Source organism: Mya arenaria, chromosome 12 (assembly GCF_026914265.1).
Source record: "Mya arenaria isolate MELC-2E11 chromosome 12, ASM2691426v1".
Lineage (NCBI taxonomy): Eukaryota > Metazoa > Mollusca > Bivalvia > Myida > Myidae > Mya > Mya arenaria.
The window spans coordinates 16,680,319-16,896,379 of NC_069133.1; the positions used below are offsets into that span (position 1 = coordinate 16,680,319).

The 216,061-nt window shown below is 35.8% G+C and overlaps 5 protein-coding genes across 9 annotated transcripts; 3 read left to right on the forward strand and 2 right to left on the reverse strand.

Moving 5' to 3' along the window:
* The first annotated feature begins 4,201 nt into the window (after positions 1–4,201).
* On the forward strand, positions 4,202–26,137 carry LOC128212227 (zinc finger protein 569-like). 3 transcript variants are annotated; one of them, XM_052917566.1, is made up of 4 exons: positions 4,202–4,263; positions 8,209–8,347; positions 8,871–9,298; positions 23,586–26,137. In XM_052917566.1, exons 2-4 carry the CDS (start codon positions 8,251–8,253, stop codon positions 24,882–24,884), a joined length of 1,824 nt encoding a protein of 607 aa, XP_052773526.1. In that variant the 5' UTR covers positions 4,202–4,263; positions 8,209–8,250; the 3' UTR covers positions 24,885–26,137. The 3 variants fall into 3 exon arrangements, with proteins under 3 accessions (XP_052773526.1, XP_052773524.1, XP_052773527.1); XM_052917564.1 differs by having other exon boundaries at positions 4,204–4,252; XM_052917567.1 differs by lacking the exon at positions 23,586–26,137 and adding an exon at positions 18,997–20,262 and having other exon boundaries at positions 4,204–4,252.
* Positions 26,138–85,889: 59,752 nt separating this feature from the next.
* Positions 85,890–128,535, forward strand: LOC128211824 (early growth response protein 3-like). 3 transcript variants are annotated; one of them, XM_052916903.1, is made up of 2 exons: positions 85,890–86,270; positions 124,677–128,535. In XM_052916903.1, the coding sequence occupies exons 1-2, from the start codon at positions 86,186–86,188 to the stop codon at positions 126,383–126,385; spliced, it is 1,794 nt and encodes a 597-aa protein (XP_052772863.1). In that variant the 5' UTR covers positions 85,890–86,185; the 3' UTR covers positions 126,386–128,535. The 3 variants fall into 3 exon arrangements, with proteins under 3 accessions (XP_052772863.1, XP_052772862.1, XP_052772864.1); XM_052916902.1 differs by lacking the exon at positions 85,890–86,270 and adding an exon at positions 123,299–123,678; XM_052916904.1 differs by lacking the exon at positions 85,890–86,270 and adding an exon at positions 123,705–124,430.
* A 14,078-nt stretch (positions 128,536–142,613) lies between these two features.
* Positions 142,614–187,558, reverse strand: LOC128211872 (probable ATP-dependent RNA helicase DDX56). Its single transcript, XM_052916983.1, has 17 exons — positions 187,399–187,558; positions 184,140–184,301; positions 181,461–181,541; positions 180,787–180,860; positions 179,590–179,760; positions 179,058–179,148; positions 177,895–177,959; positions 177,625–177,729; positions 175,000–175,071; positions 169,255–169,368; positions 168,591–168,710; positions 167,317–167,417; positions 164,898–164,971; positions 161,398–161,487; positions 159,264–159,369; positions 155,040–155,146; positions 142,614–144,077 (listed from the first exon to the last, which is right to left on the reverse strand). Exons 1-17 carry the CDS (start codon positions 187,465–187,467, stop codon positions 143,991–143,993), a joined length of 1,689 nt encoding a protein of 562 aa, XP_052772943.1. The 5' UTR covers positions 187,468–187,558; the 3' UTR covers positions 142,614–143,990.
* Positions 187,559–188,514: 956 nt separating this feature from the next.
* On the forward strand, positions 188,515–205,507 carry LOC128211819 (putative pre-mRNA-splicing factor ATP-dependent RNA helicase PRP1). The gene is made up of 14 exons (XM_052916894.1): positions 188,515–188,570; positions 190,250–190,362; positions 191,974–192,122; positions 192,411–192,601; positions 194,273–194,474; positions 194,949–195,125; positions 195,521–195,680; positions 197,112–197,206; positions 197,823–198,081; positions 198,886–199,077; positions 199,923–200,045; positions 202,887–203,077; positions 203,930–204,099; positions 204,555–205,507. The coding sequence occupies exons 1-14, from the start codon at positions 188,524–188,526 to the stop codon at positions 204,664–204,666; spliced, it is 2,181 nt and encodes a 726-aa protein (XP_052772854.1). The 5' UTR covers positions 188,515–188,523; the 3' UTR covers positions 204,667–205,507.
* A 6,721-nt stretch (positions 205,508–212,228) lies between these two features.
* On the reverse strand, positions 212,229–213,251 carry LOC128210501 (FMRFamide receptor-like). The gene has a single exon (XM_052914849.1). The coding sequence runs from the start codon at positions 213,249–213,251 to the stop codon at positions 212,229–212,231; it is 1,023 nt and encodes a 340-aa protein (XP_052770809.1).
* Positions 213,252–216,061: the final 2,810 nt, after the last annotated feature.

A 216,061-nucleotide genomic window follows, 5' to 3' on the forward strand; every position in this document is an offset into this window, starting at 1 on the left:
TGAAAACGGTGTTTGAGACGGAAATACTTTTAGAAAAATAAAAGCAGAATTTAAAAAAAAAACACCACAGAAGAAGAAGAAGAAGAAGAAGAAGAAGAAGAAAGAAGAAAAAGAAGAAGAAAGAAGAAGAAAAGAAGAAGAAAAAAAGAAAAGGAGAAGAAAAAGAATGATAAATGCATAATATTCGAGCTCGGTCTTGAACAAGCCGACAGAGTTTGCCCGCCAACCTCATGCCTTCATACTTATGGGCCAAAAAGGTACAAAATGTATGTGCATAGGGAGTCCTGCGATGATCTTTACCTCCACTTAAATGAAAGCAAGGGCGTGACTTTGAAGACAGAGTACATCAATCAGCTTTACTATTAACGTAAACAACTGAACAAAATACAATACAATACGATTCAAATATAAACGTTTAATAATGCAGCCACACACTGTAAAAAGTTGTAGAACTGGAAACCACGCTTGTGACCCTGAACCCGTATCCTTGTAAATGGTAGTGGCACGATGCTTCTTCTAGACATCCATAGCCACCGTTGCCAGATACAAGCGGTCGCAGGTTACGCTGTCATCTGAACATTTTTTGAGTAATGCACCGAGCGATGCATTAAGTAAAGTACTCCTATACAAATTAATTGAGAAGTACATTGCCGTTTTTAGACAGGCATGTCATTATGTTGTTTTTTTCTGTTTGCAATAGCGGCAGGAGGAACTGGCGTGTCGTGTTAAATATCAAAAACTATTGTTTCATGTACCACCACTAGCTGCTCGCGCAATTGCTGTATGCCAAAGTAACATCCTCGCCAGACGCCCTTAAATGGGGGTCAGCGGGCAAATAAGTGTCGGTTTAATATGTTTATTTTCTTAAAAATTGCTTGTTTTGTATATATAGCCAAGATTGTATATGCTCCAAAAAAGCGTGTTATAATGTTTTGACAATGTCATTTTGAATGAATTTCATGTGCACAATCATCTTGCGATTAAAGAAATTTCGAGAGCTATATGTATTTTTAGCCAATTTTAAACCCTATATACATCTGCATTTACATGTGTGGTCATGTTTATATTATCAGCTGACAGACTCAATGCTAAGCTTACAATAAGAAATTAAAAATACAACGAAAACTACGGGTACAGGCACATTAGACAGCATTTTAACCGGAATACTTTATGGAGAGGCACCTTAAGATGCATGTCATGATGGTGACCGGTTGATGTTAGTTTAATCGTATTTTATTGTAAATAATAAACACACGTGATATACATATATTCGACAAACAATATTATTGTACAATTGGGTTGGGCCACAAGTTATGACAGCAGAAGAAAATGGCCCTCCCCGAAAAGGAGTTGATGTAAGCTTCAGGCTGAAGTTCAGAGTAGTCAGAACGTTGTAAGATTGATAATATTTTCTGAGTTATATATAGATCGAATTAATTTTATTCTCGTAAATGTTCTTTTGTCTTCTGTATGTCGACTTGATTGACTGCGACTGATATAGCAAAATAATTATTGTATTGATGCATCCTAAAAAACCTAATCTTGATAAAGACATACTAAAAAAATACCGCCCAGTTTCAAATCTACCATATGTTTCTAAAATTCTGGAAAAGGTTGTGAGTAAAAGAATTGATGAACATTTGACAATATACAACCTTCACGAGGAAACCCAGTCGGCATATAGAAAGTTCCATTCAACAGAAACAGCTTTGAAAGTGCAGAATGACATCCTTCAATCTTTGGATCAGACAAATGTGACTATCTTGTGACTATCTTGGTTATGCTGGACACCTCTTGAGTCGCCTCGAGCAACATTTTGGTTTTACTGATAAACCACTTCAGTGGGTTACATCATATCTATCAGATCGTTCCCAAACAGTGTGTATCGAAGGTAAAATATCCAGACCAGTATTGATGAACTTCAGCGTACCTCAAGGGTCTGTGTTAGGCCCAAAATTGTATACCATGTACACAAAACCTGTAGGTGCAATCTGCAAAACACATGGACTCAACCAACACTTCTACGCAGGAGACTCACAACTATATCTATCATTCAAACCTACCGACGGAGCAGCTCAGAATGAAACACTTCGTCGGGTTGAAAAATGTTTTTAAGATAGTGTGTCTTGGATGCATCAAAATATGTTAAAGCTAAACACCGACAAAACAGAAGGTATAGTTTTCTCAAGTGAAAAAACACCAAGCACATAGTTGACCTATGCGTGAAAGTATGGGACTCGCAAATAAAGTCATCAGAATATGTGCGAAATATAGGTGCATGGTTTGATTATAGAATGAGCATGGGAAAACACGCCAACTCCGTAAGCAGACGAACAAATCAGGCTGATCGGACACATCAGGCACTATTTGATATCAAATGCCACAAAGTCTCTAGTTAATTCGCTTGTCACTCCACGTATGGATTACTGTAACGGATAAGTCTATGACATCAACTAAACGTATATCAACAAATTACAAAATGTACAGAATACTGCTGCCCAACTGATTACACGAGAATCTCGTTTTAGTCATATTACTCCTACGCTTAAGGAATAACATTGGCTACCGGTACAGAAAAGAATTGAATACAAAAAAACTGAGTACCAGATTCAAAGCTTTACATGAATAATCGCCAGTATATATGAAGAACTTGTTAGAATTTCACGAGCCTTTGCGCAATCTAAGATCATACAATGATGCGCCGACATTAGTGGTTCCAAAGAATATCCGTACTGTCACCTTTGGAGAACGAAGTTTTATGTATGCAGCGCCAAAACTGCGGAACTCTCTTCCACCTCAAGTCAGAGGATCTAAAACGTTGAACTCCCTCAATGAGACACTTAAAGGGGCTGTACTCCGTATGATAAAATAGCGAAAAAAAGAAGAAAATTGTCGAAAACTGACATAAACTTGGCATCGTTGTGTGCATTGAAACTTACTAACTGAAGTACCACATACTTTATAATTTATTTAAGTTTAGCAGTTATTTCGTATTTTTCCATTAAAAAGAATACTGGGTATGTTTACCATGTAGAATTCATTCCTTATGCGTGATTGGTGTTATCACGTGCTATTACCGAAGTAGGTGTATAGCTTAATTATGTCACCCACTTAGAGTAAGCCGTCGTAGCACAGTTGATACGACGCTGGACTGCAATTTTGGCGACACGGGTTCGAACCCGGTCTCCGACACAATTTTGTTTTTACATTTTGGTACTTTTTTACAATTATGACATCAAATCGTAACACATTCTATTAGATAATTGTCGTGAGATTCGTTAAAGAAAAAACATTTTTTGGTGCCAATCTGGTGTACAGTCCCTTTAAAACTCACTTCTTCCTCAAACATTATGCTTTATAAACTTTGTGAAGTGCATCTGTATTTCTGCTGGATTGTATATATTCACTTAATATTCATTCAGAATACTATTTGCAAGCTTCGAAGATCTTATATACTTACAAAAAATGATAATAATTTAGTATGAAACAGCTCAATTATTGCGTTCAGAACAATTTATATTTTAAACATGTATAGTGTACCATTTTGTTTATGTTATTTTACTAAAATAATTGTTATGGATTTTATGTTTATTTCATAATATCACTAAGCTTTAATTATCTTTAAAACAACTAACCTTTTCATTTACCTTTTTATTTAAGTTAAAGTTGCATTGTCTTATTGTTTTTTATCAATGTTTTATTGTCCGAAAATTAAGTTCTAAGAATAATATGTAAGGGCGAGTGTAATCACGCTTAATTTGTAGCTTAATTGTTTGATTTGATAGTTTGCGTTTGTGTATATGTATTGTAAAGCACTTTTGAACGTATATTGCTCTATGAAAAGAGTGGTATATAAATGAGGTATACTAATAATAATATGTTCTTCGTGAAACATTCTAAATTCTAAGTTTAACATTGATTTAAATAAACGGTAACAACTTGCATATTTTGTATCTTTTCATAACATTTAACCATATCATTAAAAGTATGTTATATGCGTGCCTGTAGGAAACTAATATAACTGCAGGTAATGTGGCTTAGAAATCGGTTACCAGACTTACCGAATACACAAGAAAGTTACCGAAAGACTGAGAAAATTACCGAAATACGCAAGAAAGTTACCGAAATACGCCTTCGATACATTTATTTTTATTGTAATAGTATTATGTAGCCTGGTTTGCTTTCGCTCAATTTTTATTTCGGGTTCAATAACTCAATGGCGGAAACGAACGCGTTCACCGAATAAATCAAAGTTAGTCTTAAGTAGGTCCTTTAATGTAAAAACAATGAATGTTATTCCTCATTTTTGTGATAAGTATACTACTGTCATGTATATTTTTTACTGTTTCAATCCATTTAGCTGATATCCGCCCACATCAAGTTTGAAACTCCAAAAAATAACAGAATTGGACTTTTGAACAGTAGCTGTAGGGATAAAGTAAACCGAGTGTAAATATTCATCTGGTTCGCTGCTTGAAAGAGAGACTGACAGAGCTCTGCACAGTTCTCGTCTGCCCAAGCGAACAGTGTGACACATGTTCTTGTCATTCTAAAATGCTGTCTAGGCTTATTTTTTTAATGTTTAGTCTGGACTAAATATCATTTAAAAAGATGCTTGGACAGCAATTTAGAACAACTAGCACAGGTTCTTGCTTCCACACCAACAACCTTATTTTGCTTATAGTCCTACTCTGGCAGTAGCACTCCTTTCTATTATTCCAAGAAAACAAACCTAGTGTAAAGTGCAACGTCAAACAAGGCAAGCACATCCCTTCAGAGAAAAGCATGCTCGACCCTGAAGGGGTGGGTCCACTGGTTTTTATATACACTAAATTCTCAATCCAACCAGGGGCTTTGCTAATTTGCATATTGCCAACCAAGTAAACATACGTACTATGAAGGTACTTCAGTCTATAACGGAATGTTATACTATGAACGCACATCCGCCCCCTATAGCAGACCGTTACACAGGTTTACCCTCTGAGAAGACTCGTCCTGAGTCTTGGTCTAGGAAACTCGTGGGTAACAGGACTCATCCTAGACAGAAATTTTAGGGAGAAGTGAGAACGGGGGAGGGCGCGGGAGGGTGTTTCCCCCTCTTGCAGGTCGGAAAATTTTGAGATTTTAAATGTCAAATGGTGGGTTCTGGTGTGCCCTGGACAACTTTTCTATGCATTCAAATAGGTGTAAAATAAATAGGTGTTTAAATTGTTTTAAAATAGTCATACTGGTTGTTTTTAGTTGGAATTAATTTGTTGTATATATCTTTAAAAAAAAAAAGTCCAGTTTCAAACATTTTATTACATGCAAACCTATCATGCACACATAAATATATATCAGAATTTAAATACATGATAAATAAATAAAATAAGCTAATAAATACAAACAAAACTAGCTGAAATCAAACAACATGACATCAGTTGTAAAAAAAAAAAAGTAGTCAATATATCATCACATCCTAGTTCTCAAAACAAGAAGCACTATACACTTGATCAGTCCACACAATGTAGGTCTCAAGGTCAGCCGAGATCAGCACCTATGGCCCCGGCAAGCTGGAGGTGGTACTGAAATTCCTTCTTGGGGAGCTCCCGCTTGGCCAGGTGGTAGGCAGTCTTAAGGAGCATGACCCCAAGCTCGTCATCCTTGGACAGTTTGGCCAGTACAATTTTCTTCATGGGTTCCTGGGAACTCAGAACTGTCTTTTCCAAGGCGGCCTTGTGCTGATTTGCTGAAAATACACAAAATATTTCACAGTATCTCATCATTTTCAGCTGTCATTTAAAATAATTTGGGCATATATTACAACATGTTTTAAAATATATTAAGCCAGACACCTTAAAATTAATACCACTTTGAATTCATTTATCTGCGGACGAAGCAATGCTTCTATTGTTTTAATAAATACTTACATAAGCCATGTCTCTGATGATTGGTTGTTTTTGCTGGTTCAGGTCATGTCCACGGACGTAGGCGTTGTCCAACTTAGCACCTCTACAAACTTCGCAGTGCCAATTTTTATCTGCATCTTCGTTGTACCAACTGAAATTATTTTGATAATTTGACTTTTTGAATGATTTCTTATTTGAACTGTCGATCAATTGTCATCACTTTCAACATCGTCAGCTTTACGTTTCAGGCCTGGGGAATCCCACAGAAGCCACGTAGAAAGCATGATCACTATTAAACAGAATGCAAAATATCTCATAATTATATAGAATATTGATGTGAACCGTTCGAAAAAAAATAAATAATGGAAGCATTTCTGAAATAAAAAAAACAACAAACCTGGAACTTCGCGATAATCACACCCAATTAAGTTCATTTGTCATCAGTGCACATCATTTAAACCGCTATTGTCATCAAGTATAAATCCTAATTGGCACTAATTGACATTTACAAACATCGGCAAGTGTAAATATTAATCCCTTACAATTTTATTACATCGATGACGTAGCACATGTACACAAAGTCAATGGTGCAAACACGTGCCTCGATTGAATAAAACAAGTGTTCTCATTGGCCGAAGTCAATGGAACATATTTACTAGGTTTAACACGATTGGCTATTTGTCAATCGAGCTGACAGGCGGGAGGCAGAGTCGCTGTTTTGACAAGCGTTAGTTCTTAGCAATATCGACTTTTTGATATTTGAAAAAGACGGCGAAGTTGACTTCGCTTTGATCTTAGAAAATAGCGAAGTTGCCGCGGGCAGGGCGACTTAATCGCCTAAGTCGCCTGGTAGGATGAGCCCTGGGGTAAGGCAACTGCTATTCGCCAGTTGTCAACATCCCACAGCTGCCACCATTTGTAATGTGCGACGTCAAATAAGGCCAGCAGATCCCTTCAGAGAAAAGCATGCTCGACCCTGTTCACTGGTCTTTATATACAGGAAATTCTCAATCTAAACAGACCCAGGGCTTTGCTAATTTGCTTATTACCAACCAAGTTAACATACATACTATAAACGTACTTCCGTCTATAACAGAATGTTATACTATGAACGCACATCCGCCGCCTACAGCGGACCGTTACATTAGCAAGAGAAATTTACCCACTGTGGGACCCGAGCCCATCACCTCTTAAATACTTATGCAAGTTGGCATTTTTAGCACTCGTGAATTAAAATTTGCGAGTACATTTTTTTATGCCCCTGAAGGTGGGCATATTAAAATCGCACCGTCTGTCCGTCCGTGTGCCCGATAACTCGTGTCCGGGCTGTAACTTTCCCTTGTATGGACAGATTTTAAAATAACTTGCCACATGTGTTCCACATACCAAGACAACGTGTCGCGTGCAAGACCCGTGTCCCTACCTCAAAGGTCAAAGTCACACGTAGTGTTTATTCACAATGGAGTGCTGCATGTAAGGACATAGAGTATAGGTTGTCGTGTCCGGGCTGTAACTTTCCCTTCTATTGACAGATTTTAAAATAACTTGCCACATGTGTTCCACATACCAAGACGATGTGTCGTGTGGAAGACCTGTGTCCCTACCTCGAAGGTCAAGGTCACACTTCGGTGTTTATTCACAATGGAATGCTGCATATATAAGGACAGAGTATAGGTTGTCGTGTCCGGGCTGTAACTTTCTCTTGTATGGACAGATTTTAAAATGACTTGCCACATGTGTTTGACATACCAAGACAATGTGTCGCGTGCAAGACCCATGTCCCTACCTTTAAGTTCAAGGTCACACTTCATGTTTATTTACAATGGAATGCTGCATATAAGGACACAGATAAGGACACAGAGTATAGTTTGTCGTGTCAGGGCTGTAACTTTCTCTTGTATGGACAGATTTTAAAATAACTTGCCACATGTGTTTGACATACCAAGACGACGTGTCGGGTACAAGACCCATGTCCCTACCTCTAAGGTGAAAGATACTCTTAGTGTTTATTCACAATGGAATGCTGAATATAAGGACATAATAGTGTAGGTTATCAAGTATGGGTGGTATTCTTTTATGTTCAGAGGCAATTTAAAATAACTTGCCATATGTATTTGACACGTAAAGGCAAGATCAACTTTTCTTGTACTGACCTTGTTCATAGGTCAATGTCACATTCGGGGGCATTCGCTCTTACCAATGGTGGAGTATATCTCAAATAGCAGTTTGTCTAAAACAAGAGTAGATCTACCAAACTAAACAAGAAAAATCTGGTAGTTTTTTCTGACAAAAATATATCTTTGTTTACTGGTAATTTCAGACTGTTGGTGTATTGACGCAATTCAGTCCACAGCCAGTCAACATGGGTAGCTACCTGATGATGCTGTATGTTACTGTGGACCAGGAGATGGCTCTCAAGTCTTACTTCACTGATCAGGGCTGGCCATTCAAGAAACCAGGTATACATGTACATGCCCACATACATGTTAGAATATTAGGTTATACATCACACTTGATGAGTAAGACCAACTTTCCGTTTCCCTCCTAGCATTTTCACTTTTGCAACCATAACAATGAATTTATTGACTGTCCACATTTCACAGAGTTTGGATTTTCAGACCTTGGAGCCTGATCAGTCGACAGAAGAATAATGATTGCGGCATTACTAAAAGGGTTAACTCCTCGAAACCATGACTAAAGTTGATAAAACTCTCCTTTAAATTAGTTTTGTTTAAATAAAAATTTCTGTATTGAATAAGGTACATGCTCCTATAAGTTTATGTTTGATTAAAATGGTGTGCGCTAAGCAGTACAATATATTTTGCTTTGCGTACCAGTAAGATATTAAAATTAACTACTTCTGATCAGTGATAAACATGTATACTGTTCGAAGCCTGATTGAAGTAACTCTTAATTATGGTTTTGCTTGAGGTCACAACAACCTTTAAAAATGATTTGAACACTGTACTTGTGTTTTTGCAGACTTGTCAGTGACCACAGAGGAAATTGGGGGGATGGTTAAAAGCAATATTGACACCATTCCATCCGTTACCCTCCTTCGTGCAGTCAGGCCTTCAGATCGGAAACGCAAGGCTGGTGGGACAGTGACACTATCTGCTGCTCCTGTTGTGAAGCACGCCAAACTGATCTCGTCTCCTCTAAGTAAAACCACCTTAGTAAAGCAAGAAATTGTAGACAATGATGCAGACAATGATGGGGATAATGATGATGATTATACTGGTGAAATGGACACCGACCTAGATGATCATTCATACCTCGGCTCTGCAGTATCAAAATCAGCTAGTCAGACTACAGAGAGTGAAAAGGCTGATAGCTTCAGTGCTGTAACTGTACGAGTGAACCTGGATGGTACAGAGGCAGTGGATGAAATCATTCAACCTGAGCCACCGGTAGGTTTCCTTCATACACAAGTACTATGTCTATACATTGTATAATACTGCAAACAAATTCAATACAGTCGAACCTTGTTGGCTCGAACTCCCAAGGGACCGGCATAAATACCTCAAGTCTCGGGAAATTCAAGCCAAGCAGGATTACCTTCAGTAGAAAGAAATCTGTCCTTTCCACAAGAATGAGAGTTTCATCCTAAAGGGTTTGACTGTAACTCCACCATCATGCCTTTTTGTGGTTAATCTATGAAGTAACATGTTTGCATGAACTTCATTTTCTGAATTCTTACTCATTTTTTTTATATAAATACATAACGCCTGTCCTTTTATCTTACAATGTAGTATATTGAGTCCTCGGCTTGTTTAGACAAGGACCACAAACACTGGATCCTATTTAAAATTCATCTGGTAAAGAAATACTGGAATTAATTTGCAGTATTATAGAATGATTGTACAGGTTTTAGGCTGTCACAAGCAGATGGCAAAATGCAGTCAGAGCTTCTTTTGTTTGTTTTTAGCTCACCTGTCACTTTGTGACAAGGTGAGCTTTTGTGATCGCCTTTTGTCCGGCGTCCGTCGTGCATCGTCCGTCAACAATTTACTTAAAAGACATCTCCTCCTTAACCGCTGGGCCAATATTAATAAAACTTCATAGGGATGTTCCTTGGGTGGTCTTCTATCAAAGTTGTTCAAAGAATTCAATTCCATGCAGAACTCTGGTTGCCATGGCAACCAAAAGGAAAAACTTTAAAAAATCTTCTTCTCCCAAACCACAAGGCTTAGGCCGTTGATATATGGTAGGTAGGATCACCAAATGGTCCTCTACCAAGATTGTTCAAATTATGGCCCTTGGGTCAAAATTGGCCCCGCCCCGGGGGGTCATGGGTTTTCTCTATATGTTTATAGTGAAAACTTAAAAAATCTTCTCCTCTGAACTTACTTGGCTTAGAGCTTAGATATTTGGCATGATTCATCGTCTAGTGGACCTCTACAAAATTTGTTCAAATTATGGCCCTGGGGTCAAAATTGGCCCCGCCCCGGGGGGTCATGGGTTTTCTCTATATGTTTATAGTGAAAACTTAAAAAATCTTCTCCTCTGAACTTACTTGGCTTAGAGCTTAGATATTTGGCATGATTCATCGTCTAGTGGACCTCTACAAAATTTGTTCAAATTATGGCCCTGGGGTCAAAATTGGCCCCGCCCCGGGGGGTCATGGGTATTCTCAATATGTTTATAGTGAAAACTTCAAAAATCATCTCCTCTGAACTTACGTGGCTTAGAGCTTAGATATTTGGCATGATTCGTCGTCTAGTGGACCTCTACAAAGTTTGTTCAAATTATGGCCCTGGGGTCAAAATTGGCCACACCCCGGGGCTGATGGGTTTTCTCTATATGTGTTATAGTGAAGAATGTCCAATATATGACAGGTGAGCGATTAAGGGCCATTTGGCCCTCTTGTTTGGAAGATGACACATACAATGTACATGTAACTTTATGTAACATGATGTAAGGTCATATTTTTATGTGCAAATGTAAACAATTTCCAACAACTCGAAACATAATATTTTTGAGGTACATGAATAAGGTATAAATTTTCTCAAGGGGGGGGAATATTGAGGTGTTACTATTGTTGTTCTGGCGTGGTTCTCATCATTGGTGGTGTAAAAAAACAAAAACCTTTGGTTATTATGCCAACATACATAATATTTATATGCAGAACAATGTCAGTATTAAGACTGGATTTCATATTTTAGAAAAAAAAATATACTGTATAATGTACAATGTAATGTATTGTATAAATGGAGTTTTAGTAATTTAACACCCTTTTTTATTTTTAATCTTTCATCCGTGCCCTTTAAGTTTAGTTTGTTGCCAATGACAAAACTTGCATAGTACGGCCCATCCCTATGACTCTAATAATTTCATGTTTTGACAAATGGCACTATGGCTCCAATAATTCTCTGTTTTGACAATCTGCACTATGGCTCTTTATATTCTTGCATACCGGACATGTGTTTCCGGTCATGTGACCGGTGCTGGAAAAACTCATCTTACACCCCCCATGTAAGATGAGTCCCGCGCAACAACGCGCCACTTCTTATTTCTTTTATTGTATGGTTTATGAAAAGTATATTATGCAATTTCAATAAAGCGGAATTAAAAATATAAGTATACAATACTTTTAATTAATATTGAAAAGAAATAATCGTAAAAGCGCGATTTTTAAAGGAACTATTTGACGTCGATAGTGATTTAAAATTACTGCGCTTTATGACGTCAGTACACAATGGCGCACACGCTTTTTGGTGAAATGTACAAAAGTGCGTTTTCTACGTCAATTTTTCCACAAATTCATAACTTTAGGTATGCAAGAAAAAATATCAATCATGTGTTTCCGGTCCGGATCGAAAAATCGGACCCTCGGGCACGCTGCGTGACCGGTAACTCGGCAAGCCTCGTTACCGGCTTTACGCGCGTGCCCTCGGATTTTATGATCCGTACCGGAAACACATGATAGATACTTATATTCCATTTTTTGACCATCGGCCAACTAGAAAAAAAGTGACGCTCATTGGCATCTGCTTGCAAATCGTCGTAAATATGTTTTTTGTGGTTTTCATTAGATGTATTTTGACGATGTCTGATTAACAAAGAGATCAAAAGAACTGTATCATGTGAGTTGATTCAAACTAGAGTGATTATTGTCCTTATGCACCAGTCAATTGTAACCACGGCTCCCCCAGGTCCGGGGAATAGCGAGGACTTTGACTTTTGGTCCAGCCAAGGTAAAAGTCCCGCCCTGTGGGGATGAACAGATGGTAAAATACCCACAACCCAGGGACCCTAGGTAAGGCCCATTCCCCGCTATATTTAAAGCGAAGACAAAACCAACATATTCACCTGGCACTGCAGGACCATCTGAAATAAAAACACCCCATATCCCCGGCTATCTCCGGTATACCCCCGGACTTAGGGGGAGGGGGGCGTGGTTATAATTGACTGGTGCATTGTAATTAACCATCTCTGGTACTTGTAAACCAATTATGATTTGTCAAACATTATAGATATGATTCAAGTGGATAATGCATGAAAAGAAGGACAAGCTAAGAACATAGGGTTTCACCAGATATCTAAAGTATGCTGTGAAGTTAAAATGCATCAGTGTAGAATTCTTTGTGAATTACTGATTGAAATTTTAATGAACAAATCAAGATACATGTATGAATCTGGTGCTGACAAATAAGTCTTATTTTACCGGTAAGCCAAATTTATAGCTAGGCTGGAAAACATATTTTGGACACTTTTTCCTTCCAGATATTAATTGAGGTGAGTTTACAGATTTTATTAATAAAATTTTACAAGTAGTTTTAAAAGTTTAAAATCAACTTTGTTTCTATATTTTTCAATCTTCTCTGATGCTCATGTCTAAATTAGTATCGCTTTTACAGTATCACTTTTTGATGTAAATTGCTTACAACGAATTGTTCATAAAAAATTCTACTCTGAGCATTGATAAACATTATATTAATCTACCTATAATCTACCAAATGTATCATGTTGACACCAACAATAATTATAAATCACATCTTGTAGGAGTCCCAGACAGGCCATCTTACAAAAGACTCCAACAGCCAAACAGAACAGGAAACAGAGGCTGATACACAGTCAGATCATGACCAAAGTTTGTACATGGATCACTTCGAAGACATGTTTACTAAGAAACGAGACCCCATCACAGGAATACATACCTTCACATGCAAAGAATGTGGGATAACGTCAAAAAGGAAGAACAATATAACACGGCACATTCGTTCTCACCTTCCCGACCAGATACGCTGCTCCGCTTGCAACATCTTTTTCACTACAGAAGACGAAAAATTTAAGCACTTGGATTTGAAGCATTCCGAGTTAGTTGTGTGTCATGTATGTGGAAGAAAGTTTAAACGCACCACAGAGCTTAAAAGACATCTCGTAACACATGGCATAAAGTGTGAATCAGTGAAGGAGTTTAGGTGTCCTATTGAAGGATGTGATAAAGTATTCTTTAGAAAAGCACTGTATGAGTATCACCTGAATAAACATTCAGGCAAAAAGCCGTTTACATGTGATCTCTGCCACCAATCTTATCATAATGAATTTTCTATGCGGTATCATAGAAAGATGTGTCAGGTTTCAACAACATATCAATGCCCAGAATGTGACGCCGAATTCAAAAGGAAAGCCAGTCTCGATGACCATCATCAGGCCTTCCACACTCAAGTCACATTTACCTGCGAATGTGGGTCCGCATTTAAGTACAAAAGTGGGCTCAACCGGCATCTGAGAACAGCTCATAGAGACATGTTGGAAACACAGCACACTGAATCTGCAATGACTGTTAAGCAGGAAGAAAGCAGTGAAGAAAACAAAGCGAGTGATGACAGACAGATGAACATTGTTCTAATCAGAGCTGTTACAGTGCCAGCCGATGATTCAGTGAATAAAACTGTGCTCCAGGGACCAGATTCACAAAATATGGATGCAAGAAATATCGCTAATTCTAATAGAGATATGTCTGATGGAGCTGATACAGTGTCATCTTGTAGTACACCGTTAGAATTGAAGACGATATGTTCTGTTGCGGAGATGAACAGTGAAGCTAAACTTATCGAAACTGCCGATACTTTCGGAACATTTCAACAAGATAGAAATCTTGAAATGTCTGGATCATCACCTAATATGTTTACAGCGGTAGCTGTCACAAGCTTACCATTTACACCATGTAACATTGATGATCATACTGTTTCACTGCCACAGATGGTGAATATTCCGTATACATTACAATTTCGTTCATCGTTGATGGGTTATGATGCTAATGCTGATCACGCAAATCAAAATATGTCATCATTTTTAGGACAGGATTATGTCCCTGTTGAATCAATTCATGATACAGAAAATCCTGACTTGCCAAGCAGTTTTGCATCTGTAAATGAAGTAAGCCAGGTCTTGGAACAAGCTGAAAACAGTGAAATGGACTCATAACCATACTTAAACATACATACCCACAAATGTACATGTGTATTTTTATGTCCACCTTATTACATAGTTTTACTCTTTGCCAAAAATATTGCTACATCATCATGTATTTGTGATCACTCTGTGAAATAAATCATGATCTTGCACTGAAATGTATGATAGCTTTTGATGTTGAACTGAAATGAGAATTAGCTTTTGATCTTGCAAAGAAATGTTATATTACTTTTGATATTACACAGAAATGTGAAATTTCATGATCTTGCTCTGAAATATGAAAATGGTTTTGATCTTGCACTGCAATATGAAATAAATTTTGATCTTGCACTGAAATATGAGATTAATTTTGATATTGTACAGAAATAAAAAATATGTCCTTTATGTTTATATGGTACCTTTGCTAGTAGTTTCCCGCACTAAGCTGTGTTTATGATCTCTGGCAACATGTGTACAAAGTTTCATTTGAATATCAAGAATGTTTTTAAGTCAGAAGTTTTTCAGGGTGGGGCACTCTGCTACCCTTTCCCAGCACCCAGATGCTTTTTTTACTACACCCTGCTGTGGCCTCTGAAAACAAGCCCTGATGGAGACACAATAAAGATGTTTTCTTCCACATAATGTAGCTCGACTTTCAATATAATGTTCAATATTAGTAAATAGAGGCAGCTTAACATTCAGTTTCTCCTATTTGGGAAATAAACTCTGAATTCTTTTGAGTTTGAAGTGTATCTTCATCTACCATTTGATAGTCTAGCATTAAAGGATTTAGAGACCAGGTGGTTCCAAAATCATGAGTAAAAGAATACTGTGAAATCATTAATGTTCGTGGGGCATTAATGTTCGTGGTTTTCGTGGGTTGGGTGATCCACGAATTCAAGATCCCACAAAATATAAACCCTTTATTCACTTTTTCAATTGCCTTGTTACGTACATACTACATACTCTAGTATATTATTTACAGAGGTCGCAGAATACAGTGTTAAAACCTGCCTCACTGTATAACTTACGATCATTATTCTGTTAATATATTATAATTGCCTTTAACAAATAATGAACCAAATCAATTAAATGTGTTTTATGCAGCAAATGAAAGTTATAAGCAATGTTTAAACGTGTGCTGTTAATGAAAATCTCCAAGTTTACAAGGGGCGTCTTTGGGTGCTTCGTTCTTCTTGTTCTTCTGTGTCCGATCCTCGATACAATCACCCTAACGACACGAACAAGGTCCAAGAACATTGTTCTCGGGTCAAAATTCCACACTACCTACAAACCGGGAGGACCGAGAACTACACGAGAACAAAATGGCGGAAAGTAAAGTTAACAACGATGCGTGCATGATTTACAGCGAACAACTCTACTACCGGTTCCCGGTGTAAGGGCGTTTTACGCGAGTTACACGTTCCGAATCGACTCGATTCTATCCTGGAAACAAGCGCCCAAAGACGCCCAAGATGTGCGTGATGAGTGTCTGTACTCGATGTTTTTATTTAATGAAATAATAAATCGATTACTAGTACATTGAAGGTTACTAAGCACCGAACGTGACAATATACGCACCTTTTCGGTGTTTTCACAGTTTGCAAAATTCTTAATTGGCATTCAATGGCTTTCCCTATCTGTATTTATGATCAGGGTACATCTTCTTTTATTACCTTTATTCCCAATTAAATCGATAAGTGACATGGGTATATGCACTAATTGGCATGTCGTACCACATTAGCGAGTGTCATAAACCGAGTGACGTAGAAGACGGAAATCACGGGCAAGCGCGTGGATATTATGCAGATGATCTAGGACGATCGCATGTTCGAATTTATTTTTTTTCAAAAATGAAAATCCACGAATTCAAGTACCCACGAAATTGTTTTTTTTTCGGCAAACCAAGAAATTTCATGCCCACGAACATTAATGATTTCACAGTATCTTGTTTCTGTCTCAGTTTTTTAAATGGCATTTTATGGTTTCCTTGTTTTTAGTGTGTATATTTAGCATTTTAATGTCAAGTGATAAGTTAGATACATATACATGTTAAAATGTTTAAAATTAAAGTCCTTCAAATTATAAGGTTCGACATGTACACTTTTATAACAGAAACTACCGTATCTGTAAATAAAATTTAAATGAATAACAAAATAATGTCATGTTTTGTTAATCATTTCAATTTTATAATCAGATATTTCAATTATGTAATTTTTTTGGTATTTAACTATGTAAACAAAGTTTTGTTAATTAAAATTTGTTCTTGATGAAACACTGTCCTAGTTTTTAACCAGGTTTTCAACGAAAACCGGGTTATTAGAATTGGGTTGTCGTTGGGCGGGCGGGCGTCAAACATTGGTTTCTGTTCAATAAGTTTAGTTATGATTGATAGATATTGATGAAACTTGGTGTGTAGGTAGCTTATGGGAAGAGCTAGCTTGGGATTGCTTTTGAGGGGGGTGGGGCTTAGGTCAAGGTCACTGTAACTTAAAATAGAAAAATGGTTTCTACCCATTAACTTTAGTTAGCATTGATAGATATTGACGAAACTTAGTGTGTAAGTCGCTTATGTGAAGAGCTAGCTTGGGATTGCTTTTGAGTGGGAAGGGGCTAAGGTCAATGTCACTATTACTTAAAATAGAAAAATGGTCAAGGTCACTGTTACTTAAAATAGAAAAATGGTTTCTGCCCAATAACTTTAGTTAGCATTGACAGATATTGATGAAACTTGGTGTGTAGGTAGCTTATGTATAGAGCTAGCTTGGGATTGCTTTTGAGGGGGGTGGGGCTAAGGTCAAGGTTGCCTGTTACAAAAAAAATAAATGGTTTCTGCCCAATAACTTTAGTTAGGATTGATAGATATTGACGAAAGTTGGTGTGTAGGTAGCTTATGTGAAGAGCTTGCTTGGGATTGCTATTGAGTGGGGAGGGGCTAAGGTCAAGGTCACTGTTACTTAAAATAGAAAAATGGTTACTGCCCATTAACTTTAGTTAGCATTGACCAATATTGATGAAACTTGGTGTGTAAATTGCTAATGTGAAGAGCTAGCTAGGGATTGCTTTTGAGTGGGGAGGGGCTAAGGTCACGGTCACTATTACTTAAAATAGAAAAATGGTCGAGGTTACTTAAAATAGAAAAATGGTTTCTGCCCAATAACTTTAGTTAGCATTGACCGATATTGATGGAACTTGATGTGTAAGTTGCTTATGTGAAGAGCAAGCTTGTGATTGCTATTGGGGGGGAGGGGCTAAGGTCAAGGTCACTGTTACCTAAAAATGGTCGAGGTTACTTAAAATAGAAAAATGATTTCTGCCCAATAACTTTAGTTAGCATTAACCGATATTGATGGAACTTGGTGTGTAAGTTGCTTATGTGAAGAGCTAGCTTGTGAGTGCTATTGGGGGGGGAGGGGCTAAGGTCAAGGTCACTGTTACCTAAAATAGAAAAATGGTTTCTGCCCAATAACTTTAGTTAGCATTGACCGATATTGATGAAACTTGGTGTGTAAGTTGCTTATGTGAAGAGCTAGCTTGTGATTGCTTTTGAGTGGGGAGGGGCTAAGGTCAAGGTCACTATTACTTAAAATAGAAAAATGGTCAAGGTCACTGTTACTTAAAATAGAAAAATGGTTTCTGCCCAATAACTTTAGTTAGCATTGACAGATATTGATGAAACTTGGTGTGTAGGTAGCTTATGTATAGAGCTAGCTTGGGATTGCTTTTGAGGGGGGAGGGGCTAAGGTCAAGGTCGCCTGTTACTAAAAATAGGAAAATGGTTTCTGCCCAATAACTTTAGTTAGGATTGATAGATATTGACGAAAGTTGGTGTGTAGGTAGCTTATGTGAAGAGCTAGCTTGGGATTGCTATTGGGGGGGAGGGGCTAAGGTCAAGGTCACTGTAACCTAAAATAGAAAAATGGTTTCTGCCCAATAACTTTAGTTAGCATTGACCGATATTGATGAAACTTGGTGTGTAAGTTGCTTATGTGAAGAGCTAGCTTGTGATTGCTTTTGAGTGGGGAGGGGCTTAGGTCAAGGTCACTATTACTTTAAAAAAAAAATGGTCAAGGTCACTGTTACTTAAAATAGAAAAATGGTTTCTGCCCAATAACTTTAGTTAGCATTGACAGATATTGATGAAACTTGGTGTGTAGGTAGCTTATGTATAGAGCTAGCTTGGGATTGCTTTTGAGGGAGGTGGGGCTAAGGTCAAGGTCGCCTGTTACTAAAAATAGAAAAATGGTTTCTGCCCAATAACATAAGTTAGCATTGATAGATATTGATGAAACTTAGTGTGTAGGTAGCTTATGTGAAGAGCTAGCTTGGGATTGCTTTTGAGTGGGGAGGGGCTAAGGTCAAGGTCACTATTACTAAAAATAGAAAAATGGTTTCCGCCAACAGTAATCTTCAGTAACGTCTCTTAAATAAAAGTAAAGATAAAGTCATACAACAAATTATTGGCTATAATTTCTGATTGCCCATAACAAAAAACTGGTTTCATCGCATTGCGGCGCTTCTAGTTCATGATTGCAATGAATGACAACCATTGAATATACAGCTTAATATTGAAAAGCAGCAATAAGTTGAATCGAATCGACCTATAAGTAAATCGTTGCAGCTCTAGCTTTATCTCAATTTCTTTTTAGAACTTATTTATCTTGTATAAACTTTCTGTAAGGTTTAGTTTGTAAGTTCACAATTTCAGGCGCTCAGGCCGATCAAGAGTAGACCAATGAGGAACGAAAAGGGACATTATTGGGTGTGTGACATTTGTGGAATTAAGCTTGGGAGGTTGGTGAGCTATAACAGGCATCGGCGCTGGCATTTTGACTCTGAACGGAAACATCCTTGCACTCATCCTGGCTGTTCGTTGAAATTCTTTGAAGACAGCGACCTTAAAAGACATATGAGAACGCACAAGCCGAAAGTGCGTTGTGATTATTGTGGGAAGAACGTTCCTGATTTGGAGAAACACTATGCGGGTTGCAAGAGATTTTTGAAGACTCAATCATTATTTTCTTGTCGTGGATGTAAAAATCTTTTTAATTCTCAGGCACTGTTGAATGACCATATGACAGCGTGTGAGCGTGTTCGGTCCTACCAATGCCATAAATGTGGCCTTTCATGCAGTACAGAAAACGGGCTTAAAACTCACTTGGAATGTCATAACACAAAGAGGGAGAAGTTGTTGTGCGAAGTTTGTTCTAAAGAATTTCTTAACAAAATGGCTCTTAAGAGGCATGGCTTCTCACACCAGCCAGACATGGAGTGCAAATATTGCAACGAGCTAGTTCCAGGTGGTTTCCATGAGGTATACAAGTGCTCAGCTCGAAATAAAAACCATCCTCTGAGTTGCCCAGTATGCAATGTTGCAATCAGTGGAGGCAATGCAGCAATTTTGAGGCATTTGAAAAGAAAACATCCAGAATATGCAGAAAGCTTCAGGGAAGGTGCTGGCCTTCGGAAAGAGTCTGAGGGTTTTCCTTGCTCAGAATGTGGCCGGAAATTTAAAGATTATTTGAAACATGAGAATCATGAAAAACGATGTGTAAAAAATTCACCGTACGAATGTGGATTTTGTAAGCAACATTTTAAAACACTGGGTCAAGCAAAAGCGCATGTAGACACATGTTCTGAGAATTATCCAAATACCAGCACAAATGAGTCACTTATTGTGGATGGAACTGTTTCAACTAACGATTATGACACAATTAATGATAGTGTATTGTATTCCTCACCATACTGATTCTTCCCTTTAATTTAAGGGACTCGCTCATGTTTTTAGACCAAACATTAGCTTTCCTGTTAATGCATCTGAAAAGATTTACTTTATCATTATTTTAATCTATGATACCATAATTGCAGATTTTTTTTTACAAAAACATTTTGGTTTTAGTTGGGTGTGAACCAACAACACCTAAACCACTAGGCCACAAGGACTAAGATACAACGTATGATGGATATTTTGGCTTTTGAGAAGACATTGTAACATATGTGATAATGTCAAATCACACTACAACAAAATGCTGAATCCCGTTAGTAAGGCTATTCAAAATTGTGGTCTTGCCACATGTTATTCTGTAGCATAATTTTTTTTTTGGAAATGGTGAATTTTACAAACCATGAGCTGGTCCTTTTAACCTGTACTATGTTATGTTAGAAGTTCATTGTTACTGCTGTTCAAAAGTTTTAAGAATGTAATCAGATAATGTTTGTGCATCTCATTGAAATGATTTGAACTTTTGATGTTCCTTTTGTACAGTGTACTTGTAATATAAATGTATTAACCAATCATTAGATTAACTCAAGTTAGATTGAAGTTTTTCTTGATGTGTTTGATTCTTCTTGTGTGTTTGAACAGTTATATATTAAATGATGTTTTTGTGTATAAAAGTAAAGTAAGGTGTTTGTTATTGTTGTTTTGTCCCCCCTCTCAATTAAGGGCCACTTTGTTGGACTAAGGAGACACATTGAGCATCTAAATCATTACTCTCTATTTCTATTTAATATGCTTGGCAACTGGCATTTTGGAACCAATTATTTAACTAGCGTCTGGGTCGGCAACTGGACATACATGTATGAGAAGAAGCCCATATTGGGGCTTGAACCGTTGATATCCCGTATCGTAGGTCGAAGCCGTAACCACCGTTCTTATTGTTGTTGATTTCAAGCTTGATAAAAGTCTGAAGAAAAACAGTTGAGGGCTTGCATCCCAGCAAACATTTGACGTCAGACTCTGACATGGGTTTTAAGTGGGATTTTGGTAGGTTCTGCAAGGTGGTTTGACATCAAAACCAGACAATGAGGCAACATAGCAATTACGACCAGAAAATCCATTGGTTTCGACATTCTTTCAAAACTCTTGTGGCTTCGCATAAATGTTATTTTTTAGATCATCTTTTTTTCTTATCAGCAACGTTTTACTCTACTGTTATCACATTGAACCTGATGCGCCGTGCCAGACGCTCCGATGCAGACAAGAAGCTCAAATTTAAAGAAACTTTCAATTATAAATATTAACATAAAAACATGATGGCATAAATTTTCAAAGAAATGAATGTAAAATCGAGAGATTTAATGATACATATGTGTGGCAAGAAGAAAAAAATCACCAACCATAAGGATATCGGTCCAATGTCGTCCGATACTTGTAAATGTATCAAAACCCGAACAATTGTTGCTTTAAACAACCTTTATCAATAAAGCATTTTCAATCTCCAGGTTTACTTAGTCTCAAAGGACTTACTGTGGCAATTGAATACTTGAAAAGTAGACAAGTGAAATTATGCACTTAACAAAATATTCACAACAGAGTTAAGATGGAAGCTTTGAAGCTTATTCTGTGTCTTACTTCTATAAAACAATGGTAGATTTGTGCTTTTTGATGAAAGAAGGTCCTTCGCCAAAAACACAAAAATAAGTTTTTATCTCATCTGATTTTTGAAAAAAATTAAGAGCTATTGTCATCACTTGATTGTCTTTGTCGTTGTCCGAAGCGTTGGTTAAGTTTTGCGTTAAGGTCGTTGGTTAAGTTTTGCGTTTAGGTTAATTACATGGAAACTATCAAAGCTTTCACTTTGATGAAACTTGGGTAGCTTGTTCATCTAATACCCTTCTTCACATTGTACCCTAAAGATGCTGAGTCTCACCTGTTTTTTTGGGTAAAAAAGCATGAATTTTGGTTTCATTTGAGAATTGGACATAGCTTCTTCAATTTTTGTTGGATTGATTTCATTTTTTTCGCAGACAATAAATGGATAATTCTTTCAATATAACAAACGGGTTTTTGAGTCACACATTTGGAAGGGTAGAGGGAGGGTGGGGGTTAATTTTGGACTTGTAATCTTTAGCTAGTCTGATTTATTAATTTTTGTGCTTGGGTCGCTTACGAGCAAACAACAATCAAAGCTACATGTATCACTTTCAAACTTTGGAATACCTGTTCAATATCAAATGTTCAATTTGAAATAAATAACACGCAAAAGGATAAAATCAGACGAGTGTTCAGCTCCCACAGGCGGTGCTCTTGTTTAAACTTATAGTTTCTTATAGGACCTATAACTTTTTTTATTCGTTTAGTGTCAAAATTATGTATATATATATATTTATTTTTTAATATATTTTTTTAAAAATTGCCTCTGTCAAACAAATTGGCACAGCAGGGTGTAGAATAAAGGCAGCAGGGTGCTGGAAAAGGGCAACAGATGCCCCACCCTATGCTATTTTGGGCAGATAGAGCACTGAATCAGAACAAGTTGAGCAATTTAGGTATTTGTAGTTATTTGAAAATATAAATTCCTTAAAAATAAGCTCTAATAGTGACAGCATGGATGAAATCTGAAAGCAAAAATATCGTAGAGCAGATAATTTAATGACAATGGTAGGTACCAATATGTCATAAGAGGTATTAACTAACTTATGATTAAAAACATAAAATACATGAAATTCCTACATTTTGCTGTTAAAACTTAGGGGCACGAAAATACTTATCTATCCTCAGAAATTAATATTCTATATAACATTTTAACAACAGAAATTGAATCTAATTTGCATAGGAAAATTCTTACAGTTTGTCAGATATAAGGTCTCCAAAAATGATTTGGATTTTTGTTAAATTGCACGAGAAAATGATATTTTAAGCTTGGTGATCCTTTTAAAAAGCTCTGATATTGATTCTACTACAGTATACCAAACTTATTTCATGGTATTATTTTCAGTTTGAAATAGAAACATTAGCCTTGAATAATAACTTCAAGTTAAAGGGACTGAACACCAGATGATACCATTGCAAGAAAAAAAGAAAATCATCAAAAACTTACATAAATTGATTTCGTTTTGTACAATGCATTGAATCTTACTAAGTGATGTATTACATTGCTAATGACAAATGTATCATTTCGCAGTTTTTGTGTATTTTTCCAGTTTGAAATTTATTGGGTTTGTCTACTCTGTAAATATCTATATGAAAAACTTTATCTCAGTAAATTCTAAAATAGTGTCAGGTTTATGTATCTGTACTAATCATCTGACTTTCACTGGCTAAATATACACACTTGAAACTGGGAAACAATATGCGCCATATTTATATGGGTAAACTCAGTTTAGATGGTGACAAAATATTCTATTAACCATGTAAAGTGATGTTGGCCTCATACTAAATTGATAATTCTAGGCATAATTCTTTGCATGTCTTGAGGAAATACTGTATTTTTTTAATTTTGGCCCCATCTAGTGTCTAGTCCCTTTAATAGTTATAATAATAATAATAATAATAATAATTTTTCATCCTTTCAGGTAATGAGGCCACTTAGGAAAAAGACACGAAGGGCAAGGAAAAGCACAACCAAGAAACAGGATTCTGATGATGCTGAGGACACTGGTGATGAGAATGATGAAGGCGACAAGGAGGGTGATACGGATAAGAAAACAAGGAGGTTCAAGCTGAAGAACTTCAAAGGGCCTCTCGCATGTGACATTTGTGGCCAGAGGTGTACGGTTCGGTCCACGTTGAACAGGCATCGTCTGAGGCATTTCCCTCAAGCAAGAAGATTTTCTTGTGTTGATTGTGACAAGAAATTTTTTGAGAAGAAAGACCTTGTCGATCACATGAAGACACACATTCTGAAGCAAGAAAAATGCTCTTATTGCGGAAAAATTGTCAGAGATATTGATGTTCATGCGAAGAATTGTACAAAGTTTTTGGCGACACAATCTATATTAAAATGTAGAGGTTGCTCTGAGCTATTTGACAATGAAGAATTATTACTTGAGCATCATAAAACCTGTGAAATACCTGCTTACCAGTGTGATTACTGCGGCGCTAAATTCACGACTGTCCACTCCCTTACGACGCATCTGAAGCGTCATAATCCAGAGGATCTTAAATTTGAATGTACGGAGTGTCCGGAGGTCTTCAAACATGAGAAAAAGTTCAAAGAACACGCTTTCACACACAAGCCATTGGGAAAATGCAAATACTGTGGACAGTTTGTTCCTGGGGGTTTCCATGCAATACAAGATTGCCCGATAAAATCTAGCAAAAATCCTGTCTATGTCTGTCCTCATTGCAGTCTGAGAATCACAGGTTCAAAGTCACATGTTGTACGCCACATTGCACGAAAACACGGACAGGAAGCTGCAGCCGAGTTTGAAGGTCAGCGAGAGGAAAGACGACAGAAAAAGGGCTCGTTGCAAAGTTGCACAGAGTGTGGTTACTTCTTTAAGGGAGATGAGCTGGCTTTACAAAAGCACATGGAAAACTACCATGGAGAGCAAAATTCAACGACTGTTGTCAAGTGTGACAAATGTGGCGAAAACATTACACTTGCAGAATTTCCAAAACATTTGGAAACCCATGCAAATCAATCATCGAGAGTAATTTACGAGTGTGACAGTTGTGGGAATCGTTTCGAGACAAAAGAAGAGGTGGAACACCATGCGGCCACATGTTTGCTGGATACGCCGGAGGATGAAAAGGAGACTGTGTGTCTGCTAGTTTCCGCGGAAGAGGATCAGAGAGAAGAGATGGACCCTGGAACCATGGGGGAAATAGCCCAGTCTGTGGGAACTTTCTTTATAAATTACAACACGTAAACAGCCGAGATGTCACAAAAACGTTCAGCAAGTACTTTTCAAGATGTGTCTCGCAAATTAAAAAAAATGGATTATCATTCTTGTAGCCGGATTTATCACTATAAAGCATGCCTGAAATTAACAGCTGTAATTAGTGAACGTTTTAGGCATTAAATTAATGGGATATTACAGAATTTGGTTTTTGTACTAAAATGGTAAGAAAGTTCAATGAAGTACAAGTCTGTTTGATATTGATTTTAAAATGACAAAACTATTGTTAGTTATGCATTTTTCATTCAAGCCAGTGTTTTATCGTGATTGCTATTGTTATGCCTCACATTTTTGAATGTATGTATATATTATTGCTTTTACTTGTAGATATTTTTTTAACTCTTCTATTGAACTGTTGTTTTTTGCATATTTTTTCTGGACTCCATTATCTTCATGATTGTACAGAATGTTTTAAAGCTGCACCCTCACAGATTGACAGTTTTGACATTTTTTTTTATAATTTTTGGCTCATTATTGCCATAGCCTTTGTGAGGTTGTGGTAGGCTTTGTTGTCGTTATGCAAGCACTATAACCATAACAGAAAACCTGTTCAAGATATTTTAATAAACTCCAGTGAAAATTTGCACATTTAAAACAAGGCCCACAACAACAACTTTGACTTAGGACAAACAAACTACAGACAAGCACTTTGATTTTGCTCTGCAGCACTCTTGATTTTCATTTACAATGACGCCATAGACATAATTACATTCTCTCATTGAATTGTTTGAACAGTACTAGTCTGCCTTTATATAAATAGTAATTATTGCTTTTCTAATCCACAAATATGATTAATTGAATATCAATGATTGGATAAAATCATTTACAATTTATTTTTAATATTTATTTAAGACGTTTTTTTTATAATAAAACAATAGGTAAAAACATCATAAAAACTGTTTCAATTCATTTTACTGTTTTCCCCATTTCTATATAGAATAACATTTATTTTAAGTAAAAGTAATTTGAAATTGATTGTTATTGTCCTTGTTTTTTGATTATTTATTATTATCATCATGTTATGTAACATAATAGAATTGTATTATTAAGTATAACATACTGTATGATTTTACTTGTTTCGCAACATAAATTTAATTATATGAATTATGTGTCTGGCATGGTTTAATGAATTCTGCTGCATTTCCACCTATGTTATTTTCCAGGATATAAGTTTTGTCATGTTTATGTAGTTACTCTTCTTGTATGTAAGAAATAAATTATACTCATGGTAATGAAAGAGTTTTTTTAGTTTATCTGTAAAAAAAGCACCAAGTGGTGTTGTCATTGTTTGGTGGTGTTGTTTTTGTGGCCTGAGAGGATTACTGGGTTGGAAAATATGTGTTTTAAACCAGTTTGCATAAGGAAAACCTAGGTTATTATGTTGGCGGGTAGAGGCAATGTAAACAATTTGTGTTTGGGCTGTAATTTTGCCATGCATAGAATATGTTCTTCATGACAATGGTGTGTGTGCCCAGGCCTGTACATCAACGGTCAAGATCACACTTTAGGGTCATTGGTAAAAATGCCTAGTATTTTTGCTTGTCCATGCATTTGGTTATTTTAAATTGACATTACTTAAGTTTATTTTATACTAATTTATTTTAGCTTGATTGTAAAGAAAGCTTATAAAATCACTTTCGATTCCCTTTCCTGGGTAGAAACCAATACTGGTGTCAATTTTTGAAAGTCTGTGAGAAAGAATTCCTACCTCCGATCAAACCCACAACCTCTTGAATAAGAGGCAGTCAACTTTATCATTAGTCCATTCTCGCTGCTGGCTGGCTTTTGGCACCTTCAAACACACCTATGGTATTAAATAAATTTAATTCGGGTTGGCATATTATGACCAAACTTGATATATAGAAAGATTTTATGGAGACCTTAAATGCGATATCGTTTGTGGTCACAAGGGTCAAGGTCACTGTTTCTAAAAGTAGAAAATCCGTTGGTACCATATTACTCTAGTAAGGATTGAATTATTGTGACCAAACTTGGTACGTACATAGGGTTTATGGAGCCCTTTTGTGAGATTGCATTTTATGCACATAGGGTCAACGTTACTGTTACTAAACAAAGAAGAACGTCTAAAACTGAATATCTTTAGTTATGACTGACATATTGTGACGTAACTTTGTATACATGATCATTGTTTGCAGACCTTTTACGGGACTGCGTTTGGGGCCCCTTGGGTGAAGCTCACTGATGATAGAAAATAGTATTTAGTTTGGGTTGACATATTGTGAACAATCTTTGTAAATAGGATGAGTTTTGGGAGACCTTTTATGGGATTGTGTTTGGGGCCCCTATGGTTTAGGGCATTTTCACAGTTACTAAAAATAGAAAAACGGTTGAAACTCAATATCTTAAGTGATGGTTGACTTATAGTCACCAATGTTGGTATGTAGAAAGCGTTTATGGAGACCTTTTATAACAAACATACAACAGCAATTGATAAGCTTACATTTAATTCTCACAACACATGTTCAAGTTCTCCTGTTGATCATTATAAACCTTGTTTCGTCGCATTTTCTTTATTATCTTCCATCTACTACAGTACGTTAATAAAATGTTTAGATTACTTTGCATTTCTACACTGGTCTTTGCAAAAATTACAATGTCACCTGCTTACATCAATAAAAAGAGTAAAACATTATCAAAACAATGCCTTTGGCTCCATTCAGAAACAACTCGTCTACTACATGTAGGTCATTAAAATACATAGGAACTGTAAACGGGCTGAAACATTCCCCTTGCCGAGCATCGAGAAAACTTTCAAACATTTCACCAGTTTCCCGGTGAAGTTTAAACTGTGTCTTAACACTGATATGTATCCCTTTTGTTACACAAGATGCAAGATAAAAGAATCTTTATTTAAAGTCGGGTATGTGTTAACAAGAAACATTAGCTCAATGAGCTATATTCCGACCAAAGAATTTTCCTCTTAGGCCCAAATTATATCATCTAAACCATATAATTGGCCTTACCAGATATTCGAAGGTTTTAGAATAATCAACAACACAAGCAGCTAATCATTCATATTTAGAACATGATTTATCAAACTATGTAAAAACAAATATATTGTCAGTAGTTGCCATTTTGCAACGAAAACTGGCTTTTCAGCTTCCCCTTGTATGTACTGACATCTTAGATAGTAAAAGAAAGATCTTATTCATTAAACATAATCTTCATTTCGCATTCTTAAATTGCTTAATTAAAATATATTCAACTTTATCCTGGAAATATCTGCTGGGTTGTTTATCGCTTTTAAATAATCCGTTAAGGTGTTAAAATATTTTTTGAGGTGAGTTAACACCAGAAGATTATTTTAACAATCGCTAATACAGCTTTGTATTCTTAAATCGCGCTTTTAACACCGTATCTGTTTTATTTTTTGTGTTCAGAACATAAAGAAGACGTGTAACCTGCAACACCAACGACCTCTTCCTCAGAGTAAAAGGTCACGCTTGAATTTTAATTATTACAGAATGCTAAATATATGCACATATAGTATGGTTGGTCTTATCTGGTCTCTACTTTGTCATGCAGAGAGGGATTTTAAAATTCCTTGGCACATCTGTTTGGTACATAAAGACGACGTGTCGCATGCAAGACCCACGCCCCTACCACAAAGGTTATGGCAACACTTACATGTATATCATTATGGTATGCTGCATATTCATGCACAGTATAGTAAGTCGTGTCCGGGTTATAACTTTATCATGTACAGAGGGTTTTTAAAAATTGTCACCTGTGTTCAGTTATAATAGCTCTTCCTGAATGTATGCTTATTAACAATTGCATAATCCCTTGAACTGATGTCATTTCGGAGGTATCCCTCACTTACTGTGAGAGCTCTTTTTTATCAGTACAAAATATGTGTACAAAAGCAATATTTTGAATTTAAAATGAAAAAAATGCAAGATTGTTCTATACCTCAATGTTTCTGATTGTATTTTTATTTGCCTCCGTCTCGTCTCGAAAATCATTAATTTTAATAAAAAAAAAGAATGCCCTGTACATCAAGTTTCATCACTAATCATCAATCCTAACTAAAGTTATTAGGCGGATTTTCTTTTCATTTTAAGTAGCCTTGACCTTGACTCTGACCCCACTCCCCCAAAAGCTATCCGAAGTTAGCTCTTCACTTAAGCTACCTATTCATCCAGTTTCACCCGTTAAACCAAACTGAAGTTTTTGGGCGTACCATTTTTAGTAACCTTTACATTGATACCATCCTACTCAAAAGCAATCCCAAGTTATATATTCACATAAGCTACCGACACCAAGTTTCTTCACTCCCCATCAATGCTTATTTATTAAACTCGTCATTTAAAAACGACAAAAACTCGGCAGAGCCTCATTTTTATCGCTTTTAAATGAACTCGTTTAATAAATTTAAAATAAACACGAATTTGAGATCCTCTATCTATTAATTGAATTTATTAAGATGCTCGAGCATGCACATTGCTAATATAAAGACATTCACGGGGCATTTCCCGTTGAAAACTAGGAGAGTATAAAGCATTTAGTTTTCGTCAACAATATAATGGAAAAAATCAATACACTAAAAACGCAAATACGCACGTTATATTTGCAAATGTTAATTGTATTATATTCCATTATTCCTTATATTCCATTATTCCCTATAATAGTATTCCTGTTGTCAACACAACGCGTTATTTTTTTCCGAATGTCATATTTTACACCTCATGGCCAGCACCTATTCGAGCGAGAATATGGAAAAGAACCTATGAATCAACTGGGAACGCTTAGACAGTGTCCAATAAGTACGTTTAATCGCCGCCTGCGTTTATGTAAGAGTTCATTTTTGCGATTTCTTTAGCCGCTTCACAATACATGTACCACCAAACCCTGTATATAAAACATTTGAGCCTCTACGTACGACTCAAAGTATCACTACGCCAGGGGCGTAGCTTCCTATAGGCCGTGTAGGCCGCGGCCTACACATTTTTCAGAAAAAAACGAAACAGTAAAAATGCCAAATCTGCAATACAAACTGAAGGCAAAGGGGGGGGGGGGTGGAAGGGAAAAGGGTCTAAAATATGAAATTCCGACAAATGCGCATTAATATATCGGAAACCGGGTATTTCAAATATTCAAATATATCGTTTTCCTTTGCTCTAAAATTCATTTTCACGCGACATTAATGTTTCGTATATTATTTATCGAAAGTTGCATATGGGCAGTACTCTAAAAAGTGGCCTACACATACATTTTCGTCAAGCTACGCCCCTGTAACGCCCTATATATAAAACATTTCAGCCACTTTGTATGCCAAACAATATCACCAAGCCCTTCATATATAAAACATTTCAGCCACTTTGTATGCCAAACAATATCACCAAGCCCTTCATATATAAAACATTTCAGCCACTTTGTATGCCAAACAGTATCACTACGCCCTATATATATAACATTTCAGCCACTTTGTATGCCAAACAGTATCACTACGCCCTATATATAAAATATTTCAGCCACTTTGTATGCCAAACAGTATCACTACGCCCTATATATATAACATTTCAGCCACTTTGTATGCCAAACAGTATCACTACGCCCTATATATATAACATTTCAGCCACTTTGTATGCCAAACAGTATCACTACGCCCTATATATAAAACATTTCAGCCACTTTGTATGCCAAACATTATCACCAAACCCTTTATATATAAATCATTTCAGCAACTTTGTATGCCAAACAATATCACCAAGCCCTTCATATATAAAACATTTCAGCCACTTTGTATGCCAAACAGTATCACTACGCCCTATATATAAAACATTTCAGCCACTTGGTATGCCAAACAATATCACCAAGCCCTTCATATATAAAACATTTCAGCCACTTTGTATGCCAAACAGTATCACTACGCCCTATATATATAACATTTCAGCCACTTTGTATGCCAAACAGTATCACTACGCCCTATATATAAAACATTTCAGCCACTTTGTATGCCAAACAGTATCACTACGCCCTATATATATAACATTTCAGCCACTTTGTATGCCAAACATTATCACCAAACCCTTTATATATAAATCATTTCAGCCACTTTGTATGCCAAACAATATCACCAAGCCCTTCATATATAAAACATTTCAGCCACTTGGTATGCCAAACAGTATCACTACGCCCTATATATAAAACATTTCAGCCACTTGGTATGCCAAACAGTATCACTACGCCCTATATATATAAAACATTTCAGCCACTTGGTATGCCTAACAATATCACCAAGCCCTTCATATATAAAACATTATACCACATGCCAATGATATCACATAAAACATCCGACACACATAACCTGGTAAGTCAATTCGTTCTACAAAATAAAGTCAGCGAGTTCGTATAGCCGAACATTCGAAATACTAACTATTGCAGACACTTAATATCTGCAAATGCGCAGCTTTTCGTCCGACATTTTTATATTGGATCATCATTTTCTCGAGAAATATAGGTATTAGAGTCCATTATTTCATCTGGCCTATTTACCAAGATCATGTGAGACAGACTCCATTCGTGCTGGCATATCGACCAGTCGTGTATTTTCATCATACCGCCTACGTTTTATACGCCTGAAATATATTTTAAAATAATTACGATCTATATAAAGAACCCTGTAAGACTTTGTCAAAGGCAGTCATTCAGCGATACCGTGTGACTCCGTTTAAATGTTTAGATTACCATAACATAAAACAGATTTTTATCACGTCTAAAAACGCACGACAAATATAGCTCCTGTAATGCCATGTTAGAGAGCGAGACAGCGAGTATTTAATTCCTCTGTTGGCGAAGGATGATGAAAGTGGTTAGTGTATGGGATTAATCCACTGTACTTAAAGATCTCATGAATGTATTAACAATTAACGCCCATCCTTTCTCTTCGTCTTATCTGTCTCACAGAGTTATTTAAGAGTTCTAATTTTGGCTTTTGTTTTTTCTAAATCTCGAGAAAATTAAAACATATTAGTATTTTGTCATTGGCCGGAAATTAAGTACATTGTGCAAGAGATAAAGTAAACTTCAAATGATGAACAGAACTTAAATCCAAATCCTTTTGCGCCATCATTGAAGTCACTTTGGGTCGGTTTACGAAGATAAGCATTATGTATTACTTTTCAGCGCCATCCTCTGGTCGGCGCACATTATCTAAATTTAATAGATATTATACTACAGTATTACATACATAAGGTATAGAAACTACGTGTTGTGCGAAATGTGTTTTTTTTTGGTAAAACGATTGAAAAAGTTGAATAAAAATGATATTTACTTGAATTTGCCAAGAATTTTGTCAACTGTTGCAATACCATATCCAGACTTACTGCAATAACTAGATATTATAGTACAGTATAACAAACCGCAGAAATTATAATACCACTGTAGAGTGAGAAATATGATTTATGAGGTAAAATGTTTGTAAAATTAAAAAAGTGCGATTTTCTGGATTATGCCAATTATTTAGCTTGAAGTTTGATTTAGTTTGAAAGAATACCGCCAGAATTACTTATTTGATAGGTATTATATTCCAGTATATCAAACCTAAGTATAGAAACATCGTATTGTGTGGTGAAATATTTAAACAATTAGATGACAATGAGAATTTTTAGATTTTGTCAATAACTTGTTCAAATTTGCAAAACAATTTCCAGATAAACTATATTCAAAAGTTATTTATTTTATAGTATATTTGGAATCAATCACTTTTCAGTTCAATTTACATATAACATTTTAACAATAGTTTTAAATGCATGCCATATATTGCTAAATACTTTTCTTTTAAATATAGAAACAGCTAATATGGCTGAATATTATATAAAACATAACAAAAAATAAATAAAATAAAGAAATATATTTGCGAATTTCTGGTATTTGCCTATACCTTTATTAAAAACTGAAAAAATGTTTTCACAAAAATGACTATTTAGTAGAACTGACATGAGCTTCATAACGTGGAAAATAACATAGGAAAATATTATGCTATCAGATCAAACGAGACATATGGTTTTAAGATAATAAGTTCTGAAAGCACAAACGAGCATGCTGATTTCCGGATTTTATCGTAAACAATGAATTCAAGCCACACATATGTAACTGTTTTACATTTCATGTCTTCATACTAAAAGTGATTTGTACATATTTTGTAACATACGCATAAGTGGTTATTTTTTACAGACATTAAACTGTTTTGAATTGATTAGAGTAGCAATGTCAGTTCTTTAATGTAGCGTAAGATATGCACAACCTTTAAACGCTGATGGCATGCTCACAGCATTTGCATGCGGAGCAGGCCTTACACTATCAAATCCAACTTGCAGCTGCATGCTACTGTATGTCAGCCAGTTTGACAAGCGCACCGTACAACTTCCATAATATGAGCATGAGATGTTGATCTTTCAGTTGTCACTGGATATAGTATGTTGTTAATCACTTGTTCTCAACCCCATTCTACCAGGCTCAAAACAGTTATTTCCAGTTCTGAAAAAAAAACCCGCAAACTGTAATACTTTAATAACACATAGTGTTTCATTATCACTTTTGACCCGAGCATTGTCATTCATTAGCACAATGGTGTCTCTCTTTCTAAACATGAATTCTTTCATAGTTTTGCCAACCATTCCATCTACCGCATGTTCACCAATCTGTTTTGCTTTACCAGCACTACTCTCATATGATGCAACACCACTGGTTATACCCTTCGTATATGACTCACATTGAATGGAGTTCTTTCTTGCAAACGCAGTGTAACCAGCTTCTGTCTTCAATTATGTCAGACCATGTAGGTCGCGAAAGAATCCCAACATCATCTTAAATCGCATCCATACCTCGACCCCTTGTCAAACCTCCAACACTTTCAGACTTCACATGAACATCTGCTCACTCCACATTAGCATCTGCTCAATTACTAAATCCTCATGATTAAATATCATAAAGAAGTTTATTATAGTTCAATGGTCTCAATAGTTAATATCTACAGGCTATTTAATTGAGTCACATATTAGTAACATGTTTGTCTATTATTATGTTTTTATTACAAATTTTCTATTAGGCTATATATCACTTGAGATCCATTATGCCTTTTAATACGTCCATTTGTTTGTGTCAATATCAAATTTATGTTTATATCCACGTCATTCGTTTTACTGCTAAACGATGTGCAACTATTAAACATTGTATGACGTTGACTCCACTTCCGTTATTATTATTATTATTATTATTATTTTTATTATTATTATTATTATTATTATTATTATTATTATTATTATTATTATTATTATTATTATTATTATTAAAACTTGTTTATGTCATTGTTGCCATATCATATTTTAATTTTCGAAAATTCCAGAAATTGCAACCTCTGTTTATATTTTTAACGTGTTTCCCTATAGTGAAATTTCTCAGTGAGCAATATTACTATACAATTGATATCCATGAATAAAATTAAACTAAACAGTTATTTTGATATGTCAATGCTAAATATTATTATGACATTTGGCAAATTCAAGAAATTCCCACGATCATTTATAGTTTAACCACTTTAACCAAATAATCACCTTTCTCATTTTATGATAATCTGCACCTTGTTTGTAGTTGAGCAGTTTAATATTCAGTTATTTAGGTACATATTTAGGTTAATTTCGTCCAGTTATTTGCAAACTCCAGGAATTCACTATATATAATGTATGTTATGGTGCTGTATAATAAGTACTAAACATAGTTATTCTGGTACATTTATTGCTAAATATACTTTTGATATAGACAAATTAGAAATTTCATACTTTTGTTTACATTTTTTAACATTTTAACCTAAATATCATATTTCACTATTTATATACATGATGTGATGTGTCTACGTATAAGGTATGTTATGGTGCTGTATACTATGCATTCAATACAGTGATTCTGATATTATATTGCTTAATCTAATTTTAATATAGACAAATCCCAGAAATCTATACTTTTGTTTACAATTTTGAACATCTTGCCCATAAAAACACATTTTGCAACGTTGGATTATAAGTATCTATCATGTGTTTCCGGTACGGATTGAAGAATCCTACACGAGGGCACGCGCGTAAGCCGGTAACGAGGCTTGCCGAGTTACCGGTCACGCAGCGTACCCGAGGGTCGGATTTTTCGTCGTCAGCTAGTTCCTTTAAAAATCGCACTTTTACGATAATTTATTTTCATTTTTAATTCAAAGCTTTGTAAACTTATATTTTTGATTTAGCTTTATTGAAATTGCATAATATACTTTTCATAAACCAAACAATAAAAGAAATAAGAAGTGGCGCGTTGCTGCGCGTGACTCATCTAACATGGGTTTTACGAGTTTTCCAGCACCGGTCACATGACCGGAAACACACGTCCGGTATGCAAGAATATTCTATATATTTTTTTCCACACACAGTAAATATAAAACAACACAAATATGCGAAAATCACTTTTATCCATTTTTTTTACCTTTATTTGCATTTTCAGCCACAGGGTCACTGGACTATTTATTCTCCAAAGAACTGATATTATTGTGTTATAATATAATCAATAACACTATTTCTTGCAATTACATTACTTACATAGTTTTCAAATTGTTTAATTGCTTTTGCTGTTTCCCTATCAATCCTTTTCAGTATTCAGGCTCATGCCTCAACCATGAGGTTCACCGGATAGACTCACATTTGATAATTTGGAATCCTCTGACAACCGCAAAATTTCCTTTTAGTAACGAAAACAACTACCATATTTCGATTTAGTCATTAATTTATTGACCAGCACCTATTCGAGCCAGTATATGAAAAAGAACCGACTGGGAGCGCTTAGAACATGTCGAATACGTTTTAATAGCCGCCTACGTATATGTAGTTCATTTCTGCGATTTTTGTGAGCCACTTGGTACAATACCACCAATCCCTATATAGAAAACATTTAGGCCACTTTGTATGCATTACAATATAGAAAACATTTAGGCCACTTTGTATGCATTACAATACCAACAAGCTCTTTACATACAAAACATGTGTCAATTACATTTACCTAAAGTATCAGACACACGAAATTTTGTCACTCAATTCGTTCTACAAAATAAAGTCAGCGAGCAAGAGTTCTAAACGGCGAACATTCGAATTAGTTATCAATTGTCATTGGTCCACAAACTAATGCAGACACCTAATATCTTTAAAATCTGTGCGGAAAAAGGTCTGATATCAAATACACTGGTTTTCTTCCGACATTTCTAATAATGGTTCATCTTTTTTTTTTAATAATGTATGTTGTTATATTCCATTATTCCATTCAGCAAAACTACCAAGTCCATTTGAGACAGACTCCATTCGTGCAGGCATATCGACCAGTCGTGTATTTTTATAATACCGCCTACGTTTTTACCATCCATATTAGGAACACTATAAGACTTTGTCAAAGGCAGACATCCAGCGATACCGTGTGATTCCATTGAAATGTTTAGATTACCATAAACATAAAACAGATTTTTATCACGTGTGAAAATGCTTGACAAATATAATTCCTGTAATACCATGTTAGGGAGGAACACAGCGAGTATTTAATTCCTCTGTTAGCGAAGGATGGTGAAAGTGGTTGGTGTGTGGGATTAATCCATAAGATCATCAGAAATGGATGTATAAACAATTAATGTCCGTCTTCGTCTTATCTGTCTCACATAGTTATTTCAGAATTCTATGTTTGGATTTTGCTTTTCTCTTAATCTAGAGGGTTTTTAAAAATAATAGTATTCTGCCATTGGCCCGCAATTAAGTACACTGTGCAACAGATAAAGTAAACTTCAAATGATCAACAGAACTAATATCCAAATGCTTTCGCGCTATCATTGAAGTCAATTGCGATCGGTTTACGAAGAATACGTATAATGAATAACTTTTCGGAGCCATCCTCTGGTTAGCGCACATTATGTTACTTTTGCTATAGAGTCAAAAACGAAAACAGGTTCTCACCAACCAGCACTTTCGCGGGTAGCTCCATTAACTCTCATGTTAGATTTAGGTCCCTAGTGACCCAATATACCTGGATTTTTTTCACCGATATGAAAAATAATTATTCATATATAAGTACATAATACACAAAAATTCGCAGATTGTATATTTTCTCTTTTTATTTAAATGAAACCGAACGACATGTTGTGCAATCCTCCTAAACTTGTTTGATATATTATTTTTTATAGCAAAACATTGCATGTTTTTATCTGCACACAGAATCCATTCAAATAATACCAAAATAATATGGGGTCATCTAGCATCTAAAATTCACATATTTGTTGGTCGGATACCTTAAGATTGTCGTTTTGTGGTTCCCTTTGGGCGTTATTTCGCGTAAACGTTACGACCTTCCATTTTGTTGAGACAAAAAGACATAACATCACTACCGCTCTTTTGTCCTTTCGTTAATGACGTAACGAAAGAAAAAAACAGGTTCACTGGTTTTGACATTTTATTTCTTATATCCGACGATTCTAGAGTAGGCGCCTGTTTTAGAGCGCTGCTTTTTCGTTCTAAATATCATACTAAGTTAATACTGATGTAGCGGCAACTGATAGTTTTAATGTTGTTGGTTTTAAATTATTGAGTAACGAACCTTTTTGTCACGTGAATACACTGGTGGTGGTGACTTACCCACGCTTTGGTACGTCTCTAAAATGACAGACAAAACCGCAATCGCGTATACATATATACTTGTATTTTGTAACTGCATCTCTGCATATAAATATATATCTACGATGAACTCATTTTAAGACAAGGGTTACATTTGCATTGGAAATTGAACTGACGTGAAATGGCTTCGATATTACATGGTGAAGTGCTGCACAGTATTTGGCTGTTGCTCACTGTATATGTCAACGTGTCAAAGAAAGTAATTTTGTTGGTAAACTCACCAAATAGACAGAGGTCTTGTTGAGACAAAGCATTAGTTTTTAGTAACATTGTCGTGGGTCATTTTTGGTGCGGCGCAGTGATACAAAATAAATGATAAAGTGCATTAAAAATATTCCCCGTCATAAATGACAATGACAAATTGTCATGACATCTTTTTCAGATTAAAACAATAATGTTTAGTAAGCCATGGCATCATTTTTGTCATCTTGGTAACTTGTTAGTTAAGTAGCATAAAAATCTCACAGATGAGTGTCAAAAGTGATTGATACTTTATTATTATTTTATATGTTTAATATAAAAAGATAAATAATAATTATTAACGGAAACCAATCGTGACGCCTTCCAGTACTACGAGTATAAATGTCAATAAGTAAATACAAATAACATTATTCGGTAACATATGTTTATTTGTTCATAAATTCCTACTTTCACTCTTAAGCCTACTTTAACCGTTGTTAATAGTTTGATATTGGCGCATTATGTAGCTACATATGTCTAATGAAAGTAACAAAGCTTATCATTGACCCCTTTGCTCTGGTTCACATTGGTTCATATATAAGCTTCCGCTTAACACTGCCGGGGTCTTTTACATAGCTTTAAGCGAACAGAAAGATTGACAACTACTGATTGGCGTTCGTCGTTCACATAATATATGTCTTGTCAGTCTGAAAGAGAAAAAACGACGGCAATGTAATTTGGTTTTAAAGGGGAAAATCACTGCACTTTCTCATTTATTGTAAATCACTGCGCCGCACGACAATTTAACTGAAAACCAGTGCTTTGCTTGAACAAGAACTTTGAGAAGAGAAATAAATAGGTGTCGAAATATAAATTGGCACTATGTATTTGTTGAGTTTTACAACTATTTGATCAATAAAGGAGCAGGTTCATAACTATATTTCTTCTTCAAGTTCAGTCTATAAACGGATAAAAAGTCAAAACCTTACTGTATTTCATCCAAGATGGCGTCTTTGTGTTTACAATTTGAATAGTACGGTGCAGGTCGGTTACCCGTCCTGTATAAAACCCAGTTAATGTTCTTTCATACGTTTTCTTCTTCACGATGTACTTCATTACGGGCTAATGACAATATATAAAACAATTTATATACTGAAACAAAGGCGAAAATTAAATCACCTAATAATTCCGGGATATAGATAAGGACGGACGTTAATTGTTTATACATCTTTAAGTAAAGTGGATTATTCCCAATCACCAACCACTTTCACCATTCTCCGTTGACATAGGAATTAAATACTCCCAGTCTCCCTTTCTAAGATTGCATTACAGGAGCTATATTTGTCGTGCGTTTTTAGACATTAAAAATTTATATTTAGCAACGAATTATCTAGAAGGGGTGTTCCTAATTAAATTGTTCTCTGTGGTTTAAATGTCCGAAAATTGCAAGATAATCTGAACATTTAAATGGAGTCACACGGTATCGCTGAATGACTGCCTTTGACAAAGTCTTACAGGTTTCTTTATATAGATCTTAATTATTTGAAAAGATAGCTTTTGGCGAAGAAAAGGTAGGCGGTAGAATAATAAATACACGCCTGGTCGATATGCGAGCACCAGTGGAATCTGTGTCAAATTGTCATACAAAGAATTTTCTCGAAAAAATGATGATCCAATATTAGAAATGTCGAAAGAAAAGCAGTGCATTTAATAACAAACTTATTCTCGCACATATTCTAAAGATATTAGGTGTTTGCAAAAGTTGCTATTTCGAATGTTCGCCTTTTAGAACTTTAGGTCGCCGATTTTATTTTGTAGAACAAATTGAGTGTGTTTTGAGTAAATATTAAAATTGAGTATGAATAGCAGCTAAGTTTTATATGTAACTACACATCAATGTACTATGCTGTAATTCACATGTGAATAATGCTTCATTGTAGTTACAATTTTGCTATTTAAATTTATACGGTTATTCTTTAAGTTATAATCTTGAAAGAACTAACTTTTTTCAGTGGTACATGTATGTCAACTAGCGGAACCGCGCGCGTGTAGATTGCCCGTACAGCCGGGGAAACTGATCGATGTTATCACCGTGTTAAGTGCTCAAATCCATCTTACTCTATGTGACTGTTTGCATGAATATGATAAGGAACAGCTTTTGTAAATACTTGTTCCAATATTTCTACCTATTTTAAACTGTATTCCTTTTCAGGTCACAAGCTCATTGTTGTTATGTTATGTTGTGTATGTTTGTTATTCATGTAGGAAAATAGCCCATTGAGGCAATGTTTCCTTGTCATCATACCCCCGACTTTAAATAAAAAATATTGTGTCTTGTATATTTGTTATAAAATTGAACGTAAATCTGATTGATTTGAAGTGATATTTACTCAACAATAGATGTATAGATTCGTATACATACATGTGTGTAAATCTTCGTTTAGTAAACGTCCATTAAATAATCAATGATTTAATTCTTAGATTTTTTTCTCACATTGGAGTAAAAATATAAACAACACATATAGTTTAACATTTCATTATAAATGAATATTACGATCCAGTGGCGAACTTAAAAGATATCCCTCAAACATGACCAGTACCCTAACTTTTGTTCTGTCAGTTGGTCAAAGGTCAAGGTCGTGGTGACCTTATGTTAAAAATCCGATTTCTCCAATAACTAAAGAATGCTTATATCTACTTACCTCAAACTTGGTATCATGAGTTTATACATCTTTGTCCTTAAAGTCATGTTACAAAACATTCGCGACCTCTTTGATGCTTAGCATTAAAATAGTCTTGTTATCAGTTTGGAATAGGTTTCAATAGTGTACAATGGAGGGTCATGTGATCAAAATGGACCAGCCCACATTTTTACTGTAAAATGAAACTATAAAATAAGTTCGATAAAAACTGTCATGAATAAACACTTATATCACGTGATACAAAAGTAAGAAACATCAACATACAAAAATGTATGTTTCATACCGTTATTTTAAACTTTAGGACACATTCAATGGGTTATTAATAACGCATATGCAACTTTTTTGTATAGCTTTTTCACGAACCTTAGAATCTTTTTCATCAAAGCTTAGGAAAATGGTCTCAGAAGATGTTTTGCTTGATAAAAATAATCTGATTTTTAATAAATGGATAAACTTGACAATTCTATGTAAATTCCTTACATATAGCAATATGAATGATAAAATTTAGGAACTGCACATAACCCAAATAACCCAAATATGCAATAATCATGACCTAAGCATTGTCTTTTCTCCCTTTCTTCAAATTGATAACGTTTACCTTTCAATTGAAATATTTTATGAAAATAAACGTTTAAGTATGATTATTTTCTTTAAAAATGATAAACGAATTACTTTTACTTTAATGATTAAAAGTATTTGTTTATAAAGCAATATGGTGTTTGTTGCATTAAGATAGTCACACGGTATGCAAATTTCGAAGTGTCATTATACGCGCTTAGTTAAAACATTAATTTCGGTTTTATTTTTTATATTTGTTATTGCGTCTCTTTGATCCGCTGGCGCGTGCAGGTCACAAAGAGGACACTGGACTCCCTAGGATGACGAGGTTAATAGGCAGCCGATGGAGCCCCGACGGGGTCCTAGAAAGAGCAACCTTTTAAATTGTCACTGCCGATGGACCACTCTAGATGTCATTCATCGCGGATCTGACAGCATTTTGGCTGCTAAATAATTTCTTTTACATAAACGGTGGGGGTCAGATTTCCCCTTTCGGCTTCAAAATTTGTTTTTGTCACATCAGGGGTTGTAACGGAGTCATGCCACTATGCAGTCATTATAAGCAGCTGGCAGACCATTATGAATTCAAAAGAAGAAGAAAGTTTGTTACTGCGAAGAATGTTTTTTTATCAAGCTTGGGATTAAAAATGTAAATTCTTTTAAGTGAACTCAGTTGGTTATACATACATTTTGATAAGATTACTAAAAGGGATAGGATTGGGACTTTTATACCACGTGTAATATAGTATATTTGTGATTAAGGTCTATAATTGATATTACTATTATATCTATGCTAAAGCAGTTAAAGTTCTTATATGATGTGGGAGTTATATATTTTTATATGATAAATTGAAAATATTTAAATTTTACTTAAGCTGCTTCTGTAAAACGGGCCCTGCTGTATATTTTTACATTCCTCTTATATCAGTAAAGTTTGATAAAGTTTTGAATAATGTGATTTTTATTTTCAATATCGTTAATATTCAATTTTAATTATAATTACCATTACACTTGATATAATTACTTTGGATTTCTTTTCCCATATTTGCTCCTTGGCTGATATTCATGAAATATCTTAAGTCATTTCCTAACCTGAGTCATTTCCTAGCTTAAGTAATTTTCTTAGGATATGTATCTCACCTGTCATATGATATATAACCTAATAATATCTGAAATTTTTTATTTTCATTTTTTTTGAATATTCAAACTTTTCACGTTCAGACCACTTTTACCTTTCTTTTATTATGGCTATACAAACCTAAGGAAATCAACTTTATACTTTATTTTACTTAATTTTATGTAATACCCAATACTTTATGTGAAAATAAACCTTTTATTTTTTCAGATTTTGACCATGAACATTTTAGGAAATCGACCTAAGTTAAGAATTGACTTATAAATAAGCTGTTTTATGAATAACAGCTAACTTTTTTTTTATCATACTCCTTCAATGATACACTGTAAGTGTATATAATTTCCCTTATTATACTAAAAACATTAAGCCTTTAGTTTATAATTGTTTGTATTACAGCTTTATGACCCAGGATGGCATATAGTTATCTGATTGTCCGTCCGTCCATCCTTCCGTCCCAATGGTTTCCGCAATATCTAAAGAATTGAGGTCGTTGTGACCTTAAGCTGAAAATAAGATTTCGTCCAGTTACTGAGAATGCTTATATCTAGGTACCTCAAACTTGTTATGCTGATAAACTGCATATGCGTCCTTTAAGTATTGTTTCAAAAACATTCTCAGCGTCTTTGGTGCTTTGGTTCAAAGTTTCATAAGTCTTGCAGTAATTTTGAGAGCTACCAACTAAGCGTTCGATTACTTTTTAATAAGGCTCGTTCTTCATTGGTTCTCAACAAATTTTATCTACAAAACATGAACAAAACATAATGGAAACATCATTTATTTAGACTTGTACAATGTACAATGTACAGGTCTTTGTAACAACATGTGTTTTAAACCCAAACACAAATGTGTTTGCAATTAGGTTTTGTGAAATAAAGAACCGTTCCAAGGCGGGACCTAACAATTCTTGATAAATATATCAATTATTTATTGGCCTCTACATGCAAACTCCTTGGTCAGAATAGGTCGCACCACTACACCCTTGGTCATTGGACGCTTCCTCTTTTTCTGACACTCCGCACAAAGTGACTTGAAGTGCTCTAGAGCCTTGGTAGTGATGTTCGCATATTTTCGTTGTAGTTCATTGGTTATGACTCAGATCATTTAACAAAACAATTAACGAAAATAAATAGGTGTTAAAATAATACCTAATTGTCAGATACATCCAATTAATATGTACAATGAGAGGAATATTTAAAATATATTCCATAGATTAAAGGAGAAACACTGTAATGATTAACCTATTATCTAAAAGTGACAAAAAAAGAACCTTAACAAAATTTAATAACATCACTTATTGGGTATCACCTATTTAATTATTCAATTAAACAAAAAACGTGTTTTATACATCATCTCCCTCTCCCTCTCTATTTATCTGTCTATCTATCATCTAGTAATGATAGCTGTTTATATTCTACATTAATTTTATAAAGACATATTTAGAAAATTCTACTATTATTCTTCGAGGGGATTTTGAGTATGCTGTATTTTACACCTAGGAGATTTTGACTACCTAGCCATTTTTGGACCTAAGGGATTATGAGCTAGGGGATTTTGTGGTACACTCGTTCCTGGTCATCTCTTTTCCAACTTTTCTGAGCATTTGGAAAAACAGACATATTTAAATTACTTAAATTAATTTACTTACTTGGATAACAGATAGTAGCTGCTCCTGATCTTTGTGTGATTATTGGTAGATGCCGATTTCAAGCTTTATATAATTCTGTAATATTCTGTCTTTGGAATCAGATACTTCTGACATACTTCATATCTTTTGAACAACTCTTGCCTGAAAACGTCTTCCATACCATCAGAAGACATCTTGCATGAAAGTAAATCTATACTGAATGGGCTGAACCGGGATGGGATGCCTTTTTGATAGGACAGGCCTCAGGTGAAGCCATTTGCCAGGCTCACACCTATTGATCTGGTGTGACTGGAAATAACTGACATATGGTCAGACAGACAACCCCTATTGTCCTGACCAACACCTTTTTCCTGGTAGTGCACATCAGTAGAAGTGACTTCCTGACACTGTTTGTGCTAATGAGTGATGTAATAATCAGAAAAAAAAACTGTATAGTAAGTTAACTAAAACAGAATTACACAGATTTACTGAAATCAGCCAGTAAGATAGTGTAAAATCCCTGCCCATATTTCAGGGATTTCATGAAATCCCTGAGTGAAACAGTAATTTCGTGAAATTACTGAAATTTTCAGGGATTTCATGAAATCCCTGGTTTCACAATCTTACTGTAACACACACACACACACACACACACACACACACACACACACACACACACACACACATATATATATATATATATATATATATATAGTATTTATGCACTGTGCTGTTTGTAGAGTTGTGTGCTGTTCTATGTTTCTTGTTTGTGAATTTGTGTTATGTCTTTGGCGTTTGCCCATTGCCACTAAACCGGGTTTATGTTTAAACTTTTTGCTACTGAGCATGTTTCTGTAGCTTTTTGCATATATATTAAAGGCACAGTATAAAATAGAATCTAGTATATGGACATGTTCATATTAGGCTTCCCTTGCCATCATAAAAATCTTTAGCACTGGCATCTCTGGAAACAATTACTGCCAATTTATGTGTTATCTTCGTAAGCAATATTGTTGGTTTCCCTTAACAATAACCGACCTTCTGATCATCCATCAAAGTAAAGTTACAGCAACCACTAGCTTCCTCAGTAAGAAGCTACCTCCTTAGCAATTTTGTTTTTGCAATTTGTTGTACTCCAATATCTTTATTAGTGTACCGTATGTATCACACTGGTCTGTTGTTGTTTTTTATAAAAGTAAGAGGCTAGGTATTGTCCTAGCCTTTGTGTCGTTGTGGTAGGGCTTGATGTCGTTGTTCAAACACTTTAACCGTTGTCATAACTAAAATCGCTCAAGGTCTTCAAATGTAACTGGTTTCACATGATTCTAGAACCAATTTGCACATGTAAAGCAAATATCAAAAGTCTGACTTTAATAATCAAGTAATGCCCTTTTTCAATAAAATAACGATTATTTGGCTTTCGCTGTGCAGCACTCCTTTTATATTGCACTAACGCCGTAGACATGATTGAATTCTCTGATTGCATTGTGCTTTTGTTTGACTAGTACTTTTATTAATTTCACAAAATTAACAAATAAAACAAATCATCAGTAGTACTGCTTACTGGTTATTGAGAAAGTTAAATGAAACAATGTTTCGAAAAATATAATTCTACATAAAAATACAGCTTTCTGTTTTCCTCAAATATGTATTAAATGAATTTGAATTGTAATTGACTATCATTATCTTATTATTTGTCATTAACATGTCATTTAACAGGATAGGGTTGCATTAACAAGTTAAACATACTGTTTAAGTTTACTTGTTTTGCTACACAATTATAATCATTATGTGTCTGGCAAAAAAAGTTTGTTTCTGGTCACGATGTAAAAAAAATATGGGATCGGAATATAGGGATTTTTAACCAGGTTTCCGAACCGACCGATTTTGGTGTCGGAGTGCGGCCGGGCGGCGTAACAATAAGTGTTTGGCTGTAGCATTGCCATGCATTAAATAAACTTGCCACAAATATTCTCCATGACTATGTGGTGTATCGCGTACAAGACCCAAAATACCAAGTCCGAGCTGGAACTTGACCGTGCATTTGGATTTTTTTTAACTTGACATAAATGTTCGCCATGACTTCAGTTTTGTCCGTATGATAAAGATGAAGGTCACACATACAGGTCATGGCTCAAAATGCTTTGTGAAGAATATTACTTGGTAATGCATTTAAGGTATTCAACATAATTTGGCGCCCATTTTCACTATGACTAGACTGTGTCACCAGCAGCACTCATGAGGACAAAATCATTCTTTAGTGACTTTGGACAGAATTCTCTGAAGTTTTGGTCTTTGGTAAACAAAATCCAAGTCAACCGCAATAATTAGCACCAAGATACACCCAAAGTAGGTTAGAGACGCTATTAGTTTTCCCTTTCTGAACGGTATTATTATCTATCACTTATTTATGCCCAAACGCTCTCTTTGCGAAAATGTTGAAAACCTTTTACTGTTTTTCTTCCGTGGGTTTTCGTTGCAAAATGACAGTCAATCGAAGATGTGTGTAACATTATCTCAAAGCACTTGGAACACAATTATAAGAGTGCGCAAAATGATTAAAGTGCCTGTGTACTTGTGATGTAAAATGGCAAAATACTTGCCTCGCATAGTTATGTCTCCCCCTCTCTGGGGGAGACATATTGTTTTTGCCCTGTCCGTCAGTCCGGTAGTCCGTCAGTCCGTACGTCACACTTCGTTTCCGATCGATAACTGGAAAACCGCATGACCTAGGATCACCAAACTTGGTAGGGAGGTTGGTCGTGAGGTGTAGAGGATCCCTATTGTTTTTGGGGTCACTAGGTCAAAGGTCAAGGTCGCGGCGACCCCCAATATAAAAACATTTCTGCTCAAAATCTTGAGAACGGTTTGACCTAGGTTCACCAAACTTGGTAGGGAGGTTGGTCATGAGGTGTAGAAGATCCCTATTGTTTTGGGGGTCACTAGGTCAAAGGTCAAGGTCGCGGCGACCCCCAATGTAAAAAACATTTCCGCTCAATATCTTGAGAATGGTTTGACCTAGGTTCACCAAACTTGGTAGGGAGGTTGGTCATGAGGTGTAGAGGATCCCTATTGTTTTTGGGGTCACTAGGTCAAAGGTCAAGGTCGCGGCGACCCCCAATATAAAAAACATTTCTGCTCAAAATCTTGAGAACGGTTTGACCTAGGTTCACCAAACTTGGTAGGGAGGTTGGTCATGAGGTGTAGAAGATCCCTATTGTTTTTGGGGTCACTAGGTCAAAGGTCAAGGTCGCGGCGACCCCCAATGTAAAAAACATTTCCGCTCAATATCTTGAGAATGGTTTGACCTAGGTTCACCAAACTTGGTAGGGAGGTTGATCATGAGGTTTAGAAAACTCCTATATTTTGGGGGGTCACAAGGTCAAAGGTCAACCTCGCTGTGACCTCTAATGTAAAAAAAATATTTCCGTGCAATATCAGGAGAATGCTTTGTTCGTTTCCGATCGATAACTTGAAAACCGCATGACCTAGGATCACCAAACTTGGTAGGGAGGTTGGTCGTGAGGTGTAGAGGATCCCTATTGTTTTTGGGGTCACTAGGTCAAAGGTCAAGGTCGCGGCGACCCCCATTATAAAAACATTTCTGCTCAAAATCCTGAGAACGGTTTGACCTAGGTTCACCAAACTTGGTAGGGAGGTTGGTCATGAGGTGTAGAAGATCCCTATTGTTTTTGGGGTCACTAGGTCAAAGGTCAAGGTCGCGGCGACCCCCAATGTAAAATACATTTCCGCTCAATATCTTGAGAATGGTTTGACCTAGGTTCACCAAACTTGGTAGGGAGGAAGTACAAATTTCATGTCCATCATTGATTATTTCTCACCTACGACCACACAATGGGGGAGACATGCGCTTTTTCAAAAAAGCAATCTCTAGTTTGAAGAAAAGTACGTCCTTGTCCGTTTGCAGTAAACTACTAGCGAGCTAGGAAAGCAACATTCGTTTCTGACCGTCATCCTAATACGCACATGTCCGTTATCAGTAGATTCCTCTTGAATAAAATACTCCTCTGTTCCCTTCTGTTCTATGATACAACCTTTCGTAAAGTTTACTAAATTCTCAACACACATAAACATACTGCATATTAAGAGACACGTATACTGCTTGCTAAGTATTGAAACTTAATAGATATAATACAATACTTTTTTGACGATTTTGTCTTTTGGTCCTTCTAACCCATTTTGGCACATTCCTTAAATACATTAGGAGCATAGATACTTAATCGGTTCTTAAGAATTGATCAGAACAGAAAGAAAAATGCAAATACCATTCCTTTAAAATTACAAGTGTAATATTTTTCATAGCATTTTTAGACCGTTTTATTGTATCAGAAATATTTCGGTGTAAGGTTAAAAAGAACGCAAAACTTTATTTTCTTATAATATCATGCAAAGCGCCAGTGACCTACAGGTCTGTGATAGCGTGATCGAAGTGTATGGGTATTCGGCTCTGCTTATCAGTTTTAAGATATTCTATGCATAAAAAGTAACCAAGCAGACGCGTTTGGACTTCTTAACGTATCCTTTTTACAATCGTAAGTAAAATTACAAACAATTATATACAAACGCGATTTATCTTGAATGCCAATTTCTGTGAGTGGCTGTTATTTTTTTTATTGATAACTGAATTTAATTGTTGGTTCTTGGAGATAGAATGCTTACCAATCCCGTGCTAAGCTGCACTCTTAGTAACTGTCAGTGTCTCGCTCATATTATTATACTTGAGACATTTGAATAGTAGCTGTTTCGTGTAAGAAATCGTTCATGAAAAAGGGTTGCTTATAATTATGACGGGCATCTTAAAATGACAGCGAAATATTCTGCGACTGCGAAACGACTTTTCGTAAGATCAGCTCCAAATTCGTTATCTTTTAAGATGGGTGGTTTAACGTTATATTTTGTTTCCTCTTGAATGTCAGGTTCATCGCCATGTACTGGACCAAATATATGTCATGCGTACTGACAGAATACAGACCGGAGCTGCTTCGTGCTGTTTATGTAAGAGCTTATTTTGATGTTTGCATTTTGCAGATATACGTATGTTGTCGATTGTATAAATATATTTTACATCTGTTTTGGTTTTTGCTTTCAGAAACAGTTATTTTTATATGTTTTGAAAATGACAAAAGTACAAAACGCACACAAAAACATGTGAATACGCACGGATTATTTTCAAATATCATATATATTATACTTCATTACTCGCTTTCAAAGCATTTCTGTTGCCAAAGCAACACGTTATTCAATATATTTTCCGAGTGTCATATTAAGTCTACTTCCTAAAGGCTCCGGTCTGTATTTTATCAAGCCATATCACATGACCAGTACTTGTTCTAGCCACTATTTTGAAAGGAAACTAAGAATGAGAACGTTTCAATGTCCAAAACTTTAAATAACCATACTTATGATATTTTGGTGAATTCTAGCTACGTAAGATAAATTAACACAATTTTAAAAATTTCTCGATTGTCATTGTCCGACACAAAAAGCTAACACCAAGTATATGCTACCTTTTGTTACTTATACCAATTTAACAACTAAGCATTGGTTTAACAAATAAGCTTTGAGGGTTAAATAGACTGACATAAAAATACTCCATGAAAATGTTTGGGTGCATTTGTCAGAAACCGATCTGCGTAAAATAAATTAAAACCAAAGTATAAACAATCTTCGATTGACATTGGCTTGGCCCTCTCATCAAAGCTAACACCAGCCTAAAAAAGAACAGAACAAAACAAAACTTGTATTCGTTTTAAACAATTCACACAATATACACAGCGATAGAAGTAAAAATGACTTTTGGTAATTATTAAATTGTATGATTGGCGACCAGTCAGAGGGTATGGCTTATAAATAGAAATATTATTTTAGGAATACCTGAAATTAAATGATAACATTTGACAAAATTTGGATAGACTATATTCTAATAATATTGCTTACCGTATTTTCCCGACTATAAGGCGATCCGCTTATAAGACGACCCCTTCACTTTGCCCATGAAATCTGGAGTTTTTGTCTAGACTCGTTTGTAAGATCGGGTCGACTTTCAAAGCAAACCCAGCTCTTCAATTTCTCCAAGTCAGTGGTAATGCTCAAGCTGAACAGTCAATTATCAACTAACTTTGTTCACTTGCTTGAGGAAAATAGCCGATGTCTTGCCAACTGTGAACTCTCTTATGTGGAGTTAGGTTAATAATAGAACAAGGTAACGCGGTTAAGGATATATTTAACGTATTGATTCGTACAGCCAAAGGTTCATTCATATTTGTAGTAAACTCAAATATATCGGTCATGATTTGAAGGTTCTTAGACGAGGATAATTGATTTTTTTTCTACGATCGTATGGTATGTTCCAACCAGCCTTGACGCAATCTTGGGAGAAAATGGGATCATACGGTAAAGACTCACAAATTTAAATACAAACCATTGTCATGCGCCTTTGATCATTACAGTACACAGCTCGTGCTGTGACTTCAAAAAATCTACCGTTTGATCTGCAGCCGACAAACATGACACATTCCAATAAACAATATCAAATTCTAATCTAATTACGTGCAATTAGATATGCTTATCGGTGAAACATAATAACATTTATATAGGAAATTTTGTTTATGAATTAGAAACATTACGGTGTAAGGTTACAAAGAAACGCTAAACATTCATTTCTTTAAAAACCATGCATAATGGGATCAAGTTAAAGGGGTATTCAGCTGTGCTTATCAGTTTTAAGATATTCTATGAAAAAAGGAAAGAAACCGACATGTTTTTCTTTCTTCTTAACTTTCTCTTTTTTACAATCGTAAGTAAAATTAAAACCAATTATCTATAAACTCGATAAATCTTGAATGCCAATCTCTGATTGAGTTATTGTAAACATTTTTAACAATAACGAAATTGTTTATTTTCTTGATAACTGAATTCAGCTGTTGGTTCTTGGAGAATGCTTGCCAAACACGTGCTAAGCTGCACTATTAAGTAACTGCCGATGTCTCGATTATGTTATACTTGAGTCATTCATATAAAAGCATTTTCAATTAAGATATCGTCAATGTAAAACGGTCGTTGATATGGCGGGCATCTTTCTATTGCAGTTAAGCAGTATAAGTGAAGACACAGAAATAAACTTCTACTGTTAAACGACTTTGCGTAAGATCAACCCCTTTCTGTACGAGGCGGACTGCGGATATTCGGTATGCTCATTTCAACAGCAGACTCCGTGGTTTTCAATTATTGCCATATGTCCAATACCTGAAGGACCAACATTGAGAATAATTTACGTAAGTAAAAGCGTCGAGCGTATCCGTTTTCAGCCGCTCCATATAATGTGATTTTTTTGTTCGTTGCAGTTGGCGTTAATTCGATTCAGGATGAGCCCTCGATATTTCTCATCTACCGTGCTTTCCTTGCCGTCAAAAATCACGTAGGCTACTTCAGCGGTATCTTTGTGTTTTAATGTATTGCATTGTTATAAGTTGAGTGTCAGGATCATCGCCATGTAGTGGCTCAAATATTTCATAGTAAGGTCATGCGGCTTGTCAGATTACATATCAGAGATGATTCGGCGTTGTAAATGTTAAAGTTCATTTAGGCGTTTGCATTTTTGTGTGGGCCAATGACAATCGAGAATTTTCAAATTTTCTGTTCATTTATTTGATGAAATTCGATTCCGAAAAAAGGAAGCATTTCGATTCTGACGATCAATTCTGACGAATGGACAAGAAACAGCACCACTAAATAAGTTTACAAGAGTCCACTTTTGACGATATGCAGAGAAAAGAACAGGCTACCTCGGACTGCGGTCGAGTGACGCCCATTCTGTTTGCTGTAGATCGCCAAAATTAAACTAACATACATTGTTTACATATAGTTCACTTGTTTACAAATTAACAAGGGGTAATATTTAAAGAATGTCGCTATACTTCACACGTTCAAACGGATTCTTCAAAGATTTTCCCTTATACTTTAAGATATAATGCTGTCGATAGTATATTTATTTTTACACGATATCAGTTTTGGTTTTCGGGTACATGCCTTCAGAAACGGTAATGCTGCTTGATTTGCTGTCATGATATTTGTGTTGTCAAAACAACGCAATTTTTAGTATATTTTATAATGAAAACGAAACTTACACAAACAAAACGCAAATACGCACGTACGTTTTGCAAATGCCATATCTAATATATCCCATTAGTCGCTATGATATTATTTCAGTTGTCAAAAAAAGCGTTATTGAATATGTCTATTAAATGAAAAAAACGCACACAAAACACGTGAAAACGCACGTTATATTAACAAATGTCATATATTTTATACTCCATTAGTCGCCATGATATTATACCTGTTGTCATACTAACGCGTTATTTGATAAAATTTCCGAATGTCATATTAATTCTTCTGCTTAATCGCACACGCAACACCTCATGACCAGCACCTATTCGACCCACTATTAAGGAACCTAAGACTCAAGTGGGAACGCTACATTGTTCAATTAGTAAACCAGTTGCCTACGTATATGTTAGAGTTCATATTTTGTGTGATCCTCGCCATGTAGTGGACCAAATCTTTCCTGGCTCTGTCTTGCGGCTTGACATAATACAGACCAGAGATCATTCGAAACTCCCGGGCCATTTTTATCGAAAACAACAACGGATGTATTTGGACGGTTTACATACACAGAAATTGGTATGTTTAAGTCCGCTGCAAGTAGATCGCGTAGTAATTTTATTTAGCAGTTAAACTATATGACTTAACTCTTGGGAATCTTATTTATGTTTGCAATAATACACTTCACTGGCAATCAATTTAAACTTAGATCAATAAATACTACTCTAAAACACTACATCTAATTAATAATATGATTCAAAAATTTACGAACTACTTCAACTGATGTACCGGCATACATCCGAGGTTGTTTTCGATAAAAATGGCCGAGGAGTTCCGAATGACCCGAGATTTGTTTGTGTTAGAGTTTATTATGATGTTTACACTTCTGTGTGGACCAATGACAATCGAGAATGTTGTTTTTATTATATTAAATCTATACTGTGTTAAAAATATATTACAGTTCGATGGCTTGAAACAAAATCGTAATGGTTGAGAATGATGGGTGGTAGCGTAGCAAACGAGCCCTTCTTAATCATGAAGATTTTAGTTCTGACTTAAAAAATAACCTCATTCACTGACAGATTGTCAACACAAAATCTGACCACGGGAATGTGTACCGGATAAATAGCAGTAAGCGGACCTCTAAACAACCGTGAAAGTTGAAATTCTTAATGGTTAAGCCTAGTATTTAAAGGGAATTGCGTATGTTTTCGAACCAATAATTAGTTTTCCCGATATTGCATCTTAAAACACTTAATTTATCATTATTGTACTCTATGATATCGAAATTGCAATTTCTTCCGTGAAACCAGACCGTCACCTACTGCTTTATCAATATTGCTATTTTGTTTTATTTCATTGTAGCTTCAAATGGAATTTGAGAGTTATTTTACGAAGGTCAATTTCGTCAGATTTCTAATAAAAAAGTATTTGCATTTTTTTCCAGAAATGTTTTTGATATTTACACTGAATAATTTTGTGTGTCAATATGGTCAGTACTAGCCACTTAAGAATGCATTGAGGCGTTGTTGCGTTTCACCTATTTGAAGAAAGATATTTGATTTTTTGTAACCAGGAAATGAATTAAATGCACTATTGTTCATTGTATTATTGAAAATCTTTCTTATTGATATAGATATATCATCAAATCATCTCCAGCCATTGTTAATAGGGTAGTCTTTGGTCATTCTGACACAAAAACATAGTGATATTGTTGACAGACATTTCCGAAAAAAATGCACATGCGTTTTTGTCCAAAATCTGATAAAGTCTTCTTTCGTAAATTTATTACCCCAAAATATGTCATAGAGGCAGGCAGGCAGGCAGGCATACAGGTATGCAGGTATGCATGTATGCATGTATGCATGTATGTATGTATGTATGTATGTATGTATGTATGTATGTATGCACGTATGTACGTTTGTACGTTTGTACGTATGTACGTATGCATGTATGTATGTGTGAATGTATGTATGTATACGCAATTGTGGCTTTGTTAGTTACTGAAGCGACGTGCTGAAGCGTGCGTTTAGGCACCTCTCGTATATACACGTGACAAAGTGGTGAGAGAGGTTCGTTATACAATTATAATAAGAAAAAAGTAACACTGTCGCTATATCGGTATTACATTATTATGATATTTAGAACCGAGAAGGCAGCTCTCTGAAACAGGTGCCTGTTCTAGCATCGTCGAGAACCAAGGATTGACCCAAAACGAAAGACCGCCAAGTTTCACGAAATAAAGAGCAAAAGGAACGACAATCATAAAGTATCCGATCAAAAAATATGGAGATTTTGATGCCTGATGAAGCCACATTATTTTGGTATCTTTTGAATGGATTATGTGTACAGAAAATAAGAGTAACAGCAAAATACACGGCACTTTACCGCGCAAAATCATAGTCATTTCACGTCTAATCAATTCCCATACAAATGTTACTTTTTTCCTAAAATGAGGATGTACTCAATGTAGGTACCAAAATGTTTGTAAACTTGAGAAGCAGGTTCATAACTATATTTCTGCATCAAGTTTATTCTATAGGAGAAATAGTAAAAAAACGTACTATTTTACATTAAGATGGCGGCTTTTTGTTTACATTTTGAATAGTACTGTCGGTTACCCGCCTTGTATAAAAGCAAGTTAATTTTCTTTTATACTTTGCTTTATATCTTTCACGATGTACGACACTATATAAGACTCTCATCACTCTCCATAAATAGAGAAATGAAGTACTCGCTCTACATGGTATTAAAGGAGCTATATTTGTCGTGCGTTTTCAGACATGAACAATCTGTTTTAGCAGTGAATACTCTAGAAGGGAGTGTTCCTTATGAAATTGTCCTCGTGGTTTAAATGTCCGTAAATTGCACGATAATCTAAACATTTAACTGGAGGCACTCAGTATCGCTGAATGACTGCCTTTGACAAAAGTCTTACAGGGTTCTTGATATAGATTGTAATTATTTGAAAATATATTTTAGGCGTATAAAACGTAGGCGATAGGATGAAAAAATACACGACTGGTCGATATAGTGCCAGCAAGAATTGAATATGTCTCAATTGGTCATGGTAAAATAATGGAACATAACAGCAAACAAACATTTTCTTGAAAACACGATCAACCCAATATTAGAAATGGCAGAGGAAAAGCAGTGAATTTGATAACAGTCTTATGTTCGCACTGATTATTAACATATTAGGTGCTTGCATCAGTTTTAAGACCAATGAAAATTGATTACTATTAAGTGAAAAATCATTTATTTAGACTTGTACAATGTATATGGTGTTTTAAACTCAAACACAAATGTGTATGCAAATGTTATGCACAGTGTAAAATAAAATCTAGTATATGGACATGGTCATATAAGACTACCCTTGCCATCATAAAAATCTTAAGCACTGGCATCTCTGGAAAAAATTACTGCCAATATATGTTTTTTCTTCGTTAGAAATAGTGTTGATTTCCCTTAAAAATAACCGACCTTCTGATCATCCATCAAATTTAAGTTTACAGCAACCACTAGCTTCCTCAGTAAGAAGCTAGTTTCTTAGCAATTTTGTTTTTGCAATTTATTGCTCCAATTTCTTCATTAGAGTACAGTGTGTATTACACTGGTCTGTTTTTTTTAGTAAAGTAAGAGGCTAGGTATTGTCCAAAAATGTACCGTTTGATCTGCAGCCGACAAACATGACACATTCCAATAAACAATATCAAATTCTTATCTAATTACGTGCAACTTATCTAATTGCGTGCAATTAGATATGCTTATCGGTGAAACATAATAACATTTCTATAGGAAATTCTGACCGTGTTAATGTATTAGAAACATTACGGTGTAAGGTTACAAAGAAACGCTAAACATTCATTTCTTCAAAAACCATGAATAATGCGATTAAGTTCAAGGGGTATTCAGCTGTGCTTATCAGTTTTAAGATATTCTATGAAAAAAGGAAAGAAACCGACATGTTTTCCTTTCTTCTTAACTTTCTCATTTTTACAATCGTAAGTAAAATTAAAACCAATTATCTATAAACTCAATAGATCTTGAATGCCAATATCTGATTGAGTGGTTGTAAACATTTTTAACAATAACGAAGTTATTTATTTTCTTGATAACTGAATTCAGCTGTTGGTTCTTGGAGAATGCTTGCCAAACACGTGCTAAGCTGCACTATAAGTAACTGTCGATGTCTCGATCATGTTAAACTTGAGTCATTCAAATAAAAGCATTTTCAATTAAGATATCGTCAATGTAAAACGGTCGTTAATATGGCGGGCATCTTTTTATTGCAGTTAAGCAGTATAAGTGAAGACACAGAAATAAACTTCTACTGTTAAACGACTTTGCGTAAGACCAGCCCCTTACTGACTGTATGAGACGAATTGTGGATATTCGGTATGCTCATTTCAGCAGCAGACTCCGTGGTTTTCAATTATCGCCATATGACCAATACCTGAAGGACCAATATTGAGAATAATTTACGTAAGTAAAATCGTCGAGCGTATCCATTTTCAGCCACTTCATATAAAGAGATTTTTTTTGTTCGTTGCAGTTGGCGTTAATTCGATTCAGGATGAGCCCTCGACATTTCTCATCTACCGTGCTTTCCTTGCCGTCAAAATCGACGTAGGCTACTTCAGCGGTATCTTTGTGTTTAATGTAATGCATTGTTATAAGTTAAGTGTCAGGTTCATTGCTATATAGAGGTAGCATATCGATTCTGACGATCAATTCTGACGAATGCACCAAACCACCAAATATGTAAACAAGTCTAATTTTGGCGATCTGTTTTGGTTTTCGGGTACATGCTTTCAGATACGATAATGCTGCTTGATTTGCTGCATGTTATTTGTGGTGTCAAAACAACGCAGTTTTAGTATGTTTTGTAATGAAAACAAAACATACAAAAACAAAACGCAAATACGCACGTACGTTTTGCAAATGCCATAAATAATATATCACATAAGTCGCTATGATATTACTTCAATTGTCAAAACAACGTGTTATTGAATATGTTCATTAAATCGAAAAAAACGCAGACAAAACACATGAATACGCACGTTATATTTTCAAATGTCATTTATTTTATACTCCATTAGTCGCCATGATATTAAATCCGATGTCAAACTAACGCGTTATTTGATATATTTTCCGAATGTCATATTAATTATGCTGCTTAAACGCACAAGTACCACCTCATGACTAACACCTATTCGAGCCACTATATGAAAAGGAACCTTAGACACAAGTGGGAACGCTACATTGTTCAATTCGTTAAATAGTTGGCTACGTATATATAGAGTTCATTTTCCTCGCCATGTAGTGGCCCAAGTCTTTTCTAGCTCTGTCTTGCGGACCGACAGAATACAAAACAGAGCTTGGTTTGTGTTAGAGTTCATTATGGTGTTTATTATAGTGTATGCTATAGTTCGATGACTTGAAACATAATCGTAATGATTGAGAATATGGGAGGTAGCTCAGCTTAATCATGAAGATTTTACTTTTGATCATCTAACTGACTTAAAATATAACCTCATTCGCCGTCAACACAAAATTTGACTCAGGGAATGTGTACCGGATGAAGGGTAGTAAGCGGACCTTTAAACATCCGTGAATGATGAAATTCTAGATGGTTAAGCCTAGTATTTAAAGGGAATTGCTTAAGTTTTTGAACCCCAATAATTAGTTTTCCCGGTATTGCATCTTAAAACACTTAAATTCATCATTATCATGTACTCTATGATATCGAAATTGCAATTTCTTCCGTGAAACCAGTCCGTCACCTACTGCTTTATCAATATTGCTATTTTGTTTTATTTCATTATAAAATCAGTAAGTTTTTTTTCGACGCTCAAATATTCATACCAATTAATAACAAAAGTAGAATATAAAGTAGAGTGAACAGAACAGTTCATTAAGATTTGTTTAAGTTACATTGTTTGTTTTACCCAATAAAGAAACACACGCATGGTGAATAAACATATGATAGAAAAATAAATATGAAATAGTATATGAAATAAGTAGTATGATCAAATAACGTGAGGATATACAGGAACAACGTTAAATTTCCTCATTAAATTTGTTCGCATTTTGTGACATGTGTAGCTTCAAATAGGATTTGAGAAAATTTTACGAAGGACAATTTTGTCAGATTTGTAATAAAAAAGAATTTGCATTTTTTCCATAAATGTTTTTGATATAATTATACTGAATAATTTTTTGTGTCAATATAGTCAGTACTACCCAATCAAGAATGCCTTGAGGCTTTGTGGCGATTTCACCTATTTGAAGAAAGATATTTGACTTTTGTAACCAGGAAATGAGTTAAATGCACTATTGTTCATTGTTTTTTTTATTGAACATCCTTCTTATTGATATAAATATATCATCAAGTCCTCTCAAGGTATTGTTAATAAGGTAGTCTTGGGCATTCTGACACAAAATATAATGATATTGTTGACAGACGTTTTCAAAAAAATGCACATGCGTTTTGGTCCAAACTCTGATTTAATCTTCTTTTGTAAAATTTGGTCAACTCCTTATTACCCCAAAACATGTCACAAAGGATGTATGTTTTACTCCCTAAAATGATTGTTCCTAAAAACTAAGTAAATCATGAACTTTTGAAACGTTTTAATATTTGGCCATTCCTTAACTGTTGAATGCCCTGAACATATTGTCTTCGAATGAGATCAAAACATTAACAAATACATATTTAAAATTTAATTCATTTTCGATATCTCTTTATATGCAGATATACAGCTACAAAATCCATGTATGTATGTATACGCAATTGTGGCTTTGTTTGTTATTGAAGCAACGTGCCGAAGCGTTAGTTTGAACACCACTCGTATATTCACTTGACAAAGAGGTGAGGGAGAGGTTCTTACTCAATAATTATAAGGAAAAAAAACAGTAACACTGTCAATTGCCGCTATATCGGTATAACATTATTATGATATTTAGAACCGAGAAGGCAGCTCTCTGAAACAGGTGCCTGTTCTAGCATCGTCGAGTACCAAGGATTGACCCAAAACGGAATACCGCCAAGTTTACGCGAAATAAAGAGCGAAAGCAACGATAAAACGACAATCATAAAGTATCCGATCAAAAATATGTGACGTTTAGATGCCTGATGACGCCATATTAGTTTGGTATCTTTGATGGAATATGTGTACAGAAAAGAATATGTAAACATTTTACCGAAAATAACAGAGAAATTAAGTGCTCACTGTCTCCCTCTCTAACATTGCATTACAGGAGCTATATTTGTTGTGCATTTTCAGACATTAACAATCTGTTTTAGCAGTAAATACTCTAGAAGGGAGTGTTCCTAATGAAATTGTCCTCTGTGATCTAAATGTCCGTAAATTGCACGATAATCTGAGCATTTAACTTGAGGCACATTGTATCGCTGAATGACTGCCTTTGGCAAAGTCTTACAGGGTTCTTTATATGGATCATAATTATTTTAAAATATATCTTAGACGTATTTAACGTAGGTGGTCGGATAAAAATAGACGTTTGGTCGATACGCCAGCACAAATGGAATCTGGCTCAAATGGTCATACAAAGAATTTCTCGAAAAAAATGATGATGTAATATAAGAAATGTCGGAAGAAAAGTAGTGCATTTATATCATACTTATTTTCGCACAGAATCATATTAGCTGTCTCCATGTGTAGACCAATTAGAATTGATAACTATTTCAAATGTTCACCTAATTGACAAATATTTGTATATATAAAAGACTTGTTGGTATTGCGAGGTATACCAAGTGGCTCATATGTTTTATATTTGTATAGCGCTTGATGGTATTGTGGGGTGTACCAAGTGCCTCAAAACTGTATGTACAACACGAAGACAACTATAAATTCATAGCTGTAGCCGTAAGTTAGAGCTTTAAATATGGAATAGAATAAAACAGCAGTCATACATAACAGCTATAGCTATATTTGTAGCGATATCTATACACTACAAAATACTATTGTAAAGATACATCTCTAGCTGTCTTTTGGCACCAATAGTATAGGTACATCTCTGTATTTAATAGCTGTAGCTATACGTTGAAAATACAACAGCAGCTATAAATTAGACTTAAAGCGACATAAACATAGCTGTAGCAACATCTTATAGGTCATCTTGTCATATTATAACTGTTGAGCCGCTCTATACACCATAATATTATTACCTACGTGGTCGTTTATCTTTTAACTAGTCGTATAAGGGCGCAACTAGGATTTTAACTATATATTTCGAAAGGTAGTTATCAGGAGCGCCACCATGATGCTGTCGAGGAACCCCTTTGACATTTAGTGATATTGAACGTCCCCATCCAAGCTATCAAGGCATTTTAAATAAGGATCGTTCCTCATTTGTTGACAACAAATTTTTATCTTTTTCTGTCGGTTTGGAATAGGTTTCCATATTATACCATGGAGGGTGACGTGATCAAAATGGACCAGCAAACATTGTTCCTACACAAAGGGCGTACTAATACTTTCACTGAGTTGAAATTTTAGCCCACTCTTGGTTCCAGATCAAATGTCAGCGCTCACAGGGCTGGGACACAATTTCAACGAAGTCATTTCCGAATTGACGCTACATGTGCATACTACTCGGCGTGTTTTGTTTCTTAAAAACAGTGTAAGAATTCCAATGTAAAGCATATAATAAAAACAAAACTTATTTGCTCACTCGGTGAAATATATAAGGATTTTACACTAAAAGAAATATAAACTCTCTATATAATATTTTGCTTAACATCATTTTTAAATATATAATTTCAGATCTTCAACAAAAAGTGAAAATAACGAAGGGGACAGCACTTACCCCTGCCTGAGATTGACGTCATAGTCTAAACAATCAGTTTGCGTTGAGCATAATTAAACACAAGAGTTTACCTTTTGATACATATCTCTTATTATTCTAAGCAGTTGATATTTCATAATATCGACGAATAAAACAATGAGTCTTTTATTTTCATTTAAATACTTTTGCAATAATTATAATAAATATTGTATCTACGGTGGAGCACCCATTCGAAATAAAGGAATTTTCCTCAAAATTTCCCGATGAGCTTATTAAGGTTGTAAACAGCTAAGCCAACAAACTAACCAGAGCCCCCCCCCCCCCCCCCCCCCCCTGTCATTATTAAAGATGCAATCTTACTCCGAAATAGGATTTTACTGCAATTAATGCATTTTTTGTTAAAATGGATGAATGAAAACAGTGGTACTTAATAAGGATAACATACATAATTTCAAGAAAGATGCAGATATTTCTACGTTATGAGACGATAGTTGATCACTGTAAATCTTATAGCAATCACCAATCATTTAATAGTTGTGCAGTTGTGCCATTTAATACACGTTTTCAATCTTGTAATCAGAAATTAAAATTTTCCATAATTTCATTATTTGGTAAATAGTTTTAAGTTTTATCACTCAGATATTATGTTTGTTATACATGTGTATGTATTGAATTTAAATATGACCGTCGGTATTTCCTTTTCTATACAATGGAATGATTACACCTTCGATTCCTTTCTCGGGGTAAAACCCGGAGTTCAAAAAGCCGTTTAAGATATACCTTAATCAGTGTGGGTAATCGGCCTACACCGTAGCATTCAAATTGTAAACCAAAAGCCGCCATCTTGGATGTAAAAAGGTATTTTTTTTACTATTTCCTCGTTTGAAGAAAAAAACTTAAAGCAGAAACATAGTTATGAACCTGTTCCTAACTTTGCTAAGGGCGTTTTTGTTGATACCAAACCAGTTTCAGTTTTGGTTGTTTTGATCATTTTGCTTGAAGTAACAGATGCAGGTAGCCATTATTTCTGAACTTCTTCAAAACAATGACACGTCAGATGTTCGTTTGCATGTTTTATATGAAAGGTGTTTCAAAACACGTGTTGGAGCACTGTCCGCCATGTTGTTTTTCAAAGTGAACTAGTTTTCGGATGGAACGAACCGATAAAACCGCCTCCGGTAGGGGTTTCGATAGTATTAGAAAATACGATAAAACTGGTTTTGGTGTTATTTGAAACTGTAACAACAAATACGCAGTTTGTGAAACCGATATAAAACCGAAAGCAGTTTATTACCAACAAAAACGCTCTTAATGTACTGGTGCCGGTCAACTTAGTGATAATCGCATGCGTACTTTCAACGTAAATCAAAATATTTACTATACCTAATAAACAGAACATTTTAACGATAACAAATTCAAACGCGGTAAGAACGCTGAACTTATGCTTTTTAAAACTACAAAGTAAAGATTAATTTTGCAAAATCACCAAAAGACAGTTGTTTTTTTAACTGATAGGAAAATGATATGTATTGACATGCGGGACTAATGGCCTAGACAAGAGATATGTCCAACTAGGCTAAACTTTGCCCGTATTATGTCGCCCAATGGCTCAACGTCAAACTGCCAAAGCATTTATTCCAAGAAATGAAAGCCGTGCCGACGGAATGTTCTCTGTGTGTTCTGTTGTCCGTTCCATGTCGTCCTTGTACTCTCGTTGATCCCTCTTCCCGATACGACGAGGGAAATTCTGGACCGGTTGAACGCTACTGCAAAATAGGTACAACATGCGAAAGCAGCCGTTCTTATTAATGGGATAATACTAAACTCTTTCATAACAGTGAAAGAAGGAATTTATGAACAAATATACATTTTATATAATTTCAATAACAAAAAGATATTGTCTATTATTTCTCATTTTTGTTTTAAATATCAAACAATTCTGCGACATGTATGTATTTTAAAAAGAAGGTTTTGGAATTTTACTGAAAAGGTCTTCATAAGCCTATACTGGTTTTTAGTACTGTGTGCTTTCAAATCGTTCTTATCTCGTAAAACTGAATTCCCACATCGCTTTTGATCAAAGAAAGCTTTTTATCAGACATTTTTTTTTAAATTTGTATACGGTTTATGTAATACCTACCTAGTTTAGAAACATGCAAAGTAATTGATTTCATGTTTGCCCGAAAATACGGTAATCGTTATGTGTGTCTACATATTCTCTTTATTAATGTAGTGACACGACAGAGCTAGTAGTGAATTTGTATTGCCCGTCGTGTTGTCAAAGACAATAGTGGTCTGTTTGAACAAGAACTTTGAACATGAAACTATATATTTGGCGAGTTTGCCAAAAACACTATCTTGGACAAAAACAGTGAGAAGCAACAATATGCACTGCGCTTTATCCCGAAAAATCGTAGTCATTTCACGTCGATTTAATTGTCCACACAAATGTGACTTTTGTACTTAAGTTCCCCTTGATGTAGGTACCAACACATTTGGAAAAGTGGGTAGCAGGTTCATAACTATATTTCTGCTTCATGTTTATTCTCGAAACGAGGAAATAGTCAAAGCCCTTTAACATCCAAGATGGCGGCTTTTCGTTTACAATTTAACAAGGCAGTACAAAGGACGCCTACGTCCAGCGCCACAGTTCTTTAAGAACATTTTGTTTTTCTCTGAACCTGACTGAGACGTTAAATCTGACCAAAACTGTGCACTACCACTGGTCAAAAGTGGGAAAATAGGAAGTACAAGCTGATCGGTAGCCTTAATATTCTCGGATATTTGAACATGTTATAGAATAATATTTGTTCAAGTTATTCAGATTGTGTGTAGTGTACGGAAGATCAATGTCAATGTTACTTTTGGTACACAATTAGAATGAAAATGAGTCTTTGATTGATAACATTGATGAAAAAGCAAGCCTTAAGTATTTTCGATAAATTGATTCACACATACATACATTGTGGTGATGTCATAACAATTTTAATGCTTTTGAAGAGAAAACACATGTTGTAAATATATGATCGCCTTTGTGTATATTGTTTATTAAAATATTTAACTTGTTGCACATTATGATAATGCTCGGCAGATTAAACAAAGTATCAATCTGTTCAAATTGTTTAACACTTTAAATTAACAAACACTCTTAATTGTGCACTCTGACCTTTAAATTTCGTGTGTGACCTTGACCTTTGAGGTATGGACCCGGGTCAAGGACCTTGCACATCGTCCTTATGAGAATAACATTTGTACAAAGTTATATGGTTATAAATCAATGTATAAGTAAGTTACAGCGTAGACACGAGCATGTGTACTCTGACCTTTAAATGTCGTGTGTGACCTTGACTTTGAGGTCACTGCACATCGTCTCTAAGAGGACATCATTTGTACCAAGTAATATGGTAATCCTTCAATACATAAGTAGGTTATAGCCCGGATAAGAAATGTAACGAACAGACAAACAGACGGACGGACGGGCAGACGGACGGACGGGCAGACGGACGGACGGAAGAAGTGCATTCCTACAATCCCCTCCCCACTTCGTGGCGGGGATTAAAAAGTACGTTGCAGGTCGATTAACCGCCCTGTATAAAAGCCTGCTAAGGCCTTTTTTAATAATTTGGTAAACGGATCCGCCGTCTAAAAAATACCAAAAACATTTGACAAAAATGAAAAAAAAGAAATCGCGTTTTTTTTGCGGGCGTGAAAATTGATGTTTGTTCATGTAAAACCTGCTGCCTGTTTCTTTGTAATATAAGGGTGCAGTTTTAAAAATTGTTTTCGAAATGGCGGCCTCATTGAAGCTGAGATCATACATAAAAAAATCTCATTTTCAACATATCATCTGCATTTAAACTATTTTTTGTAAAAACTGACAACTCATTTGTAAGCGATGTTATCGCATCAGAATCGGTGAAGCAAAATAACACACTATTTATGCGTCAACCGATTAAAAAGACTGGGCGGAGATATCACCAGAAAAGACCTGCCAGGAGATCTTCGTTTTTAAAACCGGTTCATCAAGGCTGATGTCTGTATCATTGGTAAGGATTCGCATATATAGTCAAACGCTGGTGAAGCCAAAAACTTATGCCTTCAACACAGTTGGTAAACTGTAATTCAAAGGTCACGGGTTCAAACTTGTAGTCTGCTGGCTACAGTCACTGTCATGATTTGATTCAAGTGAAGTGAAGCCGGGGAATGTACTGTTTTTATGTAGCCAATGTAGACCCTGCATAGACTGACAACACATGTGAATGACTTTTAATATTTATATTGTGTGTTAACCCCACATTAACTTTTAAAGTATTGTGGCAATAAAGTGGCATTTTATTACTAATATACTATGTATTTATAAATCTGTTCTTTAATTTGTAGCCCAAGTTCAAAGCTTCGCTCTCTGATCAAAGTATGGTGTAAGTGTCAAAATCTTGGATAACTTAAATTTTGCTAAAACTGCAGACAAATATCGTAACATCAAAAAAGCATTGCTGAATATATATTCATTTTTATTATTACATTTCCTTATTCCATTTAAAAAGTAATTGAGTCTTGTAGCAATGTAAAGTTTGTATATGATATTTATTACACTCCAGGTATGTCAGTGTGCCTTTTCTGTTGAGATGAAGTAGTGCCAAGCAATGAGGAGCCAATCGCTGGTCAGAAACAGGCATATTTCATTGTAAGGCCGATATGTTGAAATAATGTTGCAAAGAGGAAAACTCTTGCAGTCAGGATGCGCTTTAAAAAAACAACAACAAAAAGTGACATTTAAACTGAAAGATTGTAATAATATTGACTTTATGTGATATTATTTTAAGCCTAAAGATGAAGTGAATAAAATGATTACATTTATTTAATTCTGAAATTGGTAGGAGAGAACATTGGACTGTAAAGCCAAACATATGTGTATGACAAAGTAAGCATTTGAACATATCAATATTTATCTGCAATGCGCAGACATTGTGTTGCAAAGAAATTAAAACATACTTAAGAATTTATTCATGTCTTTGCTGTTTGTTGATATTTTGATCTTTGGGTTTTGCCACCAGTACTATGAAAACCGCATGTATTGTAAAAACAATTGAGTAACTTGTCTGGATTCCCTTTTTCCCCACCACCCGTCCAACAAATATTTAAAAAAAATCCGTTAACCAATTATTTTGGCCTTGTGTTCATTCATACTTGGCTTTATCTCTTGCACGATGTACGTCAATACGGGCCAATGACAATATCTAAAATCCTTCGCGTTTTAGAAAAATGCAAAATGCAAGAATAGAATCACGAAATAAATCCGGGTGACAGATAAGGGGAAGATAAAGAACGGACGTTAATTGTTTATGCATTCATTTCTGATGATCTTTGAGTACAGTGGATTTATCCCACACACCAATCACCATCATCAACATAGGAATTGAATACTCGCTGTCTCCCTCTCTAACATGCCATAACAGGAGTTATATCTGTCATGAAAAAATCTGTTTATAAACTAGATTGAAGTGTTCCTTATATATTTGTTCTCTGTGGTGAAAATATCTGTAAAAAAAAGATAATCTGAAAAGTAAGTCTTATGTGGGTCTTTATAGTTTATATAGATCGTAATTATTTGAAAATTCATTTTAGTCATATAAAACGTACGCGGTAGGATAAATATACACGACTGATCGATATGCCAGCACGAATGGAATCAATCTTAAATGCGCTTGGTAAAATGGTTAAAATGATGGAATCTAACAGCATACAAAGAATGTATCGACAAAATGATTAATCAAATATAGGACTGCAAATGTCGGAAGAAAAGCAATGGATTTGATAACAATCTTATGTTCGCACTGATTATAAACATATTAGGTGTCTTCATTAGATTGTAGACCAATGAAAATTGGTTCGCCGTATAGAGCTCTTGATCTTTGTCTTTATTTCAAAGAACGAATTGAGTGAGCTTTTTTCTTTTTTTATATTTTAGGTAAATTTAGTCATTACGGGCAAATGTCAATATATAATAACAAACTCTACTTTTAGAGAAAAACAAAAGCCAAAAAAAAATAATCACAAAATAAGTCCGGGAGGCAGATCAGACGAAGATAAAGAAGGATATTAATTGTTTAAACTTTCATTTCCAATGGTCTTTGACTACAGTGAAATAATCCCACACACAAACCATTTTCATCATCCTTCGCCAACAGAGGAATTAAATACTCGCTTTCTCAATCTCAAACATAGCACTACATGAGCTATATTTTGTTCATGCATTTCAGTTTTAGTAGCGAATAAACTTGAAGGGAGTGTTTCTTATTAAATTGTTCTCTGTGGTGAAAATGTCCGTAAAAGTGTACGATAATCTGAAAAATTAATTGGACTTATACGGCCTCCCTGAATGACTGCCTATGACAACGTCTTAAATGGCTCTTCATATAGATTGTAATTATTTGGAAATATATTTTAGGCGTATAAGACATAGGCGCTAGGATACAAATACACGACTTGCCGAGAACGGCCAGCATGAATTGAATATGTCTCAATTAATATTGGTCTTGGTAAAATTGCTAAATAATGGTATCTAACAGCATACAAACAATTTCTTGAGAAATGATTAATCCAATATTAGAAATGTCGGAAGAAAAGCAATGAATTTGATAACAGTCTTATGTTCGCACTGATTATATACATATTAGATGTCTGCATTAGTTTGTATACCGATGAAAATTGATTACTATTTCAAATACTCGCCTTTATATAGAATTTTTGATCTTTGTCTTTATTTTGAAGAACGAATTATTGAGTGAGCAGTTTCCCGTTCTTTCCTTTTTGATATTTTAAGTAACTGTAAACATTACGGGCCAATGACAATATTTGTAAAACTCAAAATTTAGAGAAAAAAAACTAGAGCCAAAAATAAAATCACTAAATAATTCCGGGAGACAGACCAGGCGAAGATAAATGACGGGCGTTAATTGTTTATACTTTCATTTCTGATTCTATTTGAGTACGGTGGGATCCCACACACCAACCACTTTCATCATCCTTCGCCAACAGAGGAATTAAATACTCGCTGTCTCCCTCTCTCACAGGAACTATATTTGTTGCGCGTTTTCAGTCATGAACAAAATCTGTTTAAGCAGCGAATAAGCTACAAGGGAGTGTTACTAATTAAATTGTTGTCTGTGGTGAAAATGTCCGTAAATTGTACGATAATCTGAAAAAATAAATGGAGTCATACGGTCTCGCTGAATGACTGCCTTTGACAAAGTCTTACAGGGTTCTTTATAGATTGAAATTATTTGAAAATATATTTTAGGCGTTTAAAACATAGGCGGTAGGATACAAATACACGACTGGTCGATATGCTAGCACGAACGAAATCATTCTCAATTGGTCTTGGTAAAATGGGTAGATTAAGTAATGGAATCTAACAGCATACAAACATAGTAGGTGTTTGTTTTAGTTTGTAGTCCAGTGTGTTCCGATTACTATTTGAAATGATCGCCTTATAAAACTCATGGTCACAGGTTACATTTTGTAAAACGAAAAGGTGAGCAGTTTTGTTTTGTTTTATATTTTAGGTTAATGTAATTGACATGTGTTTGAGGGTTTGATGGTTAATGAGGCGTACCAAGTAGCTTAAAAGTGTCAACGACAGTTAGACAATATTAAAGATACAGATATAAATTAATAACTGCAGCTATAAGTTACAATGTTAGCTTAGTATACAACACAACAGCAGTCACATATTATATCTATAGTTATATTTATAGCAGCTGGTGATAGTATTTCTGTATATCCAACAACTAACTGCTAATTGGCGGTTGTCGTTCAATGATAAACGCCTTGTCAAGCTGAAAAAAACGACAGTTTCATTTGGATATGGGGGAATTTACTGTACCATATCATGTATCTTATATCACTATGCGGTACCAAATTGACAAACGACAAATTTACTTACAACTAGTGTTTTTAAACAAGAAATTTGTCATGTGAAATGACCTTATTTATTTTCTGAGTTTACCAACAAAATTACCTTCCTGGACAAAAACAGTGAGAAACAGCAAAAATACACTGTACTTTATTTACCCTGTAAAATCGTAGTCGTTTCACGTTGATTCAATTTTCAATAAAAACGTTCGTCCTAAAATAAGTTTTCACTTGATGTAGGTACAAAACATTTGGAAAATTGAGGAACATGTACAGAACTATATTTGTGCTTCAAGTTTATTCTATTGACGGATAATAAAGACGTTATCTTTTACATCCAAGATGGTGGTTTTTTGTTTACAATTTGAATAGTACGGTGCAGGTCGATTACCTGCCCTGTATGAAAGCCCGTTCATTCATACTTTACTTTATTTCTTGCACGATGTTCTTCAATCCGGTTCAATAACAATATCTAAAAACAAACTCTAGATTTAGGGAAAACAAAAGCCAAACATGAAATCACTGAATTATTTCAGGAGACAGACAAGGCGAAGATAAAGGACGGACGTTAATCATTTATATATCATTTCTGATGATTTTTTAGTACAGTGGGTGAATCACACACACCAACCACTCTCATAATCCTCCGTCATAAGAGGTATTAAATACTCGCTGTCTTCCTCTCTAACATGGCATTACATGATCTATATTTGTCGTGCTTTTTCAGTCATGAAAAAATGGCCAATGACAATGTATAAAAACTCTACATTTAGAGAAAATCAAAAGCCAAAAAAATAAATCACTAAATAATTCCGGGAGACATAGACAAGGCGAAGAGAAAGGACGGAAGTTAATTGTTTATATAGTCATTTCTGATGATATTTGAGTACAGTGGATTAATCCCACGCACCAAGCTCTGCCATAATCCTCCGTCATAAGAGGTATTAAATACTCACTGTCGCCCTCTCAAACATGGTTTTACAGGAACTGTATTTGTCGCGCGTTTTCAGTCATGAACAAACTCTGTTTTCAGCAGCGAATAAACTAAAAGGGAGTGTTTCTTATTAATTTCTCTGTGGTGAAAATGTTCGTACATTGTACGATAATCTGAAGAATTAAATGGAGTTATAAGGTCTCGTGAATGACTGCCTTTGACAACGTCTTATAGAGGTCTTTATATATGTATTGTTATTATTTGAAAATATATATTGAGCGTATAAAACGTATGCAGGATTATAGAAAAACACGACTGGTCGATATGTAAGCACGAATGGAATTCGCCTCAAATGGTCTTGGTAAAATGGCTACAAATAATCTAAAAAAACAAACGATTAATCCAATTTATAACTGCAAATGTCAGAAAAACGATGAATTTAATAGCAGTCTTATTTCCGCACTGATTTTAAACATATACTAGTAATGTGTCTGCATTAGTTTGTAGATTAATGTGAATTGATTACTAATTCGAATGATCGCCTTATACAATTTTTGATATCTATCTTTATTTTGTAGAACAAATTGAGTGAGCAGTTTTCTTTTGATGATATTTTAAGTAATTGTAATTGAGAAATGTTTGACAGTTTGCTGGTATTGTATGGCGTACCAAGTGGCTCTAAGGTATATCAACAACAGTATATATAGTAAGTCAAAACTATGGCTGCATCTGTAAAAGTAATAACTGTAGCAATAAGTTACAACTGTAGCTATGAGTAAAAAACAGCAACAGTCATAGATAATAGCTAAAGTAATATCTATAGCGACAAGTATACACTAAAAATGTTGTAAAGATGCAGCTGTAGCTATTACTACATTTGTATTTAAAGCTGTACTTATACGTTGAAAATACCACAGCTGTTAATTACAGCTAAAGCAATATATACACAGCTTTAGCAATACTTGATTGGTCACTGTTATCATATTGCAACTGCAATTTGGTACGCCATAGTTTTAAAACCAACTATACCAGACTATAGAGGATAACTTTTGTCTACATGTAGTTGTATTCCGAACGGCTCCAAACAAAGCTATCGACGACAACTTTTGATGTACGCTTGGTAGTAATCCGCAATAATTCTAACTAACTTAAGGGGTGACTTGTAGTATTCTTAAGCGCTCCCAACTAAACTATCGATTATAACTTTTGACTATTAGTTTTCCGGAGAGCTCCCAACTCAAATATCGAGTATAAGTTTTGACTAGTAGTATTCCGGAGCGCTTCCAACTCAACTATCGAGTATAAATTTTGACTACATGTAGTCGTATTCCGAACGACTCCAAACTAAGCTATCGAAGACAACTTTTGACTGGTAGAATTCCGAACGACTCCCAACTAAGCTATCGAAGACAACTTTTGACTGGTAGTATTCCGAACGACTCCCATCTAAGCTATCGAAGACAACTTAGACTGGTAGTATTCCGAACGACTCCCAACTAAGCTAACGAAGACAACTTAGACTGGTAGTATTTCGAACGACTCCCAACTAAGCTATCGAAGACAACTTTTGACTGGTAGTATTCCGAACGACTCCCAACTAAGCTATTGAAGACAACTTTTGACTGGTAGTATTCCGAACGACTCCCAACTAAGCTATCGAAGACAACTTTTGACTGGTAGTATTCCGAACGACTCCCAACTAAGCTATCGAAGACTACTTTTGACTGGTAGTATTCCGAACGACTCCCAACTAAGCTATCGAAGACAACTATTGACTGGTAGTATTCCGAACGACTCCCAACTAAGCTATCGAAGACAAATTTTGACTGGTAGTATTCCGGGTTGCTCCCAGATAAGCGTTTAGTTGTCCGGCTAGCACAGCGGTTAGCGCACTCGCTTCTCACCAAGGCGACCCGGGTTCGATTCCCGGTCTGGGCGCATGTGAGTGTGGTTAGTGGTCACCAAGCCGGACAAGTGTGTTTTCTCCGGGTACTCCGGTTTACCCCACAACATAAGACCACACTCTCGCGCAACATCACGCCAAAGAGAGTGACTTAGTTTAAGCAAACATAGCTTTCTTCACAATCGTTGTAAAATATTTAATGTTTAAACTAACTGAACTTTACGGGATAAATGGTGACTATAGTATTTTTGAGCACTTCGAACTAAACTATCGAGTATAACTTTTGACCAACATTACTCCAGAGAGCTCCCAACTCAACTATCGAGTATTACTTTTGACTACATGTAGTAGTATTTCGAACGGCTTCCAACTAAGCTATCGAAGACAACTATTGTCTGTTAGTATTCTGGACGGCTCCAAACTAATCTTTCGAAAACAACTTTTGACTGGTAGTATTCCGGAATGCTCTTAACTAAACTTTATGGAATAACTGGCGACTTGTAGTTTTCTTGAGGGCTCCCAACTAATCTATCGAGTATAACTTTTGACTAGTAATATTCTAGAGCGTTTGAACCTCAACTATCAAGAAAATATTTAAAAAGCAGTATTCTTGAGCGCTCCCAACTAAACTATCGAGAATAACTTTTAATTAGTAATATTCTTGAGCGCTCCAAACTGAAAGACCGAGTATTATTTTTTGTAGTAATATTTTTGAGCGCTCCCAAATGAACGATTGGGTATAACTTTCAAAAAGTAGCATTCTTGACCGCTCCCAACTGAACGATCGGGTACAACTTTTACCTAGTAATATTCTTTTGCGCTCCCAACTAAACGATCGGGTATAACTTTAAACTAGTAATTTTCTTGAGCGCTCCCAACTGAACGATCGGGTATAACTTTAAACTAGTAATTTTCTTGAGCGCTCCCAACTGAACGATCGGGTATAACTTTAACCTAGTAACTTTCTTGAGCGCTCCCAACTGAACGATCGGGTATAACTTTTAACTAGTAATATTCTTTTGCGCTCCCAACTAAACGATCGGGTATAACTTTAAACTAGTAATTTTCTTGAGCGCTCCCAACTGAACGATCGGGTATAACTTTAAACTAGTAATTTTCTTGAGCGCTCCCAACTGAACGATCGGGTATAACTTTAAACTAGTAATTTTCTTGAGCGCTCCCAACTTAACGATCGGGTATAACTTTAAACTAGTAATTTTCTTGAGCGCTCCCAACTGAACGATCGGGTATAACTTTAAACTAGTAACTTTCTTGAGCGCTCCCAACTAAACGATCGGGTATAACTTTAAACTAGTAACTTTCTTGAGCGCTCCCAACTGAACGATCGGGTATAACTTTTAACAAGTAGTATTCCTGAACTATAGTGGATATTGTAAATAAAAACACGATTTTCATTGATGCACAATTCATTGTTTCCACTAAACATAAACAGAAAAAAACAAGATATGATTTATCTAGAAATTTACAATGTACGTCGTCTTCGTAACCAATTATTTATGAAATGTTAACACAAACGTGGATGCACAAGAGGTATAATTCCAGTATTTGGAGAAGATTAAATTAAGTGAGGCTGAACAAAATTTTCATTTTAATTCAACATTTAACATGACGGTTTATATATTGACGTAAGACCTCATTCGGAACCTGCCTTTAAATTAGTGTAAGAAGTTGAAAATATCAAGATTGTGGCAAGGGAGTCCGTAAACTGCAGTGAAATATGTGTTTTTCCATTTACTGTCCATGTTGATTGTCACGATCACATTTTTTTTATCCATTACATTGACTTTGGTTATTTATATTTATTTATTTATTTATTTATTTATTTATTTATTTATTTTTTATTTATTTATTTATTTATTTATTTATTTATTTATTGATATATTTATTGGTTCTTACCAGTATTTAAATAACCATCCTCAATAACTGAAAACATTTACACATGAAGATATGCAAAAGTGAAATATATGGAAGAAGATTCTGACGTTATGCAGTCAATTAAAGCTCCAAATTAGACGGTCTTATCACCACAGGTAAGCAGACGGGCTCCAAGACAAACGCAATTCATCAAATAACATCGGAATTTAAATGTATCCAAATTATTTCAAGGGTTATCTAACAATTGCTACTAAATGATTGAATTGCGGTATGTGCAACAACTTACTGCTATTGACGTCAATCATTCAATTAGTATACGTCTTGTCAGTCTGAAAAAAACACACGACAGTATCATTTGGTTTTAGGGCGGAAGATGCATTGCACTTTATAATGAACTTTACATGACTGCGCCTTACCAAGAATCACGCACGAACATTTTGACTGAAAACAAGTGGTTTCCTTGAGCAAGAACTTTGGCATTGAACATGAGATGTAAAATGGCACTATCTATTGGTGAGTTTATCAAAATAATACTTTCATGGACAAGTACAGTGAGAAACAGCTGAAATGCAGTGCACTTTATCCTGTGAAGTCGAAGTCATTTCACGTCGATTCAATTATAATTTTAATAGTGAGGTGCAGGTTGAATACGCACCCTGTATAAACCCTGCTAATGTTCATTCGTACTTCACTTTATTTCTTGCACGGTGTACTTTCAAACTGGCCAATGACAATGTATAAAAAACCCCTCTAGATTTAGAGAAAATCAAAAGCCAAAAAATTAAATCACTAAATAATTCCGGGAGACATAGACAAGGCGAAGATAAAGACGGAAGTTAATTGTTTATATAATCATTTCTGATGATATTTGAGTACAGTGGATTAATCCCACGCACAAGCTCTGTCATAATCCTCCGTCATAAGAGGTATTCACTGTCGCCCTCTCAAACATGGTTTTACAGGAACTGTATTTGTCGCGCGTTTTCAGTCATGAACAAACTCTGATTTTAGCAGCGAATAAACTAGAAGGGAGTGTTCCTAATTAAATTGTTCTATGTGGTAAAAATGTCCGTAAATTGTACGTCATCTGATAAACTAAATAGAATCATACGGTATCGCTGAATGACTGCCTTTGACAACGTCTCACATAGGTCTTTATATAGATCGTAATTATTTGAAAATATATTTTAGTCGTATAGAACGTAAGCGATAGGATAGAAATACACGACTAATGAATATGCCAGCACAAATGGAGTCTGTCTCAATTGGTCTAGGTAAAATGGCTAGATGAAATAATGGAATCTAACAGCATACAAAGAATGTCTCCAAAAAATTATTAATCCAATATTAGACTGCAATGTCGGAAGAACAGTATTAAATTTGATAACAGTCCTATGTTCGCACTAATTATAAACATATAAGGTGTCTGCATTAGTTTGTAGACCAAATGATAACTATTTCAAATGTTCGCCTTATAAAACTCTTGAACTTTGTCTTTATATTGAGTGACCAGTTTTTTTTTTGGTTTTTTTTTTTTGGTACATTTTAGGTAAATTTAGTCATTACTGGCCAATGACAATATATTAAAAAAAACTCAACATGAAGAGAAACACTAAAGCCAAAAAACAACACTAAATATTTCCGGGAGACAGTTCGATGAATATAAAGGACGGACGTTAATTATACATTCATTCCTGATGATCTTTGAGTACAGTGGATTAATCCCGCACACCAATCACCGTCATCGTCCTCCGCCAACAGAGGAATTAGATATTCGCTGTCTCCCTCGCTTACATGGCGAATAAACTAGAAGGAAGTGTTCATATAATATATGTCTTGTCAGTCTGAAAAAAAACGACGACAATATCATTTGGATATAGGGCGGAAATTCACTGCACCGTACCAAATATGACACACGACAATTATACTGAGAACAAGTGGTTTGTTTGAATAAGAAGTTTGTCATGGACCATGTGAAGTAAATGGCTATATATATTTGGTGAGTTTACTAAAAAAAAATACTTCCTTGTACAAGTGCAGTGAGAAACAGCAAAATGCAGTGCACTTTACCCTGTACAATCGTAGTCATTTAACGTCGATTCAATTTTGCATGCAAATGTAACTTTTGTCCTAAAAATGAGTAGGTACCAAAATATTTGGAAATTGATTAGTAGGTTAATAATTATATTTCTGCTTCAAGTTTATTTTATAAACGGATCAATTGTTTTACATCCAAGATGGCGGCTTTTAGTTAAAATATTGAATAGTACGGTGCAGGTCAATTCCCCCTCCTGTATAAAACCCTCCTAATGTTCATTTTAGTAATGAATTGCGGGATTGATGACATTACCGGGGAATGAACGCAGTTGGGGTGGTTCAAGTGTGTGAAGTCCAAAGGACTCCGCGCGTACTTTGATCAGCCCAATTGCGTTCATATCCCCGATAAAGACATCAATCCCGCAATTCATTACTTATATTAACACCAAAGGTTCCTTATTTCATTTAAAATTTGTTAAAAATTATTTCATTTTATTTTAGAAAACCTCACAGTTATCCTCTCTAACCCATTGTATTGATAGAACGACCCGACCGTATCCGGAAACAGTTTATCAAATGACGTCACAATTACGCGGGAATAGATAAATCACTTGAAATCACATTTGAATCATAAATTAACACATTCTTAAAAAAAACATTACGGGACCTGCTGACACATTGTAAACAATTACAAGATACACAATATCCATGTATATTGTTATGCAGTGATTCGCGATCCGGAAATATCCGAAGATGTTGCGCTTATCGGATGATAACCGCAATTACCGAAAGGCAGCTAATTTAAGGAATGAAAGTTGAGGTGTAAATATTCATACTTGACTTTATCTCTCGCACGATGTACTTCACTACGGGCCAATGACAATATATAAAAAACCTACAGATTTACAGAAAAACAAACGCCAAAACTAAAATCACTAAATATTTCCGGGAGACAGATAGTGCGAAGATAAAGGTCGGACGTTAGTTGTTTTTACTTTCATTTGTGATGATCTTTGAGTATAGTGGATTTATCCCATCTACCAACCATATTCATCATTTTACCGTCAACAGAGGAATTGAACACTCGCTTTCTTCCTCTCTAACATGGTATTTCTGTATGGAGCTGTATTTGTCGTCCGTTTTCAGTCATAAAAATCTGTTTTTAGCAGCGAATAAACTACAAGGGAGTGTTCCTAATTATTGTTCTCTGCAGTAAAAATGTCCGTAAATTGTAAGATAATCTGGATGGACTAAATGGAGTCACACGGTCCCGCTGAATGACTGTTTTTGAAAAAGTCTTACTGTTTTCTTTATATGGATCGTAATTATTTGAAAATATGTTTTAGGCGTATAAAACGTAGGCGGTAGAAAAATATACACTACTAGTCGATATGCCAGCACAAATGGAATCTGTCTCATGGTCTTTGTGAAATGGCTTGATGGAATGATGGAATGTAAAGAAAGAAATACAAAGAATTTCGAAAAGAAAATGATGGATCCAATATTAGAAATGTCTGAAGAAAATCAGTGAATTTGATAACAGATTTATTTTCGCTCTGATTTTAAAACATATTAGGTGTTTGCATTATTTTGTAGACCAATGTGAATTGATTACTTTTTCAAATGTTCGCCTAATAGAACCCTTGGTCGCTGGTTATATATTGTAAAACGAAATGACTGAACAGATTTCGTTTGCCTTATATTTTAATTAAATGTCATTGGCAACTGCTTGTGGGTCTGATGGAATTGTATGGCTTACTAAGTTTTCAACGACAGTAAGACAAACACATTCCTTCATTTGTAAATCAAGTACTGTAGCTTTAAGTAATCGTTACAGCTATGAATAACAAACAACAGTCATAGATGATAGCAATCGTTATATGTATAGCTACATTTATACACTACAAAAGTAGGTTGTAAAGATGCAACTGTAGCTCTTACTACATCTATATTTTTATAGCTGTACTTATACGTTGAAAATAAAACAGCTGTTAATTACAGTTTAAGCTTAAAAAACACACCGTATATTTGATAGGTCACTGTTGTCATATGGTTTTGCGTTAACTGTCCATGTTGATTGCCACGGTCACATTTGTTTATCCATAACATTTATTGACGTCGCGTGGAAACACGACGACAGATTGGAAAAGCTTTCAATGTTGTACCATCAAGGGCTACGTGATCAAAATGGACCAGCCAACACTGTTATTCTAAAATAAAACAATAAAATCTCTTTGATAAAAAACAACCCTTATGAACAAACAATTGTATAAACCAATTAAAGAAAAAAGAAACACTAAGATACAAAAAGTATGCCTTAAACCGTATTACAAAATGTTGGACACATCTAATGGGTATTCAATAACTTGTCCCCAACCTCATAGGCTACCGCTTTTTATAGCTTGGTTTACGAACCTTAGGACCGCATTCATCAAACCTCTAAAAAAGTTTTGGAAAACTAGAATATTCTTTTTATATATAACAGTATAAATGATGATATGTAGAAACTGTTCGTTACCCAACTATGCAAAAAGCATGACCGTATAAGTATCTTATTACCTCCTTTCCTTCAAATTAATGTAATTTAGCTTTCAATGGAAATATTTTATGAACATAACTGTAAGTATGATTATTTTGTTCAAAAATATAAAAACGGAAGCACGGATATGCAAATTGACGTAGTGACATTGTGCGCGTGAAACTTCCACTATATTTGCTGTTTTATGGTATATTTATTGCAATAAATGTTGTTGTTTTTTATTAGCTCGACTATTCGAAGAATAGGTGGGCTATACTACTCGCCCCAGCGTCGGCGTCGGCGTCCGGTTAAAGTTTTAGGGCAAGTTGGGATTTTCACTTATAAGTCCAATACCATTCATTCAATTGAGTTAATACTTCACACAGTTGTTCAGGGCCATTACATGATGAGGTTAGATAACTCCATATTATTCTTTACACAGATTATGGCCCCTGATTGACTATGAAACTTAGGTTAAAGTTTTAGGGCAGGTTGGGATATTTTTAAATAACTTCTATACCCTTTGTTCAATTCACTTAATACTTCACACAGTTGTTCAGGATCATCACACAATAAGGTTACATAACTCCATATTATACTTAAGGCCCCTGATTGACTTAGGTTAAAGATTTAGGGCAGGTTAAAGTTTAATGGCAAGTTGGGATTTTCACTTAAAACTCCAATACCATTCATTCAATTGAGTTAATACTTCACACAGTTGTTCAGGGCCATCACATTATGAGGTTCATAACTCCATATTATCTTTTATACAAATTATGGCCCCTGATTGACTATGGAACTTAGGTTAAAGTTTTAGGGCAGGTTGGGATATTTATTAATAACTTCTATGCCCTTCATTCAATTGACTTAATACTTCACACAGTTGTTCAGGACCATCACACAATAAGGTTACATAACTCCATATTATCCTTAATACAAGTTATGGCCCCTGATTGACTTAGGTTAAAGTTTTAGGCAAGTTAAAGTTAAGGGCAAGTGGGATTTTAATAAAAACAAACTTCTATACCTTTCATTCAATGCACTTAATACAATTCAAAAATATTTACGACCATCTTACAACAAGAAACATAACTCCATTTTAACCCTAAATACAAATTATGCACCTTGAATTTTTTTTATTTCTTTTGACAGGCACATTTTTACATTGAATCTTAACCAGTTTTTTACCAAGGGAAAACAAGGAGGGCTATACTATATGACCCTTGATTTTTTATTATTATTATTATTATTTTTTCTTTTTTTATTTCTTTTGAAAGGCATATTTGTATATTCTTTACCACATTTTCATAAAGGGAAATCAAGTTATTTAAATGACTTGCATCATTTTTCGGGTGGTGGGAGGGCAACATCAAAGTCACCTTATGTATTGAATAATTTAAGTCAGGTTTGACATAAACAGACCAAACTTGGTAATATTACATGTTATTGTATTCACTTCTAAGTCAAACCGGCAAAGTCGAGCGCGCTGTATTACGACAGCTCTTGTTAAACTGGAGGTTAAAAATGTCAAAAAGGTTAAAGAAGTAATTTACCTAGATTTCGATAAGTTTACATTACTTAAAGATACTGGGACTGGGACATTAAACAAATAGGGTATTTGTGGTTAAATTTAAACAAACAAATGTATATATTTACACCTCAACTTCCATTCCTTAAATGAACTGCTTTTGGCAATTTATCAATCGATGAACGCAACATCTTCGGATATGTTCGGATCACAATTCAGCGCATAACAATATACATGAAAACTATTGATCTTGTCGTAAAATATAAGAATTTAGAAAGTGTAAAAATATTATATTTTAAGCGTATTGTTGCTAAAAGTGTTTCAATTTCATGTTTAAAAGTGATTTCGAGTGGTTGATCTTTTCCCGCGTTATTGTTACGTCATTAGGAAAAATGTTTCCGGTTCCAGTCGGGTCGTTCTATCAACAGAATGGGTAAGAAAGGATTACTGTAAGGTGATCCTAAATGAAATGAAGTATTTTTTAAACAATTCTTGAATGAAATAATGAACCATTGGTGTAATTATAAGGTATAAATTGCGGGGTTGATGTCATTATCGGGGTATAAACGCAATTGTGCTGTTCAAAGTACACATGAAGTCCTTCGGACTCCACACATTTTAAACAGCCCAACTGCGTTCATACCCGATAATGACACCAACCCCGCAATCCATTCCTTAAATGACCATTACTTCTGTGCTAAAGCAGTTAAAACATCTTGAAGGTCTTATATGATTTTGGAAATCTTATCTTTTTATAATTATTTGAAAGTATTTAAAATTTACCTAAAATGAATCTGTAAATCTTTTGTACTTTTAATATTCCTCTCAATTCAGTACAGTGTCTTTAATCAGACGATCGTATTCTTGCTAATTGCATACAATCATAGCAGCCACTGGACTGGTATTCATTAAACATCAAGTAATTTTCTAACTTAAGTATTTTTCTTAGGTTAAGTATCTGGTCATATGACATAATACCCATAATTCTACGTTAAAAATCCTAAAGTTCAAAGATGACTTAAGATGTTTTATGAATACAAGATCAGTTGTTATTATATATACCCCAAACAAGCTGGAAGAGTATATAATATCCCTTATTCATCGAAAGCTTAGGCCCAGGGTTCTTGTACTTTGTAGGCATGACCAGCAGATAAAGACTTTCAGGTCAAAGGTCAATGTCGTGGTGACCTGGTTCCCGATCAATATATGAAGAACACTTAGGCTCAATGATCTTAAACTTTCCATGTAGGTAGTAGGTCATGACCATGATATGAAATCTACTGATAATGAAGTCAGGAGGCCAAAAGTCAAGGTCTTCAGTTGAAAATCGGTTGACCTTCAATATCTGAAAAACGCTTTGGCTCAGGAACCTTAGACTTGGTGGGTTGTATGATTGGTTATGACCAGCAGATGAACCATATTAATTGTGAGATCAGTGGGTCAAAAGATAAATTGCTGGTGACCTACAGCTTTAAATTGGTTTCCGATCAATATCTATAGAAAGCTATTCCCCAAGAACCTCAAACATCGTAGGCAGATTGATGATGACCAGGAGATGAACCCTATTGTTTTTGAGGTCAGTATGTCAAAGGTCAATGTCAGTGTGGCTGTAAGCTGAAAATACGCAGTTTCCTATCAATAATCGAAATACGCTTATGCTTATCGACTCTAACTTGGTAAAGGTCCCTCAAACATTACCAGCATCCTAACTATTTTGACGTCAGTTGGTCAAAAGTCAAATTCGTGGTGACCTTGAGCTGAACATTCGATTTCGTTCAGTAACTGAAGAATGCTTGTATGCAGGTTCCTTAAACTTGGTATGTTGGTGAACTGCATATGCTTCATGCATTAAGTCATGTTTCATAAACATTTGCGGCGTCTTTGATGCTTTGCAACAAAATTAGTCTTGTTGAAATATTTATTGGTTCTTACCAGTATTAACATATTCATCCACAATACCGGAAAACATTTGCTACTGCAGCTCTGCAAAGCTGAGATACACAAGAAGGTTCAGACGTTATGCACTCAATTAAATGGCCAAACAGACGGTCTTACCGGCAGAGCTAACCAGGCGGGCTTATGGACAAACACCAATTCATCAATTCAACCTTGATTTTTGCACGATGTTCTTCAATGCGGTCCAATAACAATATCTAACAACAAACTCTAGGTTTGGAGGAAAACAAAAGCCAAAACTGAAATCACTAAACAATATCGGGAGAGAGATAAGACTAAAGGAGGGACGTTAATTGTTTATACATTCATTTTTGATGATCTTTCAGTACAATGGATTAATCCCACACACAAACCACCTGCATCATCCTTCGCCAACAGAGGAGTTAAATACTCGCTGTGTTTCCTCTCTCTTACATGGTATTACAAGAATTATATTTGTCGCGCGTTTTCAGTCATGAACAAAATCTGTTTTAGAGGCAAATAAACCACCAGGGAGTGTTCCTAATTAAATTATTCTCTGTTGTAAAAATCTAAAAATGTCCGTTAATTGTACGATAATCTGAAAAACTAAATGAAGTCTTACGGTCTCAATGAATGACTGCCTTTGACAACGTCTTAATACACGGGTCTTAATATAGATCGTTATTATTTGAAAATATATTTTAGGCGTATAAAACGTAGGCGGTAGGAGTAAAATACACGACTGGTCGATATGCCAGCACGAATTGAATCCGTCTCGATTGGTCTTGGTAAAATGGCTAGATTAAGTAATGGAATCTAACAGCATCCAAACAATGTCTTGAAAAAAATGATGAATCCAATATTAGAAATGTCTGAAGATAATCAGTGAATTTGATAACAGATCTATTTTCGCTCTGATTTTAAAACATAATAGAGGTCTGCATTAGTTTGTAAACCAATGTGATCCGATTACTTTGTGAAATGTTCGCCTTATAGAACGCTGGTTATATTTTGTAGTAACAAGATTTGGTTTGCCTGATATTTTAAATAATTGTAACTGACAAGTGTTTTTTAAAGTTGTACTTATATGCTGAAAAAAACACACCAGCAGCTGTTAACTACATCTTAAGCTATCCATACACAGATGTAGCAATAGTTGATAGGTAATTTTAAAATCTACGTGGACTATCAACGATAACTTTTGACTACATGTAGTAGTATTACTAATGGCTTCCAACTAAGCTATCAACGACGATTTGTTTCTGGTAGTAATCTGGAGGGATCCAAACTAAGTTTTTGACGACAACTTTTGACTGGTAGTATTCCGACACGCTCCCAGCTAATATTTAGGGGATAAATGGTCACAATTAGTATTCCGGAGAGCTCCCTTATCAACTATCGAGGGTAATTTTTGACTAGAAGTATTCTAGAGCGCTCCCAACTATATTTTCGAGAAAACCTTTTATAAGAAGTTTTTCATCTAAACTATCGAGTATAAGTTTTAACTAGGAGTATTCTATAGCGCTCCCAACTGAACGATCGGGTATAACTTTTAACTAGGAGTATTCTTAATCGCTAGCAGTATGGTGTAGCGCTCCCAAATAAACGATCGGGTATAACGTTTAACTAGCAGTATGCTATAGCGCTCACAACTGAACGATCGGGTATACTTTTTAACTAGGAGTATGCTAAAGCGCTCCCAACTAAATGATCGAGTATAAGTATTAAATGATTGGTGAATGCTAAAAGATTTACTCTGATCTTCTATCATTTCACATGGTAGAGATACCGTGTTTTCAGCACCTTTTCATTCAAATCAAACTTGGTATCCCTCATAAAAAAACATTGTTTTTGGCATGTATTCATCCTTTTTGGTATTTTAAAACAATTGTATTAATTATAGTAATTATATCTGGGAGTAAGAGTGCATCTTTAAATTATCTGAGGAGGAACACAAATATCATTTTAATTCAACATTTTACATGACGGTATATATTGTAATGTTTAGACCTCGTTCATACCGTGCCCTCACTTTGGTGTAGGATGTGAAAATATTATGCTTGTGTCAAGGGTTTCCGTGAAGTGCAGTGAAATTGCGTTTTTCCTTTATTTTCCATGTTGATTGTCACGATCACATAAGTGTTATCCATTACATTGACCTTGGTTATTGATTTTTTGACACGATTTATTTTTTGTAATGATGTGTTCTTGAATATTAGAAATAATACTACATCTGTAATTACTGTTAATTTAATTTACAGTTATAGCCATGTTCGTGTCAGGTTTTGTAAAGGACGCGTATGTGTCGAATGCCAGCGCACTGAATATGACTCACTTTCAAAGCGACATTTATGTGCCATGTACATAAGTGTTTGTAAGTCCGTGCGTGTGTGTGCGGAGGCGGAGGCGACGGCAGAGGATGCTTGCATCCGTGTCCTATGAACTGAATTCATGTCACAGTTGTGAGACGCGAGTTTGGCAAGCAGCTTGCATAAATACTGTTCTTAAATTGTAAATGTTTATTTGTAGGCCTCAATAGTCTCATACTTCAATATTGGTCGTTTAATGTTCAGGTTGGCGCCATCTGACAACCCAAAATCCATCAACACGAGATGGTATACTCAATATTGGTCTTAATTAGATATGAGATTGATGTAGCGTATCGGATTGAGTGGTATTAATACCCTACCAATACAGTGATTGAAGTCAATAGTGTATGACTATGTACCTTGTTGGTAAACGTCGAATAAAATTATGTTCTGTTCTGTTCTGCTTTGTTCTTTATGGCCATATGAGTGAAGGTACATATTGAATTCCACCCCTGCTGATTAAGTTTGGTATTAAGAAGTTCTTGCATATAGTATAGTGTAGGCTAGTAAAGAGGCATTCGATAGACATTGTGCGCTTAACACCAAAAACTTACCTTTTTACCTTTTGTCTTCTAAACGATTACATATTACGTGCATACGTGCATATATTGAAGCGAGAATAAGTTGGATATTAGAGAGGTTGTCAAACATTACGTGTATAGGTACGTTTGTACGTGAGGACTACTTTGTGTGAACTACGTCATCCAAGTGTGTGTACATTGTACAACTAGATGTACGATAACACAAGGAAAGTGATTTATGCAGGTATCAACGAGCCCACAAATACGAGTCAGGGTGGATCCAGAATTAGACGTTGGGGGGGATTTAGGGGCTTCACCTTTTGATCTGCGCCCCTCCCTCAGATCCGAAGTTTATATGATAAAATGTTTAGCAGGGGAGGTTTAGGGTTCCGCCACAAAATACAAAAACAATTTCGAGTCCGAAATGGTCTATTTTGGGCGTATTTTATTTCCTTTTTTATCTCCTATATTGAAATTTAAAGTTAACTTGGACGATCATAGTGGGTAGGTGGGGGCGGGGTGCCGGGGCGCCATGGCATTCATTTTAGTGAATGCAAGTATTGGTGAGCCAATGTTTCACATCACGCTTCCGGGTCTTAGCCATATTAGTGCTAATTCTGTAAGGTTCGATAGCTCAGTCGATATCGCTGTTGACTGAAAACCACAGTATGTAGGTTTGAATCTCATCAGAACCAAACACTTTTGTCCAAAAACACACACATACGCGCGTTAAAATCAGACTTAGAAATCGTGCAATCGTGAAAGTTGAATGTGTATAGCAGGCAATACGTTCTACAAAATATAGCAGCAACTAAATCGCATTCTACAAAAAAGACAGCGGGAATCCAGTAGAGTATTTCAATAATACTCGTTTCTCAGTGATCCAAAAATATATTCATACACTTATCATCACTAAAGCATACTGTAACAAACTAAGCTTATTCGAACCATTTTCAATCAATAAAGTTATGTTGCGTGCCGTTAGCTTTTCTTGAATTTCTGTACTGTATATTGTGCTATTTTTAATTAATACCTTTATAGAGTGATATTTTGTGATAATCCGTGTTAAGCCTATATGATTAAATCAGTCTGATTAAACAACACATAACAAATCTCATGATAATATTACATCCTCGTTTCGATCTGTTTTTAAACATACTAAAGGCGTTAAGCGGTGAATCATCCTTCATTGCTCATTCATCGTAAACAACAAGCTACTATGACATCATTCATGTCATCCTCTATTTATTCGCTACAATGGCAAAAACTTCACGGATAAACAAAATATTCCGAATTCCGAACGCTGCGCTGTGCGCGAGATTCATCAATGAATCCGTCTGCCTCTGACGTCAATAAATACTATCGTACACACAACTTTATTCATGAAATCGGTTTTGTGAAATTCAACGATGTGTGCGTAAATATCATTGGATATGACATGTTACAACGGATTTGATTGGTTCGTTAAAGTTCTGTGGGAAAATTCTGTTTCGAGGCATGAATGAAGCAAGCTGTTAAGTATTTGGAGGAAATATTTAATGGTGATTAGTTTGATGCTTATGTGTACTATGAATTAACACTGTATATATGTTTATTCTTATGGAATACCTTTCTCTCAAACTATATTAATGTGAGCGTTTGTTAATTATAAATCAATGCCAGTTCTTGTATTTTATAAAACAATGAAGTGCTTATAATTTCGATGTATTACTTTTAATCAAGGCGTAATTTAAGTTTTAACCAAATTAAAGTTGAAACGGATTTAATTTACCATTTAGACAACACTGGCTTTATAAATGTGCGGGTTTGAGTAACTGTCAGAGGGCGTGGTCCACTACAGACAGTCGGACACACGGACATCCACAAGGGGACAGGGGACTCCTCGGTGTCTGAATGAGTGATGATATAAAGTACTCGTTCACGTGCACTATCAAGGGTGAACAGGCACCGCCTCGTGACTCCACAAGAAACATTACGGGTAGGTCTGAATTTAAAATCATTTTATACGTAGCTACACAAACCGATTAAACGTTGTTTGCAAAATTTTACTTTAAACTTGCAATAGCGGCTCCAGATGGGGGCGAACCTGGCACCCCCGCCCCCCTTAAATCGTCAAAGGTTACTTTTTATTTCAGTATAGGAAAAACAGATAATGAATGCAAAAATTGCATCATTCGGACTAGAAATTGTTAATTGTAAAACTTTTAGCCATATAAATTTCGGTTCTGGGGGAGGGGCGGATGTCCAAAGGATACGCCCTTGAGTTATGCCCTCTAACTTCAAATCCTTGATCCGCCAGTGACTTGTACGTGTAGGCTCGTTGATACTTGCATAAACCACTTTCCTCGTGCTATCCTACATTAAGTTGTACAATGTATACATACCTGGTTGAAGTAGTTCACACAAAGTAGTCCACATGCACACGTACCTGCACAAGTAGTGTATGGCAACTGTTCTAATATCCAACATACTTTCGTAAAGCAGTATCTCGTGCGTTCTTCTTGTCGAAATGAAGGTGTCACCTTACTTTTTTTTAAGAACGTGTTAATTTACTTATTCCGTGTCACTTTACTTCCTTCGTCTGGCCAAATGGACGTGTCAGTTGTTCTTTTCCGTCTGTGTTATTGGCTAAATGGACGTGTCACTTTACTTTCTTCCGTCTGGCTAAATGGACGTGTCAGTTGACATTTTACCTCTGTGTTATATAAATTGCTAAATGGACATGTCAGTTGATCTTTACCGTCTGTGTAAATGGCTAAATGGACTTGTCAGTAGACCTTTACCGTCTGTGTTATTGGCAAAATGGACCTGTTGGTTGACCTTCTCCGTCTGTGTAAATGGATAAATGGACGTGTCAGTTGACCTTTTCCCTCTGTGTTATATAAATGGCTAAATGGACGTGTTAGTTGACCTTTACCGTCTGTGTTATTGGCTAAATGGACCTGTTGGTTGATCTTTTCTGTCTGTGTAATTGGCTAAATGAACGTGTTAGTTGACCTTTACCGTCTGTGTTATTGGCTAAATTGACCTGTTGGTTGATCTTTTCTGTCTGTGTAATTGGCTAAATGAACGTGTTAGTTGACCTTTACCGTCTGTGGAATTGGCTAAACGGACGTTTCAGTTGACCTTCTCTGTCTGTGTAATTGGCTGAATGGACTGTCAGTAGACCTTTACCGTCTGTGTAATTGGCTAAATGGACGTGTTAATTCACCTTCTCTGTCTGTGTGATTAGCTAAATGGACTGTCAGTAGACATTTACCGTTTGCGTAATTGGCTAAATGGACGTGTTAGTTCACCTTCTCTGTCTGTGTAATTGGCTAAATGGACTTGTTAGTTGACCTTCTCCGTCTGTGTAATTGGCTAAATGGATTTGAGTGAGTTGATCATTTCCGTCTGTGTAAATTGGCTAAATTGACGTGTTAGTTGACTTTCTCCGTCTGTGGAATTGGCTAAATGGACGTGTTAGTTGACCTTGTCCGTCTGTGTAAATTGGCTAAATAGACGTGTTAGTTGGCCTTCTCTGTCTGTGTTATTGCCTAAATGGACTGTCAGTAGACCTTTACCGTCTGTGTAATTGGCTAAATGGACGTGTCAGTTGACCTTTTCCGTCTGTGGAATTGGCTAAATGAATGTAAATTTACGTTCAATTGCAATACAATTTTGTCAATTTCTTTGTCAAGTTTGTTCACGTTGTACGCAGTTTCAACACTCTGCTATTGGTCAGGGTACCTTCGAGAGAAGACTAGAGTTTACGTCTTCCCCACGTGACTAAATATTGACATTTGGGAAAGAGAAAGTTTAGAGGTATTTACTTTGTGATAATACTCACATAGCTGCACGTTTGTGTTGTTTATACTGCTACTGAGGTCAGTTGCGTTCAGTGTGATCATTCTATATTAATCACGGTCGCTGATCAAAACGCCTTTTCTACGATTTCCGATTTCTAGGCCATTCCGGACGTAGGCAACTGCTATCCCGTATTGGAATTTAAAACTGATATGACAACAAAATCACCTCATAAGTAGAAGAATGTCTAAGCTCGGTTAAAATAGTTCATTACATCTGAGGCCCCAATTTCCCGAAACGTATTTATTTCGTTATAACAGGTATAGGCTACTGTCACTATTTTTGTTCTTGGTTTATTTAGGTCATATGTACACTTATAGGCCTTTTTGGACTTAGAAGGAAGTTATCTGGTAAACTAATTTTTATTGATTCAGAATCCAGAGTAAGTCAGTAATTCGACCTAATGAAATAAGCTACAATAGCTTGTTTTGTCAGATATTTCGAGAAATTGAATCCAGGGGCAATATTTACGAACAGTCTTAAGCATGAGTTCAGACTTAACACTCAATATGGAAAAAACTTGATTTCATTGTTACCTTACTTCTAGCAAAGCATTGATAGTAAAACTTGCTAAAATTTATCATTATTTGAATGTGTAACCATGTTTCTTCATAAAAATGCTTTTCTGAGTCTGAGTATGCACTATCACTTGAGACTGTTCGTAACCAAGGCCCGATGACAACATCAACATCAGAGTACCTATAGATTGGTCAGTCGAGCTATTTTTGTCGATTTTCTCGAGCATTTTTGATCCCCAACGTGATATCTTGGCCTGATAATTTAAAAACACGGTTCTAGAAAGTTGTGATGCATGGAACAAATTATTAATCAACTGTGTTTCTGCAAACAACGTACAATGTACTTCTAATGTCTTTGATATCGTATCATTATTTTACAGAAAATATGAAATATTTGAAAGAGGGTTTTTGCAAAACTACACGAACTTAAGTTGATTTTTGTATTAATATACGTTAACAGTGTTATAGCTACTTTTTCATTATCGTTGTAAAGTAAATCCGTTATAAGTTAACCCTAAAAAGGGAGCGGGCGATCATATCGTTTCGTCTTTTCTCGACTGAAAACACACACGAAAAGACACCAATGTTACGCTTAGTCATGAACCAAATGTCATCCTCTCGTTTTGTAGCATACTTTATTTTCAGTTCGTCGTAGATTGGTTATTTTTTCATAACTTAGATGACGTATTATCTTCTGATCTTGACGTTTTGTTAGGGTTTAACTGCCGCGAAATTCTATGCTCTTATGTTCGCTTTCGTCAGGGTTGAAATGAAACTTCAGATTTCTATAAAACTGTTCATTGAGATTAAAACATCAAAGCAAGTTGGACGTATCGGTGTCCTGACAATACGCCAATATATTGTTTTTCGTATTTTTGACATCGAAAAGAGTTCAAAAAGTTCCAATCTATCTGGGCAATTAAACAGAATTGAGAAGCTTTACAAATTGTTCAAGTTAAGCAAAAACGAGAGTTTTCCTGTTATTAGGGCAAAAAGACAAAAGTTAAAGCGACTGGAAACCAGGGATATAAGACAGCTGACAAAAGATCTGTCGCAGTTTATCGTAGTTAGAGAGATTGTATGCGTCAGAGTCGAAATGAAAATTCTCGGGCTTCAATAAAACTGTTTATTGATAATTAAAATCCACACTAGGTTGAATGTCTCGGTGTCCTGACAATACGCAAATATATTGTTTTTCGTATTTTTTACATAAAAAACAAGTTTAAAAAAGGTCCAAACTTTCCGGGCAATTAAACATATGAAATTAATGAGCTTTACAAATTGCCATAGCTATGTAAAAAGTTGAGTTTTCCAGTTGTCAGGACAGAGGTTAAAGCAGCTAGAAACCTGTCATATAAGAATGCTGACAAAAGATCAGATCGCAATTTATCATAGTTACGGTCGAACATTGATGATTTATGCCGAAAACTCATTTTTTTTCTGAAAGCTTTTAGCCATAAAACTTTAATTTTCGAACGTAAATTTCAAAATATTCGATCTGATATTATGTCACCAGTTTTATATAGTAATGGTTTCCAGGTATATACCAAAAAAATGTTCATTCCAAGACAAAAAAATTGGAAAATTGCCAATTTGTGAGAGTGCAGCTTTAACGCATTCGCTTCTCCTCATAGCGCCCCGGGTTTGATATCTGAGCAGAGTCTGTGGCGTTCATGTGGTGGTCACCAACGAGTTATTAAAATCTCTTGTTGGCAAGATATATGACGCAATAAGAGCATATAATCTTAGATTGTGTTTGAAACCGGAGTAACGGAGGTCGCTTAGTTATCACATACCAAATATCTCTAAGCTTCCATTTTCGTTCACGATATAACAAAAAGACGTGTAAAAAAATGGTATATATCACGCCTCCACCAGATGTCCGTTTATTCCATTAGGCAAGACATGTCACGTCATCGACATTTGACAATACCATTAATCTTACAACACCCAATCTTCATCCATATCTACGTGCATGTTTAAGGCGTAACACGGATAAGTACTTTTGCTGCCTTTCTGGGTTCTGGAGAGAGTGGGCTTTAAGTTCATATCCAATTTCAAACCTTCCCACATGTCTGCCATGCACTAGATTACTTCTAGTAGCTCCAATCCTCTGCGTAGTTATTTCACTTTAATACCAAATAAAGCAACATGCGCGTGTAAACAATGTGTGACGTTTTTGCCACTGGCTGTTTTTGCAACAAAATCAGATATTTTATCAATAGGAAGAGCGTCAAAAGAACGATGAATATAAGAAAATATCGTAACAATTCCGTTTCTCGGGGAACAGCAGTTGTACCATCTGGTGTCCAGTCCCTTTAACCTTTAAAACTCATGATAATGCATTAAAAACCTGTCAGCAACCTATATTGTGCGCTTTAAGGTAAATGCTACGTCGAAAAAAAATCTAAGTGAATCATGTTTCTTTTGAACCTGGGTTTAACAATCGTAGTTTAAGATAAGATGAACATGTCCACAAGATTGCTCTTGTAATCCGTGGGTCTTCGGTTCGAGCCCAAAACTTAGCATATTTTTGTACAGTTAAAGGGTTAGCATATGGAACACATTTGTTGTTTGTATGAATGACGGTAAAGTTGGAAGGTAGTTTGTAGTTGGTAGTTGGGGATTTGAATATTCAACTACTTACCAGTTGCCAGTTGGGAATTCGAATATTCAACTACCTGCTAGTTGCCAGTTGGGGATTCAGATTATGTCTATATGGTTTTTAAGGTCACATATGGGAACCATATAAAACCATTCATATAGACATAATCTGAATCCCCAACTACTGACTGGTTTGCAGTTGAACATTCGCGAATAATCGACTGGAAATGGTCGAATATCCGACTGGCGAATAACCGAATAAAAGTGAATTAAAACAGTGTTTGTCGAATCCCCAACTGGCAACTAGCATGTAGTTGAATATTCGAATCCTCAACTACCAACTACAAACTACCTTCCAACTTTACCGTCATTTTTTATGAGCTGTTATCCAATGCAGAAACACTGGAAAGAGAGCTGTACTGCTTTTTTGTAAATAATCAAAATATACAAACACAAGCAGGTATATCTCTAGAACAACTTTACCGGTTGTTAATATAAGTATTCCGATACTTTTTGAGAGCTAGATGTTTACTTTCAGCTTTTCTTTTTTCAAAAATATATCAACGATAATAGAACCACAACTACAATGTAATAGATTTGTTAAAACAACAAATACATGTAAATAGCTGTTTTCTGTAAATATATTCCGAATTGTAAATGGCCCATAATCAAATGAGTCAAATTTGCCATTTCTCACATCCAAATACCTGCCGGTATTTCAAAAGCTAACCTAGCAATTGATACAGGATTTTAGACAGAAATAAATCCTCTACATGTTTTTATTATCAACACTTGGTGAAGTACAGAACAGTTTTGAGAAAAAAAACAGGCTTTCGTCAGAATTTTCTGTTTTGACCATACATTGACAGCAATCATCCAACCATGTCGACGCATTTCATTATGTTGGTGTTTTTCACCCGAAAACGCGACCATCTTGAATAACTAACCTTTGTAACGCCGCATAGCGGCATCGCCGCATAAACGTGTTTTTTTTCGTTTATGCGGTGATTTTCAACGCATAAAAAGCAATTAAAACATATACTAGTACAATAGCGGTTGATAAAGTTTCATCAAGATCGGTCTTAGTTTTTTATGTCCACTTAACCAAGCTTTTAACTAGACTTAAAGACGTAATTTTTGACAAAGATTTAGTAAGATCGGTTTAAATGTGAACCAAACCAATTGATCTTTCTGCAAAAACGTTTGAAATGACGTTTAACCCGACTAAAGGATGGAATAAATGTTACGACAAAGCACAACACCGTCATTAGGGACATTCAGAAAACTGAATCGTCCTATGACGTAGCATATGTTCTTGCCTTGTTGTCAGACTGACGGGCATGTTCCCTTGATAATGCGCCCTTTCAACATATACGTGAAGTAAGCGGCCATGCGTCCTAGCGCCGTGAATTTATCGGCCTAGCGGCGTGAAGTTATCGGCCTAGCAACTTGAAGTTAGCGGCCTGCGGCTTAGCGGCGTGAAGTTGGCGGCCTAGCGGCCTAAAATTGAATCCTATTTCAAAGAATGTATACATGCATTCTCTCTTAAAACAATGACATAGTAACTGTTTTTATGCACAAATTAACACATTGAAAATATTATCAACATTTTTTTTTCAAAAATGTCGATAAAGTAGTTAGCAATTTTAAAGCATTAAACATGCATGTTCTTCGAAAACCATGTTATATTTACTGTTTTATGCACAAATAATCACTCTTAAGTAACTACATTTTTTTGAAAATAGTCGATCAAGCAGTTCAGCGGCCTAGCAGCCTAGTGGCCTAGCGGCCTAAAAATGGTTTCTAATATAAACCATTTATACATGCCTTTCCTTCTCTAAAAAATGACAAAGTTTTGGTTTCTATCACAAATCAACATCCTTTAACGAATGTCTGCATTTTCCCCCCAAAACTCGACCAAGCTGCCTAAAAATCCATTATAGCGAATATCAGCATTTTTATTTTTTGTATTTAGCAAAATTGTTAAATCATAGATTTATCATTGATTTGGAAGAAAACGCATGTATGCATACCATTTTAGGCTGCTGGCCGCCAGGCAGCTAACTTCACGCCGCTAGGCCGCTGAAGTGCTCGATCGACATTTTTTTAAAGGTTTATACTTGCTTAAGAGTGATCATTTGGGCATAAACACAGAAAATATATTAAAAAAATAGAAGAAGAGGCATGTGATAGTGTGTGCTTAATACTCAGTTAATATTTCTTTGTTTTATAAGAAAATAGGATATCATTTTAGGCCACCAGGCCGCTAACTACATACATGTACTTTCAACGTCATTTCAAACTTATAATAGGGTCATCATGGACTTCTTTCTTTCATTAATTGTGTTTTAATGCACTAGTCATTTGAACACTCTAAGAGTTTATTTTCAACTTTCGTTTTGGCTCAACTTGCATGCCAACTTTTCCCATATTTTCTTTAAAATGACAGTAATATGCCACGCCCTAATCTTAATCATTACCATAATCAACAACATCATCACAACCACTGTCATCATCACCACAATCACAACCACTACCGTTTTTATAAATATTTTTTTAGCTTTATAATAAATGGTTAGGTTAATCCTCTTTATGTGGCAAAAAGGCAAAGTTGCACCCCATATAAGCAATTTCTGCTTTATACGTTGAGCGTCGCCGCATAAACGTTTATGCGTTGAAAATCACCTCATAAACGAAAAAAAAAAACACGTTTACGCGGCGATGCCGCTATGCGGCGTTACAGACCTTAACAATGTTTTTGAAAAGAAAATCTCTAAAATCTTATTTTACACTAATTTTAAGTCTGTTTTAATGAACATCAACGTTCAATACCACCCCCTTACAAACAAAAACTACGACGTTGATATTGCTTTAATACATTAATGTCACAACACAGGGTCGCCGCGGCCAGTGGCGAATCGATCAGCAACCCACCAAGGGATCAAGCATGTGCACGAGTCATTGGGCCTCCCGAAACCCAAAGGCGCAATGTAAGTGAAGGCCGCCGCCGGCTGGCCTAGACAGGATCCCAAGCCCTCGTTGGGCGGGCGTAATATTATAAGAGACAACGAAATTATTATTCATAGTATTAATAAATATTTATTTTTATTTTTGCGTATGTACAAAACATGAAAGGAATCACACCAATGACTCTCGTCGGCTTGATATGTTACTCGACAGTTTGTTTTTGCGTTGTGATGGACACCAGAGTACCCGGATGACGCTTGGTGACCGCAAACCAAACTGCTGTGAATCGAACCCACGTCTTTTTTCGCCCACGACCTTTACGAAAAGACGAATTGGCAATATATCACGCCTCCAACAAATGTTTATTTCACTCAATGTCGATTTACATCGCGTCATTTTCAGATATAATGCTATATCATCATATATAATTCTAGGTAGTCAACGATCATATTGGTAAGAATAGAGCCGGTTTTATTTTGATATCCAATTTCAAACATTTCCACACCTATCTGTCATTTTTATGCTGCTCATCCCACGCTTGGTATCTCTCTTAATTATAAATAATAAATCCTTTTAACAAGGGCCGTTCAATAAGTTATAGACAACTTCAAGGTAATTCATTCATCATTAAAGGGGCTAGACACCAAATGGTCCAAACACCGGCAAATACAGTATTTTCTCAAAAAAGCCTAGAATTGACAATGCGAGCTAATAGGAGGCCGATGATACATTACTTTTCATTGTTAAAATAATGAACGCAACAACCGTGTTGCTGTCTCATCTGTGTGTCTCTGTTTAAAAATAGCACATAGTGGTTTCCCAGTTCAAATCATATCTGTTTATGGGTATACATATAAATATACCGACGCTTTTTTAAATTACTGGAATTAACATGGTAGACATGCGCAAATGCTGAGAAAGATGCATGTGTCGTAAGCGATTTAATACATTAGTTAGTAAGATCCAACGCGTTGTACACAAAGATGTCAATTTTATGTGTGGCAATTTTCTTTTTTTTCTTGCAATTGTATCATCTATCTAGCTCATTTAATACAAAATTTACTACTGGTATGATTTCATTTATGTTTCAATATTTTAGAGCTTTTTACAGAGAGTTTTTTGATTTAGGCATTATGTCATGTCAAATATATTAAATAAATATTAATAAAATTGCTGTCATAGTAAAATCATAGTTATTCCTGTTGTATTAACTCCCTTTAATATATATACCTTTTATTAGTAGCGTCGTCATGGTGTTGTTCAAAAATGTAATCCTTACAAAAATAATATAATGGGTAATCAATATAAACTAATCACACAAATGACCCGATGTTAATATCTAAAATGCACTTACATCTTTGCATCCGATTGATGTATGGCTTACCTGATAACGGTTATTTTTATGCCGTATTAAACGGGCTGTACTCCGTATTATGAAATGGCGAAAAAAAGAGAAAATTGTCGGAAACTGACATAAATTTGGTATCGATGTGTACAATACATTGAAACTTACTAACTGAAGTACCACATAGTTTAGAATTAATTTGTTTTTCGCAGTTTATTCGTATTTTTCCATTAAAAAAGATTACTAGGTATGTCTACCTAGTAGAACACGTTCCTTATGCATGATTGGCTAGTCGATGTTATCACGTGATATTACCAAGTTAGGTATTTAGCTTAAATATTCCAATTGCAAAAAGTAAGCCTTCGTAGCGCAGTGGATACAACACTGAACTGCAATATTGGCGACACCGGTTCGAACCCGGTCTCCGACTCCATTTTTTTTTACATTTTGCCAAAATGTTAAAAAAAAATGGAGTTGGAGACCGGGTTCGAACTTCGAATTTTGGTATGTTTTTACAATTATGATATCAAAGAGTAATACATTTTATTAAATAATTGTCCTGAAATTCGTTACAGAAAAAAAACTTTTTTGGGTGCCAATCTGGTGTACAGTCCCTTTAAGAAAAACTGTGGGCTTGATTTACTTCGACATGTTCTTTATCACATAGAAAATGCAAAATGCTGCAATTGTACATATTCTTTTGTAAGATAGACAATAAATGCAACAATGTAACGCTGAAGCGACGTACGTCACGTAAGATTACGTCTAAGCCTACATAATTATCTGATAGATGGAAAGACATTCATATCTGATGAAAACCTCAAAAGAAATAGTGATTAAAATGTGGATCTATGTGACGTCAACACGACCTCATGAAATCCAGTTTAGCACTTTTTTTCTTACAATATCGATAAATCATAGAAAGTGCAACCAACGGCTTTAATATATAACTATTACTCCTAATAAATGTCATATAAAGTAATTCGATTCGATTGTTTTATAATTTCTTGTTTTATAATGCAAAGTGATATGAACGACTCAGTTGAAAATGAAAACTACTGGCATTTCGGCGTTCAACACAATGTTTTTGAAGTGAGGTGTAAAAAAATGAAGTTATTTGAAAATGGAATCAATTGATGATTGTGATGTTTTTATAATAATTTAAAGTAATTTTCAATTAAACAAAAGTTTATTTTTTAATCTGAAATAAGTAAAAGCACAAGTATTATGTTAAAGATTTAAATTTGCTTTCGCGTCATCAAAGGCATATATCGCATGACGTGATATGGGGTGCCCAACATGACTTGCCTCTTTGGTATTGCAGAAGTAATCATTCTATGGAATGTTCGCGTATGAAGCGCAAAATCTCTGACAAATATCATGATAAAACTATTTTGCTAAATTCCACTTGGTAAAAGATTTATGCAAAAAGTCCAAGAACTCATTTATGTGACGTTAATAAAGATTCTTTTGTTTTTCTAGTCAAATCAGGGATTCTATCAAAACGTATGCGTGACTGTGTAACAACGTCGATTAGAAAATAGGGTAACTGTTCAGTGTGTCGAGGGAAAACAGTTCGGTTTCTCTGGTAAAAGTTCGGTTTCTCGGATAACGTCTCGGTTTGTAGGGGAACAGTTCGGTTTCTCGGGTAACAGCTCGGTTTGTCGGGTAACAGCTCGGTTTGTCGGGTAAAGGCTCGGTTTGTCGGGTAACAACTCGGTTTCTCGGTTTCTCGGGTAACAACTCGGTTTCTCGGGTAACAACTCGGTTTGTCGGGTAAAGGCTCGGTTTGTAGGGGAACAGTTCGGTTTGTCGTGTTACAACTCGCTTTCTCGGGTAACAGTTCGGTTTGGCTGGAAAAAGCTCGATTTCACGGTTAACAGTCATCAAAATGAATTTACGTATTTCGTTGTCGACGATATATATAAGAGTTTAGAAACGAAGTAATTCATTCATTCATGTTAAGTTCTGTAAGTTATTGATTTTGATGAGACTACACGACGTAAAACTTTTGCGTCACATCGAGTACTGTTTATGTCTTATATAAATATGTGTAAACCAAATGCCTTCAAATTTCAATATGTAAATTACGATTAGAACATTTACATTCTGCATTTGCAATTTTATGCTTAATTGACATTTCTATCAGAAGATTTCTTTTGATGTTCAATAAGCTCCAAAAATGACTGTAATGATTATATCTCCAAGCATTACTAGCACTATCATGACAATCTTAGGAATAACAATCAATTAGCTTATCCCTAAAGAGTTTAAAGAAAACATTACAATCATCAGCCGTTTGGGATATACATGCATTTCCAAAACCATATGACTTGTAAATATATGATTTTAACTCTAGTAACCCAAAATATCCTTCCAGCGTTATCTAGCGATAATATTATGAATTACGGGGTATGTGACTCGATATGGGATATATTGGGTTTCGCTCTCATCCAATATGGGTTTTTTTGTGCCACGTATAACCCATATCGGGTCACCTGCTAACCCCGTAACCTATAAATCAACGTCGACACATTGGTAAAATTATGGAAACGTTTCATTTATTCATCTGACTCGGAACATAGACGCCATTTCGATACGATATAAAGATTAGTAACCAAATATGGAAAATATGGGGTCACCACGTGATCAGTCCTGGACCAATGGCATTGCGTCTCATATGTTGGAGGCGTGATATAGCATATCTTAAATAGTTTTCCCTTGACGAGGTTAACAGTTTATGTCACACCTTCAACATAAATGACGCATTGCTATTGGTCCAGGACTGGTCACGCGGTGACCCCATATTTTTCCATATTGGGTAACCAATTTATTTCGTACCAAAATGGCGTCTATTTTCCGATTCCGACGAATATTCCGATGAATAAATGAAACATTTAAACATGTAAAATGGTTGTCGACGTGATGTATACATAACAGGGTTAGTAGGTGACCCGATATGGGATATTCGGGGCAAAGGAAACCATATCGGGGGAGATATATGATTTTCACATATGTTTCAATTGTTTTAATATACCAAAAAGGATTAAAAAATCTCGAAATCAACAATTTTTATGAAAGATAGCAAGTTTAATTTTGAAAAGTAGGTGAGGGAAGATGATATTTCTACCTTATGAGACGAAAGTAGATTGTAGTAAATATTTTAGCACTCACCAATCATTTAATATTATCTGCTGGTTCACGCGAAAGTTCCGGTAAATAGGACGCGTTCCTTAATGAAACACCTTATTTTTAATTATAGTAGGTTTTAAAAAAAAAGACATTTATTGAACTATACGTTTATTGACAAATTCAAATATCTGAATGATGATTATTTTTCCCAATTGAGTAACTTGCACAAACTGATATTTTTAGTTTTTTTACTCTTCCAGCCGGCAATATCTTTTACTGCTTCATTCACCATTTTTTAAACCTCTTGTCGCCAATGTTACCCCTCCCAGTCGCGGTTGTTACACCTCCGAGCGCCGTTGTTCTCATTCCTGACACTTATATTAACCTTCTTTTCGTCGTTGTTGTTGGCATTTCTATCGCCGTTACATCCCAATACAATGCCGTTGTAGCCACTTCTATCGCGATTGAATCCATTCCTGTCGTCGCTATTATAATTCACTCTACGAAATCCACACAACATGACACTTTACAAGAACCACACAACGTGACACTCAACGAGAACCTCACAACGTGACACTCAACAAGAACCACACAACGTGACACTCAACAAGAACCACACAATGTGACACTCAACGAGAACCACACAACGTGACACTCAATGAGAACCACACAACGTGACACTTAATAAGAACCACACAACGTGACACTCAACGAGAACCACACAACGTGACACTTAACAAGAACCACACAACGTGACAAGAAAGCAGACGCTTATCGAGAACCTCACAACGTGACAAGAAAGCAGACACTTATCAAAAACCCCACAACGTGACAGGAAAGCAGACACTTATCGAGAACCCCACAACGTGACAGGAAAGCAGACGCTTATCGAGAACCCCACAAAGTGACAAGAAAGCATACACTTATCGGGAACCCCACAACGTGACAGGAAAGCAGACAGTTATTGAAAACCCCACAACGTGACAGGAAAGCAGACACTTATCGATAATCCCACACATATATCGAGAACCGCACAACGTGACAAGAAAGCAGACACTTATCGAGAACCCCACAATAAGACAGGAAAGCAGACACTTATCGAAAACAGCACAACGTGACAAGAAAGCAGACGCTTATAGAGAACCACACATCGTGACAAGAAAGCAGACACTTTTCGAGAACCACACAATGAGACAAGAAAGCAGACACTTTTCGAGAACCACACAATGAGACAAGAAAGCAGACACTTATCGAGCACCACACACCGTGACAAAAAAGCAGACACTTTTCGAGAACCAAACAATGAGACAAGAAAGCAGACACTTTTCGAGAACCACACATCGTGACTAGAAAGTAGCCACTTATCAAGAACCCCACAACGTCACAAGAAAGCAGGCACTTATCGAGTATCACACAACGTGACTAGAAAGCAGGCACTTATCAAAAACCACACAACGAGACAAGAAAGCAGACACTTATTGAGAACCACACAACGTGACTAGAAAGCAGGCACTTATCGAGAACCACACAATGAGACAAGAAAGCAGACACTTATCGAGAACCACACATCGTGACAAGAAAGCAGGCACTTATCGAGAACCACACAACGTGACTAGAAAGCAGGCACTTATCAAGAACCACACAACGTGACAAGAAAGCAGACACTTATCGAGAACCACACAACGTGACTAGAAAGCAGGCACTTATCAAGAACCACACAACGAGACAAGAAAGCAGACAGACACTTATCGAGAACCACACAACGTGACTAGAAAGCAGGCACTTAACGAGAACCACACAATGAGACAAGAAAGCAGACACTTATCAAGAACCACACATCGTGACAAGAAAGCAGACACTAATCGAGAACCACACAATGAGACAAGTAAGCAGACACTTATCGAGAACCGCACAACGTGACTAGAAAGCAGGCACTTATCAAGAACCACACAACGTGACAAGAAAGCAGACATTTATCAAAAACCACACAACGTGACAAGAAAGCAGACACTTATCAAGAACTACACAAGGTGACTAGAAACAGGCACTTATCAAGAACCACACATCGTGACAAAAAAGCAGGCACTTATCGAGAACCACACAACGTGACAAGAAAGCAGACACTTATCGAGAACCACACAATGAGACAAGAAAGCAGACACTTATCGAGAACCACACAACATGACAAGAAAGCAGACACTTATCGAGAACCACACAACATGACAACAAAGCAGACACTCGTAGAGAGCCACACAACGTGACAACAAAGCAGACACTCATAGAGAGCCACACAACATGACAACAAAGCAGACACTCATAGAGAGCCACACAACGTGACAACAAAGCAGACACTCGTAGAGAGCCATACAACATGACAACAAAGCAGACACTCATAGAGAGCCACACAACATGACAACAAAGCAGACACTCGTAGAGAGCCATACAACGTGACAACAAAGCAGACACTCGTAGAGAGCCACACAACGTGACAACGAAGCAGACACTCATAGAGAGCCATACAACGTGACAACAAAGCAGACACTCGTAGAGAGCCACACAACGTGACAACAAAGCAGACACTCATAGAGAGCCATACAACGTGACAACAAAGCAGACACTCGTAGAGAGCCACACAACATGACAACAAAGCAGACACTCATAGAGAGCCATACAACGTGACAACAAAGCAGACACTCGTAGAGAGCCATACAACATGACAACAAAGCAGACACTCGTAGAGAGCCACACAACATGACAACAAAGCAGACACTCGTAGAGAGCCATACAACGTGACAACAAAGCAGACACTCGTAGAGAGCCACACAACATGACAACAAAGCAGACACTCGTAGAGAGCCACACAACATTACAACAAAGCAGACACTCATAGAGAGCCACACAACATGACAACAAAGCAGACACTCATAGAGAGCCATACAACGTGACAACAAAGCAGACACTCGTAGAGAGCTATACAACATGACAACAAAGCAGACACTCATAGAGAGCCACACAACGTGACAACGAAGCAGACACTCGTAGAGAGCTATACAACATGACAACAAAGCAGACACTTATAGAGAGCCACACAACGTGACAACGAAGCAGACACTCATAGAGAGCCACACAACATGACAACAAAGCAGACACTCATAGAGAGCCATACAACGTGACAACAAAGCAGACACTCGTAGAGAGCTATACAACATGACAACAAAGCAGACACTCATAGAGAGCAACACAACGTGACAACGAAGCAGACACTCGTAGAGAGCTATACAACATGACAACAAAGCAGACACTTATAGAGAGCCACACAACGTGACAACGAAGCAGACACTCATAGAGAGTCACACAACATGACAACAAAGCAGACAATCATAGAGAGCCATACAACATGACAACAAAGCAGACACTCGTAGAGAGCCACACAACGTGACAACAAAGCAGACACTCATAGAGAGCCACACAACATGACAACAAAGCAGACAATCATAGAGAGCCATACAACGTGACAACGAAGCAGACACTCGTAGAGAGCCACACAACGTGACAACAAAGCAGACACTCGTAGAGAGCCACACAACGTGACAACGAAGCAGACACTCATAGAGAGCCACACAACATGACAACAAAGCAGACAATCATAGAGAGCCATACAACATGACAACAAAGCAGACAATCATAGAGAGCCATACAACGTGACAACGAAGCAGACACTCGTAGAGAGCCACACAACGTGACAACGAAGCAGACACTCATAGAGAGCCACACGACATGACAACAAAGCAGACACTCATAGAGAGCCACACAACATGACAACAAAGCAGACAATCATAGAGAGCCATACAACATGACAACAAAGCAGACACTTATAGAGAGCCACACAACGTGACAACGAAGCAGACACTCATAGAGAGCCACACAACATGACAACAAAGCAGACAATCATAGAGAGCCATACAACATGACAACAAAGCAGACACTCGTAGAGAGCCACACAACGTGACAACGAAGCAGACACTCATAGAGAGCCACACAACATGACAACAAAGCAGACACTCATAGAGAGCCATACAACGTGACAACAAAGCAGACACTCATAGAGAGCCACACAACGTGACAACAAAGCAGACAATCATAGAGAGCCATACAACGTGACAACGAAGCAGACACTCGTAGAGAGCCACACAACGTGACAACAAAGCAGACACTCATAGAGAGCCATACAACATGACAACAAAGCAGACACTCGTAGAGAGCCATACAACGTGACAACAAAGCAGAGACTCATAGAGAGCCATACAACGTGACAACAAAGCAGACACTCATAGAGAGCCATACAACGTGACAACAAAGCAGACACTCGTAGAGAGCTATACAACATGACAACAAAGCAGACACTCGTAGAGAGTCATACAACGTGACAACAAAGCAGACACTCGTAGAGAGCTATACAACATGACAACAAAGCAGACACTCGTAGAGAGCCGCACAACGTGACAACAAAGCAGACACTCGTAGAGAGCCATACAACATGACAACAAAGCAGACACTCGTAGAGAGCCACACAACGTGACAACAAAGCAGAGACTCATAGAGAGCCATACAACGTGACAACAAAGCAGACACTCATAGCGAGCCACACAACATTACAACAAAGCAGACACACAACATGAGCCACACAACATGACAACAAAGCAGACACTCATAGAGAGCCATACAACGTGACAACAAAGTAGACACTCATAGAGAGCCACACAACATGACAACAAAGCAGACACTCATAGAGAGGCACACAGCGTGACAAGAAAGCAGACACTCATAGAGAGCCATTCAACATGACAACAAAGCAGACACTCATAGAGAGGCACACAACATTACAACAAAGCAGACACTCATAGAGAGCCACACAACATGACAACAAAGCAGACACTCATAGAGAGGCACACAGCGTGACAAGAAAGCAGACACTCATAGAGAGCCACACAACATGACAACAAAGCAGACACTCATAGAGAGGCACACAGCGTGACAAGAAAGCAGACACTCATAGAGAGCCATTCAACATGACAACAAAGCAGACACTCATAGAGAGGCACACAACATGACAACAAAGCAGACACTCATAGAGAGGCACACAACATGACAACAAAGCAGACACTCATAGAGAGCCACACAACATGACAACAAAGCAGACACTCATAGAGAGGCACACAGCGTGACAAGAAAGCAGACACTCATAGAGATGCACACAACATGACAACAAAGCAGACACTCATAGAGAGGCACACAACATGACAAGAAAGCAGACACTCATAGAGAGCCACACAACATGACAACAAAGCAGACACTCGTAGAGAGGTACACAACATGACAACAAAGCAGACACTCATAGAGAGCCACACAACGTGACAAAAAAGTAGACACTCATAGAGAGCCACACAACATGACAACAAAGCAGACACTCATAGAGAGGCACACAACTTGACAACAAAGCAGACACTCATAGAGAGGCACACAACATGACAACAAAGCAGACACTCATAGAGAGCCATACAACGTGACAAAAAAGCAGACACTCATAGAGAGCCATACAACATGACAACAAAGCAGACACTCATAGAGAGGCACACAACATGACAACAAAGCAGACACTCATAGAGAGCCACACAACGTGACAAAAAAGCAGACACTCATAGAGAGCCACACAACATGACAACAAAGCAGACACTCATAGAGAGCCACACAACGTGACAACAAAGCAGACACTCGTAGAGAGCCATACAATGTGTCACGAAAGCAGGCACTTAACGTGAACCACACAGCGTGACAAGACAACAGACTTTCATCGAGAACCACACAGCATGACAACAGGCAGCTAACGAGAACTACACAGCGTAACATGAAAAAAGTGACAGATTACATAAATATATCTGATAATTTATAGTGGTATTGACATGCGAATAAAGACTTAAGTAGAGTAACCGTTTACAACGACTTTGTCAGAACCTAGTTTGATTTAAGCCGATTAGCTGATTTTATCAAGGAAGAGCGACAGTTAATTTCAGTGCAGCGTAGAAATTCGTTTAATGTGTTGTTCATCAAAAAATTATTAATCATTCATTAAGTTTTAACTTGCTTGCTTCCATATTCTAGGCCAATGAAGCTTCTTTTAGAAACAAACCTCATAGACAACAGATTAAAATGCGTCCTTATATAGAATTTCTGGGATAATTATACTCGAGCGATACCAATATGTTATCTCTGTAGAAACCGCGGTCAATGTACCGTTGTAGGAAGGATTGGCTGGAAATATTGTTGTTCAAAAATGATTCTTTAAAGCTGCACTCTTACAGAATCTTGCAGATAGACTAAATGAATTACTTGGATTTTATTTAAACCGTGAATATAAAGGCAATATTTTGAAGAGCACTTGCCTTCTTGTTTTTGAAGATGAATACCTGAAACAAAATATTGGGTTGAATATAGCATCCTTTCATAACTAAACTTTCAGTGCTTTGATTTTTATGAAGAATTTGCTAATTCATGTTATCTTTAAAAACTTTTTTGGCGGCCACGTGTTGACTGACTCCGATTGTTTTGGCTGTGACTTAATATTCTTCAAATATTTTACGTTTTCAGATCATTTGGAAGGAGAGAACGGCATATACAAGTCGCTTTTATTTTTAATAATGTTTTTCTTTATTTGTTCCCAGTTTTAGTACAATGATGCTTTTTATTATGAAACTCTATGATCACACAGTTTTAAACCTTTTATTTTATAAGGCAGACTGTGTGTGATGTTTTTGGTTTCTAACGATGACTGCATCGTATCTTTGAAAAGTATTTGCATTAGGTGCTCTGAATTGTTTCCCTCCGTCTGCAGATAGAGTTGGGATCTCTAATCATTGAAGTACTTGGGGTTTACCTTTTCGTTTATTATTATTATTTGTTTTATTGATAAGTTTCCTCAAGTTAATGCCTACTTTGATAAGATTTACCTTTTACGTTTATCTTTATTAAGAATTGTTGGGATAAGAGTGAGGCTTGTGCACATAAACTGGTTTAAACCCCCAGTAAATTTACATTTTACTGACCGTTCCAAGGCGGTACCTAACAATTCTTGATAAAAATACCAATTATATATATATAGTATTTATGCACTGTGCTGTTTGTAGAGTTTTGTGCTGTTCTATGTTTCTTGTTTGTGAATTTGTGTTCTATGTCTTTGGCGTTTGCCCATTGCCACTAAACGGGGTTTATGTTTAAACGTTTTGCTACTGAGCATGTTTCTGTAGCTTTTTGCATATATATTGTACGTTTTTGGTTTGTCGTTTGTCTCAGATTCAGCAGATTGTGGAAGCAATGCCTTCAATTCATATAAGATAACTCACAATGAAACAGATATCACTTCTATGCAAACCTGACATAAATTGAATGTTTCTTAAGGCGCTAGTAACGCTTTAAGCGATAAAGCATCAATTTTCGAGCCTAAATGTGTAAAAATTGCTATCTGATCTTTTGTCAGCAGCCTTGTATCACTGGTTTCCAGACAGTTTCGCAAAGATTGGCTCATTCTAAAACTAAACGAAATAAAAAAGTTTTCAAAACGGTCATAATAAACAAATATATTGGCATGTTAGATGAATTAAAACCATACAAATAGAAGATTGTGCTTCTCAACAGACACAGTTTAGGGACAATTAACTTTATAAATACAATCTAAATACATATATTATATTATTGTAAGAGATCCGTTGGTAGCAGACAGTGCATAAAAAAGTCATTGTCAGGGGTTTAACGATATTCATATTTAAAGCTGCACTCTCACAGATTAAAACTTTTTATTTTATGTCTTGGAACGAGCCAATTTATGCGAAAATGCATGTAAACCAGTCATATAAGACTGCTGACTAAAACATAAATCGTAGATTTTTATATTTAAGTTAAAAAATAAATGTTTTACTCATTTTTCTTAAACAGTTAGTGACGCTTTTAGCCATAAAATATTAATTTTGGAAAGGAAATATGAAAAATTGCGATCTGATCTTTTGTCACCAGTCCCTATCACTGGTTTGCAGATAGTTACTCAAAAATTTTGGTCATTCGAAGACAAGAAAATAAAGAAGAAGTTGTAAAAACGGTAAATCGGTGAGAGAGCAGCTTTAAAGGGACACAATATAGGTTTAGGGCAAATTACACCAATTCGGAAGTGCCTACTCATTGTTACTTCGTTTAATTGACACATGACAGTGAACCAAAGCATGGTTATACCATCTCAGACCGTTGGCTTCTCCTCATATTTATATAGGTTTTGAATCTGAATGGTTTGTGTTTTCAAAAGTAGGCTGAACATGCTGGATCTATTTGATCTACTTTTTGTTGTTTACATTTTCACCGCATTGTTTGTCCTCGTTCACCGGATATTGTATTTTTTTTTTCCGCATTCGGAACTCCTCGGCCATTTTTTTAAAAAACAACCTCGGATGTATGCCGGTACATCTGTTGAAGTAGTTCGTATTTTTTTTTATAAAAGCATTAAGTAAATGTAGTGTTTAAGAGTTGTATTCATTGCTCTCAGTTTAAATTGATTGCCAGTGAAGTGTATTATTGCAAACATAATTACGATTCCCAAGAGTTAAGTCATAAATTTTAACTACTAAATAAGATTACTACGCGATCTATTTGCAGCGGACTTAAACGTACCACTTTTTAAGTATGTAAACCGTCCATATACATCCGAGGTTGTTTTTAAAAAAATGGCCGAGGAGCTCCGAATGTTTTTTCCGATTACACAGTGGTTACGTTCAACCAATTTCATTTTTCTTAGGACGTTAATTTTTCACGTTGTTAAATGATTAGTACACGAGTGGAGCTTTCATCCCGTATATGGTTTGGTGGCTCGCTAAGTGCTAGAAATCAGTGTTATAATTTACAATTGCTAGATGCACACAAGAAAATATAAATTTTAATGCATTATTATCTTTAACTCATTCAAAACAAAATCAAACATATGATTTAGCATATAAGGTAAAAATATAAACCTTAATAAGTGGGGTATTCAATTTATAGCTACGTACCAGAACATTCCACATTCAACAAAGCGCCAAAATATCGCTTTTCGTCTCTACACAAATCATATGCTTTTTTATCACTGAAGTCAAATGAATTTCACATAAGAATGCAGGAAAAGTTATATGTTTCCTCTTTTAGTACCACTAAATGATACATCTGAATGTATATGGGCAAGAAACGTAGCCAAATCTTTTACACGCGCACCCTATGGCCACGCCCCCTCCTCCCCCTCACCCTTCCAAAAAACAACAACGGGACAATATCCCAATATGTTTCATGAATTATTTGCTAGCGCTGTATTGTATTGTGATAAAAAATATTGTTCACCTTTCCCCCAGGATGAAAAAAATTATTTCAGATGTTTTATCAATGTTATTCGATTAATATTTCCGTTTGCCTTTCATGTGTATATAAGAAACTTGTCATTCACATTCTATAGTCCCTAAGGGGTTATGACGTCATGACTGATTTCAATATTTTACTTATATCAATCAAGCGCTACGTCATTTGAAATGTAAATATAGGGATTTATTGCATTTGTTCGTGTGGTTATGCTGTATGAACACACGCGAGCTAGCTACATTCGGAATTCCTCGGCCATTATCCATCGTAAACAACCTCGGAATGTATTTACAATCTCAAACATCTTGATATATAAATACGCAGTAAATCCGATTTAGCAGTTAAACCTAATGACATTACTCTTGAGAATTATAATTATTTATGCAATGGTAATCAATTAGACTTAGTAATACACAATACGCGTTAAGACACTACAATTAATTAATACTATTATTTAAATTGATACGAACTATTCCACTGGTGAACCGGCATACATCCGAGGTTGTTTTCGATGGAAAATGGCCGAGGAGTTCCTAACGGGCTAGCTAAAGCGAGTCTTGAAATTTACCGGCGTTCCCTACCACGTCTATCCAGCATGGACTGGCACTCGAACAAATACGATCAATCATTGAAATCGTAAACATAGCAAAACGTTATGTTTGTTTAGCCGGGATAGTGTTCTAGTACATGCTGGTATGTTGTCGGTGCGTTTCAGAAACCAAACGGCTTCGTATTGTATTTCTAGAAACATTGTGAGTCGTAGGTCAGACGGATATTCTTTTATCTATCTTTTTACTTATTGCCTCCGTGTCCAAAGCGGTAAAATATTCGCACTGTCCCCGTAACTAAATTTATTTCAGTTGGCATGGTCGATTTAGCATATCAGAAGTCGAGTTTTATAAAAGCCAATCCATTTAAAGGATTCTCTTTGGGCCCCCCTCCCCTTGGGTTCGAATTGAGATTTAGTCACACTTGGGGATGTGACGGGTCAAGCCATAATGCACCCATTATGGAGCGCGGGCAGACCTTTTTAAACTCAACAACAACACCACCACCACCACCAACAACAACAGTGGGACTCTTGATAGAACGTGCGCTTCTGTCGCAAAAGGTCCCGGTATAAATCTAGGACCCAACCATACCGTATGACGTCCAAACGTGTTACCAATATTACACTTGCCTAACACGTGGCAGGGGAGAGTAATACTGGGAGTTTAGACTACGCAATACTGACTAACCCCAATAAAGGTTGTTTCCCTTGTATCGGTACTTAACACCGGACAGATTGAAGCTGCACTCTCACAGACATACCATTTTTACAACTTTTTAAATTTTGCCTTGGAAAGAGCAAATTTTTGCATCAATATCTGCAAACCAATAATATAAGTTTGCTGGCAAAAATCAGATCGTAGTTTTTCATGTTTCCGTTCGAAAATGTTTTATGGCTTAAACCATTACTAACGGTTTAAGAAAAATGCTTAAAACATCATTTTTTAACTTAAATATAAAAATCTGCGGTCTAATTTTTTGTCAGCAGTCTTATAAATTTGGTTTCCATGGATTCTCGCAAAAAATGGCCAGTTCCAAGACATAAAATAAAAAAAGTTGTCAAAACGTTCAATCTGTGAGAGTGCAGCCTTTAAGAACCAAGAGATCTGTTCGAACAAAGCTAGGGTATCGAACCCGGATTTCCTTGTGACTTACTCTGTTTTTTTCAACTCTGCTTAAATATATGTGTGTCACTACTATTTGATTGTGACACGCCGGGGTCAAGCGATAATGCCGCCAACGGGCGTGGGAGGACCTTCATAAACTCTGTGAATACAAATAAAACAGGGATTCGTTAGGTTCCTGTACAGTGGGATAACTTTCCGTATTTAGATCTGCATATGACATGTGTATTTAAATCATTTGAGAGAAAAAAAACGTCTGTGACCTGTTCAGAATTATAAGCTCATTTGTTTAAAAAAGAAACATTTAATCGATCTTCTTGAGAAAAGAGTGTACGAATTTAAATAATCAGCAGGACATTTAAGTATTATGATAACATTCTTTACGACAATGTGAGAATAAAACAATCCTTTGCATATGTTATCGGTTTGACAGAATGACCCTTTGTATGACCCTTTAACCTAATGAAGCCGGAACCGCAGTATTCTTGTCAGACACCTGTCCTCATTCACATCCGGTTAAAATTGCTACTCCATCGCTGACCACCGCTCCTTACACTTTTAAGAATTTCGTTCAAAGATTTAAAGGCGTAGGTTGATGCAAACTAGCTACGTGGTCACAAAATTCACAGATAAAAAACGCCCTATTATTAATATCCCTATTATTATTTTATTTGTAACTAAATCATATGCCTTTTTTATTCTGATCATTAAATTCAAATGAGTTAAACACGATAATGCATTAAAATTAAACAATAAATGGCGTTATTCAATATTGTGCGCATAGGGTTAAAGGTAGGGTTTAGGTGTCGGGAACGATTATTTGAATCAAACTGTGTTGAATTTGATTTCTTTAACTTGCTTTTATGAACAAACGGCAATTGGCACATATGCATTTCGACAGAATAACTTAACTCCAAGAACAGTGTCACTAATGTTTTACGGTAAAATGGAGCCTTGTCTGTAACATTTTAATAAAAATTAACAATAGAGATCCATTTTGAACGTTGCATGTACTGTCATTGAATCTATTTTCTCACTTCATTTATTTTTTCGATGTATGACGCTATGAAATGTGAGCGAGCCCCTTTAGCATGATGAGGCCGGAATTTTAGCCGTCTGCCCTTCACATCCGGTTGAAGGTGTTGTCAGAGCGTCGACCGCCGTTCCTAGCTTAAAGGGAGTAGACACCAGATGTTACCATTGCAAGAATAAAAGGAAATAGTAAAAACTTTACATACAATTGATAACGTTGTGTGCAACGCATTGAATCTACCTTACTGATGTATCACATCGCGTACGACACATGTATCTTCAGAGTGTGTATACCACGTGATAAATTATGTCATATATGCTACATCGGAAGGCAAATTTTTTCTTCAAATGAAGACTAAAAACAAAGATAGCTTTTCATTTACAACACCATTTTAAATGAAACAAAGGGCAGTCTATGCCGCTTAAAGAGCCCAGCATTTGTTTTATTTCCGAAATTTGATGAGGTCATTAGTTTCATCAAACACTTCGACAAACCTGTTTTCAAAATAATGTTTTGACAGTGCTTCGTCAGACGGCCGTATTGTGAAAAGGTTTGTCGAGGTGTTTTAAGAAACTAAACTCGCAATCAAATTCTGGTAAAAGACCGAAGGTGGGGCTCCATAAGCGGCGTAGGCTGCGCTTTGTTTCATTTAAAATGGTGAAGAAATAGTGAAGTTATATTTGTTTAAAGTCTTCTTTCAAATCAAAATATTGCTTTCCGACGTAGCATTTATGACGCAATTTATCACGTGGTATACACACACTGATCTTGCGCAGTTTTTTTTTTGTATTTTCTAATTAGAAATTTACTGGGTCTGTCTTCCGAGCAAATCCGAGTAAATTAAAAAAAACGTCGGTATATTTATCTGTAATAATCACGTGATTTTACATGCTAAATATGCACACTTTAAACTGGGAAACGAGTATGCGCCATTTTTAACGGGTAAAACTAGCAAATATACAGCAACAACATATTTCCATAAATCTTTAAAATTTCTTTAAATCATGTTTAATGATGTATTATCGGCATCATAATAGTTCGTATTGCCAATTCTATGTCTGTTTTGAGGAAATACTTTAAATGCCTGTTTTGAGGAAATACTTTTTTTTGGCGATTTTGGGAGCATCTGGTGACTTGTCCCTTTAACACATTATCACAGGAGTATTGTTAATGGGAGGTAACTCGCAAAAATTTATTGATTCGAAGTTAAACTAGTTACTGGCCCACGTTTCTCGAAAATACTTTTATCATTGTATTAAAATATTAACGGTTTCTGCCCTGTTAGAATCATATAATATTAACCATTACATTGATGTTCTATAAAAACAAAACAAATGACGTTTTTGAGCAAGAAACGCCTTGAGTAATTACTTAAATATTTAAGGTTATACTTCACTATATTTTACATATTTAATGACCTAATTCCGGAAGAACAAACAAATGTTGGTTATTAAGCATTTAGAAATAGAAATAAAATCAGAAACGAAATTAATATGATTGATGTTCATTCTGTTCACTTTCTATATACATGTTTGTTTGTTTTTTAAAATGCGTTCTCAGCCCTGCATATTTATAGAAAAATACGCGGAAGGCGGTGACGATGACCTATTTTACTGAATTGTTTGTGCTCCAGTTTATAGAAGCTTTGATATCATATATCTTTCTACAAATTTTATTGGATTTGAACAGTGGGATCAGAACAAAAATAATCCTGATTAGATTGTATTAGTCTTTATAATTAACGCATTTGAACATAACATGGTTTTATATGTACTTTATGGCTAATATCTGATCTCTAGTTGTTACGGTAAGGGACACAACCATTTAACTGAAAAGTGTCTTGACAGGATTGCCGTTGTAAGAGTTATTTCCCTTAGTAAAGATGGAGACGTGACATATTGCATCAATTTGCATAATTTACATAATACATAACGACCCCCCCCCCCCCATAAAATCGACCAGATTTACTTGATGTATTGATGTCAATATCTGAGAAAATGGGATATAAATACACTCAAAATGCACCACTTCGGAGTAGAAATTGTTAAAGTTTTCTTGGGTGAGTATCCCCTCCCCCCTGCCAACATTTTAAATTATTTAATTTGGGTTCTGAAGATAGGTGCATGTCAAAAGGTTTTGCCCCTAAGTTACGCCCCCTATATCGTCAATTCCTGGATTGTCCCTTGTTTAATTTCCTTGATAAGTTCGGCTACATTAACAGTGTGAGTATACCACGTGATAATTTGCGCCATACATACTACGTCGGAAAGGCAATATTTTGTTTTGAACGAAGATTTTAAACAAAGATAACATCACTATTTCTTCACGGTTTAAATGAAACATAGCGCCACTTACAGAGCCACGCCTTCGGTCTTTTACACGAATTTGACTGAGAGTTTAGTTTTTTAAACACTTTGGCAAATCTTACCGCAAAACCGCCTACCTGACGGAGCACTGTCAAAACTTTATTTTGAAAACAGGTTTGTCGAAGTTTTTAAAGAAACTAATCACCTAAACAGACTCCGGTAATAAAAATGAAGGTGGGTCTCTTTTAGTGGCATGTGCAGTCCTTTGTTTCGTTTAAAATGATGTAGAAAAAGAAAAGTTATCATTGTTTTAAGTCTTCATTTGAAGCAGACTGTTGCCTTCCGACATAGCATATATGACGTAATTCATCATGCGGAACACACACTGTATACTAAGAAAATGGCATGATTACAAGCTGTTGCGGAAAACTGACTAGATATGGGTTTTTTTGTGCATTCTTTAATGAACTGTCATGCATTGCTTGTGGTATTTTGTAACAGGCCAGAACATTAAGAACTTCATTCCGTTTTCTTTCATTGGCGTTTATGATGGTCTGGCTGCAAATTATGACTAAACCCCGCCACTTCTCCAAAAGTGACTTTACCCTGCCGCCTCCCCAAGTGTGACTTAGCCCCGCCATCCCCCAAGAGTGACTTAACCCCGCCATCCGCAAAAAGGTGACCTAAGTCCGGGGCCTCCCAAAAGAAAGACTTAACCCCGCCACCTCCCCAAGAGTGACTTAACCCCGCCATCCCCCAAAAGGTGACTTAACACCGCCGCCTCCCCAAGAGTGACTTAGCCCCGCCATCTCCCCAAGAGTGACTTAGCCCCGCCATCTCCCCAAGAGTGACTTAACCCCGCCATCCGCAAACAGGTGACTTAAGTCCGGGGCCTCCCAAAAGAAAGACTTAACCCCGCCACCTCCCCAAGAGTGACTTAACCCCGCCATCCCCCAAAAGGTGACTTAACCCCGGGGCCTCCCGAAGAGTGACTTAACCCCGCCGCCTCCCCAAGAGTGACTTAAACCCGGGCCACCTTCCCTAGAGTGACTTGACCCCGCCGCCTCGCCAAGAGTGACTTAACCCCGCCTCCTCCCCAAGAGTGACTTTACCCCGCCATATCCCTAACAGTGATTTAAATTGATGAACATTCACCCAAAGTATAGTACTTAATGTTGAAGCCAATATTCTTTTATGTTTTGGAAACCGCAATTTATGAAAATTTGACGGTCCGACAGCGTCGACATTTGTACAGAAGTTGATAAAAAGGCTACCCTTTTTGGATGTTGAAAAATATCATTGTTTAGTCTCTGATGTATACTGCCATCTGCGGTTGTATCAGGAATTGTTGATATTTATATTGACGTCATATTTGACGCTTATTCACTTGAAACTGAACTCACCGTTTTTCGTGGACTATGTATAAGGTCGAACCAAGCATAGTCAATGTCTTGTTTCAAGAAAAATAATCATTTAACCGTTGTATTAGGCCTAAAAAAATAAATTGTGTGGTTCGGGTAACATGGTCCCCAAGAATAGGTAGGGTAGGTCGGGATTTTTTTTTTTTTTTTTTTAGTTTGGTACAGGTTTGTTTGCTTTGTTTTTAGTTAGGAATTATTTATAAATTGTACAAACGGCAACAGACTCAGTTTCCAGTTTAAAGGAAAGTCACATTTTGTCAGGCACCAGCCTATGCCAGAACTACCAGTATTTTATATTTCCTTTCAATACTAGTAGTATGTTTGCCCTGCTGCTATTTTATTTAAACTATTTTTTATGATTGCATCTGATAACATGACAAGTGAAAAGGGTCATGACTTGTCCTGCAGTGGTGGGTAGGGTATATTAAAATTAGACCGGCATTCAATCTTATGTGTGGGAAAACTTATACTTTTATCCAGATACATTTTGTTCCATTGTATATACCTTACTCTGAAGAGCGAAAAGTCGGAGAATTTCTTGATAAATTGTACGACAGGAATATCAGCTGCTCTTACTATAAACGGGTCCATGGCCCCTTGTCGGATGTTGACATGTCAATCTCGGATACAGATCCCGGCTCGAACAAAAACATTAATTCTACATCTTCGAAACTCATCTTGGGTGTTATGAGCTTAAACTCCCGACGTTCTGGATTTTTATTTTCGCAAGTCGCACCAAAAAAACAGTAGGGTCGGCGATATTTTCCAGGTAGGGTCGGGTGACCCGAACCACACAATTTTTTTTAGGCCTTACCGAAATAATCGTGTTCTATCTTGTTACTACAGCAGGGAGCTGCTGCAATATATGGATTTTAATCGTAACTTCAATTATCTTTCATCTGTATGGCAAAACATCGATCGTTGTATTTCATCAACTTTGCGTTCATTTTCAATCAGGGGCGTAGCCAGGCTTTACTGAATGTTACGCCCGAAAAGGGAAGGTTGTGGGAGGGAGAATATCCCTGTAGCCCGTTAGGGGTTCGGGGGGGGGGGGGAAACATGGAAAATTGAACTAACATGTTGAGCACTAATGTGTATTTGGAGGGATTTATAGGTTCGACTTTGTAGCCGCCGACTTTGTAGTTACCAACAGAGAAACAATACTTACTACAGCTGATGTCCCCTTTATTCTAATATCAATTTTTAGCTTAGCCCTCGACTTTGATGCCATTTTTGGCCTTAAATAAAAACAAAACATTTTTTCAAATTGATGTTACGCACATGCATAAGTGCGTAACGCTGGCTACGCCCCTGTCAATGTTTGCTAAGTAAAGTTCAATTCAAACAGATATATGGCAAAATAATGAATCCATGGCACTGAGATATGTTCAACCTACCACTGAATTCGACTGAGATATTTATTGAAATGGTTGGTTGTCCGATTAGCGCAGTGTTAAGCGAACTCGCTTCTCACCTAGGCGACCCAAGTTCGATTCCCGGCCTGGGCGCATGTGAGTTTGGTTTGTGGACACCAAGCCGGACAAGTTGGTTTTCGCCGGGTACTCCGGTTACTTCCACAACACAAGACCACACTCTCGCGTAAAATCTTGCCAACGATATTGAGTAATATTATGTTGTAACAACTTGTTCCACAGTCGTTGTTACCCCCCCCCCCCCCCCCCCCCCCCCCCCCCACCCCCCCACCCCCACCCCCCCCCCACCCCCACCCCCCCCCCCCCCCACCCCCACCACGGGCACGAATCCCGGGATATCGGGGTATCGAACCCAATCGTTACCAACTGATTAAACAGCATAAAATGACACAGACTTTATCGCATTACCATATATATTATTGTTGCAGCATGTGGGTGGGTTGTTTGAACTTTTCAAGATGTTCATCATACAGCTTATAAAATGTCACCAAAGAAAAGCGTGGTCATTTATTTACCGTAAATGCAAATTTACCGTTCGGATTCAAGGAAGAGAAGGTTCTTAAAGCTGTCAGCCAAGTTTTCAGTGCTAATTGAAATTTGCTTAAGGAGACTGTGTCCCCATGTATTCTGCAAAACATAACGCTATCAACTGGAAGTGTAGTGACATTTGGAGATTACAGGAGGCTTATTGGCACTACTACAATCATCTTTGTAAGTCTCTTCTTTTTTATCAGACTGTGCAAGGTGTAATTTACTATCATATCTCATTTCGTTAATTTAACGTGCATTGAAAGTGATGCTTTGTTTCTTGTTACTGAGTGTACTTGTTTCTTTTTGCTTAAATGCCACCCTGCCCTGTTCCTCCATCTCGTGATTGAACGGAAGAAATCCATCATCACGATTAATATCATCTATCACAAAAATTTATTGTATAACTATTTATGATGATGATGAAGTGATGATGATGATAATAATAATGATGATGATGATGATGATGATGATGATGATTATGATACTGCTGCTGCTGCTGCTGCTGCTGCTGCTGCTGCTGCTGCTGATGATGATGATGATGATGATGATGATGATGATGATGATGATGATGATGATAACGACGAAGACGATGACGACGACGACGATTATTATTATTATTTCTATTTTTTATTTTTTTATTATTAATTTATTATTATTATTATTATTATTATTATTATTATTATTATTATTATTATTATTATCATTTTTATTATTAATATTAATATTATTATTATTATTATTATTATTATTATTATTATTATTATTATTATTATAATCATCATCATTATCCTCATCATATTCATCATCAGCATCTTAATCATTTGTTGTTATTATTATTTTAATTATTTATTTATTTTTATTATTTTTATTTTTATTATTATTATTATTATTATTATTATTATTATTATTATTATTATTATTATTATAATTATTATTATTATTATTATTATTATCAATATTTTTATCAATATGATGATGGTGATAATTAGTTTCCAGACCTCAAAGATGAATCATCTTAAGGATAATCACAATAAGCCATTCTTCATGTTTAAATCAATTTAAATCATGAGTTGCAGCTAATTGAAATAATGTCCCTTGTTAAGCTTAACAATTTTCGAGAAATTTGGGGCCTATTTTTTTATAATTATTTACAAATACCAAATCGATGTTCCTTTTCGTAAACCAAATTTATCATTCTCAAACCTCTGATGAATGAAAACGCAAATACGGCGTTAAATGCATTTTTGGCAAAAATGGCAGAAATGTTAATTAATTGCTTTACGGTAATAAATCTCAATTCGATTAATGACGTCAGTCGTGGTACATCTTCTTCATCAAGTGTATACAATTGTATTGTGTTCTTAAACTAGTTGATGAATTTGCTTCCTTTTCTTTGAGAAATAACTTGAATAGATACTACGAAAACCTTTTATAACTTCACCGATTAACATATATAGTGTTCATTCTTACAAAGGACAATATAGAAAGGCCGTTAAAGCAGTCATTAAGTGTGACGCAAATAGGACGCTGACTGTAAATTTTAAGCTTTGCTGACAGATAAATAACATTCAAAAAGTTGCAAAAAATGCGGCGCCATAAATCATAAATACAAAATGTACAATAAAGGTTAAATAATGTCATTCAATCTCGTTCCAATGATAAGATGATAACACATTGTGGTGATTGTATATGAAAATATTATACTACGTAAATACGGGTAAAAACTCAATCACTTATTTTAGTTATTATTTGAGAGGGTGGGGTCAGAATGTATTGGGATGTAAGAGAGTGGTGTAAGATTACATACAGGGATGTAAGGGAGTGGGGGTAAGATGTCAGGTGATTTTAGGAAGTGGGGTAAAGGTATTTGGGATTTTGTCGGGTATAGGTCTGGTATTGTGATCTGAGGGGGTGGGGTAAGACGATATTGGGGTATTTGGATGTGAGGGCTGGGTTCAGATGATATTAGGACTTTTGGATGTCAGGGGTGGGGTCAAATGGTATCGGGATGTGAGGGTGGGGTCGGGTATTGGGATTCGAGGGTTGGGGCCAGTGGTATTCATATGTCATCAGGTTTGCATTTAAAAACACCTTATACTGTATAACACCAATGCAATAACATTTTGTGTTATATAAAACATCTGTTGAAGATTATAATCACCAAGAAGTGCATTAAATTACCCTTTTAGAGAATTTTGGTGGAATTCACTTCCGTTTGAATTAATGTGTTTCCCCAAGCAATCCTCCTTTTCCCCTTTTGATAATCATACTACTTAAATTTGACAAACGTTTCCGTAAAAATTGAGAAAAAAATAACAACACAAAATAAACTTATTCCTTGCAATTTCCAAGTGTTAAAATATATAGTTTGTTTTTTGAAAATCATACGTAGGCGGTTAAGAAAATGCGGAAGAAATCACTATATCTGAAAGCATAGGTTTCAGAAAAGGTGATATGTTTAATATATACTAATATATTTATACATATCACTAGCGGAACCAAGTAGGGGGATGTTCGCACTCGTCAGTGTTTACTTTTAATGTCAATACCGGAGAAAAAAAGGTAATAAAGTACGCTCAAATTGCATGTTTTCGTAGTATATATTATTACCACCACATCCCCCCGCTAACATTTTAATCTATTTAAATTTCTGTTTTGACGGAGTGGTTTGTCTCCAAAGGTTGTGACCCTAAGTTACGTCCTCTCTAACGTCAATTCCTGGAGCCGCCCCTGGTAAGTATATTTCAAAACACTGCCACCTAAATCTTAGACGCTGACTGGCAACATGACCACAAAACATAATTGTAGGATAATACAACTCCGTAGCCTAGAGGTTAGGGCATCCGTCAATGGAGCGCGAGGTCGAAAGTCGTAATATAATAAGTTCTTTTAGCTTGGTGTAGCGGAAGTTGACCGCTTATAGAATCACCTTAGAGTCCATGTCCTGGGCAGAAACCAATACTGGTGTCCATTTTTAGAGGTCATGAGAAGACTTCTCATGTGGGGATCGAACCCACAACCTCTTGAGCGAAAGGCGGACACATATATTGCGAACAATCTACAAGCCCTAATAACAGGAATAAAGTTAAGCTGACTTTTTTGTTTGGGTATAACTTATGTAATATTTACATTCTAAAGATGTTTTCTGTTTCTTTTACAAGGAATTTTACTTTATGATAATCACGAATAATTAATTTCCATTTTGCAAAAATTGAAAATCAAGATTACTCTAGAAATTCGGCTTTATGAACTACGCTTCATAAGCTTGTTACACTATTTCCAGAAATTGGGGCCAGTGGGCGGTTCAATAAAATACTTTAGTTGTAAATTTTATTATCTCAAAAATCTGTGTAAACGTCACGAGTGGCAAAACATTGGTGGTTTTTATTTCCTCCACTTTATGTTTATTAATACTGGTTCAAGGTCAATATACACATATATGAAGCAAAAAAACCGAACATATGATAGCACGAAATAGTTCAACGTACGACTAAAATTGACTGAGGCTTTTTTTAAACGGCCCCCGACCCCTATTTCAAGAACAAGCTAAAAGGTGCACTCTTACTCCCAAATAAGAACTATCACAATTAATACAATTCTTTTGGTATACCAAAAATGATGAAAACACACGTCGAAAACAATGGTTCTTATGACACCACTAAGATAATTTCAACGTACGAATAAAATTGACTAAGGTCTTTATTGACCGCCCCCCCCCAGGCCCCTATTTTTTCGAACAAGCTTTAAGATGCACTCTTACTCCCAAATAAATAGTATCACATTTAATACAATTCTTTTGGTATAACAAAAAGGATGCATGCATGTCGAAAACAATGGTTCTTATGAAGGACACCGAGTTTCATTTGAAAGAAAGGTGCAGATAACATGGTATTTCTACCTTATGAGACTATAGTAGATCACTGTAAATCTTTTAATCTTTTAGCACTCACCAATCATTTAGTATTATTGCGGTTTCAGCTATTAAATACACGGTTACAATCTTGTTATCAGTGATTAATTTATATTTTCCATAAATGCATTATTTAGTAATTAGTAGTATACCGGGGATAGCCGGGGAAATGGGCCGTGTTTTTACCTTTCAGGTGGCCCCGCAGTGCCGGGTGAATGCGGTGGTTTTGTCTTCGCTTTAAATATAGCGGAGAATGGGCCTTACCTAGGGTCCTTGGGTGCGGGGGCATTTGGCGGGGATTTACCATTGGTTTGTCCACGCAGGGCGGGGATTTTAGCCGGGCTTGGCTGGACCGAAAGTCAAAGTCCCCGCTATTCCCCGGACCTGGGGGGACCGTGGTTACAATTGACTGGTGCATTATGCACCAGTCAATTGTAACCACGCCCCCCCCGCACTGATGGTTAAACCCCGGCCAAATGCCCCCGCAGCCCAGAGACTCTATATAAGGCCCAATCTCCGCAAAATTTGGCGCTATGGCAAAACCACCGCGGTCACCCGGCCCTGCGGGAACACCTGGAAAGTAAAAACACGGCCCTTTCCCCCGGCTATCCCCGCTTTTCCCCGGACCTGGGGGACCGTGGTTACAATTGACTGGTGCGTTAAAGTTTCATTAAGCCTGATCATGATGAGCCCAGTATTTCTATGTTGGTAAAACTGTGTCATGTACTCGTTTTTAATTATTTTGAAACTTTTAAATATAATCACGGTTGAATATTTTTTTGGGATCAATTTAAAACCCTCGCCAAATGATCTCAACAAGCTGCAGTAATTGCTTACATGGCTTTGGTGACGGATCAATTTTAAAATACCTTACCAGAGGCAAAGACATACAATAAGAAATTGATTATAATATCCCCGGTCACATCAAAGGAACTGAACGCTGCTCTGTGTTGTTCTTGTTGTTCATGAAAGTTAAAATGTCCATTTATCAATTGTCAATTTGTTTTCCACACAGTGTCGATGAACATACAAAAAATAAGATCAAACGTTATAAAATGATTTAATTTAAATGCATGACGCCATGAATACGAACAGTTTCAAGTCCAGAATCAGAAAAGTACTTTAATATAATTACACAGAATCATTCGTCAATGTGAATAATTGTATAATCTCGAATATTAATAAAATTGAGCACATTTCAACATCAAAACTCAACGAGAAGGAAGGGGTACAACCAAATGAAGGTTTGCAGTTTTGTCACATAAGTCCGGTCTGAACTCAGACTTGCGACTGTTCACAATATCACGCTAGTAATCAAGACATTTCCCAATCATAAATATATTTTTTAAACTAAAAACATGGTATGATACAAAAATATAAAAACATAATCTATGAGAAAAAAACGTTTCAAAAGAACAAGTTCACACAGGCATACATGTATACACGAAAAAGATCCAAATGCACTATGCACCAGTCAATTGTTACCACTGCCCCCCCCCCCCCCCCCCCCCAGGTCCGAGGGTATACCGGGGATAGCTGGGGAAATGGGCCGTGTTTTTACCTTCCAGGTGGCCCCGCAGTGCCAGGTGATTGCGGTGGTTTTGTCTTCCCGCCAAATATAGCGGGGAATGGGCCTTACCTAATGTCCCTTGGGTGCGGGGGCATTTGGCGGGGGTTTCACTTATCTTATAACAATTAAATAAAAAATCTTCACCTCCCCCACGTATATACTACATTGTAGAAATCTTGAAACTGGATAACAGGCCATGTCATATCGACCAGACAAACGCCTTATAGCGTCAATAAATTGTTCGATGTCAGATACATGAGGTAGGATTAGGCCTCGGATTTGACGGAAATTTGATACCGAATAATCAGTGTAAAACCCTTAATGTCTTATTTCAGTCAATGTATTGATGAGCAGTCAGTGTATGCAGCATTCAGTTTTAAAATAGTTCCATTCCTAATATCATAAATGATTCATATACTATTTTACAAACTAATTAGATAATATGATAAATGCTTGTTTTACTCCACGTAAAATTCTAATACATGTGCTATACGTAACGTAAGCCTTTAAATATATACATGCTTGTTTACAATGATTTTGCTAAATATTTACAATTATGACTGTTCCCGCCACAAAACCACAACCTTGAACTAATTATCTTCGCTTCACTCCACCTAACCTACGTTTTTTCGCAGATTCAACAAAAATCGTAGTAAAATTCTACTATAACATGCCCACGTGATCATGTGAACTTTCGAACCAGATATCCAATCAAATATCACTAGTACGCATAATAAAACACCGTAAAACCGCCGAGAACCTACGATCGTAACTATTTTTATCAAAGTTCACGGAAAATTCTATATTAGGCAGCATATGTTCCGGTTTACGAGGATAGCCGATGTTCACCGAACGTTTACGATCGCTCCATATTTGGTAAAAAGTCTCTCGCTTAGACGAAAAGTCGTATGACGTCAATAGCCGGAATGCGACCTTGCTAATCGTATAAGGCAATGTAGTATCCGGCGTAAAATGGCGGTTAACTCATACTATTGAAGTTTACTGCAAAGTATGATAATAATTGTAAATATTTTCTATTGCAATATACGCAGTTTGACATGATGTTCATAGCATGTAAAAGAATTTCGGAAATATTATGTAGATATTGGAATATTATCGTTTGACCTAGTTATCTGCGGTAAAATTGTATTGTAATTTGTGCCTACGTCAATGGCTTTCGTAGTTGTCGCTAGGGTGGTAACGCGTCGCTGATTGGCTGACTGTTATTCTGATTGGCTGAGAGGGAATACTATTGTGTCTTGATTTGGAAGTGTAGTACTACAGTTTCATTCATAAATTTGTGAGATACGTTAGAGAGATTCATTCATAACTTTTGAGAGCTAGAGTTAACTTGGTTCTGACTTCGCAAAAGAGTTCGATTGTTTAGCATTCAATAATAGATGGACATTTAATGTTGGATTTAAATGTTGTAATTGTTCGCATTGGATAAAACGGTGAACACTTCGGAACCTTCCGATATGATTATGGACGGTTTGGACACTCTTTCCCAAGTCGCCTTGGCGGAGACAATTTGTTTTGACAGCTATCACGATGCAGGATTTGGTTCATCCAGGCTCCCGTCGGAGTCTGTTGAGGAGCTGAACACCCCTGTCACATCGTCGTCGGACTTGGCATTCTTTGTTGATACTTTGGATGCGTTACCGATCTCGGCTTCGGGTAGGTTTCACTTTGAAAACATTGATAGTCTGTGGTTAGTGATCAGCTGTTTTGGGTTACATGTACATGTCGAGTTTTGGCTTTATACGTTTGGTTTGCGGTGTAAAACGGTATGACATTTGATGTTTAATGACTACAATACTATTAGGAACTATACTTGAGTTATTTCAAATGTTTACAATGAATGGAACAAGAAATATTCAGCATTTTTTCGCGTACACCTTAGATGAATAATACTTGAACGCTAGATTCTATTTATAGACTATCTGCGTCACAGTTTTGATTGATGGTGGTATAAAAGCTGTACTTTTATTGCCGTTTATTGCTTTATGCGCCGCGCTACTAATAATCAATTAGGTTTATACGGTTGATAGGGTTTGTTATTAGTGTATTGTAGTGGTCATTTGTGAAAATATAGTAGTAAATTTGTTCAAAGACCGTGAAAGCCTCTGATATCGATCATCTCATCGGAATGCGTTTACGTCATAGGACTTCATTATGGGCGGTGCTTAGCAATGTACGCTCTATTAATAAAGTGCAATGACGTCAATTGATGGAGTTTTCCGTTTCGCTGTTCTATTTTTGGATACAATCAATTACATGACGCACTGAAACCTCAATTACTACAACATAGAAGCCTTCATTCATAAAATTCTTTCTACGAGCGGAGTCTGGAAAAATGATAGATAATATACATGAACAAGATGCGCGGAGCGTATTACATAATAAACCACTGGTGTTAAATATAAGCGGTAAATGATATTAAATTGCTTTAGTATAAGTGATTGTCCTGAGACAATATGATATTACGTAATAGAATTTAAAAAAATACTATTGAAATTTTTTTAAAAGAAATTACAATTATAATTTGGATGCATTGTTTCAAATTTTTCGACTTACATAATAATTTATAAAAAAATCTTTGATTATTTTTAAGCTTAGAACTTTAAGCAATATAGCATAAAAAAACTTAACCATTTTTTCATTTCTCATTTCAGCTACCCTTGAGGCATCGGTCAATTTACCGGATAAGTTGACGGAGACCCTGTTTGGCCAGTGTCAGTACTTCCGACCGCAGCCTAACCAGGGATCCCCGTCTCCCGGAAGCTCATACAATGGTCCTTCCTCCTCGGGGTCCAACGTGTATGGCACCGACTCGCAGATGGGAGGTGGGTGCCAGCAGCGACTTCACTATACCGGAACTCTGGTCACTAAACCCGGGTTCACACCAACCACTACGGGATGCAGCGACCCGATGCAGAATCTTGGCATACTCGGGCCACTCAACTTTTTTAACACGATTATATCGCAGACCATGCAGGCCGGGGCTATTCAAGCACAGGTGCCACAGGGCTCGTGCAACGTTCCTTGCCAGGGCCAGCAGCAAAATATGATGAGCCAACAAGACATCAACGCGATCATCTCCACACTGTCGGACTATCAGCAGAGTGGATCAAACTCACTTTTCAGTTCTGCACCCACAACTCCTTCACAGCAGTCACAGGCCGGCTCTCCGCCGCCCGACACCGGAAGTCAAAGTCCCATTGACACTTACTCAACGGGCTTTGCCTCCCCGCCTTTGACATCCCCTGTGACACCGTGCTCACCTCATTCGACGCCTGAGCCCGCTTCTTCCGGGTGTGACAACCTGGACACAATTGATAACGTGTTTTCCATACCACCGCCTCCTTACAGCGCCTCATACTGTAACACCATCAACTTTCCACTTAAACAACAGAAATCTACATTCAGCAGCTGTTCGCAACAACAAGGGGAGGCCGTGCCATTTTCCACCGGAAATCTAAGCGGGCTTAGTTTTTCTAATACCGGTATGGACACATTGCAGAACGTGCCACAGTTTCAGGCTAATGACATTACATATCAGACTCAGTCTTCGAACATTGGTGCTAGTTTCAAATGTACAATTCAAGGCAGTTTAACAGCCCAGAATCAACAACAACAACAACAACAACAACAACAGCAACAGCATGCACAGTTACCGGACTTTACCGCGCTGCAGACTACACAAAATCATCAAAGACTTAGCGTTACCCCACCCATGTACAGTAACGTGCCAATCAAAACTGAACCAATGTGTGATATGAGCCCAACGGACTCCTTTCTCTTGCCTTCTTCTTCTCATGTGAGCTATGATCAAACTCAGTCGGCATCAAAAGTTCCAATTACCGGCATTCTTAATCAGCCGTATCAACAAGGTCAGTTAAAACTACTTCCGGTGAAACCACGCAAGTATCCCAACAGGCCGAGCAAGACTCCGCCGCACGAGCGCCCATACCCGTGCCCCGCTGAGGGCTGTGACCGACGGTTCTCGAGGAGCGATGAGCTCACGCGGCATCTCCGCATCCACACCGGCCAGAAGCCGTTCCACTGTCGGATCTGCATGCGCTCCTTCTCGCGCAGCGATCACCTCACCACGCACGTGCGCACGCACACAGGCGAGAAACCATTCTCGTGCGACTCGTGCGGACGGAAATTCGCGAGATCTGACGAGAAAAAGAGACACGCTAAAGTGCACTTAAAACAAAAGGCGAAAAAAGAGGCGAAACTTATGGCCGGAAATGTATCCATGCCCGGCACACACACGCCATCACTTATGGACAGTATGTCTTATGGTTCGTGCTCAACCAGCGTTCCAACGTCGACGGTGTCTTCTATACCGCACGTGGTAACAACGGTGTCGTTGTAATCATGACGTCACTATAGGCGGTCGGAAAAAAGGCATTATCTCATCATATCTGCTTGAACTTTTGACTTTAAGACATTTGAACAAGGACCGTTTTATGGGCAAAGGAACTGTTGCAGTAAAATTTTCTAGTCAAGAAAATTTGGTCGTATACATATTTTCATGTGTAAAACTTTTATAAAGCTATATTACTACGTTTAATCATAGACGTATGTATAATTATAATTGCCATATTCACAAAATTGAACGCATAATCAAGCAACATATGTTCATATATTAAAAACATTTTGCTAATAGTCTTATGTAATTGTAGTCGAATCTGTTACTCGATCTTTTGTATAAATCGGCAATGTGGATAACATAAGTATGGTTAAAATTGGCACTTTCGGTACAAATGTCGCCTGGTTAAATGATCTTTTAAATGAATGCTTCAATCTTCAATTATCACTTTCGCTTTGCTTCGTTTAAGCTAGCTTTAATGTCGTTCATATATTTTATTTTCATTATGTGAGATTATCTTTATACATTATGAGCCAAAGACCAAATTATATATTATGTTCACAACCGATTGCGTAGTTTTAAATTATAGCTATAATCTCAAGTAGTGAATTATATTTTTATCTAATAAATTGTCTCCATGGTTTTCATTAATGAATAATTACTTCATTAATATTGTGGAAAATCATTAGTGTTCTATTTGATTTTCTAAATCAGTTGAAATAACTGACTTTAAGTAGATAGATTACTAGTATATTAGTAAATTTACTCTTATTTACTGTTGTAAATACATTTATTTTTCTGATAACAATGTTTTGGAAGACCTCGTTAATAGTTTAATTGTCGTTATACTATTGTTTTAATGTGCTTATTCTGTTGAGCAGAAATATTTGTTTATATTTTTTTTCAAGTTTAATTGTTACATAAAGATGCCATACATGATTTTTAAAAAGCTTTAACAGGTATTATTTATAGCTTTTTGCTTGTTTTTATCTCGATGCGTAGATATCTTGTTTTTCAGTCTTTATCAAAAAAATAAAATTATAAGTAAATCGATATTATATTTTCTTTACTTGGTTTTAAAGACAGCCTGGCGCAAATGATTCTATAAGCTAATAACATTCAAAATGGTGAACTGTGCGTTTGATACCATTATCAGTACTAAAGCTGTGAGAAAATTACTAAAAAGGGACAAAAATGAAACTCATTTAGAAAAATCCCGTACGGAATTTAGAATGGAAATACTACGTATATGCGCTAATACCAAGCATATTTTAAATAGATTATTTTTTATCTTAGTCACTCTTATTGTATGAGTGGAATTTGGCTGGTATCGATATATTTTTTTGTAATTTTGTTATACTTCAAACATTACCGTCGCATAGGTAGATTTTTATTGATGTTTTCTTTTTTTTAAATAAACTTGGCTGCCTTTAACGCTGGGTGTGTCTTTAATCTGATGCAGCATGCTACTTATAAACACCAGAATATACATTTAAAGCTGCACTCTCACAGATTGACAGTTTTTAGGTGTGTTTTTTCATTTTGTCTCAGAATCAGCTGATTTTGGCATCAGTGCCTTTAATTACGTCATAAAAGATAACTCACAATAGAACTGATCTCATCTATTAAACTACCAAATATATCAATTTTTCTTAAAGCATTAGTAACGCGTTCAGCCTTAAAACATCATTTTTTGAACAAAATATAAAAAGTTGTCAAAACGATCAATCTGTGAGAGTGCAGCTTTAAACTGATGCAGATACTTATATGTAATAGGGCATCTTTAAATTTCGTTCAACATGTGATCTTGTTATAAACTGTGCTAGTTATATGTTGTGAATTTTTGACATTTACATTTTCTTGTTATGAATGAGATACTTATTTTTCCATTTGTTATAAAACTTATTTTTCTCTAAAATCACTTTGTGGTGTATATTGCCCCATCAAAAATCGATTTAAAGGGATATACATCTACACATGAATGAGGCATAGCTTTACTGGAAAGGGCCATTTCTAGAAGCGGCCAAATACAGAATATAGGTGGAGAATATCCCTTTGAATCTATTTTTCATGGAATTTGTTATGATAAAAGTTGCATTTTCTTACTGTGAAACAGTCTACACTATTTCAAATAAAAATGAATAGAAAACTTTCATTTGTGTTTTCTTTTAAATTGTCGATGTAGAGGATGATGATGATGGTGATGATGATGATGATGATGATGATGGTGGTGGTGGTGGTGGTGGTGGTGGTGGTGGTGGTGATGATGATGATGATGATGATGATGATGATGATGATGATGATGATGATGATGATGATGATGATGTTGTTGTTGTTGTTGGTGATGATGATGATGATGATGATGATGATGATGATGATGATGATGATGATGATGATGGCAAACTGATAACAGAAAGCTGACTAACATGTTTGAACACATACACATAACACTGTATTTGCCAACTTAAAAAAAGATCCGCTCATACATTGCTAAAATTAATACCATCTCCAGGCAATTATTATGGCAATCCCAGATCATCTCGCCTTAGAGAAAGCAAATTATTTCCTTACATGACATAGAAACTGTCTATATGCCGCCCAGTCTCATTTACATAAAAGGCCATGTTTCTGAGATCCATTGAGATATTTTTCCAAATATAGAATTTCTCCGCATTAACGTCGGTATTGGCATCCACGTCACAGTGACGCTTGTGTCTGCAGTCCCGATATAGCAGGCGCTTACCTAATAGCTGCCAGGAATCAATGCTCTCCCCGGGAATTATCCAATGCCATTTACAGATTTATTTCTGTGGGAAACTCGCGGCTGGCTTGTATTAAATGGCTGGATAATGAAAAAATACATGTTTTATAACTATTTTATTAGTTAGTACTTTTGATCAGCAAAAACTACCGCCAGACAAGAACTTTGTTCACGAAACTTGTAAGTGATACCAAACACCAGCTGGTAACTCCATGTATGTATGTTTCGTGTCTTAAACAGCATGTTCTTACCTTCTTTCATTGTATGTAAGTTTTGTATCTGGAAATATCCTTCTTTCTAGATGCCACTCGAGATGTGGAGATTCATGATTTCCTGAACAAAGAGGGCTCTAACCACAGGTGTCCGTCATATTGCTTGATCACTTAAATAATTATATAATGATGTTTTTCAAGTTGTACTCTTAGAAATTTATTGTATTTTTTAACAATATCAAAGGACAAAAGGGCCATATTTCAGTGATCAAGTTATGTGACGGGCACCTGTGGCTCTAACTGGCCATGGCTGGTGTAAGTGTCTGATGTTTTGCATTACGAGGTCAAGCTTTTACCAACTGGTTGGGCCAAAATTACAAAATAGCTTTTTTCTGTATATGGTACAATCACAGGTGCCGGTAGTATCTAAGTCAACATTCAATGATAAATAATTTAAAAACATCAACATATATACTGGTTGGTCAGTGCGGGGTATAACCTGAATAACATACTAACATGAGCTAATACGGTCATTCGGAACACCTCGGTCATTCTCCATCGAAAACAACCTCAGGTGTATATGGACGGTTTACAATGTCCGAAATATTTACATTTTACTACGTTGCAGAAGATCGCGTAGTAATTTCAATTTAACAGTTAGACTTTATGACTTCACTCTTGGGAATCTTACTTATTTATGCAATAAAACACTTCACTTGCAATTAATTTTAACTTAGTAATACAAAATACACGTTAAAACACTTCTATTAATACTATTATTTAAATTCAACTACTACTTCAACTGATATATCGGCATACATCCGATGGAAAATGGCCGAGGAGTTCCGAATGCCTCTAACATTTCCAAGTCTTATATTGATGTTTCTCGCTCCAGCCGCTATTCCCACTTACCATTCCAGTCCATAGAAGTCCTGCTCCAGGGCTATGGGTTACAGGAAGGCGACAAATATAGCACCTATAACGACCGAGTAGATCCATATATGGAACGCTAACGAGGCCGTCGGCCCTGATGGTTAAAAGACATGCAGAAATGTCTGGAGACATACTGGTATACTGATGGGGTGAAGCGATATAATTCTACTGTTTGATGCCAGCGGTTTACAGACACATTAGCACTCAGTTAACTACTCCAGTGATATCTGTAGGTGGCCGCCTAGCTAGTACCAAAGAATACAAGGGCTGGAGCCCCACCTTCGGCGACGAACTCTAGGTCCCATAAAAAAGGATAGCAATACACATATCTTCTCCGAAAACAGTCTCGAACGTGATTCGTATTTGTTTTCACAATTATGCTTAACTAGCGGACCCAGGGGTGGGGGTAGGGGGCTCCTTGTGTTTGTATAAAATGTTTAACAATTTATTGAACACGGAATTTCAATGCAAAGAGAACGATATAATGAAATACAACTATCAAACCAACGATCGTTGATATTGTTTTTTCAAGAACCGGTATTCATAACATCTATTTAGACATTTATCTTATTAAAGTTATTAAGAAATAACTTAAATTGTCAATTTACTGTGTAAATATCAGTCCTGTTTTAATCATATTGAAAAAGAAATTGTTACTTTTATGAAGTGTGTAATTGAAACTAACTAATCTTTATCGTGTTGAATGTTAATGACCTGTAGAAAACAAGAGAATATGCAAGATTATATTTGCCACTAGCAGATACTTCATATCAACAGTTAATACAATACAAATAACTGACTGCAGATTTAGTGTTCGTGATTTATGACCCCTAAGCCACAATACACGGCGCGACAGAGTGTCGCTTCAGATAATGTGTAAAATGAGCATATCGTTAGTCCATGCAAGAATCAAGAATTGACTTATATTAATGGTACAATCGTAACAACTCGGCCATCTCCGGCAAACTTCGAGATATACCAATTCTGTTGGAAAATGCCCGATCCGATTGTCGATCGTATGCATACGTTTTGGTCACATGTCACTTTATTTCACCACAGATGCTTGAAAGTATGATGCCGATCCCAACAGCTGCATTGGCTTAATTTGAATAGTTGCATGTTGCCTCAGCTGGGTAAAATCAGTCTTGACCCTGAAAAAAAACTACATTCAATATTCAACTTAAGTAAATCTTATGGCCATACGTCATTGACTTCATTAACTCTATTGGCCATATGTTAATAACAAGTAATCCGATTAGCTACATCGTTCTTAGATCCAATTAAGATCAATATTGAATACCAGCCCAGGTCTGTTTATCATGTAATGGGACAGAATAATTATGATTTATCGACGATATTACAACATATTATCAAAGTTAAACATATATAATATAATTGACAATTATATAAACCCAGTGGATTTTAAGATTATATGACACTAAGGTTATATGACACTAAAAAATAGCAGTCAATACACTTCGCTAATAACGATAAATAAAATTTAAAAATTAATTAGTTAAAATAAAATCGTCGTTAAAAGTTTTTCGTATGATAAAATCTGTCAAAATTTGCAATAACCGTTTTTTTCATATTGGGTAACTTTAAATTATTGGATTTCTGTTAAAAGGTAAAAAAAATGCTGATTAAACTAAATAAATCTTTCGGATTACCAGCCCACAATCTAATGACCTTGTCGAGGACGCACGGTTTGTCCCAGATAAAGAATACCGCCATCATCCACCCACGCCGCCCGCACTAACCGCAAAAAATGTTATCGAAATAGCAATCCATTATTCACTCAAATGACAGCCTGCGAGGTAACCGCAATTGTCATTACTGCTGAAAAAAAAATATGTACAAACAAGTTAATTGCCTCCCCCAACTTCGATCCGATTGGTCGAACCGTTGAACCAATTTATCTCCGCGAGCCTGAAATAGTTTTCCCGATGCAGTCCATATTGAAAACGTCTGTTAGCGTCACAGACAATATTACAGTTTTTTTTATCCAATTTCATTTCAGCTTCCAGCTGAGCTGTGGAATATTGCTCCATATATCTCTTGGAAGCCTTAAAGCAGCTCTAAAATTCCTGTAAAACAAACATTCGGAATTTATTGTTTAAATTTTGTTTCTAACAAATTGTTAACCACAAAATGTTTTTATTATGTAAACATCCTAGATTTACCCTTTATTGCAAAATATTTCACTACTACTTTTTAACAATAATTCATCTTGTGTTGACGTTGTAATTTTATGGTTTCGCTTATTTTCCTGTTTGCTCGTAAACTGTTTGTTCGTTTATTTAAGCATAATTGCCTGAATGCATTAAAAGTTGTTGTTTTTGCTGTTGTTGTTGTTGTTGCTGCTGCTGCTGTTGTTGGTGGTGTTGTTGTTATTGTTATTGCTCTTGTTGGTGTTGTTGATGTTGTTATTGTTGTTGTTGCTGCTGCTGTTGCTGTTGTTGTTGATGTTGTTGTTGAATAAACAGTTTATTTATGCTCACCTAGCCCCAATTTCTCCAAACGTCTTAAGTCCGTTATAACAGGTTCAAGCTAAGTTCACTATTTTTGTATATGGTTTCTTTACAATTTACATTTTTAGGAGTAAAGGAAATTACTTTTTTATTTAGTAAAATCAAGATTAAGTAAGAAACTTGGCTTAGTAAAATAAGGTACTTAAGCTTGTTAAGCTTAAGAACATTCGAGAAATTTGGGCCAAAACTCGACATATTCGGTCAGGAGCATGAAATCACTGAGTTTCAATATGTCCGCGGTCTTCGAGTATGGATCCAGTCAAGCTACATGTAGTTCGACCTGTAACGAATTTCAGGGAACATGTATATAAAATGAATGAATGAATTGTTCCGCATAAAAGATAACTTCACTCCTTAGTCTTAAAAGGTTTACCGTTTCAGACCCCCAAGGCCCATACGCACCTCTGTCTAAGATACAAGACGTTTATAACTTATACTACTCAATATATAGAAATAAAAATATTGTGGTCGAAACGTCATCAGGAGAAAAAATACTGCAGAAAAGGATCGATTTTTTTTTTTTTTTTCTCTCTTTTTATGTGTGTGCTTTTTTTGGAGGAAATTATCGTCAGTCTTAAGAAAAAGTAGAAAAAATCGCTATTATTGTGTCTCGAGTTTTTACCAATGAGTATATATAACATCCCATCGAACGTTTGTAATGGCTTCATCCCAAACAATGACCAGTGGGGGGATTTCTTGGCCTTATTTGGCATTGCCTTGCTGGAGACTCTTTGGGAAGGTTGAATGGATTTTTTAAGGAAAGAATCTCGTTTGAAAAAAGAAAAAAGAATAAAATGCATACGTTTTAAATTTCGTTTTATAGATTTAAGGATAAGTTCTCCTTATTTGGAAATACTACTTAACAGAAACATATATTATGATAAAAACGATCATCTACCTTAAAGTTCCATGGGTATAAGTTCGTGATATATTTCCTGAATGCATAACTCATGATCAAAGTACTGTAATTTTAAAGATAAAAACACGAAGCTTTAAGGATCATGTTGAGTTGTTTAAGAAATACACCAGGATATGCTTATGCTTTCACTGTATGGTAATGTTGCATACATGTATATACCTCTTTTTGTCTCCTGTTTTTGTAGACTGTTGTATTTAGTTGATACTGAGTTATATGATACAAAAATATTCGTAACACAGCTTGACCTAATTATACTAAGTGTTCAGGTTCAGGCCTCGGCCAATGGGATCATCAGACAGTTTCAGATTAAGGCCTCGGCCAATGGAAACATCGGACAGTTTCAGGTTCAGGCCTCGGCCAATAGGGTCATCGGAGAGTTTCAGGTTAAGGCCTCCGCCAATGGGATCATCGGACAGTTTCAGGTTCAGTCCTCCGCCAATGGGATCATCGGACAGTTTCAGGTTCAGGCCTCCACCAATGGGATCATCGGAGAGTTTCAGGTTAAGGCCTCCGCCAATGGGATCATCGGACAGTTTCAGGTTCAGTCCTCCGCCAATGGGATCATCGGACAGTTTCAGGTTCAGGCCTCCACCAATGGGATCTTTGGACAGTTTCAGGTTCAGGCCTCGGCCAATGGGTTCATCGGACAGTTTCAGGTTCAGGCCTCTACCAATGGGATCATCGAACAGTTTCAGGTTCAGGCCTCTACCAAAGGGATCATCGGATAGTTTCAGGTTTCAGATTTCAAAATACGTTCTGCCTTTGATTCCAGTTGAAATAAAAACTGCTTAAACTTTGAGCCTTGTTGTTGGCGTCACACAAAAACTGCAGCGTACGAGCGTCAGACATCTGACCTGAACATATTTGAAGAACAATGTAGCTTTAAAGCTTTTCCCCAGCCGCTGCCACCTCGGATCAATGCTGCAGCCAGGCAATGCTGCCTCATAAGTTCGCCAAGCGCTGTATCGACCTCATGAAAGCTTCTCAACTACCCCGTTATAGATCAGACGCTTAATCGACGTTTTAAATGGCAACTAGACTCAAATATAGCTGCCCGAATTCCCTTGATGTCCGCCCTCAACTTTGAGTTTATTGGCTGACGAAAGTAGAACAGACTTATATGGAAATGTTTCATTTTAGAACATCATGGCGTGTTTCCGATACCATGGTGATAGTTTAGGACATTGCTTGTTCTGTACCTCTGTAGTATTACTTCCAAAACCAGCAGTATCATTTGTATCCATGAAAGGCCGCGATAATCTTTCATTATTAATGCCGATCGCTATGTAAGTGCTATGGCTTCAAATAGATGCCCTACAGCACAGCCGTTTTTATATCAGAAATGTTTTTAAGTGTTTGCTATAGAATTAAGTACACACAAAAAAGTCATATACATTTTGTTCTTTCAGAGTACATGTACTTGCTTTTTTACTATGAGACGCACGCACGCACTTAAAGCATAGATATAATTAGAAATGCGTTTTAAGTCCTCTTATAGTTTCATTATTGAATAATTAAAAATGTTTACAATAATAAGTTTAAAAAAAAATGATAACACTAACGGGACCCGGCACACGTCCCCCCCCCCCTCCATATCGTCCAGGTTTACTTTTTAGTTCAATATATGTGAAAAAAGTACTATTATACCCCCAAAATGCACCATTTCGGACTAGAAATTGTTAAAGTTTCTTTGGTACGAACATCGTGGGTCAGACGTTTATGCTTGAAACTGTGCGGTAAATAAGTTCAAATATATATGTGTGTACATGGCTTAACATAGCCGCATTAAAGCGAAGAGTACGCAATATTTCTATGAGCTGAGCTGCAATGCTTCAGTAATGGAACCCAGTTGTTTATTTGGACATTAATATTAAGGATGCGATAAATATATCTGGCTAAAAACCTAGACTTAAAACAAATATAGGGTTCACAGCATTTCTGAAAACTATCCGAGTTGCGAGGCTAAGTTCCTGACTTGTTAATTTGAACAATCCTCAAGACATTTATAAATAAAAGTACAGTCGAACCCCGTTGGCTCGAACTCCCAGGGTGTGGCGAAAATACCTCGAGCCTCAGAAACTTCGAGCCTAAAGGGAATGTTTACCTTCGCTCTTTATAAAGAAATCGGTCTTTGACGTCTATTTCGAGCCAAGCGGGATCGAACCAAATGGGCTCGATTGTATACGATAATTAAATTCAACGAAAATGGCTTTACATAGACAGTTATTTCTAAGAAATCGAGGAGTTGCCATGCTCCAGTGTTTGCATCAAGTTGTTAATTTGGACATTCCTCTAGACGTCCATAAATAAAGTATGCGATAATAAGTTGAAATATATATGACTTACATCAATGAATAAGGAAGAGTTCACAGTATTTCTGAGAACTGGGCGAGTTGCAATCCTTCAATGTTGGCCTCAAGTTGTTAGTTTGGACATTCCTCAAGGCGTTTATTAAAAAAGTATGCGACAATTAAATTAATATATATATGGCCTAACAAATAGGCACAACGCAGGGAGTTCACAGTATTTCGAACACCTGCTAGTGTTTGCATCCATTTGTTAATTTGGACATTCCTCTAGACGTTTATAAATAGGACTATGCCATATATAGATTCAAATATATATGTCTTGCAACAGGGGCTTTGGAGCACATGTTCTGCTCGAGTGTTTGCACCAAGTTACTAATTTGAACATTTCCTTAGACGTTGTTGTTCTTGTTTGAGTTTATAAAGGTCTGCCCCCGCCCTATAACAGAGCTGTGTATTGTGGCTTGACCCCGTCACATCTCCAAGTGTGACATATACAATATTTTGAATCCAAAGGGGAGTTTCACCCCAACGGTTGGTTGGATATTCGCCAAAGGAGTATTTTTTCACGGTACCAAAAAGCCGCAAAACCTGCGACGAATGACATCTAGAGTGGTCCTACAGCTCTTTAGACATTTACGCACCAATTGAAATATAGACATTTATTACAAGGTGCCATGAATCACGTGACCACAAGCAGCGCAAGAATACATTCCTGATTCGGAAGACCTCGGCCATTTTCCATCGAAAACAACCTCGGATGTTTATGGACGGTGTACAATGTCAGAAATCTTTACATTTAACTATGCTGCAAGTAGATCGCGTAGTAATTTCAATATAACAGTTAAACCTTACTTATTATTTTACTCTTTGGAATATAAATTATGTATAAAATAATACACTTCACTAGGAATCAGTTTGAACTTGGTTAAATACAAAACTTACGTTAAAGCTACAATAAATTAAAAGTATTAACTAAAAAATAGGAACTACTTCTACAAATGTACCGGTGTTTTCGCTGGAAAATGGCCGAGGAGTTCCGGTTGCGTCAGAGACTCAGAGTAGTAATTTTTTGCTGGAAAATTTTAATCGGAGAGACAACGGAGGTAGTTGATTATATAATATATGAAAAATACATGAAGACATGTATGTATTGTTGACGTATACTTTTTACAAGCCTAAGTGATATTAGTATGGTGTTAGTAGGTGAGCCGATATGGTATATACGGGGCAAAGGAAACAGCGCCCCATATATCCCATATCGGGTCACCTACTAACCCTGTAACGTATATATCACGTCGACAACATGTTTACATGGTTCAAATTTTTCATTTATTCATCGGAATATTCATCGGTACGAGGCCATTTTGGTACGATATAAATTTGGGAAAATATGGGGTCACCGCGTGACAAGTCCTGGACCAATGGCCTTGCGTCGTCTATGTTGGAGGCGTGTATACGGCTGAACCCGATGTTAACTTTAAAATGTATAATTTGAATTATGTTGCATTTAAAATTGAGTTTCGAAATAAAACAGAAGCCATGCGCGTCACAGTAAATGTGTGTATTTCTTAGGACATACAAGTTATTAAAGAAAACAACTCATAAATTAGTCAAAATGTCAAACGTGTCGCTTGAAAGGTCACAGTTTTCCCTTGAGGCTATTTAAGGCAGCGGACACACAATTATCTGTTCTATATGTGACATTTCTTAAAGGCATTTCTTTCATCTTCTAGAAAAGAGAAATCCTATAAGGTCTGAGTATATTCAATGTGTTCGTAAACTATTGATTCTAGTAACTTTCCAAGCGTATTTAACTGCAATTATGCCATAAGATTTGAGTACGTGAAAACGACAAAAAATAACAAAAAAAATATTACACGCTTACAGGTGGTAAATAGAGATTCACCAGTGAAATAAAATCGATATTTCATTGTTTCGAACAGAGAAAATATCAATATGTTTATTCAGTTCACTCGTACAAATCAGCAAACGTCACCTGCTGACGTAATGAACGAAAATACCGCTTGCATCGTCGAGATAAAGTATTCATAGCTGATTCTGAGTCTAAAATCGTTAGTGAATATTTCTTTCAAAAAGTCTGAGTATAGCCTGAGTCTGAGGCTGAGTCTGAGTTTGAGTTCATAAAAAATGTACGTGAATACAGCCTATGTCTGGCACACAGGCGTCTTGCTCATTGCTTGTTTCTAAAATCTTGTCATTTTAATAAATATATTCAGATATGTTGTTTATCTCTTTATATGTACTCAAAATGATAATAATCAACATTTTAGAAACAATGAACCCGACGCCTGTGGTCTGACACACAAAATCAACGACATCACGGTCATTTCCGAAATAACACAACTTTCGCATACACTTTTTATACATTATTAAAGCATATTATACAAATAATAATTGTTTTAGAGTAAGATGGAAATATATTTTACCTAGTAAGCATTAAAAACAATTATGATAGGTCACTCCTATTATATTATTTAATTTATTTTGATGTTGATATGCACATTTTTAACCAGTATGACGCCGTTAAACATCCGGTGTATTCAGGGGCAGTTCCAGGATTTGACGTTAGAGGGGGCGTAACTTAGGGGCGGGACCTTTTGACCACGCCCCTCCCCCAGAATCGAAATGCATTTGGTTTAAAGTGTTGCAAGAGGGATTAGGGGGCACTCCCCCATGACATTTTAAGCAAATTCTAGTCCAAAATGGTGCATTTTAGGTATTTTTATTACTTTTCCTCCTATATTAATATAAAAAAGTAAACTTGATCGATTTCGGAGGGGGGGGGGGGGGGGGGGCGCAGAGTTTTAATTTAAACGGTATAGTTTCAGTGTGCACATAGGCAAAGATCCACCGGGTGATTGAAATGTTTTGTTAAAACACATGTAAGCTTAGATATCGTATGCAATTTTAAACATAAAAGAACTGTAGGATGTCATTGTATTTTAAGGAAGTTTTTTTGCATACATTTATTTGAATTATGGGCTCTAAAGTACACCACAGAAAAGGTTTTGAACATCTTCTCGTGTATCATTATAGGAGAAGGTTGCAGATCTGCATTTCAACAATAATTCATACTAAAATAACTGCTGCACATATGTAATACAATAATGCGTCATTTAATGCTATACTTGGACGAAACAGGATGCTTCTTTTGCGACTATTATCAGATGAAATCATTCAAATAAATCTAAAAGATAAACACAATGACGACAAAGAATGCCATTAAATAAAAGGTAGTACTTTCAATTTTATTTTTTTCCTTTCACAGAACAGAAATTAGCAATAATAGCGTTTTGGTGCATTAGCGGGTCCCGGGGGGGGGGGGCACCCTCGCCCTTACCTTCATCAATTTAATTTCAATATAGGAAATATTGTGAGGGAGGGGGTACAAGTCAAAGGTTACGCCCCTTAGTCATGCCCCCTGTAACGTCGAACCCTGGACCCACCCCTGGGGTGTACACATCAAGAAGTATGTTAAAAACGTTGGGATACATACCTGTCCCGCATATGACCAAAACTACTAGTTCCTTTAAGAAGTCCATGTCTCTTAATAAACAAACACTGCAAACCAAAAATCATTTTTTTAATTGAGTATCTGCATGGTTACCCGGGGCAGATTCAGAATTTGACATTAGAGGGTGCGTAACCTTTTAACTTTCCTCTGAAACTAAATGTAATCTATATAATAAAGCGTTTCCAAGGGGGATTGAGTGTACTCCCCTATGAAAATTTGAACGATTTATTTTCTGAAATGGTGCATTTTGGGCATATTATATTTATTGTATACTCCAAAATTGAAATAAAAAGTAATTGTAATTTTGGGAATCAGTTGGTGAACCCCCCCCCCCCCCCCCGCCTTGCTGTGCTAATGGTAGCACTATGACATTGAATTATCCTACATGTGGAAATACAATAACGTTTTTCATATGCCAGTAAAACATTCAAACATCGATCAATTAAATATTTGAGTTAATGACCATCAACAAGTTCTTCCAGAAATCATTTTCTCTGATAAAAAAAAATATTAAGAGATGCAAGAAACAAATAATACAAAAAGGATAATCAAAAAAAAATTTTTTTTTATCAAACTATTGCTGATGGGAGTTGGGAACAGTCAACCAAATTAATACCATACAATAACATAATTTATAAAATTATTTTTTTATAAGTTGATCTCTTCAGTCAAATGTTCCGAAGCTTACCATTTAGCCCTTAAACCACACGTGTAGAACTAATAACACACCATCTGCTAGACATTACATCCAATCAAGGGAAATATCATTATCTCCTTGTTCATAAATTCAAACACAATTTTTTTTTTCACTCTAGTTTTCATGTTTTTTTTTAATTATGATAATTTCTACATTTCTCATCAATTTGGGGAGGCAATTACTTTACTTAAAAAATGCTATGTAGTGTAAGTGTGTCGCCTTGAGCAAAAACTTCAGATTAAACCATTACCTATATCCAATATGTTACCATTACATAACTTACAAGTCATTAACGATGACTGATTACAATGGAGATATGAAAAGTGACTGCAACAGCATTTTGCAAGTTCCTCACACCAGAATCTGAAGTAGTGCTCAGGCTTATGCACAAGTCAGTTAATTGTAACCAGGGCCTCCCCAGGTCAGGGGAATAGAGGGGATTTTGACTTTGGGTCCAGCCAAGCCCGGGTAAAATCCCCGCCTTGAGGGGACGAACTGATGTTAAAATCCCCGCCAAACTCCCCGGCACCCCAGGGACCCTAACTAAGGTCCATTCCCTGCTATATTTGTAGCGAAGACAAAACCACCACATCGACCCAGCACTCCTGGACCATCAGGAAGGTAAAAACACGGCCCATTTCCCCAGTATACCCGCGGACCGGGGGTGTGTGTGTTGTTGTTGTTGTTACAATTGACTGGTACATTATGACTTGCTAATGGTATCGCTGGAAAGATTCATATTGAATCATTTAGAAGATTTACCAAGTGAGTTATTTAGAAGCTGGTGCATGTGCACTGACTAGTAAAGAGGCATTTTGTGCTAAACACTAAAAAAGTGAGGATTTAGTTTTAGACTTCTAAACAATGAAGTTCGCCTCAGCCTTGCTGTCTTCATTGTTAACATGACCAAAAATAAACGTTTATACAGTCTGGTTTACATGTTCTTGTCAAAACCAACATTGACCAACCATAAATAAATTTGAATCCTAAATATGTCCAGTTAGCGCCACTCACTTCTCAACCAGGGGACCTGGAGTGGATTCAATATTCAACTTAAGTTAATTTTATGGTCATACATCATTGACTTTATTCAATCTATTGGTCAGTTATTAATAACAAGTGATCCGATTAGCTACATCGTTCTTAGATCCAATAAAGACCAATATTGAATACCAGCCCTGGGGTTCCATTCCCGGCCTGGAGTCATGTGGGTTTGGTTTGTGGCTATCAAGCTGGACAAATGGGTTTCCTCCGGGTACTCCAGTTACCCCTAAAACACTGACTCGAGTAACATTGTGCCAAAGAGAGCAATTAAAATAATGTGCAATAACTTGTTTTACAATTATCGTAAAATAAATAAGTTTCAACTTAAAAATGAATCATATGAAATTGATCTAAACCTGTTTACCCAAGTAGATATTGTCCTAATTTAGCATATTTGGCAAAATATCAATGAAATAAACAATGAGAAATGTAGAAATCAGTTTTAAAATCTGTACTTTTGGTTTCACATTTGAACTGATTGCAATTTCCAAGACCCCTCTGTAAAATTGTCACACCATTCAATATTAATTGTGTAACAACATTGTTTACCGATAATGCTCATTATCTTTTGACTGTTCTTCCAAAAGCATTTAAATCTTTTATGTGATTGTCTTTTGAAATGATATTTATAGTACTTTCAGAGATTTGTTTTGAATACAGATGTTTTTTATACAGCAAACCAGATAGGGTAACAAGTACAATGATAAATGAATATTATGAATATTAAACTTTATTCCAATCAGATTCTCCCATTATTGTATATTTTGTCTCTTAAATTTTGAAACTCATTTTTTACCAAATGGAATTAGCATTTTAAAGCTTTAGGTTTTTTTTTAAGAAATAGTAAAATTCAAAATTTTACAAAAGTTGAAATATTTTTAAAAAGTTCTCAAGATGCTTTGTAATACCTTCCCGAGAAATTTTTGTTAGTTTTAATTTTTTATAGCCAAAAACATTAATATGCTTTCATGAATTTTAATCATTTTTTTTAACACTTCATATAAATTATACGGAGGATTGTTTCAGTGTAGGACGTATTCATTGAGTGAGAACAATTAATTAAATCTCATAAATGAAATATTTTTTTGTGTTTGCAAGGTAAATATATATGAATTAATTTAAATAAATAATTTATTAATAATTTTAAATTGGAATCACGCCTAATTTTAGCCAAATGACATCATACAGAAATGATGTCACTCATTCATCTTCCCAGCAAAGTGATTTTGTTTATTTTATTTTTTTATAGTGAAGTGAAAGTTTGAAACGATTGAAAACAACCAAAAAACATAAAATTAAATGTTTTATTCATAAAATTGCTTAATAATCAAAATAAAACATGATGGTATAATAATTATGATTCACCCTATTAAATGAGAAAATCATGTCGACATAATGACAAAAGGCAGCGAGGTGTTTCAAACTTATTGAATTAATTTCATACCTTTTCACATATACGCCTTCAGTTTCAAATGATTATGTTATTTATAGAAGTATGTGGTATAACTAAATGTAAACCATTTCATGGGAAGGTGTTTTACTCCTTCTATAAATCTTATTGCAATTTTAACTTTTCAAAAACAATACATTAATAATACTGAACATTTTCGATGAAAATATATACAGTATATACTTACAGTTAATGTCAGTATAATTCATGAATTAATTTGTCTTTTAACAATTTCAAGTCTTTAAACAATTCAAGTATTTCAAGTCTTCTAACAATTTCAAGTCTTTTAACAATTTCAAGTCTTGTAATAATTTCCAGTCTTTTATCAATTTCAAGTCCATTTAACAATTTCAAGTCATTTAACAATTTCAAGTCTTTTAACAATTTCAATTCTTTAAACATTTCAAGTCCTTTAACAGTTGCAAGTCTTTCAAGAACTTCAAGTCTTTAAATAAGTTCAAGTCTGTCAAGTCTTAACAATTTCAATTCAGCATTAACAACAGCAAAGCATTCTGAAGCCTAACTGCCAAAAACTAGTTACACTTGTGCTCTTTTTTCAATAACCCCTGTTATAAATTAAAACTTGATGAACAATTAATATACAAAATGATATTCTAAAGGCTTTATTCAGCCATATGTAATTCCAAGAAAGCTATATCAATTAAGACCCACTATTGGTGGCGCTGGGAAAGAATCTGGAGTTTGAGCGAGTCTGCAAGCTTTTTACCTGTGTTCATCTTTGACCATTAATTTTATTTCCCAGTAGATCAAGGGGCATTATCTAAGATACAATTTATTCAGAGTGACAAACCTTTCACAACAATTTTTCAATAATTTATAATAGACACTTAAGCCATAGTTGCCCAATGTAACAAACAACCACTATTTCTGTGACTTCAGTGATCGAAAGCATGCCCGGGCTAGAATAATTATTTGGGATTTTGTCATTTGCTTATAAATTCTGGCTCATGCATTATGATCATTACATACACTTATAGTAATCGTTCTTGTTTTTTAAAAAATCTAAATTTCTAGGACAAATGCCAGTTTGTGCCGAACACTCGACATTTCATGAATATCTCGTAGACATTCAAAATACATTAACAAAGAACGTCATGCATTACTGTGTCAAGCATTTCAACTCTTCATAATCCTGTCCCAGGTATCCATCTATTCACAATTCAAAAGCACACATTGGCATGAGAATGTTTAGTTTGTCATTTCTTGGCTCTTCCAGTTTTCCTCTTCTTTTTCATGCCAAGTCCTTCAAACTTTAAACTCTTCAGGGGATCAGACTTCCGCTTCTGAAATATAAATGAAAAAAACATGATTTCAATGAATTAATGTACAATAGGGGATGAGAGTTGTCACGTGGAAAGGTGCCTGCCTCTCACACATCAAGACATGGGTTCTAACTGATCCGTTACATCAATTATCTTAAGGGCAATTGTCAAAAAAACATTCCTGAAATGGAAATTGCATCTAGAGTTGTACCCCGTTTGCTCAAACTCACCTACCTCGACTTCCTCAGTGGCTTCCTCAGTGGTTTGATATGGATGTAAAGGACCAATTTTATTCTATTAATATTAGCATTACAGCTTGGCTCAAATATCCTGAGGCTCGAGGTATTTTCGCCAGTTCCTGGGAGTTAGAGCCAACAGAGTTTGACTATAGTTGTTGATGGAACAGACCCTAGCCTTGTTTTCATAGCCTCGCAATGTGGACACAAGTATTGGAGATAGTTTCATCAAGTATTATAAGAGCAGTTTTACAACAATGAAGTACTATTGTTGAAAATCTCTCCTATGTAAGAAAACATTCCTTGGGGTTCTTGATGCAAGCTTCCAGAGATTTCAAACCTGGACACTTACTTAGAATACAACCTACATTGACAGCCAATGAAATTGCCGATAGGTAATCATTAAGTTCTAGGCTTAATCATTAAGAATTCCAACTTTCTTACAGATGTTTTAAGGTCCGCCCACTGCCACTCACCCCATACACAATCCCTGCGTCAGATTTTGCATTGACAATGCATCAGCAAATGAGGTTGTATTTTAAGTCAGTAAGATGACCCGAATTAAAATTTTGATCATAGGGAAAATATTTTAATTCATGTCCTCTAACTATTACTTGGGAATGATTAATTAACAGTTTTAGTTATCTTCACAAAAGAGCAAAAGTGAAACATCATATATAGGACAAAAATTGTCTTACTTCTTCAGGTTTACCAATATGACCTTCCTTGAACTATATTTGAAAAATGCCTTTGATCATATTAACTTCGTCAAGGTGCATCTACCATGCAAAATTTGAGTCAAAGTATCAGATAAATTGTTCTCTAAAGGTTTTTCAAACCACAACAATCAAAGTGTAGTATGAACATATTACTTTAATGTCCATTGTTCACAGAATTTGGGATGAAAAATTACATGTTTTTTTTTTTTATTAAACTCAGATTTAAAATCCCATAAAAACCCTTCCTTGAAAAACAAACCACAATTTGTTAGAAGAAACTTAAGTATGCTCCCATGGCTAAGCTACAATTGTCCTTTAACCTCATGGATAAGTAACAATTGTCCTTTTACCTCATGGACAAGCAACAATTCCCATTTAATCTCATGGATTAGCTTCAATTTTCCTTTAACCTCAAGTATTAGCTACAATTCCTTTAACCTCATGGATAAGCTACAATTTTCCTTTAACCTCATGGATTAGCTTCAATTTTCCTTTAACCTCATGTATTAGCTACAATTCCTTTAACCTCATGGATTAGCTACAATTTTCCTTTAAGCTCATGAATAAGCTACACTTTTTTCTTTAACCTCATGGATTAGCTACAATTTTCCTTTAAGCTCATGGATTAGGTACAATTTTCCTTTAACCTCATGGATTAGCTTCAATTTTCCTTTAACCTCCTGGAATAGCTACAATTTTCCTTTAACCTCATGGATTAGCTACAATTGTCCCTTAACCTCATGGATTAGCTACAATTATCCTTTAACCTCATGGATTAGCAACAATTATCCTTAAATCTCATTGATTAGCTATAATTTTCAATTAACCTTATGGATAAGCTACATTTTTTTCTTTTTTTCCTTTTAACTCATGGATAAGCTACAACTTTCCTTTAACAGATACCTTTTTTTAATTGAGACCCTATTAGTTTCTTGTCTAGACTTCTTTGATTTGTCAATGGATAAATATTTAAACAACTATTATATTTCAATATAAGTTACTCAAGCAATAAAGAAATTTCATTTAGAACTTACAAACTGCGCCACAATTATGATCATTGAACTCATGCTATGTAAACATTGCTTTCTTTCCATATTGAAGAAAAAAAAAAATCAGTAAATGATCAGATTTGCTGAGATGTACCCTATTTATACTAACCTATTAATACTCATATTGAAGTAAAACTCTTATAATATCACTTAATTTGAAAGTACTGAGATGTAATAGGAGCCCTTTTTGTAGACATTTGAAAAGCATAAATACATTAAACCCCTTGGAGTCTTAATGAATGCCTTTATAATAGTGCAACAATAACCGTCAATCACATCGTTACCGAAAATCTAGAACACGCATGACGTAAATGAAATTCAGCATACAATACAAATATGAATTCACTTATTTTTCTGACCCAGTTTTGTTTCAGTACTTTACCCTCCATGCTCAGACTACCCTAGGTCCCGCTGAGCCCGTAAAAGCCTGCACTTGAGTGATCCTCTTAAAACACAACTCCTTGTGCAAATAGTTACCCAATATGTGCGCAACAATGAGTAAGGCAAAGCGAATGGATTTTTTTGGCTTAACATCATCATGATTTCTGTTCTTGAAGGGAAAGTTTTTGTTAAATTGATAACTGTGTATACATTTCGCTGTTATAGTTTCAAGTTCTGTGATCATTACTGTGAGAACATAATTACGACTCTGATAAAATCTATTTGTACATTAACTTGTTTAAGATAGTCATTGGGAATAAGCTGTGAATATTGATTAATGAAGAGATATCTGGATACATCAACTATGTAGGCGCAAATATTTGAACTAGTGATGGATGACATACAGCTAATGCAAGAGACCGTCCTCGTTCATCCTACATTTAAATACATAAAAACTTATAATCTTCCTTTAGTATGTTCACTAATTTTGCAGTCAATGGTATATAAGTCATATCAATTTTTTTAACAAACTTAGTGGAGGACTTAACTTCATGTTGTGACTTACAATAAATCAAGTGTCTGGGCTTAGCAGTTTCAGACAAGAAGATTTTCAAAGATTTCCCTATTATAAGTGTCAAAACTTGTTATTTCGAAGTCCTTTGGACCTCAAGAATTACTTTGAGAAAACGAACATTCAAGATAACCGAAATACAAACAGTGTAGAACTAAACCCAAAATATTCAAAAAAAGTTTGACATAACTAGAACATTGAGATAACAGAGTATGACATAGTGAGTTCTCACTGTATATAACTATGAAATAAACATGTCACTCCTGGAGTGGGGCCAGTTTTGACCCCAGGGGCATAACTTGAACAAATTTGTTTTATCTTTTGGTTGTTGTGGCAACCAGACTTCTGATTGGAATTAAACAAATTTGAAAGGGCACCACCCAAGGAACAACCCTGTGAAGTTTATAATAATAATAATAATAATAATAATAATAATAATAATAATAATAATAATAATAACTTTATTTAAAGAAGGTAACACATTAAGACATAGGCATCATATTATAAACAAACATAACACACGACTTATTTACAATGTGGCCTTCTGAAAGAACATACACACGCACACACACATAAATGCTTAGAATGAAAACGTAAGCATAAATTTATGTTATTTCAAAAGGGTACGTATTAAAATGTTATACGAAAACATAAAGAAACATGAATATAATTATTAATTATAAGATCAATGCCGAACAATACATCAATTTGTACATAAAGGTTAACAAATCGTATCATTAAAATTTATTAACTGAGAAAGTAGGACAGTCACACATGTATTTAACACCTTAATCGAGATATATATAATGTAAAAAAAACAATAGTCATGGAATTATGCGTACAATTCTTACAACGGTTTTTGCAATTGATGATGTAAAAAGAACTTCTTGCAGCAGGCTTTAAATGTATTTTCCGTGTTCGATTTACGTATTCGTTCTGGTAAAGAGTTCCAAACTGTCCCGCTGTAGCATGCAAACGAGTGTTTCTTGTATTGAGTTTTATGTCGAATGTGGGCAATGTCTTGTCGCGTAGAAGATCGTAATCCATATCTTGTATTGTTTGATAACTTTATAATGTCTCTTATATAACTCGGTGTAAGATTGTTAATAGATTTATATACCATAACAGCCGTTTGATATTTGCAACGGTATTCAAATTGAAGCCATTCTAATTGTTTAAATAATTCATGCGATGGCGTTCTAATAGGCTTAAAGAGAATAATTTTAGCAGCTCTTTTTTGAAGCATGGTTATTCGTTTCGTATGCGTTTGCTTGCTTTTCCCCCAAACACTACAACAATAGTCAAACATAGGAAGTATATACGATTTATAAAACAAATGTCTCATTTGATCCGTTAAAAAGTAATTAAGTCTTTTTAAAAGAGCTATCTTTGCAGTAACTTTCTTGCAGACAAAGTCAACTTGCAGGTTCCATGACAATGATGAATCAATAACAATTCCAAGCAATTTCTTCGAAGTTACATTTTCAATAAGTACATTGTCTACGAATAATTTGAGTGCACATGCATTTCTTAACTTTGCATTTGAACCCAGCAACATGCAATTCGTTTTCAATGGATGTATTGCCATGTTGTTTATTTTGCACCATTCCGATATTATATCTAAATTTATTTGCAACGTACGTTCAATTTCCTGCGTATTTGAACTTTTTGCATATAGGGTAGTATCATCAGCATATAAGTCAATCAAGGAATTTTCTATTTCAAAGGTAATGTCATTAATATATATAAGAAAAAGAATAGGTCCAAGAATGGATCCTTGAGGAACTCCAGACCTTATACATCTTCGTGAAGATTGGAAACCCCCAAACTTTACAATTTGGTGTCTATCTTTCAAGTACGAAGTTATCAGTTGAACGGTATTATCACTGAAATTGTATAATTTCAATTTATGTAAAAGTATTTGGTGATCTACTAGATCAAAAGCCTTTCGTAAATCAAGGAAGAGAGCACCTACATAGTTTCCATTGTCAATTCCATCAATCCAATCATCAATTATTCTTATCAACGCTGTGTGACAAGAATGATTTTCTCGAAACCCAGAAATTCATGTATGATATTCGTATTTTTTAAAAATGTTTTGATTTGATCTGCCATGTGCCGTTCAAACACCTTTGACAGTGTTGGAAGGATAGAAATTGGTCTATAATTATTTGGATCATTGCGACCAGAAGATTTATATATAGGCAAAACCTTAGCCTCTTTAAATGAGTCTGGGAATATTCCTAGCCGTATGCTATTATTTATAATGGACGTTAGTGGTATAACAATACAATCACCACATTGTTTTAGGATATTAGGCCCTATTCCATCTAATCCTGTAGCTTTCGCCGTATTAAGCTTATCAATATACATTTTTACCTCTAATGGGGTGATGTAAGATATATCAAGGTACTGACCCTTTAGCAAACTATTTAATTTAGTACCAAGTTTTGAAAAATGTGTTTCATCGAACACTGATTTACTGATACAATCGGATATGTCAGTAAAATGCTTATTGAACATGTCTAATATTTGTGCATCGCCAACAACTTTGTCTTATCAGTTTCATGAAAATTGGCCAAGTGTTTAAAGAGAAGAGATGTTTTTTAAAGCAAATGTTGACGCCTGACGATGGACACCAAACAAAGACCGATCACAAAAACAACAAAGTGGCAAGGCACATACACATTTGGTAGCTTTAGAAGCTTAATGATACAATAAATGATGCCATGGTGTTATTCATCATTAAGAATAGGTTATTGTTTATTTCGAAGCCTTAGTGGACATGAAACGTCCAAGCCAAGAGCATCTACTATATATACTATAGCATCCCTTTGGTAAAAAAAATAATTTCAACCATTAGAACACCCATAATTGTCATGGGCTTCTCATTTTACACTGTTAAAAGAAATATGTTCAAATTCTACCCGGTATTTTTTTACCATGCACAATATATAACAAGAACCTAAAAAACAGATATTTTTTCTGTGGCCTGCTGATAAATCAAGTACCAATTATAGCTGACAATATATTGTTTGAGCATGCTTGCTGACAGGGAAATAAAATATGCAGTTTTTAAACTAAGGAGAACATAAACCTAAATCAATAGTCCTTATATAATTTTCATTATTCAAAAATATCTTTTAAAATCGAATGATGCACTTTAGCGTTCTGTTTATTTTTCGGCAAGTGATTTCATTAGCAACTCTGTTTGCACCTGATAAGACATTGACTTGACATCTTTAACGACTTAACCATATCATAGCATTAAAGTGACACTCTTACTGATGTCATATGGTGGGAATGGACTGTTGCAAAGTTTGTTTAAACTGATTATTTTATTTATTTTGTTTAAATTGATTATTTCATTAATTTTAACAATTTAACACCAAGAAGAAACAGTCAAATACTTATCTAAACATATTTTTCTATCTGCAATTACGAGCCTTAAATCACATTCAATTTGAAAAAAAAGTTAGTGATATTTTTAGGTAAAATAAAGAATTTTCTGTCAAATGTTCAAGTAATTTTGAAAGTAGATCTCTCTCTGAAACTCCTAGTGACGATTTATTCTTATTGCAAGCTGTTTTTTATATAACAAAAACTTTTTTTACATCTATAGAGTTTTTGCTTAAGAGTTATAGAAAGATGAAACACACTTTCTAGTTTTGAAACCCTAATCTGCCCCTATGGAGACCAGCATGAGTACCCTTCTGCCTTCATAGAATTAAATGCTTAAGTTAAAAAAAATACTTTTTTTTGTTTTAATTAAAATTTAAACTACGATATAAATACATATACACTTTACATATTTGGCACTTGAAACCTAATATATTACTTCAAATCAAACACAATTCCAACAATTTCTGTGAAATTCATAACATCTTAGTACTTCACAGCCTTATACAATGTGCCCTTTAAACCCATATCTGACCCAGTCCCTTACAAAGCCTGGCTTAAACCTTATGTCCGTATTACAGAAGCATCTTACGACAATATTAAAATGTTTTAACCTTAGATCGCAAAATATGGAATATCATATTTCTCAAAACAAATCTGATTTAATTTATAACAAATTAAGTTTCCATATTTCAAATGCAGAATTTATACTAACCATAACACTTTCTAGGAGTGAAATAAAACAGATAAAGAAATTGTTGAATTTAAGGAAATGGTACATTAATTTTACTTGATATGCTTTTGTAATATGGCCCAAGTCTGATGAAGTATAATATAATTTAATTCTGCAATTACTGATAAATGGTCGGCAGAGTGTGAGGCTATGTGCAAATGAAACAGTTGAAAAATCCTACAAAGTGTGAGAGAGTGTATTTAAACTCCACATACATCATTGACTGTAAACTGACTAGGGCAAGGTATTAACAGATGACTCTTGTCCAAAATACTGGGTATGCACGATACTATTTGCTTTAGCGACAATATCTATCAGTGATTTATACTATAAATGCATTATCAATTGGGTCAAATATGGACAACGAATTGTCATTTATCAAATTTATCACCTTAATTATACCTGAATATTTACATCATATGTCAGCCCTTATCAATAACTATCCTAACAACACATACAAATAAACAGTTGCGTTTAAATGTTTTCATTTTGTTATGGATGCAACAGGAACTGTGACATAACATCGTAATGATGGTTGTTATTTACATCAACTGTTTTCTTTGCTGAATAGTTTAAAACTTGTAAAACACAAAATTGATGACAGAGTAATTTTCTCCAAGCCATAAACTTGACAAGACAGACATTAAGCGAGTTTAAAATACCGGGTAGTAATTTAACATATAAAATACTAAGTACATATAAAATACTAAGTACATATAAATACTAAGTTCAATGACCGCCAAACTGCTCTAAATCAAAGAGAAGTTTTTGAACGGATCAAACATTTTCAATATTTGCTATCAGATTGAATAAAAGTCTTCTTTAGATATTTTGAGAAAAGGAATTCGTGCACTGGGTCAATACAATTGAAGAAGGTGAGAGAGTGGTCTAGTGGTATAAGTGTCCACCTCTCACCTTAGAGGTTGTTGGTTCAATCCCAACCCTGGATGAGAGTTGTCTAGTGGTATAGGTGTCTGCCTCTCACCTTAGAAGTTGTTGGTTCAATCCCAACCCTGGATGAGAGTTGTCTAGTGGTATAGGTGTCTGCCTCTCAACTTAGAGGTTGTTGGTTCAATCCCAACCCTGGATGAGAGTTGTCTAGTGGTATAGGTGTCTGCCTCTCAACTTAGAAGTTGTTGGTTCAATCCCAACCCTGGATGAGAGTTGTCTAGTGGTATAGGTGTCCATCTCTCACCTTAGAGGTTGTTGGTTCAATCCCAACCCTGGATGAGAGTTGTCTAGTGGTATAGGTGTCTGCCTCTCAACTTAGAGGTTGTTGGTTCAATCCCAACCCTGGATGAGAGTTGTCTAGTGGTATAGGTGTCTGCCTCTCAACTTAGAGGTTGTTGGTTCAATCCCAACCCTGGATGAGAGTTGTCTAGTGGTATAGGTGTCCGCCTCTCACCCAAGAGGTTGTTGGTTCAATCCCAACCCTGGATGAGAGTTGTCTAGTGGTATAGGTGTCCATCTCTCACCTTAGAGGTTGTTGGTTCAATCCCAACCCTGGATGAGAGTTGTCTAGTGGTATAGGTGTCCATCTCTCACCTTAGAGGTTGTTGGTTCAATCCCAACCCTGGATGTGAGTTGTCTAGTGGTATAGGTGTCCATCTCTCAACTTAGAGGTTGTTGGTTCAATCCCAACCCTGGATGAGAGTTGTCTAGTGGTATAGGTGTCCATCTCTCACCTTAGAGGTTGTTGGTTCAATCCCAACCCTGGATGAGAGTTGTCTAGTGGTATAGGTGTCCGCCTCTCAACTTAGAGGTTGTTGGTTCAATCCCAACCCTGGATGAGAGTTGTCTAGTGGTATAGGTGTCCATCTCTCAACTTAGAGGTTGTTGGTTCAATCCCAACCCTGGATGTGAGTTGTCTAGTGGTATAGGTGTCCATCTCTCACCTTAGAGGTTGTTGGTTCAATCCCAACCCTGGATGAGAGTTGTCTAGTGGTATAGGTGTCTGCCTCTCAACTTAGAGGTTGTTGGTTCAATCCCAACCCTGGATGTGAGTTGTCTAGTGGTATAGGTGTCTGCCTCTCAACTTAGAGGTTATTGGTTCAATCCCAACCCTGGATGAGAGTTGTCTAGTGGTATAGGTGTCCGCCTCTCACCTTAGAGGTTGTTGGTTCAATCCCAACCCTGGATGAGAGTTGTCTAGTGGTATAGGTGTCTGCCTCTCAACTTAGAGGTTGTTGGTTCAATCCCAACCCTGGATGAGAGTTGTCTAGTGGTATAGGTGTCCGCCTCTCACCTTAGAGGTTGTTGGTTCAATCCCAACCCTGGATGAGAGTTGTCTAGTGGTATAGGTGTCCGCCTCTCACCTTAGAGGTTGTTGGTTCAATCCCAACCCTGGATGAGAGTTGTCTAGTGGTATAGGTGTCCGCCTCTCACCTTAGAGGTTGTTGGTTCAATCCCAACCCTGGATGAGAGTTGTCTAGTGGTATAGGTGTCCATCTCTCACCTTAGAGGTTGTTGGTTCAATCCCAACCCTGGATGAGAGTTGTCTAGTGGTATAGGTGTCCATCTCTCACCCAAGAGGTTGTGGGTTAGATCCCAACCAGGGTGTGAGTGGTCTAGTGGCATAGGTGTCCGCCTCTCACCCAAGAGGTTGTGGGTTAAATCCCAACCAGGGTGAGAGTGGTCTACTGGTATAGGTGTCTGCCTCTCACCCAAGAGGTTGTGGGTTCAATCCCAACCAGGGTGAGAGTGGTCTAGTGGTATAGGTGTCTGCCTCTCACCCAAGAGGTTGTGGGTTCAATCCCAATCAAGGTGAGAGTGTTCTAGTGGCATAGATGTCTGCCTCTCACTTAAGAGGTTGTGGGCTCGATCCGTATCAGGATAAGAGTGGTCTAGTGGTATAGATGTTCGCCTCTCACCTAATAGGTCATGGCCTTTCAATATGGACACCAGTATTGGTTTCTATGCGGGAAACATAATCAAGCAGGATGCAACAAGCTATCAGCTATTGTCACAATCAGGCTAAAACAATTTAGTATAAATTAGTATAAACTCAGGGTTCGAATTTAGCACTCGCACACTCGCAAAATGCGAGCCAAAATTGAAATATGCGAGTTGAATTTAAAGACACTCGCAAAAATTTGCGAGTTCAAAATTTGCAGAAAATATGCAATCCTCGAAATAGATATGATCATAATCGATGATCAATTCCTGCACAATAGATATAAAACTAATTTTAGAAATGCCTACTATCGTTTTCCCATAATCACGCAGAAATTGATGACGTAGATTAACGTAATGCGCACAGACAGGTACTCGTTACTATGTGGCAGGTACTTGTTACTATGTATTTTTGTAGACTGGTCTTTCGTTTCCATTTTTGGTGGCGGTATTTAGCGATAATCGTATCGAGACACAGTCTGTATAATGATGACAAGCTAAAAGATAAGGTTTTTTTACGCATGTTGATTTTAAAATCGCCGACAGCTGATGGCAATGATCAATCAGTTCCAAAAAAGAAGCCAAAATGAAATAATTCGTCCGTTTAAACTGTTACTATGTGGAAGAGGGAGCGGAACATTAAATTGACCCTCAACACAGATGACGAAAGGAACGTTTTGCACAGACCAATACTGGCCTGATCAGATTTCCGCAGTTTGTACTGTCAGTGTTACATATATGATGATATCGTTTATTGTACAATTACATGATCATTCATTAAAACAATTAAACTATACCTTAAGCCATTGTTTTCAATTAAATATATACTTTTTCCTAGCAAACATAAAGGTTTGCCTTAAAAAATGCGAGTGAGTGTCTGGTTTTGCGAGTTGAAAATTTGAGCACTGACAAAAATTTGCGAGTATCAAAAAAAGTTAAATTTGAACCCTGTAAACTAATATGGTCTTTCAATCAGAGTAGCTAGAAATAATGAATAACTTGCCTTGAACTTCATTTGACCCTCTGTGGGTCCCTGTTTCCGTGCATTTCCCCGGCGGGACTTTTTACTGCCTCGACCCTTCCCCGCCAACCTCTGTAGAGTGGCCGGAACTGAAACAGATGATCACACATGTGATAGGATAATTGAATTGCATTCTGGGTATAAAATTGTCCTGTTAGCTGTTTGTTTCCACAGCAAGGGCTGCAACTCTACATTAAAATAATAATATAAGATATTTTCTCTGAAACCTGGATTATGTTAAGGATGATAAAGAAAGCTTTATAAATTGGAGACGCTGTATACCTTAACTTCACTTTCAGCATTTTTAAAAGGCCTACAACTATAAGGCTTTCCGTAATTTTTAAGTCATGCTGTAGCTAGTAGCTTACTATTAAATACATTTAGTGGTCGACATTATAGTTTGTCCAATGAGAAAGCAGTAATTTCTCCAGTTTTCTAATACATTATTTTCAGTACATCAGCTGACAGCCATCATTAATTTTAACCAGGTGAATCAGTTCATAAAAACAGAGGCTGGCCCAGTAAAGATGTTTTTATGTTCTAACACATAATAAATGGTTATTTGACTGCATCTCATCAAACCATTTATTTCTGTACATTCAAGCAATCTTTAACCATTACTTAATGCCAAATGGATAGCAAAGTCACTATACTGAAACAACTTGTATACACTTGAATCACTGAGAAAAGTTTGAATAAATTCATTAAGAAAACACATCGAGTTGTTTACATGAATGGTAATGAACATTTTGATGTAATACAATTGCGAAAATTTATAATTATGTAGTATAATAGAAGTGTTGCTTTGAATAAAATACAATGTCAGGCCCATACCTGATGCATTTTTAACAGTACACCTGAAAATGCTTTCATAAGTTTGCTCCAAATATGATATATGGGGTTAGAGCGGCAGGTGTCCCCTCTTGTTCGGTATTATTTTAGTCAAGTTCAAGCATTCTCACAATTCAAAATGCCGTACATTACATTTTTATATATAAACCATAAGCTTTGAAATTTCATTAAAATGTACAGCACATGCCATTTCGGAGAAACCAAAAATTGTTTGAATGCGGAGCATGCCTAGGTATGCTCCTGAATAAATCATTTCACTGCAATTTATAACCGCCAAGAAAGTGCTTCAAAAAAGAGAGAAGAAATTTGTCACGTTGACAGCTCATAGATGTATGCAACATCAGAATCTACTAGTGCAGAAAAAACAACATCCTTACATACATGATAATTGTAAACAAATGAATCATAACACAGCCTCATACAAATGAGATAACGCATAAACTATACCACCTTCTTAGAAATGAAGTTATTAGTCAGTCTGATTACACAATCACACGGACCTATAAACCGGACCTCAGGAAGCTTTAAACCAGTCCCTGATTATAAGCATGAGTTAAAGATGAGTCTAAGCGTAAATTAAAACACAAACAAAAAACTAGGCAATAATTCCATTTTCTTGAAAATTAATAATACAAATTAAATTAATCGGCATTGGCGGATTTTTTTTTACTATTATTATTATGTTTTTCTACAAGAATAAAATATTTATCAAAAGCAAAATCAAAACAAAGACATGAGACTCTCAATGTTATACATTTCATAGAAAACAGAATAAACACAATCTTAAAGCTGCTCTCTCACATATTGACTGATTTGACAAATTTTCAATTTTTATCTCAGAATCAGCTGTTTTTGGAATCAATGCTTTCAATTCAGTCATATATGATAAATCACAATAGCATGATCAAAATTCTTTGGAATAATACCGAAAATATCAATATATTTATTAATGTGTTAGAAATGCTTTTGGCCATAAAACATCAAATTTCTAATGTAAAATTCACAACTGCGATCTGATCTTTTGTCAGCAGTCTTATATCACAAATTTTCAGACATTGACTCACAATTGTGCTCATTCTAAAACAAAAAAAATAAAAAGCTCTATATCTAAGAATGCAACTTTAGCACTTTAATAAAAAAGATCAACCCAGCAAAAAATGTACGAATTGTTTTTATTAAAATCAGCAAGAGAATCCTAGATATAAAGATTACATACCAACCTTAAAGAAATAATACTAATTATGCAACAATAACCTATTAATACTGTCCAAGGCCACGAGGTAAATAATAAGCTTGGATTATCCTGTTTCATGACTTATAAATACTTAATACTCAAAGAATGTGATTTTTTGACATCAAGTGACCCATTTTATTATTGTATCATTTGTAAGGATTTTTTATGTAGAGAATGAATATGTATATTTAACACCAATATATATATATATATATATATATATATATATATATATATATATATATATATATATATATATATATATATATATATATATATATATATATATTACAAACAAGTTTTTTATGCCTTGAATGATAGCCGGTGTTTTTTTTCACTTTCAATCGAGTGGTGGCACGGCCCTTTGATAGGGGAAAATTTGCACTGTTTTTGGAAAAAGGGGAAAAATACTAACATAATTTGTATAAAGTTCGCTATATGACAGGTGTGTTAAAATCTAATAATAATTAGGTTATAACCTACAATGAAATTGCGTTCCAGCCTACAATAAATACTATGCTAAATCTTTAAGAATTGTAGTTTTACAACTTAACAGGCAAGAGGTCAAAATTTGGTTCTCAGCCTTTACAATTCTTATTAAAAACATTTAATTCATATTGATAAAATCTTAATGACTTAGAAAAGCTGGTTCACTCGCTTCAATAAGCCCACCTTTCACAATTGTTAACATTTTACATAATATGTTTAAACCATTTCTTTGATCTGTGAAGAAGTCAAAAACTGGAACTTCACTTATTTTACTAATGCAGAAGAAAAATTATCAGGTATTAGAAAATTTAATTATTTACTAATAAATAGAGAAATTGTCAAATCAGCTATAAATTGTTGTTCTAACAAATTAAATAAGATTAAGATTACATGAGCATGGGTCAAAAGAAGTACATGATCTTCGTAACAACAGCTTATATTCCGCCTGCCACATAAGATTTGAGGCATCCTAAAGGGAGGGTATTATGGTGTGAAATGGAGTGAGCGAAATAAAAACTACTTGAATGTATAAAATGCAGACAATAAAAAAAATAGAATTGTTTAGGCAAATATGAAAGTAAAATTACAACAATATTCAGGTGCAGATCCTGGGTTTGGTCTTAGAGGGGGGCCCGAATCTTTTGGGAGCAACTATGGACATGCACCCCTCCCATAGAACCAAAAAATATGTCGTCTGAATGTGGATAGGGTGGTTTGGGGGTTCTCCGTCAAGAATTTTGCTATATTAGTCTGAAAATTAATGTTGCAGTCTGGTGTATTTTATTTATATTTTTTTTCTAATGATATGAAAAAGGTCACTCATGACAATTCAAGGTCAAGGGGAGGGCAGCTTGGGGTGCTCTTCACATAAATCCCCAAGTGTTGTAAGAGTATTGTTCTCTTACCATAAAAAGGTGTATTATTCTAGTCACTACTTACCTAATAGAAATAGTTTTCACCGTAAGTAAGATATGCCCATGAAATGGAAGGCTCAAATCCTTGACCTAGTACATTGATTTTGACCTTGAACTGGTCCACCTCTAGAATGAGCTCTACACATCGCCTTGATAAGTAGAGTGTGTGACCAAGTTTCATAAAGCTCCTTCCATAGCCAAAGGAGATATAGAGCCAACATCAATATCTTACAGACTGAACATGAATAGAAAGACAGTATTCCTACTCCCTGGGGGATATGAAATGTGTAAACAAGAACAGTGAGCACCTTATGGGGAGGTTTTATGCTCATCTGTTTTATTAAGTTGATCAACGCATAACTCTGGACAATTTTTAAAAAAAAGAATGGGACTTGCTACACTGGGGAATAATGATATTTTGTGCCAAGTTTCATGATTATCATTATCAACAGTTTCCGAGTAAAAGGGGCCAAATAGGTTGATGTTATGATAAAACTAAAGTAGTTTTGACCATTGACCTCTAGATGTGTCCTAAAGCTTGACCAATAGACCTAGCACTGGCTTGCATTACCATCCAGCCATGATGAACATGTGTTTCAAAACACAAGACCCCAATGTAAAATCTATATTAATAGAAATAGACATTTGCAAGTTTTGTGGCAATGTCGTATGAAACAACTTGTCATTATAAGCTACAAAAAGAATTGTAATACTCACTAAGATAGTCTGGAACATGTTTCATGTGCGGCTGGGACTTGACAGTGTGGAGGTTCTTGTCATGTCGAAGAATCTGCAGGTCCCGTGGGTTGTCCTCAAAATGACTCTGAAAATATTAAACCTGTGAATAAATGCTGAGTCAAGGGAAACTAGATGCCAATAGAGGTACTTGTGGGAATTATGTCCAGAGCACACTCTAGTTAGATTTATGTTGGAAGATTTCTGGAGTTCCTTTTATAGCGACAATAGAGAGTTGGCATCATAGCGGTTACAACAGTAACCAAGACATCATCTAAGATGGCCACCATTTTCTCAGCCCATGACAATTCCTACCTCATTTATTATAACCATTAAATGCAAACATCACCGCCATTGCCCATCTATTTGTCTATTTGTTTTATAACTACCTGTAATAAATAATAAGCTTTAGTTATGGGCATTGCCTTCGATGTGCTTAAAATCACTGGTAACAATTGTACAAAGGTTCATATAAATATCTTAATAAAGTTATGACTGGTCAAGTCTTAGCACAACTGTTTAAGCTCAATTTTTGAACTACTGTTTTCAGGTGATCAAGGGGCATAACTCAAGCACTTTTTTCCCACAGTTACAGGCCTTGCTACATATATGTATATTGCCATCGATAACATGTGTATTAATGTATCAATTGTTTTGAGAAATGGCCAAAGGATGAAGTTATTGCATGATGCATTGATGACAATTGGTGACAGCTGGGCTATGACAATCTGTACCTAGCTTTTTTTTTTCAAAACAAAAATATAAAACAGAACAAAACATCTGTTAAGTTTCATTATATTAGTTCTTAAGGCCTAAATCTTCAGCACTTTTATAGAAGTCAGAATTAACAAAACCCGGCAAGGCACTGCACTGGTTAAATGCTTTCCAGACTTGCTCAAATTTTGAAATTTTATAACAGGGCTTCTTGGAATTTCTTTTATGCATGGCATTAGAGTAAGAAGTTGTAATTGTTAATTTAAAAAGCTCCTTTCCATGTCTATTTCAGAGCTTGTTTATACTTGTTATATATGAGAGTTTACGATGTTTAGTCACATGTGTAAAGTGTAAAGAAAAATTAATATCTGTATCAAGTCAGATTATTTTAACACAGTACAATATTATTTTGCCAGAATAAGAGATGGATGCAGATCACATCAAACAAGGACAAGATGGCAGGAACCCGTAAAGGCAAATAGCGCGTAACATGGCCATGCCCAAATCCTTTGACGTATAAGGCTTTACTGTATAGGTAACATCTGCATTTGCACATGTAAGACTTGCATAATTGTCGACAGAAAGCAGATGGCAGTTACATATTACAGTATCATTAAAATATGTAAAAGTGTGAAGCAATGTATCTGTCCTAAGGTATGAAACAATACCATCTGGCCCCAATTTCATAGAAATACTTGTAGTATTGTACAGTTTTATCCAGGTTTTTAAAAGGACAAGGTGCTGCAGAAAAGGGACAGTGTGCTAAAGGAAGGGGCGCATTTTTTCAGGCTGTAAGAAATTGAACGATTAAAATTTCACTGAAAATGTTAGGAATTATACTAAATTGAAGGTTTCAAATGCCAAATATGTTAAGTTTATATGAATGCTTAATATTTTAATTTTCTTGAGTATTTTAATTCAATGAAGACAGAAGGGTGACCATACTGGTCTCCATGAGGGCAGAAGGGTGCTACTAAAAAAGGACAGGGTGCAAAACCCTTAAGCTAAAAAGCTATATTTTCTCAACTAAGAATAATCTTTAAATATTGTTTGAAATGTACAAGGACAGAAAATGCATGGTTATTTTCATCTCTTTTTTATGTATTTATCAATATTATAAAGCAAAAATAAGTGTATGCTATTTAGATAAGACCATTAACTATGCATACTGTTGTCAAAACTGTCAATCTGTGAAAGAGCAGGTCCAACATCATCATCTGTTACTTTTGAAGTTTTCTTTAAGTACTGGGTTGTACTCACAGAATTTTCTAATTTTTTTTGGCCGAAATCATATTGTGGCTCATTTCCTTCTGTACACCAGTATTTATATCTGTATATCAGTTAATTGTTGCAGCCTTATGTTTAACAGACTTATATGTATCTAAGGGAGTTGATATGTTACCTTAAGTTTCTGTGAGTTAAGGATCTCCTGTTTAATTTCCTTGAGTCGAGCCTCCCTGATCGCCACTCGTGTAACAGCCGCCATCGCGTCCTGTAACAAGATATTCTTAATGTACACGTTGCAGTTGAGTTTATAAGTTGTTTGCATAATTTCTGTTTAATTTGGTTGTATACCAAATATAATGGGTTTGCCAACACTTCCATAAATCACTTTCTTTGTGGTTTCGTGCAAGCAGTTTAAAACATGTACAATGTACACGTCATGACCAGGATGATGTAGCATACAAAACAGTAGTTGACGGGTACACATGCCCTTACTAGAAGTACTTTAACATGAAACTAGCAGAACAAGCTATAGTCAAGTGTGTGTTGATTCTAGTGTCCCCCCTCCCGCTTCAATTTACTGGACTAAGAATTCTTGGTAAATGGAAATCTTTTCTCTGGACTTCTATCCGAAAGCGTCAAACCAAAAGACGTCCAAATATGGTACTAGTAGCTCCCTTGCCTGGTGCTTGGCATTTAAAGGGTAGTGCTTGGAAAATTGGTGTACTCAGTTCTGGTTCAACCCAGGAAAGTTGTACCCCATGTATCGATGCTTTACACTTGAGCACATTAAAGAACCAAGAGGTCTCTTTTCAAAGAGCTAGGGTATCGCACCCGGATCTCTTGTATTTTACTCTGTTTCTTCAAGTATAACAATAAATAAATTTGACTGCAAATTGCTGTCACTTCTATTTCATGTCACTTATGGAATTTAAACACAATTTAAGTCGTAATGACGTCATGGCGAGGTCATACCATAATGCAGCCAATGGGCGTGGGCAGACCTTGATAAACTCAAATAAACTCAATTTAACTGAGGATTCCCATCCTATATGGCAGGCAGGAAGGTAATTATACTAGCTGCTTGGTCAGAAAACTGGCCATATCAGCCCAAGCCTCGTGTTGGACTCAAACCTTCGACCTCCAACTTCGTGGGCAGACACCCTAACCACTTTACCACAATGGCGCAGTATTCAAATATAGGTAAAAAATGAATCCTGTCACTTCTCTGGTGCAGAAAATAGAAAAATAAAAAACGGTAGCTCAGTTTAGTCATTACAAGAGAATGTAGAACAGAATCTTTTATTATAACAATTAATTACCAAGATGATTCTCAAAATAGAAAATACACAATAAAACTTACAGAGACAATTTTGCAAAGAATTTGCGTTTGTCAGCAGATTCATCGGTTTCTATATGATATTAATTGGAAATGACTGCCAGCCTATTACATATATGTGGAATAATATACCCTTGAGGTGAATTTCATGAGGAAAGGCCATTACTGGAACTATTCCTAACTAAATGGGAATATGTGTCCACTTTATGGTTCTGAAAATGTCTACCTAAATTCTATCATGGCTTTGTTAATGCAGACACTTGTGTAAAGATGGAATCAAATTGTCCTCGTATTCCTTAGTATCAAGTTTATATCTTTCAGTCTGAATATCACAATTTCTGGAGTTTTCCTGTTGTATAACTCCCATTAATATATATAAATATATACATTTATCTGATGGGTTAATTTATGAGCTTTTTAAAATATCTATAATATCCATTAGGGATGGCAACGAGTAGTAAAATTGGTACTCGAGTACTCGGACAATCTTTCGATCGAGTACTCGGGTACTCGATTAGTCGGAAAAAATGAATTCATTTTTTAGAAAGACAAGATAGTTTATGCATGTATCGTTCATGACGCATATTGTGCGTTGGTCGTATTATTGGACATTTTCATCTTTAAATTAGACTTTCATTATGTACTTTAACAGAAAATTAAATAAAAGGAAAACAAATGCTGTTTCATGCTTTTAATTTTGTCTTTTTCATTTCACTTTAATGATTTTATATAAGAATGCACTGCAAATTAGCTACAATAAAGTTGGAAAGTTAAACCCGGATTTTATTCGAGCGTCTAGATAGTCGAGATTTATAATGAACATCAATCAGAATTACTAATAGCATACATAAAAATAATGAACGAAATACTTTGTACAGTATTATTGTTGTTTACCTCATTAATATTCATAATTCTTAATTTAAGATATCAACCAATCAATTGTGATAAAAATTGCAAAAATATTCAAAATACGCCCATTAAGAAATAAATGCTCATAATGGTCGCTACTGGTTCGCTCGTTAGCGTCCATTGTTTGGTGAAAGGTCTCTAATTGGTAAACAATAGAATTGTGTAGGTGAAAGTTCCGCTATCAAAACTTCGCTAATTGACATCAGTGCTAACTGGAAATAGCGGCCCTTTGTTGACAGTTTGCAACTCTCAACTAATTTATTAGGGTCAATTGTGTACACAGATTAGAGGGACCTTAAATTGTCTTCTTGGCAACTAACCAGATCTGTTACTTCGTCTGTAAATCGTGTATTTTGTGATTTCTATATATATTTTTTACTCGAGTAGTGATTTGGTACTCGAGTACTCGGACGTTTGATCGAGTACTCGGGTACTCATTGCCATCCCTAACATCTATATATGGCAGATGTTATTTAAACCCATAAAAAGTAATGTATGGTATCTTTTAAAGGCGCACTATAAAGGTTGATGCAAATATATTTTTTAATTTAATGCATTATCATGTTAAACATATTTGGTTTTAATGATAAAAAGAAGAAAAAAAGGATATGATTTAGGTACTTTTTTTCTTAGCCGTTATAAATTTTTGTTTTTTTAATTAATAGTGGCCACAAATTCCACAATTAAAAAAGTGCCAAAACAAAGCTATTTTTTTTTCCATCTGTATCTAACTAATTTTTTTTGTTTTATCACTAACGTGATAATGCATTAAAATAAAAAAAGTTGTTTGCATCAAATCTATATTGTGTGCCTTTAAAAACTTATTCCATAATATATATTACATTATTTAGTGTCAAAAAATGAATGCAATGAATATTTCTCTTTACATAATACGAGTACATTAAATTTCAAAATTTCTTCATGCGCACACAAACACACACACAAATGGTTATTTTTTATAGTTATTTACCAGATATCAAAGAAACATCTAAATGGTTTATAATTGATATTTAAATACAAAGTCGTGTCAAAATTTAGCCAAATAACTCGTACCAGATATCACCATTGGTTGTTAGTCCTAGCACTGTGTGAGATTTTATTTGGACATTTACAATGAAACAGGCTCAAGAGAGTAAAACTAAATTTCCTTAAACTAATGGTATGAACATGTGTCATGCACACCTGCTGAAACGATTTAAGACACTATTTAAATAAAACATCCAGTAGTCAAGAATAAGGCACTTACAGGGTAAAAAATGAAAAATACCTGATTTGTTGATGTTTTCATAAACCGCATGGAATCGTTTCAGCAAGTGAACATGACATACAATCCAACCATTGTAAACTTACTGCTTGAAACATCATACCAAAAGTATGAAACAAGCACATATCTGAAAATGGCGTTAAAACCCCCATCAAGTCGGGATTACCTTTGCTCGGTACTTGAAGCCCTCAATCTCCTCCATCTTGAACTGGTACGGCTTGAATACGGCAGACTCATGGCCTGAAATTGAAATAATGAACTTGCCATACAATCTTGGGTCAATATTCTAATGTCCCATATGTAAATAAAAACGCAATCCCATGAAAGGTCTCCATAAAATCTTCTCATATACTAAGTTTGGTCACCTTTTGTCAAACCTAACTCAGATTATTCTATACAATAGTTGAGTTTGACGCCGCCCTTATGTCGGCCTGCCAAACCATGGGCGTACAACATTCTAATAACCAGGTATCACTTTGGTTAAATATATTAAAAAATGTGCCTGTCAAAAGCAATAAAAAAAAGAAGAAAAAAAGTCAATCTATGGCCATAATTTGTATTTAAGGTTAGTTAAGAGTTATTGAACCTAAATGTGTGATGACCTTGCACAACTGTATGAAGTATTAAGTCAATTGAGTGAAGAGTAAAGAAGTTTTAGTGAAAATACGGAATTGCCCTCTTTTAACCAGATAATATGCGCCCGAAATTTAAAATCTTAGTCAATCAGGCGCCATCATATGCATTTGTTGGATGAAATGGTGTAATGTAACCTATTTTTAATATGGTCATCAATATTTGTGTTAAGTATAAATTCAATCGAATGAAGGGTATAGCAGTTATAAGTAAAAATCCCAACTTTAACCTGTCACATGCCTTAAAACTTTAACCTAAGTTCCTAAGACAATCAGGGGTCAAAATTTGTATTTAGGATAATATGCAGTTATGGAATCTCATTTTAATAGTCCTGAACAACTGTGTGAAGTATTAAGTGAATTGAATGAAGGGTATTGGAATAAGAAGTAAAAATGCCAAAGCCGACGCCAGGGCGAGTAGTAAAACCTTATTACTTTGATAGTCAAGCTAAAATGGTATATCACGTTTCTCTGAGAAAATTTCACTCACTTTGAAGTGTAACACTTGTTAATTTTTCAAGAAATCCATGTTGCATCAGGCCAAAAGACAGCAAAGTTCTTGTCCAGCAGGTAATAAAGAATTAAGAATAAAACCAGAAAAAGCAGGAAATATCTAATATTTAATCTGAGATATTTATGAAAACAATTCTCTCTGAGTGCAGGTATTGGACTAAATTTAAAGTATAACAACTATTAATTGTCTGCATTGCTCAGCAATATAGAGAAGGCATCCTGGACCACATCCTGGTACTTACATTTTTGTTATAACATACCTTTAAACACACTTCTTACAAAAATGTATTTTTTCACTTCAAATTTTGCAATTGCTTAATACTGAGATTTGTTTATGTGTGTGGGGTGAAATTCTGCAGATTTCCTAAAAGAATGCTATAAATATGATCTCACAAGATTTGTGAGCTTTTATAGTAATTAACTCATCTAAATTAGGAGGAATTTAGTGTTAATGTATTGTGGTCAAAGGGAGACAAATCTTATAAAATTAAAGTACATTATTAACATAACTTAAAGTGCACACAACAATGTGTTAACCGCAGATGAATTCATCACTTGTGGGAGGAAAACTGAAAGGTGAAAGCTAAATATATGCTATAAACAGGATATATTTCATCATTCAAAGCATTGAGGGGGACATTTAATCCTTTGTGGTTATAGATTTGTATTTATAGAACTGATCTGGGTTGGTATTCGTTATGCAACTTAAAGTAATTCAATGGTCATACATCATTGATTTCATTCACTCCAATAGTCAGTTATTAATACCAAGTAATCCGATTAGCTACATCTTTCTTAGATTCAATTAATATGGACCACAGGGTTCTCAAAAAGATTCGGTTGAACCGTCTAAAAAAGTAATCGACCAGTTACTACTTATTTTACTTAAAGTTCACATATTTTTCTTTTTGCTATACCAGCCCACAATATCTGGTCTGCGTTGGTAAAGTTTAAAGTACAATTGAAAATTCAATATAGATATAAAAATGAAGAGAGACAGACCGGTGATTAGCATAAGGCAGCCGTAAATTTGTAAAAAAACACTCCATTAACAACTATCATCATCTTCTTAGCAGGATGGTTTTTTTTTTATTGCACACACCAGCTGCCATTAAAGGTTGCTTTCAATTTAGAAAAAAAAAATCACTGAAATTATGCAGTCTAAAAAAAACTTGATTAAAGATTCATTGTTATTTAATAAAGAAAACATAAATTTAATGACTTTTATAATCGGCATGACGTAAGTAAAGAAATACATGCACTCGGCGTGTCGTGATTTTACATTATTCTATTTTTGAAAACAGCAAATCAACAAACTTCGGCAAACCTTAAAATTTCATGCCAACGAAAATATATGACGTCAAATATTTTGACAAACAGCATCTCAGCCTCACCCATAGTTTTATATTACACATTTCGCACCAATGTTTTCATCCCTACCTTCATGCCCGGCCAGTTCTGCTTCGACATTTTCCAACAATGGCATCTCCTTAATGGAAACAAACGATAGTGCAGTCCCCTTGTTTTCTCCCCTTGCCGTCCTGTGAATGAGAATGGTAAAAGTTTTTTTTTCATTTTACTGTCTTTGCGAAGTGTTATAACAACATTATATAAGTTTCAACCTATTTATTTAAACAACAATTGTGAGACAAATAATGGCAACATAACATTAATATTAATAATGACAACATAATATTAATACTGGCACAATGCTACGTGAGAGTGTGGTCTATTGTGTGGGGAAAACCAGATTACCCAGGGGAAACCCACTTGTCCGGCTTGGTGATCACTAACCAAACTCACATACGCCCAGGCTGGGAATTGAACTCAGGACCTCTAGGTGCAAAGCGAGTGCGCTTAAACCTAACATCATTATATTAATCATTCTCGTTGGCACAATGTTACGCGGGACTGTAATCTAATGCCTAGGGGGAAACCAGTCGACGAAATGGTCAATATTTATGTTAAGGTCCCATTTCAAGATTGAAATATCATCAACTCATAAGTAAACAATTTTTGACAATGTTGTCATAGCTTGTTTTATTGAAAAAGCCATTATTTTAATTATGTTATACTAAGTAAAGGGAAGCAATTGCAACATGCTTAACATAAATCTTTAAACCCCGATTTTTCTTGTCATATCTGTGCAGTTTTCAAACCTGCTTGAAACACCTTACCCTAAGCCTGAGACAAGTAAAAATTGCTGCAGACAAGTATGAATTTTAACATGTCTGCTCAATTTTGCAAGTTTAGAAATATGATAGGAAATAAAGAAAACTGAAAATCGAATGAAAAAAAACATCAACATTCACTGACGATCATTTGCGTTCGGATAGCCTTTTCTTTTTATAATTGATATCAGTTTCTCAAGCAAACAACTCTTTTTGTTTCTACTAGCGTAATCAGTCAATTTGTATATATTTTATAAGTAACTGTATGACCTTCACATTGAAAACGTTAACATACATCCATAATTATAAGATTACGTATTAATGTTCAGTCTACGATATGTAGAAGGGGTTTAGCCCGTTGCATAAATAAACAAATAAGCTACATTGCTAGAGTTGATTCTGGCAAGCTAAAAAGCTTCAGGCAAGTATGTTTTGAAAGCAGCTTTCCAAACTGGCAAGTTCTGCAAAAACATTATTCGAAAGACTATGTGAAATTCTTTATGTTGTAATTTTCTTATTTCAGATAACAACCAAAATACCTACCGCCCGACTCTGTGAATGTACGCCTGTACGGTGGTTGGGAAGTCGAAGTTGATCACGTTAGACACATTCTGGAAGTCCAGGCCCCTTGACACGCCAAACTCCTGATCCTTCTTACGCCCACTGAAATGAGGATTTGGTTGAGATTTTAAGCCCAAAATCACTTTATAAGAGTAAACGTTTGCTCAGTTATGACTCACGTACTCAAAGAAAGTAAAAGCAATTGTTTCAAAGAGTTTAACATTTAATTTGTTAAACAATGAACTATGTTAAATAACATGTTTAATGTGATTCAAATGAAGTAAATTGACCATACATTAAGACATAGCTGACGAAAGGGTCTAGGCTATTTATGGCACTGAATGGCCGCTGAGTGTTGGATGAAATACATGAATACATGAATTCCATCGAACGATTTTGGACCTTCAGACATAATTATTACAAATTACAAAAAAAATGAAATAATTATGTATTTTTAATTTGTTTTAATTTCAACTAAAGTTCTCCGCCTCATTTTCTTGACAATTTATGACAATTACTTTACTCATGTTTCCATTACAACCATGACTTTTGTCCAGACTAATTTGGATAACTTCTTTGATAAATCTAGAGGGATAGGATCATGTGGCATTGTCTACATATTGGTTCGGAATGAGAATCCACTCACCGTTTCTGTGTGTTATCTTGCTGTGGTTTATTTCTGGGGTCTTGTAGGAGGTTCTCGTCACTGGCAATAATGTAATCATACAGGCCGTTGTTAAACTGGCTCACAATGTGGCACCTGGAAAAAACAACAACATCAAAATCTCAAAATGTCTATAAAAAAATTGTGCATTTATGCGAGGTTTACACATCGTGTGTCTTTTTGTTTCTAAGGATGCAGCGGTATCCATGCATTCGAAATGCTCCAGAACACATCACGAATGTTATTGCGCATGGTGTTATTAATCTTCCTAGCAAAATGAGCAGGCCTCTGTCTCAATAAAGATCTTGAAGCTTAAGATCATAAATTCCAAGTCAAAACCCTGTATTAGGAGAAAACTGTGTTTCAATAAAAATATCATAAAGACATTTATCATATAGATTCTGCCTGTAACTGTCCACCGGTACTCTTAAGAAGTGTAAGGTTTACTAAGAGTGGTCCATAAGGTCGCAAAATTTCAAACCATATGTAGGTATTTATTTTTGCTTTTCTAAACTAAAAAGTATGCATTGACAATGAGCCAACGTTACCACAGTCTCTTTTGAATGTAAACTAAATCATTTTTTTTTCTGATGAACTAGTTAATATAAATATTTCAGCTTCTCTGTTCAGACAGCCAAAAGCTGTTATAAATCACTCTCCAAATTGGTTTTCTGGGTAAAAAAAAGTACCTTGTCCATTTTGAGATGCTTCGAGTATTTAGTACCCCTGGTGGGGATCAAACTCACAGCCATTTGGGTGATAACAGGACACCTACTCGTCAATTGATAACCAGAGGCCATAATTTCGAACAGTCTCAAGTCTGAGTTCAGAATCTTCATTTCATTGCAACACTCCTTCTGGTTACATACTGATGATAAAATATGTTGAATTTTATTACTACTTGTAATTATAAAATTATAGTACATATTTATTTTTGTGAAACAAATGGAATGAAGATAAATATTTGTAACTTGATAAAAGTGCTTTTCTGTCTAGATCTGGACTTGAAACTGTTCATAGTTATGGCCTGTGAAACCAGGCCTTAATTTCTCGAAATGTCATTTATAACAGGATTAAGTTATGCTGACTATTTTTGTTTTGATATAATTTTTGAATATTTACATTCTTAAAAGTTTTTGGACTGAGAAAGAAATTTGTCACGTAAGCTTATTACATTTAAGAAGTTCGGGCCAGGCTATCAGATGACATCATAATCTAACTGGTATGTGCTTTATCTTTGCAAAAAATACAGAAATTATTGAAAAGCAAACAAACTGGTAATCAATATGTGGAACATGTTATTTTAAAGGATTATATATAGGAAGGGTTAAGTAGGTCAAGGTGAAACCACGTCAATCTTTCTTTCAATGCCAGGTACAGACCACAAAGAGGTAGTAGTAGGCGTATTGTGTGACGGTTGCGTGGGCCAATCAAACCACATAATTTTTTTTTTTGCAATTCCAGATACTTATACGTACATTCATATTGCCCACTTTTGAAAGAATGTTCACATACACCCATATCAAAACAGATCGATCTCTCAATATCCGGGTTTGTTCTATCACCATGCCTGCATTAAGATCTCTAAAAGGAAGGTGATTTGACGTTATCACGGATTCTAACCACCGATAAATGTCAACCCTGAGTTTGAGGGATTCACGCCCAAAACAGGGTTAAGGGACTTACACCCCTTTTGAAATGGTTTCCAAAGTCATAAACATTTATTTAGTCAAGGTACCTCCTACCCCTTGGGTCTTTTACGTGCTTGGTGTAAAGCACCGATACACGGGGTACAACTTTCCTGGGTTAAACCAGTACTGAGTACACCACTTTTCCAAGCACTACCCTTTAAATGCCAAGCACCAGGCAAGGGAGCTACTTGTACCAATTTTTAACATCTTTCGGTATGACGCGGCCAGGGATCAAACCCACGACCTCCCGCTCTGTAGGCGGATGCTTAACCACTGGGCCACGGAGACGGTAAATGATGCAAATGTCAAAGCGAAAAAAATATTCTTAACAACTGTACAAAATATTTTTCTATTATTTTTTTGAAAGCTGCACTTTCACAGATTTAACATTTTGACAACTTTTTAATTTTTTGTCTTGGAACAAGCCATTTTTTGCGAAAATGCATAAAAACCGGCTATATAAGACTGTTGACAAAAAATAAGACTGCAGATTTTTTATATTCAAGTTCAAAAATTGATGTTTAAGGCATTTTCCTTAAACCGATAGTAACAGTTTAAAGCTGAACTCTCACAGATTTACCATTTTTATTTTTTGTCTTGGAAAGAGCAAATCGTTGCGTAAATATCTGCAAACCAATGATATAATATTGCTGACAAAAGATCAGATCACAGATTTTCATATTTCCGTAACACTTACTACTTACTAAATAATGCATTTATGGAAAATATTAACTACTGATAACAAGAATGTAACTGTGAATCTAACAGCAGAACGTGCAAAAATATTAAGTGATTGGTGAATGCTGAAAGATTTACTGTGGTCTACTATAGTCTCATAAGGTAGAAATACTGTGTTTGATGCTCATTTCTTTAAAATTAAACTCGATATCCTTCATAAGAACCATTGTTTTTGACATTTATTCATCTTTTCGGGAAAATTAAAACAATATTAATAATTGTGGTGAACCTTATTTGGGAGAAAGAGTGTATCTTTAAAGCTGCATTCTCACAGATATACTATTTTTACAACTTTTTTTATTTTTTTTTTGTCTTGGAAAGAGCAATTTTTGGCCTAAATATCTGCAGACCAATGATATACCGTAAGATTGACAAAAAATCAGATCATAGATTTCCATATTACCGTTCGAAAATTAATGTTTTATGGCTTAAACCGTTACTAACGGTTCAAGAAAAATGCATAAAACATCATTTTAAAACTTAAATATAAAAATCTGCGATCTAAATTTTTGTCAGCAGTCTTATATAACTGATTCCCATGGATTTTCACAAAAATTGGCTTATTTTAAGACAAAAAATAAAAAAGTTGTCAATACGTTCAATCTGTGAGAGTGCAGCTTTAATTAATTAACATTTTCTTCTATGAATAAATAGATGAATCCTATGCCCCATTTAATCTTAGTCTTAAACCAGAGTTCCCACGTCACCCTGTAAAGTAACAGGCATTATCTTGGCAAAAAATGTCCTTACAATATTTTTTTTACTGAAAAGCATTTGACGCAAAACAAGTGTGGTTACGCCTGGAGATTTATGATTTCAAGCCTTACAATATTTAGGATAGAAGAACGTCAGAATGTGAATGTTATCTTCCTGCTGTGGTTTTGGGAACCAATAAAATCATTGTTATAGATTTTCACATTTTCAATGGTTCATGCTGGTCGAATAATTACGTGTGCATTAAGAAAATGAGTCACATTATGACGTAATAACATCACCTGTAAGTATATTATCATAACATAGACTTGGGAACAAAAATCCAGATAATGCAGCAGATAAGTATGACCAAATTTAATAACTTTTAATCTTGTGATAATGATAAAATATTGAATAGCAATCAGGGGCGCAGCTAGCCCTCTATTCATGTGGATTCATAATTGTGCTACGGGGGTCCAGGGGTATGCCGGAGAATGGACAGTTTTAGGATCATGTAGTCAAGTACGCATGATGCAACTTTAGCTAATTTAAATTTTTTTTTGTCAGAATCATGTGGATTCAGCCACGTACTTGCGTATAGGCAGTTACACACCTGGCAATGATATAAATTTATCGTTTGCTACAGATAAAGGAAAAACTTAGCGTCACTTAATTAACATTTTTAAATATATGCCACATTCAGTTGTGATTCACTCTTTTTTAGCCCATTGCATGCCTAAAGTGTCCCCAAGACCCCTCGCTGAAATGGTTTAGTCCTTTCATCTGCCAGATCAGTCACAACCATGACATTATGTCAATGAACATAATATTATTTTTCTCATCCTTAGTCCTTTCTGTAGCTCTTCTTTCAAAACATATTGAATTATTTCATGTTACAGACAATACCAAGTTAATAAACTTTTATTTAGCATGTTAATCCTGCCAAGAGACAAATCTGGATTTATTCCTTTGAGGGCTGTTCTTAAATTTGAAGCAAACTGGAGTGTCAATACTAACAACAAATAATTGGAGACAACAAGATACACAAGAGCACCACAAGGGGCATAACTTAACATGTATTTAAGCAAGAGTTATTGAGCTTGCTATACTAATGCATATTGTCACTGGTTACATGAGTTCTAGGACAAAAAAATAATATGAAAAACTAGAGGCACCACAATGCCACAAAACCAGGTTTTTAATATGGGTATCAGTGGCAGCCTTTATCTTTACTTTAAAAAAAAAATGTAATTGAAAAATACTATTTTATGTGTTTATTTTCCATCAACTCGAGATGTTGGGTGGAAACCATCTTTCTATTTTTAGTAACAGTGACAATCCCAAGCTAGCACTCCACATACGCTACCAACACAAACTTTTATTACTATCCATCAATTCTTACTTAAGTTATTGGGTGGAAACCATTATATATTTTTAGTAACAGTAACCTTGACCTGGACCCCCCCCCCCCTTTAGAATCCCAAGCTAATTTTTCACATAAGCTACCTAGGCACCAACTTTTATTACTATCCATCAATTCTAACTTAAGTTATTGGGCAGAAACCCATGTTTGAGGACCACCATTCCGTCCACCCACTGACATCCCCATTCTGCTAACCTGGTTTTTGCTGAAAACCTTGTTAAAAATGGGAAATGCATATTACACATCAACACATCTATAGCTGCTTGAAGGTCAATTGAAGTGATAATGAGTATTGTTTAAATAATAATACGGAAATGGTTAATTTCTTACAACTTTCAAGCAAATCCATTTAAGATATTAATCAGTGTACAATTTTTTATTACCTTTTTTGAAAGCTGGCCTTGGTTTTTCTGGTGACCATGACCTTCAATATGTTGATTTAAATATCAATAAGTGTCTAAAGGTCATGAGTCTAATGACTAACCTCCCAACAAAGTTTGAAGACCGAACGTCCTAATGTTCTGTTCATCTTGATTGGCCAAGGTTTTTGTGTTCAAGGTCATTGTGACCTTTACTTTTGACCTGCTGACCTTCATATCAATAGGATTCATCTGCAGGTAATGGTCAAACTCCCTATCAACTTTGAGGACCTTAGGCCTAAACATACCCAATTGGACAAGCTTTTGTGTTCAATGGCTCGCAAATCTTTTAACCTTTAATCTATTGAAATCAAAATCATCTGCTAGTCATAGTCAACCTTACTACCAAGTTTGAGGAAAAAAGACCAGACACTGAAGTCATCAATCTGACAAATTTTTTGGCGTCCAAAAGAATATATCCAATGCGTTTTTTTGAAAGCCAAGGTGAATATTTTTGCCTGAAGACATCGCCAATATTTTTGCCAAAAGATAACAAAGGATTGGCTAAACCTTAAGGATTTTATTTAAACAAGCTTTAAAGCATAAACAGACTATGTAGCTTGTCAAATCCTCACTACATGTCATGTTGAAGATTTAAATTATGCACGGGTTTAGACTTGTATTTGCGGTTATTCCCGAAATGATCACGCAGCGAATTGAATGCTTAACCACAATATCAATGTAGATGAATAATTTTTGCAAACTTTTGAAAATGGTGTCGCAAGTTTTAAACCATTGCCAAACATAACATTAATTTTATTACCTTGAATTTACAGGCAACTCAGAGTTGAGAACACAGGCTGGAATCCCGAACTGCTCAAGAAACAGGCGTAACCTGAAACAGGTTACGTAGGTCACCATTATACATTTTTCAACATCCATTACTACTTCAATAACAGTCACACTGTAATGGTAGATATTTCTCTGCTATAAACAGTTTTTCAATATCATGAATAACTGTATAATAAATTATGATTTCAAAATATCATTAACATTATTTCTTACATCAGCACAAAGGGAATTTAAATATTAAAGGTGAAAGGGAGGTAACTCAATACGCAAATGTGGCAAATACATTTAAAATAATAATAATAGCTTTTTAATAATTGATTACCCTGAGGAAACTCATTTGCCTCGCAAGGTGACCACAAACCAAACTCAGATGTCCTAGGACCATAATCATTAACTTTCTGAGTCTGAGTATTTAAATTTTAGACTCAGGAAAGCGATTTTTTAATATTTCTGAAAATCTTTTATAAAATTGTCTGCAACAAAAGATGAATATATAATTGCAACACAAGTTATTTATGACAGATCCTGCAAATGTTTCAATTGTTGCTTAATTCTCATATACAATATAATTGAACTGTGCAGTTTTGAGTTCCATACTTGGACTCAAGAGAATAATGAATATGGGCCCTGAGTGAGAAGAGAGCATGCCAAAGCCAAATTAAAATATTATTGTGGTTATTGTGAGGTTACATGCTGACATTATTAACAGGCTAGGTAGGCCAGGAAAATATTTTAAATTGGATTTTAAAAAGCGACAATTTTCCAGTCTTGACCGATTTTGACCTTGCTAAATCGATTTCAGTAACAAACAAGAGCCGTCGTAAGACAGCGCGCTCGACTACGCCGCTTTGACTTAGAATACAATAACGATGTAATAATACCAAGTTTGGTCTCTTTATGTCAAACCTAACTAAAATTATTTGATACATAAGGTGACTTTGATGCTGCCCTCCCACCAGCCCGCCCAAACAATGACGCAAGTCATTCAAATAACTTGATTTCCCATTATGAAAATGTGGTTAAGAATATACAAATATGCCTTTCAAAGGAAATTAAAAAAACAAAACAAAAAAAAAACAACATTCAAGGGCCATAACTTGTATTTAGGCTTAAAACGGAGTTATGTTTCTTGTTGTAAGATGGTCGTATATAATTTTAAATTTTATTAAGTGCATTCAATGAACGGTATAGAAGTTTTTTTTATTAAAATCCCAACTTGCCCTTAACTTTTACTTGCCTAAAAATTTAACCTAAGTCAATCAGGGGCCATAACTTGTATTAAGGGTATGGAGTTATGTAACCTCATTGGGTGATGGTCCTGAACAATTGTGTGAAGTATTAAGTCAATAGAATGAAGGGTATAGAAGTTATTAAACAATATCACAACCTGCCCTAAAACTTTAACCTAAGTTCCATAGTCAATCAGGGGCCATAATTTGTATAAAAGATAATATGGAGTTATCTAACCTCATTATGTGATGGCTCAGAACATCTGTGTGAAGTATTAAGTCAATTGAATGAATGGTATTGGAGTTTTAAGTGAAAATCCCAACTTGCCCTAAAACTTTAACCTGCCCTCAAACTTTAACCTAAGTCAATCAGGGGCCATAACTTAGTATTTAGGATAATATGGAGTTATGTAACCTCATTGTGGGATGGTCCTGAACAACTGTGTGAAGTATTAAGTTAATTGAACAAAGGATATAGAAGTTATTGATAAAAATTCCAACTTGCCCTAAAACTTTAACCCAAGTTCCATAGTCAATCAGGGGCCATAATCTGTGTAAAAAATAATATGGAGTTATCTAACCTCATCATGTGATGGCCCTGAACAACTGTGTGAAGTATTAAGTCAATTGAATGTAGGGTATTGGACTTATAAGTGAAAATCCCAACTTGCCCTAAAACTTTAACCGGACGCCGACGCCAACGCCGACGCTGGGGCGAGTAGTATAGCCCACCTATTCTTCGAATAGTCGAGCTAAAAATGGCTTCAAAATCGGTGTGAAATTTATTCATTTTTTTTTTCAATTTCACCTAAGTCAGTAAAAAATGTAGAAATTGTAATACACAAAATGGTGTTTGTCACTCACCCATCCCTCAAAAACCTGGTGACATCCTTGAGAGTGATATGCGCGATAACAGTCTGTGTTAATTGATTTCACTGTTATTATAACATTAAAGAGATGTCGAATTTTCCATCTTTTTCTTGTGTGAACAATTGTCACACAGTTGCTACTAAGAGCCATTATCATTAACAACTGGTAAAGGGCATGTGCACATTGAAATTTTGACTTTTAGAAGCCCTGATTCTGACATTAATCTTGCAAAGAAGGAAAAAAAAAGGAGAAAAAAACTGCATCACTTTGTACAAACAATTTTGCTAAATAAAATCATAGAATATTATATATTTTTTTTTTTTTTTTAATAAAATATAAAAAAATATGGTTGGTTGGGTAAACATAGTAACAACATTATTTTTATTTGGCATTACAACTGTGGTAACCGAATAACCCACAATTTAGGCCAGTAATGACCATTCAGCGACTTGGTGCATCTCATTAGGCTTGGTGCAAACAATACAGCTCCAACTTACTTGTAACACCTGTCAACATTGTTCACAAACAGGATAGTTTTCCCTCGTACCAGTCGAAGCTTTAACAACGCGTATACCAAGGCAAATTTGTCTTCCTCTGCACATCTGTAGTCAAAAGAATGCTGCCATGTAATAAGATAGTTCTTATTAATTTAAAACATCATTTTTTGAAAATGTTTTAGTAGATTTAAATTACTTTTGTTTACAGTTGTCTATTGGAAATAAACAAAATTATTTAAGAAATTCTTGAAAAAAAACAACAAAACTTACTTTATGTGATACTGAGTAAGCTGGGATGTCTGTGGAAGATTAGTTTCATTTAACTTCAGTATCACCTGAAACAAAAACACCAGTATACAAAAATTGTCTCCAAACATGATAAATTACTAAATGGTTTATTTTATAACAATGGTCAAATGAATAAAAAATCCCTAGTCCTATAACCTTTTTTGGAAACAAAGATTGACAAAAAATGATTTTCTTACTGCAAATAAATATGTTTCAATGCTTCCTGATGTCAAACAATTGTTTGTGTAAAAGAAATCCTTCCGATGAATCAATCAGTTACACAGACAAAGGGAGAGTAATGCAACATCCATAAGTGTCAATGTAATTTCATTCCCTGCTTGGACCAATTTTTTTAACAAATATAAAAAGATTTAGGCAAGCCTAGTTCTCCACTGTGAAAAAATGCTATCATTTGAAAACCCTTCCATAAATGGATGTGTTAGTGAGTGGTTATGAAAATAAGACCCTAAAGGGTAACCTTACACTTCATAATTGATGTCCTTGACATGATCGCTACTTGATAGTTGTGAACACTTGTGCAAAGTAATTTTGAAATTCTTCCACCAGATGAAGAGTCATGGAGCTGTCACCAAAAATCTGACCTTTGACCCGTAAGTTTGACCTTGACATTGAAGATATCTGGTTGGAACATGCATTCTGCAAGTTGACTTCATGTGTTTAAAATCTGTGCATAGCGAATTTAAAAAAAATTTCATCGCTTGAGGAGTTTAGGAGTGAAATAGGGGACAGACAGACGGACAAAGTAGCAACTATATACTTCCTATCATGAGCATAAAAACTTTACCGAAGTACATGAATGTACATTTATATAAGGCACTGACTTTATTTTGTCATTTTCACTTGTCACGGATGCGCAAATAAGTATAAGAGTGAAATGCTGGTCACTAAGTACGTCCATGCTAAAACATGATAGGAAGTGGAATCCAATTCTGCGCTGATGTTTATGTCCACAGGGTTATGTCTACTGTGTTATGTACATAGTGTAATGCCCACAGTGTTATGTTGACTGTGTTATGTACATGGTTGATATTGCCATAGTGTTATATCCATGGTTTTATGCCGATGGTGTTACCATGGTGTTTTTTATATATGGGTACAAGTATACATGTTCCTTCCTTGCTTACAGCATTGTGTAGCACCATCTTCTTGAGAGCCTTAACATCATCCCCTAGTGTTGCAGACATCAGGAATGCCTGGTATATCTTTGGCATGTGACTGAAATAAACCAACACACTGTTATACGCATATGCATGTTATTTGCACAGAATAAATACTGGCAAGTTTTGTTTACATTTCTTGTCTGAAAATAGAACACAATGAATTTGTATGTGGTACAAAAAATATGAAGTAATGATTGAAATAAGATGTGAAATGACGGTGTATATTTTTAATAAAACCATTACATACAATAGTGAAAAAACTGCACAAGCAAAAGTTAATGTTTGCCAATGAGATAACATGACAATTATCAAGGCCAGAGTTATGGACCATGCTATACATAGGCTTGTTTTAACCTTTAACATGACTGGGTTTCCTAATTTGACATGGATCTCTTTTGTATGATTTTTGTGTGTGGGTAAACTTTAACACTTAACTTAATGAAACACAGACAAGACAATAAGACCATTAACCACTCCATGATAGTTTACCACTTACTTTAGTATAGCTTTCACGTTATCTTCATATCCGAATGAAAAAACCAGGTCAGCCTCGTCAATGACGATCATCTCTAGTGATTCGCTGACATCAAGGTTCCCTGCTTGTATATGGGCCAACAGGCGAGACGGGGTACCAACTACGATATCTGGTTTCTCTGACAACATTGGCCTAAAAGGGAAATGGGATTTTGTAAGACTGTGTATACTAATTGTAATGGTATCATACAATTGAGTATATATAGGTGTTGCATTAAATAAATGATAAAACAATTTACATGTATATATATCATGGATTAAACTTGATTTGAATATCAAGAACTTTGGAACTTGAAAATAAATCTTGAATAATATCAGAAATATATTTTTGAGGTTTGTAAAATCAAAGTAGAGAGTCTTACAACAGTGCTCCAGTCAGAATTTGAAAAGGGCAGGGTGCTAGGTCAGAAAGGGCAGGGTGCTAGGTCAGAAAGGGCAGGGTGCTAGGTCAGAAAGGGCAGTGTGCTAGGTCAGAAAGGGCAGGGTGCTAGGTGAGAAAGGGCAGGGTGCTAGGTCAGAAAGGGCAGTGTGCTAGGTCAGAAAGGGCAGGGTGCTAGGTCAGAAAGGGCAGGGTGCTAGGTGAGAAAGGGCAGTGTGCTAGGTCAGAAAGGGCAGGGTGCTAGGTCAGAAAGGGCAGGGTGCTAGGTGAGAAAGGGCAGGGTGCTAGGTCAGAAAGGGCAGGGTGCTAGGTCAGAAAGGGCAGGGTGCTAGGTCAGAAAGGGCAGGGTGCTAGGTCAGAAAGGGCACTTTTGATGCACTTTGAATGAGCCTTAATGGGGCATTTGCAAGTGCCAATGTTCAATTCTTATTGTTTATGTGTTGTAACTACATTTTATACTTTCAATACTAATAGTTTGTAATTAGTACCTATTAAAACTGTTATCTTTACTTTAATTTCAAAATTATTTATTCATTATTTTCATATTTATTTCTGATAATTGACTCTGTCAAATAAAATGGCTCAGCGGGGTGAACCAAAAAGGCAACAAGGTGTTGGAAAAGGGCAGCTGGGTGCTCCAACCTGCTATTTAGGCATAGCTGGAGCACTGTTACATCCTTATTTCTATCTAGGAAACCAATTTGAGCATAGTTCTATAAGTTTTCAACTTTTGTTGCAATCAAGTTAAAAGTTATAAAAATAGTTATGAGAACTTCCAACCTCTGTGATGGCAAGGGCACCTGAGGAGAAACATCGACACACTTCACCTCCCGGGAACAGCATGATGTCAGCTCCTGTACATATACAAATTTCCATTATAGATGTTCCAAATTTTAATGCTTGAAAGATGCGAAGGCAGAGTTATTCAGGTCGGGATGGCTCAGAGGAAGAGTGTCTGCCTCCTGACCAAGAATTCCTAGGTTCGATCTCCAGTCACATGGACTCTCAGTGAATTTGATCCAGGAAGCAGACTCGTGAGTGTTAGCTTTCTACACAATCAAGCTAAAGAAAATTGGAATGAACTAATCAAATATGTGTTTAAACCATGTTTATTAATGTACCTAATATGTTCAGCTGATACGAATCAACTGAGTTTGCTAACGGACCGACGAATACCCCCACACACAATAGTCGTTTTCAGACTGATATGCACCATTGTCAACAACAAAATAGCCCCAATAAACTAGGTAACAAAAAATTAAAATACCCTAGTCTAAAATTCCCGGAACTTAATATTGCAATGGAATACAGTTGTTTTTTAGTTATATTAACTTACTTGTTATTATAACATATCAAAGGAATGTTAAGCGTACAAGTAAATAAAGATAAATTTCTTAGTACACGGTCCAATGATGGACATGTACCGGTTATTACAAAGACCCAAAACTTCATACCTGTATATTTCTGTAGGCCTGACTACATAGCTCCTTTGTTGGGGTCATAATTACTGCCTTAACACACTGCTCTGTTGCTGTCTACAAACAATAAGCAACCAAACAGCTAAAAAATATCTAAAACAATCTCAGCATTTTATGATGCTGTATAAACAATAGCATGAAATGAAAATAAACATATTTATAATATTAAGAAACTTTTTATTTTTAAAACCATTTATCATATCTTAAAGAAAAAGATGAATAATTAATAAGTAAATTCTGAAACTCCTGTGTGTTACATTTTCATAGGCTGAAAGATTGAACTGAAATTCATATGAGGAGCATTTAATCAAGCAAAAGCTGCACTCTCACAGATTGACCGTTTTGACAGCTTTTTCATTTTGTCTTGGAACGAGCCAATTTTTGCATAAAGTCTGGAAACCAGTGATACTGTATAAGACTGATAATAAAAAATCTGATAAATAAAAATAAAATGACCATATTTCCAAATGACTAAAGCATTACTAACACTCAAAGAAAAATGAGTTTATCGGTATAAAACATCAAATTTCAAATGTAAATATGAAAAATTGCGATCTGATACTTTATTAGAAGTTTTATATCACTGGTTTCCTGACATTCACAGAAAAATTGGCTCATTTCAAGACAAAAACAAGAGCTGTCACAGTATGTGACGAATGCCCCCGAATGTGACATTGACCTATGAACAAGGTCAGTACATGAAAAGTTGATCTTGCCTTTATGTGTCAAATACATATGGCAAGTTATTTTAAATTGCCTCTGAACATAAAAAAATACCACCCATACTTGACAACCTACACTGTTATGTCCTTATATTCAGAATTCCCTTGTGAATAAACACTTAGAGGTAGGGACATGGGTCTTGCACACGACACGTCGTCTTCGTATGTGGAACACATGTAGCAAGTGATTTTAAAATCTGTCCATACAAGGGAAAGTAACAGCCCTGATACGACAACCTAAACACTATGTCCTTATATGCAGCACTCCATTGTGAATAAACACTAAGTGTGACCTTGACCTTTGAGGTAGGGACATGGGTCTTGCACGTGACACGTCGTCTTGGTATGTGGAACACATGTGGCAAGTTATTTTAAAATCTGTCCATACAAGGGAAAGTTACAGCCCGGACACGACAACCTATACTCTATGTCCTTATATGCAGCATTCCATTGTGAATAAACACTATGTGTGACCTTGACCTTTGAGGCAGGGACACGAGTCTTGCACGCGACACGTTGTCTTGGTATGTAGAACACATGTGGCAAGTTATTTTAAAATCTGTCCATACAAGAGAAAGTTAAAGCCCGGACACGACAACTTATACTCTATGTCCTTATATGCAGCATTCCATTTTGAATAAACACCTAAGTGTGACCTTGACCTTTGAGGTAGGGACACGGGTCTTGCACGCGACACGTCGTCTTGGTATGTGGAACACATGTGGCAAGTTATTTTAAAATCTGTCCATACAAGAGAAAGTTACAGCCCAGACACGACAACTTATACTATATGTCCTTATATGCAGCACTCCATTGTGAATAAACACTAAGTGTGACCTTGACCTTTGAGGCAGGGACAAGGGTCTTGCACGCGACAGGTCGTCTTGGTATATGGAACACATGTGGCAAGTTATTTTAAAATCTGTCCATACAAGGGAAAGTTACAGCCCGGACACAGCAACCTATACTCTATGTTCTTATATGCAGCATTCCATTGTAAGTAAACACTAAGTGTGACCTTGACCTTTGAAGTAGGGACACGGGTCTTGCAGGCGACACGTCGTCTTGCTATGTGGAACACATGTGGCAAGTTATTTTAAAATCTGTTCATACAAGAGAAAGTTACAGCCCGGACATGACATCCTATACTCTATGTCCTTATATGCAGCACTCCATTGTGAATAAACACCTAAGTGTGACCTTGACCTTAGAGGTAGGGACACGGGTCTTGCACGCGACACGTCGTCTTGGTATGTGGAACACATGTGGCATGTTATTTTAAAATCTGTCCATACAAGAGAAAGTTACAGCCCGGACACGACAACCTATACTCTATGTCCTTATATGCAGCACTCCATTGTGAATAAAGACTAAGTGTGACCTTGACCTTTGAGGTAGCGACACGGGTCTTGCATGCGACACGTCGTCTTGGTATGTGGAACACATGTGGCAAGTTATTTTAAAATCTGTCCATACAAGGGAAAGTTAAAGCCCGGACACGACAACTTATACTCTATGTCATTATATGAAGCACTCCATTGTAAATAAACACTAAGTGTGACCTTGACCTTTGAGGTAGGGACACGGGTCTTGCACGCGACACGTCGTCTTGGTATGTGGAACACATGTGGCAAGTTATTTTAAAATCTGTCCATACAAGGGAAAGTTACAGCCCGGACACGACAACCTATACTCTATGTCCTTATATGCAGCACTCCATTTTGAATAAACACCTAAGTGTGACCTTGACCTTTGAGGTAGGGACACGGGTCTTGCACGCGACACGTCGTCTTGGTATGTGGAACACATGTGGCAAGTTATTTTAAAATCTGTCCATACAAGGGAAAGTTATAGAGCCGGACGGACGGACGGACGGACGGACGGACGGTGCGATTTTAATATGCCCACCTTCGGGGGCATAAAAAGAACAAACCTGTTTAGAGATGAGGACTTTCTGTATAACTGGTATGGCAAATGCCCCGGTCTTCCCTGACCCTGTCCTAGCCTGGGACAGTATGTCCTTCCCCTCCAGTGCCAGAGGTATGGCTCTCTCCTGTATTGGAGTTGGACTCGACCAGCCCAGCATGGATATGGCCTGAAAATATTAATACAACACTTTTACAACAATTTTTCAGTTCTAGCACCCAGGGTTTTTTAAATCTCAAACGTCAAAATTACTCTTAAATCCAAAAAAAAACCCACAAAAACTATCGTTGAAACTCATTTTTGCCTATGCAATTCATGTTTTTCAATAAAGAAGAAAAAGTTGCAAAATACACCCAAAATGCATCGATTCTGACTAGAAATTGTTGGCATTGTCTTGAGGGAGTCCACCCAAACCGCCTACCAGTGCTTTTAACCAAATAAATTACTGTTCTGAGGAAGAGGAGTAAGTAAAAGGTGACATGGATTTTCCATATCCAGTTGGCAGCAAAGCAGTCACATCTCTGTTTTCCAACAATGCCGTAATAATATTTACTTGTTTGTTCTTAAGTTCATAGTTAAACTTTTACCTAACCGAATTGTACAATATTTTAACAGTATCAGCAATCGCAATGATAATGAAATAACAAGTTATCCACAAAAGGGCCCGGGGTGGTCAAAGCAGGAGCCGTGAACGGTTTCCATGGCAAATGGTGTAATGTTGTCAGTGTAATGTATTTAACAGACCCAAAACGGGAGGGTTTTATATAGCTTTATTACATTCATACTCATACGCACATGATCTTGAATCCAATCAATAACTGAACTATCAACATACATGCAACTGTTAGCCAGAGGCGGGCCTATCATACAAAAAGATTGGCGACTACAAATGGCCCCACTACAAATGGCCAAGTGGTACCGAGTGATTAAAGAAGCAGCCGCCAAAAAACACTGGAGAGTATTCGCTTCACATGCCAAAATTGTTTGATGCTGGTACCTGCATCAATTGTTTTCATCTTGGTGATCACACTGAACATTATTTATTTGTTCATGTTCCTTTAAGATTTCTTAGAATCGGAATAATGCAAGAAATATATTGAATGGATAATATTTAAAAAGTGCAGTGTGCTACGTGTTCGAAGATAATTTCTCCAAGAGCCAAAGGGTACAAAAGAACACCATTGGTGATGAAGAAATGATCTGGTGATGACATTGAAGTGATGACATTGAAGATGTTTTTGATATTTTGACTCCATCCACATCCGAACCGCTTCGATCAGTATTTCTGTGACATGATATATGTGATATGCATTTTTTTGTATGTAGGTTTTAATTGAGAGTTATCTTATAACTATATAAAACATCAGTCAAATTATTCTTATAGCTGGAGTATATATGGACTCCTTAAAAAGAAAGAGTTCAGATAGCATGCAAATTTTTCTTGTACATCGTTATATTGTCGATGCTACTGCAGCTGCTGCTGCATGATGATGTAGATGATGATGATGATGATAACAGGATGATGATAACATGATGATGATTATGACGGTGATGATTATGACGGTGATGATTATGATGGTGATGATGATGATTATGAGAATGATGATGGCTTTACTGTGAGAATAATATTTATTATTTATCCTCTAAAATTAATGTAATTAGACAAATTAGGTATCACCCTTATTTTGAACACAGGTTGTGTTGCTCTGCTCAATTCATAGAAAAGCGAGGATAACTGTTACTGCGCGTTTGAGGGTTATCTATCATTGACGGATGGGTACAAATTTATTCGATAAAAATCAACATGTATACAAAATGGTGGGCTGCAACAATCCAGAGTATATTTATGTTAATATAACGACTCTAACAACAAATTTAATCCAGATAAGATCACTGTCAGGTACATTTGTAACAATTATATCATTATTATTTAACATCGATGCATAATAATACTATATATTCTTTCACCCAGCGTTAAATGGTAGAGAGTTGTAGCGTTACAGGGATACACATGAAATGTCAAAATAATAAAAAAGTATCCCTGATCACTCATTATTGTAGCTAGTGTAAACCTGTGCTTGTGAACACTACAGTTGTATAGAATGTATTTACAATTCTATGTCATGTTTAAAACTGTATATTTATTGATTCAGTGACATGTAAATATGCTTACCTTGGTAGCCTTAGTTAATCTATTTTCTGTTCCCCACAACCCAAAAAAATAGCTTGACCTTATTGAATGTTCCTTTAATGCACCAGTCAATTGTAAACCCCCCCCCCCAGTCCATATAAACAGCCGCTTCAGAGATCCCATCAAAGTATATTTAGCACAAAGATAACGCGCACCTGTTTCGATTAAACTCCACTAATAAAATGCGCATTTAAAATCAGGTAGTCATCTTCAGTTAAGGGCATCAATATTTGATAAAAATGTGAACACATATAAATAAGGTTTTTTAAAAGCTTTAATAAAGCAAATATATTTATATATATATATATAAACTAATCAGGAAAACAGTCGAAAAAAAATCAACCTTATGAATAATGTATCAAGAATATCGATGTCCCAACAGGGGAGGTCACTGCGTAGGATAAATATACTAATAGTGGCTAACCCAATATGGCAGTGAAAAGTTGACAGAAGCCGATCAGCGTCAGTTTTTCATGGAACACTTACGTTATAAATAAAAGGTATTAACCAGTATATCATTTATGTGTCCCTTTTATGTTTTCTTTTAACAATTCAGTGTCGTTGAAATATAATAGTCTAATATTTTATTTTACACTGATATAAATAAATCGACTTGTGGCATTATAGGGAACACAATAAATATCCAAATGTTAAAAAAACATTCCCTAAACGCGCATTATTGTGGCTACCCCACCCTCCCCCCCCCCCCCCCCCCCCACCCGGTCCAGGGAATAGCAGGGACTTTTGACTTTAGGTACAGCCAACCCCAACTGAAATCCCCGCCCTGCGGATACGAACTGATGGTAAAATCCCCGCCAAATACCCCCACACCCCAGGGACCCTAGGTAAGGCTCATTCCCCACTATATTTAAAGCGAAGCTAAACCACCGCATTCAACTGGCACTGCTGGGCCACCTGAAAGGTAAAAACACGGCCCATTCCCCCGGCTATCCCAGGTATATACCCCCGGACCTGGGGGGCCTTGGATACAATTGACTGGTGCATTAATCAAGAATCTTATTTATAACTGGAATGTAGTTTTGTATATTTCACTAAAAAAGTTAGTTTTTCTTACCTTTAATAGTCTGTCATCTAAACCCATTTCATGAAACTCAAGTAATTTACTATCTTCTTCGTCAGACATTTTTTTAAGATTTATTAAATTCAGCAAAAACTGCCAAAACAATAAATAAATATTAAATATTTCCCCAACGTGTGTTTGTTTTTACCGGAAGTGTCAACTATTGCCCCAAAGATATAAAAAGAAAAAGAAAATGGTCATTTATGTCGTATAGGTTACAGACCACTCACTACAGTATCGCAAATTCGATGCAACGATACTACTCCTTCCAAATTTAATACTTGAAGTGATTGTGCAATCGTGGCATATGTAATAGCATCGATTTACAAAGTGTACTTGATGAAAATAAATGTAATTATGCACAAGACAGGAGACTGTAAAGACAGACGAAACGTTGGTTTCGTCGGGCAAAGACGTCTGGCTCTAGTACGGCCGGGATGGATACACGAAGATAAAACGCTAGGCTTAACGTACATGTAGGGAAGTTCACAATAACCATATGTAAATGGTACGTTTTCAGAAGACCATAATGGCCCCAAGCTGTTCTGGAAATACATATAGTCAAAGCGAAATGACAAGTATTTATCTGTGAAAATGATTTCCGCACATTTTGCGATGCGCAACAGAAAGCTGACATCCTTCATGATCAGAGTTCATCATGGAAGACCTTTCACACCGTATATCTCTACCACCAGTCCCAGTATTTCCATAAAACCCATCACCATCACGGTACCAGGCGTTAAGAAATTTCTACTGAACCTGAAACAACACATAGCCGACTCATGGGCGTCTTCTGAAACTATAGCGGTTGACGCCAGTTCTTACGAAACTCCTTCAACTCCTTCCGCTTGACAAATGCTAAATACCCACTGACAGGAAGTATGCTCGCGTCTCTTAAATGTTATAGCCTGATATTTCCTCAACACCTCCAAACTACCGTACGATATCACTGACTTCTATATACTCTTTAAGGCCATGTCGACATTTGGTACCAATAAAAAATCCTACTCCCAGAGTTCATGTTATTTATTACATTGAAAATAAAATTATCTTATTTGGGTTAAAAACAAATCGCCGTTCGTACTTTGTACGTTTTGACTAACTGTGAAAAGGAAAAAAATGTCGAAACGACATCGCATCGATGTTGGGGATTCTTACAGGAAAAGGTATATAAAATGACAATTTGTAATATGCAGATACAACCTTCATATACTTTCTGGTCTACTAATTATCATCAATTGTTTATAAAGAGTCATTGACATCATTGTTCATAACTTTTTGAACCCGAAGCGTGGTAATCTTGTCGCGAAAATGTATGTCTTTGTCCCATACAATGACATTTCATAATGATTTTCGAAAAAAAAAACACGTTCTATCAATGATATTGTCAAATTGCTATTTCTTCACAAATGTGATTCTGTTTTCGGTAGTGTAGATGTCGGAATAAGTAGGTATTTAATTTTACTTTGTTATTTATTGTTTGATTGTGCGGATCGAGTAATAGGGAGCGAGACAAATCGGCCCCTTACCAAATAGGCCTACTACCGAATCGGCACCTAAGACGTTTCGGCCCTGCCATTTCGTCCCCTTAATTTTATTGACTCGAGACGTTTCGGCCCCTTACTGATTTTCATCAGAGACATTTCGGCCCCTTAATTTTATTTCATTTTGAATATAAAGAAAAAACATCATTTGTCATATTTATTTCAAAAGATGTTGTAAATGAGATCTATAAATTTACAAATAGACAAATATTGAAATACATTGATAAAAAAATCATTAAAGTATAAATTTAAACCGTTATTTTTAATATAAAATGTTAAAAAATGTAAGAAAGTAATTTGTGACTGTGAAATATTAATTGATCAATATAGACTTAGCTTGTAAAGTGTCACAGATTCCAACGCCTGATACCTGTGTGGAATGTGACAATTCGCCATAAGACCGCCTGTCTCGAAAAAAATAACATCTTATAACTATCAGATTTCGTTTTTTTTTTTTTTTCATTAATTATTATTCATCTTAAAAGGCATCCCTATAGAAGATTACTTCAAAGTAAGGAAAGAGATAACTAAGGAGTTTTTGAGAAATGTTGGTGCTATCTACGATGGGTGATAGGTGCTTGATACAGTTTTAGACAGTGGACTTGATATTAAACACATATCATTATACCTCTTGTAAATATTAGCAGCATGCTTATGTTTATTATTTCAAGATTTTTTGAAGTTGAAAGATTTATTTTTTTAACTTGATTTACTTTTTATAAAAATAAATCTCATGAATGAATATCTTTGTTCAAATCATCTGATTTATATTTGTGTTCAAATATAAAGATTATTTTTTTTTAATCATTTTTTTATGCATATATATAGCATGTGAATAATTAAAATTTTATGTTTTTTTCTTATATTTAGAAATAAAAAACAAAATAAAAATAAGGGCCGAAACGTTCTTGTTATCAGGGGCCGAAATGTCTACAGGATGGGGCGGATTTGGTAAGGGGCCGAAAAAGTAACCGTTTTAACTAGGGGCGGATTTAGTAAGGGGCCGATTTGTCTGGTAGCCGAGTAATACTGCCCGATGCGACAATTTTCACTGGCCTGTTGATTCTGCTTTATGATGAACGAACAGATTGAAACTAGCACAAGCCCACAAGTCCTGCATTTGTAAATTCCTAACCACTACCAGGTTTGCTGAAATTATGCATTTTATACAGCAGGAAATGCTACAAGTCTGGAAATAAGTTCACTAGTGCTCAATTTGTTTGCTTACTTAGTAAAATGCACATATTATTTAACTTTTTCTTACCTATAAAAACATATAATATAAAATATATTTCTTTCAGGGAGGATGATGGGAGAAGGGACAGGTCACGGTCTCCGGTCAAGGAAAAGTCACAGTCCATCTTTGAACAGTTTAACATTCCAAAACCACAGTTACAAATAAATCCATTTACAGGTAAAATTATCAGTGATAATCACTTTAGATCAAGTTTCAAAGAGTTCAATTAAGGAAAAGATTCATACTTGTTTGCTTGTCTGTGACTTTAGGTTTGTTTGTTTTTTCAAGGAAAAAAGATGGGAGTTATTGCCAGTGTACGCGAAAATACGTCGGACAGTCTGACATTGCCGGTAGATTTTCAAACTGTCCGTCGTATCTTCAAAGAACGTAGGACAGAATTGTCCGACGTTTATGTCAGGGTAAAACTGATATCCAAAGTTGAAATATTCTTTTGAATGAAACCTTTGACAACTGTCATTTTAACCAGATGTTTATATTCCAAATCTGTATAGTACGCATGCACAACAGATGGAACTAAAATACGCCTTCCCGGTATTTCCTGAAAAGACGTAATTTGCTACGTTAACCAGTATTGCCAAATTAATTTTAAACTATGACAGTTTGTTGACATCAGGTCAGGATAATGAACATGTATTAACATGGATTAGTTTAATGAACTGTTTTTGTTTTAAAGCAATTAATGGTACATTTTCGACCGGATGAAATTTTACTCCAAAATTGCAGTGTAATAAGGCCTAAAAAAAATGGTTTGGTTAGGGTTACATCCTTTTCAAAAATAGGTAGGGTAGGTTGGATTTTTTTTTTTTTTTATTATTTTTTTTATTAGGCTTTATATAAGAATATCATTTTCATCATTGGAGAATGGTGTTAAAGCTATCAACTATATAAGCGTTTAAGGATTAAACTAAATATTGAAAAGCAATTAAAAAAAAAACGAATTTTTTTTTTTTTTTAGTTTTTCAATTTTTTTTTCAAACTGACTATAAAAACGGTAGGGTCGGTGCCTATTCCGTAGGTAGGGTCGGGAAACCGAACCAAATGTATTTTTTTTTTTTAGGCCTAACTCAATTCTGCACTTTAAACTGGCTGTCACGAGAGATTCTAGCGTCAAGGTGAATGAGGTCATAGTATCGTTATTAGTCTCTTTGGAGATGTCAACAAATATGTTGGGGTTAAAATATATAAATGGGGCTTAACCTGGTAGTAGGAAAAGAAAACAGTCTGATAGTGAAAAAGTAAATCCTTCGAAAGTAACAAGGCACTTCTTTGAGAAGTGGAAAATCGGTAGACCTTAGCAATATTTATGACCACATATCGGAAAAAATATCCTGCAGATATTGTGTAAATCAAAACATGCTTTCTGAAAAATGTCCAATGTAACATGAAAATGTCCTGCATATACTATAAAGACGTCAGACAAAATTTCCAGCGTGTCCAAAAAGTTTTCACGTACACTGTATTGCCATAGCCTTGGTGTTGTTTTTGTTGGCAGCTTTTGAGAGCAAATGCTTTTAAACCTTGGCCATAACTGAATATACTTGATAATTAAGACCCATAACTCCGGTTTAAAAAATTGTTGAGTTATTTCCCAAGTTAATTGAAAGAACATCTGACAAATATTATAGCGCCTTTTTTATACTTTGAAAAAACGTTGATATGTCTTGTTATAAATCTTGTTATAAGTGTCATAGCAATTGAACACCTTATCAAAGCTCTATAGTGGCTTGGTTGAAATATATAAAAAAATAAATTGCTGATTTGTTGCAGGCTTGCCACATACACCACGCTACCTACAACTGCTGGCCAAGAGGAAGAGTCTGCCAGTGTGGGAGTATAAGGAAAAGTTTGTAGAGGTTCTTAACAAGCATCAGACACTTGTGCTGGTGGGAGAGACTGGCTCCGGAAAAACCACACAGGTATGTAGTCATTGATATCAGGGTTTTGGATGAACCAAATTGAATTCTTACATTAGTGCTTAGGATGAAAAAAGTCAAGAATTTGAGCAACCCAGAAGAGCTTTTTATCAGTGCTTTCACTTATTTTTACCACTGAGGTATGGTGTAAAATACGCTGTTAAGTGCACAATGATGGTCAATTCAAAGACAAATGACAGTTCTGAGCAATTTTGAGTGATGATGGAAGAAGGTATATAAACAGATCATATTTTAATTGAAAATAACACTATACTATAATGTTTCCCACAGATTCCACAATGGTGCCTGGACTGGGTACGGGTGCGGTACAACAAGAAAGGAGTGGCGTGTACCCAGCCCCGAAGAGTGGCAGCCATGTCAGTAGCCCAGCGTGTATCGGAGGAAATGGATGTCGGTCTTGGCCAGGAGGTCGGATACAGTATACGATTTGAGGACTGCACCTCATCTAAGACTATACTGAAGTAGGTGACTTTAAACACAGCACATCTATACCATAAATCATTTATCATGTTAAAGTTAATTTTTAGCTCGACTATTCGAAGAATAAGGAGTGCAATACTACTCACCCAAGCGTCGGCGGCATCGGCATCGGCGTCACACCTTGGTTAAGGTTTTGCATGTAACCACATTTAAGTCAATATCTCAGTTAATACATCATGTATTGCATTGAAACTTTAGATATGTTTTCCCAACTATCTAACCTACTAAATTTATGAAGTTAGATAACACTTTTTTGAATATAATGCAAATTATGGGCCTTTTTTATTTGACTTAGAAATTCTGGTTAAGGTTTTGCATGTAAGCACACATAGGTTAATATCTCACCAACTACTTGATGTATTGCATTGATACTTTATACAATGGTACTCAACCATCCAATCTACTAAAATAATCAAGTAAGATAACTCTAGTTTGCAATAACTTCAAATTATGGCCCTTTTTTATTCGACATAGAAATTCGATTTACATCATGTATTGCATTGAAACTTTATACACAGGCTCCCAACTATTCAACCTTCTTAATTAATCAGGAAAGATAACTCTTCTATATTATATCATTTTTGCCCCTTTATTATGCGACTTAGAAATTCTGGTTAAGGTTTTGCATGTTAGCACACATAGGTTAATATCTCAGCAACTACTTCATGTATTGCATTGAGACTTCATACAATGGTACTCAACCACCCAACCTACTTGAATTACCAAGTTGATTAACTGTATTTTGCAAAAAATGGCCCTTTATTATTGGACTTAGAAATTCTGGTTAAAATTTTGCATGTAACCACATTCAAGTTTATATCTCAGCAAATACATCATGTATTGCATTGAAATCTAATCTAATTTTTCAGTGATCCATGTTTCGCCAAAACTTTTCAATCCTTACACTGAAAAGCGGCGCAATAGTCGAGCGCGCTGTCTCTGTGACAGCTCTTGTTTTATTTTTTGTCTTGGAACAAGCAAATTATTGTGTGAATATAGATCTGCAAAGTAAAGATCAGATCGCAGCTTTTCATATTTCCGTCCCAAAATTGATGTTTTATGCTTGTAAACCGTTAGTAACGGTTAAAGCCATAAAACATTTAATTTGGAATGGAAATATGAAAATCTGCGATCTGATTTTTGTCAGCAGTCTTCCATCACTGGTGAGCAGATATTCACGCAAAAATTTTCTCATTCCAAGACAAAAACTAAAAGATTTGTCAAAACAGTAAATCTGTGAGAGTGAAGCTTAAAGGAATCCAGTTCAGATGGATTGTATACTTTCCTTCTGTTATACAATCATATACCAGGAATGCCAATTTTGCTCTTTGCAGCTGTTCCTCTTTTTTTTGTAGCCACACAACATTTAAATTAATTGTTGCCTTTTATTTGATCCTTACAAAAAAACGATCCTTACAAAAAAACGATTTTTTTGTATATATAGTGTGATGGGGTACTCATATTTTCTACTGGTTTCCTCTTCAAATTTGCATTGGCATCCTTAATAATGTCATTATTGATTATGTCTTCCCCATTCAAGCTAGTACATGTCTATTTTGTATTATTCATCCAAATGTAGAAATTCGGGAAATTGATTGAATTTTTTTTTTCTTACACTAATATTAAATACTGTTGTTTTTTTAACCTTACAGGTACATGACAGATGGTATGTTACTGCGTGAGGCGATGTCTGATCCTCTTCTTGAGAACTACGGAGTTGTCTTGCTTGATGAGGCCCACGAGCGCACCCTGGCCACCGATATACTGATGGGACTGTTGAAAGAGGTAGCCAAGCAGAGGTCTGACCTGAAGATCATCATCATGAGTGCTACTCTGGATGCTGGCAAATTCCAGGTAGGTAATGTTTGTAGGACTTAATTGACAAGCTCATCTCTGTAATATTCAGTTTTCTCAGTTAGAACTGGCTGCATGCCAAAATGGACTGTACATATCATTATGGCAGTTGGGCCTGTTCAAATTAAAAAAAATAAGTGAATTTTAGGTAAAATAAGTAGTAGCTGGTCGGTTACTTTACTATTTCAGACAGTTCAACTGAAACTTATTGATACCCTAAATATCAATTATATGTTTAAGACAATATTATTTTGTTCAAGTTTGAAAATCATTTATACTTTTAATTATTATCAACAGCCTAGTTGCTCTTGTATTTTTTTTACTCTTCAGGTGTAAAAACCTTTCTTAAGTTATCTTCTTTAACTGTTTCCTATCAGAACTACTTTTACCCCATGTTCTGAGTGTGTCAGGGTATCCCCTCCTATGAATATTTTCTACACTTCAAGGCCTCAACTATTAAACTCTCTCTTACAGAACTACTTTGACAACGCCCCATTGATGAGTGTGCCAGGACGTACCCACCCTGTGGAGATATTCTACACGCCCGAGCCCGAGCGTGACTACCTGGAGGCGGCCATCAGGACAGTGCTGCAGATTCACATGTGTGAGGAAATAGAGGGAGATATTCTACTCTTCCTCACTGGACAAGAGGTCAGAAGTAGTTTAGTTTAGTTAAGTGTATACAGATTGCTTTTACCTTGATTGTGACGAATGATTGCTTGAATAGAATTATTCTCGAGTCTGTGATTGGGAACAAACCCATAACCTCTTGGGTGAGAGGTGGACACCCATACCATAAGGACACTCTCACCTGCATAGAATTTTATAGGTGGTAACGTAATCCATAAATATTTAAGTTAAATGTGGTTTAAACATAAGAGCTCTTCAATTTTAACACATAATCCACCTCATGAAAGCACTTCCAAATTAGACCGACCCCCTTTAGAAGTTTTTACAGAATGAGATGTAAAAGATTTTGTAAATGTGGCTGTATGTTGATAGAGAAAAATAACATGCCTAACACAATGTGTAACTATATATTGTAGGAGATAGATGAGGCATGCAAGCGTATACATCGGGAGGTGGAGAACCTGGGACCAGACGTGGGAGATATGAAGTGTATACCGCTCTACTCCACCCTCCCACCCAACCTACAACAGAGGATCTTTGAACCTCCACCGCCCAACAAGCCCAATGGAGCTATAGGTGGGTGATGTTGTCAGTAGGGCATAGTTATATGGATTATTGTCCGACAAAGTTACGTGTTTTATATCCGCCCAACAAGCCCAATGGAGCTATAGGTGGGTGACGTTGACAGTAGGGCATAGTTATATGGATTATTGTAGTACAAAGTTACGTGTATTATATCCGCCCAACAAGCCCAATGGAGCCATAGGTGGGTGACGTTGACAGTAGGGCATAGTTAAATGTATTTTTGTAGGAGAAAATTATATGTATTATTGTAAGTAGTGATGGGCAATCGGTTGAGTTTTACAATCGATAATCGGTTACAATCGGAGACCATCAACCGATTAGACATCGGCTATAATCGGATATTATAGAGCAGTGGTTGCTAGTGATATACTTGAAGGTAATGGGTATCACTTCGTCTATGTAAGCTGAATTGAATATATAAACCAAACAATAGAACTTACGTATTCATTTTTCAGGAAACTAACAAACATAAAACATATTTTTTTTATATTTTTAAGTTAAAAAGAAAAAAACATTAAACTGAAATGTATACATCAGAAATTTCAAAGTCACCAGTATGAATCTACCAGTAAATGTTTGTTTAGAAATATTGTCTGGTCAATGAGATATGGGTTCATTCTACATCTCTTCTTGCTCATCACCTGTGATCTAGTTACTGTATACCTATTTTGCGTAAGCCTTTTTGCAAAGGCAACAATACGCCTTGCTTGTGTCAAGGTTTTCTTTGGTTGGAGGTCCTGGTTTGATTTTTCTAAATGCAAAAAAGAGCCAGACTTTAGATTTTGCTTTCCCACCCGGATAATTGTACAGCATATCGTCATTGTCGTCTGCCATTCTTACGAATTGTACCCAAAGAAAAATGAGCGGAAATGTCGGCAAGATAAAAAAAATCGTAAATGAATACTGAGTAACCTCCCTTGATAAATTTGTATGATGTTCCGCGATAATCGATTATGATAATTTACAATCGATAATCGCCGATTTTGAAGCTTTCCGATCAATTTTCGATTATAATCGATCATCGGCCCATCACTAATTGTAAGACAAAGTTACATATATTTTTGTTGGACGAAATTATATGTAGGATAATCATAAAGTTAATGTATTAGTTAAGGACAGAGTTACATGTATTAGGGTAGGACAAAATGACATATTATGTTGTAAAACAAAACGATATATGTTGATTTAAGAACAAGTTACATGTATTTTTGTCAGTAAGGCAAAATTACATGTATAACATGCATATCATAATGTATGTAAGTTGACTGGTAGTACAATAGAAGTACCTCAGCTTCTGAAAAGAACATTATTTATGATTGCCAAAATCTTTAAAGACAAACTTTTGAGCAGAAAATCTCTTAATGTTCACTTAACTTTTAAAAATAATGTATAAAACTCATCTCGTGGAATTTTTCTTTTCAGGACGTAAAGTGGTGGTGTCTACAAACATTGCGGAAACATCTCTCACAATTGACGGTGTGGTGTTTGTGATAGACCCAGGATTCGCCAAACAAAAGGTATGCATGACATTGTGGAAAAAGCCACCTTTCTGCTATGGAAATATGTGTAATGAGTGTCAGTTGCAGAAACTAGAAAATTCATGTACACAAATTCCACTTTTTATTGGCTTTTTGCAGTATTTTACATCTGTAGTCTTTGTAAAAAGAGAAAACAATATTTAAAACCATATCTAATTGTTCATACAAGAAAAGGGTTGGAAGGTGGACTACACAATGACAATGAGCTATTTTGAACTTTTTCATAAACAAAGGTTTTGATATTCACTAGGGATTGATCAGGTTCACAAATAAATTTCTGAAAAAGTTCATACAAATACAAAACTGGAGGTGTCTTTTATCATGTGACTTAGTTTCTAATTATAGAATGTAAAAAATAGGATGGTACTACATGTATAAATATAATTATATTGGGGGGAAAAAAGGACTAAAAAGAAAAATAGAGGTAAATCATATCTAAAGGCTGTCCGGAATGTTACTTTCTGATATAAATATAGTTTGATTCTACACATTCAATATTTTAAAATATGATTTAGATAAAATATGATTTAGATAAAATATGATTTAGATAAAATATGATTTAGATAATTATATTTTTTTACTTTTTTCCCGCAAGGTGTACAACCCTCGTATCCGTGTGGAGTCCCTCCTTGTGACGGCCATCAGTAAGGCAAGTGGCCAACAGCGTGCCGGTCGCGCTGGTCGTACAAAGCCTGGCAAGTGTTTCCGACTCTACACGGAGAAGGCCTTCAAACAAGAAATGCAGGAAAATACATATCCCGAGATCCTTCGTTCCAACCTGGGCTCCGTTGTTCTGCAGTTGAAGAAGCTTGGCATTGACGATCTCGTGCACTTTGACTTCATGGACCCACCTGGTATGTTGTGTGTTTAATTGAGAGGACTTGCTTTCTTTTAGGAAGATATTGCTGAAAATGAGTCACGTTGAGGTATTCACGTTAACAACAAAAACAAATTTTAACCAAGAGGTTAGATTACAAAAATATCTTATAGCAATGTGTTAAATTAAAGAACATTTTTTAAAAATATGTTAAAAACTGGGATGAATGACTGCTTTTAAGAATGAAACCGCGCCAAATTAAAGACATTACTGTCATCAGCTGGGCCTGTTTTCGATGATGACATCACATTATTAAAATAGTGTTTATGAAAGTCGACAGTATTCCCTGATTGATACATGCATAGTGAGAAATTAAGATTTAATGCTGTAAAAATGATATAAAACTGTGTGTGCAGCTTTTTGGTTGGTGCATACTGGTATGGTCTCAAATTTCCATCAAAGTGTGTTTTTTCCAACTTTACTTCTAACATGAAAAACATGATAATGTATTGTTGTATGTATATTTTTTTTTAAGCTTGTTTTTCAATGGAACATGTTACGGTATTATCATAGCCTTCATATAGTCTTAGTGTCATCGATGGCATTATAGTATTGGTGCAAATACTTAAACTATATGTCAATAACCATTCAGGAAACTGAACTAATATTCAAATGAAACACTGAAAATGTTGCCATGGTAGACAATATGCACTTGTATAGCAAGATCCATAGCTGTGGCTTTAATAATTGTCAGGTAATGGTGTTTTTGACTGAGTGAGTATGAGCGATGGCATTTGAAGATGTTGACATGGTTTTAAATGTTCTTAATTTTTTTCTCTAGCTCCTGAGACATTGATGAGAGCCCTGGAGTTGCTGAACTACCTAGCTGCCCTTGATGATAATGGAGACCTGACGGAGCTGGGCTCAATGATGGCGGAGTTCCCTCTTGACCCCCAGCTGGCCAAGATGGTCATCGCCAGTACAGACTTTAGCTGCTCCAATGAGATTCTCTCCATCACTGCCATGTTGTCAGGTAATCGATGCTGCCTGAGATGGTAATGTAGAATAGAGTTAACTGACATAATGATAAATGAATTAGCTTGAATATTTCGTGACATTTATTTTTGTAAGCTTGGTACTGTCATTGTGCTGTTGTCTGACAGCAACAGCATATGTGTTGTACTAAAGCTTAAACTTTCAGCAGCTGCTGTAAGCCTTAAATTGTTAAAGGTAAAGACATGAAACTTGGTACACACGTCCAGCTGCACCGAGTTTAATATTCACAGCAGTTGGCCAATAAAAAAGGTACAACTGCGACATATCTCGACAAACAAAATGACACCTTGACTTGAATTCAATAGGTTCCTTTGTTAAATAAATTAATTGATTTATTTGATTTGAATGTCAATTTAACAATTAAATAAAACGCATAAGTATTGTCATATGCTTGGGGTGTCCTTGTTAATAGTAGTTATACAGTTTGTTAATAGATTTTACAGGTATAATTATGGCTAGTAATCTGTAAAGGTAGGTATTAAATATGCATTTACTGGTTTTCCTGTTTGCATGGACATTTATGTATTGTCTTTTGTAGCAATCTTTAACTTGTCAGACAGAGGGGATTAAAATCGTAAATCTCTTAACCTATTAATATTTGACCATATAAGAAATGAATTTGTACAGTGAGGTATTTTGATATTTCAAATTTTCAATGAATAAACAAGTATTTTATGGGGTGGCAATTTCACCATTGTAAATCACAATAAGACCCATGTCTGACGGGCTAGCTGTTTTTAGTTTTCATACACTGATCAATATGAGATCTAATGGAGCGGGACTTGGGCTCGCCTTGGGCCCGACCCTCGACCTTCTGCTTAGTGCCGCAGTGTTTTGTGCGCCCGACGGAGCTCCGAAAGGCGGCCGACGAGTGTAAAATGAGGTTCGCACACATCGATGGAGATCATCTTACGCTACTCAACGTCTACCACGCTTTCAAGCAAAGTAAGGGAATTTTGACTCATACTATGTTATGTTAATTTTAAATGAATTTTGAACGATACTTTCTGTTTTAATAAACACAGGTTTTACCGTGAAGTAAATTGTGCTCTTTATTCGTCTACAGTAAGAAATTCATTGTCACAATACATGTTTATGAGCTATTTGTAGATGAACTTAAAAAAAGCAAGTAAGGTGAAGATCGGTTTCAATTCTCATCTCACTTTCAAATTGATAATCGGTTTGCTTAAATGATCATATCATTGAAATATATTATCATATCAGTAGAACAAAACTTGAAAAGAAAAATTGATTTAAAGTAATTTCTGTCAGAGTTTAAAGGGTGATGTTTTAGAAAAGTTAGTGTCTTCCTCTCATCCAAAAGCTCATTGGTTTCCATAATATCCCGATTTATTCATGGCCTCACAAAATATCAAATGCGCTGTCAAAGCTTAAATGAATACAGTTTGAACCGTGATAAGCAGGATTTTTTTCATATTAAAAATAACGTAAGCCAAAGATATTACATTATGGTTTCTTGTTATTATGTCTCCCCCTCTCTGGGGGAGACATATTGTTTTTGCCCTGTCCGTCAGTCCGGTAGTCCGTCAGTCCGTCCGTACGTCACACTTCGTTTCCGATCGATAACTGGAAAACCGCATGACCTAGGATCACCAAACTTGGTAGGGAGTTTGGTCGTGAGGTGTAGAGGATCCCTATTGTTTTTGGGGTCACTAGGTCAAAGGTCAAGGTCGCGGCGACCCCCAATATAAAAAACATTTCTGCTCAAAATCTTGAGAACGGTTTGACCTAGGTTCACCAAACTTGGTAGGGAGGTTGGTCATGAGGTGTAGAAGATCCCTATTGTTTTTGGGGTCACTAGGTCAAAGGTCAAGGTCGCGGCGACCCCCAATGTAAAAAACATTTCCGCTCAATATCTTGAGAATGGTTTGACCTAGGTTCACCAAACTTGGTAGGGAGGTTGATCATGAGGTTTAGAAAACTCCTATATTTTGGGGGGTCACAAGGTCAAAGGTCAACGTCGCTGTGACCTCTAATGTAAAAAAATATTTCCGTGCAATATCAGGAGAATGCTTTGATCTAGGTTCACCAAACTTTGAAGTGAGGTTGGTCATGATGTCTAGATGATCCCAATTGTTTTGGGGGTAACAAGGTCAATAGTCAAGGTCGTGGTGACCTTCCATGTAAAAATCATTTGCGTGTAATATCTTTATGTCTCCCCCATTCATGGGGAGACATATTGTTTTTGCCCTGTCCGTCAGTCAGTCCATCAGTCTGTCAGTCAGTCAGTCAGTACGTCACACTTCGTTTCCGCCCAATAACTATAGAACTCTTAGACCCAGGAACTTCATTCTTGGTATGCTAGTTGGTCATGACTAGTAGATGACCCCTATTGAATTTGGGGTCACTAGGTCAAAGATCAGGGTCAACGTGACCTTGAGGTGAAGAAACGGTTTCCACTCAATAACTAAAGATCCTTTGGGTCCAGGAACTTCATACTTGGTATGCTAGTTGTTCATGACTATTAGATGACTCCTATTGATTTTGAGATCAAAAGGTCAAAGGTCAAGGTTACCTTCAGGTAAAAAATGTTATGTTGGCAGTGACCTTAAGCTTAAAAATGGTTTCTGCTCAATAACTAAAGAAAGCTTGTACCCAGGAACTTCATATTTGTTCATGACTAGTAGATGACTCCTATTGATTTTGAGATCAGTAGGTCAATGGTCAAGGTCACCGTGACCTTGAGGTGAAGAAACTGTTTCCGCTCAATAACTAGAGAACGCTTGCAACCAGGAATTTCATACTTGGTATGCTAGTTGGTCATGACTAGAAGATGACCCATATTGATTTTGAGATCACTAGGTCAAAGGTCAAGGTTGCCATGACCTTGAAGTGAAGAAAAAGTTTCCGCTCAATAACTAAAGATCCTTTGGTTTCAGGAACTTCATACTTGGTAAGCTAGTTGTTCATGACTAGAAGATGACCCCTATTGATTTTCAGATCAAAAGGTCAAAGGTCAAGGTTACCTTCAGGTAAAAAATGATACGTTGGCGGTGACCTTAAGCTTAAAAATGGTTTCTGCTCAATAACTTAAGAACGCTTGTACCCAGGAACTTCATTCTTGGTACGCTAGTCGGTCATGACTAGTAGATGACCCCTATTGATTTTGAGATCAGTAGGTCAAAGGTCAAGGTTGCCATGACCTTGAGTTGAAGAAATGGTTACCGCTCAGTAACTAAAGAACACTTGCACCCAAGAACTTAATACTTGGTATGCAAGTTGGTTATGTAGATGATCCCTATTGATGTTGTGATCAGTAGGTAAAAGGTCATGGTCACGATGACTGTGAGCTGAAAAATGGTTTCCGATCAATAATTGAATAACGCTTGCGCCCAGGAACTTCATACAATGCAAACTTCGTTTACATTTTCCATGATTAATCAACAACACTTTCTTCTCTTCACTATTTAATATAATCGAATAAACCAAACTTCACTGTTGGTTTGTCTCCAGTCCAAAGTTACAAATTTCATGTCCATCATTTATTTTTTCTCAGCTACGACCACACAATAGGGGAGACAAGCGCTTTTTCAAAAAAGCAATCTCTAGTTTAAAATAAATGTTGCAATCCCTATTATTTGATGTGTATTAAAGAGTATGGTTGCTTATAAGGTAATATACATTTCTTTAGGTGTAAAGCATACTGGTATGTAATATGATGCCAAAAAGCTAATAAATTCCTCAAAATTATAAGTCTGAATTTTGATTTTTGCAATTTTTATAACCTTATAAAGTTTTAATGTCATGCCTGTACTTGACCTTCAGACCAGGAAGATCCTCAGTGGTGTTACGACAACTTCATCAACTTCCGATCCCTGAAGAGTGCAGACAACGTGAGACAGCAGCTGGCGCGCATCATGGACCGATTCAACCTGAAGCGCTCCAGCACGGAGTTCACAAGCAGAGATTACTATCTCAATATACGCAAAGCGCTTGTGTCAGGATTTTTCATGCAGGTACAACCAGTCATCTAAATAAGACTTATGGATAAACAAGCTTGAATTCTTATACTATTGCTTGGCATCAACATTTTGAACCAGACCTGCTATATAAAATTCAGAATTTCAGAAGTTCGGTAGACATTTTACCAGTGCAGAGCTTGTGGACTTGTGTTAATTTCAACCCCTGTACAAATAAAGATTATGAACAAAATAAGTCCCAAGTTTTGTTATTGCCTTAGTGTCATAGTTTTTATTATCATCATGCTAAAACTGCTTGCATCAGGTTTGTCCATGCAGGGTTGATTAACAATTGATCCTATATAATAAACACAGCCTTTTTTCTTGTTATTCTTTTGATAGCTTGTGTTTTTTAAAAGAAAAAGATATATGAAGAAGAATTTAAGGAAAAATTGAGCTTAGGGCTAGAGTCTCTGGTCTTCTATTGCTGACATGGCATAAATATGTATGTGTCCTTATAAGGGACTTGCTCACGTTTGATAGAGTCAGACATCTTTTTTAATTTTGTGTGAAATTTAAGAATGCTTGTAACAATTACAAAACAGCAAAAAGTTTAAATAAGAGCCTTGTGTTTTTAATAAAAAATTAAAATGTGACAGAAGGCTGCCATATATTTGCAGAAAAGCGTTAGTGACACTATTAAAAATTGAATGACTTCAGGGTTACATCTTTAAAATTTTGTTAAAATGAGAATCTGTCAGTTGTTTTTGGTACATAGAATTAGGCCAAGTAACTTGATTTGTACAAAGTCGAAAAGGGGGTTGCAAAACATACTATCTGTGAGCAAGTCACTTTAACATTAAATTCTTGAAATAAAACAAATAATTTATTTTTGCACCTGTTTGACAGATTGCCCACCTTGAGAGGACTGGTCACTACCTGACCGTGAAGGACAACCAGATTGTCCAGCTTCACCCTTCCACCTGCCTCGACCACAAGCCAGAGTGGGTCCTCTACAACGAGTTTGTACTCACAACCAAGAACTACATCCGTACTGTCATTGACATCAAGCCGGAGTGGTGAGTTGATTATATAAGGAATCTTACCCACGAATATGCTAGCTCTCTCATAGCTTGAGGAGGACGGTAAAGTTGAATTTGGAAGCCTGGTGAACGCATTTAATTGTGTTATGTTTTGAAAGGTGTTTAATGGTGAATTTATAAGTAAAATAAATTACCATATTTAAAATGATACGTAACTGCTACAGTTTGTATATTTGCTCTTTCTTCAACTGCCACCATAGCATAGCGGAGTGTTATTTCTGGCCAGATATTCAGATTTTCCATACTAAAAATGAATGACCATTTTCCATACCTTAATTGTTATCGACACCACCAAAATACCACAAAGTCATGGTGTGTCAATAAGTGAAGTAACACTCAGAACCTTAATATTTAGTGGTGTAGGGATCAAGATTTTCCCCATAGTCAAAACGTGAAACATTTTCATTGATTATTTCTTTATCATTTTCTAGGTTGGTACAGATAGCACCGCAATACTACGACATGTCAAACTTCCCCCACTGCGAGGCGAAGAGACAGCTGGAGAGGATTATAGCCAAGGTCCAGGCCAAGGGCTACGAGTAATACTGACCAAGAAAGGGAACTTGTACAACTAGCGGAAAAAGTTTCATATCCAGGGGATATAACTCTTCAGTGACTGAATATTTGAAAAACTGGTGACAACCTTGGCATCTGTCCGAGTGTCATTGGTGCTTTTTCACTAAAAACTGAAATGTCTGAACAATATTGTGAATTTAGTTAAATTCATCTGATACATACATGTATATTGTCAATCTCCATACAGCAGTTACTTCCCTTTGCCATACAGAGTTCACTGCCACCATGCATGCCAATTACCGTAATGATCAAAATAATGTGATGCTAATGTGACGCAATTCTAAAAGTTTCATTTTATATCAATCATATAACTTTGAAAGCAATGGTATGATTATGAAACAGAATAAAATACTGCATAAATATTTCTAATAAACCCTATTTTTCAAAAACAGTTATTATACACTGAAATCCAGCTCTTTTACATATTTAAAGTGGTATCAGAAACATTCTCTACTTGTCAGGGGAGATAACTGTGTGGGAGATTGGTATATTTAAAGGGACAGTGCTCTATGAAATGTTAACTTTAAAAGTCATTGTGAATTATTTTGTACTATTAACTATTGTTGTACTTAATATAAACATATTGTCATGACATCCCGAACAACTTATTCTTTGTTAGTGCTATTGTAAGAAATAGAAAAATGGATATTTATATATGAATGGAAGATTATTTGGTAACAATTTTAAATTTTGCCTTATATTCCATAAGATTCACACTACTTGAAACAAAATTATTGTCACTTTTGTTGAATTGTAAAAATATTGTATATTAAGTGTCTGATCATGCAAAATAAATTTAGAAATGGTATTTATTTCTTGCATACGGTTACTCAATCTGCAAATCATCTGTTGACATGGAAATAAAGCGGTTTGCAATTTGCAATCAATTAGTAAGTCATTCCCTAGAGAAAGAAGATATTTGATGGATGAATGGATGTTGGAAATCAGTAACTGATCAAATAAACATTTATTTTGGTTAAAGGCTTATTATTATAGATATTTAACTTTTTTTGCAAAAATGGAACATATCAAGATGAAAAGTAAGAATATAAAATTATTTAAAAAAATGATATTTTTTTATTAAAATAATAAGGATAAAAAGGTCTGTCGACAGTAGGATTTATTCTAGATCTGCCGTTGGGGGCCATATCCAGTACACAACAGTACATAGTTACTCAAACCGGGTTCTATTTAAGATAATTTATAACAAAATTTAACATTGTGGCACAATTTTTAACATTGAAACAAAAGTTGTCAACATTAAATGATGATCCAAAATAAACAGTCCTCATGTTTGCATAACAGTAAAGAGTTGTAAAGTGTAACAATTATAATACTGTTATAACCTGCAGTGCATTTCCTATTGTTTTATTTATGTGACAAATGAGTTTGTATTGCCCTAAATGGCCCCTTTTGATACCATGGTAACGTGCACACGGCGCAGTACAATGTGCAGTAAAGATATATTTAATGTAACTGTAATTATCTAAACAAGTACTACTCAAATGATAATCAAGATGAGCCAAATCGTCATTTGAAACGTTTATTGTTTTTTAGGGTTATTTGAATATAATTATTATGAAAAAAAACTTTAATTAAAGTTGACATTTTAGCTCTCAGGTAGAGTATTGAGAACCTTGAAAGAGGACCTATTCAACCTACTATTAATTTCCTTCAAGCTTTTATGTGTTGATATCATTAGATGTAAATCATTTAGTGATTGATATTTAACCTAAAATACCGTATTTCCTCAAAACAAGCATAGAATTGTCGATGCGAGCTAGTTTGTGGCCGATAATATATCATTTTACACGATTTTAAGAATATTTGAATGCGGTGGTTTTTGTCTTCGCTTTAAATATAGCGGGGAATGGGCCTTACCTAGGATCCCTGGGGTGCGGGGGCATTTGGCTGGGATTTTACCATCTGTTCGTCTCCGCAGAGCGGGCGGGTTTTTAGTCGAGGTTGGCTGGACCGAAAGTCTAAGTCCCCGCTATTCCCCGGACCGGGGGGGGGGGGGGGGGGGGGGTACAATTGACTGGTGCATAACTTGTCAATAAGTGTTTAAGCCAACTCGCTGTCATTGTCAGCAGCGTTAATCTCTTTCAAATGTTTCCTTTGATCAATTTTCATCACCGATGTCAATCTGCCGTCTGTGTCGACGTTGTTTTGCAGCAGTTTTGTACTTGCATTGCCCGTCCTTTTGGGAAGTCATAAATTGTGTATATTTAGCATTTGAAAGTCACATGATGAGTGTGGATAGATATACAGACGCTATTTTAAACTTACACACTTACTAGGTAGACAACCCAGTAAATTTCGAATTGGAAAAAGGCTCAAAAACTGCGAAATTGAATGTGTCGTAGTCGATATGAGAAGACAGTAAAGAAGACTCAGTGCGTACATTATATTTAAGTTAGTTTTTTTTTCTTGCAATTGTAACATCTGGTGATTAGTCCCTTTAAAGTTAAACTGGTACACATATTTATTATGAGTTCACTCAAGTGTAGTTAGTCACATGCCGATAATTCTGGTACAAGTATTTGTCGAATTGTGCTTCCTGATAAGGAAAAAGAACTTGGACGCGCGATGACGTCCACTTTCGAAATGATTGTAATTGAAGCTTGGATTTTTTTAACAACTCGAACTGCCATTCTGCAGAATAATTATGCTTTGTTCTACTGCCTAATTACTTAAACTGATTTCTGCTCCTGTCAAACGTATTTTTAATACAAGCAGTTAGTTATTTGACACAAAGGATCCTACTTCATGTTTTGATAGCGAGGCGATGCTTTTTTCACAATATGTTACACCATTTTGAAATGTTAATGGACCACTTCAATGCGTGGTAATCAATAAAAAAAATTTTAAAACATTAAAAAGCGGTTGCGGATATAGGAATGTACAAACTGATTCTAATAATCAATTCAATATTTTTCGAGGGCAAAGTTGTCTTTGGTTTAACAAGTATTTATTTTGATAATATAATAAGTTAAAAACACATATAATAGCAAGGAGACAGCTACTCACAAAGTAATCATGATACTAGTAATATTTTAAATATGAGACATCTTGAATTAGCCCTACTAGCAGTTAAGTACATATTTACAGAATTGAGAAGTAAGCATAAATGGTTTTTCCATGTCTCTCTTCTGTATATCATTAGAAAAATAAAAATGTGGTGTGAAATACAATAATTGACATGTTGACCTTTATTTGTCTTTGATTTACGTATTCGAAACAACTCGGCCATTTTCTACGAAAACAAGCTCTTTATGTATATGGACGGTTTTCAATGTCAGAAACGGGTACACTTTATCTACGCTGCAAGTAGATTGCATAGTAATTTCAATTTAGCAGTTTAACTTAATGACTTAACTCTTAGGAATCTTAATTATGTTTACAACAATACACTTCACTGGCAATCAATTTAAACTTAGATCAACATATACAAGCTAAAACACTACATCTAATTATGTCCCCGAAGGTCGACATTATCGACGTGTCGCGTGCAAGACCCGTGTCCCTACCTCTAAGGTCAAGGTCACACTTAGTGTTTATTCACAATGGAGTGCTGCACATAAGCACAAAGAGTATAGGTTGTCGTGTCTGGGCTGTAACTTTTCCTTGTATGGACAGATTTAAAAAAAAACTTGCCACATGTGTTCCACATACCAAGACAACGTGTCGCGTGCAAGATCCGTGTCGCTATCTCTATGGTCAAGGTCACACTTGGTGTTTATTCACAATGGAGTGCTGCATATAAGGACATAGAGTATAGATTGTTGTGTCCGGGCTGTAACTTTCCCTTGTATGGACAGATTTTAAAATAACTTGCCACATGTGTTCTACATACCAAGACAACGTGTCGCGTGCAAGACCCGTGTCCCTACCTCTAAGGTCAAGGTCACACTTAGTGTTTATTCACAATGGAATGCTGCATATAAGGACATAGAGTATAGGTTGTCGTGCCCGGGCTGTAACTTTTTCTTTTATTGACAGATTTTAAAATAACTTGCCACATGTGTTCGACATACCAAGACGACGTGTCGCGTGCAATACCCATGTCCCTACCTCTAAGGTGAAAGATACACTTAGTGTTTATGCACACTGGAATGCTGAATATAAGGTCATAAGAGTGTATAGGTTGTCAAGAATGAGCGGTATTTTTTATGTTCAGACACAATTTAAAATAACTTGCCATATGTATTTGACAAGTAAAGGCAAGATCAAGTTTTCATGTACTGACCTTGTTCATAGGTCAGTGTCACATTCGAGGGCATTCGTCACATACTGTGACAGCTCTTGTTAATAATATAATTCAAAATCTTACGAACTACCTCTACTGATGTACCGGCATACATTCGAGGTTGTTTTCGATAAAAATGGCCGAGGAGCTCCGAATGTGCTCTAATTAGTATATAGCAATGTAACAGAATTGACGGTGAAATACGACATGGATCCTGACTGCATCCATCGACGTGGGCACTTTGGTTTCCAAGGCGCTGCTCCCTAGACGCAGCCACACACAGAGTAATTTGTTAACAATCAATTTACTTCATTAAACAAATGCAATCACACTCATTATGCATTAATATAAATATGTATGATGGAATAGAAAACAATTTACAAAGGGAAAAATGACTATGATGTTTGCATTTTTAGGGCCATTGACAATCGAGGAGTTTTTTTAAAGGCTGTTTATGACTACGGTGTTTGCACTTTTGTGTGGGCCAATGACAATCGAGGAGTTTTTTTAAAGGCTGTTTATGACTACGGTGTTTGCACTTTTGTGTGGGCCAATGACAATCGTGGATAGTCCTGATAGATTCTGAATAATGCACAAAAAATATCGGAACTGATTCCTTAAAAAATATCAATCATTCATACCTCATGTTGGGTGGTCCATTGAATTTGAGCCCAATTGTTTCAGTGAGGGACAGCAAAAAAATGCGCGACAACGCATTCAAATAATGATTATTCTAAAAAGAACAAGTTTTTTTCCCACCCCTGACCTGGATATCCGAACGTTTCAACCGTGTAAGAATATAAGTGTCATGTAAGATAGGTTCGCCCACCCATTGGTAGGGTGTTTTGCGGAAACGTAATTTACGGAGATGGAAAAAATATGCTAAAAGCGCAATTATTGAATTACTGTTTGACGTCCGAATTGTTCTAAAATTAATACGCGTCATGACGTCAATAACTAATTTTGCATGTTCTTTTCGTGAAATGTACAAACACGTTTTCTACATGCTTTTTCACAAAAAAACATCATACAAGGAGCGCAAGAAAAATAAATCATGTGTTTCTCGTCCGAATCGAACATTCCGACCCTCGGGTAGGCACGTAATTATCCTTTGTTTCATTTGTTCAAAATGTATTGTTTTATCCGCACCAGAATCACATGATCGAAACTATTATTCTATTTTTAAATTTAAAGACCGTTGTCGCATATCTGTATTGTTTCATATATTTTATTAACTAAAGAACATTTCCAAAGAATATACGTCTCAAAAAGAAGGAATGTAACTGCTGAAATGCGTTTTTTATTGTTTGTAGTATTAGTAGTCTTTAGCCTCTCAACAGTTTTGTCACGCGCGATAAATTTAAGACGAAGACGTTTTTCTCGTTAGTCATTAGACGTGATATAATGGCATTTGTTAGCACTTATGGATTGTATTTTGGTGATATTCTGCCTTCTGGTGGGCAAACATTCTATAAACTATTAACTTGTTCCTTGTAACTCAGCTTCAAGTAAGTATTTTTAAAATCGTATTTTTAGAAGAAGCAAGGGCGGTAATGTCAAAAATTGGCTGTCTGCATTCGGAAATCAATAGCAATACTGTTATTGCCCAGAACAAAGCATCGGGTGGGGTTTGTACGCAAGAGAACGGTATTAAATAGTTGTTTAGAAGCAAAAAATGAACTGAGTGAGTCGGTAAGCCTAGTAAGAACGTGCATTGTTTTCACGAGATATTTTAATACAGACATTATTTTGATCTAAAACAAGCGTCTTCGTAAACGAGTATCTTCATTCGGTGCACAAGTTCGTTTCTAAAAATTATCGTTGAAACATACAGAAAACAGTGGTAATACTCACCGAATCGAGGACGTTTTCCACTCAAAGCAATGAACCGGGAAGCATGGATGCACTTGACATTACTGCACTTGAGAAGGGTACTGTAGTAAATATGTTGGGATATGCATTGAAGTTCGGACACTGTTTTGAAGTTCGGACACAATATACGGAAAACGTATCTGATTTACAACAGGAAAGTAGTACTTATTAATAAATGGAATTAAATAAATGGAATGCACGTACATAGAAGTTTTTCAATAATATTACTGCTAAAAATTCTGAAATGATTTTGAATAAGCGTAAGAATGGTATGAAATTTCATGAGTACATAGGTGCGAATTGTGTTGTTCAACACACCTTTATGTTAATGTCATGAATGATTAAACTCAGTTTTTCGGTTTTATGGATGTGTTTCTTCGATTCAAAGAGTTGAAAGTCATGCATTTTTCTGTAGCTTTTTTCACCCATAGTTTGTATGTCCATGACTTAAGCTTAGCATTTAATTACTACAAACATCGGTAAAAAGGAATTGCATGATTTTTGGTTAAAATGTTTCGTTTCCCTGGAAACGGTAAATCTCGTTTCCGTAAATTATCCTGAACTCGGGTAGGGATACACCTTTCTTCTACTTCGAGCCACCGAAGACACTTAAAATCCTTGTGTCACTTATTCTGCAAAAAACAGTGGCCGTATTTGGACAAAACTTAACAGGAGTGATTCATATCTAGCCTAGTGGTTGTTGCCCTAAGCATGTTTTTTGTTTGAGCAGTTTTCACAGTGTTATGAACCTTTGTATGTTTTACAGTATGCGTGTCACCCTGTTTCAACAGCTAGTCAATGGGGTAATCTTATTACTCATGTGATAAGTATAGTTCAAGTTAGACACCGACTGTGACAGGAACGTTATGGCAATAAATGAACGTTAAAACAACACAACAGACAAGTTCATATTTCGTATTAAATGCAATTTGTAAATTATTTGGCTCGCGTTCAAGTTGCAAGCACACGCTTTGTTTGTGTTATCTTCATCACTATGAAATTTAAAGGCAAAACGTTTATAGTGTCTGTCATATGTTTTATATCTGTCTTAAACTGGTGCTTGGTTGAAAATGCTGCGCAACATAATCCATGCACAGGCTCAGCGACCTCTAAAATGAACAAAATTAACAGAATTTCATTGGGTATTTTTTTTATTAGGTTTAAATCAAAACAAAAGCTTAACACATTTTAAACCACTTATCATCTTATACAGCCCCGTCCTCTGTCGCACGACTGTGTTTTGTTAGGGTCAGTGCCATGTTTGGGTGACTGTTGTGCATTGCGCCGTATTTGTTGCCGCCGGAAAGGCTCGCGCAAATTATATTTATGGTGAATTGATAGCTGATCGGGAGCGTGAAGGTTCTGATGTTTGGGACTCGAACTGCGTTCTCGTGTACTTTCTTTGCACTTAATTCCCCTCCGCGTCCACACAGCTGGGTCTTCGGAGAAATATTCTAAAAACCTCTCGCCGAAATTTGCTTCCACTGAGACAATATAGAAGGAAGTTAACAGAGTTATTAGTGTACATGAACATGTTGACCACTGCCCACCAGAAGTCAAGCTTTGCCACTCGGTGCGGGGACGCACCCGATATCCAGTGCGGGTAGCCGATGTTGTAGATGCTCACAGGGCTCGTGCTTACCAGGAACACCACATTCAGCGTTAACAACATGGCAGTCATTGACGACTGCTTTCCATAGGCGCCAGATACTCCAACCCTCGCCCGCGCAACTGTATATATAGAAGGCATAATCGCGGTTTTGGTTCTGCGTCGGGTTTTAATTAGTTTCAATAAAATCAAACTGTTACCAATAACAATCACAAAAAATGGAATTAAACAAAACACACAAAGTTCAATCCATGGCCATACTTTGTTGAAGAATGAATGATAATCGTCGTAGACCTCCAGACACTTTCCAAGTTCTGGAAGACCGGTTTCTTTGAGAACTGTTTGAAAACCCATCCCATACAGTATATGTGCGTTGAGTGCTAACAGTAACACGCAAACAGCTATGATAACAGCCATAGCACTTTTCTTCGTACATATTGTCTTCGCGTTGTGTGGAAACCAAACCGAAATGACTCTTTCTATTGTTACTGCTATTAAAATCCATGCGGAAAAATCTAAAGAACTGTAGACTAGCCACATATTTATTTTACATCCCACTACGCTCACATGGCGTACGTCCGTCTTAAAAAGATAGATCAGCCACTGCCGTAGAAGTCCGGTATACAACACCAACAGGTCCGATAATGCGAGAACCGTTAAAAACAGTGCCGTAGTTGACGTCCGAATGGACTTCCGGGTAAGCACGATAATCGAAAGACTGTTCCCTATAGTTCCGAATATGATCAGTATTGGTGGGACGATCTTCCATATGAGATTTCCAGCTGTGTATATCTCGTAATGTGAATAGTTATTCTCAGACATTTCTGATGACTGTTCCTGTCACACCCCTTCAAAAAAGGATGCGGTTTAATCTAGATTGCAACATTTTTGTATATAACTAACTGTAACTCAATATCATTCCAGACGCTTAATAACTGCTGTATTGTACATATTCTTTTAAACGAAGTAGCTACGATTGAAGCATAATTGTGTATGTCATATTTATAAATCACTGTAAAATGTGATGGTTATATTCTCTACCAAGTGTGCTTTCCAGTGGTTAAATTGCAACACTAGTTCCGTTAGCTATTGCAACGTCAGTAGGACCACTCCGCATTTCAGCCCTAAAACGACAACAACAGTGTCACCGTACTTCCACCGCCTCCTCAATCATGTAGTTCCAATTCACTCACGTATTTCCAATAACTATGATATTAATTTTACAATACTTTCTGATGACTTCAACAACTGCAAACCAATAATACGCATATATTACACACAGTTACCGTTCCGCAGATTTTTGCCCATATATTCCAATACTGTCTGTAAACATAAGTACACATCTAAAAAACAAACATTCATCTACTTGTCAGTGAAATCGAAAACGAGCAAAAACTGCATCAACCTATTTATGAAATGGTTTGCAAAAATTCCAAAAATGAGCATAAAAATGCATCAATCGGTTAATGAAATTGTTTGTCAGAAACTCCAAAAGGAGCAAAAAAATCACTATCAAATTCTTTATATTTATCTCACATCAATTACACAGAAAGGTAAAAGCTGAATCGTTCGTACCTTGTCCATCTTGTTTAATTAATTCAATTTGTTTATATTGATAATCCAAGACTGCAAGAGGTCGTCGAGGTTTATGCAATATCAGTTCCCTCGTGCGCTGACTGTCCAGCCATTTGAAACAGAGCACGTGTTTGTCAAATTTTGGAGTACCTTGGAGTTTATCGGGATAACTGTATGATAATGTTGGGACACGTATATTGTTTTTCATAAATTTCCATTTAGACTGGATTCATAGTTTGTTTTTTACACGAGCTGCTATACCACAGTGCCAATACGAGAATCGATATGAACTATTAATCCAAGACAAATAATATTACAACTTTTTTCTCCTTGCTTCCCATTTCAGCGCACTAGCTCTAATGATTCCCGGGTTGTCAGCGGTATGGTAAACACAAGAGGTATTTTTCATTTTTACATTATTTCCCGACATAGATCCATAACAAGACGCCAATTGATGCGGCAACGCCGCAATAAAGCCGGATTTTTTTATTTTACGATGCAATTTTGCAAACCTAAGATTTGAGCTAGTGACCTAGTTTTTTTTAACCAAGACGACCTATATTTATAGTTCTCAGAGATATGTTTATACAAATTACCATATCAATTTTCATGAAAATCAACAGAAGCTATTCCAATTATTTACCCAAGATGACTCATATTCACAATAGCCTTAGATGCAATGCAGACAAATATGTGGAACACATTTTATGAAGGTTTGATAAAAACTTTTGAATTAAAGACATGGGGAAAATTCTTAAGATTTGAACAAGTGACCTAGTGGTTGTTCTGAGCTGAAACATATTTATATATGTTCAAGACAACATGTAGACAAGTATTTTAACAAAAGTTCATAACAATTACATAACAACTAAGATTTGACATAGAGACTTAGTGAGGTGACCCATATTCATAAATGTTTAAGACAACATGTAGACAAGTATTCTGAAAAAGTTTCTTATCAATTGGATAACACTATTGGCTTAGAAACATGAAATAAAATCTTCCTATGATTTAAGCTAGTGACCTAGTTTTTGACCTGGAGGAAACCATATTCTCAAATGTTCAAGACAACAAGTAGACAAGAATTCTGACAAAGTAATATAACAATCGGATAAAAAATATTTAATTTATAACACGGAATAAAAACTTCCTATGATTTGACCAAAAGACCAGGTTTTTGATCTGATGTACCCCGTATTCACAAATGTTCAAATTAAAATGTAGACAAGTATTCTGACAAAGTTTCGTGGCAATTGGATAAAAACTATTGTCTTTATAACATGAAATAAAAACTTCCTATGATTTGACCAAGTGACCTAGTTTTTGACCTGAGGTGACTAATATTCAACAATGTTCAAGACATCATATAGCTAAGTATTCTGACAAAATTTCATAACAATCGGATACAACTAATGACTTAATAACATGGAATAAAAACTTCCTAAGAATTTACCTAGTGACCTAGTTTTTGACCTGAGGTAACCAATATTCACAAATGTTGACAAGTATTCTGACAAAGTTTTATAACAATTGGATAAAAAACTATTGAATTTATGCAATGGAAAAAAAATCCTTAAAATTTACATAGACTAGTAACCTCGATTTTGACCTGATGTGACCAATATTCACAAATGTTCAAGACAACTGTATTCTGATAAAGTCTAGTCATAAATTTTATGATAACAAAACAAACGGTGCTTAGTGCCACCTAAGCAATGATAAAGTAAAACGTTGACAACACTTTTGTTTAGCCAGATGTACACAAAATATGTACGAAATAAAACAAGCAATGAACATATACGTGGATGTATTCCGATCCAAATCAAATCAGGGTTATCAGTAAAGCCAAGTGAACACATTAATATAAGTTTCTTACAGTTTATTAAAAACGTGTAATACACTGTAAGAAACTAAAGCAAAATAGAATATAAGTTTTACTACTTTTAAATTGGTCAGAAATCTGGATGTACAAAAATAAAATTGGAATATGGATATGAATGTTATATGTATCAAGTATATAGAGACAATAAACTTGAAACACTTCAATGTACCGTGCC

Bases quoted from the DNA above. Each gene is read 5' to 3' on its own strand.
- LOC128212227 (XM_052917566.1), top strand. From the start codon at position 8,251: ATGGGTAGCTACCTGATGATGCTGTATGTTACTGTGGACCAGGAGATG. The intron at 8,348-8,870 runs GTATACATGTAC...GTGTTTTTGCAG, and splicing joins CTGGCCATTCAAGAAACCAG to ACTTGTCAGTGACCACAGAG. The intron at 9,299-23,585 runs GTAGGTTTCCTT...TCATCCTTTCAG, and splicing joins TCATTCAACCTGAGCCACCG to GTAATGAGGCCACTTAGGAA.
- LOC128211824 (XM_052916902.1), top strand. From the start codon at position 123,480: ATGATTATGGACGGTTTGGACACTCTTTCCCAAGTCGCCTTGGCGGAG. The intron at 123,679-124,676 runs GTAGGTTTCACT...TTCTCATTTCAG, and splicing joins GTTACCGATCTCGGCTTCGG to CTACCCTTGAGGCATCGGTC.
- LOC128211872 (XM_052916983.1), bottom strand. From the start codon at position 187,467: ATGTCTGACGAAGAAGATAGTAAATTACTTGAGTTTCATGAAATGGGT. The intron at 179,761-180,786 runs GTTGGAAGTTCT...TTTCCCTTTTAG, and splicing joins GTGCCCTTGCCATCACAGAG to GCCAATGTTGTCAGAGAAAC. The intron at 159,370-161,397 runs GTAACATATCAA...TAATATTTTCAG, and splicing joins TTAACTCACAGAAACTTAAG to AGTCATTTTGAGGACAACCC.
- LOC128211819 (XM_052916894.1), top strand. From the start codon at position 188,524: ATGTCGAAACGACATCGCATCGATGTTGGGGATTCTTACAGGAAAAG. The intron at 188,571-190,249 runs GTATATAAAATG...TATTTCTTTCAG, and splicing joins GGGGATTCTTACAGGAAAAG to GGAGGATGATGGGAGAAGGG. The intron at 203,078-203,929 runs GTACAACCAGTC...CCTGTTTGACAG, and splicing joins TGTCAGGATTTTTCATGCAG to ATTGCCCACCTTGAGAGGAC.
- LOC128210501 (XM_052914849.1), bottom strand. From the start codon at position 213,251: ATGTCTGAGAATAACTATTCACATTACGAGATATACACAGCTGGAAAT.